Below are 222,936 nucleotides of genomic sequence, written 5' to 3'. Positions count from 1 at the left end.
TGATTATACAGGTAGTGTTATCAATACATGCCTTTTCTCATGTAGACCTAAGCATGAAAAGTTGTGACACATGATGTGCATCATTAATTGCTTAATTGCCATGTTTGCTGATTCACATGTCACAGAAATCAATTAGGTACCTCCCCAGGTGTGTTGTTCCCACCCTGTCAAAATGGCATCTGATGAAACCTTTTACCTGATTCAAATGCATTACGAAAAGAAAAAAACGAAATTAGGAAATTTGAGTTCATTTTACTAATTAACTGTGAACCATGCCTTCTTGGATGGTTAATGTAATTACAAAGATGACTGGTGAAAGAGTTATCTGGTAAGCTTAAAAACATAAATTGAAGCGATTGAATTTATTGTCCAGATAAATTATATGGTCCTCTAATTGAATTGCCATAGGCAATAATGTAGGCCTGTTTAGATTTGACTGGTGTTCAACATGAAGCAATTGTTGTCCTAATTGTCTAAGGAGGAATTAGTCCAAGTTCGCCTTCACAATAAATGTATAGTATGTGAAGTCCAACTTGGGCTAAGGGGGAATTAACTTATCGTGACTACTTTCTTTTGTACTTTTTTTCAGTATACTTTTGCTCTGTCTGCTACCCATCTATGCAGCTGACACCATACCTATTGGTAGGTTTGTATCAGACAATCAATCCAGAGCCCTGCCTCGACACTTGATTTTAGATTTTGTGACATGTTACCTCTCATTTTTTGTAAAGGGATGTTTAGAACCGAATGTCAGGGTCGCCATTTCTGGCTTGCTGTTAGGTCAAGCCTCCTTGGTCAGAAGTTTCGATTTGATGTTGAAGGTGAGTGGGGTGATACTTTAGTGGTTTAAAATGAATTCACATATGAGATTCACATGAGAGACTGCAAACCATTGGCACCAAGTTTAGGAAATTCACTAGGTGTTTCTTCTGTATTTGATTTCCACCAGACAGCAGTGGGGTCCACACTCTGTCAGGCCAATTGGCTGCAGAGTGTGGCTACACAATGGTGCTGGATTCCTGGGGGGACCTGGTCCTCCGAGCCTCTTTCTTGGCATGCTATGTAGAAAATGAGGTAATGATTGCTGTCAGTTGTATGTACAGTGACTTTGGAAAGTATTCAGACTCCTTCACTTTTTCCACATTTTGTTGTTATAGACTCAATTTAAAATGGATTAAATTAAAAGAATTTGCCATCAATCCACACACAATACTCCAGAATGACAAAGCGAAAACACGTTTTTTTAAATTTCAGTAAATGTATTCAAATTGAAATACAGAAATACCTTGTACGTAAGTATTCAGACCCTTTGCTATGACACTCTTAAAATGAGCTAAAATGCAAAAATTAGCTAAAATGCAAGGATAATAGTTCATGTAATTTTGGAATTAATATCTTTGTTTTTTCATTGGGTCTCTGATTTGATTCAAGATTCTTTATTTGTCACGTGCATACAAGTATACAGTGAAATGCAAAAGTGACAGTGCCACAGAGTAGTGCAACAAGTAGTGCAACATTTGCTTAGGAATCAATTGTACACTGTGTAGATTAGGATGTCACTACCAACTCAGCAATTTTCATAATTTTCTCTTGATCCTGACAAACTCCCCAGTCCCTGCCAGTGACAAACATACCCATAACTTCATGCAGCTACCACTATTCTTCACACGAGAGATGGTGCAGAAACTGCATTGCATGTGTTGGATTTGCACCAAACTTAATGCTTTGTAGTAAAACCAAATAAACACATTTCCAGCCACTTTCTTTGTTGTATCACTTGAATTCATTGCTGCAAACACAATTATGCATATGAGAGAGATCATTTTCCATTAAGGGATTATTTTTGGCCACTTGGCTATAGACCAATTTTGTAGAGTGACTGAGCTGATGTTGTCCCATCGACTGTGCTTTTTCCTCTCCACCATTCAACTTTGTAGATCTCCCCAGGCCTCAGGGTCACATTCCTGAGCAGTTTTGTTCCTCTCCATTTGCTCAGTTTGTAATAACCTGATCCATACAGTGTGTAATTGATTCCTATGCAAACCAGAGACCCTATAAAAATGAAGATATTAATTTAACAATTACATGAACTATTATTCTTGCATTAAGATGGACTCAATTCAACTTATTGAGTGATTTGTTGATGGCATTTTTAGCTAATTTTAAGAGTGTCATAACAAAGGGTCTGAATACCTATGTACATGAGGTATTTCTGTATTTCAATTTTAATATATACTGACATTTCTAAACATGTTTTCACTTTGTCATTCTGGGAAATTGTGTATGGATTGATGGCAAATTCTTTTAATTTAATCCATTTTAAATTGAGTCTATAACACAACAAAATGTGGAAAAAGTGAAGGGGTCTGAATGCTTTCCAAAGGCACTGTATGCATGTATATATGCATGTATGAACTGGGTTTTATGCATATCATAGATCTGCCAAACTCTTACTCTTTCAGAAAGACTCTGAGTTCAGACTGCTTGTCTGGTTTGTTAACCAAGATGTTGATGGCGATGAGACCACCTACCCTCTGCAACTGACCTGTCCTTTGCACCACCCATGGGGACCCCGTGAGATTGTCTGTGAGGAGAACTACATGGAGGTTAAGAGAGCTTGAAGACTTGAGTAACCATACAGTAGCTGTGTTACTATTCCTCTGTGATGTTACTATCTGGGGTGAAATTACTGAAATTTCTCTAAAGTGAGCATGTATTAGATATAAATGTTAAAATATCTTATCTACATATGCTAGGTGTCTGTGATGAAACAGGTCCCCCCTTCCAATTACAAGGGTATGGAATGGATGACACCACCACCTGTGGTATGTGCATGTTCCCTGTTTTCTTTGTCCCTCGTATTTTCTTTATGTTTACATTGTTGTAAATTCTTTGTTGTAAATCATCTCTTTTCAGTGGTCAGACGAAGGGTTGAGGGAGTGGCGTGTGGTGTTCCATATGCCAGGTCACTCCCAGCGGTCTGGAAACCCTTCCATGAAGGAGGAGACTGTGCCTGTTGAGATGGTGCACCTCCTGGGGTATCACATCAACACCACTGAGACCCGCATCCTCCTGCGCTGTGCCTACGGTTCCCGCCTCTCCTACACTTTGCTGGTCAGACCCAGTTTTGTTTAAAACAGTTTGAGTGTTTTTTTTAATGTTTTGTGTCTTTCAATTACTGATCAGACTCCAATTGTGCGTGTAAACCTTTTAACTATTCCAGGAGAAAGGTATTGAGGTGGAGGTGATCAGTGCAACCATTCTTTACAAACATCAGTGGACGCTGCTTCGAGTGGATACTTCAGTGGCTTGCACCACAAGTATGTCTCTTTATGAATTGGAGATGGATGGATAATAGAATTTCATAAATGTGACTAGATGCACAACCCACCTTCTTTTCAAGGCAAGGCCAGCATGGATGGTGCCAACATTCTGTGGACGTTCCCCAAGGTTCTTTCCCCCTTGGTGCAGCCCCCCATCATAGACAGGGGTTTGAGAGTAGGTGTGGAAGGGCGCTTTCTCAGCAACTGTGTAGCCCACCACAGGGGTTATCAAATTGAAGAACAAGATGGAACTGTGGAAATTAGGATTCCATTTGGTGCAGAAGGAGGTTACATCAAGGTACAGACAAAGTTTAAGATAATATCTGTTTTTCTGTGGTTGTTTTTTTCTTTCATTTTCAATCATGCACTGTATCTTTCAACTGCAGCTCCATATGCTTTTATAATGCCTTTTCCATTTATTTCTCTCACTCAGAGTCATGCAGTTGATGGTCAATACTCCCAGTCTTATTACATCGACCTATTCTACATCCACCAGTGGGAGGATGCTCAGTGGAATCTGACTGAATACCGCTCCTTCAGACCCCTGTCTATCATCCATCTCCTTCAAACACCAAGCCTCATCAATGGCAAGTGCTCACAGCGTTTATCAATTATGATTACTTATTACAAAACCAATTGTTTTACTAATCACTCATATAAATACCCCCAACTGTCATCTAGAATGCTTTTTCCATACCACGCCCTGTAAGTGATCTGTGTTTTTTGCTTGTTCTTATACCTTATGCAGAAACCGTCCCCTCAGATGGCATGTTCTCGGTGGCCCTTGGCCCTTTCCCACGTGATGTGTCCCTGTATAACATCACTGTGGGGAACAAGCCCATGTCCTGGGCTGAGGCAGAGCAGCTTGGGTTTGAGATCTCACAAGTCCCCTTTCCAAATGGTACCCATGCCTTTCGACTCCAAACCCCCTTCTCACACCCCCTCGTCTCCCAGAAGGTGAGGCCACAGAGTCAGGGAGTGATATAATTACATGCCCTTTCTTTTTACAATGCCAGAGCTCAATGCAGGACACACCAGATAATGTGAACTACCTCTAATAGTCAGCACTTGACAAACAACACCCATACTGCTCCATCTATCAGGTACAGGTGTGTGTAAGATATGGGTTCCAGGATCTCGTACAGATCTGTACAGATCTATGTACAGGACATTGATTAGAAGTGTTTATGTAGCCAGTATGATCTCCTGTTTATGTCCTCTTCTGTGTTTCTCTGTCTTCTCTTTTAGTATATTGGCGAGAGGCACAGGAGGTACACATTGGCAGTGACTTTTACCCTGGTCATATCTCCCCATGCAGAAATCTATCACCATCCTGCCACTGTGGAGTGTGCCCTACAGGACGTTGGTATGTATGCCTAGTCCTCAACAACAAGCAGCAAACTCCCCTGTCATCCATTCTCTCATTGCCCCTTGTTTGGCAGTTCTCCCCAGGATGGAGGGGGAGTGCACTGCCAAAGGTGTGCGGCTGCTGTTGTACTATGGGAGCATGGACTCCCAGTGGGAGGTGTATGTTGGGGACCGCAGGCTGGACTGGGAGCTGGTAGAGCTGGGTGGCTATGCACTGGAGAACCGGGAGGACTACTTCAGCATGGAGGTCCCCCTGTATGGCCTCGGCATGTCCTATGAGGTGAGAGGACTCCCAAAGATTATCTGGCTGAGGTTAATCAAAGGAGGAGGAGGTAAGCTGGTGCCCATATTTTGCCCTGATGTCTTGATCCTAGTTCCCCTCTCTGTCTCCTGCAGGGTATCAGTCTGCAGGGTCTGATAGTTACTGTGCGAGTGGCGGTCCAGGACAGGGAGACAGCCAAAGTTGAGCACACGTTCACCCAGCGTTGTCTCTTCCCTGTGAGGGAATTACTGGGTAATCCGACCCCGTCAGTCCGACCCCTATCCCTAACTATATATATGTATATATGCCATTTATATATGCCATTTAGCTGACGCTTTTATCCAAAGCGACTTACATTGCAGTGGGTGCATACCTTTTTCAGTATATATGGTCCCAGCGAGAATCGAACCCCCAAACTAATAGGATCAATGTTCACTGGAGCTTACATGCTAAGTAGTTCTGTTACTTCTCTCTGCCCTGGATGCTTCTCCTGCTCTCTGTCCCTACAGTGTGTCTACCAGATGGTAGGATGGTGGTGATGGTGGACACTTCTACAGTTTCCTCAGCCATCAATCCCAAACTTACGTCCTTGCTGGATCCCACCTGTGTTCCCCTGGAGACTGATGGCACCCGGGCTCTTTACAACTTCTCTCTAGACTCCTGTGGCACCATCATAACTGTGAGAGGATATTGTCTTTCTGCCTTCTTCCAGCTTAGATCAGAACTGTACAACTGTCAGTGAATTTCGTGTACTCCATGTGCTGAAACTACCTAACTTGATGCGATATATCAGATATTTTTATTTATTTATTGGCCCTAAAAGTTTTGATTGGCCCTCTTTTTGATTGGTATAATGAATTGAATAGGACAGATGGTAAATGAAGGACTGAGATAGATGTTAGATAATGTATAGATGATGGTTGAGGTTCCTGAGGTTTGGTGAAGAACCCTTGCTCTTGTGTATTGTTGTGTTACATGCTATTCCTGCATTCATTTGGTCCACCACCTGATGACTTCCCAGTTGGAGGAGGATTACCTGGTATATACCAATGAAGTGAGGTATAGCACAAAGCTCCTTCTGGATCTGAAGATCCTCAGCTCCCCATACCCCCAATTCAGGTGAGAATTAGTTTTCCTCCTTATTCTTTACTAGTGTTTTGGCCAATTATTGTCTTATTTTGTACATAGAATTCCGATTGGTTGTGTCCATCCGGTGAATGGAACCCGTGCCTTGACAATCTACCAACTCCAGGCCCTCCCGTTCTGGCTCCACAGCCGAGCGTCCCGCTCCCACCACAGTGGGGCTCAGCAGCACCCCTTCATCCAAGGTCAGCTGCCCAGAGCTCATGCCTGTGCTGATGGGAACACATACCTGCTCTACACGGCTCTATTCACACATGGTGATGACAGATCAGATTCTAACCACTTGGTGGCCCCACAGGAAGAAAACGGCATAGGTTTCCAAATGGTGGATGACATCTTTAGCAGGTACTGTATGTATATCTCTCTCTAATTTATCTTTTACAGTTTATAATACCTCTTGTTTAACACTTTCTCTTCAACAGCTGAACACATTTTTACCTTAGGATTTAAGAACTTAAAAGACTTTCAACCTGTGTCAAGGGTCATTGAGCTTTAGAGTAGAGTAGGGTCAAAGGGAATTTTGACATTTTCTCTTCTGTTTTGTGTTGCCCGGTGTTTGAAGGCCCCCTGTTCTCTGAGGTGTACCTGTACAGTTGGCCGTGATGCTGGAGAGTTCTGGCATTGTCATACATTGGGCTGGCCCTGAGTCAAGCGTTCGACCATATGACACATAATATCTGTCAAATAAAATATTGAGTTTGCATTAAGATGTGTTGTTTCTTGGTTTATATTTTACAGAAATACATTTCCATTAGTAACACATCAACAAGTGGATGGAAAGGATTTGACGGCAGGTTTAGGTAAGAATAGCATATCACTGGAGTTGAATTATCACAGCTTTTAATGTATGCAGTTGATTTTACCATGTCACTACTATTTTTGAAAAAGCATTTTAGACAGCAGGACTGGGTGTTCTGAATAAATATATACGATCAGAGGTCAATTGGGTCTAGTGACTAGTCAATTAACATTTTGCTCATGTCGTAGGAAGAAAGGAAGAAAAATCCTTGTATTGGCAAACAGGAATCTTGTTAATCATTTGTTACTTTAGCTGCTGCTTGAGCGATCCGGTATTGCTCACGTAGATTACGCCTCCTCAAATGCTCATTTGTTATTTCCATCACATTCTGGGCTGGGAACCAGCCCTTTTCTCCATCAGACAGATGGATCCCCTCGTACCAACCTAGAGGAGTTGGAGAATTCAGACATGGCATTGGCTGTGTTCTAGGCCTTTTACATTACAGTTGTGCACCAGTCTCACACTGCTTGTATAAGTGTTTAACATGTCAGTAACCACAGCAATATGGTATAGCAATCTACTGCGCAAACCCTAATCGCATTGTAGATGATGTGAAACTCGATCATTGAATGTGACTGCTTGGCAGACTAGTCTGGAACGCAGCCATCCTTTTTGAGGGAAAAGGAGATGGGGTGGTGACAGAAAATATACATAACAGATGCCAACTACAATTGACATACAATAAAGATGCTAGGCAGTTGGTTGAAGGTCTCTCTTGTTTGTTCTACTCACCCTCATGGGTCTTGCGTAGAACGTTGATGATGTCAGCAGGCTCCAAGGTAAGCTCATCAGCCTGCAGGGCTGTATATTGTTCCAAACACTGCACCTGTGGGCAATCTAAAACATGCACCAGATACAGTACTATAAAACTGAATTAGGGAGATAATAGCCATGTTTTTGGCCTCCACAATTTCACTCATTATTTTAGCAAATTATATGAATGCTCTTATACCGGGTCAGTCAGATATGTTTACCTACCAAAGTCCTCATAAACCACCTCCTCCCACTCTCTATGTGCGTTATTCAGGGTGGGGAATGCTGCCATCCACCTGTGCATATCTGACCTAGAGAGAGCAAGGGAGAAAATTAAGAATCCTCTCTCCACTGGGGTCTCAGCTGTGTTTTTTTGTTTGGTGCCTGTAGTATAATAGGTAAGGGGTAGGTTTGGAGATCATGTGTGCTCACTCTGAGGGGGCCTTCAGCAGGTGCTCACAGACCAGGCCCCTGTGGTTCTCTAGCAGCAGCAGACAGAAGGAGTGCTCAAACCTGGGCCCTGTCTCACCAGTCTCCACGGCTGTGACCTGTACCAGAGAGCGGTGGGCATGGTCCGTCACTATGTACCGCTCTGAACTGCTGAGGACGGGGAGAAAATATACCTGCTTAGATTTTTACCATTCATGGGGAGCAACAAGATTAAAGTGTGGTTAATGTGTGCAGCATTTTGTCGCTCACCTCTTTTTGTAGGTGATGATGAGGAGGTCATTGAAGAGGAAGAGGTAGATAGGAGTGAGTTTGAATCGGGTGCTGAAGAGGGAACCCCCCTTGGACAGCTCATGTAGACTTCCACGCTTTTCAAGATAGCGAGTCCTTGAGACGATGGGAACAGCCTGAAGACAGGGTGGAGGAGTGGAGGATGGTGATGTCAGAGGCTGTGTCATTCAGCCTTAGCTAGCATACATTTAAGACAATCTGTAGTTGCACTTCACTAATTAGCTGAGGTGTTATTACAAGTACTTCATCTAGGTTATGCATCCATGATATTGTGATTTATTCAAACAAAGTATGCACCTTGAGTTTGTGGAACTCCAGATTGTTAGCAATGTGTATGAGCTCCTCCATCTGTTTCATCTGGCCCACCTGTGTGTTGGAGTCCTTGATGATCTGAATGTGGAAGAATAACAACGATATGTTAAGAGGAGGTGAAGGTGAGGCACAGTTAGCTTTGAAAGTAGGAAGGAGGAATGGTACTAATTGTATACTCCTTCCATACTGTAGTTCGTTAGATGTAGGGTGGATGGGGGAAATGAGTTTTACCTGCGACACTGAGGCCAGAGCTCTGGAGGCATTGCACTCCTCCTTGGTGCCTTCCTGGGTCCTCTTCAGGATGTTCTGTGAACACCAGTAAAGCACTGAGCAGCAGAACTTGTGGCAATGGCAATATGCTGCATCTACTATCTCATTGTTTTGCAGATATAGCTGTGATAGTTCAATGCCACACACTCAAAGGTTTGGAGTTCTGTTCAGCCCAGAGGGGAAGAGAACATGCCACTCACCTGGATGAGTATCTTAATGCGGGTGATCCTTTGAAAAGGCAGTAACAGGAATGAGGAAAAGGGAAGCCGGCGACAGAAAGGAGACTCCTCCAACCTTCGCATCACAACTGAAAATGATCTGTTTGTCTGCCTGCACAATAAATTAGTTAATGAGTCAGTGATTTGTTGAAATGAAGCACACACTATTTGTTATTTGTGAGTGATAACACAATCAATGAGGCTCACAGGGTCCATTGAGTGTCATTGAGTGCCAATGTGTAGGTGTGTGCTTTGTAAGCACTTTACTTACATAAGGGAGCTGTAGGCCTTCTCTTGGTAACCCTGGTTACGGATGTAGTCAATATAGACTGAGAAGTTGTGCAAGGCATGTTGGTGGATAATGTCACATACATCAGTTATCATAATGCTCTCATCAATTCGTTCCAGCAGATCACTCAAGAACCTGTCAAAAACAGGACCTCAAAGTGAGCTTTCTCATTTGGAATTCTCCACCCCCCCCTCTTTTTTTCTTTTTGTCAAATACCTACACTTACCTCTCACTGACCTCATACACATGAAGGATGTTGGAGAAGAGGGTCTTCTTGTCATGGATGAGAAGTGTCTCGCCAAGCTCCCGCGACATCAAGAAGTGATCTGTGAGCACTCTCAGGGAGTGGAGGTATGAGGCCTCTGATGTCAGAACTTCAAACATGCTCTGACAGCAAGTTAGGTAAACAAGTGAACAGAGGGAAATGTTATGATTTAATGTATATGTAACAGGTTCAGGGAATGACATGAATTTCATATATTACATTAAAAAAAATTGCAATAGTATGACTGAGATGTTACTCTAACTGTCAATACCGCTCCTCTCTTTGTCCTCACCTCCTGACTCTGCAGCTGCTCGTGGGTGAGTGTCTCCAGGAGTCCACTGTCTCTCACCACAGGCAGGTCCTGCCACAGGGTGACCTCTGCTGGACCCCTGCTGACCCCTGCTGGCCCCTCAGTCCCTAACGCCCCTCCTCTCCCCAACCTGACGTGAAGGTCTACACTGGTTCTGCTGGCATTCCGGCATATGCTCTGAAGACGGATTGCCTCTTTAATAGCCTTAGCCTGATAGATCTGATACAGGGGCTCTGACAGAAAGAGAGAAAATACATCTTGACTTAAGTTAATGTGAGAGACTAAGTTTAAGTGTTTATATGGTAGTAGATCCTTCTATACCGTCCTGTCTCCTTGGACCCCAGTCTGAGGAGATCCTCCTTGGGCTTTCTGCATGTTCCTTTAGCCTGTGGAAACAAACAACACAATGATGTGACCCCTGCTAGCATAAACGGTAATGTGATTTTGTTGGTCTGACATTGAGATATGATATGACATGAGATGTGAACGCATTTATGTTGATAGTAGTGATAACTACTATGACAGACTTACACTTCTCCTTCCTGCATGTCTGTCACCAAATCATCCCCAGCATCAGCGTCTAGGGAAAAGATAGTGATATTTCCTTTTTCTCAATTGATTAATTAAAGATTTCTGAGTTTTTGTGAGTTTCACCTACCTGTGGATGACTGTTGGGGTTGGCAGCTATGGACATTGCTCTCATGGTTAGGTGGAGGTCTCATTGGGGACTGAGGGTGAGGCAGGACAGAGTAAGGAAGCTGCCTGGTATGATGAGAAAGGGGCAGTGGGGGAAGCGATCGCAGGATGGGCGGGGGAATGACCCGGGAGGTGGGGGGAGGCTGAGGGGGGTCCCTGTTGATGTCTAACTCAGAGCTTGAGGTTAGGCCAGAGAGAGAGGGAATTGGGATAATTTGGAGAGGGGGTTCCTGAGATGGCTGCATCTTGAGTGTCAATGGCGGTGGTTCCTCACTCTCAGTTATGGCCTTGGATCTGAACTCCTCATCTCTCTCAATCTTGTTTTGAAATGACCTGGACTGTGCGCTGAGCTGTGTGCAGGTCATGGGTATTGGATATGTTGTGATGAATGTGTGCTTTGAAGGGATAGAACTCAGAACTCTCTCTGTCTGGTCTCCCGGAATGTTGTCTGCTCGCTCCTCCACTTCAGAAGACACCAACACCTCTTCCTCCACTTTCACTACTCTCCTTTGGTTCTCATTTTCTCCATTTTCTTCATTTCCATCCATCTGCACATAGTTATCCTCATGCAAAGGCACCCACACCAACTTCATGCCAGGTCTCTTCAGGTGACACATGCAGTGGCATTGTTTTCCATTGTGAAAGACAGGGGGCGCTTCTGAGCTTTGGCGACTCTTCACAGCAACACAACCAGGCACATCCACCTCACTACCATCTGGAGCTGAAAAAGTATTTATTCACCAGCATGCACACATGTACGCACACACACACACACCACAAGCTTCTCTCTGTTCCTTCAAGTAGCTCTCTTCTCTCCTCATCTTACAGACAGAAATGTTGTGACGCGTTCTCACCTTATTTCTCAGACTTGTCAGCCATAATGTAAATTCTCTTTTTCATTGTGTGCTTTTTTAAATTCAACATAGGCTTTAGACAAAGTTTTAGACCTGTCATGGACCTCAACCTCCCTCTCAAGGTAGACATTTAAAATAACCGACCTGATCTGTTTCCTCGTTCATGTCCAGGTGTGAGTGGTCTCCTTGGTGATGGTGATGGTCTCTTTTGGTCTCTTTTCTGCCCCGGTGCATCACTGTGTGTTTTCAACTGGGACTGAGGTGAAGAACAAGGTCCCCTCTGTGGACTGTGTGAGAGGCTGAGCTCCACAGAAGTGGTCATTACAGCCCCACTATTGGCGTGTCCTGTCTCTGGAACCAAACCCTGGCGCACCTCATTATCCTGGCCGTTGAATTGACACACTATCCTTTTAACATTCCCATCCTGGTTACTCCTCACCTGTTTCCTCTCCATTGAAGGGATTTGCTTTGGGCTTATTAAGATAACATCTTTAAGATTAGGTTTTGGGGGCCGCGGCCGAAATTTAGACTCCATTAAGGACAGTGCCATTCACAGAATTTGTAAACCCAGCTTTTGTTCTCAAAATCTTCTCTCAATCTTTCATAATGAACGTCATGATGTCATCAAGTAGAGCTTGACATCACCATTGCCTTCAGAGGAGAGAGCACAGTTTAACACAATTACATTTATAATCCATAATTATAATTGTTTTGATAGTAGTTAGTGTTAATTATTTACAATACATACCATACTGCTTTCTCCGAGACAGAGAGTGAATTGGTGTCGACTACTTTCTCATTCTAATGGACCACTTCTGCATTTGTCTGTGAGCTTACCCTGTGCTTACTGTAAATCAGAGAGGAAGCCCTCACTTGTGTGTTGAGTCTGTTCATGTATGATGTAGGTCAAACATTCCATGTGTACTGTACATTACCATATTACTATATTACTTATTAACAAGAATTGAATGTTCTTTTATGCCTAATACTCCCTGCAAGATAGAAACACAAGTTCATTCTGATTGTTTGTGTTTCAAGTTGTGAGCATTTGAGGAACAACTATGAAAATAGTTTATAGGATGTGGAACTACTTTCACCCTCATTTCAATTGTTCTGGTTACTTCTTGTTAAAATACTAGTTTAGGCCTACTATGCTACCTGTAGTTACACATGGCCCTATAGTGGCATAGATAATGCACATTTCATAAACTCCTGATAGTTTTTGGTAGCAGATGTACACATTGAAATAATTTGCTCCCACAATCCTCGTTGAACAAGGAACTATCCAGTGGTCCATTGCAGGATTTTATTAATTGCATATGTACAACACACTTTCTTACAGGCAAATTATCTTGCCTGTCAACTACAAAAGGTGCTTTATCTGATTGCAACAAACTACAAAATATTTCTCTTTTAAGCATTTAAACATCACAATTTCCATATCCATTACTTACTCTAACAGCTCAAGTGCCAAGTGAGCAATGGTAATGGTAATTTGTCAACCAATCTTACTTTCACTAACTTTAAAATATTGGTTTATCTTTATTTGGCCAGCAAAATAGCAATTTCTATACAAAAGTTTAATTACAGTTTACATGCTCTTTGAGACAACCCCTAATCAGCAAAGACTAATATTACCACCTGTGTAGGTCTCTGTCTACTTTATACAATATGTATTCACATTAATCATGAAGTCTTGTCAGCCTGTGATTTTCCAATTATGGCTTCAAACATCAGTGCTAGCAAGTATTCTTGTCCATCTATCCATCCCATGCCACATTTCATTCCTTTATCTCTTCTCCATTTCCTGAACTACTCTGACTTAGAGCAGCACACATGCTCCGCCCTTGGTCTCGACGAAGTTGGGGTCAAGGTCATTGGGAAGCTTGCCATTCTCCCCCCAGATGTTTAGCTCTCCAAACACTCCTGTCTCAATCATCTCTTCCTGCCAGGGGATAGGGATGTTCCCAGATGCAAAGTCGGCATAGAACTCGCTGTCCTTGCCATCAAGAACAACACCCTTGATGGTGCTGAAGGCGCCCACATCATCAATGCCTTTTGCGTACACCATCCTAGGGTCCGGGACAAAGGGAGGTGTCAACATGCCTTTGGGGAACAGAGAGTGTAGGTTTACTAACAGAACATACAATAACAACTGTACTGGACCAAATGTTATTCTCTCTCACATACGAGAGAGTGAGATCAAGAATAAATGTTTTGCAAAGCCAACCCCTCATATGCCTATCAAGTTGATTCCCCAATACCATGACACTGTGGATCTTGGTATGTTTGTGTATATTTGTACTGTGTAGATGTTCCCCACCTGCTTCCAAACGTCCCCAGTTGAGTGCTTTGAAAAATGGTTGGTTCTTGAGCTCTGCACACTCGTTGTTTTTGAACCCGAGGCGTTTCTCCGGGACCTTCTCCATCAGACCCTCACAAATTGCCTTGCAGTCTATGCTGAAGGTGTCTGGATACGAGACAGGGTCGTTCATGATTCTCCTATTCACCTCAGTGAGTTCAACCTGAGTGGAAGGAAATCAGTTCTATCAACCAAAATATGACTGACTGATGTTATAATGGAGAAAGATACTTGTATTAACATGTGTAAATGTGTGATTTACATTCTCTCCTCGACACCTGAAGGGTCCCTTGGAGGCGATCATCTCAAACAGGGTGACCCCCAGGGTAAAGTAGTCCACAGTGTAGTCATACGCCTTTTTATCGATTAGCTCTGGAGCCATGAACCCTAAAAGAAAACCAAACATTAGTGTCTGGCGTCCGCATTCCCTGTGTTTTCTCAATGATATCTTAAGTGTTCTTTCATTTACCTGGAGTTCCAGCATAACCTTTGGTCTTGTCTTTTCCAGGTGGCAGTTCAACGGCAAGACCCAAATCAGAGAGCCGCACATGCCCTGAACAGGAGAGCCAGTGAAGGATTTTAGTAATTAAGAACAGTTATGGAGAATCAATGATTGCTGTTCCATTTAGACCATATACAGTATCAATGATCCATTTGTTTAAGAAATGATTGAGTGTTACACTTTACATTAAAGGGGCAAACTGCAATTCACACAATAACAAAGCGTTCTCTGCCACTTTATTTGGTAAACAGCTGAGGGGGGGGGGGGGCTGGAGAAATATAACCATAACCACTCTCAAATACATAGATTGAGCTATGGATGCAAGGACTGACCATCCATGACATGGAAATTATAGTTTTAATCATGTTTTTAAGCTATACAGTATTTGTTTACAAGGTAAAACAAGGTTATATTTTGGGTGCTGATGGGATCTAACACATTTATTAAAAGTGTCATTATTACCTCTGTACTGTGGCACTAAAACAGATGAAGAGCATAAAGTAATAGATGAATAACTGTCTAATCATAAATCCTTTACAAACCCCAAAAGGGAAACCTTCATGTAACGGATCAGTAAATCCTATTGAACATGACATTCCAACCCTGGGCACGTGGATGTAGTTGTGGTTCATCATGGTGGTCTAGTTGTTGTGTGAGGTGACAGTTTGACTGAGACAGTGATAAGGATGCTCATGGGACCACTAATGGCACCCAATATGGACCCATGGGTAGGCCCCTGATGGGGCAGTGCCCACCTGCGTCATCCAGCAGCACATTCTCTGGCTTCAGGTCCCTGTAGATGATCCTGTGCTGGTGGAGATGCTCCAGTCCACAGATGATCTGGGCTGTGTAGAAACATGCTCTTGGCTCATTGAAACCAGGATTCTTCTCATCCATATTGTACATGTGATACCTATGGTGACACAGGGAATTGGAGAAAGGTGTAGAGGAAAGATGGGTAGAGGAGACAAACTGGAACAGAATGCATGGGAGAGAGATGACTCACAGACCTGTGATGAGGAGAGTCAGAGAGAAACTGCTCTATAGTAAAGGGGACCCCCAAGATCATCCTCTGACGTAGTGCCTTACGCACCTGAGTGCCTAGCCTGTATATTAGCCGGGTAGTTGATCTACCTTAGGCTGATTAGGGGAGATTAGTGTGAGCAGTCACAGTGTTCCCACACTGTCAGACCATTACCAATGCAGTGCTGCACAGAAAGGAGATAGGAGTGTGCATCTTTGTGTGTGTGTGTGTGTGTGTGTGTGTGTGTGTGTGTGTGTGTGTGTGTGTGTGTGTGTGTGTGTGTGTGTGTGTGTATTGTTTTTATGTACAGTACCTGAGGTCTCCTCCATTCATTATGGTCATAATTAGGCAGAGGTCGTCCTTGGTCTGGAAGGCATATGCCAGCGTTACAATAAAGCGGCTATGGACCTTAGCCAGAATACGCTTCTCCACAATCGCTCCCTGAAACAAATGATACATTGAAAACAAATCAGCCAACAATAGAAAGTAAAAATGTGAATGTTGTTAAAACACACTGGTCGGTCACGGTCATTATAAAACATACACCCCCCCCCAAAAATGGACATCTGTTATTTTATAATGACTTCTTTATCACTGGTTATAATTAGATGTTACAAGGATTTTACCTGTCTAGTGTTACTTAGCAGAGAGCCATAAAGGTTTACACAGGTTTAGAAGTAGCTTGCTGGTCCAACCTACTACACTGTACAGTACACTGTATCCAGGCCAATGTCAGCATAGTTTGAGCAAGAGGTTAATCTCCATTACCCACTAATGCTTTGACAAGCAGGGGGGCTATAGCCAGGCACACTGTCTATGTCTGGCTCTGAGCTGCTTTGCAGCATCTCTTGGAGAGCCACAAGCCTCTTTGCATTGAGCCATTGCGCCCCTGATTAGGGGTGAACTAAATCTCTGCACTCACATAACTTGGGTAATCTTGTCTCACAACTCTTTCTTTCCCCTTTACTGTCTATTTTTTTAGCACTTTGAAGTGGCTGTTGCTCTTGATTTATATTAACAGCAACTTTAGGGGTTGAAGGGCTTCGATGGTATGGGGTGAATCAATGTTTTACCTCGTAACCTGAACGTTTCTTCAGCCTCTTCTTATTAAGCTTTTTGTTGGCATACATCTTGCCTGTGGCCTTCATCTGGCAAGCATGTACCTCTCCAAATCCTCCCTTGCCTAGCACCCTGAAGTCGATGAACCAATCCTCATTAACTGCCTGGCCCTCTAGCCATTTGAATTGAACATAGCGCAGGAAGTACATGCTGTTCTTGAAGGCAGCCAGAGCCTTGGCCTCCAAGTACTTCAGCAGCTGCTGCTCACTCTCTTTGAACAGGTCCCCGCGGATGTTTTTATGGTCTTCTTTGACCCGAGTGACTGCCTTCTCTTCCAGGAAGCTGCAGAAGGTCTTGGAGGCTGAGTCGTAGTACTTGTTCACTATCTTCTGTGCCTTCTGTGCTCGGTCTTTCTCCTGGGCGATGACATACTCGTCTATGTCCTTCCACAGCTCCACTGCGTTCTTGTGGGCTTCCTCACCCTCCAGGTACTGCTGGAAGAGTCGCTTGCCGATGGGCTGCCTGAAACACATGCTGTCGAAGGTCGAGTCAATCGTGTTCTTCATGTGCTCGCACTGCTTGATATGTGGGAGATTAAGCTTGGCGCGGAACTTCTTGTCACGCATGGTGGCCGCTGCAGCGCCATCCACGCTGCCACGGGCTGACACATAGGCCGAGTTGGCCACCACGGTCTGTAGACCACCGAGGTCCATGGCTGGAAGAAAGAAAGAAGTTGTTTAGGGGAACAGAACACAATCGATTTGACAACAATGAAAGAGTTGCATTGTAATTGATGAGCTTGTATTGGCCAGAGCAAATCATAATAACTGAAATTTGTACTGTAGCCATCTGTGCAATCTGTATTATTTTTTCACATATTTGAATGTATGTTCATCGTTAGTTTTTTTTACAAGAATACGCATGAATAAACAAGTTTATGTGAACATTTAATCACTTGAATTGGACCAGACCAATAAGTAACAGATGTGTCTGAATCCTTTCTTGTGTTACGAGTGCTTATCCTACCTCTGGACCGGACACAAGTATTTAAAGTGATACAGTTGCCTAGATAGCCCTCCCTTCCTTAGTCTCCCAAATCCAATTAACACTAACTGTTAAGAGCCGAGATTTGCTTTGCTGCCACTGACATTTGGTCTTACATGACCGACTCTCTCAAAATAATACTGTCACAGTAAATGTGAAGTTGAGGGGAGTACACTGGAGGTGTTTCTGCAGTGTTGGTGCTCGAGGGCCATTTCAGTGCTTTTCCTTTTGTATAATTAGAGAGTCAATCAACTTGCAATGTAGAGAAATAAATAGATGAGCATCATTTGTTTTCCAGTGCAAGGTACAATTCAATCCAATGTACAAATGTGTGACTGCCAGCACTGTTTTATCTCTGGAGTGCTCACTGTAAGTTGTCATCTCCACATATTATCAACAACCTGTTTATGATTGATCAAATTTTAAATAGGCCTATAGAAAAGTTTATATATATATATATATATATGTGTGTATCTATACACTCACCGGCCACTTTATTAGGTACACCAGTTCAACGCAAATATCTAATCAGCCAATCACATGGCAGCAATTCAATGCATTTAGGCATGTAGACATGGTCAAGACGACCTGCTGAAGTTCAAACTGAGCATCAGAAGGTGATTTAAGTGACTTTGAACGTGGCATGGTTGTTGGTGCCAAACGGGCTGGTCTGAGTATTTCAGAAACTGGGATTTTCACGCACAACCATCTCTAGGGTTTACAGAGAATGGTCCAAAAAAGAGAAAATATCCAGTGAGCGGCAGTTCTCTGGGCGAAAATGCCTTGTTGATGCCAGAGGTCAGAGGAGAATGGCCAGACTGGTTCGAGATGATAGAAAGGCAACAGTAACTCAAATAACCACCCGTTACAACCAAGGTATGCAGAAGACCATCTCTGAACGCACAACACGTCGAACCTTGAAGCAGATGGGCTACAGCAGCAGAAGACCACACCGGGTGCCACTCCTGTTAGCTAAGAACAGGAAACTGAGGCTACAATTCGCACGGGCTCACCAAAATTGGACAATAGATTGTAGATTGTAGAAGATTGTAAAAACGTTGCCTGGTCTAATGAGTCTCGATTTCTGCTGTGACATTCAGATGGTAGGGTCAGAATTTGGCGTAAACAACATGGAAGCATGGATCCATCCTGCCTTGTATCAACGGTTCAGGCTGGTGGTGGTGGTGTAATGGTGTGAGGGATATTTCCTTGGCACACTTTGGGCCCCTTAGTACCAATTGAGCATCGTTTAAACGCCACAGCCTACCTGAGTATTGTTGCTGACCATGTCCATCCCTTTATGACCACAGTGTACCCATCTTCTGATAGCTACTTCCAGCAGGATAACGCGCCATGTCACAAAGCTCACATCATCTCAAACTGGTTTCTTGAACATGACAATGAGTTCACTGTACTCCAATGGCCTCCACAGTCACCAGATCTCAATGCAATAGAGCACCTTCAATACAATGTGGTGGAACGGGAGATTTGCATCATGGATGTGCAGCCGACAAATCTGCAGCAACTGCGTGATGCTATCATGTCAATAGGGACCAAAATCTCAAAGAAATGTTTCCAGCACCTAGTTGAATCTATGCCACAAAGAATTAAGGCAGTTCTGGAGGCAAAAGGGGGTCCAACCCGGTACTAGCAAGGTGTACCTAATAAAGTGGCCGGTGAGTGTGTGTGTATATATATATATATATATATATATATATACAGAGAGAGAAAGAGAGAGAGAGAGATACTGTATGTATATATAAATAGTCAGTCAAACCAAAATGCAGCCATATTATTTTTTTCAGTATTTTAGAATCAAACCCATATGAAGCAGTTCTACAGTACCTATAAATTGTCAACCATCAGGACAATTAAAACTGGATTTTCTGTTTTGGGCAGCATTATATAGATACTAGCTTCCTTTTTTTCTTAGATGATATTTTAGATAGCGATTAGCGAATGAACACAGACCTAGATCAACGTCAACTAATTAAGTCAATGTAAGTAATAAGGAAAAATAATATAATGCAGACTCATACTGAATGCCCTTACTTACCTTACTCACACTCCTTGTCTGAGCAGGTGAATCAGGTGAAAAAATAAAGAAAACCAATTCACTTTGGTCAAGCCCACCATGTAATCCTTTTCCCTCTTGGTTACTACACTCCTTTTGTTCTTGTTAACTTTATGATGCACGCATCATCTCTGCTCTCTGTCCTTCTGTCCTTGTCACCCCTCTAACTCTTGCCCCATGAACAGGGTGTGTTGTGAAGGTGGGAGGATCAGACCTAGGCTTACTCGGCATACCTACTTGATAGTTCATTAGCTTGTGGGGATTATGTCTCTATATTATGTGGGAAATTAAGCGACTTGTCAGGGGCTATTAAGGTAAATCTGCAGCGGGGATAATTACTGATCTGGAGAGCTTTGCAAACTCAGAAGACTAAACCCTCCGCCCCCAACTCTTTAAATCTGTCTCCTTATTTCTGTATCTTCCCAACATCTCAGTTAATATTTTGATGATTTTCAAACAAACTCCCATGTAGATTATATTCTTGATAGAGAAAAAGAATATAGAATCAAACTCAGCTTTCATATTGATATTGGACATGGTTATGGCCAATTGTAGACCTCAAGAGTCTACTACTCCACAATGAAATACTATAATGTAATGTAGGGCATCTTTAGAATAAGGTCCTGAGTCTCAGTTAGCAATGATAGCAGCTTTGAGTGACAGTTGTGAGGTTGAGGCAGCAGGCAGGCTGCAAAGAAAGCAGATCAAAAGAACAGGATTAACTGGGTGTCTCAGGGCATGACACAGAAACTAGGAGGATTGAGAACTCAACCAGGTCAGATGGGGGAAGGGGTTGAGAGGTGAGCAGAGGTGTTATTACTGATACACACATTTATGATTTCAATGCAACTTTTTACTCTTCATGTGAACTACACTTTAAATTAAAACTACAACAAAACACACAGAAAGTAAAGTGTGTGTGTGTGTGTGCGTTTGTGTGTGTGTGTGTGTGTGTGTGTTTGTGTGTGTGTGTGTGTGTGTGTGTGTGTGTGTGTGTGTGTGTGTGTGAGAGAGAGAGAGAGAGAGAGAGAGTATTTTCAGGTGAGCAGACTGAGATCATGGTGTTAAGGAAATGGAGCAGAGATCATGTAGCTAAAGAAGGTAGAGAGAGCCTACAGGGGTTGAAATCACAGTCCAATTTTGGTACCGTATATCCTCAATTAGAGAATGACAGGGTAGGCCTACAGATACAACTTTTGGGGCAAGCTTGTGTGTGTGCGTGTGTGTATGTGTGTGTGTATGTGTGTGTGTGTGTGTGTGTGTTAAAACATACACCGGTCGGTCACGGTCAGTCACGGTCATTATAAAACATACACCCCCCTCCCACACAAAAACGGACATCTGAGAGAGAGAGAGAGAGAGAGAGAGAGAGAGAGAGAGGGAGAGGATTGTGATCACAGTGTTAAGGAAATGGAGCCAAGGGATTGAGATCATGTAGCTAAAGACATCACAGTCTAATTTTGGTACTGTATATACTGTAATTAGAGAATGACAGGGAAGCCTACAGAGAAAGCTTTCTGGGCACAAGCACAATCAATACTGGCAATCCCTGGGATGCAGTTACAGCCTTACTTAAACATACAATACCATGTGTAGCTTGTTTCACATTCTTGTATAAGACATTTTGCTCCTTGAATATGAATGTATGTATCATGATCACAATAGATTAGAGAGTGACTGCACATAAAGCAGTTTATTTTAGTGTTACCACCTGTGGGGTTTTAAGCGTTCTAAAAACAGGATCCAATTTACTGGAGTCATGATGAGATAACATGTGACCTCTAATCCAGCTCTGTGACCCACCAGGCCCACCCTCTCTAACAAGGATAGGGGAGCATACAGTCGAGTAGTACTCCTCCATGCAAAGTAGCCTCCCTTTAAATCATGACGCTTTGGTCATATATTCTCAATTTCAACATCCTAGATCCTAATTTTTTATATGTCCCATTCATTACATACACTATCACAAACTCGGACTGTTAAGAAGCCTACAAGCTTATATATGTAAGTCCTCTTTAGCTGAAAAAGCTAAAGTATGTACTAACATACAGTACTTTGCATACATTGTTTACCAGCAAGGGGGCTGGCCAGACCCCAATACTGAAAACATTAAAAAAGGCACAATCTTTCAAAAAGTATGATTTTTTCTATCGTAATCATAATAATAATATCAAACAACAGAAAATTATTTGTTTTAGAAAGAAAATGTTTTACAATTTACACATTTCACTATAATCGGTTTATAAGATAAAACCAGAAAGAGGCCCTAAATGGGGTCAAAGATTTCACATGCCCCAAATCTTTAAAATTACTATAACTATTTTTATGACACAGGCAGCGCCATGACAAGTTGTACATGATGTAATGTTAATGACGACTTTTTTCACCTCCCATAGGCTAAATTGGGCAAATTAACTAATTTTGTTTTGCCTTAACCCTAACCTCGTCCCCCGGCTAGTGCACACAGCGCATATACAGGGCATTCGGAAAGTATACAGACCCTATAACCTTTTCCATATTTTGTTATGTTACAGTATTTGGTGTGTGCCGTTCCAAATCATGTCCAATCAATTGAAGTTACCACAGGTGGACTCCAATCAAGTCGTAGAAACATCTCAAGGGTGATCAATAGAAACAGGATGCACCTGAGCTCTATTTTGAGTGTCATAGCAAAGAGTCTGAATACTTATGTAAATGTGATATTTCATTTTTTTATTTTTAATAAATTAGCAAACATTTCTAAAAACCTGTTTTGGCTTTGTCATTATGGGGTATTGTGTGTAGACTGATGAGGGGAAAACAATGTTTTAATCCATGTTAGAATAAGGCTGTAACATAACAAAATATGGGAAAAGTGAAGGGGTCTGAATACTTTCTGAATGCACTGTAAGCCAGGAATAACAACAACTCAAACCTGGCCTTGGTGGAAGTGAATTTACTGAGTAAAGTATTTGTTATCATTTGATTTGACACAGTAGCTATGCATATTGTCTATTAACATACTCTGCAACCTAATCAGACTTAAAGTAGAAGCTTCCGAGTCATAAAACTGCATGGGATCTCTTCTACAATAACTGTTAGTCACAGATAAATACAGGATAGGGCCTTGATAGTGTGTCTACAGCACTCTCTGGTGGAAGGACTATGAACTCAGGATGTCTCACAAAAGATGACGGGACCCAAAACAGGAAAGAAATGACAACAAAGGGAAGATAAGATTCAGATGTGCTTTCCACATAAGTGTATTGATGTAACAGCTAACATTCTGGTAACATGCTGGACCTTTTGTCAGCAGTTGGGGTAGGACGTCAACATGGAAGTGAAGATACAACAGTATCTGTGGCTCAGAGACAATCTCATCTTTCGTCATTTGAGGGAGGGGTCTGCTTCTTCAAGAGAAAGATATTAGGTAAGGTAGATATTAATCTGTACTCCTTCCTTTAATAAATGTAGCAGTGTGTCATCAAGGCAACATTATATACATTCGATGTATCAGAGCAATTATGTGAAATATTGTTAAGTACTGTAGCAATTCTATAGCAAAGAGCTCTGAGTGGATAATAGCAGGTGTAATCATGTTCTTTGTCCCGCCATTATACCTGTTTGCTTGCTCATTTGCGCTGTGTATTCCCCACCACTGGAGGAGCAGCTGCAAGTGGAGACTGTGTAATTAATGTCATCATCGTTATCTTCCTTGTCATCATTGTCTTTTGCCAGGAACCTCCGGGCCAGCAGCACCTGTCTCCCTTCCCTGAAGTGGGCTTTCCTCAGCTCTTCAAAGCTGGGGCTCTCTGTGTGAGGTGATGGTGGGGGGAGGGGAGGGGAGGGGAGGGGAGGGGGGGTGAAAAATGTCCATGCCCTCAACATTGCTTCAGTGCTTTAGAGCCACAACCAAAATAGAGCGAACCTGCTGGCAGTATGCCTCCCATGTCTCTCTTCCTGATAGTATGGATAGATTGCATTGGAGGTGATTTGTGATGTTATACAGTAATTGTGTGTTTTTATAGATACCATAGAAATCTGTGCCACTCTCTGCACACTCCTCTTGGATGTTAGCTTTTGCCTCTATCTCCTCCTTGGACAGATCCATCCATTGGGAGATGTCCATAGCTTGGTCTCGATCCAATTGGTTTTGATTCAGATTTGAGACTGATGTCTGTACTAAGCTAATGTATGAAAGTTGAAACATAACAACGTAAACATGTGCAATAGATAAGGGCTTCCCCTAAATGACAATTAAGGGGAACTGAGAATGTCTGTTTGTCTGTGTATTTTCTCACTTCCTTGCTGGCTTTAGTTGGGGGACCATAGGCTGACAGTAGGAGGCACTGCTGTAGCTGGTTCCTGCATCATCCTTGAGGGATAGTGACTGCCTACAGGAGAGAACAGAATGTGCTAGGACAATCAGCCAAAAAACAGTTTGTGCAAAGGGTAGAGGTAGAGAAAGGGAAATATTCATGTACGCCTGGTATTACATACCATGCCATACTGGCAGGAAATCCATCTACAGCTTTTGTGCAAGGGCTATCCATCATGAAGGGCTGCTGAGTAGCCAGAATACTCATCTCATCCCAACTCTGACTCTTTTTCCTGAAGTATTTGAGGTCAGATGAGGAATGATTATCCACTGGATTATGTGGACCATATCGGTCCTTAGAGACAAATAAGTGCTCAGTTGTATCTGAGGCATGACATTCATACGAATTACAATCCTTAATCTGTACAACATGGCTGTCCTCCTACCTCTTACTCACACACAGACATATCTGCTCTCCAGACGTTCGGGTACCTGCAGCCCCATCCAACATGGTGACACAGCACCTGAATCCCACAGTGCCAGCAGCAGAGGAGAGTTAGGTAGACAGCAGTATGACAGGGAAGAGAGAGGTATGTAGCCTATTGCCCGGGTGTAGCCTATTGCTTGTTTCATATCTCTATCAATTTGATTTGATCTACTCACAGATGAGGCCCAGTTTTCGGCTCCTTACTTCCAGACACCTTTAGCCAGGAGTGACAGCTTGTGGCCAGAATGTTCCCCTCATCCCATCTCTGTCTCTTCCTGAAATAAGAGGAAGAAAAGAATCTTAGAGAACTGGTGTAAAATTTGGGTTACAGGATATAATTATATGAATACAGACCAACCAAAAGCAAAAACAGGGAGCTTGATCATGTTACCTAAATGTAGAACTTTTACAATTCAGTTCTTCTGTTACACCAGATCCTACGCTGGACCTGAGGATGCCTTTGAGTGGCATCCCTAGGCTGGGGACAGGGCCGGAGCTGAAGGGACCCTGCAGGTGAGTCAGTGACACTGGGGAGGACTGACAGCACAATGGGCAGTCGGGACTGTGGATTATGTCTGCGTAACGAGATAGACCTTTCTTCAGAATACTTTTCAAAGGCTTCGACGATCCAGCCCCTGAGTCTGTCATTGTGCATGATACCTGAGGACAGACTGAACTTCAATGGGAAATTGTATTAAAACAACATAAGTCAAAGAAATATGTCTGCCAAGTAGGCTATTAGGAGAAAATAGGGCTAAAGTTGGTGAGCTAACCCTAACCCTATCTGTTGAGCAGATTCAGCTAAAGACCTGGATATCTGTAATCCCTAACTGAATGGGAAGGATTGGGATATAGACCACTATTGAGTGGTGAAAACAATTGACAGATTTTGAGGAGAAAGCATTCTTTTAGCATTTGAACAATGTCACATGCATTTTGCAGTATTTTCCAACTTAATTCAGTGTCCAGTTGGCACTTGAGTAGTTGTAACATTTGCAAATAGTTATCACTATGAGTTAGAAAAAATATTTAACATGAGAACTTACCACATGATGTTGATAGATCGTGCCCCCTTATACGTTTATAAGGAAGGATCATCAGATCTGCTAAATGACTTAACCCAGAAAAAACAATGGTGTAACAATGCTTATAGTGATGTAATGCAGTGACGTGATAAGAAACAGTGCCTGATGTGAGGTAATAGAGTAAATTAGCAACAACATAGATAGTGTATCATGACATTTCATTACAAATGTATTTTTCCCTAAAGCAAACTTGAGTCGAACTTTTCCTGTAAGTAGAGGATACATAGTTTTTACCATCAAGCTGAAATTCAGCCGAAGTCCGCTAGGGGCAATGACTTCGTTCACAGACACACATGCTTGGTTTGACCACAACCAGATGGTTGAGTGGCTCGAAATCCAATGTTAGCAGTAATTAGCAATGTAGTCATTGCAGGCGTGCACAGTTTTGTCAATGATAGGTTTCATATGTTGTAATATACATTTGCGAAAATAGCTGTACAACAAAGTGCAAGTAAGTGGAAATATATTTTAAATTGTGTCACACATTGTTTTATTCATGCCTATCGCCGGCATTCAGAAAGTAATTTTAATAACAAACTCCAATCTGCGGCGGAAATATCTTAAGACCCTGGACATTACAAACGTTTAGCTCAAATAAATAAGGACAATGTGCCGATATTAGTAGCAAAGTAATGTTCACAGCCCTCCTATTGTTTCCCAGCATTGAAAATCGGTCCCAGACCTTATTTTTCCACAGACGGAAATGGATGTCGAGTGAACCCTCTTACTGCTCGTATCTCTGTGCCACAACTCCATGTCTACTTCCGATTGTAACGTCTGGGATGGTATGACTAAAGCAGCTATTTGCCATACACGCATTTTGCTTGAGTACATTGAGAGGCTTAGCCTAGCTAGTTAGCTCAAAGCCGTAGTTCATCCGTTCTCACTCCATCTTACTCTCTGTTAATATGAATGAGAATTTAATTTAGTGAAATGTGCCATGTCCTCACATAGTTTATGATAGATCACAAGTCCCTCGATTCCCTCTAGGATGCAGAATTTCAACAATCATACGGAGCACTCCATTGTGGGTCGTCCTCTTTTTGGAGGTGCCCTGTCAGCCACTATCCCCCACAGTGCCAAAGACATAAGGTGAGACACATTATACTACATTTATTGTCATATGTAGGCTATCTCGCTAGTGCTACTTATTGACAAGTGACAGATAAGTAGGGCTGCTGGGCTATTGCATCTCAAGCTTTGACAAAAAAAACTCTGTTCTACCTCTCAATTGTGAGCAGTGAGCTGAGGGAGATCCCAGATAACCAGGAAGTGTTTGCACATGGCTACACTGACCAGAGCATAATTGTGGAGTTACTGGAGTACCAGAGTCATGTACCGAATGATGACGCTGCCAGGTAACCAGTCCTGGAGACATTGCTTCATCAGATGATTTTTTTTCACCCTGAACAGAAATATTACAGTGAAATAGTTCCCCTACTCACCTTCTCCTTCAGGTATCACTTTGAAGATGTTGCAGGAAGTAACAAAGCAACAGACCCAGGGACGTCAGAAGTGAGAACAGTTGTACTCCTGCCCAAATCTGAGCTCTCGATGGAGGGGTGCAGTTCTGCCTGGCTGCTTACTGGAACTCAGTGTGTGTCCAAATTCAATGAGGAGGTACATCAGTGTGTTTGATACAGAGAGTGTTGTGTTCCTTCATGTTTACCTTTATAGGACATAAAGACTTAGAGAGAAAGTTTCAGGCTGACTTCATTGCAGTCGTATTACCCAGATCAACCAGTGGTTGCATGCTACATTATCATCAACTGTGCAGTTGGCGTCAGGTTGCTGTTTCAAAATGATACTGTTAGTAGATATGCTAAACTATTTTCCATGCATTTTGAGATCTGGCAGGTGACTTCAATGTAGTCAATCTGGAACACACCCAGAGTATTCAGCTTTCAGGTCACTTCCACAGTCAATTGCGCACCAAACCCTTTGGAGTTTGCATTGTCAACAATGAAAATGATTAAGCCTTTGTCATATTGTCAGAGTATGGATAACACTTTTAACCTGGCATGCTTGATCAAGTGGTACTTGAGGAAGCTAGTAAACCTGCTAGTACACTGCTTTAGTCTGGTACCCAGACTATTTAGTCATGTAACTCGCTGGCAATGGCTAAAGTGGCTATAAGAGTTAAAGGGTCACTTTTCTTTACCTCAAAAAGGTGTCCAAATCACCCTACGAACATGCAAGCATGTGAAAACAGCTTCCAAATGCATTATGTAGATCAAAAGATAGGTATCACTAGTTTTAGGATTTTACCCTGAATGACGTATTTGGGGGGTAATCACATGGTTTTTGAAAACTACAAAGAGCTTTAGTGAGGAATGAGGTTATCGTTTCCAATTAGCTACTGCTTGGTTTGTTTACATCAAAAAGCACTGCACTAGCACATATATCTGTCACTTGGTTTACTAACGTGCATCTGGCTATGAGGCATAAAGCAGTAGGGTCTTTGTAGGAGTTCATAATTCTGACATATTACTTCCTAGTCCTATAAAAGGCTATTTTATTGCCTCACCATGCCTCTTTCTATTAGCTTAGTTGTGTAAGAAAATAAAGGATAGTAACAACTTCTCTGTTTAAGGCATATCTTGTATATCAGGCAGCAGAGCAAGTCCATGCTCTGGGTCCTGCCATGTGGTCTGAGCCAATAACTGAGTTTTCTATCAGCTCTTGTAGTGTGTTACCCTTTGATCTATCATCCAGTCTGAAGCAGTATACAAAGCATTAACATCTTCATGTCATAGCAACCTGTATGTTAATTGGGCTGATAGTTCTTGTCATATCTAACTTCATCTCACCATCATTGGGTGTGGTGAAAACCAGTTCCAAATGGTTGGCCTGATTAGCATGTTTCCTAACAGTCTAAATCTTACAGTTGCTACCTCCTATTTATTTGACCTCTTTCCCCAGGCAAAAAATACAGTAACCATTCACCTTGGCCTGTTCCGACTACCACAGTTCTCTACAGATGTCATAGTGACCTTTAATGACCCCCTCAGCATCAGGTGAGCTCAGGGTAATTTGTTGGACTTCTACAGTAACTTGCTCCTTCCATCCAAGGGCAAAACATGTTATGTACTCTTAAGTAGTCCTGCTTTCTCTCTGCCTTACCTCGCCTCCTCTCCCCCTCTCTGTCAGTCCTGACAGCAGCAGTGCAGTCGAGTTGGAAGTGCAGGCTGTACAACCCTGGACAGTGAAGGACTTCCAGAACTTACTGCAGTCTCTTCAACTACACAACCCAGGAGTGTTTGGATAAAGGACAGGCCAGCCCACACCCAGACATTCCACTTTTCTCCAATGTTTTGTCCTCCCAAAGACAGACATCAAGACACCAGTCAATTGTGTCACACCCATTAGCTGTGAGTGAGGGAGTGGGTCCCTCAGTTGTGTGGGGTAGTCTTAAATTAAAAAGATCACTCAATGAAAGCTGAATTAAGCTCTTTGGCTTTTTTGAATATGAGTGGTTCAGACTTGGCAGGAAACTCTAATAGGAGCTGGTCATGGATAAAGCACTCAAGACTGCTTTTTTGTCCTCTGTTTATCAATTTCTGTGTCAACTTAACCTATAAAGATCCTTTGCAACAAGACTAAAATACAGTGAGGAACAACAATTAATGTTTAACTGCTACCCATGGAACTAAAGTAATTTAAACACAGCAGTTAAACATTTGCCTCTTGATAGCTCGTGCGAAACAAAGTGTTTTGCACAAGTGTAATTTTCAGATTTTGTTTTATTTTTCCTCCAGCAAAGTTACAATGGCACCGCATATGACTTTTTGTAACATACCAATATACTTGCATCATATGTTACAGCTGTCCTTTAAATGTATTTCAATGTTCTTAGTAGGTGCAGTAACAATGTAAATAATGATGAATGGTTAAGTGAACACAAAATGCTCTGTATAGATATTTGTAAAACTGTACAAAGGTCAAGTAACATTTCTCCAACTAAGCGGACCCAATGTATTGTAACCATCGACACTTTGAAAGCAGTGTACATTCAGAGAGCAATTTTACAGTAAGGCAAGAATGAACACAACTATGCTTCAAAAGTTACTTCAAGCTTATGTGTCAGTTCTCATTGATGTAGTGAGGTGATTCAGTATGCTGACTATGAAGTTGCACTGGGTTTGTAAAGAGTTAATTAATTATTAATAAAGAGTACATTAGGATTGGGCCGATGTAAGATATTATCTAATATCATGATATTTGGAGCATATTGTGATATTGTTGTCTTACAGACAATAGTCTGTAAAAGTACTTAAAATACTTTAATACTCCAAGTATTAACAATAACTACAAGTCCAGTGTCCTGCTTTTTACAAGGCAAACCACATTTAGCGGTAAAAACGTGTCTCTTTCTTTCACCAGACTATTAATAACACCAGCCATACACTATATTTGCTGCAGTTCAGTCTGCTCACAATGAGTTTGCTCACAATGGCATGTCTCCACCATACTTCAGCAATGAACAATATTATTGGATATTGTAGATCCACTGGAAGTTACAAATGTATATATCAATACTGCACTCATTATTTTCCCAATGTTGGGTCTGAGTAGTAATTAACTCTCAATGTCAAGTCATTACAAAATAAACACAGCAAGTTGTGTTGATGGGACAGACATACAGTTTTTCAAACTGGGTAGTTAAAAACTAACTGAATCAAACTTCACTCGTTTGCTGTTGTTTTTTCCCCATGAGCAGAGTCAAAGGATGCTAGTTTGAACTCATATGCGTGTGGAAAACTCTTGAAATGGGCTGTCCGTGCAAATTACCCCTACTTTTTAGAATGTCCCAAAAATACAACAAAATAACATGTAAGAAGTATAACAGGTACAGTAGCTGGTATGGAGGAATACAATCTTAGTAATATGCCTTCAGATTTATGGTTTCCTTATTCAAGCTAAATAAGTCAATTGCAGTTAAAACATATGTGAGGTAATAAGGCAATGATTATTCATATTTTGTCTCAGAAACCTCCTATTCAATACACTGCCCTGCTGCATACAAATACATTCAGCAACCACATCCTATTCTTACCTCAATGTGCTTTAGAGTTCAGGTTGAATTTCATTCCTATTGAAGTGTAAAATATGACCTTTGCGCTCTTTATGATCTTCTACATACAGATGAGGAAGTTAACTCCTGTTTTGTTTTTGCATCTCAAGACAAAATTCACTAAATGAGGGATCATTTAAGCTGTGAATTGAGAGCTTAATGAGTTACCTATTTTTACATCTGACTGTGTCTCTGTGCCTCATGCTATCTGTGTTGCTGGTAGACCTTGCGCAGTTCATCCCAGAGGAGCAGAGACAGAATGGTGTGTGGGCCCAGACGGAAGTATGACGCCCCCAGGCCTTTGTAGAGTCCTGTCAAGCCCTCCTTTTTCAGTGTCTTCGAGAAGCAGTCGGTAAAACCCCTATAGATCTCACCCTAAAAAATAAGATTATACAGATTATAAGAATGTAATGTTTGAATCTTGCTCACCCACCCCGTATCCACACTGTGGTGAAGGTCTCTGGGCCACTCAATGTATTTGTGCAAACTAAAGGAGAAATAGAACCCTGACCTTTCCCAGATGATTCACAGGCTGGTTATAGAGTCGTGTGCTGACCACATCAAAGGGTGTCATGGCCAATACCACCACCACACTGCTGATCATCCCTGCACTCAAAGCCACCAGCCAGCTGCCTTCAGGAAACACCTGAGAAGACAGACAGATGAGATGATAATATATATGTGTGTGTGTGTGTGTGTATAATATATATATATATATATATATATATATATATATATATGTGTGTGTGTGTGTGTGTGTAACAAATGATTTCAGAGATGCAATAATCTAACATGAAACAGCTGTTAAACCTTTGATGGAGCTCTACAGCTCTGACCTAGTCTTTTTTTCACCACTAAGTTATGTAAGCACCATGTGACTAGTCAGATAGGATGAATGGTGTCCAATTTCTGCTTCAAAATGGACCTACAGTGGTATATAACCATAGGGTTTTTATAGGCAATATTTTACAGTATTTACAAAAACATCTATGCTGTGAATTGACATGCAAGGGATATATAGGCCTAACAGTTGAATATACCAACTTCTCTTTCTAAAATCGGATTAGTAAACCTGGTAGCTGCCCCGGCTTAGGCTGTGCGACATCTCACTCAACTACAATCTCTGTTACCAACAGGTGATGGTCAATGTCACCCTTGCTGTTCTTATCTCTATTCCCTCTTCAGCCCTCTATACAGTTGTCTTGCTATTTTTTTTCCTGTATTTGTCCTTGAATTGCTGCAACCACACCAATCCCTCCTGACCTGTAGATCAACAACCAGTTCCTTAGAGGCAGAGAAGGTGGACAGTTGTGCAGCTGACCCCACGCTGACCCTTGGTATCGCTGCACTGGAACCCCTCCACAGTCCCAGGATGCCGTGTTGCCTGTGGATGGCTGCCAGAGCGTGGATCATCCCCTGAGATGGAAGAGCAAAAGGGGTAAATAGTTTCAATGTTATGAAAACATTTGACTAGAGTTGTGATATTTACCAGAAATTCAGACACTTATGGACCTCTGAATGTGTGCTCAGTCCTTCAAATATTAAATGCTGGAAAAAAAAGATTCAGGATGCCAACTTTATTCATCAGCATATTGCAACACAGGGTCAGAATGTCACAAATATAACATTCTTTTAAACACTGCAATAGTACTCTGAAAATTAAGCAGCTTTCTCCAAAAGTTCAACATTGAAGATTATTGAAGGGAATAAATTTGCCATCCTGAAATCTTATTTCCTCAAAAGCAGTAAAGTGGATTTGGGACAAGATCTTACCTGGTGTTTATATTGATGTCCAACAGCAATGGAGGAAGTGGCTTGACTCTGAAGGTGAGTCTTCACCTGAGTGACAAAGATGTGAAGTATTCACAATCTAGTTAAACTAGTTCAACGCTATACAATTGCTAACTATTTGCCATCGGTTCTGACATTAAGAATTAAGTCTCCTGGAGTGACTGGACTGACTTGAGAATTCATATCATAATCTATGGGTAAAAGATATGCAAGGTCCCAAGCCTACTCACCAAGTAAATGGGACTTCCCATCACTGCTCCCACTACTCCAGCGACTGCTCCTGCTACTGTGGTTTTAGCCGCACTGACCCTTCCATCCGTGTGGATGTAACCAGATGATTCAATGACTGCATACGAGCCAAGCCTGACACCATTCATGAAAAACTGATAAACGAGTCCTGGTACCAAACCCTTCTGTAAGCCAGCAAGTCCATCTACTTTGCCAATGGTGTAAAAAGCATGGAAAACGTTGCGATAGTAAACCTGGTAGCTGCCCCGGCTTTTTAACTCCCCCTGCAATTGCATTCGAGTTTTCACCACCTCCAGTGGATTGGTGAACAGGCAAGCACCACAGGCAGCCGCTCCGCTTAAAACAAAATCCATAGCTGAGTGGGATCGGCTTTATGCCAATTCTTATTTCCCGAGAAGTTGACTGAAGGTGTATCCTATGTACACGTTTTCATTCAACTAAAAAATATCATAAAATATTAAGCAGGTCTACACACACTATTGTAGGATGAATTGATATACGTAGCGACTTACACATTTCAAACTGTTCGTGGTGGATATTTCCTCAATATCATCCTATGCCCTCAGCTGTCTCCTTGCCATGTATCTATGCGCAGCCGCATTACGTGTGCGTGCATCCAAAGGCTTGACTTGTCATCTTCGCCAATGAAAACGCTGAGTTAGCCCCATCCTTCATCCGGCCCATTTTGATTGGATGATTATAGCACAATGCCGGTGACTGGTACCGCCTGCTTCAGACTTCTACAGAGCGACTCCTTCAGATTAGTATTTACTTCACATATATGCACTGTGCGCAATAGCCTGGGGATGAGGTTACCTTCAGATTTATTTGGTTTAAACCTATGGGTTTATCTCTAACGGCTACCAATGTGTACATTGCACATATATTTACACAATACCACTGGGAAAGGGGAAATGTTAATAGAGTTAGAGTCATTTACAGTCCAGCTATTGAAAGAAATGCACCTCTTATTATTTTGTTAAGAATATAAACAGCGTTAACATGGTTAGGCAGACTGTGACTCCGGGAAGCTATTGTATGAGCCTTGCTGTGTCAGTCTGATACTATTGTCATCTGGGTTCTCTAGGGGTCAGTTGTGAAACATGACTCACGAGTTTGGCTGCCGAGCGTGAATGGGGTGGGGGTACGCTATTAGTGGAAAACGGAATCCCTATTGCGAGTCACAGAGCCAGCAGCTGACACAGTGTGTGCTGTGAGGGCGCTCTGGCTGAGTGAGATTGTTCTCGTTATTTATAGAACGGTCAAAAGGAGCTAATTGTTGGCCAGGGTTTTAGATGCCTAACCCCATTTACACCAGAGCAGGTTACTTCATTCAGTGTGTGTTCTTACTTCAAAAACTGAAGTTATACACTCGCTCATATAATAAATCAGTTATCGCCATTTGTTTACATGGAGACTGAAAATCGTGAATAAAGTCGAGTATTTTATGATAGAGAGTGTGTGAGAGATCGTTCGTTCAGGTTTCGGCGTGCGTGCGCGCGCTGTTGGTAATACTGTCCGAAGTGTTTGCCTCACCCATGCAATCTTTCTTAAGGTACACCACCCTGTTTGACCAAAAACCTCCCTTTGTTTCGTAATAGTTATGGCAATGACAACGGACAACAAAAAGAACAACTTTTTGTTGTCCGTTGCCTTTTTAAACACACGTTTTTGAGCAAAGGTTAACTGTTAACTGTCTTCAAAGCAAGTATTGCAAGACGTTTTGCAACAGTCAACATGCATGGGGCATCACCCAGTCTCATCACAGAGTGGAAAAGAACACAGCGTTTTAGCTATCTAAATGTATCATTGAACTCACATACTTATTGAATAGGGGCCTAAAAAATAAAATATAGTGTAATTAGGTAAGATGAGCTTTAGGCAAGTTAGATGGACACAGTAATTGGGCGTTAGGGTTAGGCTAACTCTGTATGAATCAGAATTACAATAACTCTTGAAATATTGCAGCGTATGTAGCGTATGCAACATGTATGTCCACTGAGTAATTTTTTTCTTGCTACTGTAGGCTATTTATATACTCTCTATATGTGTTACTTACACTTTATATACTTTATACTTACACTATATGTGTAAATACTTACACATATACAGTATATACTTACACTATATGTGTAAAAGCCAATGGTAAAAGCTAACAGTGCTCTCTGATGGTCAAAGATCTACATAGGATTTCAGAAACAGTGTCCTGGCTGTAGTCATAGCTCTACCCCAGCACTTCGGCCTTGGCACAATGCCCTGCAGTCATTCCCTGCCCTAGTGCACGTACATGCAGGCACCGCTCTGGGAAACAGATTACCTAACCATCACTATGTTAGGCTGACATAGTCACAGTGGCATTATGAAGTGCATCATTAGAGACTATGTCAGACTTTATATAGAGTTTATAGGGAATATATGCGGTCCGCTAGGGAAGAAATATTACTGTGGTTGTGCTTTGTTATTGGTGATTCTCAATTAGAACTAACTCCTCTTAACAAAAATAAACAAACACTTTTGAGGGTTTCATTTGAGGACCATGTTAACTTGGTTTATTAATCTAGCCAAAACAGAAAAAGATTAACTTTTATAATTTATGTTTCAAAGGGCCCCTGAAAGATTACAACTGGTACATAGCCTGGTTTGGTCTGCTACTAACCCGTTTTTACCTGTATACTAACTCCTGGCTGTGTCCAGGCTATTGTAAGTGTGACATTCACAGTAAACAGTTTGATGAGAGTGCATATAGGACATAATCAAGGTGGCTAGCTGGTAATGGTTGATGGTTCCTAAGTAAATAAACTATTAAATGTGTATATACACGCAATTGGGCAGGGCTCCCTAATGTAATCTGTTATGATGTGTTTATCTGTCATCTGATGGTTATGATAAACCTGATGACCCCTCACAGTTTTATTTGTCACGGTTTGCTATATCTACGGCATACTTTCAGGCCTGCTGCCTCAACTGCACATTTGCATGTAATACTCATTTATTATGTCTTCATAGGTGGCAATAACCTTATACCATGATTTGTTTTAGTCTGTGTTCTGCACTAGGGTTCGCCTGTCTGACCGTTACAAAAGTGTATATTCCAGTGATTCATTTACAGGAGAGTTCTAACCTCTTGTAGGCTCAAAAGCAATTGTTTTGTGGTAATTTATATGATGAAATTACACAGAATATACATTTGCAGTGTATTTTAATGTATTTTGACCCTAGTTGATTTGATTGGTTTAAACGGCTAACAAAACTCATGACCTGTAATAACCTGACCCTGTCACATTGTTTTATACGGGTAAAGTGGAACATCACTGGAGACACCCAAACAGGCGCACATAGCTGTGACACTGACATGATAATGCAGATACGTGGATGTCAAACGTGATCCCAATGTAATAAAATTGACTAGTATTCACTATTTCGCTTTCCCCATAATCTCAGAAACAGAGACGTTGTGAAAACTGCAGGTTGGAAGATTTTTTTTTTTCGGTTTTCAGATATATTACCGACTGGTTACGTTTGTCTCCAAACTGCTTCGTTGTTATGTTTTTAATGATGGAATCACCTTACCAGCGTATAACATACTGTAAAGGCGTCTTGATGCCAGTGAATAATAAAATGTTATTTGATCTGATTAAGGGTAAAGCTGGACCAAAGGTCTTATCATGATAGCGTCTCTGGGAGACTGAAGTCTCAGCGCACCAAGACTCTTGGTCCTTTTGCTCTCACCCTGCCAAGCAGCACATATCTCTTTCTCAGGACCCTACAGGGTAAGATTTTCATAAATGTCATCATCTATGATACTGCTTCTATCAATTACTGTAGCCTATCACAAAAATGCTTACTGCAGTATGACTGTTTATGTTATGTGTGCAGAATAGCAGCAACATTTCCCGATCGATTAAGTTTTTTCTATCCGAGTATTCTAAAAGTATTTATGAATGTATCTGTACTCTGAATGCCCATTTTTAAATGTATCGTACCAGAATACTGAATACTTAAAATGTAATTTCTGACTGTAATGGTAAAACTGTACTTTTAATGCCACTTACATAATCAAATGTGACAGTTTCATTTTGCAACAGAGATAGGCTGAGACATGTGGCCTTATGTATTAATATAATGACCACAGGTTTGGCACAAACCAACATGAAAAACGTGCAATTATTTTTTAGCTACATTTTTAATAACTAAAAAAAATACTCAAAATAACTGTACAAATGTACAAATGTATTCTGTGACTCACAGACCATGTAAATGTTTTTTTTTTTTCAGATACTAGGCTGCACCAACAGCATAAAACTAATTAAATTAAACCAACCAAAATGAGTATCCTCAAGGAGAAGAGGATCAGTAAGTTATTAATACTAAAATCAATGTTCAGTCAGTTACACATGTGATCCTTTCTATGGGGCTAATAGGATACTTTTTATTTTATTTTGTTACCGATAGTATAACCTGATCACACCTCATACCTCATATCACTTTACATTTTTACAGTGTTTCAAGTGGAGTAATGGACATATTGAACTTTTTTCCATTTAAAATGTGCATAGTACATTACAGGAGTAATGGACATATTGAACTTTTTTTCCATTTAAAATGTGCATAGTTTATTGACAAAGTTTGAGTGTGTGTATGTGTGTAGACTTCAAGAATCTTGAGGACAATTTTGAGAGTGCAGCCCAGAGCAGCTCGACAGGGGCTGTGCGCTGGGCACTCCCAGAGGAAGATCTGCAGCCTCACAACTCAGCCCCCAGCAAATGCAGCACTACTACCAGAAAAAAGGTAAGCCAAGTGTTAGAAGAGGAATAGGAAAAGGGAGCAAGCAAGTGAGAAAAAATGCATGATGCAGTAGAAGTAGAAGAGAGTGAGATGCAGGAGGAAAGATTAATGTTGATACTGGTGCAGGTAGTAGATTATGCCAGGAGTAGAAGATCACACTAAAATGGAGTTAATGATGAAAGTTGTTTCCTTTTCTTTCTCTCAGGATCTAAAGGACCACCGGAGCCTGCATGGTTGTATTAAATTCATCACAGAGTGGAAGCAGCAGGTGGAACAAGTTTGTAAGGTAAGCCTGCAACTAGAGAACTGGGCTCTCTGAGTTTTTATAGTGTAGTAGAAATTAAGGACTTTTAGAGTGCATCAACTGTACAAATGGCATGCATCAACTGTAGTGTAGGGGCAATGGCTTACTTATTAATGAGTAAATAAGGCAAACCGAACATTAATGTAAGTCAAGGAAGCATATTGAGAGCTTTGCTATGACTGAGCAGTTTCTGTTTACTTATGAGTCACCTGACTGAAATGAAACATTTCTGCTTTGATCACTTGTTAACACTAAAACTATTTGCACAGAAACCACACTTACCCAGGATTTGGTAATGAGTGGAAATAATTTGTCCTCAAGGTTTGTGTTCACAGCATGTAGGTCACCTAAATGGAACTTTGGCAACTTAGGCAGCAAACTTGGACATGAGTTACCGAAGAACAAAATCCAAAAAACAAACGAATACATTTGATTGCACTGTTGATTAATCCAATATGGAAACCATGAATATCAGTCAACCTTTATGTACAGTATAAGTATACACAGCTTTATGAACTTGTAACCCTGGGTGACATTTGATAAGGAGACAGAGGTTTGATTGTTTGTTACTTTATTTATTTATTGTGACTTTAATAAACGTTGCTCTGGGAGACATTTATACTTTGAGTTTGCAAGAATTCTTATCACATTTATAGCATGTTGTATAAACATCTAGGTGGTTAAAACCTGTTTGTCATTCTTATGAGTGCATTTAAAAATCCCTAGGTGACTAAGAGGATAAACTAGTATGTACTGTATGTGAGTTTTTTTTTTCTTTTTTTAATTTGGACATTTAGCAGTTTATCCAAAGCGACTTACAACAAGTACATTTGTCTAAAGTAAGTGAATCATCTATACATCAGTCATCATAAGAAAAAATGACTGCCATTGGCAGTCACCATGCTAGAAGAAGGAAGGATTTTTATAAAGTAGAGGAACTGTACAGAGGGGTAGTGGGGGGTGAAGAGGTCTTTAACTTGTGGAGTTGTTTGGGTGATTGTTGTGTGTTGTGCTTCAGCCTGGCAAAGATGTGGGGGGTGGCAGCAGCAGGAGTGTCAAAGTGGACCAGCAGAGTGGGCACAGTCTGAAGGAGTGTCGCAGACTCATCCTCCAATGGTCAGAGGAGCTGAAGAGTGTGGACATGGATATGGTGGGTCACTCAGACAACAAAGAGTGTGATAGTGGTGGCGCCAGTATCCTCTCGGCATGCACCCTAAGGGATGGTTTCCCAGACAAAGTATAAGCCAAATACAAGACTAAAATGCATCTTTCATAGAGATTTTCTTTAGAAGTCCAGGACAAGGCTTAATCTTTGTCCAGAAAACCAGCCCTTAATGTTTTCTGTGTGAATGTATTAAATTAGAAGGATCAATTATTTTGACTAAATAACTTGAGATTTGTTTTACCTCTAGATGATGAGATATGTTGATTTAACCACCATTCATACTACTGCTTTCACTTGTCCCACAGAGTCCCTGGAATCTAGAGAGAGATGTAAATATGGACCAGCTCATGAACAAGGAGGACCAAGAGCAAAGGATCATGGAATGGGCCACAGAGCTTCAGAGTGTGACAGAGGTGTGTGAGTGTGTGTGTGAGTGAGTGAGTGAGTGAGTGAGTGAGTGAGTGAGTGAGTGAGTGAGTGAGTGAGTAAATTGTGTTATTGCCCATCTCCATAAGATCCAAAGTGCTACACCTGTGAATTCATGTTTGTGTGTGTGCAGAGATGTGGCCTTCTGAAGGAAGAAGTAAGTCAAATGCTAAGACAGCTGGAGCTTAGAAAGAAGAAGCTAGTGAGCCTCCTTCCCTTCCTTGAGTTCATTACCTGGTCTCTTCTAAAGGAGGACAGAATGGTGAGTCACAACCCAGACCATGTGAGTCGTTCTAACTCTTCGTATACAGGACAACTTTTTTTAAGGATTCCAAGAGATTTCATTATGGGTAGATTTGAGATCAAATCTACCATTCGAGAGAGAAAGGCTCCAGAGATGGTGCTTATGTAATCAGTGACTAATCACATGGGCAATTTACCAGAAATTATAAAAGGTTATCAGTTTTATCATCAGCAATGCTTCCTGCTGAACTTTCTATTACATACAGTTGGGTCAGGTGTTCTGGACTGGAATGCCTGGCTACACTCTGAGCAAAGTGTTGCCCTGCTTTCCTACACATCGTCTGTCCCTGCTCTCACTCACCTACATCCACTGACGTTGCTCAAATTCTTGTGATCGTTGCTATCTTACAGGGTATCGTGCCCCAGTTATGGCTGGCAACAAAACAACCCACCTGGAAAATAGGTAAGTCCCCTTACATGCCATCTGCCTCTGGTCATAAACGTTTCATTGATATTGTATCATTGTCTTTAATAATCAGTTTCTAAAAGTATCTTATTGTTTTCACCTGATTTGACAGAGACACCAAAGTATATCCCAAACTCAGGTAATTGTCCTCTCCCATTGGAAATTGACTAATGCATCATACAAGTCATTTATGATTGTTACTCCAGCTGTTTCATACCATATGTCATTCTGTTCTATACAGTCTGGAAATGGATCTGCAGTGCTTCAGGTAGGCCTAATATTTTTCCCTGCTCTTCAATGTTGGTCCCTTCACATTAAGATCCTCTCACATACTGTATGTAGTAATGTAGTAACTTTGATTGAATGTGAAACCATGACATACAGTTCATAGAGCCAAAATAAGAAAAAATGCTTCACTGTTCCATTACTTACGTAGGGCACTGTACTGTACACTCACTGGGAACTTTATTAGGAACACTATATTAATACTGGGTACGGCCTCCCTTTGCTCTCAAAACAGCCTCAATTCTTCGTGGCATTGATTCCACAAGATGTTAGAAACATTCTTTTGAGATTCTGGTCTATGATGACATGATTGCATCACGCAATTCCTGCAGATTTTTCAGGCGCACTTTCAACCTGTGAATCTCGTATTCTACCACATCCCAAAGGTGTTCTATTGGATTGAGATCCGGTGACTGGGAAGGCCACTGAACCCATTGTCATGTTCATGAAACCAGTTTGAGACGACTTTTGCTTTGTGACATGGTGCATTATCATGCTGGAAGTAGCCATTAGAAGATGGGTAGATTGTGGCCATGAAGGGATGCACATGGTCAGCAACAATACTCAAATAGCCTGTGGCATTCAAGCGATGATTGACTGGTATTAACGGGCCCAAAGTGTGCCAAGAAAACATTCCCCACACCATTACACCACCTCCAACATGAGAAGGTGTACAGGTGTTCCTAATAAAGTCCTCAGTGAGTGTATGTCTGTCACACTGTCAGTTGTACTAAACAATTTTCCCCATGTAGTTGAGGTAACATTGGACCCTATGACCAACCACCCATGGCTGCTCCTGTCTGACGACCGTAAGAAGGTGCAGGAGTCTTTGTCCCCAATTGAGGTGGCCTTCAGCACACAGCGTTATGACAGCTGGCCCTGTGTACTGGGCTGGGAGGGCCTCTCTTCTGGACGCCACTACTGGGAGGTCAAACTGGCCAACAACGGCTACTGGAGGCTGGGTCTGACCACAGCCTCCTCAAAGAGGCACGGCCGCTTCTCCATGACCCCTTCTGAGGGCTACTGGGCCCTGTGGCGCAGCACACGGCAGTTCTACGCCTGCACCAAGCCTGAGACAGCCCTGCCCCTGGAGCTAATCCCACGCAAGATGGGTATCTACCTGGACTATGAGGAAGGACAGATCTCCTTCTACAACGTGAAGACCAAGGAACACATCTTTACCTTCACAGATAACTTTAAAGAGAAGCTGTACCCTCTGTTTGCTCCTCTGGATGGCCGCACCCTCATAACTATTCCCTCATAACTATTGCCTCGCTCAAGTTTGTCCCAGAGATGTAGAAACACCCTCCAACCCTGCTTTCAATGTTTCTAACAATGTGGTGTAGCAAGAAACCCTATAACAGGCCTCCCATTCCACCCTGCTCTTGCTGACTCTGGTTGCGCTTTGCAGATTATCGAATATTACACACGACCAGAAACACTGTTCAGCATTCCAGGAACCACATCGACACAGTGATCTGCTAATATGTGCAGCCCACCTGCAATGTAGGCAACCTGGAAATCAGCCACTCTATAATGCTGCTAGTGATAACCTGCTGCATGATACAGGGCTGCTAATCTCAGGTCCTTGGGGAGATATGAAACAAATTAAGCTACTTATTAAATTGGGCACTTCTTAATCAATGAATCTCAGTTGCTATCAATATGAACTAAGAACTTGAAGTTTGGACCAAATCCCATCCTATACACCTGGAACATTAGTGATTCATTTGTCCTCTAGCCCTCATTCTTTGTATTTGTATAAATGTTTAACCTAACCCCCCTATATGTTTATGGCAAGATAAGGATACATACAAATTCTTCTCAATACAACACTGTAATCGTGCTATAACAGTTGCTTAAAAACCATCTACTGTAATAATACCAAGTTTTATAAGAGACATTATTAGAGACTTTATTTGCCCCCTTACATCATTTTTGTAAAAAAAGATTCGCTATTACAGCTTTAATGTTTACATATGTATTTGTGGAGTGAGTGTAATAAAGCGTGTATGTTTGTTTATTAATGGCAGTCTACAATGCATGTGTGTATCTATTATACTTCATGACAAATATAAAAGGAGTACAAAAACATTTGACAGATATAAAACTAAAAGTGAAAGGAAAAATGAATTCAAATAACACATTGGACTGTAAAATAATCAAATGATGTCACAAAGAAATATCCCAGGTCCTACTCAATAACTCATCTACTCGGGCAGAAAGCAAGTATACATATTTCTTAAAAAAAAAATATATATATTAAAAAAGAGATAGGTTAGCCTCCATCTGACATGATTGGAACTTGCCTATAAAGAAAATAGAATCACTAGGGAGGTAGACATTCTGAGTCAAAGCCATGATTCAAGTAAGGATGTTATCAAAAGGCATCACTAACTAAACATCATCATCAGAAATAGAGTACAAATCTAGCACCAAGGAAATATTTAGTTAGCAGATAATTCTACGAAAAAGCAGTCTCTCTAATAGAGTGAGTAGGGTAGAACTGCTCATTTGCATTACCTAGCAGAAGAACAACAATAATCTGCACTTCAGAAGTAGTCTGAAAGAGCATACTATCTTAAAGGGCCAATCAAGAACAAAGTGGTCTCCCCGCACTTATTTTGGTATACATCACTTTGGCTGGAACAAAAAGCAATGAAGGGGTAATCCTCTCAGTCAGAGTCACTCCTCTCCTCCTTCACAAGTAGTTTTTTACCTCTCTTTGGCCCTACTCCCTGCACATCTTTGTCACGTTTGGTGATGGTCTTGGTTAGCCTATAGGGGAATTTCAACAGAATCAAGAAAGAACGAAACAAGAGAAAGACAGTGTGCTATGGGCGGTATACATATTCTTTAGGTATACCGGTAAGGATCCACACTGATAAAGATTTTGCCTATACCTCTATTTTTGCTCTTTTCCTCCCAACATGTGCAGATTGTGTGCGACCAACAGTTTAATTAATGCGTTTAAGAATATACAACGCACTATGACAACATTCAAACATTAGGGTTTTCATCTGTAAAATTAGCTACTGCATTCATAGGCCTATGAAATTTGTGATTATCTGAATATTCACAATGACAGCTCAAAGAGGTACATGTTATTTTATACAGGCTTAGATATATTTGGTGGTAATGTTTGCATTGAGTCATGTAATTCAGTCAGAAAACATATTGAACTTTTATAATTAAGAAACAAAAAATACCATCAAAAATTTGATAAATATTGTGATATGATATTCAGGCCATACTGCCCAGACCTAGTGTGTGTATAAGGAAAAAGGCAACCCCAGAGAAAATATAGATTAAAGGGTAAATTAGAAAGCTGCCCTAGTGTGTGTGTGCTTATGGAGGAATGCATTGCAGAGATAATTGCACTCACAGTTTCTGACGGTATTTGTCGGCATCAGCAGGAGGCACCAGGTCGCTCAGCTCCAGGCCATCCTGGATTTTCTTCAGCATCTCATACCTCTCCCTCCCTCGGATCTGGAGGGCCAGAGAAGCCAGAGTGAGGCATCTATCTGTTGTACTGTGTGACTGATCAGAAAGGCTGAACGGGCATGGTCACTAAATGAGATTGGGAATAAATGACAGTGAGATACTCTTGGTCTGCTCTCTGGTTACCTGAAGAGTGTAGATTTCATCATCGCTCCCGGAGCAGGACTTGGCCTTCTTGCTGGCTTCAGGGCAAGGGGCAGACACTGGCAGATAAACCTCCTTGACAGCTGAGAATACAAACATGACACACAGGTTAAGTAACTGCTCACATTCAGGTTTATAAATCAATGTCCACTATTGTCCAACAACCTTACTGCGTTTGGTTCCAGAAGCAGGCTTAGTCTTTTCTGTGGTCTTTTCCTGCTGCTTTCTGGAGTTTTCCTCCTCAGTTTTCCTGTCACGGCCAGGACAGGCACAAACCCGCACCTCAAAGGAGCACCGACCAAGGAGCTGCCCCCTGTAGGACGAGAAAGGAAGCTCACATCATGTTTATGGCTGTCAGATATCAGAACCCACAAACAGAGTCAAAGGAACCATAGTATGATGAGACTCACTCTTGTGACTCCAAAGTAATGATAGCGAGGATGGGGCGACGGTTCATGCCCCCCATACAGCTGCTGTTGCACATAAAATTGAGAAGGACAGTAGTGCATTCAGATCCCACCTGAGAGACATGACAGAGGTATAGGTGTGACAAACATGGTCTGATGACAGGTTCGAGGTGACCTTGCTAATGACTCCCTGGGATAAGTGAGGAGCTTGGGTGGAGGCAGGACTGTAGGGGACATACCTGGGGAGGCTCATAGGGTACTAGCACACTATGCCTGCCAGTGTTGTTGTCTTCCATATACTGAGCCCGCTGGTTACCCTCAACTCGGATCAGGTGACCTGGGGGGGCAGGACCTAAGGCAGAGGAAATACTGTTCAGTGCACTCTGTGTAATTGTTAACAAGGATCAAGCAATTCAGCATTCCTATCCTGGACTTAAAATTACCTCTGGCACTCTTGCCTGCAAACTTTGTGGGTGGACCCTGGTAACATCATTTCAATATGTTCAGGTTCCAAGTAGGCCAATACACTGGGTCTGTACCTTCATTGTTTTCAGAGGTCCTCTCGTGGTGAGGGCAGCGACGCACCACATCAGCCACATGCTGAGATTTTTTATACACTGCAAGGGCGCGCACCACAGCCCCTGAGGGAGGGGGGTGCTCCAGTACCATCTGAACAGGGCAGGTTTTGGCCAACTGGCAGTACAGCTTGTTAAGTTCAGGAGAGTACTGAAAAGAACAGTGAGAAAGGTTCATGAAGCAAATAACACTTTAAAATGTAAATGCATTGACAGTCATGGTGTGATCCATAATAGTCTTTCTAGCCAGATTCATTGGGTGTAGGAAGAGGCTACCTAGATACATAGCAAAGCATTATCAAGTCAACAAAAGACAAATAATTTAAATGTTTTTTTGATGATGCCAATTGAACTCACAAAATGGGTTATAAGGCAGATAATCAAAATGAGGATGTACAAGACCAAACATTAGAGAGTAGGCTAGTTGTCATGGTCCTAGTCTGCTCTTGTCTCTTATGATAAAGCTTATGAAAATGCAATAATTATTTAAATCCACATGCTAAAAGTGAGCTAAAAGTGTATTTGTACCACAAGGAAATCTATACTGGTGGCTCGGGCTGAAGCTCAATATCTCTTACCTTCTGTGTAAGGTCCTGTGGATTCAAACTCTACTAAAAAACAAGGCTATTCAGCCCAGCCACTTCAAAAACAAACACTTCTATAAACATTACGCCGTGTGATACTATCCAAATTGTTTAAGACTCCAGGTTTAGTATACTGCATAGAGATTATGCTGCTCACTCACTTCATATCCCCAGTACCGAAACCCCACCCCCACACCATGGTCAGAGACAAGTCAAGACATGCCCTAATACATATCATTACAATCTTCTTAAGCACCTTTATAAAGCTTATGCTTACATATAAATGCTCCCTCAAGCTTTCCTACTGTGATTACAGTATAATGTAAGGTGTACTACAGCATACATACGCTACAGGCAATTTAGAATCATATGAAGAGAAAGCCCCAATTACATCTACAAAGCCTGACAGCCACAATCATGTTCAATACCACCATCACCTACAGAGCTGAACTAGAAAAAAGCAACATTGTTGCTACTGGAACATGGAAAAACAAACTAATCAATACTATGTAAGTATGTCCAACTATATAGTATGTCCTACATAGGTCTCTCATTACATACAAATCTAGGCTAACAGTACACACCAGAAAGTGTCCACCACATGTACAATGTTTACCTTGTTTGACTTCCATCTTCCAAGGGAATATTGGAAGGTAGGTTTATGTGCTGTGCTCCCTCAAATAAATGCACTACACACACATTTAGATACTACACCTACTTAATGATTGTATATGAAGCTCACACTTCCAAGTGTATCACTACATGAACCTGTGTGACATCCCAATAACATCAATGAAAGACTGGGAAGTGTGAGCATTACGTTTCAGACTAAGTAATATTTAAGTTAAAAGAGAAGGTATGAGATGCACTCAAACTAAGTAGAAGAGGGGCGGTGCCATGTTAACCCCATGCTCGCTGGAGGAGATTTGTTGAAATCGCAAGCAAACAACATGCCCCGTCATGTCTTTGGACAATGCTTTAGGAATCAGCATCTATCGGCAATATATGGAAGGGCCTTGTGTTAACTAGTCTAACACATTGATGTGGAGTGCCAAGTTTACAATTTGGTATAATCTAATAATTGATTTTGCAATAACAAACAAAAAGGTTGATCATTCTCTGTCATGTTCTTGTATTGCAAGGCTCTTTTTTTGTCTTTGCGACCTTATGCGACACCGCACACAGACAAAAGATGACTGGAATCATTTTTAACTTTCTGCAATGCCTCAGGTAATATTTGTCCATGACAGCATGCCTATTGGATGGGTTTCTGAAATTGTAGATATGCTAATCTAATAATATAATTCAGGTTGACCAAAAAAAGGCTACTTTAGTGTACAATGCTGAATGAAACTTTGTAATTTGCCAAAATAATGAAAATGTTGAGCTTTATAAATAAGCTTATTTTGTACCACTATCAGTCTAATGTAAGAAACATACACCATAACTAAATTACAATAGTTAAGAGATGAGGTATTAAAACATGTGACGATAAAATCATAATACAGCTGAAATTCTAACATCTGATCTATGAGTGTCTTCAGAACATTATCAATTTACAATTGATGTGCAACAGAAACATTCCTGCAATTATTATTATTTACTTTATTTTTTACAAACCTTGTAGGGGAGGCACAAGATGATCAATAAGAACAGCAATGAGATCACTGAGCAGATACCCTGTTCAGGAGGAAACTGGTATGTACATGAGTGTGTGTGTTTGGGGACATAGACTTACAGTGCAGGTGACCGACTTGGCAGTGCTGGATTGCTGAAAGCGTAACTGGAAGCCCAAGGCACCTGGGTAGTCAGAGGTGGTTGGCACAGTGGATGTGGGTGGAGAGCCACTGTCCAGGGTAGAGATGGAGGGTTCGGGAGCAGACACCTCAAACAGGCATTCATCAAACTCCTCCTGGAGAGGGGCTTCCATGATAAACTGTAAAAGAGAGATGTTTTTATTGACTGAACTAACCGTTATCACAAACACCGTGAGGTGTTGTGTATTGTAGTATGTATTTGTTTTAGTTAAGACATTTTAGTTGCTACTGTTGTGCTCTTGTCTCTCTTCAGACTCTTGTCTATGCTCTTCAGGTCTCAGGCAAGGCTGCTCATCTCGCAAGCGTGGTCAACGAACCTTTTATCTACAATACACTTACATTATTATATCCTTCCCAACGCTCTGTCTCAGGTGGTTGAACAGCCCTAGAGAGAGGGGGGGAGGTGTTTTATCACAGACAACTAAATGCCTGGCACAAATGACCAACATGCCTCTACACATCTACATACATATCACACCATGTAATGTATGCAACCTCACATAAATTAAAGACTTTGAATTGAGGACAGGCACATATAGTTAACGTTCAAAAGATAGTTGTCAAGCACTAAGGATTAAGTCAAAGGTTAATGTGCTTTGTAGTAGATTGAAGTCTCACAATGTAGCCTACATATCATTATTCACTAATATTCAGATTATCTTAACAAATTAGATTATAGACAAGTAAAATGACATTTGACTTAAGTGAGACCCGGTATGCATGTTTCACTTTGACTCTACTTACATCAAGTTCCACAGGTCCTGGAAAGAATTCTGACTGAAGGGAAGAGATTCATTCTCTACCTGCAGCTCAGCCATAACAGCTTTCAACCTCTGAAAGATGCACACAGGATGAGAGAAAAACCACCCTGGGCTGAAAAAGAGACATGGGAGAGGGTAAATAAATATTGGATGCAGTGGTGCGCAGGAGTCATGAACGAGTGTTCTGAACGTTTCTGGGACGTTTTCCTGACACTACCAGTATCACTTCCGTATTATTGAGAGACACATTTCTAATTACTACAGATAGCTAGTTTGTTAACCAGGCTGCATTTATGATATAGCGGCGACGCTAGCTATGTAAAGTCAACTCTCGATTGCCAAAAAAGTGAGAAACTAGCTAGCTAGCTAGTTTATATTAAGCTAGCAAATCATTTGGTTGGCTTACCTCCTCTTTAATATCAACACCTTGATACAACTCAAATCAATAAATAAATCGCATTACAATTTCCTATTTAGACGTGGACTGGAGGTAGTGTAGTTTGTCAGCACAATATTTTTCTAACACATGCTTTGGGAAATCCCCTAAATTTGACCGGAAGCGTAGGCGGAGCCTAATGTCATCTGAGGCCAAAAGGTTGAAATTCACAACCAAATTCAAGAGGTAAGGGTAAATCCCAATGTAACAACCATTAATACAAGATGAAATAAACCTTTCCATGTTCTATCCACTGGTCCTGATCCTGGATAGCAAAAAATAATCTGATCCAGATTAAACATTTTGAAATACTGGGCCCAGTGGACAGACATTTTAAAGGTTTATTTCATCTTGTATTGATGGTTGTTGCACTTGTTAACTGCCTCTGCACCAAAAACTCAGAAGCCTAGCTGTCAAGGACATATGTTAATGATTGACTAAATATTAAATTTGTTTAAAAAATTATTAGGACGAGTTTTCAAACCCTCTTGAATTTTCGGAAGCTTATGTTAAGTGTGGCCCAGGGGGTTAGAATTTAGGTTAGTTAGTTTACATTTTAGTCTCACAAATGTCTAGCAAGTGTGGCTATTTTGTGCGCCAAATTCGGCAAGAACACTACACGACAGCAACTCCTGTATTTATTTATTTATTTTTAATTTTATTTAACCTTTATTTATGCAAGGGAAACACACTGAGACCAAGGCCTCTTATGCAGATGCACCTTGTCCACAATATTTACACAATAACAAAACAACACAGTTCAATACAGAAATCAATATCATATAAAACCACAATTTTAGGGGGGAAAATCACATCTTTCAACAAGGAGGTCTCCAATTAACACCCTAAATTGCCCAAGCGGCACCAGAACATCCAACAGAATTTTTTTCTGGAGATTGTTCCAGCAGTTAGGTGCACCATAACTAAAAGCGGATTTATCCAATTTGGTGGAGACCTGGAGAACCTGAAGATTCTGAGAACGGGTTATGTCCTTGAATTTTTATAATGAGGATAGGTAAGCCCGGAGTTTATGCAGTAAGGCATTATACACACAAAGAGAGTAATGAAGAGATCTACATGATTTCCAGGAGGTCCAGCCAACCTTTTGATAAAGAATGTTATGATGAGTATTAAAATTATCACTTAGTGAAAAGCGAAGGGCGCTATGGTAGATGGCATCCAAAGGTTTAAGAGTGGTGGCTGCTGAATTTGTGGATTGGATAGGTATAAGCAACATGATCATTGTTCTCCTTCTGCCCTATGATGGACTACTGTACAGGTTTCGTCATATTGCTTAATTAATGATGCATTATAACTGCTTTAACTTTAGATTTTGCAAGTTTACAACTCTCCAAAATCTCACACACCAAAACAAACTGCAGGGTCAACAAATAAAAAAAAAACACATAGTTGTTCCACTTAGCTCTAGGATGATCCCCGAAATTCCCACCTGTTATTACGAGTTCAAATAGATTTTCAGGACTCGGAGCACGTATTTCCGAGTTAGCGACCCATTTTACAGGTTATCCTTTCAGATGTAGGCCTACCTGAGTGGCTAGTACCAGTGCGCAGGGTGCGTTTTTGAATTCCAATTGAGTTTTAGAAGAAGAAGACGACAAATAATCTTCCAGCGAGGTGCATGATGTCATGGAAATTGGTGCATGATGTGCTTGAAATTAAGCCATTGGTAATTCTGTAGTGGAACGTCAAGGCCTTCATTTCTCTACGGAGCGGCTGGAAAGGATAACCTCACTCCGCTAATCTCAAAACCAGAGACCATTGTTCCCATGCACAGGGCCGACCTGGGTTTCTCAAATAACTGACACAATCTAGACCCCACTCTACACCCCTCTCCCTACCCCACAACAACAACAAACACATAGACTGGATGCGTTTTGCCCCAAAAATAAACAATATCAAAATGTATTATTAACAGTTGAGAACAAAAACATAAATAAATTGAAATATTGCACATAACTGAAAATATATTGCACTTGAACATTGCATTGTAAATGACGATTTCTTCTAAATAAAAGCGCCCACGTTAAACTTGTTTAAGCATTTAGAAATACAAAATATGGATAAAGGAACCACAAATTATATGTATGTACCTGTAAATAAACATTTAAGTTTAGGCAAAAGCAACATATAGACAATTCCACTTAGATAGTAAGGTGCTGCAATTGATAAAATCCTTTCGGATCTCAAGTAAATAGCAGGCTATAGGGCCGATTTGGGATTGGATAATTCTCTCATTACGCTGGTGACACTGTTAATTCTCTCTCTCTCGCACGCTCTCTCTCTCTCTCTCTCTCTCTCTCTCACACACACACACACACACACACAGTTCCAGGTGTACTATTATTTTACACAATTGTCCCTCAACCAGTCATTTCATTTATACAGACAGTATACAAGGCTTTCATCTGCGCAATGAAAGTATTACTATGAACATACAGAAACATATGTGGTCCCGATATTTCAGAGGGTGAATCTTTAAATTCCAACTGGTTCCACTATTGGAGCACAGAGAACACAGATCTGAATACTGCCCTAACCTTTAAATAATAATAATAATTAAAAGCAAAACTCTTGTCTGGCTCGCTAGACATTGATGAATCCCAAACCAGCCTATAGCCACAACCATCACACCACTCCTGTAGGTGTGAAATGAATCTGATAGGCTGTGTGGATTTTTCTTCAAATTTGGGGTCGGGACCCCATGTGAGGTCCCCTGATTTCAAATTGGGGTTCACTGAGAACTATAACCTCTATAATTTGATAACTAAGACACAGACATTAATACAGTATTAGACAGTAGACAAACAATGTCTTTGTATTGCAGCTGTAGCTTATATTGCAGTGTTTTGGGTTTCAAATCACAATAAAGTCGTTGGGGTCATAGGAAATTATTGATGTCAATTTTGGGTTGCAAATTTGCTTTTTGGATTTTGTGGAGCTGAAACAAATTACCTGCCTCTCTGTAGGATAGCCTACTTTCTACTTCTAACTGTACATATGAAATAAATACTTTATACTGTATCTTTATTTGTACATTCATGTCAACCACATGCAAAACTCTGAGAGCATGTAATTTAAGACACCATAATATATCTGATATTAGACAAAACATCAGCTACATTACCATCGTAGTACTACATTGAATTGCATTCAAAGGACCATATCAAATACGTCAAATAGGACAGAGATGTTGAAAAAATATTATGCTCATTAGTGATGACAGCTACAGTATAAGTCATGATACATACAAATATGTAATCAATATTTAATATAAAGCAAGAACTAAGTTGTATTTGCGTCTGTACCAATCTCTTTGTTTGAATCTCATATAAGGAAATCTTGTATTCAAAGTATTTATACACATTTTGCAAATTATGGGCCGGTTTCACAGGCCAAGATTAATCCTATCACTGAATCAAATTCTAATCAAGATACTGATCACGTAGTTTCATGAGCATGTTTTCCTTTATTCATGGATAATGCTTTATCTTCATTTGAGTCACATACTACATGGTTATTAATACATAAGGTTAATTTGTTCATTTTTTGTTTTTGACATGATTGAATCCAAATTAAACCAATGTATGAACTTAATCCGAGTCTGTAAAACTAGTCCAGTGTGTGCACTTCGTATAGTAACATAAGTCAATCTTTATGTGCTCTCTTACACAAAACCCTTTAGAAAGACAAAGAAGGGGAAAGCCGCATTTGAGAGCCGCCATTTCACCCATTCTCTGACAATGTTGAAGAATATTTAAATGTTCTTCAACTTTTAATAGAAAATGTATATAGTCGTACAAAAGACAGAAACGTTTTCCATAATCATCGGAGTGAGATCAGGTTAAATGTAATGCTTCTCTGAACTCCTCTGCTTCTCTACCACATGGGAACATAAAATGGCTCTGTTACTGTACATGGGCACATGATGGCCATTTGGTGAGCTTGGTCTTCTCCACAAGACAGACATGTCAAAATTAAACAGTGAACAAATCCACAAAGGCATCACAATTACAACTCTGCCAGAAAGTAACAGAAATATGTAATATCAACACAAGAATTCAAAGGTGCGAGACTTCCTAAATGTTCCTAAATTCCTTAAATGTTCCTAAAATCGAATCACCCACCTGGTATTGGTGATGCCAAGAGGATCATCAAGGTCTCCAGAAATGGCTTTGTAATTCAGAGGGGATGAAAAAGAGATTGGGTGGGTTGAATATGGATCCATGATAATATACAGAAGGCGAACACAAGAGGTAATCACTCTTATTTCTCACGAACTGAAGCCGGAAATGGGGGTTTGCTTGTAAACATCAGGAAAGGAGCATCAGTGCTATCCAATTGTATTACATGAACAATTCGGAAGTAGAAACCATTTTCTTTTTTTCTTTTTTTATTCAAAGCACACCCTAATACAGCCCTGGATATCTAGGCTTAATGAATTACAGGATATCAGCCCCTGAATGATTACGATAGGGAAGACAAATTATATGAAACAAGTCTTAATAGTTAACCTGACAAAACAGAAAAGCGAAATACAATTATGAAGGAAAATATGAATACGTACATCATTCATTACACCATCTCCAAGAAAACAAGAAGCATCAGTGCTTATTTATGAACAGTCCAACTCCACCCACAGAAAATGCATACCAGTCCTTTCGTTTCCAAGAGGGCCAACTCACTCATTCATTCATTCAAAAACCACACTGGTTTCAATTTCATGAATCTCATATCCATGTAAAGAGTCAAATCCAGGAACAGTTGTAAAATGCAGAAACAGAATTTCGACCCTGACTCGGTTATTTTCTGTTAAGATTAAATCATTAAGCATATGAATCACGGAAGAGCAATTTTTTTTCTCTCAGCCACGCATTCAGTCCCCTCTACCAAAAAGTGCAGAGTCAACTTCCCGCCCTACTCCTCTCCCACAGATTAGCAGGTCTTCAAGACTCTTCGGTATACTTTCCTCTAAGTTTGTGTCTATTCTTCACTTATTCCTTCTCCCTGGATTCATCATTGTACTACCAAATGTTTCTATTCTAGCCCTTCACCAAATAGCTCTTTCGGTTTTAAAAATATAACCATTTACTTCCCTCCCACATATTTTGTCACATGCTTCATTACACATCACCATACGCCTCTGCAAACTGTCAGCTATGACTACTTAAGAGTCAAAGCAGTAGAATGACTTAACTGTCCCTTACCCAGGGTAAAGAAGCAATTAAGGCATTTTATTTTATTTTGATTAAATTCTCTTACCATCTGAGAGTATAACAGTCAACACATTGAAATGTAGGTCTCCAAACTTGGGTTTAAGGCAAAGCTGGAGTTTCACAGAGGATGAAAACATAGATCTTTTCACCCCAAACAATACTTCAAGACATCTCTTTAACCTACACAATCATGTTTTGGCCATTTGTACATGCATAGAAAGAAAATACATGTTTAGTTATCCATGTTCAGTTATCAAGTGCAATTTCATAAAATGCGTTGTAAAACCACTCTTTTCATTTTAAGAGCTTAGGAAAATATGGCTTCCACAAATATGCGTATGTGGATGGAAGTGTCCTTACTCGGAATTTAACTCCTCCATGGGCCCTGAGAAGGGGTTTACATTTCATCAGTTAAAATTAACTAAATAACACTTTTCTTTCTTTCTTTCTTTCTTTCTTTCTTAAGAAATCATTTGAAAATTACGCTTTCATTGTCAGGAAAAGGGAGAGTACAGAACAATTAAGGTTGGGTTAATTTGGTAAGATATAAACAATGAGAAAAGCTTCATTGTTTGGAATGCAGATCTTATATTCCTGAATCAATTGCTCTCTCATGCGATCACGATTGAGTCATACCCTGTATGGAAAGGAAAGCTTATCTATTAAAATACTGAAAGAAAATAAAGCATGCTTGTGCATATTGACAGCACAGTCAATATACACATTCTGGGATGCAGTCCTATGCCAAGAGGAACTCAGGATTAGTTTACTTCTGTCGTTAAAGTAAAGTTGTTTATATCTGTGTAGAAAATTACGCAGATCACTAATTGCTGGTGATCATTTTACTTGCTGTGGTGATAGAATCTCTGTCCTGATTGGCTGTGGGAGAGGTAGGCATGCCGAGGAGCAGGTTGTGGAGAGCTTTGAAACGTTGCCTGGGTAAGATAAACAATCAAATCATAAAAATATCATTTCAGATGTATCATATTCATGCCCAACTAAATACTACTACAATACAATAACATTTCAATGACAAAGTAAGTTAAACCAAAGTTACTGGTGCTTTTTTAAATTATTTGATCTGGGTGATTAGGAAAACAGATTTTGAGAAAGGTAGACTTTGCGATATGACGTCACCACGGGAAGTAAGATGTTTCACTCGCTTTCGATTCAGTCTGTGTACAAACAAAAAGGCTGCAGAGTGAATTGTTTTGCTTTAAGCCAACTATCTCTGCCAGTAGTCGCCCCGCTATTTTGTGGCTGTCATATTAATATATAAATCTATTTTACAAGATACACCTGAATACATCTGTCCACCCTCAAAGCTTATGTAAGGGTGTGTGGCCAGGGTTGGTTTGCGATACTCACTGGGTGAGCCTGCTGTGGAGGTGTCCCATGGCTGAAGCTTCCTGGAGAGGCTGGTCGGGGGGGATGGGCATATGGTAACCCAGACTGTCCACAAAACAACAGGCAAGATGAATTACATAACATTAAGACATAAGTCATTGACCAAGTATTCCTGTGTTTTGTATGTGTCATGATAAAAAGAGAATACATTGGTAAAGACAGAAGTGCAAACAGGTATGGGTAAGGAGATTTGGACTAACCTTGGCAGGGGGGATCTGCACTGCGATGGAGGGGGTGGGCAGCAGGCCTGCAGCACTGGCATGAAGAGCTTGAGGGTGCATGGGCCTAAGAGTGCTCTGAAGACAAAACACAGCACGGCAAGATCAAGAGTATGTCACCCAGTATAACAGGTGAGGTCCACCCACAAACTGAAATGCACTGCTACTGGTCAAGTTCTTAAAACTTTTACACAAAATGTACACACAAACTCCACAAATAATCTACAGAAAATACTTCACCTGTAGCATGCTACTTTGTTAATTTGTACTTGGACTTACTGAGTCAGTAAAGCCAGATTGTTGATTGGCATGTTCCAACTGCTTCTGTAGAGGGATCCCAGCACTAGGGATGAATCCTGTGGACAAGAGAGACATACATCAGTGAAAAGAGAAATATGGAGTGAAGCGAGAGAGTGAGGGGTACTGCATGTGCTTCAGTGAGTGTGTGCCTTTAGTAAAGACACCACTCAGACACAGGTTCTCCGGAAGACAGGGTAAAACATTTTAGACTGTCATACTCAGACCTGTCCCTATTCAAAATAAACTCATGAAAAGACAATCATGGAGTTAAACTGAGGAGTGTGTGCTGGTGCTACTTTTCCTTCATCCCATTGAAATTCCCATAGACTTCGCGGAAGGACACCATTTCAAAGTCTGATGTTGAAATACAGTTTAAAAAGGCCCACATCGGCCAGTTTTGCTTCCTGGCTTTTATAAAAAAGAAAAGAAAAAAAAAAGTGACGACGTCAGTCCTTCACGGAGCCATTTGGGAAAGTAGTGCCAGATAAAGGTAGGAGCAATTCCCAATAAAATGCTTCGAAAGGTTGTTTGATTCAATAAAAGCTGGTGAAGGGGGTTTGGAGGGTTATATTTGACTCTGGGCTGTAACTTTACAAACAGGCTAGCCTTGTCACATTTCGGAGCTCTGAGCTATGTGAAATGTCATACTATTATATTTTAATTTAGTCACTGATTTTCAGAAACTACAATGAGTTTCCAGCCAGGGCGAGTGTGTTTGTGGCTGTAGTTGAGATGACCACCACTTGGTCATCAACAATGTTTCTTTCCATGTCAGTATGGAAGGTAGATGGCTACAGTTTAGACAATTTAAACTTGAATATTTATTACAAGCTTTTACTGTTAGCTGGTTAAGGCAAATAGGTAGCTGGTGGTTGACCAAGTAGAAAATACATCTCTGCTGTTTGACAGACGGCAAGTCATGATGAAATATGAATTTGAACTCTCAATAGACTATTTGTCAGTTATCACTGGTTGGTATATCGTATTTCATATCACCCAAATATCAAATCATGTCGCCAAATATGATAGAAAGACGTTTGATTGAGCAGGGGCTTTACATGAGTGTATGAGAGCGGGCTATGCTCCTCATCAGAAAATCTAACACACAGCCAAACTAATAAAACATCAAATGTCTTACTTCAGCAAGCACACACACCTTCTCAGTTGAACTCCTTGAGACAATCAAGTGTTATAGAATAATTTCCTCACAAATTGCAGTCATGGCTGTATGAGCATTAATCCCATTCTCTGCGATATGTGGGTTTCCCCTCAATATCTACTGATCAAAACTGTAAGGCCAACCACGCCAACTGTAAAGCAACAAAAACATATGGACACAGACACACATATAGGACACACATACATACCTGGCTGAGATGTAAAGTGACTGTGCACAGCATAGCCCTGCTGCTGGTGAGGCAAGTACTGCATAGCTTGAAATGCTGATGCACCTAGACAAAGAGAAGGAATCAAGAGTTTTCAGAATATATCATGAACACCGCATCATACGAAGGCGCCAATTCTCATACTATTCACAACCGAGTACCTCTAAAAAACAAAGTACCAACAAAGACAGTAGGTCTTTGAAATACAGTTCACATTCAAAATACAAACTATTACCTCTGAGCTGAGAGCTGCTGGCATAGCTGACAGGAACGGGCTGGCCTGGGGCAAAGGGGGAGGCATGCTGTGGCTGGGTGAGGCCATAAGGTCCGTGTGCTGCCTGACTAGCTGAGTACTGGCCATGCTCAGAGCTCCCAGTGCTTATTCCTGGCTGGGTCTGGAAGTGCCGCCCCTGTCAAGCACCAGGACACTTTTTCAGGCATTTCATTGGGAAGAATAAGTATTGTATTGCAGGGTCTGAAATCTCAGAATGCTACTTTCAAAATTCTTTGAGGTGATTTGTGTAGCTAGGAGTGCTGTAAAAGTATGCCAATATTTAATACTGCTTAAGTATTAATCTAGAGTATGGGTCCGTAAATGTCAGTGCTAATTTAATCTAATAGATTCTACCACTGCAAACAATGCAAGTTGACGACATCATTTGTCATTTGACAGATCTATGGTACTGTGTGTCATGTCTGGTTTGTGTACGATTAATGCCCCTTTGGTATTGTTTCCATAAAAAAGCTTTGTGAACAAGGTCAAACTTGCCATATTTTTTAAATTTAGTTTCAGTGCACCTGACCAAATAAAATATGAGGTGCTCAAGGCCAAATACTCAGCAGCACCGATATAACAATATCTCATTACTCACCGGAATGACAGGGGACTGGAAGAGCTGCTTACTGCGTTCCCCTAACAGAGCAGCAGGTCGCCCATGACTGACTTGGCTAGCTGATGAGAGGCAATTAATACGGAAGAGATGGAGACGAGGAGAGAAGGATGCATACTAGTGATTTTTTTTATGTACATACACTTCAAAACATTGTGTAAAATACGTAAAATAGCAATACTAGCAATCCTAACAATGCACAGAATGTAAATTGAAACTCATGCACGCGTTACAATACTTGATCAGCAATTTCTGATTATGAGTAATGTTGATATATCATATGTAAATGATTTATCTATGCCTACATCAAATACATGTCAGTACTAATCACCTTGCATGCTTAGTAGGTGTTGTCCTGAGTGGATTGCCATGCTGGGCTGGTAGGTGGCAGAAGTCAGGGTTGTCATATCACTACAAGAAAACAACACAAAAATATGCCAAAATCATGCTTTTCCACAACCTCGGCTCAGTTTCATTGGCAAAAAAATGCAGGTTTTGAGGGATGTGGAGATCAATTTACTTGTTTATTTGCTATTTATAGGTATGGTGACACATACATTAGAATTCGTTGTTAGAGCTCCACACACGACACAAACGTTACATCTATGAATAATATAAAAAGAAAAAGAAGATGACGAATAAAATGTGCTGAGTACTTAGTCGTATAAAATCAGAACACACTTTATAAAATGTGCTGCTATGCTATATATAAGAGGCAAACTCCAATAAGGAAGGTCGAGAACAGATGGTCTTTACCTCTGTTCTTTCCTCCGTCTCTTCTCCTCCTCATGGAGCACTTTCTTCAGCTGGAGGAAGAGCTGATGTTTCTCCTCTTGCAGCCCCTGCAGCTTCTCACCCATTTTCATGATCTAAGAGAGTTTAAGAGAAACAAAGCAAGAGAGAGAGGAGTTGGAAAAACAATGAAAAGATAGCTAGCTGGCTATATTGCAACAAAGACAGAAGGACATGGAACTTGCAGGATTTCAAAATGAAGGTAGTTTATGTGGACCTGTTCGTTTGTCTCCTCCAAAGACATTCTCTCCTCCATCTCTTTCTTCCTCTTCCTTTCCTCCTCCTCTTTCAACTTCTGCTCCATCATCTTGTCTACTTCTTCTTCCTCTGTAACACAAGGGGGAGGGGTTGGTGCTCATCATTGCCTATACAGCCTTTGAGAGCTTGGGAAAATGTAGTGGTGTTGATGGGGATTCTCACCTTGTCTCTTGCGTTCTCTCTCTCTCATGATGTGCTTGTGCAAGGCGCGTGCCATGGCATTGGACAATTTAGGCCTCTCCAATAGAGCTGGCATGATGGTGGGGATTGGGGGGGCCAGCTAAAAACAGACAAGGTAACATAACATGGGCACAACAAATACTGCCATTACTTAAACATTTTACTGTTGCATCTATTAGCAGCCCAATCAGTCATTCATCAATCAACATTGTATTGACAGGTTGTTTTGCTTAAGTGGTACCCAAGAGTGTAACCCTATGTCTATGTTTACCACCACATCTCCATCGTCATTTGCTAGCTAGCTGTCATACAATGACGTTGCAGATGACTAGATGAAGTGGCTGAGGGTTATACTATGAAAAGCAAAAATAGCAATAAATATAAATAGCTAGCGCTGTTACATATCTTATAATATTAGTTTCATATGCGAGCCAAGACATGATGTGGCCAAGACATGATATGGCCAAGTCGCCACCTAAATGTCTGCAGAAAGCTAACGTGACAGCTCTAGCTACTAAGTTACTCTATCTAGTAGCACGGTAGCTAGCTAGTTTTAATTACACCATCAAATCATGACCACATCCCCGACTTACCATATCAAAGTCTAAGAACGTAAAACTACAATTAAGTTACGTCTGAATAAAATAGCTAGCTAGCTTAAGTATTAACTGCCTTAACGCTATAGAACAGCTAGCTAGCTTGCTAGTTATTTTAGCATAACATTTATGGATTTCTATAAGTCACCGTGTGGGTGTGATTTGTTAGCTTTGAAATCACCAACGGCAATGCTGAAAAATTCCCGCAGCATTAGCTAACTAACTACTAGATAACTATTTCTGACGAGCTAAGATATTTGATCCACTTTCTCTCTGGCGCTAATTTATCAAGCTAACTATCGCACTTGACAGTTGAGCTGAGCTTGTATCGTCGTTCAGTATGTAGCTATCAACAATTGACAGCTAGCTAGCTAGCTGAACTACACGTACTCGCATATCTAGCAGTCTTGCAATGAAAATGCGTGGAATCCTCTGAAAACGCACTTTTATCCGTGTCTGGCTTGTTTGTTGTTCCTAATGACAAAAGTCAGGCGGCCAGATGCTAGTACGGCTCAGTCAGAGTAAATGGGTCTGGTACAGCTGATTGTTGTAGTAAGGGTGTGACTCTCTGGTTGAGTTGAAGGAGTCAGTTATGCCAGAGATTGTATATATTATATTGTAGAGGCTTTTGTTATGCTATGGATCCCTTTTAAATTAGCCCAAACTGAAAGAAAGAATCACAATATTCACAAATCAATGTTTGATTGTTTATATTCATTTTGTAGTGGTCACAAGTGGAGGGTTTCAGAGGTATAGCTGCATAGTAAACAAAAATATATACATAAAAACAAACCAAAGATTCAGCAAACAAAACACATCATAAAGAATGCAATGAATAACTTGATCAATTGAATCCCATAATTGAAATTAAAACAGGATTACAGTGAATAAAAATACTTAATTCTTCATGCATACGTTGTTTACAAATGGTACTAAGCAAGGCTGTCATTGTCATTGATACAAAGCTGTAACGGCCTATTAACAACTATCCAAAACAAGATCCAAGTAATTGCCAGCTATTGAGCAAGTGGATTATGATTGGGAGGCAAATAGATTAAGTAGAGCATAGAAATTCTGCCTTGAGAAAGTTTAAGGGGCAAGAGTGTTTGAAAGTGCATTTGAGAATGGTCGGGCTGGATGTTTGAATTTATTTTATTTAGTTTTTTGGATGATGAGAAGTCAAGCAGCTTATGTGCCTAAAGATAGTTAGACTTTTCTTCGGCTGTCTCCATAGACACTTTCGTCACTGTAGGCAATGTAAAGGAAAAAGTCCTCTTCGTGATGTTCCTGTCAAAGAGAGATTAAAGATTGTATTCAATGTATAGGAGCAGATACTGTATAAAGAGACCAAGAGCAAATCTAGGATAAATTGGCTTGGTACCTGGTAGAGCAGTCCCATGGTAGCTGATGTTGGAGGGATGACATTGTTGACAAAGAAAAAGAGGGCATCCTCAGCCCGCAGGTGAATCCTTTTCCGAATTAGGAAGTAAAATTGTCCAACTAAAGAAATTAGAAAACACGGTAGATAAATGTAACTAAAATCATAAAAGAAGTCAATATCCTATACAATATCATGAGTTCTTGCTGAATCCATGTAATGTATGAATGATGGAATAGTTACCCGAAAACAAATATGTGGGAACAACTCCACCACAATTCAATTGTAAAACAGCCCCATCATACCAATTTAAAACAAATCCATACTTAGGCCAAAACTTGGGAATTGTATTCATGAGCCATAAGTCACCTGTGAGGTCAGATGGCACAAGATACTTCTTCTTGTCTAGATCACCTATCCTGGCCTTGGGTGCTTTCTCCACTATTACCTGCATGGAGAAATGACACAACAAATCAAAAAGAGTGCAATAATAAGAAATAACAAGCATTTTCACATTAAAATATTGCAATACTGTACTGGTATCTGCTACTTGCTACACTCCCATTTAGTGTCTCCCACTACACTCACATCACTCCCATTTAGATAAGGCTGGCAGAACTGTGAGGGTCATGTTCTTTGACTTCTCCAGTGCATTTAACGCCATGCAGCCCTTACTACTTGCGGATAAGCTGCTGAGGATGCAGGTGGATAGTTTGTAATCCAGGAAACAATCTGACCAACAGGCCACAGTTTGTTTGGCTGCAGGGATGTGTGTCGGACTGAATGGTGAATAGCACTGGCGCCCCCCAGGGGACAATTCTGGCTCCTTTCCTCTTCACCCCTCTATACCTCGGACTTCAGGCACAACACAGATACTTGCCATCTGCAGAAGTTCTTGGACGATTCTGCTATTGTTGGATGTGTCAGTGGAGGCCAGGAGACCGAGTACAGAGGACTGGTGGACAGTTTTGTTGAGTGGTGTGAGCAGAACCACTTGCTACTCAACATCAGCCAGACAAAGGAGATGGTGGTGGACTTTAGGAGGACTAGGGTCCCCCTGTCTCCTGTTTCCATCCAGGGAGAGGACGTGGAGGTGGTCCAGAGCTACAAGTACCTGGGGGTGCACCTGGACCATAAACTGGACTGGACTGGTAACACAGATGTCCTTTACAAGAGGGGCCAGAGCCGGCTTTATTTCCTGAGGAGGCTCAGGTCCTTTGGCGTGTGCAGGACTCTGCAGAACATGTTCTACCAGTCAGTGGTGGCCAGCGCAGTGCTGTACGCGGTGGTATGCTGGGGGGGCAGCATCAAGGAAGGTAACACCAAGAGGCTTATTAGGAAAGCTGGTACTGTCCTTGGTGTCACCCTGGACACTGTGGAGGAGGTGGCCAATAAGAGGATGAGGACCAAACTCCTGGCCATCATGGACAATCCCTACCATCCCCTACATGACACAGAGCAGAGAAGCTCATTTAGCAACAGACTACTACAACCACGTTGCACTAAGGAGCGCTATAGGAGATCTTTTCTGTCTGCCACAATAAGACTGTACAACTCCTCCTCCAGCTGACTCGATAGGGGTGATCAGAGTCAGGCTGGGGGATGTTAAATCTTACTGGACTGTCCTTACTGTATATAATGTTTCAGATGTATATTTTATTTTTATTCTATTATTCTATTGTCACTTTATTTTGCTGTTGTTTGTGATGTGAGATGCTGTAACGGCTTAATTTCCCCTCGAGGATCAATAAAGTACCGATCTATCTATCTATCTGGTATAGTTGTGTGCCTCTCCATGACATGTATTAGGTAATGAGAACTAGGGCATTTGTGGAAGTGTCTATTTAACAATAATTGTTCAGGAGGCACATAGACAATGACAATTATAGCACTGTCAATATCTCCAGATTCAATGTGTGCGTATAAAGCTCGCATTTTGTTCGTGTAAGGTAATTGGTCAAATCAAAAATGGCTAACACCTCTAGCTATAATGCTAGCTAGCTAGTTACTCACTGGTACTCTGTCTGGGTACTTCTTCCTTATTTTTTCCCCCTCCGACCTTCTCTTCTCAAATGGGTGCTCCTCTTTATATACGAATTTCATTGTTCAGGTTTAGGAGATTCACAGAACTTATAATTTGATTCTTCCTGTTGTTGTTCGAGCTGTGTCACGTTAGCTAACTACCTGCTGTCTAGTTGGTGACGTCACGTATGTTTTGACGCGGAGGGATCCAGCCTGCAAATTCCTTGACAGGAGCACGGAAGGTTACGTGGCCGCGTATGAACAAAGTAGTCACCTCATCTTATAGCCTTCTCCAATTGCTCGGTAAAGTCCGTGGACCCTTTGTAGGGAAAAACGCAAAACTTACTTCATCAACCCCCTGGCCATACCTCTTTTGCAGTGAACGCTAACCTGAAAATTAAATGGTCAAACGAGATATACAGTTGAAGTCTGAAGTTTACATACACCTTAGCCAAATACATTTAAACTCAGTTTTTTCACAATTCCTGACATTCAAGCCTACTAAACATTCCCTTTCTTAGGTCAGTTAGGATCACTACTTTATTTTAAGAATGTGAAATGTCAGAATAATAGTAGAGAGAATTATTTATTTCAGCTTTTATTTCTTTCATCACATTCCCAGTGGGTCAGAAGTATACATACGCTTAGTTAGTATTTGGTAGTATTGCCTTTAAATTGTTTAACTTGCGTCAAACGTTTTGGGTAGCCTTCCACAAGCTTCCAACAATAAATTGGTGGAATTTTGGCCCATTCCTCGTGACAGAACTTGTGTAGCTGAGTCAGGTTTCTAGGCATCTTTGTTGTCCTTAAGCCATTTTGTCACAACTTTGTTAGTATGCTTGGGGTCATTGTCCATTTGGAAGACCCATTTGGGACCAAGCTTTAACTTCCTGGCTGATGTCTTGAGATGTTGCTTCAATATATCCATATAATTGTCCTTCCTCATGATGCCATCTATTTTGTGAAGTGTACCAGTCCCTCCTGCAGCAAAGCACCCCCACAACATGATGCTGCCACCCCTGTGCTTTACGGTTGGGATGGTGTTCTTCAGCTTGCAAGTCTCCCCCTTTTTCCTCCAAACGTAACGATGGTCATTATAGCCAAACAGTTCAATTTTTGTTTCATCAGACCAGAGGACATTTCTCCAAAAAGTAAGATCTTTGTCCCCATGTGCAGTAGCAAACTGTAGTCTGGCTTTTTTATGCCAGTTTTGGAGCAGTGGCTTCTTCCTTGTTGAGCGGCCTTTCAGGTTATGTCGATATAGGAATCGTTTTACTGTGGATATAGATACTTTTGTACCTGTTTCCTCCAGCATCTCCACAAGGTCCTTTGCTGTTGTTCTGGGATTGATTCTCACTTTTCGCGCCAAAGTACATTCATATCTAGGAGACAGAACACGTCTCCTTCCTGAGTGGTATGACGGCTGCGTGGTCCCATGGTGTTTATACTTGTGTATTATTGTTTGTACAGATGAACGTGGTACCTTCAGGCATTTGGAAATTGCTCCCAAGGATGAACCAGACTTGTGGAGGTCCACAATTTGTTTTCTGAGATCTTGGCTGATTTCTTATGATTTTCCCATGATGTCAAGCAAAGAGGCACTGAGTTTGAAGGTAGGCCTTAAAATAGATCCACAGGTACACCTCCAATTGACTCAAATGATGTCAATTATCTTATAAGAAGCTTCTAAAGACATGACATCATTTTCTGGAATATTCCAAGCTGTTTAAAGGCACAGTCAACTTAGTGTATGTAAACTTCTGACCCACTGGAATAGTGATATAGTGAATTATAAGTGAAATAATCTGTCTGTAAACAACAAAAAATTACTTGTGTCATGCACAAAGTAGAAGTCCTAACCAACTTGCCAAAACTATAGTTTGTTAATATGAAATCTGTGGAGTGGTTAAAAAAAAAAAGCAGTAAGACAGTTGACCTAAGCTCAGGAGGCATTTAAGTTATATTCTTCAAGAATCTTTATAACATTAATTTAAAAGTAAAACAAATTAATGTACCAATCCCAGACTGCCCCTTTAATATAGACTTGCAGGGAACAGTCAACTACTTTATTTTGACTGAAGTTACTGCTCTTGTGGTCATAGAATGTAATCCAAACACTACTATTGAAAAGTCCTGAATCAACTCAATTGAATCAATGACTGTAATGTCAAGTACATGCTAGCCAAGACTTGAATGATACAGCTATAATTTGTAAAATTCAACAGCGATAGCAGTTTGGCTCTCAAAATAGACAGGCATAAATGATACAAGAACATGGGACAGTGTAAGGAATCTGATAAACTGAAAATCAGTCAGAAGTATGATGCCAAGCATTTTATTGGAAACACTGATAGACCTCATGTCTGACTGACACTGAAACCCACCCAGAGCCTAATTAGTACATTGTTCAATGGGCCGGGATGTTTGGGTACATTAAAGTAAATTGGAGAAAGTGAACATGGTTGAAAGAGCCATCCACACAGACAGTAAAAAATGTAATAATAATAATAATTACAAAAACATGGATAGAAAGCATGATGATAGACTGTCCACAAACGAACAAAACTTGCCTTGTGGATAGTCTTGTTTATTTACAGGTTTATAACAGTGGTTCTGGTTCCCCTAAACGGCTATGACAAATAGGCTCAGTATCAGAGTATGTTAATGAAGTTAATTCTGTATAAACCTTGATTCCCAATCAACTAAATAATCAGTCATTTTACTTTTTTCAGTTAAACCTCTGAATAGAATTCAGAAAAATAAGATCTTTCAGCAAATGGGTGCAACCTCCATCATTTCTTATATCGACTTCCCATTAAAAACTACATTTCATTACAATAATTGAAATAGATCGCAAGACTGAACCCATCCAGACCACATATTTCAGTTCTAGTTAGGTTTTTCTATTGGTTGTAACAATGTGGCTCTTAACAAAAAATAAAGTCATTTGATTTGACATGTTACCTGAGCAGGTACGCTAGATGACTCAAGCAAGGAATGGGACAGAGATGGAGAGACATTTACAGAAGCAATACCGACTAGGGAGAGAGAGTTCAGTTCAAGGGGTTTAAGCCCTAATTCATAGTCTATGGTTTAACTTTAAACCACAAGAGATGAGGGCAGTCGGAGGGAAGGACTGGCTTCACGATCTATATCTTCAGTATTTCCATTGTTTAAAAAGATTTCATATGTATCTCAAAAGAAATTTGACTAATGCAAGCATACTCTCCCACACACTGACACAAACACACTCGACATGCACTCCAAGAATCCAAGGACTGTAAGGCAGTTTCCATTTTGGAAAAGAAAAAGAAAGCTGGCCTCTCCACTTATTTTCAGTTTTCCTTATAGCTCCCCCCCTCCATATGTGTGGCCCAGTCTTTGTCCTCCCCTTCTCAAAAGGGGTCACATGGAGATGAAGGATCAACAGTATGGGCAGAGAAGAGGGGGGCGTGCAACAACCAGCAGAGAAGGCAGAAAAAAATATATATGAAAAAACAGAACTGGAACTGATGCTAGCTCCAATGGACGAATCACCATAGTCGATGCTGATGGAGGTTTCGACTGAGGACGGACCGGACATCTGATGTGAACCTGAGATAGAAATAAAAAATGGACAGAGAAATTAGGTTATCATTATAGAATGTACTGATGAATGGATTATGATGAGCAGCACTAGTCTTGGCAGTTCACCAGAATTTTAGATACATACCTCAGTGCATCTAGCATGGGTAGCAGGTTAAGCAGAGCTGTGTCGCTTGGGTCGCTGAACCATGATTTAATGGGTATTGCATTGTCTGTGGGGCAGAAATGGAAAATAAAAGCCGAATCATATCCTCACAAAATGTGTGTACTCAGAACAAGGTAGCAGATACAGTACTCACCTGGGTGGCTGCGGTACGCTCCAGGCGAGTTGTCCAAGATGACTACACTAGATAGATCACTGTGCACTACAGATAGGTCTTTAATATAACTACCCAGGTCCAATGTACAATGCTAGACAGAAGAAAATAGGATTTTTGAGTATTAAATGTTAAACAACAGTTCCAGGTCTATGGTAGAAAACATTTCATACATACATATCTATCAAATATCATGTACTCAGCGTTAGAGCAGGGGGCATTGTACAAAAATGCACTTGTCAGTAGGTTTACCTGTCTATAGTATCTTCGTTTCAGGATGCCCCTGTTGTTGTCTAGCTTGTCAGCTACTGCTGAGCCATATATTTCCATACTGGCAGTGAAGACCACCAGCTCATACCACTGACTCACCTGAAAAAATGGAAATTTTATTTTTAAAACTCAAAAGCTACCAATTACAAAATTCTGTCATGTCTAAACCTGACCCAAAAAATATCAACCACAAAATCTGGATTTAATCCTGCGCTAAACTTGACTTCACAAATACAGTACATTTATCCTTAAGGGGCACTGCAGAGAAAACATGTAACTAGATACTAACACAAAACAAATTATAAACAAGCTTTTATCTTAATATCTTGTATGTATACGGACAATATTAAAATCTTGACAAAGCATAGAAAAGGTCCATCACTCACCACTTCTAGGAAGAAATCTACATGCGGTCTTTTATGTACAAAAAACCTCACTGGGTGTTTGTCGATTACCACCTTATTGAGAGAGAATGAAAAAGAGAGTATAAGGGTTGGTAAACATCTCTGGGGTGAACGAGTGACTGGTGCATGATGTGTGTGCTGACAAGGTGACAGTGCTGTCAGTATGGAGCAACCTATGAGTATGTCAATGCTTGTTTACCTTTAGGATGAAGTCTGGTGGAGTGCCTGGTCGCACTGTGGGTCTTAAAACACCGTCATGGTGGGAGTGGATCAGAGTCTCATCAAGGTCGAGCACCAGAATCTTTCTCTTAACTGCATCTGAAGCACACGAGCCATAGTCCAGTCAATACCTAGCTAACCAGAGAGGAAAACCATTCCCAATTTTCTATTTGTGCCACAGTCAAGGACAATCTAAATGCGAACAGGGTACTTACTGAGTCTGTTTTTGGACACAGGCGAAAGAGGTAATGTGTCATAACGCACTGTTTGGTACTGGATTATCTACAGGTAAAGAGATTAGCAATTGTCACAATTGAGAAACTGGAAAAAAAATTGTCAACTGTTATGCCAAAAATAGCAAATAGTTCATATAACAATACACACAAAAAAAATACAATGACAATACACAGTTTGTACAATAATTCCATCACATTATTGGTCCTATTACCTGAGCAAAATGAAGGCCTTTATTTGGTAATTCATTGCCTATGTAGTTTTGTTTCCCTTGATATGTGTCCGATGCACTTACGCCAAGCTGTTCACTGGTATTCCAGATATATTTGAAATTAAATGTCACTCTTTTTGTTTTTGTTACCCTCCAACCATAGATTAGACGCCTATATAGTGAACCTCCTCCTGTACTCACTTTAATTTGCCCTCTGCACTGGAGCTATATTTAAAAGACACACACACACACACACACACAGCTGTCAAGGACTGTCAAAGAAGAACATGGTCAGAGGGAACGGGTAGTTTCAGAGGAGCCTTGTGTGACCATTATGCACACACAGCCTATAACATAGCTTGGACTGTGAACTGATGACACCTGCTCACACTGCTTTAATAACAGAATGTCCAGCTTGCCTGTCTAAATAGTCCATAGCCAGTATGCAAACTATTCCCTTCTCTGTTTCTAACTAGAGTGGGTTCATTTTCAAGTAAAGGGTTGTTATAGGATCAACTTAATAATGGACCTGCTTAGCACTTGGTACTAGTTTGACAGAAATATCCCTCTTACTCAAGTGATTACATCAAACATGTACAAATCTTAATAGGTTGTCTGTCATAACAATCATTCAAAAATGTCTATATTACACTCAAGGAGTCAAAAGACTGGCCAATAGGTAATACAATTATTGAATCATTCTTAAAATTATTATTAAGGCCCTTTGGGGTTCTACCCTTGGATTGTTTATTTTTTCCTCACTTATTCACCTTGTTTTTCCTCTTTGTTTTGTTTTTAAAGTGCAAAGAAAAAAATGAGACAAATCTTGATTCTTTCAACACACCTTCATTGGTCAATTCAATAGTAGTCACACTGTTATAAGACCTACTTCTCTGAGTGCACTTCTTTTCCTGGCGTACATAAACCTTTTTTTTTTGTTGCTTTCATTCCAATATGAACAAATACGTATCGAGATCCCAGCTCTGCTTATACCTGAAACAGCAAAAGTCCAGAGTCCAATCATGACTATATTGAGCCATAAACAGTGTTCATAACAGTGAGAACATTATTCTTCCTAAACCTCTGCCACCTTCTTTTTCTAGTGTGAGCATTGCAAAAGCAAAACTTTCAGTTGAAACTGACTATACATTCAGTATTCAGTGTGTAGACCATGCCCTTTTACTGTCTTTGCTTTAATATCTTGAGTTCACAGCAGGGTTGTACTGTTTGTGTGTTGGTCACAGTTAAATGCATCATCAGGTGATACTATGAATGGAAGCTCAAGCTGTATAATAAGTGTTTCAGTTTTCTTCTAGGTCCTTGAGATACAACATGGTGTAGACAGTCCTCAGTTACCAAGATTTCAGATGGCATAGTAACCCAGAGAGATCAGTTGACTGAGACGAGGACAATCCATTGATCCAGTGTGTGTGTGTGTGTGTGTGTGTTAGGGTTAATGTGTAGAGAAAGGGAGAAAGAGACAATACAAAATATTCCTTTAAGTGGCTATAAGGAATTCTAGGTTTAGGGCAAAGACCCAAGCTTGACGATACTAAATTTGGGAGTACTTGAGAGACATTAGCTACTCACCGTGCGTAAATGTTTCCTGAGTATGTAAAGAATAAATCCCCATATTCTAGATGTTACTCCGAGGAAAGTTCGAATACCAAGTAAGCATTGGCGGGTCTTCAGCATGTTGACAGCCAGACACAGTAGCTAATATAGGCACAGATAGCGGTATAGCCCAAGCCCACTGTTAATTGTGTCCAGAGACTCCGATCGAGTCGGAACCCCAGCCTCTTCCCTCCAGAACCTGCACCTGCAAGTCAAGTAAAGACATCAGACTAAGAAATGCCGGTGACTGAGCAGTAATGTGCTCACTTCTAAAACCACTTTCGTCACACTCCACTGACAAAGGATAACAATTATGATAGGTAACACAAAAAAACTGAAGTGAGAAATAATGTTATAGATAATATAACGTGTTAAAAGTTAGCTAGCTGGCTAGCAGGTTTACTCGCTTGCTTGATTTCAACAGTAGCCGCATGTTCCAGGTTAAGCCTCGCATGCAATAATTTGATTAAAGTGTCAATTAGGAAAACGTCTAAAATAATTTTGAAAATTAACTTCTAACCTTACTTTATCTCGTTGATACTGGAAAACGGTTCGCTACATATGTGAAAAGTACCTACTATACGCCGTCAACACAGCCTTCAGGCACATCCGGAACTGAACAGTGCGCCGCCATAAGTGTCTAGGTGTCACTTCCGTGGAGAGGAAAACCTGCGCTGCTTTTAAATAGTTCCCTCCTTTAAATAAATACTCTACCCATATGTAGGCCTACTGTAACTGCAGCAAAGGCTATTTGTGGCTGCAGGCATGGAGGAAAGTAGGTTGTGTCCAGAAACCATTAGCACATGTGCCATTGTGTTGCTCTGAAAAGATTATGATTGTGTTTCACCTCCAACCTAGTCCATCTAGCTATATAAACTATCGCTTCAGATTTACAAGTGCCATATAAGGCTAATGTGTTGTTGTGGCAGTGGTGCCCAAAACAGAGCAGGTCTCTGCGCAGGAGTGGTGAACTTCAAATATGGGTGCCCCACTTGTCATAATACCGCCTTTGCCCACTAAGATAAAGCCAAGGCAATAACCTGGGAGCTAGGTCCCAGGCATGCAAGCATAGTTCCAAACCACCTTTGTTACACTTAACTACTCTGACCACCTCTGCAGAGACTTGTGTTGGACGTCATTGTAACAAATGGGATTCAGACCCAGGTTTCCCACTCTCCACAACACCACATTGAATCCTGCTAAAGCATGGGAATCCACTTGTGGAGCCAACACAAGTCAGGCAGGCAAACTACCCTAGCCTACACTACCTCCTGGCTAGCCTACTTTTCCCAACCAACCATTCTGTGGCCAATTGGTTGAAAAGTCAGTTTCAACCTTTGACTGGCTATCACGACATTGCATGATTGATGACCTTTACCATTTCTTATCTCAGCCTGACAGTTAAAATAAAATCCATAGCACTGTATACCCAGTCAAGCTGCTTAAACACACCCATCCTATCAAACGCATGCGTGAATATTATTTGAGTCCACACTTTGCAGTTGAACTTCAACAGAGAGTAACCATTCTTAAAGATAGGCTCAACAAATACCAAGGACTTTGGAAGTAAGTTGATCCTCAAATGAACAAATGTGTTTGCTGTTGTTATTACAAAAGCAGTTGTACAGTTGTTGTAAGTTCCACTATTAATCAATATTTTATGCAATTTGCAGAGGTCAGTATATTGCCAGAGCCATGGCACCTAAAAAGTGGTTGTTAAGTTGTTTTTTGCTGTTGTTTTTTTTCTCTTTATCAAACCAAATATTAGTAGTCTTTTGATATAGAATGTGTGTAAACTTCTTGTCGAAGGGTGCAGTACCTGGAAATGAACTATGAACAGTGTTAATGGTAGCAATTATGAGTAGTTTAATGATTAACCCTGTAGCTCATTGCTGTGGTTGTAAACTGGTTGTAAAGCCATGTTTGACTTCACAAATCCATCATGGATAACTGTTTTGCTTCCTATGGCTTGAGGTTATTGGAAGTAGAAAATGTGTACAGTACAAATTAATGTTTTACTTTGAATAACCATACTCCCTCATAATCCTGTTATAATAGGAATAGGCCTCTATCACTTTCACTGACTCACCAATACCATGGAGACGAGTTTGAACACGGCATGGGTCCCTCCTGGCCTGCAATATCTTACACAGGTAAAGCACTAAGCCAAACTGTCAAGTCTATGGTTTTGTTATAAGTTCTGTAATTGTTAAGCAATTACGGTAATTATGAACAGAGGGTTAGTGAATGGAAGACATTAAAGATAATTATTTAAATGGATAGTTCATTGTTACAATTATAGTCAGACTGTTCCTTACATTGAAAGTAGTCTATGGGCCAGGAGAAACTGATTTGTTTAAATAGCCACTATGCACTTTAGCTAACGTTAGCCACTGCTAACAAAAAAAAACTATGGGAGTGATTCAATTATTTATTTATTTAAGTAAAAAATGTGTGGCCAAATCACCCCAAAGTAACCAAGTCATAGAAGGTTTATATATTTGTATGTTAGCGGTGGCTAAAGTTCGCAGAAGTTAGGAGGTAAGGATCCATCTGACCATTAATTGTAAAATATTGAACTATCCTTTAAGAAATGTATTTGAGTCGAACTTGAGTTGAATTTGTTGATGTATCTGTACATCTAATTTTCAAATAAACTCTTGCAGATTGATCAAATCTTGGTGCATCAGAAGATTGAACTGCTGGAGGGTAAGCTCACATAAATGCCATAAATGTAATGTAATGTAAATGTGACATATTGTCTAAGCTTGCCAATTCATTTTGATCTAAAACTGAAAAAGAAGAAAACATTAACACACAGTGCAAACATTCCTCATCCTACTGCTGGCCCTTGCATTCACTCTCCCATGTCCATTTCATACCCTGCATTCTCCCCAGCCCTCACTTCTTTTGAGACTAATAACCAATACGAAATTAAGAACAGTTTGGGGCAGATTATCTACACCGCCAAGGAGGACAACGACTGCTGCACCCGCAACTGCTGTGGCCCCAACCGCAGATTTCAAATGAAGATTAAAGACCATAGTGGTCAGGAGGTCATCCACCTAGTAAAGCCCTTTCGCTGTACCTCCTGCTGCTTTCCGTGCTGCCTGCAAAAGGTACATTTACACAACAATGTATATCAAATACAACAAGGAAGCTAGCAACGGAGACTGCTGGGCTTATGACAAATTCAACTGTGATAAAAAGTCTAATAAAAATACGAATGTTGAGCCAGTGTATGTTTGAGACAGATGTGTATTATGCCTTCAATAGCTATCAATGACTAATTTCCCTGGGAATGTTTGTCCCAGATGGAGGTTCAATCCCCCCCTGGCACAACAGTGGGTTATGTGGTTCAGGACTGGCATCCCTGTCTTCCAAAATTCTCCATCCAAGGAGCTTCCCAGGAGACCCTACTGAGAATACACGGCCCTTGCTGGGCCTGTAGCTGCTGTGGAGATGTTGACTTTGAGGTGAGGGATTGGCTCATCTGTTTTTCTGTCTAACTCGATATGTCACTGTCACTGACTGTTGGGGAGGGAAGGGACTATGTCTACCTCTGACTCTTGTTAAACTGTGTCTATTTCTGGAACAGGTGAAGAGTAAGGACTGTGACCAGGCCGTTGGGAGAATCAGCAAGCAATGGAGTGGGCTGGTGAAAGAGTATTTCACAGACACAGATAATTTTGGTATCCAATTTCCCATGGACCTGGATGTCAAGATGAAGGCTGTATTGTTGGGGGCTTGCTTCCTAATTGTGAGTGACGTGTGTAGAGATAAGGCATGTACAGTGCCCTGCGTCAGTAATGGTGCAGTGAAGCATTTTTTCTTCTTTCGACTCTACACACCAAATGTTTGGATTTTAAATCAAAACATTTTTTAAAGTTAAAGTCGAGATCTCAGCTTTTATTTTATCTTATTTGTGTACATATTAGTTTCACGATTCAGAAATTACACCACTTTTTATGCATAGTCCCCCTATTTCAGGATACCCGTCTCGTATCGTCTCTGGTGATGCTCTGCCAGGCCTGTACTGCAGTACTGCAGCTTCAGTTGTTGTTTGTTTTGAGGTCTTTTTGCCTAAAATCTTATCATCAGGAAATTAAATGCATGTTCAATCCAGTCAATGACCTTTCCACTTTTGGGTCCTGAAAAATTCCCTAGTTCCTATGGCAGCATGTTTTGAGTCACTGTTTTACTGTGTGATGTAGTGCCATACAATCAATTTGGAGGCATTTGCTTGCCCTCAAGCAAACAAGATGTTTCTGTACACTTTAGAATACATTCTGCTGATGCTGTTACAATCATCAAATTAGACAAGTTAGATAGATAGATAGATAGATAGATAGATAGATAGATAGATAGATAGATAGGTACTTCATTGATCCCTGATGGGAAATTAAGGCGTTACAGCAGCTCACATCACAAACAAATAATAGAATAATAGAACACAAACAACAGAATAAAGTGACAATAAAATAATAAAATAAAATAGACATCTGAAACATTATATACTTTAAGAACAGTCCTGTGTGATTTAACATCCCTCAGCCTGATTCTGATCACCCTGATCGAGCCAGCCGGAGGAGGAGTTGTACAGTCTTATTAAGTTAGTGCTAGTGGCAGCTATACATGCCCAAACCTAACACCCCCATGTTTCACAGGTATGCTGTAAATCTTGGACAGATCCTTTTTTCTCCAAACTTTCCTCTTGCAATCACTCTGATCCGTGATAATATTCATCCCTTTTCCAAAACCCTTTTCCAGACCTCAGGATTTGTAGGTACTTTTTAGCAAACTGTAACCTGACCATCCTTTTTCACTCTCACTTTTTCACTAGTGGTTTGCACCTTGCAGTGAAGCATCTGTAGTTTGGCTGGTGACGTATTCTGCAGATGGTAGTCTCTGACACATTCACGCCTACCTCCTGGAGAGTGTTCTTGATCTGTAGTACAGTTGTTTTGGGGTTTTCCTTAGTTATGGTGGGCAATCGTCATCCACTGTGGAAGTCTTCCTTGGCCTACCAGCCCATTTGGGATTGCTGAGCTCACCAGTGATTTTGTTTCTTTTTAATGATGGTCCAAACTGTTGATTTTAACCAGCCTATGGTTTTGGCTATGTTTCTGATAGTTTCTTTCTGATATTTTGGCCTAATAATGGGTTCCTTGACTTTCACTGACACCTCTTTGGTCCTCATGTTGACAGACACCAATAGCAAACTCCAGAAGCAAATCCAAAGCCTAGAATCAATACTGCACAATGACTTATGCCTGTACAAATGATGGAACACACCTGATTTACCAGAAACACCTCTCAAGCCAATTGTCCCATTACTTTTGGGTGCCCTAAAATAGGGGGACTGCGCATAAAATGTGTTGTAATTTCTGAATGGTGAAACCAATATGTACTGTACAAAAAGCTGAGAATCCCTTTAACCTCATATTAATTGTTTCGTTTAAAATCCAAACATTCAGAGTGTAGAGCCAAAAAAAGAACAAATACTTCACTGTCCCATTACTTAAGCAGGGCACTGTATATATGACTTTGTTAGTGCGCTGAATTTGCACCTTGATCAATTAATCAACATTAATTGGCACTCCTGAACTACATTATACTGTATATCCTGTCTGTCGTCATGAATCAAACAAGAATGCACTTGTTATAATGTGATAATGATTACCAAGTAATCATTTAACTGTTCTCCCTCTTTATTCTTTGTCTCCATACAGGATTTCATGTTCTTTGAAAACGTTGGTGACTCTGGTCAGCGGTGTAGTGTATTTGGTTGAGAGAGAGAGAAAGAGAGAAAGAAAATCCACCTGCTTCATTCGACAATAATTCTGTCTATTTAGGGGACCTTTTTTTGGCTTGATTTTTTTGCTTGATTTTTTTTGCTTGTTTTAGAACTAGTGGTCAAAATTAAACAAAAGCAAAAGGTATGTGTGTGTGTGTGTGTGTGTGTGTGTGTGTGAGAGAGAGAGAGAGAGAGAGAGAGAGAGAGAGAGAGAGAGAGAGAGAGAGAGAGAGAGAGAGAGAGAGAGAGAGAGAGAGAGATACAGTATCCTTTAAAATAGAAAAATACTCCAATGATATTCCTATAATTTTGATCACTATCAAACCTCATTTAATGTAGTGTATTCTACTGAATATTTTAGAGTTAGTATCAAACACTTTTTGTTTGAATATTCTTCAATTGTTGTTGGTTTGACAGAAAAAAATGATGTAATTCATACAATGTGTGCAATTTTATTAGAAAATGTAAATAATCAAATATTTTTCTTGGTCTTATTCCATTACTCTGCCTTTAACTAAATATTCAGGTTGTAATGACAAAAAAATATTTTTATAAACATTTAATGTTGTTTGCATTATAGATAACACCAATGACAAAGAAATGGCACATGAATTCTTTAATGAAATGTATACAAATAATACAAATGCGTTGTGGATTCATCAAGTTTAGAAGTTAGTTATTCCTATTAAAGAACTTTTAGGTATGTAAGAAGGAATACATTTCAGCTGATTTGTATCACCCTGATTCCACTGTTTCTGTAGAATGACCCTCATATTTACCATGACTTGCCTGTTTTCACCAACAATTTCCACCCTTTCATTACTCATTTACATGTTCTTCACAGAAAATAAGCCAAGGCCATGGAGTCAGGTTGAAAAAATAATTGATTCTATCATTTTTCTTTTAGTAAAAATGTAAAACGTGTAATTTTGACCCGAACACCACACAAGGATTAAGCCGTTTCTATGATTTCAGCGGATGGAGAACATTCTTCATTCAGATGATTCTCAACCATGTTGCCTCTACATTTGCCCAGAGACATAGATATTTACAGGTCTGCGTTTAATGCTGTGAGAGATGGGCGGAGCCCCATTCTTATTTGAATGACGTCAATTACACGCGGCGGAAGACGTATGAGTTCGTTATAAACAAGCGCCAGTTTCCTTTTCATTGAACGAGGTAACCAATAAGCAATGTAATAAGTAATGCCAGAGAACCTATTACTTAAGCAGCATTTATCGTTTATTTCAGATAACTGAAAATACACTCAATATTGGCCAATAGAAGGTATCTGTATCAGCGTACAGCTAAGCGGTAAGTGATTGCCCTCCAAATACCCACTATCCATCGCTACGCCACTCGGTGTTTACAGATCGATTTCAAAAACATTGTGTTGGGGACGCCAAACCATTGTCCGCGCTTCATCAGTGAGATAAAAGATAACTCGCGCTTGTCCCGCATAAATTACATTTTTATTTTCCTCTCGTCCGGCATAAATTACACATTAATTACACAATTACTCCTGTTGTTTACATGTCGGGTATTCGTCCTAAATATAATACGATATATCCCCGCACACACTCCTTGCAACTCAGTTGCCAAACATCTTGTACTTCCCAGGTACCTCCAATTCCGCCCACAAAGGGTGGAAGCAATTAGTTTAGGGATTGGGATGGATGATGCGCGCTGCACACCTGTACAACTAATTGCCTCCACATTGGAGGTACACGGGTACAGGATGTTTGGGAACTGGGCTACAAGGAGTGTACGTGGATATGTCAGGTATTCGTCTTAAATTGCGGATTAACGTTGTACATGTTGCGATCAAGTAGTATGGTAGTAGAGGACTTTAGGTTCACAATGAATTATCGGATAACGTTAAAACCGCCCATAGGGCGACTTTATCTTGTAGGACTGAATCCCCATAATCCCCAACATAGGGGAGACTCGGACCCCACATACTGTACGTACACTCCGCTCGGGCTAGTAGTACATAGTGTGTGTGTGTACACTCGGGCTAGTAGTACATGCTGTGTGTGTGTGTGTGTGTGTACACACAGTATGTACTACTAGTCCGAGCGGACCTCACAACTGTACGTACGGTATGTGGGGTCCGAGGCTCCCCTATGTTGGCTGCCGAGGGGATTCAGTCCATACTGTGTGTGTGTGTGTGTGTGTGTGTGTGTACACACAGTATGTACTACCTGCCAGAGCGGATCTCACAACTGTACGTACAGTAAAAGCACTGTATATATATTATCCTTTGAGAAATACACAGCCACATATGAAACACAGAAGGTGTCTGTATCGAATCGAATATGACCAAGAGACATGAAGAGGCAGCTTTTAGCTTTTATGCCTCAGCCTGCCAGAGAACCTGAGGAGGGCAGACACTGAGGACATTTTTAAAAGACATCTTAAAACATACCTTTTTAGCCTTGTTTTTACTTTCTTTCTTTTTTTTTTTTTATCACATTTTAGCTTTTATTTACCATGCAAAATTCTCTACAGTCCTCATTGTTCTCTGCTTTTACTGTTTTGATCTCCAATGACTGTTATACTTATTATCCACTTATGTTTTGTATCAGTCTTTTAATTGTTTTTATTAATATTCCTGTAAAGTGCATTGTTTCATCCATGTATGAAACGTGCTCTATAACAACTGTTTGATTTATGATTTGTAATCCATGGCATAGACTTGCATATTATTGTTCTCTACCCTCCATCTCATTTATCTCAACTCTGTCCACATTATGTACTGGCAGGTGGTGGGATTCCTGTGGAATATGAGAGACAGTGGAGGTAGCCTGACACAGAACCATTGGCCATATGAGCTGACATTTACAGGGGTCCAGGAGACTGACAGACAGGGGACCAACCTTGTCTCCAACACAGCTCAGCATGTCCATACTATGCATCTGAAATTAGACCAGCATGAGGAGAACACTAGCCTGTGGGGTATGGAACCTATGGACCAGGAGAAGGAAGAGGCGACAGATGAGGGTTTCAGTTGGGGAGAAGAAGGGGAGTATGATTGGACCACACCACATCTTTTGCAGTCACATAAGCAGATTGGACACAAAGCCAGAGACTCTGTTTTGCCCACTCAGATACCGCTCAATGGGTTCAGAGTGCAGAGACTGCTGCGCTGGCATAAACTCAGAAAGAATGTAAACCTTCGTGCTTGCTTAGCCCTGCATTGGAGGACCTGGTGCCAGCGTGCCAAAAGGGCTGGATTTCTGGGGCACAAGCAAGTTAGGAGGTGGCGCAAGAAAAGACACCTTCACAGTAGGCAGATTGAAAACCAGCCAGAGGCCTCTCAATTGAATGGGAGACCTCAGGGCTATGTTCTGGATGAAGAGCAAATAGGTCCTGCTGCAGGTATGTATGTTGTTGGGCCAGATTTAATCGTACAGTTTTCAATTCCATTCTCAGAACATACATTTTGTATGTATTGCAGTTACATGTTGCCACTTACGACTCATCCGTTTTCCCTTATAGTATTGAGAGAAAGTTTTGACATTTAAATGGGCTAAGCTTTGACATCCTGTTGGCGGTAAGATGTTTGTTTTACCCTCCATCTATCCCCTTTCATCCCAGAGCCTTGGGTCTGTGGAGTAGTTGGACACACAGGTGATAAGGTCACCAGCAATGTAGCTAAGGTTGGTGACAGAGAAACACAGAGCATTTGGGGCTCTCCTGCATGCGTGCCAATAAACCATAGAGACAAACCCCCTCCTCAGCATCAGCTCAGCAGTGAACACATCTCCTGTGTACAAGGTAACACTTGAATCATAATACATTTTCATACATTACACAAAGGTATTAGATAAAAGGGTATTCATCCCAAATATGGTCATGATGTGCTGTATGATGCCAAAATTATGGGGATCATACAGTATATGGTCCATGATCAAGGCAAATAATAAATAGATAATTGCCATTTATGTCAGATATGATGTGTCCATTTCAAGCCTCAGACTAGAGCTGTGTCACCCCCTTTCAGGCATGTTGAATGAGTTATTGCAGCAGTATGGCAGCATGATTCCAATTCATGTGGACGAGGTTGTGGAGAAGCTGCAGAACATCTTCAATGAGAGTTTCTCCGACCCACACAGGTTTGTCACTATTTACTTCTGTCGTCATGGTTATTGCTCTCATGCTCCAGGGCCCAGTATTTCAAAACGTTGAATCTACATACGAATGATCCAGATTATTTTTTGCTATCCAGGATCAGAAATATCAGGCAGATTTTGAGTGGTATTGGGGAAATCAGCCAGCTCGTTCTGATCCTGGATAGCAAAAATGAATCTGGTTCATTCCTATCCACAGTGTGTATTGTATTCATGTTGAAAAGTGTCTAATTGTTTTTGTACTCCTTGCACAGGAAAGTGATTGTGCAGCACTTAATTCAGTCTTATCAGCGGCTGTCGGGAACTGCCATGGTGCGTGGGTTCCGTGTGAACTATAAGCGGCATGTCCTCACAATGGATGACCTCAGCACATTGTATGGACAGAACTGGCTCAATGACCAGGTACTTTTAGAACACTGCATGTACATATTCTACACATAATACGCTGGTAAAGTGGAACGTCACTGAGACACCCAAACAACCGTTCAGCGCTGCAAAACTGACATGAAAATGTGAATATTTGACTGCTAAATGTATTCCTCCCATAATATAATAATAATAATAAAATAAAATGATAATATTCTTCATTATTTCACTTTCTCCATCATCCCAGAAATGGAGACAGTGTGTAAAACTGCACAGGTTTGAAGCTATATTAGTGACATGTCACATTAGCCACATTACTACTAGCAAACATGTCTCAAATATCAAATACAAATATTTTAATCACACTCAACAATCTAGCTTAAATAGCTATATTTACAGTCTCCTATGGCACTTTCTATACAAGCTTGCTCTGTCTCCAGATATTTCCGTTAGGGTTAGGGTATTCTTTGATTGTGATGCAATCACTTTACCAGCGTATTGAAAGACACACACACACCATTCGTTGTGGTGTTATTTATTTCACGTCTTTATTGGACCTAGCCGGAGGATCCGTTGCAAAGTGTTCTGTGACTCACCCAATAAACTTAAACTTTTAATAGGCTTTACTCTATGATACTTGACTAATTTATAAAAGTTGCGATGAGTGACTTGATTGGTCATCAATCATCACAACTGAAGTTTCACCTGATGTCAATGACTACAGTACCTTGAAGATTGGCAGCACCTTTAGCCTCGCACATTTGTTTTCTCAAAAGATCAGGACATGGTTAAGACAATACAGATGACAGACTGCAAGGCCACAAGTAGTTACTGTACAGTGGAAAATATAAAACTGAGAATTATTGAATTATGATGTAAAGCCTGTTCAATTGTATTGGGTGAGTCTCAGAATACTTTGGCTACATTGGTATTTGATTACACTGCAGTGAAGAATAAAGAATGCACTTTCAATGTAATGTAAGAATAGTGGCAAAATGATTTCATGTACTGTGATTTTCCTGATAAGTGTTCTCAAATTAGAAAGGTTTTGCTTTGAATTGATTGGTAATACTCTGTTTGGGGCCCACAGGTCATGAACATGTATGGAGATTTGGTAATGGACTCTGTCCCAGAAAAGGTGAGAAGACCAGCAAGCGAGATTAATGTAGTAATGTATTGGGAGAGAGAGAGAAAATGGTGACATTCAGGTACTGGCTTCCCCTTACCTCATCAGTTATGCACTGTTCTCCATCTGCAAGCATTTTTAACACTGGAAAACCCCATTGTGCTTCTGCACAAACACTCACCTTATGTATTCTGTGTTCCCATTCATGACCTGTCCTCTTTCTCTCAGGTCCACTTTTTCAACAGTTTTTTTTATGACAAGTTGAGGACAAAGGGCTATGATGGGGTGAAACGGTGGACAAAAAATGTGAGTTATCCTGATTTGATTTGGCTTCTTTTTTTTTCCACTTTGGTCCAGTTGAATGAATGGGCTTGTTAGTGTACATACCTTTCGGTTGTTTTATATTTTGTATGTAAAACTTATTGATTTTAATTACTTTTTGATAGGTGGACATCTTCCACAAAAGGCTGCTGTTGATACCTATTCATCTGGAGGTGCATTGGTCATTGGTGTGTGTGGATGTAACACAGCGGTCTATAACATACTTTGACTCCCAGCGCACTCTCAACCGCCGCTGCCCAAAAGTGAGTCAAACACTCGGGCTGAGGCCAATAAAAAACACTCCATCTGTCATTTTGCAACTTTAGCAATAAGATTACTGTACCATGAATTCACATACATCTCTATCTTGACTTCCAGCACATAGCAAAATACTTACAGGCAGAAGCAATCAAGAAAGAACAGAAGGATTTTTTGACAGGGTGGAGGGGTTACTTCAAAATGGTAGGTGTGTTAGTGGTGAACAGTGTTTATAGATACAGTCTGTATAGAAACCCTACACCCCCTTACAAAATTTTAACTTTTTCTTACCCCAGAGCCTGGAATCAGAATACATAAAATTACGATTTATTTATTTTTTTCCCACTGATTTAGATAGCTTACTGGAGACTTGCAAGAGAATTTCTAAACATTTTCTATAATTTATTAAAAATGAAAAACAGAGAAGACCTGTTTGACAAAAGTCTAAACCCCCCTTGCTGTAGCTCTCCTACAATTAGTTAAAATGCAAATATTTCTTGAAGTTATTCAATAAGATGAATTGAGTCCCTAATTGAATGTATTTGTATTCCCTCTGGGGAAACACAAAGGTGAACATTTTGAAAGGGTGTGTAGATGTTCTGTTGGCACTATATATGTTAGTCTGTTTGAGTTGATACCATGTATATGTGTGTGTATATGTTTTCTAGAATGTGGCCAGGCAGAACAATGACAGTGACTGTGGCGCATTTGTCCTTCAGGTGGGTCTACCACAGTCTTACTCTCTCTACTGGCTCTCCCAGCCTCCTCTGGGGCTTGTATTCATAGAGATTATAGGGGCAAAAATACTAAATAAAAGTGTCTGTTCAATGGGTGTATAACTTATGATAAAGTTCTAGTAGTGTTTTTCTCAAGTTATTGGCCCTTAAGAAAGGTTTGTAAGCCATGCAAAGAAAATATAAAAACTTAAGCTTGGTCCAACTATTAATACAATCATGTTATTATTCATTTGGACAAGCTCTTGCTCACTCTGTTTCCCCATTTTCATCACAGTACTGCAAGTGCCTAGCCTTGGAACAGCCTTTCAGCTTTGGGCAGCTGGATATGCAAAAGCTGAGGAGACTTATGTACAAAGAATTGTGTCACTGCAAGCTCTCACTGTAATATTTAATGAAACAAGCACCAGAGAATAAAATAAGATCTTACTTTCCCCCTATTCAGAAAGCACAATTTTACAAGATTGACATTGTTGCTCTTCTTCGTCCTCACATCCACTCACTCCCTTTATATATCCATGATAAATTCCCCTCTCTGGTTCATTAATGCCAACTGTGCCCTAACTGGGAGATCCCATGACAACAAAAACAAGAGAATGGTTGTTGCAATGCATTTTATGGTGTGATTAATGTATGAGAAATGTTATTGATGTCAATGAGAGGGGAGACTTCCATAGTGTTTGATGGAGCAAATATTAATTCTCAGATGGACAACAAACCTTTATTCAGTTAATTTGGCATATTGTTTTTATTACATGGTTTACACAGTATCTGTGGTCAAAAGTAATGGATGGTTGAAATGAGCAGTTCTTAACTTAAAACAATGTTTTATAGATATTTGGCAAAACCATAATAAAAGAGAGATTAAGATGTTTCTTTTTAGATTTGTTTACCATTTTTTATTTGTTTTACAAAGTGTTGTAGGGTTGAATATAATTGGAGAAAAAAAAACAGTCTGGAAATCAGCAAATCTTGAAGGAAGTTTACAGATAGGGAATTGTGTCTGCTCCACATACTGCTTTTCTAATAGGATTGTGACTCTCCCATACATTTCTATTGGAATGATGCACTAAACATATCGCATAGCTCTCTGGATGGGCGAGCAGAGATGATCAGTATTAGATTTGAGTCAGGTTGCCTGTAGTTTAGGCACAGATCTAGAATTCACTTGCTTAAAAAACTGTTCAGCATTCAGTCGATGAAACATTCATTGTTGTGCTGCAGATAGAATGCTATGCATAGAGCTGATATGACTCCCTATTCTACATGACAGACATTCATATGTTCTACACAATACATTTCTATCTGAATGTTCTGTTACTCTGACACCTGAACAGGCCCCTGGTACTGGGTACCTAAGAGGTTTCAAACCTCTGTTTTTGCTGACAATGCTTTGTGTGTTGCATTTTAGGAGGGAGTAGGTAAGACTAATAAAGACTAATGGGTAAGATTCCAACAGGCACTGGACTCCAATTAGAAGTGGTAGTTCTGGTTCATGATATGATTCAAATTAGAACTGGTATGTCCCTTTATGAACTGGTCTTTCCAATTGACCAGTATTATTTTATTTTTTTTGGACCATTTGACCACTGCGATCTGAGCCTATACTAACTCAAAATGGTTAGTTTGCGTCATCACGTAGAAGTCAGTGGACACTGTATTCGCAATGTTTTCTCCAATGGTGGTCTTGTTGGGGCGGAACTTCCTCACTTTTACTCCTATAATGGTCAAATAAAGGCGGAGACCTCAGTATAGTGACGTCTTTGATAGCCAATGAAATGTCACAATGGGTGGGGTCGACATTGAATGATAGTCGGTTTCTGCAATCAAAACTGTACTTTTGAAACCACGTTGAGGTATATAAAAGATTTTCGCGGCGTATTCGCCCTTTGTGATAATGTCGGCAGATTATGAAGAGAGGTAAATCACACAGTTTATTTATTCACTGTTTGATGTTGACTAGTAAATTATACTAACAGCCACGACCTGTCCTAAAATTCCGTTATTTTTTAAAATGATAAAATACAGATTGTTAGCATTTCCTAGTTTGTTGACTCGCTAACCGTTTCATTGTGCTATCGGTGTCGTGAAGTTAACGCGTTAGCTAGCAACCAGTTATAGCTACAGCTAACTAGCTCCTTAAAAAAAACGGTCAGTGATGCGTGTAGCGAAAGTACATTGCCAGCTTTATAACATGGCAGCTACTAGTTGGTGCAATCGATGATTGATACAACCTGTGTGGTTGACTTCGGGGCGGATTTAGCGAGCTAGCTTAAGTTCCGCTGTGTTTATGCACTGCCAAGCGGTAGCCTGCTTCGTTATAGGCGGGTACGCCGGCTAGGTTAGGGCCGGTGGTAGCCAGCTAGCCAGTTCCTAGTAATGTAACGGTGGTAGCTAGCTGCAGATTTTCATTGATGCATCGAGATAGCTAGCTGTTAGCTAGGGCACTTTCTGTCAACTAGCTAGCTAGATAGCAAACATTATAACCATTCCCGTTGTCCGTTTCCCAATCACACTAAAGTCAACACTAGACTACCACTGGCTTTGTCCACTTGTCTCCAACTACTAGCTAACTTGGTGCGCCATGACGAGCACATGGTTTTCCCCGTTAAAGGGTAGTTAGGCCTGTTATGTGTTTAGTTGAAATTAGTATTTTGGGTTGCCATGTTACGCTAGTAATGGGCAAAAAAATCCCTTCAGCTAATGTTATTGTTTAGCGGTAATTTCATCAGTAAGGTACCTCAGTTAGGTTGTCCCGGATATGCAGCGCCGTAGCGTTTAATTTCATTGTTAAAGTTTCCACTTGGGCCTACCCTGCCATCCACCATCTTTATTAGCTTGCTAGCCTGTTAGAGATCATGCCTCACGATGTAGCCAGCTGGCAATTTTGATAGCAAAAAATGTGATGCATCAATACACAACAATAACTTGCTTGCTTGCCATGTTCACTATAGGAAGGCCGAGATGTTGCTAGTCGTTTTTGAAAACTGAGTGGACCCTAGCGTTCTATTAGCTAGCAACGGAGTTGGGCGTGTGTCTGCCCCCCCCCCATTTTACATTCTCACATTCTCATTGCCTCGTCTTTGGCATACTGATAGTGGCCTGGAAATACGACCATATTATGGGATGTTAGTGAACATGGTTGTCAGGATGCGGTTACTCAGACAAGTTATGACCATCTAACTGATAAACTGACATTACAGATTGGTAGCTGGAAGTTTTGATCTCCTGTTAAGCTTTTTTTTACAATGCATTTGTTGTCCAAAGTAATTTGGATTCCTATGTTATGAAACATATCCCACATATAATGATGTGTAAACCTGTCCCTCCAGACCCAGAGACAATGGCCCAGAGGGCATGGAGCCAGATGGAATCATTGAGGTGGGTTCTTTTATGTTTTGTGAGGAGATGCAATTGGATGAATGATTTGGGGTGGTGTGTTATGTAATTGCTCTGCACAATTGCAGAGTAAAATATATTGCATTTCGTGTTGTGGTACATGTGCGGAGCCCACCCCCCGCCGCCGCCGCCGCCTCCCCAAGTCGAATTGTTTACCTTTAACTCTGCTGAATATTGACATTCCACAGAGCAACTGGAATGAGATCGTGGATAGCTTTGATGAGATGAGCCTGCGTGAGGATCTCCTCAGAGGAATCTATGCTTATGGTTTTGAGAAACCCTCTGCCATTCAGCAGAGGGCCATCCTCCCTTGTATCAAGGGTAGGTAACTAACTTTTCAGTTAACCATTTGCTTTTGTTTTCTGAATGGTGCATTTATAGCTTGTCCATTTACAATTGAATTAGAGAGGTTTATATGCTGGCAGTCATACAGCATTTAAGGTACAATTAAAGGGTTTCCTTTCATTTTGGGGTAAAGATATACAGCTGGTTCTATGCCAAAGTGTGTCCTTCGTTCCCCACCAGGTTACGATGTCATTGCCCAGGCCCAGTCTGGCACGGGGAAGACTGCCACGTTTGCCATCTCCATCCTGCAGCAGATTGATATTGAGCTGAAAGGCACTCAGGCCCTGGTCCTCGCTCCCACCCGAGAGCTTGCTCAGCAGGTTAGTTGCATTAAAGTTAATCTAAACATGAACTAAATGCATCCCTTCTCACTGGGCAAGGCAGTGTCTGAGTGAGTTGTATACCTGATAGTCCACCTGTAACCAAAGGAACAAATGCAAATGACATGATTTCAATGCTTTTTTGTATGAATGACTATTCATGAGCAGTATTGTTTTTGAACATGATTTATACATTGAAAAAAACATGGCTAATGGGTCCTTGTTGTGTTGGTTATGATGCGGTAAGACTGTTGTCCTAATCTAATGATGGAGTAAGTGATTCTTCCAAACTAAGAGGTTAATGACTGTATATGTACTTTACCGTTCCGATTGTATTCAACATGGTAGCAGTAATAACTAGACAGGACCAATATGGTGTATGATTTGTAATCTGCACATTCTATGTGTGCATTTTAATGTCAGAAATGTATGCCACAACTATAATTTGACTTCCTCCTGGTTTCTCAGATCCAGAAGGTGATCCTGGCTCTTGGTGACTACATGGGTGCCTCATGCCATGCTTGCATTGGTGGCACAAATGTACGCAGCGAAGTGCAAAAGCTGCAGGCAGAGGCACCACATATAGTGGTCGGCACACCAGGCCGCGTGTTTGACATGCTGAACCGGAAGTTCCTTGGTGAGTGATGCCCTAAGTCTTTGTTGGTGTTTTGACTGACTTCTGAAACATACTGCATGTTTTTTTACTTCAGTGTCAATTTCCTTATTTTGCTCTCAAGTTTAAAAACACGCTCATCCTTACCCTCAGCCTCCAAGTACATCAAGATGTTTGTCCTGGATGAAGCAGATGAGATGTTGAGCCGAGGGTTCAAGGACCAGATCTATGAAATTTTCCAAAAGCTCAGCACCAGCACACAGGTGAGAGGATGTCAGAAATCTAAATCTATGTGGACCCTACGGCCATTTGAACTGATTTTACAATAGCACATAATTTTCCACCTACCCTATTCCCCAAAATGGAGCTCAGGAATAGACTCTGAAGTAAATGTCTAAAGGCACAACACTACAATTTTCCATCTTTGTTTTCCATTTTTTCGCTCACTTGAATTGTGCCTTTTTCAACCCTCTTACAGGTGGTGCTCTTGTCAGCCACAATGCCTCAGGATGTGCTGGAGGTCACCAAGAAGTTCATGCGTGAACCCATCCGCATCCTGGTCAAGAAGGAAGAGCTGACCCTTGAGGGTATCCGGCAGTTTTACATCAATGTGGAGAAAGAGGTATTGCTGAGATTTGATATGTTGATTCATTTAATCAATCAACCCAACACAAAGTATACCTGTTTGCCTCCTTCTTTAATATTGTATTATTTGATGAGATTTCCTGCTTTTTTGTGTGTATATGAAAGAGAGAGATCTTGATTTAATGACAGCTGGAAATCATGGTAATGTCCTGTTGGGCCCCCTTAAGCTTAAATGGCTATGCACTGTGGCTGGGACCCCCTGTCCCACTCCACCTATAAAGTAGCGGACAGAGCCAGCCCACCCCCTCCACTATTGATGATTCAGATGTGTATACTGATCCTTGTTTGTTCTTGACCTTTTGTCAGGAGTGGAAGCTTGACACGCTGTGTGATCTGTATGAGACCCTGACCATCACTCAGGCTGTGATCTTCATTAACACCCGCCGAAAGGTGGACTGGCTGACTGAGAAGATGCATGCCAGGGATTTCACGGTCTCTGCCTTGGTAAGACCTCATATCAAGCTCTTTTCTTGGATGCTGTAAACTAGTGTCATTGAAATGTTTCACTGGTTAGTTCTCCCCAGTTAATTGGGAAGGCACTGTCTTAAGTGGCACTAAAGTAGATTTTTTAGTGGGAGAAATATTGCCATTTTAAATAAACAGCCTGGTACACATGCTCCATCAACTTTTTCACAGGGTTGAAATGGAGCTTTAAATATCCTATTAATTTAAGTTAAATTTACATTGCATCCTTGGCAGGGCAAAAAATGTACACCTGCCAAATGTGGGTAGATTTTGGCATTGGCGAATACTAGGCTTCAATTTAAAAACGAAACTGGTGCAATCTGCAATACGGTCACTGTTGATTCAACATTTGTGACATCACTCCTCCTGCCTCCTTCAACTGACCATAACTACTGCCCACTCGTGTTTCTCCTGACTTTAAAACAACCCCCAGAGTCTGAGCTTTCTTGGTTACAGCAATGTCTCTGGTACAACCTAAAATAAAGCAAAACAGTAAAAAACTTCAACTACATACGACAGCACAGGATAAGAATTTATATGCAACTGCGTGAGAAACCACGCAGGGGGAAATATATATACATATATGTATGCATAGATGTGAAACTTAAAGCCTACTAAAGGAATAATTTTTAATGCATCAGAAGTCATGTTAATGTGTTTTTTATGATCTTTGGCTTTAATATTGTTTGTTTGTTTGTTTATTAATAAATAAATAAATAAAGTGGCTGGTAAAAAAAAAAGTAAATGTTATGCCCTGATCCTTGGGTTTCACTTCCAATGTAGTTGATTCTTCATGTGCTCCTTGCCCTAGTGCCTCTGTTATTTGTCTAGAAACAGTTACTGGTATACTAGCTAGCTCAGCAGATGTTGGCCTTTTTAGTTTGACTACTCTTATACAGTGAAAAAATAAATTGTCTCACTGGTCATGTTAGATCCAGAATGACTTATTTGTTCTCTCTCCAGCATGGTGACATGGACCAGAAGGAGAGGGATCTGATCATGAGGGAGTTCCGCTCAGGCTCTAGCCGAGTCCTAATCACTACAGATTTGCTGGTGAGTTGGGGCACAGCCCTCAGACCCCTAGGCAGAGCACACAATGCCCTGAATCATCCTATTGAATTAGTTTCGCCTGTTCTTTTCCTAGTCTTTGCTAGTGTGTTGTGGCTAACTTCAGAGTACTTGCACAATGGCAGCTAGAACTAGTCAGGTGTCACAGGAGTGGCACTTGTTGTATTTTTATTTTGATCTTGCAGAGACCAGTCTGCAATTAACCCTTCAGCTATAATGGACTGACTATCAATTTTGCATATGGGATTTCTAGGATGCTTGACTGTAAAAGCCTTGTGTATCCAACTCATTTTTTTCAAATTACATTGCAGGCCAGAGGAATTGATGTCCAGCAGGTGTCTCTGGTGATCAATTATGACCTGCCGACCAACCGTGAGAACTACATTCACAGGTCAGACCCTGGTTTGAATGTAGCTTTATAGTATTGCTCCATTGAATAGCCTTTATTTCATTGTTTTATTTTTGCTCATCTTTTTTCTTCATCTTACAGGATCGGGAGAGGAGGTCGATTTGGCAGAAAGGGAGTTGCCATCAACATGGTGACAGAGGATGACAAGCGCACACTTCGGGACATTGAGACCTTCTACAACACCACAGTGGAGGAGATGCCCATGAATGTCGCCGACCTCATCTAAAGAGCCCTGCTGGTGGCCCCTTTCAACAGAGGACCGCCATCACACTATTCTCCCCCCACCCAATCTCCATTTACATCTCCTGCACCCACCTATCCAATCCTCTCCATGTATCCCAATTTTGCGCTCTTAAATGGGGTAGGGGAACCCACAGTTTCCCTCCTCTTCCATGCCCTCTGCTGTTCCTCAGCTCCGGTCATTTGTTTTTCTAGGGCTAAAAGAAAGAGGTATGCACAATTTGCATCCTCTGGTCCCTATCCTTCTCGCCTTGCATAATAAAAATCAAGAAGTGTGTATTTACTTGATGATGAACTCCATTTCCTAAGATCAGTGTGTTTCTTAGCAGGCTTCAAGTTCTTATGTTGTATAGGACCTCTGGCCCCCATCTCTATAGGAAATGGGGACTCAACTGTCTTTTGCCATTGCATTGAAGTTGCTGATGATGTATTAACAGATACCGTAGATTTGTTGCAGGAGTGTTTTTAAGAGACCCCGAAGGAAGACATTATTTTTTTGACCTCCATAAGCCCCCTTAGCCATACAACAATGTAAATGCTGTTATAAAAAAATGTGCCAGACAAATTGTTGATAAATATAAATTGCTGAGTATAACTACCTATATTTAACTCTATAGTGGATTATTGGAATTTAACTACGGTAGGGATTAAAGCCCTTGTTCGAAACCTTTTATTCACATTTTTGGGGAGAATCTGATGTGTACAGTGGGGGGTATTGGGAGTTTTGCTTTGGGTGCAAAGATATTTGATGGACTCAACATCCCATATGTATATCATATTCTGGTATAAACATTCTATTTATTTTCCACCCTTTTTTATTCATAGTTTGGTTTCATTTTACAAATTGGGGGAGGGGGATGACTTAAATAAAGTTACCAAATAAATCATGCATTTGTTTTGCCAGTTATTTCTCATGAGCTCTATTCCCACAGAGAGCCTGAAAATGCAACACGTAATAATTTGTCTGACACCTGTTTACACAGGCCTTGATTTACCTGTTCACCCGTTTACACACATCAGTGCAAAGCAGGTAAAGTGTGAGGGCGGGAGCATAGAACAGTGGAATTCAATACAAATGAGCATACCTGCAATTCACCGCTGTCCCGTTTACACAGACCCATTTCAGGGAATATACTGGTAACAGGTCTGGAGTAGGAAATTATTTGGCAGCATACGATGTCACAGTAGCCTACCAGTAAACTACCTGAAAATGCCTCGCTGTAAACAGGGTTCTATTGTACTCATTAGTGCTTCTGTCATTAGTGCTGAATTAATATGGTCATGCAGGAGAATTCAGGGGCTGCATATATAGTGGCACCAATGAAGGAGTGCATGCTGATGGCGTCTTGTATAAGCTCCTACATATTGATTTTGGATGCATTGTTTGATTTAGGACTAGCCTAGGTATATGATGTGTGAGTAACTTTATCACCAAACTGCCAACAGTTTGAGATGTCTGCTTGAACTTAAAACATTGACGTTGTAGACGATCTGAAATCATTTCATATCAGTATTTTTTCACAGAAACAATGTATTAATTTTCTATATTGGATTCTGTTATGTAAGTTGTCTTTGATTTAATAAAATCGTTTGATAGCTTTGTCTTGGCAAACTTTCTTTCATATATATTTGATTATTGATATTTCTTACACATTTTCTTCTTTCCATGCATGTCTATCATTCATTTCTAGACGTATATATCAAAGCCTGTGGCCCGGTAACTCAGATGTGTCGGTTAGACTGGCATACATTTGCGTGCTGGAGTGCAGTTTATTTTGAACGTGAGGTTGTTATTCCTGTCTCTACCACAAGATGGTTTCCAAATACTGCCGGATTGGAGAAGATGTGAGCAACATCTTGGTCAGAAATAAAAACATGTTGTATCTCTTAATGTAAAGTTCTCCAACACATTTGAGCGATGGTGGGTGAAGGCCATTTGCCTCATTGCTATAGGTATGAAAAATCATAAAAGACTCGTGAATAATGATGAGTGACAAAGTTAGAGGCTAAACGAAAATATGCTAACCTCCCCTGTTTGTGATTCTGATGAGATGCTAGCATATTTTGGTCTAGCCTCTAACTTTATTATTCATTGTTATTCTTGATACATGAACCATTTTTCATAATAATGACATCAGATTGAATTCAGAAAAGTTCAGAAACATCACCGAAAAAATATAGACATCATTCAGCATTCACTCACCACTCGCCATTGACTAAAACACTCTGCAAATGCATCCAAATAGTGATAGTCACAGGCTTGATGCTTGGATATGGGACCAAATAATATTTGGACTACTTGAATGTACTGCAAGTTAAAACTTCTTCAAATGTACTGCAAGTTATGACTTCTTCAAATGTGGGGACTATATAAAATGATTTTATTTCTAAATGGTACAATAGGTATGACAATACCCTCAAATGAAAACTGACATTCTGTACTTTAGCTTTCTGTCCTGGACATTAAGTCTAATCAACCTAAACCAATTAATGCAATTCTGTTCATTGAAGGTGGCCCTTTTTCAAATGTTCCACCACCACTTGCCATCCAACCCCCAACCCCCAACCCCCCACTGGCATCCCAATTGTGGCTAGGGCAATTGTGAGTGCAGGAGGCTTGTAAAGGCCCTGCTTGGGTTCCTCTTCCCTGTGACGGATAGCAGGGCTCATTTACATGATAAGAGAAAGAGAAGAGGAATGAATAGAAGGACTTTCAATCTGCTTGTCTCTCTCTTTCCACCACCAACCCCCATCTTTTCTTTTGTGCAACACTTCTCTGTTTCTTTACTTCCCTCTTTCTTCTCCTCAACCTCTTCACTTCATTTTCCTTTGCCTGATTGCCTCAAATCTGTCATCCCAAATCTCCATTTCTTATGTGTATAAAGCTTGCTCTTTCAAACAAACTCACCCTCTCTGGGTCTTTTATTTACCTACTTTAATTTTGATTTGATTGTCACCACAACACCAGGAAACATAAATGTGTTTTCTTTTTGTTCCCTTCTTCCACATGTTATAAGAATGATCCTGACACAATAGAAGGCAAGATATAAGTACAACAAAGTCAAATAAATTGGCTTGGGTGTTTTATTGTGGACACTGGAGAAAGACCAAGTAAGTGAGGTCAAGGTTGGACCGCGATTGTCGATCAACCTCTCAACCACTCTCCTTGATGATAAGCAGGTTCATTGTGCACAATTGTGCTCTTTTTGGTAATTGTATTGCCAAACGTATATCACTAAGTATTCAGAATAGGCCTAACCTCAAATAATTCCCCTGCTTGAAATTGCTAGGCTATCTTGTGGTATGAGCCTGTACAGAAAAGGTATGCATGACTCATAAGCTACGAGGGACTCATAGATGGGTATGGGTGCTGATTTTAACACACCTTTCTCACAATGGAAATGTAAAGTGTTAACTATAGAAACTACTAGAGGGTCTCAATTGACCGAGTTGCAAGTAGCGGTTCACTCCTGGCCTAATTGCAGTAGCCGTGCCAGTAGGGCACACTGGACAGGAGTGAATGAAGGGGCTACAATTTCACTCTGACTCAAAACGTGCACTTTTTGACAGTGGAGTGGTACGTGTTAAAATGTTCAATAGGTTTATGGTAATTCAAACTCAATAGGCGTACACAGTGAAAAGTTCTTAAAGACAGATCATCTGGAGGAAGACATTGCAAATTCCAAGACTTTATAACCATATAACCAATAACAGTTATATCACAACGATTAGAACTTAACAAGAGTGTTTTGAACATTTAAATGTGCTTACTCCTTCCCTCCTTCCCTCCCTCCCACGGTGATTCGTCCTCTCTTCATATTCACTCAAGTGCATTGCAAATTCACCGCACCCCTTCTTTGGTGATGTAAATGAGCAAGGTGGAGGGAGGGTGGGAAGGAACTCTTTTGTGAAGAAGTTTTTCAGTCACTCAGTATCTGTGCACAGTGCAACAGTGGGAGTTTTGAATCAGAGGAACTTCGTGATCTTTCTACAGCTAGATTTAGCTGGGCTATCAGGATGATTTTCAATTTTGTTTCAATCTTTGACGATCACATTTTATTTTTCTCTTTTAACATTTGTTAGGGATGCTGATTGACATTTTCAGGGTGAAGGATTAATTGGAAGACCACAGCTAAGTCGGCAGGTTTGACTTTAAAACTGTGTTCACACTTATTTTTCAGTTATCTGGTAAATATGTACAACACAATGGAGCATCAACTCAAATCCTCTGTTCCTTTGCATCAGCCTGGAGCAGGGATGTCATCTGCAAATGGAGGAGGGCATGGGGGCGGTCACACAGGTACTAAATCAACTGCATGCCAACCTAGTACTGATCCCATGGACAAAGTCAAACGGCCAATGAATGCTTTCATGGTCTGGTCTCGTGGTCAGCGACGGAAAATGTCTCAGGAGAATCCAAAAATGCACAACTCAGAGATAAGCAAACATCTGGGTGTCGAGTGGAAGCAGCTGACCGATGCTGAAAAAAGGCCCTTCATAGACGAGTCCAAGAAGCTGCGGGCCTTGCACATGAAGGATTATCCAGACTACAAGTACAAACCCCGTCGTAAGGCCAAGCCAGTGCTAAAGAAGGACAATCTTGCCGCAAATTATCCAATGTCAGCAGGTCTGTTGACCTTGAATGCAGTTCAAGGACCAGGAGGAAACCCTAGAATGGAAAGCTATGGCTGGGGCCCCACAGGGGGTTACACGGGTATGCAGAGTGAGGCCCTCAGCTACAGTCAACAGCTTCACCGATACGACCTGCAAGCAATGCAGTATCCTTCAAGTATAGCCACAGCTCAGGCGTACAACACATACAGGTGGGTCATTATATTTTCTCTGAGTAGCCCAGGCTACTGAATCATTCTGAGTCAAGTGAAGATTTTATATATTTTTAGTTATATTTTTCTAATGTAGAAGGGGGTTAAAACTTCCACATCCATATGTGAGATGTAGATCAGGCCACTGAACAAAAACTTGGGCCGTTTGTTTTACTTGGTGTTAGTGTAGCGCAATTATAGACCCCATGTGAGGTTTGACACAAAATAAAACTCTGAGGTGAAAACAATGAATCAATTTATGTTCCCCATTCTCACCAAACACCCTCACCAGCCCAGTGTATCTGCCAGTATTCTCTCTCTTCTGTCCATATGTCTGTCAGTTCCAAATTTCTTGTGTCATGTTTTGCCACAATCATTTACTATAATGATAGGTAACTTTTCTCTCTTCCATCTCTAGTCCTTTATCCTACAGCAGCAGTCCACAGCAGCCGAGCCCAGTGATGTCAATGATGAAGCCTGAGACCATGTCCCACTCCCCCACTGGCATCCACACCCTCCAGCGTGGGGCCCAGGGGGATCTGCGAGACATGATCAACATGTATATCCCGGAGGACTCCGCAGACTCCAATGTCCAAAGAGGGTACTCTAACATTCAACAACAATACCTCGGAACTCACCTCACCCACATTTAAGAAATCTGACACTGTCGCCAATCCAGACTGGAAGCAGCAATATATTGGCTCACAATTATTTTGATTTGATCTGCTGGGAATTACTGGGTGCTGTCTGATGATGTCAGGAAGTGGAGGGACTAAAGAGAGGAGCCAGGTTTTGACTGTTTTCACTTTGAAGAAATGTAATCTGTGATGCTCTGCTCAGTTCTTCTGGGATCCTCCCTCTACAGCACAAATCAAGGCAACATAAAAAAATCTGTAATGTTGTGAACACTCATTTTGAATCACTGGTTAGTTTGGTTTCAGTGTATATTTAAGAGTTTGAGGACAACTTTGATTCTATAGTTAGGATTCATGGCACTGTCCTATTCTGCAGAAATGCAGGTAAACTTCTTCTACTGCAGAAACTCTCTGAAATTTTTGAACATGAATTACTTTGTCGTCAACGGCCCACTTAGAAACGAGGCCTATTTTTTTCTGAGGAAAAACAAGATTGGTCTGTAAGCTTATCTGTTAATCTGATGTTTCACAACTGTTTTGGAAAAAAAAAATGAAACAATGTTCCTTGATTTAGGTATGATAGTAAAACATAGCATATTGAATAGTTTTTTATGCCCTTATACTTGCTGTTTTAGGTAACTTGACAACAATGATGTAAAACAAGTAATAAAGAATGTTACTATTTTCCATTTTCTACTGTCATGTTTTGTACACATTGAATTTACAATCATACATTAGCACATATGTGCATCACAAAAGAAAATGAGTAGGCCTAGTGAGAGAGAAACTATTGTGTTGTTAAAACATTGGGAATATCTTAGTTTCCTTTTTTCATTTTCCTGCTCTTTTTCATTATGCCTAGCCCTAGGCTATGTAATACAGTGCCCTCCATAAGTATCGGAAAGAGGAAGCATTTTTTGTGTTCTTTTAGCTCTATACTCCAACAGTTCGGATTTGAAATCAAACAATTACTATGGGGTCAAAGTAGATATTCTCAGCTTTAATTCTATGGTTTTTTTCTTCAGATTGGGTTCACCATATCTAAACATACTCCCCCTATTTCAGGGCTCCAAAAGTATTGGAAAAAATCATATAATGTCCAAATAAAGTACTCATGTTTAGTATTTGGTTAACAATCATTCACATGCAATAACTGCCTGAAGTCTACGACCCATTGACCCCACCAGATGCTGGGTATATTCTCTGGTGATGCTCTGGCAGGCCTGTACTGCAGCCATCTTCAGTTGTTGTTTGTTTTAAGGTATTTTTGCCTAAAATCTTATCATCAGGAAATGAAATGCATGTTCAATTGGATTTAAATCTGAAGACTGACTTGGCCAGTCAAGAACTTTCCGCCCTGAAAGACTCCTTAGTTATGGCAGTATGGGGTCATTGTCTTACTCTATGATGACTCGACATCCAATTAATTTGGAGGCATTTGCTTGTACTCGAGCAGACAAGATGTTTCTGTACACTTCAAAATATATTCTTCTGCTGTCAGCAGTAACATAATCAATTAAGACGTTAGCCAGTAAGTTAGCCAGTTCTAGTGGCAGCTATACATGCCCAAACCATAGCACCCCTGCCATAATGTTTCATAGATAAGTATGCTGTTAATCTTAGGCAGATCCTTTTTTCTGCAAACTTTCCTCTTTCCCATTTTCCAGACCTCTGCAGGCTTTTTAGCAAACTGTAATAAAAAGAAAACATTGAATCAAAGCTGAGAATCTTTACTTTAACCTCAATTAAAGTAATTGTTTGATTTCAAATCCAAACTGTTGGAGTATAGAGCTAAAAGAACACAAAATGCTTCTTCTTTCCAATACTTATGGAGGGCACTGTAGGTGAGTGGCTACCCAGACCATAATTACCCATTTCAGAGACCTATTGTAATTTTTTTGAGCATGCGGGTGCATGTGGCACTCAGCGTTCCTTACACCTGGCTTCATCATCTTCTCTCTGGGATGGATATCCCATGGGGCAGAACATTTCAGCATTTCATTGAGTGCCTCGTACTCCTCAACCCACAGTCCAGTCGCTTTCACTGCTCCTTGCTATTCTCATGGAAATTGGTGTTGCAAGGGTTGACAAACTGGCTACTTGGCCCAGAGAATGTCAGGTGCAAGAGACTTTGGAAGCATGTGTGCATACCGTAGCCCCTTTAATACATGCTCCATTTAATGGAAATGTTTGGAAAATTTGTTTTAAGATTATTAATGTGTTTTTTCAATCCAGCTCTAATGGACCATGGTTTGTTGTCACAGCGGTATAACAAGAGTGTTAGCTAAAACATGATGACTAGGTGAGAGAGTATGAGGCATTGAGTATGCCTCTCCTTTTCTTTAGGACGGGTCAGATTTACTGGTTGACAGCATCATACTGTTTCTCTTATCAATTGACAGTCTACTACAGGTTGGCACCAAGGACACTCCCCTCACTAAACTAAGTATTCTATCATTTCAGTCAATTAGAAAACGTCATTGCCATACAACAAATGGTTGCTAGGACTTTTTCTTGGTGCTACACACAAGAAATAATGGAGGAAATGAATATACCTTGCAACACCACCACTTCCATGTGCATTGAGTGGATAACAGTCTTGTCTACTATGAGAAATGTTATGGTGGCAGCAGGTGAGTGAATGATATGAGTAGGCAGCTTGCCTTAGAATGGCTGCCACGCTTCAGTGCCATGACACAAGAGGGAGCTGGATGTGCAGCATATTTAAGCACAGCTGTGAACAGTCTTGAAAAATCAGTGCAGTGTTCTGTCACGGGTGACAGGTTGGCTGACGTTTGTGTGTGATTGTGTGTATAGCCAGGGGACGCGTGATCATGGAGATACGGAATTATGTTGTGACTGGCTCCCTATAGAACTTTGAATATTATATGAAAGTGCAGGGCATCACTCATGCAATATGGTCTAGTGCAGGTAAATATGGTGTGGGCATTGGGCAACACATTTCAGTAAACACATACTACTCAGGAAATAAAGTCAACTTGCAGGGAAGGCCTCCCAAGATCATCAGCCCACCCCCCACACTCCTCCATCCTCACAAACAAATAACGTCATTTTTGTGGTTGCAACTGCACAATGCCTCTGTCTTTTGGTGCCTCCATCTTTCATGTTGAAAATGCTTGCATTTAAACTGTGAACTGCAAGGGGGCAACAATGCCACAGCACAGGTTGCTGCAAGATTATTGATTTTACAGCTTTAATAATACAAAATATATATTTATATGATTATATACTTCTTATTTTATAACCCAAGTGCCACATATTCATGACAAAGCATTATGATAAAACATGCAGAGACAAAAAGCAAACCATGAAGTGTGGCTCAATAATGCAATAATTACAAGTCAAACAAAAACACCATATCACATCAAACATTTTTATTTTTATTGTATTTAATTACATTGGTTTTAAAGTTAATTGAGAAGAGAATGGGTGCAAAAGTAAATGTAAGAAAGAAGGAAAACATCTGTTACAATATTTCCCTTTAACAGGGATGAACAAATTCACTACTGTGGATTTCCTCAAGGCATTAAAATTGGTCTCTGTCACTCTCTAGAGGAATACATGAGAATCACATTACATTTTGGTCTCACTAATACACAGTTTAATGCCAATCGATACATTTTCTGTAAGATTTACTTGATAACCTATAATCTTATGGACCAAATTTTGCAATGACAGCATCATTCTATACTAGTCCCATGCGCACATATTTTGACACAACAACTAACAAAGGAATGATGAAAGCAAAATATGTTCACTTTTTCAATGTTTACTTTGAAAGGGGGTCATTGAGTTGAGTTGTTCCTGTGGTTGACCACTACTTTTTCTTCTCTTTCACACTGGCGCTGCTGTTCCTGTAGAATATGACCTGGGCCAGTAGGAGGCAGCTGAGACAGGCAGCCATTACATGAGTCAGAGTAGTGAGAGAGCTTCCAGTCACCTAAAAATGTGGATAGGGGAGGGGAGGAATGCAGAACTAAGGGTTAGGGGAGCAACATTAAGGAGAGATTAGTCCGGTACCGAAATCAAAAAAGAAAAGAGGGGAGTGAGATCTGAGTAGGGTATGGTATGGTATAGATTTGTGGAGTAGGAAAGACATATACATACGTATACTCTCACGGACACACTGCTTTCATAGGTGTGTGTGTGTGTGTGTGTGTGTGTGTGTGTGTGTGTGTGTGTGTGTGTGTGTGTGTGTGTGTTAGAGAGAGAGAGAGTGAATACCCTCTGGCCACATACATACCTGAAGAGAGGTGAAGATGAGTGCCAGGGAGCCAGCCAACACCAGCAACATAGATAGACCTGATAGCTGGCCTGTGTGGCCATTCCAGTAATTGGTCCCTGCCTGGAAAACCTGGAGAGACAAATCCAACATGCAAGCAATCAGCATCCTATCTACACAAAGTAATTGTATGCAACAGTAATTATGTCCCAACATATGCAGTTATGTTTCTTGTTGTTTTGTCACTAAAGGGGTTGCTTACAAACAAATCAAATTGTTGTACCAGTTTCCACTGCTGAATTTTTTGGGAGCAAGCTGTTTTAATGATAGTCCAGCTCCGGTTGTCAAGTGTGCCATTGCTTACTGCTCAGTGCTCACTCTACCTCCACTGCCACAACCCTTCATGTACATCATACCCTGCTTGCAACTATAGCCAATATGCTGGAGGCTTGAATCACAGAGATGATTGACGGATGTTGACTTGTCAGGAGAAACATCAGACCACCGTAGGTCAAGAGGAACAACACCCCTGCAAGAAACAAGGACAGTGAGACACACAACCATTGTACAGAAGAACATAATTAATATTCCTGTAAAATGTTCAATGAAATAATAACTACCATGTCAGTCATAACATTGCTTAACTGCCTAATTTGCACCTTTATTGGGTTGGGAACAAACTGTAGCTGATCAATTGCTTGTAGAGCATCCCCAGTGGTATGAGAGTATTGGTATACATTTGAACATGCACATTACAAGGACACAAAAGGAGAGGTCGACCTTTGATGGTTTCACCACGGTAGTGTAGGATGAGCCAGCCAATGGACATAGTCTGGATCAACATGAAAAGTGTCTCACCCCAGGCACTGTTCAACATGCATAAACACACAAACAAACACATACATACATATGCAGGATAAACTTAAATGCATTTTTTGGTAATAAGAATACATGATAATATATCTTAACAAGCTGCACCTAAAGAAAAGTTTGCCTTTGATACATTTTCTAAAAGTATAAAAATGTTTCTGGATAATTTGACACCATTATTCTGCAAAACCATCCTTTTTTAAGTATTCATAAACTTTGTTTCATACACTAGTTTGTGCTCCTATACCTGATGGGGAAGTTGTGAACGATGCAATATGCAACATGACCTGAGTTGGCGTATAGCTGCAACAGGACAGAGTACAAGTTCAGTCCCTCTGCACTCCTAGCCCTCATCACCTTCCACAGCTGAGGTAACTGAGCTGCGGGGAAGGGGAGAAGAGAGGAGTATGAGAGAGTATAAAAACAGAGACATACTTTTATATTTTGGCATTGTTATTGTTTTATACTTTGGGTTTATTTGGGACTGGAAAGGGTTGGGATGGGAAAGGAGGGGTAGGTGAAATAGGTTCTAAAACACATTCATGCTACTGTACTCTTATCGTTCCTGTAGCATTTGAAAAACTCAATAAATATATAGAAAGAAAGAAAGTAAGAAAGAAAGAAAGAGAGAACTGAACAGTTAACTGAGTATTATGATGAGAAGGAAGAGTTGAAGTAAGGAAGTCAGAGGAAGAACAAGTACAATAGTCAGAGGAAAGCTCTCTCACCCATCACTGTCCCAAGTAGGATCCACACTCCACAAGTTTTGCTCAGCACAATCTTCAGGCATGGTACTAGTCATAGAGAGTTGATAGTCAGACAATATTATCATTAATAACGATGGGGGAAATAAACTATTTAGCAAACCCAAAACAGCAGTAGATGATAAAGACAGTGAAGGCCTTCAAATCCTGACACTGTGAGAAGCACAGCACCAGGTTTAAGGTGAAACTGCTACAATATTAGGCTGTCGTGGTGTGCAGAACACCAATATAACAAAATCTGCACAGCTGGATTTGGGCGTAGGATGTAGCAACTTCGTGAAATATTGCGATTACGATGCATTGTATGATACATTTGGTAGGTTAATACATTTTTTAGAAAGAATATCCTTTGCCAACAATTGGGCCTCACCGTGCAGAATGTTTAAGTCCACAAAAAAGTTGTTATAACATTTTTCTGGCATTAAGTATGTAAGTAAAAACTCTTTCATGGGGGACGACGACGCATCCATCTCCGACGTGGTCATCGTTCATCTACGCCACAATGGATGTGCGATATGGAAAGTCAATACACGGAGTTTGTGGAACTAGCTGCAACAGTTCCTCAACTCGTTATCCCGTGACCGTGTCTATTTTAACAAAACTGGGACAGCCTTTTTCGAAACCTAATCGATGCGCTAGGCGGTAGTGTCTGTCTCTCTCTGGCGCTTGACACACTACACCTAAATCCTAAATTCAGTTGTCAGTTCTCTTTTTAGTCAAGTTTACACACAGTCCTGTTACAAACAAGAGCGACAACCGAACATATACATCTTGAAAACATTTGGGAGTAACAATACTACTCCAGTTACTATGCAAATGAGCAAAGACATGCATGTGTGTACAACAATCAACTAAACTTCATAACAACTACTGGTAGTTGTTGCGCAGCGTAGTGGCTGCTATGCGCAGAATTCTGTGTACACTCAAAACACACCCTCGCCTCTCTTCCTCCCAAATGCCATGGTATGCGCCTCAAATAAGCAGGTGGTTAAAAAGGAATTCAACAAAGTTATATCAAATCAAACTTATATTATGTTATATGTTATATAGCACTTCACAGGTGCAATACAATGGGCCTTACAGGAAATTAAATAAAAACAGAGGGAGAGAATAGAAAAGACAACAAGATAAAAACAAGGAGGATAACAAAATGATTACCACTGTTCAGACTTGTAACTCACCTGAGAGGTTATCATTAAGAAATATCAGAAAATAGACCCAAGTCTAATATGTACGCTGTACTGTACTGTACCTTTTCACTTGAGTGTCACCAAACTTTTTTTTTTTTAGGTACATGCTGGTTGCTTGGTAAGCCTTGGTAAGCTTTGTGGTTAAAGAGATCTGTGTTTGTTGTTCTGGACACTTTATTTTTGGGAAACACACAGACACACACACACACACACACACACACACACACACACACACACACACACACACACACACACACACACACACACACACACACACACACACACACACCACTCTCTCTTTCTGTTAAAGGCAAAGTATTCAATTCTTATAGCATTTAATTTAACACATACACTCTCTCCCTGAAACTAAAATTAAAACTAAAACTAAAAAATAAGCTTATTGTCAGCCAACTATGTAATTGAAACATATTTGGTCAGCACAGGTATAAATGTTATGTATAAAAACTGAAATGAAAAGTTACCATAGCCTACTAAATTTAAAAAAGGCTTACTTAAAAAGTATGTCTTTCATTAATGTTTCACTATTAGTGAATACTATTTTCCATTGGCAGTATACTCATTTATCAATGTTTTACAGTTGTATTGTTTCTCCTACATTTACAGCCCAAAGTCCAGGGGTTCTGTGGCATTGCAGATACACACAGTGCAAACACACATTGGGGAAACACCTACACATACTTTCGGTGTAGCTTGGAGTATGAAATAACATCCAGCACAAAAACTGAAATCCCTATTGAAAGGTAAACAATCATTGGGTTATTTTCCCCTGATATCCCTCTTATGATAAATGTTTAAGTGAGGGTAATCACTAGTTGCAACGCCACCAATGGGTTCACTTCACTTCTTGTTTTATAAATTCCTCCCTTTTTCTGTATTGTTATGAATGGCAGCCATGGCAATATCAAGTAAAAGGTATGTGTCAAAAAACACACAAATCACACCTTAAAGTTCCGTCGCCTAGGTGAAAAACAGGTGCCCATATATTGGCTTTCCTGTGACTTATCATATTGTGCCCTCCCACACAAAAACACCCCTCCCACCTAGTATTTAAACAGTTCCTCTGCTTATCTACACATACAAAGATGTGCAAATAATTTGCTCTTGGATCGCTATCTAATTTCGTCATACTTTGCGGAAGTCAAGGCTCTCACCAGGTGTACATCCTCAAACCCATTGGCTCTATAGATCTTAGACGAGTGTAATAGTGTGACAGCATGTGTACAGGCAAATGTTCCCGGTGCATAGGGCTGACGCTGTACCCTTTGGCTGTCATCTCCATCATCTGTAACATCATACTGTTCTTCCCAGACTGGGACATCAAGTATGCCAGGGATAGGCACATTACGGAGGAGGTGAAGTACATGGGCGGACTCATTGGAGGGGGGATCATGGTGAGGTTTCTCTTAATTTATTGAATATGTGACATCTTAAATTAGGGGCAAACCTTTATACAAGATACATTTCACATGTATTTTAAAAAGCTTTCTTCTGTATTGTTGTTTCTGTCGGGAGTTGTGTGCGCAGGTGAAAATTTACAGTAATTTCAATAGAAGTCATACATAGTGTAGTTAATGATACTAATGACTCAAGTGCTTATTCACTAGGTATCAAAGTCGAATCAATTTACATTGTTTGGGGGAAAATCCCATACCAGCATACATCAGAGCTTGGCACTCCCTTGATCAATAAGATACCCTTTGGCAAAAACAACTCAGCACAACCCTTGCCAAGTTCAGATTTGTTGTGCTTTCATTAAACATTTTTCCTGATATACAATCTACTTATGTTTATAAAAAAGGCAGATTAAATATGTCTGAGTTCTGCTGTTGAATGTCGTTGGAAGTGGGTGGTTGTTGTTTTTAACTTCTCTACAAAGATGTTCCTATACAATAATGTTATATTTTTGGAGTGCCTTAGAATATTTTGGGTTTATATCAGTTATCATGCTTAGTGCAAAGTGATGTTTTTGTGTGTGTTGATATTGCTTTGTTAAATATGAGCCATTTTATGGTCAAATATGCAAATGTACTTTGCATGCCAGTGGTTGTAGCTTTACACCCACTGACCCCCTCTCTCCCTCATCCACAGGTGTTGATCCCTGCATTTCACATTCATATAACTGGGGACCGTGGCTGCTGTGCCAATCGCTGTGGGGTGAGTCCTCCTTCCAGAAAGGAAAAGCGAACACTGAAGAGGTTACGAGGTGCTATGATAGAAAGATATGCAAGCATTACTCAGTGTTTCTATTGTACCGCCTGAATAAGTTAATCATTAAACAGTATACACAGCAACTGTTGGATGTAATAAAGATAGATGGCGTAGTACTGCAACTCAACACCATGCACTTTATAAAAACAAAAGGACCATAACAAACAGCATGTGCATTGAAATCCTCAAAGGGGGAAGCTAATCTAAAATGGGAGGATGGAGAAGTTGACATACAAAACGACAAACGTAGATAAGGGGAAGGACAAGGAGGAACCATATATGGTATAATGTTGATATAAAAGTTATCTGTTGAAAATGTGTTAATTACTTTAATTGTACCTACAGTATTTATTGTATGCACTAAGACAAATAAATTATTGCCTGCCTTTGTGATCTCACAGAAGTGTTCCAGTCTCTAGCACACATCATGTGAGCCACTCCCCAAGTTACCCTGTAACACCATCTGATCATGAACTTATTTCTACAGATGTTCCTATCAATTCTGTTTGCTACAGTTGGGGTTGTTGGTGCCCTCTACAGTTTTGTTGTAGCAATGTATGGTCTGATCAACGGGCCCTACTGCAATGTGCCACCATTTTGGACAACACCCTTCAAAAACAGGTAAGAGATACCTGTAGTTACTGAACGAACATCTCTAGGGCATGCCCTCTTCAAACACACACACACACACACACACACACACACACACACACACACACACACACACACACACACACACACACACACACACACACACACACACACAACTGTATAACTTTATAACTTTATAACTGTGATCCACCAGGTGCAATATAGAATTTGTATATGTATATATGGAACTAGTTTTTTAATCTGCTTCTTTAGTTTAGTCTATACTGTTGTGTTAGGGGGGACTAGCAAAGTAAGATTTTCATTGTGTGGTGTAACTGTCTGTTTACTGTGCATATGACTAATAAATATCTTGAATCTTGAATCTTGAATCTTGAACTGTATCAAAGAGGTTCTATAACCCCCCCCACCCCACCCTTCTCTGTGTATTAGAGAGGAGAGTTACCTTACAAACCGTAATGAATGGGGAATTTGCACAGCGCCCAAAAATGTGGTGGAGTTCAACGTTGGCCTGTTCTCCACTCTTCTGGTGGCCAGCAGTCTGCAGCTGGTGCTGTGTGCCATTCAGACGATCAACGGCCTGTTTGGCTGCTTGTGTGGAACCTGTAACAGCAAAGGGGTAATTCATACTACATTACTCGTCAATACTGAGTGTATGCAATTATACAGTCAATATATGAATGAGTTATGTAGAGAAGTTGCCTGTTCTTTACGAGAAGCATCATATAATCATTGACTGTGAGGACAACATCCTTGTAATACTGGTCTTTGTTGATCTTCTCCCCGGCAGCCTCTGTAAATTCTGGTGCAACAGATGCTCCTTGTCCACACTCCATCCAACATCAGTGATGACCTAACTGACTGACTGGCGCTCCCCAGTGGATAAAGCAATATTGGTGCTGAAGAAACGAATATGCTTTGTAATATTTGCATGACATGCTAATTGTTGCTAATTTTTCACCTTTAATTTAGGCTCAAAAGTCTATGTTTCATGTATACACAAAATGTATGTGAAAAAAAAATAGACTTCATTTCTTTCCTCATTTTCCCTCATATTTAAGTATACACTATAGAAACGTACTTGTTGTTGTTTACCTCAAATATGATACAATAATCAATTTATGTCTCACCATATATTGTTAGGTTTTAGGCCAACAACTTTGGCAAAATAAGCTTGGGCATGTGGAGGTCTGCCCCTATTTGTCCAATGAGGTAATTTCGGACTATTTACAGTTAGATCCATATATATTTGGACTCTGACACAATTTTTGTTATTTTAGCTGTTTACCAAAATATATTCAAGTTACAGTTAAATAAAGTGCAGACTATCAGCTTTAATTTGAGGGTATTCATATCCAAATTGGAGGAAGGGTTTAGGAATTACAGCTCTTTAATATGTAGCCCCCTCTTTTTCAAGGGACCAAAAGTAATTGGACAATTGACTCAAAAGCAGTTTCATGGACAGGTATGGGCTATTCCTTTGTTATTTCTTTATCAATTAAGCAGGTAAAAGGTCTGAGTTGATTCCAAGTGTGGCATTTGCATTTGGAAGCTGTTGCTGTGAACGCACAACATGCGGTCAAAGGAGCTGAAAGTGAAACAGGCCATCCTTAGGCTACAAAAACAAAAAAATCCATCAGAGAGATAGCGGCAACATTAGGAATGGCCAAATCAACATTTTGATACATTCTGAGAGAAAAAGAACGCACTGGTGAGCTCGACGACACAAAAAGGCCTGAATGTCCACGGAAGACAACAGTGGTGGATGATCGCAGGATCCTTCACATGGTAAAGAAAAACCCCTTCACAACATCTAGCCAAGTGAAGAACACTCTCCAGGAGGTAGGCGTATCATTATCTAAGTCTACCATAAAGAGAAGACTTCACGAGAGCAAATACAGAGGGTTCACCACAAAGTGCAAACCATTCATAAGCCTCAAGAATAGAAAGGCCAGATTAGACTTTGCCAAAAAACATCTAAAAAAGCCAGCCCAGTTCTGGAACAGCATTCTTTGGACAGATGAAACTAAGATCAACCTGTACCAGCATGATGGGAAGAGTATGGAGAAGGCTTGGAACTGCTCATGGTCCAAAGCATAGCACATCATCTATAAAACACGGTGGAGGCAATGTGATGGCATGGGCATGCATGGCTTCCAAAGGCACTGGGTCACTAGTGTTTACTGATGATGTGACAGAGGACAGAAGCAGCTGGATAACCCTAACCCTAATTCTGAAGTGTTTAGGAATATACTGTCTGCTCAGATTCAGCCAAATTCAGCAAAGTTGATTGGATGGCACTTCACAGTACAGATGGACAATGACCCAAAACATACTGTGAAAGCAACCCAGGAGTTTTTTAAGGCAAAGAAGTGGAATATTCTGCAATGGCTGAGTCGATCACCTGATCTCAACCTGATCGAGCATGCATTTCACTTGCTGAAGACAAAACTAAAGGCAGAAAGACCCACAAACAAACAACAACTGAAGACAGCTGCAGTAAAGGCCTGGCAAAGCATCACAAAGGAGAAAACCCAGCATTTGGTGATGTCCATGGGTTCCAGACTTCAGGCAGTCATTGCCTGCAAAGGATTCTCGACAAAGTATTAAAAATTAGCATTTTATTTATGATTATGTTAATTTGTCCAATTACATTTGAGCCCCTGAAAATAGGGGACTGTGTATAAAAATGGTTCCTAAACGTTTCATACGATATTTTTGTTCAACCCCTTGAATTAAAGCTGAACGTCTGCGCTTCAATTACATCTCGAGTGTTTCATTTCAAAACCATTGTGGTGGCGTACAGAGCCAAAATTATGAAGATTGTGTCACTGTCCAAATATTTCCGGACCTAACTGTAGGTGACCCCTTTTGGCTCAAGAGCAAATCTTCCATAATGTAACTTCAGCTGAGATGAACCAACAAAGCACAATCAGTTTAATTACATTTTGATTAATTAAATTAACAACTTTGTAAAACATTTATTAGAATGTGTTTAAATATGCAAATACAAATGTTTTGCTCCAAACAAAACAGGGTTGGGGTGATGTCAATTCAGAATGCTTTAATAAACTCTACGTTTGAATTGACCCAAATAGGTTCGGTAATCTTAACCCTAAATTTAGCAGTCAAAAGTTTGGACACACCTTCTCATTCAGTGGTTTTTCTTTATTTTTTATTATTTTCTACATTGTAGATTAATATTGAAGACATCATAACTATGAAGGAACACATATGGAATTATGTAGTAAACAAAAAAGTGTTAAACAAACCAGAATATGGTTTATATTTTAGATTCTTCAAAGTAGCCACCTTTTGCTTTGATGACAGCTTTGCACACTCTTCGCAAGTTTGTGTCCAAACTTTTGACTGGTACTGGATATACATATATATATATATATATATATATATATATATATATATATATATATATATGGTTTCTATGTCATGAACGTTTGAAATAAACTAACCCTTTATTTCCCTGTAGTGTCTAATGTTGGATTATTTGTGCAAGAGATGTAGTGACAGAAACAAGAGAAATGTGCACCTACTGGGTGACATATTACTCACAATACCAGCAGTTTATCTCTAAGCTTATCTCTATGCAGACGATACTACAGTCTCTGGTCAGGAAAAATGTGGGGCCCTATGTACAGAAATGAATGCAATCACATGCTGTAGTATTACAAACTAGATGGCCTTCTGTCAATTTTAAATGTCTGTTCAACCTCAGTAAAAACACATAATAAGTGCATGTCTTTGTCCTCCAGTGACACTTTTAATGCAAGTCATATACTTAAATTGCAATACAAAAACAATTTTAACCAACATGAACATTCTTGTAAAACATGAATGTATTCTTTGTTTACTCACTCCTGATAATTATGTATCCATATTAAAGAATGTATCTTTAGGATTTGTGGCAAACATTGTACATGTACAATGCTCAAAATACACAACTCAACATCATAGGAATGTTTTAAGAATTATAAATGGCAAACTGTTTGGAAATAGAATGATGCCTGTCTACCAAAACATGTTGTGCAAATGTTAGTTTTGATTATGAAGAGGCAGGCGTCTAAATTCTAATGGTCTTGCACATTACAGTATGGGATTACATAACATAAAAGGCAAAAAGTAGTGGTTAAAAGGCAAACAACAATATGTAATACTACAAACATGTGGAGACATCATAACAGTTACATTTCAGGCAACTGTTGTCAAACTGAAATGTACTTAAATATAGAGTGAATAAAAATCTAGTATATGTTTCCTTTGTATTAAAGATTATGGCCAGTTGAGTAACTGTTCCCTTGCTGTTATACCATACATACAACACCTCTCTGACTGTCTTCTCCTTGGGATGGCTAGAAGCTACAGCACTGATGAGTGCTTTTCACATTGGTGTACCAGCATGAAGACCAAGTGCTCAAGACCACTCAAGTCAGGTCTTTAGTAAAGAATTGCATTTATCATTTGAAAAGTTGCCTGTGTATATAGCTCTGTTGAGGTAGACGCGAGACCACAATAGGACAGGAGTGTTTTCTACAGTTAGTTAAGGTGTTCTTTTTTTAAAAAGGTGCACTGTCGGTAAAGGTTCATCAATACTGCATCAACATTAATACTCCTTGATCCTGCTCTAAAACATAACAAATACATAACTTCAAATGTTTGCCACAGTGTGTCTGAGGAGTTTGACCAAGAGAGGTGGAATGTGGTGGGAGGAATTTGAGGACACAATGTAAGATAAACAAAAACAATGACAAGGCAATAAGAGACAGGGAGGAGATGAGGAGCAGGTCAGCTGTCAAACTGCTTCATCATGATCTTACGGCTGGCCTCATAACCCAGGAAGAGAGCTCCATTGGCTGGGAAAGTGCGGATCATGGTGGGAGTAAGGCCAGAGTAGAGTGCCCTCACACCTGAACATGGGCAGAGGGAGAGACAAGGAAGATTATGCACTGCTCTCCTTCCACATTGCTACACAAAGTGTTCTATTAAGAATTGGTGATACTTTAAGAAGAGTTGTTCATCATAGGAAGAGAAAAAAAGTTTAAATGCACTGCCCAACAGGGATTCAATGTGAACAACTTGATCTGCATCTCTTCCACTTGACAGGAAGTTATGATCATGACAGCGTAATTAAGGCCTATCTTTATAATTGTTCTAATTATTTTGTATGTCATGAGGATATGAATGCTTTTACAATTAAACACACACACTTTGCTGCAAGCCATATGACTGCAAAATATCAAACACACATAGACTCTAGTTTTGCCTACCTTCAGTCCGCATGATGCTCATAAAGGTTTTGAAGAAGCCAGCCTGTCGGCCTGTCATTGACATGACCTGGATCCGAGACTTCACACAGTCCATGGGGTAGACTATGATCCAAAGGCACGCACCTCCGAACCCCCCACTAAACACGATGGGGGCCACACCTGTATCACACACACAACCGTAAACCTCATCAGTCACACAGCTGTAAAACAGACAGAGACCTAAGAGGGAGCCTCATAGAGTGCCTGAGGTTAGAGACTGTGTGTGTAATGCCAACAGTGAGGTCTATGCAAATTAGCTTATATGGTTTAAGGCTGATTGTTTTACATTAAACTACACAGGGGTTAGTGTAGGTACTTGCATTAAATAGAACATGGCACAGCAGCTAATATAGCACATTTCATTACCTCCATGGCAATATGATATATAACATTAGGTTTAGCATATAGAGACTTTAAATAAAACAGAAAAATTACACAAAAACACATTACTTTCATTTCCCATAAACATTATCTCAGCAGACTGTGGCCGGTGTATCAGGTGCCAAAGTTCAACATCAACAAGAGCTTAAAGGGCTAGTTCAGGTTTTTGTGTACTGCAATCAAGCATGTCTCTCCACAATTAATCACTAATATCCCCTAATCTAAACCCCACTGAGCAGGCTAGCTGTAAAGCTCACAAAGAGGAACTGTGATCTGAGACATAACAGCAAACAGTAGTAATACTACAGTACCTATGTCATCCTTGCTGCACTTCAAGTAGTCTGCAAAGGAGGAACGGCAGAGCTCATAGGCTCCAAAGAAGCAAAAATAACCAGGCACCTCTCTGGCAATGGTTGTGGTAAGGCCCTGGAAGAACCCCATTGGCCCATCATTCTTCATCACAGTCTTCACCACTGACCACACTGTGCTAAAGAGAGAGAATAATACATTGTAACAATTTTACTGGTAGAGTGGGGCTTACTTGAAAGAATTTAATACAATTAGTAACTTCCTGATAACTCATGGTACCAAGTTGTGCTTGCTATAATACATCCCAGGCATGGGTTATTATTGTGTAATTACAGTACCATTACCCCATGCATTTCCTTAGTAAATACGGGTAATTTCTGTACCAGAAAATATAATGCTACTCATTTAATACAATAAAATAAGGACAAAACAGGAAGAGGTATTCCTCAAAGACACTCACTTTTGCCCATTTGCAATCTTGCCTGATGCCTGCATCTCATACATAGCTTGGAGGCGGCACTTCACAAGCTCAGTGGGGCACAGTACCAGTGAGGAGAAAATGGATGCCACCGACCCGGCACATGCTTTCTGCATGTCACTAACCAAGAGGGAATGAAATACACAGGATCCTGCATGACATGGTAGGCTAACTGCTAAAAGATATGGTGAACATTGGACAATAAGAAGATGAATGACTACCGAATGGGACAGATGCATGGGATGGCATAAACATGGACACTTTGGACAGCCTTTCCTACATCATCATACCTGAGTGTGGCTCCAGTGTTCTGTCCTGACATCATGCGGACAACCTCCTGGCAGAAGCCATAGCTCATGAAGAGCACTGAGTTCTCAGCGATGTTAGCCATCAGGGCTGGAGTGGTGCCCTGGTATAGGCCACGTAGCCCCACTTGCTTGTAGGTGGATGTAAAGCAGTGCACAAAGCCTCGATACATAGAGGGGAATGTCTGCATTTTCACCTTGGCCGTGTCCAGAGGTTGCCCACTGAAAACACATGCTGTGCCTCCTGGATGCAGTATGGGAACAAGGAGAGAGAGGGCAGCAGGAATCTGTTAAAGCAGCCTTAACAATCCTGAATCTCATAATTTACCAGCTCTTTGATGACCCATGCAAAATTACACAAAACCTATGCTTTATCCTAGGAGATAAGGATCAGAGTGGGATTTGCAAAGTGCAGTGGGCCATGGAGCAGTGCACACAGTCATTGGAAACAATAGGAACAGGCTGGAAAAAGACAGCAGTCAGCAGTATATGTCTGGGTCAGATGAGGACTCAGAACAATGGACACCTTTTGACAACGCTAATGTGGCTACTGAAATGGCTTAGTAGGTCAGTTCAAGTTCTCAAGAACAAGTCAATCTCTTGAATCAAAGCTTAGATGTTGTTGATCGTGTTAAAAGAACCCACACATTTTGGTGAGAAATATAGACCTATACCTTTCTTGGCTATACCAGCCATGGATCAAGTGTTGGTTATAATCCTAACCAGTGTTTATTTGATAAGTGTTTTCTACATCCAAAGCACTTCTAAATCATCCCAAATCAATGTACCTATGGCTCCAGCAGAGAGGTCAATGATGGCCTGGACCACTGGGTGGGGGGCCATGGTGACAAGGAACTCAAACGGTCTGCAGAAATCTAGGTTCCTGCTTTATAAGGTACAACTCCTGCACAAAGAGGATGCACAAACAACATTATATGTTTCTCTCTTTCTGTAACAACAAATCAAACTGACAAATCTATTATCACTGTACATGTACAAGCTGCTTATGCCATTCATCATATCTCAAGAGCAACGCATTGATGTTCAAGTCGATGTATCTAGTATGTAATTATACTGCCATACTGAATGATTACATATTAATCGATAATCAATAAACCCATGAACTTTGGAGAAACCAGCCAATTATGTTGTAGTAACTCGCATACATTGGACAACAATGTTCGTACCTGTGCGGCATGTCCCAATGTCACTGATTCAATCTAGGTAGCAATTGGTTTATATTTTTTAGAATAATTAAAAAATAGTAGGGGTGACATCTATCTTTAGAAAAACATCGAGAATAGAAGGAAAACATAGCCCTCGCTCTGCTGTATTATTTTGCATTTAATTCTCAAGTTTCCATTCCATTAAATTCAAGGAACGAGATGGCGACCATGTCACGCGGCTTTAAGGAAGGACGAGTCGCGCCGTCAAGTCGTTACAAACGAAAGTGGTCGAACAAACTAAGTTACCGAACAAGTCTGACATACCGGCGGAATATACGGCCGATGAAAGTCAATTACTTCAGACGGTTGATTAACAAACTAAGAATGGTGAAAACAATGCATAGCACAACTGACATTAAAGACGGCTAGCCAACATCAGTAGCTAGTAGAAGTTAATTACAACAGTAGCAAAAATAATAGAGGTATTTGAATAAATGAAATCCTCAAGTTAAAATACTTAGACAGCTCCGTGTTCATTCAGGACTGTCCAGTCTCACTTACTTCTGATGCTACGTAGAACAAGTAAGGGACACAACAGCATTCGTGGCCATTTCACTCATTTGTGGTTTAGCATCACATTGCACAGGTCTGGATGGATAGAGATGGTTGCATTTCCATCCTCCTGGCACAGGAAAATCCCACAGCACCCCTTACAAGCAACACACCACTGTCATAGCTCTCGTTATGTTTGTGCTGCTAGCGTACATGTAAAAGATAATGAGGTTGACATTATTTGCAATGACAACACAACAAAATTAGGAGAAACAAAACAAAAGAGAATGACAAACGAAAAAGAAATTAACTAGTTTTCAAGACTAAAATCGCCCACCCCGGAACCTTTAATATGTATTTTGTTTCATTGCGGTCAATTTGATTGTTGCACCAAGAGGAAACGTGTATAGACGACATTGTAGACATTTGTGAAGAACAACTATGTACAGAAGGTTACTGCTCTCACTATATCAGTCTCGAAATCGTGCAATTCATGCTCATCATGAGGCATGTGTATTGTCAACGAAATGTGACAATGTGTCACTCCCCTTTTTCAGGTAGGTTCACAGAAGGTTGTGTCAGCAGCATTAGCCAGCTCTGCTGCAGCCATAACTGCATGTCTGTGGAGACTTAGCTGTGGCTACCTGTGTCTACACATCTATGCAACATCATCTAATGTTTTTAGCTAGTAGTGAGCAGATAGCTATTGATGTTATTAGTTAGTAGTGTAGATATGTAATTTCTTTATTGAAGAGGGCTGTGGCTGGCAAGTTGTCAGAAGATTGTGTCTGTGCTGCTTGTTACATTATTTGTAACTAACCTTGAAAATAATCAGTTAATTAGAAAATATGCATAGTCTGAGAAACTATTATGCATTGATTATTGTAACAGTAACACACAAGCACAAGCTAACATTCATGAATTAAGGTATAGTGAAGTATGCAGTGGTACTTAGTACATACCTAGATAACACTGTTCATGTCTCTTATGTAGAGCCGCGAATGGAGGAGGCTTCAAGGCATTTGGCACGAGTGCCATCTCTCATTGTGAAAATAAAGAAGGTGAACTCCCTCCTAAGGAAGGGATCAAGAAAGATGCAAAGAAGGATGGTGACTTCAAGGAAGCAGTAAACGTGGGTGAAGAGAAGGGGATTGAACTACATGAAGATGTCAAGATGACAACAAAACAGGGTGAGCAGAGGATAGAGGCTAATATGGGAGGAGAAAATGTTGCACAGCAGAGAGATGAAGTAAACATGGAGGTAGTAAGGGAGGAAAAAATCAAAGAAATCAAGATGAAAACAGAAGAAGTTGTGCAAACCCTTGAGGTAAAGATGGAGAGAGACCTGGTAGGGGAGGAGAGTGTAGAGATAAATAAGGTAGAACAAAGGGAAGGTGAGCATGCAGAGGGCGAGCAGGTGAAGAGCGGGAAGGAGAGTCTGCTGGATCTCCTGGGAGCTATGAAGGTGGAGGTGACCAACAAGAGGAAGTTTAAGGCCTTAAAGGTACAGCGAAGCTCTGAGCCTGTAGCCAGGCCCACGCCAGAAGCCATGGAGAGCACCATCAGTATGTTTCAGAAGGCCACTGCTGACACTCCAACCCCAAGGTGAGGAAATAACGCAGTTATTTATAATATCCTCTCATTACTGGAAATAAGATGCTTTTTTGGATACACCCTCATTCATTATAGACTAGGCCTATGTGGTTTTTTACAATGCTAAATTAGACTTACCAGTAGCCTGGTTCCCTCCTACTTTACTGAATTCATCCTTTCAATGTCTTTGTGTGTGTTTGTATTTAGTGAGACTTTGAACCCTGAGCTGGTTGCTGCTGCCTCAGCTGCTGCCTCCACTCTACCAAACCAAAGCCAGGCTGAGTCTGAGCTCCTGAGACAGTTGAGGCAACATGAGGCTGTCGCAGAGGCCCAGAAGAAAGGGGAAGTGAACAACATTGGGTATGTTTGATGGAGTCCTGTTCCCTGACTGTAGAGAAGGTTGTAATGGTGTCTAACACATTGTTATGACCACTGTGAAAGAAGCAGACTTTGACATATGATGATGCACTAATCTGTTTTTCAGAGATATCATTGCTGACATGAAGGTGGGGAAGACACCTAATGGCAGGCAAAATACACGGCCAGCTAATCAGATCCGCTTTGATGAAGATGGTCGAGGATACACTCATGAAAGAGGCATCACAGGAGAGCTGGATGGAGTTCGAAGGAGGTAAGAATACCCAGGGCCTAGTACAACAGTGGTGAATATATCAAGATACATGTCATTATCTTGTCATTCATCTTGCAATCATTCAGTACGTAATCTGAATATACATACATTTCTCAATTTCAACTATTTATTTTTCATTACCTTTCATCTAGGAAGTAATCTTTGGATATTCTTTGATGGGTTTGTTGTTTTTAATTTTTGAGCCCATGACCTTTTGTTTGTCAGGAGGAGTCTGTTTTCAGGGAAAAGGCTTAGCATCTTTTCCCCAAGCACTGAACAGGATGAGGCAGACACAGATATAGGTAAGGAATGAGGGGAGGTTTCCTGTGCAAGTGCTATTCAATGCCTCTTATTCCAAGAGGCACTCTTTTTTCATCAGATTAGATAAGGGTTGAAACCTAAGAGGTGTGATATATTTCAGTTGATAAAGAGTTAATTTGTAATACATAAATCCTAGTTGCTGTGTTATAGTAATGGATGTAGCAATATGTAATATGATTTATTGACTATTCTCTTTCAGCTGCTCCAACTCTATGGGATATTGAATTAGCACATCAAGTAGCCGTGTCAACCAACCAAATGCCCCGCAATGGCTTTGAGGAGATGATCCAGTGGACCAAAGAGGGCAAGTTGTGGCAGTATCCAGTCAACAATGAGGCTGGTGAGTTCTTGATTTGCAGGACAGATGGAGATATATGCAAGACAGATGAAGAGATGCAGAGAAAGAGAGTGTTAGGGAATTGCTCAACAAGGTATTTAGTCTGTTCTCTCTCTCTTTGTTAGGTCTCGAGGAGGAGGCCAGCGTTCCATTCCATGAGCATGTCTTCCTAGAAAAGCACTTGGAGGAAGGCTTCCCCCGCCAGGGGCCTGTGCGACACTTCATGGAGCTGGTGGTGGCCGGCCTGGCCAACAACCCCCATCTTACAGTCGTACAGAAGAAGGAGCACATAGCTTGGTTCAGGGACTACTTCCTGCAGAAGGAGGATGTACTCAAGGAGGCAGAGGTTTACCTCAACTGACCTGTGAAGCTTAAAATTAGTTTTCATATAAAGTCATCTGTGGCATCTGTCACAAATGATCACATGGGATGTATGGGTTGCTCAGTCTAAAATCATGATAAGAAAATGACACGCCCTGCTTCTTTAAAAGCATGGACTTCAGTATGATTAACCATAATGTATGGTTGGTTCTACATCTTCAGAGACTCATTGTACCATAGCATGTCTGTTTCTACACCTTGATAATTCCACTGCTTCTATAGTGTTGGAAGCAAGAGAAGAAGTAGGGCAAACAGAATGTGTGCTTCAGATGGTCCCTGTGCTGTGTATGTTGCTATTGCAGTAAAGGACAAGTTGAAATCACCGGTCAAGTGATGTAGCTTCAAAATAGCCATGTTGTTAACAAAATAAACACAGTGTTTTCAACGTCTTGTTGCCAGGATTGTTTTGTTTAAGGTCGATGGACTGAAATGTTTTTGTTTTTTCTACTTTTCTTTACATAACGTATTATTACCCCATTCAAAATAATTTTTGTCCGTGTCTGCAATGCATCTTCACTGTATACCTAAAAGGTGTCGGTTTCATGTTTTGGTCTTACCTCATTGTAAGAAAAACAGGATAGAGAGAATGTTTATAGAATGGTTTGATAAAGAAGACTTAAGCCTAAGTGGGGTTGTGTGAATGTTCCGATAAACAGTTGGAGGGCTTTTGTTTCCTATCCTGGGATCATGATGGATGGGGTTTTCCACAGGTCACTGGTAAAATCAGTGTTACTTTATCAGGACATCTAAGACCCCTTATGCCAAATTGCTTTCAGGATATAAATTGACTCCCACATGTGACATTATTTTCACCCCAAACACATTTTACAGGAAAAGGAGTTGAAGGGGTGAAAAAACAATGAAAGTCAATTCCTTCTGATTACATTCTCATGTTCTAAAAACACACTTAGCAGTCCATTGTGTGCGAGGTTTGGGAAAATGAGACCACTTGGCAAATGATTCAATGAAAGGCAGTTGCTTCCTAAGGGCACCATCCTACCACCAAAGTCGCACTTAAACTCGTCAATTGTGCCATGGAGTTGAACAATTAATATGGTAAGGAGTCATTTTTAAGTTGTGAATTTTGAATCTAAAAAATAGCAAATATATATGTATTCTCTTGACCTATGTGCCTATGGCCTATGTCTGAATTGTGTCAATGGTTGAATCTGATGAGTAATCCACAAGGTGGCAGGATTATCCCTGAAGTGTTGTCCCTATCCACTGTTATGACTAGATTGGGAACCTTTACCTCCAGGGAAAAGTGGTTGAGGAAGATAAATAACAACATATTTCGAGGCCCTTGTGGACGACAGCAGAGGTGCCACTTACATGATAGTTTAAACAGGATTACTGTCAGAAAATATTGCCCAGGTAGCTGGTCAGAACCACACTGTATCAACACAGTAAGTGATAGGTCCTTCCTTGTAGATTCTTGAGAGACCCATGATCATTCATTGTATTGCATAAGGAGGAAATACTATCTCCATAGCCTAGTTTGCTTTTACAGTGTGGCAAATTTACCCGAAATCGATTACGTTTCCTCTTCAACCTACAGCATGCCTACAGTTTGTCCTTCATGTTCTCAGAGAAATATTGATAAATAACTTCACCCTAGACAACCAGAGGAAACTGAAAAATAGACAGAAAAACATGTTGTTGTACGTCTTGAAATCTTTTCCGTGTAAACTGCCGTGTTTTCGGTGTGAACTAACATAAATATACATTATGTAAAAGCGAGTCTTGTTTACCTTGTTTAATATAAGGTTATCATTGGTGGCTGGAGGTTGTCACTCAAAGTCTTAGTGGGTGTTACCGGTTGACTCGTAGTCTTGAAACGTAATATAACAGTGATTGACAGTCTACAAGCCAGAGCCAGGCGTGATAGACGTGATATGGACTAAACACTGTTAAACTTTGTCTGACCGCGCAGTTTCAGCTGAACGCTAATCGTAGGGAGTTGTGGTAGCCTTATTGCAAACATCGTTATCATCCAGTGCCTATCAGCCTGAGACTGGAGTTCATGAAGTAACGACGATTTCTACACTTTACAGTTGGTGCCTGGTAGATTTCTTAAGTGTCTATATGTGACAACTGAGTTATTTGCTTTTGATATGGCAGAGATACCGCCGCAACAGTTGGTTGAGATAGACCCAGATTTCGAACCGCTCTCCCGGCCCAGATCTTGCACCTGGCCTTTGCCTCGGCCGGAGTTCATCGAACCGGCCAGCTCGAACACGTCTTCACCGGCGCCCTCAGTAAAGCAAGAGCCAGGGGGAAATGTCGAATTCATCAATAACCTCAGTTTGTTAGAGGAGACGGAGGACTTTTCGGATCAGAAACCGCTCATACTGTGCAATGATTTTCAGTGCCAGGAGAACTGCATACACCGGCACACACAGCAACAACATCCACCGCAATTGCAGCACCCGAGTCCCCAGCTGCCGCACCAGCAACAGGTGCCCCCGGTTTCGTCCCCCGTCGGTTCGAATTCGGTTGCTGCTGCTCAGAGGAAAAGCAGTTCGTCGCGGCGGAACGCCTGGGGGAATATGTCCTATGCCGACCTTATAACTAAGGCGATTGAAAGCTCACCAGAGAAGCGGCTCACGTTGTCTCAGATTTATGACTGGATGGTGAAGAGTGTGCCTTATTTTAAGGATAAAGGAGATAGCAATAGCTCTGCAGGTTGGAAGGTAAGTTACCTTTCTTGAGAATGGAATAATGCATTTCATGACCAGCATCTCAGCCTAATCTCAGCCTTCCTTCGCGCAGCGCGCAATAGCCTAGGTACGAGGCATATCGCAGTGAATTATCACAGTCTTATTTAATCAATTGATAGTGCTTGAGGTTCAGAATGCAAAGAATGGCCCACTTCACGCTGCTTCAAATGCCATGGCATGCCACACTATGTGGACATCTGGAGTTCACGGGCGATAAGTGACAACTACACAATTGTGCTTCTGATGGGCTGATACTAACCTGTTGATTTTGAGCTGTGTATGGTCCCACATAATAATTTACTTAGCTGTTTAAGTGTACATTTATAATAAGGCGTGCTGTCTTGGATATGTGCGTAAAAGGGCGCAACTGTGCGCATTCCGGCGGGTAGCTGCGTAAAATCCATTCCATTTAGCCTACTATTGCGTTTAGTTTCACTAAAGGAGACTTCACATTATAATTTAAGGTACGGTGATGAAGTGATTGGATCTTTCAATTATGAACATGATGAAAGATGGGAAGTAGCTTCTTTAAGTTCTACACTCTGGCAGGGCCTCAGTTCTACGCTCTGGCAGGGCAATGCCCATTAACAACACTTCAGGAGAGAGAGTGAGAGATGAGATGAGTACTGATGGTGTGAATGAGTGATGTTTGTGTTGAGTAGAGGTCTCCTCATCATCACCACCAGTCTGCAGCATTATCAGGACCATCACTGATGTCTTCTGGGCCAGAGCCAAGCAAAACACAGTGTGCTATGCACTTGCAGGCCTTTCTGATCCCAACCTCTAGTAGGCCTATTGTACTGTACTTCACTGCTGCACTGCACAATTGATTCATTAAACAACATTTGCGTAAGCAGCACCTTCAATTTGAATGAGTTCTATAGATTTGTCTTTGTGATTATGAGGATGGGGTTCCAAATGAGCTGCCATCCTGTAAGCTGTGAAAGTCATGTGACCCCCCCCCCCCCCCCTGTAGTCCCACAAACATGTCTGTCCCATACAATGCGGTATGGAGTTTGTCTTCTGATTTAAAGATACATTTGAAAGTCTTGTGGGGCCTTGAGGTGTCTGGGTGTCACAGATCAGAATATGGGTCAATTGTATTCTTCCGCTGGCTCCGATTTCCCATGAGGGGTATAGAGGCGATTCTTATTCACTCTGCTGATCTTCACCAGAGTATAGAGCATTTAACTCCATCATAGGTGCACCATTATTGTAAAGACAAGAATGTGAGCCTATTCACAGGTAAGGTTATGCAGGTGTGTCTGGTTTAACACTCGACGTTTTTGAGGAGACGTCAAATGTCAGCTTCCCCTCCCATCTTTCAGATAAAAATAGCCTCAGGATTACCTGTAATTGGATGAGACAGGTACTTGAGAAGTGTGTTTCAAACATAACAGTCATGGTCTGCACGTGCCGTGACAAAACAACGTCTGCCCTCATTCCCCCTTTGAGACATCATTGTCAACATTCCAAGCGGTCATGGGATGTTTCTGTGGAATCACATTTCCTAGTTGTAGGTGCATGTGTGTGTGCGCACGTGTGTACAGCATGGGCATGGGCACGAGCATGGGCATGGGAAAGAGAGACAGATGAATATCTTGACATACATAGGCATACATTCATCCCAAATCTTTTTATACAGATCAAAGGATCTTTATCTACTGTTATATCTCATCTCTCTCTTTCTCTTATGGTAGTTGGATCATTGCTATGAGCAGTGAAATATTACTAGCTTTGACCCACTCACATACTACATACATGCTATATATAATATATTATATATGCTTTTATCCAAAGTGATTTACAGTACAGCGAGTGCATGCATTATGGTATGGTCCCAGCAGGAACTGTGCTGTAAGTTGTGTTTGGAACACACCTCTCGAGTACCTGTCTCTCAGGTAATGACGGGTAATCCTGAGGCTGTTTGTATTCCAAAGATGGTAGAGCAGTGTGTTAAACCAGACACGCCTGCATACCCTTGCCTGTGAGTAGGCTCCCATTCTTTCAGTCTTTACAATATTAGTGCACCTATGATGGAGGTAAATGCTCTATACTCAAGAAAGAGTAAAGAGAAGATCAGCAGAGTGAAGCAAATAAGAATCGCCTCTATACCCCTCATGGGAAATCAGCAATTGACCCATAGGCCCCACAAGACTTTAATGTATCTTTAAATCACAAGACAAACTCCATACCGCATTGTATGGGACAGGCATGTTTGCGGGGCGGGAGGGGGGGGGTCACATGACTTTCACAGGTTAACATGATGGCAGCTCATTTGGAACCCCTTTCTCATAATCAAAATGAGCATGAAACATGGCATGAGCGAGATGTCATAAGTATATAACACATTATAGTTAAAGGTGCTGAGAATGCAAATGCTATTTAATGCCTTTCTGAAGTTGGACTGCTGCTCTTGTGGTTCACTTTGCGATTCCCCGCCAGTATAGAAAGGTTGCTACCAATATGGACCTTTAGCATGCCTTTGCGATGGGCTCAGCCAAGCTCTGTCTCCACTCCTGAATGTAAATCATTGACACTTGAACACTAAAGTGTGTCTGCCCCTGGGAAAGAGGAGGAAAGAGCCACCTAGGGGCAGTATGACCCAGGGGTCAGTTTAAGGACCCCATAAGCATGTTCACGAGCAAGGTCACAAGCTTTAAATCTCCTTATCAAAGGTATGTTACTGCGGTGTGCTGGTTTATTGACCTTGGTGGGTTTTTTAAACTCTTCCCTGATTTTGGCTTACCTTACACATGCATTTGTATAAGTGACTTAAATTATAACAACTTTATGATCCTCCTTTATTGCAGGGGGTGGGGGGGGTATCTGTTCAAAAGTAAAGGTTGAGCTAATACCTGTTCTTCACCTGACAGTGCCTGCTGTAGTGCCACTGGAGTGTAAGGAATGTGACTGGAAAACCCGCCCAGTGACCTTATAGGCACTGTGCCAGTCTGGGGTGGCACTGTACTCTCTCTCTCTGTGTGTGTGTGTGTGTGTGTGTGTGTGTGTGTGTGTGTGTGTGTGTGTGTGTGTGTGTGTGTGTGTGTGTGTGTGTGTGTGTGTGTGTGTGTGTGTGTGTGTGTGTGTGTGTGTGTGTGTGTGTGTGTGTGTGTGTGTGTGTGTGTGTGTGTGTGTGTGTGTGTGTGTGTGTGTGTGTGTGTACTATTCAGAGCTCTGACCCCACCCATTTGAATCAGTCCTGGTGGTGTTTAGTTTCTGTTCAGGACATGTTGCCAGAACAAGAGGTAGGGGGGGTGGAAAAGCTAGTGAGTGGGAGTATTCTGTCTCTTTTATCAAGGATAAAGTATCTCAAGTGGCAAAATGTTGGACTGTAGAATTGCTGAAATATGGCTTTTCTTATTCTGAATAATGAACTCACTAAACAATATCTCAAAAACATGTTGACCTTGTATGCACATCGCCTATTGATCCACCTGATGTGATGTTTAGGTGATTTATGTACAGCATGTCAAGCCTGAAAGTTTAGTTCTTTTTTTTTTTTTTACACACCTTTGTTTATATTAGTTCTACTCAGTTAGTTAGTACTCAGTGTACTAGTTCATATTCCTAAACAGCACCATGTAGGCATGGTCCCTGGTGGTGGCTGTGCAAATGTTTAACAGTCAGCCTTGATATGGGTGGCTGAACCTTGCTACCCCGGTAACCTTTGAAGTCCAGGAGTGATTTCCCCTACCTGGTGATAGCACGTACCCCACCACTGTCCCAATTCTAAAGTACCAGAGACCCCTACAGGGTTATCTGAGAGTAAACATACTGTCAGTGCACATGATATTTTAGGTATCTCTAGACCAGGACAAGGGAAGCACAACAAACACAACATGTCAGTTGGTAATGGACAGGTTTGACATGCAGGTTATTGGCACTCATGCACTGCTTGACTCTTATTGAGTGACACAATTTCTTGTTGTCAATGCTAGAGGGAGTTTGGTGTGTTAGACTTCCAGGCATTCAGAAAGCTTCATTTCTCAGCTTGGTGATTTTGGTAAAATGTTAGCAGAGGGTGCCCGCTCTCTACACTTTTACATCTCTTTCTAGAATCAATGGAGGTGGTCTGGCATTAGTCCAGCTCAGTAAAGATATCAAAGAAGGAAGCTTTCCCCTTTACTATAGCCCTGTGAGCTGAGAGCAGGCTCAGACCAGGACTAGAGTGAGTGACAGCTCTAAGTGTGTGGTTTGGTAGAGAGAGAACAATGAGAGCATGTTAAAAGTGCTGGAAAATAGCCTAACTGAGATTTCAGAATAACAAGAGGAGCATTGCTTTGGGATTGACAGGAATTTTCCTTGTAGCTAAAAGACATTCCATAACAACTTGTTTGTGCTTGTTAAATAAAGGCCCCACATACCGAACAGAGCAGAATATGTAAGAAAAAAGAAAATTCCAAACATTTACTCTTGGTAATATTCCTTATCAGTCAAAACAGACTCAAGGTCTATTCCATGTTTCTATTTTGGCAACAATGAGTTGCAGTGAGTATGCATGAATATGGATGTGTGAGTTCAGATAAGGTGACGCTTATTATAAGAGTTACGCAACAACAAAACATTTACTGGAATCGGAATGCCCTGGGCCAAAGTCTGCAGCCAGTAGTTAGTCAGTGGAGCTGTGATATAGGGGAAAGCCGGGGAAAACTGGTGGGGTGATCACGTGAGCTGCACTACTTAGGCTTGAGGCCAGACAGACACGCAGATAGAATTACAAACAGAAGGGAAGAGGGAGACACAAGTGCTGTGTACAGACAGACAGACAGAGACAAATACATGGGTGCACTGATAGAACTCTGATATTCTGAAATGTACTTTTACATGTTTTTCCCTACCATTTAGTTTATGCACCCTACCCCCTCAACATAATTTTCAGTCATCTCCTTTTCCTAATTTTCTTTCTGAAGTTGTCTGAAGTTCTTCGACAGCCATACCTCTTTTCCACAAGGGGCTATGCATAGTGGGGGGTGGGCTAGCCACGGAAATTATTTTTAGGCAGAAACTGTAACTCAGTGAAATGTTCTTAGTCCTTGACAATAACAGGAGGTGACACAAACACCTCAATCAATGTAGGGGATTGTGGGTAGGAGGGGATGAGGGGGGTGCAGGGAAAAACGTCAAACATCCTCCATTCCAAAGTTGTGCGCTCATATCCCTGTGTCCATGTCCTCTAGAATTTCCGCTGCGGACGCCACTGTTTGGCCTCTCAAAGCAGACCAGGGCCAATGGCTCTGAGAAAGGGATTGTTGTTCCTTGTCCTATCAGATCCCTTTCTGCTCTTATGCACAGCTCTCTGTGTTGACAACATGTTTGTGTAAGAGAAGTGTGGAGTGGTTTAGAATCATGCAGCTCAGCTTTGTTTATGGCAACAGAGATCTAAGAAGAAGAGTCTGACAGCAAGATGACAGGTTCAATGGCAGACTCCCGTGTTTGTGGGGACCTGACATACGACGCATACAACCACTGCATGCCTGTCTGTCTGTGAATTCATCCATCTGTCTCACCGTGTGGTGTAAACTGCTATGCAACCAGAACTCAATACAAGCCATCCCAGCTTGTGACTCAGTTTAGCCCTGGAACATTTGTGGGACATGGGGTGGAATGGTGGAGTGTTGTGACGGAGTTGTGTGATGTTGCAGTCACCATGAACTAGCCAGATTGGGTTTCATGCACTTAAACCACTTATGACCCCCAAAGTCTCTAAGCCCTGTGCACAAAGCCATTCTCATGAGGTAGACTACAATGAGAGTTTGTCTGCAAATTTAAACATCACTTTACTCAAAGCAAAGAGGTATAGGCCTAATTCCCCCCCCCCCCCACGCCACAACCTTATTAACCGTATTGATTGGTTGATATGGTCATATTGTAATGCATTGATTAGACTGGTCATACGCTGCTATAAACAAAATACCTTTGAAAAATTAATTGGGGAAAAGAACCTCCTAGTTGTATGTAAAATGTAATTTTCCTTTCATGCAAAGAAACAAAACAACATGGGTTTTCATGTCATGTTATGTCGGCCCCGGTGGAACCTTTGGCTATTGGTTATTTTTACACTTTCCTGTAAAAACAGCAGCCCCGTCCCCTACAATGAACTATGATGCATTTCCTGCTGAGTGGCTGGAAAATAGCGCCGTGTGTTAACATCCCCGCCCGAGAGAGAGAGAGAGAGAGAGAGATGTGTGCGCATGCATGCATGAGCTCAGTGAGACAGTTGTCTGCTGTGAGGGTGAAAATATGTTTTATTACATCTGGCTGGTGCCAGTGAGCAGTACCACAGTTGCAGAATCCACTGACCTTTTGTCATTACTGTCATTACGGCAAAAACATACATAAGATGCATACAAAAGCAGACTTTCACCCAACCTGATCAACACCATGTCCTTAGCAGTGTCTCTAATACAAACCTTGCATTTTAAGCTTTATGTAGCAAAACAGGACCCACTACACTACAACCATTAACCCTGTGCTCTGTGCTACGGGCTCTTTTCCAATAGTTTTCGCACAATATCTGCATTCGCATGAAGTGTGACACAACATAAAGTGGAAAGAATAATACCCCAACTCCACACCCGATGATGGTGATAGTGTAACAGGGAAGGGAGGGTGTTGTGATAACATCACTCCACCCAATAGGACTGGAGGTGGGCGGAGGGGAGGGATGCTGCTGCTGCTGCTCCCTCCTGTGTTCTGTCCCCATGCCACAGTTATTTATTGCCCATCAGTGTGTTCTGCAACCCCCTACGTGTGCCAGCTGGGCGTTCCAGCCGTTTGCCCTGCCAGAGAAAGCCCTGGCCCGCCAGGGGCCTCTCGCTCCCTTGGGGTGGCTGTGGGGCCATGGGCTTGGCTGCCAGAGGTAGGAGACAGAGGCAGTATGCATGGCGCCTTACTGGAACTCTCTGTTTTTCTCAATGAGCTGTGACCTGAGCCGTTGCCACACGTGTGGCGCTAACTGGCACCATTGGGTCTTTGCACTTTTCTGTTAAGAGGTTTCTTTTCACTCCATATGTGTTTATTGTTTTTGGTTTTGGGGGGTTAGAGAGGGTGATATCCCTGAAGGCCTTGCTTTAGAATTTTATCTCAAATGCTGTAGTGTCTTAAGCATCGGTGGTATCATTTTGTTTCTAAATCCAAATGTGCTTTCTTATGCCGCAAAAGCTTCTGGGAAACCCAGGTACCGCACCTTATTGAATAAGGCCCATAGATTAATAATGCCTAGAAGCTAGATAACCGTGTGTACACTTGTTTTTTTATGGTGCTTTTGTGTCTAGGTCTATATTTAGCATTGACTGATGCAACTTCCCTCTGGCATTATCACCTGCCATCTGCAGGGTAAAAACACCTTCTCTCTTGGTTTTGACTGGACCTGATGTGAAGATTCTTACTGGCTGTTTCTGATGTCAATTGGGTTATGATTTTAACTTTCAGTCAAAAAATTGCAAGCAGAGACCTTTGATCACCATCCTCAGGAGAGGATAGTTAGGCTCACTAAAACCTTAAAGGAACCCCCAATGAGGCTTGGGGAAGGGGCTTTTACAAAGGGGGAGCCAGGCGTCTGGCTGGGGCAGTCATCTGACCGGCTGGGCTGCGGCTCAGAGCTGTGGGCTGAGGGCTGAGTACAGTGCGGGGTCTATGTGTGTGTGAGACTGTGGAATGTGTGGCACGCGGGGCCAGTGCATTGTGCTCCAGCCAGCGCAGAATAGTCACTCCCTCCTAGCGCGCACACACACACACACACACACACACACACACACACACACACACACACACACACACACAGGGCCCCATGAGGCCTCTAGGCCACCACAATAACAATGCATACTCTATATCCCTTTTAGCAATTAAGGGGACAGGATTCATCTGGGGCCCACAACTTAGTCCATTAATCTGTCTCTATAGCAGGATTCAGTGGGAGGGAAGACACACTGTCGGAACATTAGTCAACAAAATTACGATGATCTTTAGTTTTGTTGTTTCAACATCTTATTACATGTTCAACTTTGCTGTACATATTGAACTTACTAAAGGCAAGTGAAAATGCATGCACATGCAGACAATTTATACCCTTTCTCAATCCACTGAACATAGAAGAGGTTTTCATTACAGATTTAAAAAAACAGGCACACTGAATTTACATTGTCTCGATCTTCTTGTAGTTGTGTTTTAATTAATGTCCTATTAGAGATGTGATATAAAGTGAATATGCTGATGCTGTGGGGGATGTTATATCTTCAGCTGATAAGGTACTTAAGACAGACACACCTCCTAACTTGGTTTAGTGAGAGAGTCTGTGGAAGGATGGAGACCCATTATCCAAGAAAATGAAATATGGCTGACATCTTCAAAGGGTCAGAGGAGGCCCCATCTTCCTGACTCCAACAATTCCCTCTGAGTTCAAACTCCCCTCAGTCCTCTCATGTGCCCTGGCCCCTCCAGTGTGTCCAGGCTGCTCTTTAGCGGGCCACTGTCTCCTGTGTTTGGCAGACAGAACAGCCATATCAGCACCAGCCAGCACTTCCTGTACGGATATGATGGAGAAGGGAGTGCAGTGCACAAACTGACCTACCCACTAACAAGCCCAATGGGAGGCTTAGCCCCCCCACCCCACCCCACCCCCATTACAGTTGGCTATCACAACACACACACAAAGTTTCTCGTCCTCTCAAATCCCCTAGAAATACAGAGAGAGGAGGAGACAAAGAAATGTGATGTGAAGAAAAAGACGCACAGAAATCAAAAGTGATTGAGATTAGAGGCCAAATCCTGTTAATACTATTTGCCCTTTATACCCCGTAAGTAGTGGGAAGAATGTGAGTCATACTCGAGATTGGACTCTGGAAGATTACAGATCCAATCTCTCTGTCTAGCCTTAGTTTCATTATGAGGAATACTTTTTATCCTACAAGTAACAACACACCATAAACTATTTCTTAACAGAACCTTCAGAAAATATTTGATTATTTTATCTGCCTTTGCCTCAAATCAATGTAAATAACTGACATTCTATTTGACCACAGGGTACCCTTTGAGTATGTAGATATCACCAGTATTTTTTGTAACTCTTTTGGTGTATCATGGGAACTTGCATCTGGTTATTGATTCACATTCTCTACCTACCCTATTCATGGTGCTAATTTGCAGCCATTGCAAAAATAGGTCACTCATCATGTTGCTTAGTGTTCACCAAAGAGCCTGAATTATACTGGGACCATTAGAGATGAGGATGCTCTCCAGATTGTGCAAGAGTGCTGTTCATCTGCACCAGCGGTGGCCCCTTTACAACCCGACAGTATAATGCCAACCCTGTGCTCTCTGCTTTTCGCTCACTCTTAGTTTCAGCTTTGCTTGCTCCTGGGTCACTTAGGCCTACTTAATGAGAGAGAGACAGACAGACTGACTGACAGACAGAGAAACACACAGGAAGAGCACATCAGGAAGTGGTTAACCCATTCACCCTGTCATTGTGAACTTATCTCTGTATGCTCTGTGTCCTCTCCATTTATTCTCTTATCTACACAAGACTGCAGTCCTCTTAACCAAATCTCAGCAATGTGAATTTCATTCCTGTCTTCATTAGTGCCTCAGACATTTCTAGCAAAGATTATGCAGACAGATACGAGCCCTCGTGTTTATTTTGTTATGAAACTGTCCACCACTTGGTCCTTAGAAGATTAAACCATCTCCATAAAGCCTCTTTTCAAATTGCCTTTCTGCAGTTAAGAAGAAGTGATTTCTTGCACTATTATTTCAGATGCTCTATTTATTTATTTTTTTGCATTTGCCCTGCAATGAAGATTGTCTTGAAACCTGAGACTTGTGCCTTGGTGTTACAGGAGCTGACTGCATTGTTGGCTCATTGTTTGACCTCTGTCCATGTTTGACCTCTGTCCAAGTACCTGCCACTCCGTAGTCTTGAACATGGGCAACACCGAGGCTTCAACTACCCTTCACTGTACCTGACTACCTGTCAATCACAGCTACTCTGACCACACCACTGACTACTGCCCACTTTAGAGACAATGTGACATTCAAATCATTGATTTGAAGTAATGGTTTGTCTTCATGAATGAATCTCCTGGGGATCCTCTGTCAGTTGTTGTGGTTCTGCATGTTCCAGCCTGGCCCATTGATTGGCTGTCAGGCTGCTCTAACCCAGGGTACACCTGGCACTCACTGGGCCTTATGTGTTTACTTGACTTGTGACCGTTACTGTAAGCATCATGCTTCAATAATCATGGCATAACAGCTGTGTTTGTTTTTGAGTTGAGTACGGAGATGTTGTTCAAGACCAATTTTCAAGTAAAGACTAATTTAACAAATGAATATACTCTGTCCTAGTAACACAAGTGTGTACCATAAGTAGAGGATCTCTTCATCTCTTTCGCATACTGTATACTTCACAGACTCACTCAGTAGGTAAGATAAGGGAGAGGGACTGTGGGTGATATGGTGAGTGGTAGAACATTTAGGTGCCTAGCACTGGTTAGTTTGGTGGCACACTACAACTACAGCACCCACATATTCTTATACAGAAAACATCTCAGACAGGAAGCAGATGGGGCCACAGCAATAGACGTGTTGACAGTGAGTTACCAGTGACTGCCCCCCCCCCCCACCCCCGCTATATTTAAACCACACCGTTCACACCTCTGGCATCTCCCAGGGCACACTAAATAACTAGAATAGAATAGACCTTCACCAACAGTATGTGCCCTTGCATAGGGAGCTGAGATTAAAGATCTCTGACACAACCTTCATTTTGTACAGTGCACCCTGTAATTGTAAGAAGCACTATAGTTTGTCTGAGCTAGTAGAACTGAAGGCGTCAGGCCGGCATGGTTCTGAGAAAGTGTAAGTAGGTAATTCTGCTGAGGAGCTTAATTGGGAGAGCAGGCCTACTCATAACCAGAGGGCAAAGACTTGAGGGTGACAGAGATCTAGGTTGATGGATGTCACTGCCATCAGCAATCTGCTGTACCTGCTTTAAATTGGCACTAGTTTCATTTTATACATGGGTTGCCTCGAATGACTCACAGGGTATTTTTTAAGGTTGACATTTCAGGATGATACTGTCTGAAGGGGACACCCCTGAGGCAGAATCTCTCTCCTGTCCCCTGCTGTGGTTTGAAGTGAGGCCCAGGGGAACTAAAAGGAATACTCATCACCTCCTACATGGCCACTCCATGGTATCCTTGATTCCCTGTGGATCCTTAGCAGAGAACACAGACATGTTCTCATTCACACCCGATTAGACCATGTGAAATCTGTGTATCTTACACATACTAAATGCAGTGCAAAGACAGGAAAAAGTCTGCTTTTTTTTCTCTCTCTCTCTCTCTCTCTTTCTCTCTCTCTCAGATTTTTGATGATTAGAGTATAAGAACGCCAACTCTCGGATCTCAGGTCCTCTGCCTATGACTCATTTCCTGTGTTTCATGTGTTTTTGTGTGTGGATGTGTGAAAGACAGAGAGAGAGGGAGACAGATGGCTTGTTATAGAATGGTAAAGAGACTCACCGAAAGATGGAGCGAAAGACATTGACTTACAGACAAAGAGAGGAGAGAACATCTATTGATGGCCACCAGGCCAGGGTGTTGTAGTACAAGTTCACGTTCACACGATCCTCCTCTATACTGTATGTGTTGTAGTAAGAATTACTGTTGTCTTTATCATTGTGCAGTTGTTTGTTTACGACTCCTCAGTCCTGTGGCTCTCTCTCTCGCTCCTGTCTGGGCCAGGCATAGTGCCCAGCAGCAGGCCTGGACGCGCTCTGGCTCAGGGACGCTTTTCTTAATGGAGCCAGTGGAGGAGCAGGGAGGAGTCTGACTCAGGAGGGGGGTTCTGTTTCAGTGAGTCAGACGCCAGACGGCCCGAGCCAGCACGTCACGTCTGAGACCTCCCCTCACCCCCCCTCGCCCCCCCTCCCTCTACTCCAGCCTGTTTGCATGTGTCTGTCAGCGCCCGCTGAGGAGCCTGCGCTCAGCACACAGTGAACTCATCGACCCCAGCCCTCACCGGCAAAAACATTCTCGTCTCCCTCCGCCTCCCTCCCCGTCCATGCCTCGAACCCTGCAACCTCTCTCTCTTTCTCTCTCCCTCTCCCCTACGCTACACTACACACACGCCCCCTGCCCCTCCCCTCCCCCTTAGCTTCACCAACCCTACTGTTGAGAGACACTATTATGTTGACCTTTTTTTGGCCTCATGTGGCTGTCAGTTTGATCTGTGCCGCCTGTTGGGAACATTTAACCAAGATCTAATACAAATAGTTAGTTTTTAAGTTTATCAAGGTTCAACTTTGTTGCTTTATTGTGGATGAACTTTTATTGTGTGGAGACTAGAGTATTAGACTAATATATATATATTTTTTCATTTTAAGTATTAATACTATCCATTCAATTTCTTCCATGTTCCAGTTGAGTAGCTGGCTAAACAGCTGTTGGGGAACTGTTGTTGTTGAGTGACTTGGGGATTTCTCTCAGTTTAATGAGGACCTGTCTGTAGTGGTGAGGTCTTAGGTCTCAAGTCCTCCTTGCTGTGTGAACGTGTCCCTGGGGGCAGGACCCTCAGAGACCAAGTAGTGGGATGTGGCCCTGCTGACCTCTCTGTGTGCCTTTTGTTCCACCGCTTTCCCCCTCTCCTCCCTCATCCCTTTGACAAGTCTTCCTGCCTGGCAGGAAGTGACCACATGAAAGGGGGCAGTCACCTGCAGGGGGGGCTAGCTTCCTGTCTGGATGGAATGCTGCAGGGCCAATACAGAGTGTCGTCTTGTTTAGTTAGTGGAATATACAGTCGGCCGATCTTGTTTAAGTTGTTTGAGGTTGAAATATGATATATATATTTCACTGCATGTGATCAGTTCAGGGAGAACCATTGAATTCAGTGTTACTGTGGTATAAATCACTCTTGACAAGCTTATATCAAGGACAGTGGCCATCCCAGTCACGCCCTGTTCTCTCTGTTACAATCTGGCTAACGGTATTGGAGTATCCATACCCAGACCAATAGGTTTTGGAATAGCTTCTACCCGCAGGCCATAAGAATGCTCAACTGATACCCCCCCCCACACACACACACCACTACCGCTCAACTGACTCTTTGTGTCAAAACGCATCATCAAATCACTTTTCCAGGAAGTAAATATAAGCTTGTCATTAGGATATCTATGAGGCTTTAAAGTTACCATTTATAATTTGCAACCTAAATAAACAGAAATATTGTCAAGAAATTACCTGATTGGACCGACAGGGGCACACCTCCCCACACCCTTGAGCAAAAGCTTATTTTGCAAAGGTTTGGTAGCCTTAAACTAAGGACTGTGTAGTCTAATAAATACATACATTAACACTATATCATGAACCATACAGTCAACATTCAAGACAAAATCTGATGTAAAGAATAAGTGACAAGTTCCATAATGTATCTTTAATTCATAAAATAAGTATATAAAGAATTTCATTGCAGATACTGGTGTTAAGCCCAAACCAAGGCCCATTTGGACAATCCCTCTATTGTTCACTCAGAGAGGCAGAATCTCCATGTCTATCCATGTAGAATCCTGTGGTTGTTGACATCTGGGTTCACTGACTAGAAGGAGTTGCAGTTCAGTCCACATGGTTGTTTTGGGAAATTCCCTGGTTGGTGTTTTCTGTCATCTGTTTTGTTTTGGTCTTTTTGTACCCTATGTCCATCACAACAGTAAGTTGATACTAGCACGTGGGAAGACCTTGTCTAGACAGAGTATATGTCTGGCCGTCCTGTTGACCCTGTTCTCTTCTGTTCTGGTGCAGTCTGTGTGTTTAGGTTTAAGTGAAGGGGCATTGAAAGGGGCTCTGCCTCCCTCTTAAGGTTCCAGACCAGAATAGAGATCACATTCTCTACTTTTGTCCTCTCTTGTCTTCGACCTGGCCTCTCTTCTCCTCTGCACTCATACACCTATCTTGCACTATTCTCTCCCATCCCTCCTATGGGTAAGCATTACTAAGAGAAGATTGTTGTTGTTGTTCTTTGTTTTCCCCATTTCCATGGGGACAATCCTCTGGGGACATACTCATCTTGTGTTCTTGTCCTGTGCATCCTATTACTGCATAGAAGAGTGAAGGGTCACAGGCCTAAACACTGTGAGGCCATTGTTAAAAGAGTATAGTTTAAGGGAATATGTGTTATAATAAGAGCTTAAGGAGGCGGATCACTATGGTGGCTGTTGTGTGAGGTAACTATGGTAACTAAGCTATGAGGAGCCTCACCTGTGTCTCCTACACACACAGAGGGGCTGGGCCACAGACAGAAGGCAGGAACATCCAGAACACACACACACACACACACAGTGAGAGTGACGGGAAGTGAGTCACTGTTACTCAAACCCCCTCTGAGCCACCTAATCAGATCTTCGCTTGCCTCAGAAAATCCAAAGGCCTGGCCAAGTTTGGTTTGAGGGGAGGGGGGGGTGCTCACCTGTCATTGTCACTTCAGTTAAAATTGTCACATTTTGTTCATACAGTATTGCCAATATGATTGTAAATCAAAGCTGACAGTTACATTCTACATAGCAGTGTTCTTGATGGGGAAAGGATTTGGGCGGGGAACTATTTCCATTGTAGTTTACTGAGCCATTTCTCTGTGTGTCTTTTGTAATGCTGCCTATAAAACCAAATAGAACCTTTTTGGATTTTACTCCTTTTGTTGTTTCTCTCTCTCAAGCGTTGCACAGGTGAAACTGGGTGGTGCTCAACAGGAAATGTTTAAGCTCTATTGTGAAGAGCGATTAGAACGTTTGGTGGTAGAAAATGCAGAAAATGACTTATTTTTCTCTTCCTTGTAACCCACACTGCGAGCTCCTCCCCTGCCTCTCTCGTTCTGAGTGCATACCTCAATCTTTGAAGTCTGCAGATTGTAAAAACAAAGGTTATAGTAAGGGTGACAGCTACAATACTTTACTGATTTCTCAGGTTCTAGATGAGTTTGTGCTTCGACAGTCCCCTGTCACTCTGCCAGTGATGATGGTGGGCATTCATTAACTAGAGCTAATGTGGTTAAGCACAGATGCAATTCTTGCCATTCTTTACTTTATACTACATTGTATGTGTGTAAGTGAAGGTGGCTTTACATTGAGGCTAACAACCCCTTTCCTTGAATTACACTACTTGGCATTATCCTTAACTTACTTAAACCAGCCATGTGTTTTATTGACAGAGAGCTTATAGTATGACCAAGTCCTCTCAGCAAGTGATGGTTGTTAAAGAAAAACTATAGGGACACAGGACTCACTAATATACCATAAACAATATTGCTGTGTGTAGTCAGCCAAAAATATGTACATAAGTGTTGAAATGATACCACATACTACCCCCTCCGCCCTGCCTCCCCTCTCCAGAGTGGCCTGTGCCTCTGCCAAGAGAGGTCTCGTCAGGGTGTGAGTGGAAAAATCTGGGCAGACAAAATATCATTAGCAGAGGATGTGTGTGTGTATATACATGCAGCATACTGTCCGTCTCGCCTGTTTGTTTTGATTTCACTCTGCACCTCCTCCTCCTCCTCATATAAAAAATGACAAATTACTTTTTCCCCTTCAAACCCAATAGGCCATAGTCACAGGCCATGTCTCCTCCATTTAACTCCCTCTGAGCTGAGTCTGTGTCGCCCCCCGTGCCAGTGCGTGTGCGTGCGCAGAATTCATGGCTTTACACAGCCCAGTCCAGAAACGCTTTGGAAAGTTGTTGTGTAGTGTTTGTGCCATAATGATCTACAAGTAGCCCCATACCCCACAACACACACACCCAGGGAGCTTAGGTTAGATGGGGATTTAAGTCACTTTTTTCCCCCTAGCAATTTTGATTCCTTAAAAGACACCAAAATACCCTAAAGCCTGAGTGGTGTGATTGTATGGACACTACTGTATTTGAATCAAAACTCTCTCCTCCTCTCTTCCAGAACTCCATCAGACACAACCTGTCCCTGCACAGTCGTTTCATGCGTGTTCAGAATGAGGGCACAGGGAAGAGCTCCTGGTGGATGCTTAACCCAGAGGGGGGCAAAAGTGGCAAGTCTCCCCGCCGCAGAGCCGCCTCCATGGACAACAACAGCAAGTTCACCAAGAGCCGAGGACGAGCAGCCAAGAAAAAGGTATGAAAGGATACCCCCTCCCCGTACCTCTACCCAACCCCAGGGTCTATTGATATGGATGGAGTCGTCCATACAGTATGCCCATAGATGTTACTATTTATCGTACCTTTAAACTGTTTTTTATGGAAAGCCTAGAGCTTGTGTGTCAACAAGCTGTCCACCTATGTGATCTCACCTCTGTTCCTCTCCCTAGGTGGCCCTCCAGGGTGGGGTTGAGGGGGGTGCAGACAGCCCAGGCTCCCAGTACTCCAAGTGGCTGGGCAGCCCCAACTCTCACAGCAACGACGACTTTGAGGCCTGGACCACCTTCAGGACGCGCACCAGCTCTGATGCCAGCACCCTGAGCGGCCGGCGCTCCCCCTTCCTCTCTGAGCAGGACGACCTGGGGGAGGCTGACGTCCATATGGTTTACCCCGGAGGGGCGGGGCCCAAGATGACCGCCACCTTACCTAGCCTGTCAGAGGTGGCAGGCTCTCTGGGTCACCACGGCTCAGAGAATGTGATGGAGAGTCTGCTGGACAACCTCAACCTGCTCTCCCCCAAGAACCCCCAGCTGGGGGTGGCCGGGCCTGGTTCTGACTCCTCCCAGTCCTCCCCCTCCACCATGCTGCAGAACAGTCCCTACAGTTCCCCTAGCATGGGCCCCCAGCCCCAGCAGGACTACCACAAGTGCATGTACGGCCAGGCTGGGATGAACACCCTGTCCCCCATCCCCATGCAGACGCTACCAGAGAGCAAGCCAGGCTTTGCCCCTTTTCTGAGCCATTACAACTGCCCCGCAGGCCTCCTCAAGGAGCTGCTCACCTCAGATGCAGACCCCCGTGGCGAGATCATGCCCTCCATGGAGACGGTGGTGTCTCAGTCCAGTAGAGGGGGGCGCCTCCTGCCCACCTACAGCAGCCAGGGACAGGTGGGGGGGCACAGGGGGGTCAAGATGATGAGTCCCTCTCAACCTCACTCGCACCCGCACCCGCACCCGCACCCACACCCACACCCACACCCACACCCACACCCACACCCACGGCCCATCCATAGCCAAGGCCCTCCCACCTTAATGAACGGGGCCATGAACGGCTGCAGCCTGATCCCCCTGACCAGCCTGAGCCATGCAGGTGGCCCTGCTCGTCTGGCCAGTCTGAGGACACACATGCAGCTGTCTCATGGTCACTCAGCACATCCAGGTGGGGCTCCACCTAGCTACGGCAGTGTTAATGGGTACGGGCGACCCGGGCCCGCCCACCCACAGGCACATCACCAGGAGAGGCTTCCCAGTGACCTGGATGACATGTCCATTGAGCGTTTTGAGTGTGACATGGAGTCCGTCCTCCATGACACCCTCATGGATGGAGACTCGCTGGACTTCAACTTTGACCCCATGGTTGCCCCTCAGGTGTTTTCCCAGGGGGTGAAGACCACCACACACAGCTGGGTCTCTGGCTAGCACACATGGCAGTAAACACACTTAAACAGGTGAGGGTCTTAGACCAAGTTTAGAAATCACAGCAAAAAGTATCTTAACGATTTAAAATGGTGCCCCAAAATATATGTACTCACTATGTAGTCATTTACAGTTTTATAATTTTGTAAAACCTCATCCCTGCAGGACACAGCATATCACCACTGGCCATCATTAAGAGAATGGAAAACAGCAGTCCAAAGAGACCCCTCTCCAGAGAGAGACTGCTAGAGAGTTAAATATCTCTTTACTCTCCTCCGAACTGGTAGTGGGTGAGCCTTTCCTGGTTCAGTATCTTCTCCTCTTCAGTTGAGGTTATTTTCTAGGTTGCCTCATTTGCCATTGGATCTTGTAAGATGACTATGTTAGAAAGTCTGGGTCAGATTCACTGTGTGATCTACATGGGCATCCACATCATATTCCATAACAGTTCACACCTATAGATCGATAGATTTGTATGGTATTTGCATCTCACTGATTGGCACCAACTAAACCTAGTAATGCATTTATCTGGTAGTGAATCAGTGACTTGGATGTAATTCTTCGTCTGACAGCACATGCTGCTGACTGGTAAATAACATGTACTGTATGCTGGCCCTTGTAGACCAGTGAATCTGCCCTTCTGACTTGATATTGGAGCACAGACTGAGAAGGTTTTTCCATGCTGTGTATATACTGTAGCCAGCAGTGGCTTTCTATAACTGGTCTTGTTAGGAGGGAAAATCTAGTCCGACCCAGGCATATAAATACAGCAGTCTGCACAATATCATTCACAACGAGACTTGGAAGACGCTGGAGACTCATTTTACTCTTAAAGCAATGCTTTATTGTGACATTTTTGGTGTTTATTATGTTATTTTATTTGGATCAGAATATGTTCTATAAGTGTGTATTTTCAGTGTTTTTATGTTCAGTGGTTCTACAGAGACAACATTACAAAATCAAGACAGGCTTTAGCTCTGTTAACTAGAGTTTAAACAAGAACTGGAATATACAGTTTATTATACATTCAAGTGGGTTCATTCCCAAACTTCAGGGTGCTTTTCAACAAAGTTGTCAAAAAGCGTTTTGCATATGTATAAATATATATTTATGTAAATACAATAATTCATACATATATGCTGTATACTGTGTGTATATTTGTGATACTGATTATTCATATTTTTATCACTTTACTATTTTAAGCCAGAAACTGTCTTTGTGCATTTCAAATGCTTTCATTCACCTTTCAAACTGCCAATAGGCTACAATATGTTCTTAGAAAGTACCCACATTTTACCCATGAATCAGTCCAGTAAGGATAGCAAGTATCAATATGGATCGATGACTACACATACAGTGTGTAGACTATTAGTATCAGTATCAGTACTTTTAAAAGTATCAGACTATTTTTGTGATTTATAGAGCAGGGCAAAATTAGAGAAGTGCAGTTAGTGAAGGATCATGGATGCAAAGCTTAATACCCTCTCATGCTGTTGGCAATTAATCCCCCATCTCAGCTACTTAGTCACTTAAGTTTCATTCTATCTACTCTTCTCTCATCGTCTGTCTGATACTGCCATCAATCTCCCCCTTTGCCAATTCATTTTCCACTCCACCCATCTCCAACCTCCTTCACACCCCCTCCCACTGTTCCGCTTTTTTTAATCTCACCTTCCTTTGTATTTGTCGCCCCCCCACTTCCCCCCCTCTTTCTCTCACTTAATATCTCTCTCTCTGTGGGTGTGATGGAGCTTTATGCATTAGGAGGTCAGGGGAGGTAGGAGTAATTTGAGAGGCTCATAATGGACTCTAAAGTTTAATACACTGTTCTGAACAGAATACAGGATTTGTGATATTTTCCTCCCAGCTGCCATCTCCCCCACTCCCTGTCACGCATCAAAATGTGTTACCTCAGATTTTGGAGTAAGTGTGCTGATTCACTGCACCTTTTATGGTGTCGTACAGTTTTGCATATTTATAAGTATGTAAGTTAGTAAGTTGAGCATGTGAAGACGTATGTTTAATCATTTGTTGCTGGAATGAAGAGTGATCTGTGAGAGTCTGTGTTGTACCCATGTAACCTGTAAGAGTCTCAATGGATGCCCCCTTTACTAGCCTCTCCACAACTTGTCTGTTAACTTGTCTTTGATGCAATTTCAGAACCGTGAACGCACACTCACACACACTCATACCTCAAATTCTTTTACCTCTAATTTTTTTTAAGGGATATTGTTTCTGTCTTTTTTTTTTCTTTTTTTTTAAAGTGGCGATTATGTTAAATATGATCCTCATCTCTTTTCTTGGTATTGAGTCTGTTTGAATTGACATTGCTTGCAACCCTCACCAGCTATGTATGAACTGAGAGAGAGATACAGTAATATATTTTGTTGTTCAACTTCTATGTTTTGTAAATGTTTGCTTATCAAAACAATAGCCAACTACTTTCATCACTGTAAATAATGAAAAAATATGACAGCATAATATTTTAGATGAGAAATTAGTTACTTGTATGTACAGTATACAGTACCTAGTAATGTTCACATGAGAGGCATTGTCAGTGCAAATCATTTTGCCTATGCATTCTCCAGCTCATCCCTATGAAAATGATATTGTATATTTTAGTATTTTGTCACTCTTACTTGTTTAGATACTCAAAAAAGATGAAGTATTCAGTTTGGTAAACTGAGATTGTACGGTGTTTAGCTGCTGTATGTGGTAAAAGAAAATAACAACAAAAACTGAAAAGTTGAAATATTTGGGCAATTGCTATATCACCTAGCAGAGCTGTGCATTCCAACACGTTCTCAAAAAACGGTTAACTGACAGGATTACAACACAGCTGTAGGTTTGCTTAAATGGATGGTTCACTATTTTGACACTTATAGTACATGCGTTTTTAAATACATCTCCCATGTTGACGATCGACCCAGATGGTTTTTAAGCGCTAACCTTTGTTATTAAGTTATGTCCAGCAGCTGCTCAACTTGGAGATAGAATGGAGCTTCTTGCTCCATTAAGCACCAAAACGTCTGTTTATAAATTCCAAAGCTACTTGTGTAGCTACTATATGTCCTCTGAGAGCTGTAAGTAGGTATATTACCAAATCATTCTTGCAAAGTAATGTTTAAATCAAAGAATATCTTTCCTAAGAACGGCGTCCCAAAAACCCCAGTCAGAATTCCTCTCTCCTTAAACAGCCTCCTTACACGGTTTAAGCAAGAGTGCAACTCAGTCATAATTTGCATGACCCCTAGTGGAAGTGAAGTTTCTGGAGTAAAACATAAATGTAGTCTAAACCACAGCTGCCAAGGACACAGCAATCACAATTATGCAGCTGTCATGGTTATGACACAAGTCTGATGCAAATGACAGGTGTGAAAAGAACCTATGCTAAGCTAGCTGACACAGCAATAGCCCATAGAGATTACATTGTCAACAACATACTGTATTTACAAAGAACATGACACAAAAAAGATGGGACCAATTTTCTAGACTGGCAAAAGGAATACTGTATGTTGCACTTCAAAAATGTTGTAGTAGCTCAAATGTTTCATGTTTTATTAGAATGGAATTTTACTGAAAACAAGAGTTTATCCTCAAACATGAAAAGTGTTGGGGCCTGTTACATCTCTTAATTTATGTACAGATATTGAAATACATTTTGCTATGTGTGTGATTTGCCATATAAGTACTATATGATTTTGAATTTGTTAATGAATAACGCATGATCTATATTCAGAATATACTGTATGTATATTATAAAACAGCTCTTATTGTTTGAAGTAGAGAGACCACCTTTTGGTGACTTCTGATTAAGAGCCATGACTATTACTGATTTACATGACTTTTATTACATTTTGACACAGGCAAATCTTTAACGTCAATGGTTATTGTTAAATCCCTGTTAATGAGTGTTGACTTTATCTTGTTGATGTTTGTGTTGAGTGTTCATTCTGACATATTAATGTTATTGGTTTATGTCCATTCTAATATGTATTTGCTGCCTGCTGTTCTTTGCCTTGATGTTAAACATCCAACCACCCTCCCCTAAGTGGTCATTGCTTACGCAAACGTAGTGACAAACCACACCAGCTATACCACAGTGCTTTCTTGGAACCTCTCCATGAGGAGCAAGTGCCTGACACTATTGTTCTTGCACCATATTTACAAAAAATGCAAGTCAAATGTGTGAACTATCTTTAGCAGATGTTGGTTGAAGCCATATGTATAAACGATCTCTTGGAAAATATTTGTTTCAGTGTCTTCATTGTGATGTTTCTCTCTTTCTCTCTCTATCCAATCTACATCAAGGGTAGACACCACTCATACTGAAACATTTGTACTCTCTTCTACAGAATTTTTACACAATGTTATAGAAGTGCTTGATCCATTCATAGTCTGAATGCTCTTGTTATGATTAGTTGTAAATTCAGGGGCCTGTTTCTCAGACCTAGATTAAGCCTAATCCTTGACTAAAGTGCATTTATAAACTAGACTAACTAAAATTGCATTTCTCAGACATGGTCCAAGACTTTCACTAATCAGGATTTAATAAATCTGATTTCCAGAATGAAAATTAGAGCTAATCCAGAACTAAGTACAGAATTTAAATTAGACCTTGACAGAGATAGGTTTAACTTCATATAGTGCATTGGCAATGTTAGGAAATTACCCATGAACACCACAGACGGCAGCCATTTTATATGTGGTAGTCCACGATTAAGAGGCTTCAAATGTCTTTTTCATTTGTGTTGAATACATGCAAACTGTATTTCAGGTATTCTTTTACTTGTTCTACTTCTGTTGCAGAATCATACAAATGTTTCTGTATTAGTTGTTTCTGTCTTTCAACACAGGCTTGTTTATTTCTATTGTTCGGCCTGCTCCTGACTTCATTTAAGATCTGCCTGTGACACCGCCTAGACAGGTTGCTCCAGTGCTCTCTATGACAAACAACTGGAAAAAACATGTTTTTGAACCAATCTCACACATACCATCTGATTAATCCTTACTTATTTTAGTCTGTAATCTAAAGTTAAACAAAGTAATTAGAAGTTAAGCACTGTTTAAAAAATCCTTTTTTTTTTTTTTTTTTACTCTGGATTAGAATTAGGCATAGTTTAATTTAAATCAAGACTATGTCCTGGAAACCATCCAAGTTTTTCAGCCTGTGACCTTTTATTGACTCCCCTCAGAGGATTGGGTTCATCACCAGGATGTTGAGACTTGTTTTGTCTCTCAGCCAAACTCAAACCCAACCCAAATAACACCCAAAATAAATCTTACTGTGAATGACAGATAATAGTCTAGTCTCTGGCTTGAGTTGCCAATTATGTATGTAATCTTACAGTACCAACCATTCAATATTACTTGCATAACCACATGATGTTGTAGTGCAATGCACTCAATAGGAACAGGTACTGTATGAGCTGAAGAGAGTGGTATACAAATATTGCTTTGGAAACCATCAATCATCAGTGAAAAACTGGAATATAAATTGATAAACATAAATAATGTACAGAAAAAGGGTATGGATAATGTATATTATTTTCCGTAGGAACTAGGTAGAACATTCTTAGCTCTTTGCTCCCCTAGTCTCAGACGGGGGCTTCAGTGGAGTTGGCTTTGGGGAATGTAGCTCATGCAGGATAAACACACATCACTACCAAGCACACATGCAGTCCATATGTTCTCCCCAGTGAGAGAGCAGAACAGGGACAGAGCCAGGGGAGGCCACGTGAGGACACTCAGCACAAGGAGACAAGGTTCAGTTACAGGGTCAGTGCATCTTGAGGGCAGCCCTTATTCCCTTCACCTTCTTTCTCCCTCCCTCCTCAAGTTCATTTTGGTGGAGTGAGGTGGTACTGTAGCTATCATGGTGAACTTACACATACCAGAGGCAAACCATCACAATAGGGATCCACAATATCTTTCCAAATGAATAGTGAGCTTGTGTTCATCAATCCCTGCTCTCTGCTTGACTGTGTTAATACCAGCAGTCAGGTTCAACTCCCTTGGAGTCCCAACATAACCTCAGAGGCCTTTGAAGTTTCCCCTGTGTGGTCACATGAACATTTTATGTGAATTCCTTTGAAAAATGTGGTAATTAAATATGTAGTGTTTCATGTACTGTATTAGACTGAAGAGTCAATCTCCTTCAGTTCATGGTTCACAAAACACTTGAAAAAGACATATTTAAACAAGGGAGTCAATGGTTAAACCACTTTTCTACCTTTAATGTTTCTATGTTTTTGTTGAACTGCTAAGTTAGATGAGTTAACAGTATCTATCAACAGCCTCCCCTTAGCCTGGTACAGGCCTATATCAATGTGTTGTTTTCTGACAGAGCATGGTCGTTGTGTTTACCACTATGTTTAGGAGGGCTATCCTTGGCATCGTCTCGTGGATCCTTGGCATTGTCTCGTGGCACAGATGGTTGTTTTGTTTGTCTTGGTCTTTCATAAGTCTAAAGAGTTTCATAATCTACACCAGTCAGTTAATGACTGTGCCACACTGAACATTGTCGGACAACATCTCAGCACATGCCTCGCTTTCGATGAGGAAGTGAAACTGTGTGCCAGTCTTGTGCCAATGCTACCCTTTGAATCCTCCAACTGGCCCATGATAGACATACAGTAGCTGTTTGGGCAGACAGAATGTTCATTGAAGACCACTTCCAAGTGTAAGTTCTTTTAAGCTGTGTGATGCATGAGACATCACATGGCATGTGATGGCAATACAGTACATACTGTAAAGACAGGGGCACACAGTTGGGATTGAAACAGTGAACACCATTTATAATATGTTAAAGAGTATGTACACAGCTTTAGTTGACACTGACGAACTGTGGCAACCTTTGTCAGTGCTAGCATGTGTCCTTTCAAAGGCATCTTTTCACTGACAGTTCTAAGAAAGTCATATTAAATAGATCAAGGCATCTTGTGAGTCTACTTTTAAGTGTGAAGAGGGTTGAAGGGTTGATGCACATTTGTTTTATGTGTCTTAAAAAAACAATTATGGACTCCTTTCTAATGTGATACTTAGATTGTAGAGTTTATGCCTCTGTCCAAAGTTACCTGAAACACACTGTTCCACTGTTGTTGGTTTCAACACAGCAGCAGCAGCAGCAGCAGCACATCCACGAGTGAATGCTTTTGCTTAGCATTCACACATCCTTCCTCTTTTTCTTTTCTTTTTTAATGTTATTCTTCTATTCAATTAATAGATAGATGGATGGTACAAACATGGAGCAAACTTGATAATGCTGAATTAGCCTTGACTGCAAATCATTACTCAAGTTCTTCACAAGTCCACATGCCATGCTCCAGATACACACAATATCACAGCAGTCAGTCTGTTAGAGGGCATAGAATCCTGTGTCTGTCTTGGTTTTCATGTGCTCTACTCATCTGTTCTGCTTGGAATATGTTTAACCATATTGAGACATTTAACATGAACCTATTTTCTTCATAGCTTTCTTCTGTATAGTTAAGTGTATGAAGCTACTTCACCACTCTGTCTGTTTGATTGGGATTCCAGTTTTTTCATCATCATGAAGGATTGATAAAACAGAGATGCAAGTATTGTTTACTTCTGGTGCATGGTTAAGAGATTATTGGATGCACGCAATGGGTCTCATGCAGCAACATTCTCTTAAATGTCTCTTATATTTTTTCTTAATTTTCTGTTAAGAGAAAAAATAAGAGAAGTCAACTCAAGACGCATCAAACGTTCTTAACCATCCAAATCTGCTCTTACCCAGGTGTGCTGAATGATGAATCCCACTAATATGCTTATGTTTGGGATGTTTTTGAGTAAGGGAGCAGAGAGTCAGCCATGGAGGTTGATGGCAATTACCTATGGTGTCATGGAAAGATGTGTTGCTGGCTGTGGAAAATGGTGCTAAAGTCTGCTGTTTAATGAGAGTTTAGCGTGTGGGGTAACCCAGGTGACTAAGGATAGCATGTATGGCTGTTGCAGGTTGATTGATTCCTCTTTGGCTAAGGCCCCTGCTAGTACTGTGTTTAATTTGCAAAGATCTACAGTGCTTCTCTGTGCTTCCTAATAGGCCTTATATTGTCATAAAAAGGCAATACTTGCCCTCTTTCTGAATTCAGAAAATGCTGTCTTAGAAAGCAGTAAACAGTAAGCTCTTTATTTCTGAGCAAAGATTATAATGGTTAGAAGTTAATAGGGTAGCCCTTCCTTCTGTACTTAGAAAACTACCACAACTTGGCAGTTCTTGGCAAATCAAAAATACATCGTCAAAAAGTTGATGATATCGACCATTTCAGTCTAATCTTTAGATTGCAGGAGTAACAAGACAAAGCTTGGTATTCTCAACTCACCCTCTCTTACCGCCCCATCAACTCTCTCCCATACTCTCTCTTTCTCTCACACACACTCTAATCGCCAGATTACCAGATGCTGCCCGTTTCACACTCAATTAATCCCGCTCAAATTGATCACCCAAGTGGATGGAGAGCCATTTAGCAGCAGGGAGGCGGATGACAATAAACCTCCTTAATTGGTTGTTGTTCCCAGACCTCTGGGGTCGCTCCAGCCCTCTGATTGGCCAATGGGAGAGGTGGCCTCTCGCAGAGAGGGATGGGGGAAGCTCTCAATCTCAAGCCTACTCTGTAACATGTCAGTTTGTCGGGCTATTTGAGGAACCGATGAAGGTGGTCACATTTACTGAGTGACAGAGTCCCTGGGAGGAACGGCCAGGTTTGTGTCTCACGCTACCCCTGCTAACGAAGCATGAAACAGTGAGGGGGGATGGGGCACAATGGTCATCTTTTATGTACTTCCAGTCAGCCTCTTTGGTTACAAACCTTTGCCCCCCACATACACAGGAGAGGTTGTTCCTTCAGAATATTTTCAAGATCATGTTTGGAGGATTCTCACATAAACACTGACCTACATAGATTTATAGTGATTCAAAGCTGTTAAATGAGCTTCATGATCTATGATGAAAATGTTGAAAATGTTGGCAGACCCCAACCTGTAGCTCAACCAGTCGGAAGGCAAGTCAAAAAAAGATGGGAACCAGATGAGGTATCGATTGATAACTGTTATTCAAAAAGTAAGAGCTGAGTGCTCACTAAAACTCACTGTTACACATTTACATTTATGGCATTTAGCAGACACCTTTATCCAAAGCGACTTACACCAAATACATTTGTTTAAGTTAGTGAATCATCTATCCATCAGTCATCATACGATAAAGTAATCAATGCTCGGACCAGGGGCCATAGGCAGTCACAATGCTAGAAAATGTAAGGGCTACGATTATGATAACTGTCACACAAAGCTGTTACTTGCCATGCATATTGACTGTATAAAGTAGAGCAACAGAGCACAGACAGATATATGAAATAAACTCAAGAGTTCTACAGAGGCAGTGCAGTCACTGTTACATTCAACAGGACTAAGTGGGTTAGAACATGTTCGGAAACGTTACAGAACATAACCCCATTATTAACAACTTGTGCGTACAAAATGAATTTGGTTCAAGCATTTTTTACAATAAAGGTTGTAAAAGCAAATAAAACAAAGCACATTCATAAGAAAGATTTCTTGATGATCTAATGAGAATTAACTTAATACATTTTTTTTTTTTTAAACTTAAAAGTAACACTTGAACTAAAAATGAACGCCCATATATCGACGTCAGTTTGACAAGGAGGTAAACACTCATCCAGCATGTTCACAAATAATACAGCATTAACAGCATGTTCACAAAAAACATGTACACAAATAACAAGTTGCAGTCCACCAGCGTTCTAGACTATGTTTTCGGTGAAACACTTGTATAAGCTCATAATTGTGTGGCACCTTAACCATCACAGCGGGACACAGAGCAGATGAGTGGTACTGCTTGCTGCTCATGCATTAGCTCATGACAGGACCTCCTCCTGTGCCTCCATTCTCCCCTGACTCACGTAATTGAGTGAGAGGGATAGCAACAAAATCACTCAAGCAACCTCAAGAAAATCTACATCAAGCTGGTCATGAGGGCTTGCTTTATGTGCCTCAGGGTTGATGGAGATGGCTCCAAGCTTAGATCATGAGGACCCCCAACTGTCTGCCCTCCCTGGAGCATTGGTGCCCTGTGGGGGTTGCACAGCGGGCTGATTTAGCCAAGCTAAATGTCTCTGTGTGGCCCAGGCACAGAGCCAGGGAATTAGGAGACCTGGTCTCCTACAGCCCCTCTAATGTTGAAGAGAACAACAGGAAACTGTCTGTGCAAATGCTGTATGCACTGCAGTATGAAAAGGGGACAAAGGGAGGAACAGGCAGTGGTATGTATTGAATGGAATCCGTCATAATGTGGTTGATGAGTCAGGTTGAGAACATTTAGACTTTGCACAATGTGTGTAAACACTCCACCTTATGGCGTCACCTGTGGGTACGCCAAAACATACTGGTATATCATTTTACTAAATCACATTCGGAAGGGGAGCCAAACCAATTCTTCAACGATGAGCTCAGAAGAAACTGTGACAACAGAGAGCTATACTTGTTTAAGGAACGTCTGCTCTATTGTCACGGTAACCCTGTGCTGGTAAATGGAAGTTGATTTAAGACCGGTGTAAGGAAAGTAGGTAAGGCACCAAAACAATCAAACAAGAGCCTCTTTCAGGAAATTATAAACTTTCAAGGCTTTTTTTAGTACACAGTTTACAGTGTGTGTTAGCAGATATCTAGTTTGCAAACTGACCAAATGCCTACTTTTTAGGTCACAATATCATGGTCAAGATAGGTATGTGTAGTGAACAGACCATACAGCAGTCTCCAACTTTGAATTGACCTGAAAATAATCCTCTCCTACAGTATATGCACACAGCACAGTTTATATCAGAAATGTGATCCCACAGTGTCTGGAGTTAGAGCCATTAAAATATTGACAGTAGCAGAGAGATCTGCTTTGGTAAAGGAGATGGCTCCTTCCTGGCATCTGGTGCACCTGTGGGGTTTATGTTACTTCTGTCATTAAATATTCACCTCTCCTCATAAAACTGTGTGACAGCAATTAACCCTTAATTAAGAGCTGTGTTCATTTATTCATGAGTATCTGAGTATCTGGTGTGGGTCTGGCAGTGAGTAGCAGTATTCATAGCCAACTTAGACATACAGTGTACAGTGCAGCACAGTACCATACTGTGTGGTATTGTACCTGGTGGTGAGAGATGTAACAAGAATCACCACCCAATATTATGACAGCACAGCCAGCATAGTGTGACAGCAAGGACTAGTATCCTACTTTTTAAAGTTAATTATACATCAACAACATCACTGACAACTGTAACACATTTTCAGAAAAGGTTTAATCACATTAAGGGCCATCATAGTTTCACAAAGCTTTGCTGCGTTCTCCATTTAGTGTGTTTTTTCATAACCCATCGTAGGCAACAGAGACGTGGGCACACATTCATCAAGAGTCCCTGGGGAATCAAAGAGAGGATGTATGTCATCTACTGAGTGGACAGAATCGTGAGTGTGCACACATATGCATTCAAAAAACACACACATTATGTGTCACCACTCCATATGTCCGCTTTACACATAATTACAATGTTAGTTTTTAAAAAAAATTATTTTCCCTCTCTCTCTCTCTCTCTCTCAAATTACAACAAATACATTTGTTTAAGTGAATCAGTAAGTGAATCATCTATCCATCAGTCATCATAAGATATCAATGGACCAGGGGCCATAGGCAGTCACAATGCTAAAAGAAGGATTTAAAAAAAAAATATTAACAGGAGAGAAACTTATACAGGGGGGTAGTGGGGGTGAAGAGGTCTTTAGAAGAGGTCCTCCCTCCCTCCCTCCCTTTCTCTCTCTCTCTCTCTCTCTCTCTCTCTCTCTTTCTCTCTCTCTCTCTCTCTCTCTCTCTCTCTCTGCCTCTCCCAGGCTCTGAATCATGACCATTGAGGAATGCAGATGGATATATCTAGTTTTAGCCTCCAGCTGGTTTCTCATGGGCAACCATTGACCCCCCACCATCTCCTCTAAGCCTGGTATTATACAGTGAATCAGCCTCTCCCGAGAGGACCCTTGACTTTAATTGATAGAGCCTGTCCTTGTCTTTTATCCATTCCCAGGGCTCATGAAGGCTGAGACAGCCTCTCAGACAGGGCTCTGGGTGTGATCTCTGTGCTCAGACACAGCATCCTAACCCCCTAGACACAATACGGACCAATTCCTAGGGGGGTTGGGGGGATCTTTTGATGTTGTGATCCAATTTTTTCATGTGAGGATTATAATGGATTATACTGTTGTACTTGTTACAGCTACCTATGTAGAGTTAGTTTAATGGTATAAAGCATATACCGTGCTCACTGTATTATCAAAACATCTACACATAATTCATAGTGTTTACTTTTTAAAGAGAACTAAGCCTCCATCTTTAGGATGGTGGAAGAAGGGAGTTATGGTACCAGGATTCAATGGTTTGGTTTTCTTTCTTTTCTTTTCTTGTGGTTGCTCCAAGCAAGGCGGCAGGAATTGAATACAAAAGAATGATAAAAAATAAACACAAACCTTGAGAAGCAAATGTAAACTCTGGCCAGTGGGCTTGACTTGCCATACTTGACTTAGCCATTATAGTTGGGTAAAGGTGCAATGACAGTAATTATTTAATCTTTTGTGACTCTATTATTATGTGAAATAGTCATATACATCACATTAGGAGCAAGCCCACCCCAAAGGAGAGAAAAACTATAACTTTCATTGACACAAACAACACCAGTCCAACCACAGTCTAACATCTCAGCTAGTCTTACAAGATAGATAGGTATCACTGATGTGAACTAGGTTTTTCAAATGTTTTTCTTTCTGTCGACCAATAGGCCCTGAAGAATTTCTCAAAGGAATATAATGCTAAACTTTCCATCATAGATGGTAGCCATGGCAATGACCCACACAAACACACCCACAGCCCAAAGCTTCAGCTAGAAGAACATCAAAGCCCTCAGGCAAGAGCCTCAACAACAGACCCATTTACATGCCTTCCTCACACACACACACACACACACACACACACACACACACACACACACACACACACACACACACACACACACACACACACACACACACACACATTAACACACTAGAAAGGTACATGTAGCTTCTAAATTTCATGCAGGCCTTTGACATACTATGTGCAACTACAGACGACGATGCTAGTTATGAGAAATATCTTGAGGTTACATCTTGAGGGTGCTGTTATCACGCAGGTCAACTCAAGGAACTTTGAGCGTGTGATAATGGTAAACATACTGTAGTATCACTATGGTTAAGGCACTGGGCGTATTCTTATATGTTAGTATTAGATATGTTGTTTTGTGAGATCAGCTATGAATATGTGAAGCATATTCATTAATATTTATGAAATGTAATTCAGTTTGCCCTAATCTGGAGTAGCTAATGCCCATGCCCTAATCTGGAGTAGCTATCAACAGTACTGTCTGGCTGCTGACTTTCATGTCAGTTAGGGCAGGGAGCCATCTTCAGCTGTTAGCCATCTATTAGCCAACTACAGCTGAGAGCATCAGCCATTCCCAGTGGTTGTCAGAAAATGGGGGGGGGGAGCGGAGGAGCACCTGTGGGGACTTTAAAGTAGTAAATAAGAATAAGAATTATAATAGTGATAACAATTATAATTGGGGAAGGGAGTTTAGTATCATACCACAGGAGTTACAATTCTTACAAAGTACAGTACAGTAACTATGCAACATACACATAAACAGGGGAGTAAGGGCTTTGGCACCAGCTGTGAAACTTCAGTAAAGATGCTGTTAAATGCAGAGTTGAAGCCCAGAGGAACGTCCTGCGTCCCTGCTAAGGGATTCCTCCTCACCCAGACAAGCCCAGACAGGCCCTGCTTAGGACAGGGATGGGGTGCTCACACACACACACACACACACACACACACACACACACACACACACACACACACACACACACACAGATCTCCCATGAGGGGGTTTGGAGTCTGTAGACAAGGGGAGACGCTGGTTGGAAGATCTCTGTATATCCTGGATGAATTTTATGTATAAGCAGCAGTGTCTATAGTTATTATAAAGTGTGAGATGATATGGCCATATTCACTCTTGGAAGAAGGTTTGGGATGATTTCCCATGCCATTCTGATATGGACAAAAAAACAACAAATGAATTAAATGAAGGGATTGTCATATCCACTTCAACCATGCATGCGAGAGCTTATGAAGAGGCTGGTAATTGGGCTCCCCATTAAAGGAAAAAATGTGGGGGGAAAGAGGACATTGTTGAGAGCAGGGAGGAGAAGAAAGGGAGTAATCACTACTCTTTTTAATGCAACAAAAAGTGCTCTGAATCAATCTTAATTAGCCTAACATCTTTGTGTGAGCGGGCTGGCCTATGTTTTCATCAGACTACTCAGATTCTGATTATCTATCGACATAAAGGTCTGTCATGGGAACATTGGGGGTGAGAGCACACATAAGAGCACAATGCACTTCTACAAGCTATTAGTGCTCAAAAGGAGAGAGTACTATATCTGACATCATTGTGTGAGGAATACAGCTACATGGTCATGGTCATTTATTAAAATAAATTCAAATCTCCCCACAGGTCCTCAGCAATAACTACAGATATCTTGAGAATTGTTTTGAAGACATTTCTGACTTGTTTTCAGACACTATAGTAAATTATGCTATAGCTTAAAGACATGCACGCAAATAGGTATTTGTATCATATAAAATGTAAAAGCCTACAAATTAATTTCAGTGAACATTGTGTCTATTGAATTATTTTAAAAGTGTCATTACATTATTCACGGTCTGATGGGGAAAACAGACTTTATAAAGACGTTTATCAAGACATCCTAAGATGCCTGTAAGGACTGTACATAGACACATCATCATCTCAAGGTCTCAAGATGTGTCTTATGGCTGCTGTATATAATTACAATCTTTTTTCTACTTCTAAAGAGAGGTAGTAATCGGTAGAAGGTAGTGATTAGTTGGCTTGAAACCCCATACTGTAGCAATGAGCCTGTCAAATAATACTACAAGTTTGACAAGACAGACCAAGTAATACATGTAGGACCACCTTGCATACAACACAGCTACCCTCTTATTAGCTGGGTGTCAGTGAAACCACTTCTCCTGGTGGCTTTATAGTTAGGTTCCCTCTTATTTAGTCACCGCGGTCTGTCCTCCAGACACATGCTGATGCTGCCCTGAAGTGACCAGGAAATCGACAAATCCATGACCCAAAGCCAATCCTTACATGATCTTCTTTATTTCATTACTGGCCAGCCTAATCACATTTAGTTTAATGCATCTCTCTATTAAATCTTACTTCTCAATCTTTTTTCACTCCAACTCTCTATCTCCCAGGAGACTTTACTGCTGTGCATTCTGAGGACACGCTCTGTGGCAATCATTCAGCAAAATGAAGGACCGGATTTACCCTGTGTGGCCACAATTATGTTAGAAAGATTTGCCAAAAAAGAGCACAAACTGTAGTTGTCTGTTTTCAATGGATCCATGGGATGAAACCGTAATGCTGCATAACATGATTCACCTGTCCCACTATGTTGCTAATGATGAATTTATCATGTCCTCAGATTATAAGTGGTTCAGTAACTCAAATGATACAGCTGCCAAGAAAGAAAAGATTGGAACACTGTAGAACAGCATGACTCCAAAACAGGCCCACTCACTCTCCAACTGTGATCACTGTGACTCACAAATGACCCAAGGACACTACTTTATCTCATTTCAGTAATGTGGTTGGTTGGGGACAGTGCATACTAGGTATAAACAGTAACTTACGATTGTCATAATCATCCTTGACATGGTGGACATTGTAGTTTGGTAATATGAGCTGTGGCTCATTGATTATGCCATGTATCAATGCAGATATGTCTTTTCATGGATGATCTAAAATAACCAATCCCTCATGGCAGATCAGCCCGAGGTTGGACATGGGAGTCTGCAAGTGCCACTTTGTTGACTTATGACATGAGTTCAGTAGCACTTTATAATGCTGAAAGGAGTGTGAAAAGCAATAGCAATGAAAAGGCTTACACAGGATAAAGTGGCAGACATACATTTTCCATTTCCATTTCCATTTCCATTTTCCATTTCCATTTCCATTACTAATTTCATTCGGTACAGATTTGGGGGTGTGATCCCATCATTCCCCCTCTCAGGTAAGCTCTTGACAGGCCCTCAGAAACACTTATCACTTATCATGTAACTGTTACAAAGATGTAAAAGTAGAGACAAGTGAACATTGTCTCTCATCTCATAATGAGGGACTCCTCTCCTCCACATCCCCCCTCTGGAAAGATGATAAAAATAGGATTTCATTGAACTCCTCAAGAGAATATTTCTATTCATAAGCAGTGTGAAATATTACTATAGCAACGTTTTTCATTGCCTTTGCCTTGAATATCTGGTATACTGTATGAGAGCTGACAGGCATTTCTGTGCCAATTAAACTGTATAGCGTGACTGGAGATTCAGACGACAAACATGAAAGCACCATTGTCTGAGGGAATGCTCTGCACTACCCAACCAACCAGGCGACCGCAATTTTTCATTTAACCGCCTCTCTCTCAAAAAAAGAAGAGAAATCCTAATGCTATTAGGAAAAAGGGAGAAGACGAGATTTCATGAGCAGAGAGGAAAGATCTGGCCTCAATTTAAGAAAGAGGAGAGGGCAGACAGTTCTGTAAGTTGAAAAAAGCAAGGGAGGGAGATGAGAGATGGATGTTTATCATTCTATCTGTTTCCCATTGTGATCACTGCGTTTCACAGATGCAGATGAAGTCCAATGGTCTCTTCTAGGGCCCAATGATACAGTCAAGCTTTTATCAATTATATTTAATCTGTTTTACCTTGAGAATAGACTCTCATTTCCAACAACTGGGAGAGAGCTGTCATGGAAAGGAGGGGGCATAAGAGCCAATTGTAAGCTAGGAATTATGAGTCGGCCATAGGTATTCTACAAATAATGGCATCCTCACAGTGAAGAACATCCCTCCTCTCTACAGGAAAAAGTCAGCATATTCTCTATGACAATGTTTAAGCTGGATATTCTTTTGCCATTTGGCAGACCAGAACTTATGCAGAATTTCCACATTGTGGAATTGGACTTTCTCCACAAATACTTGATGTTGTGTATTGAATATCAGCTGTATCTGCTGTTCAGGTCACTATAAAGAAAACAACATAGATGTTTACTAAACATATGTCATTTTAGACATAGTGCAGCTCAGTTAGTTACTGTTAAGACAACAGTCTTTAACCAAAACCAGACAAAACGTGAACTGCCTGTGTATGGGCAGTCTGCTGCATGGGTGGTCAGGCAACTAGTCGTGCGTTTTCAATCAAATAGAGTGACGTGTTGACAGGCAGTATTTCAGGAGGATGTTAACTCCACTGACTGCTTGGAGTTGACAGCCCTTCATTTCTCCACAAGTGAGAAAAGACAGAGACCCTCTGACTATTAACCATGAACTCAGTCTATAATGTGTCTAAGAGCGCCACCTACAGACATACTGGCGCTCTAACACTCGAAACAGCACTCTAAACTGCACTGACGTGTACATATAATGTACACAACATTTTAACTCACTGCACAGATACAGATTCCGTCTCTGAGTCTGAACATTTTTCTTATTTCTTACCCCATCAGGCTGCTCCCAATCCTTTCCTCTATTGTGGTTACAATCTCTCTCCTCCATAGCTATATCCACAATGACATTGATGTCAGGTCACTTGCTTTCATGTTGCTTCTCTCCTACATTCCACGGCCTCTAACCTTGTGTTGGCCTCTTTCTATTTCTCTGTCCGGGGGACACTACAGACATAAACTTTTGCACCACAACACACCACATTCCAAATGAGTTGAGCGTTCAGCACCTGACCAGCCAGAGGAGGATGGGTCACCCTCTGAGTCTGGTTTCTTTATATTAGGGAGTTTTTTCTTGCCATTGTGCCCTATGTTTTCGTCTGACTGAGTTTTTCCCTAGCATGCTTTTTGGGGATCTACGGATGGATGTTTGTTCATATTGTTTAAATAGTATTTATTGTTTTTATTTCTTCATTGAATTTGTTCTTGTTGTAAAGCACTGTGTGACATTTGTCTTTGTAAAAAGTGTTAAACAAATACATTTGATTGATTTGATTGATTAGAGGGGAGCATGTGTCTGTAATCAGCAGGTTGTTATGGCAACCACAAGGCCATGTACACAATAGATAACAAAAGAGTAAAAAGTGGGCCACTTTGAGAGTGAATGTTCATATAGGGGCAACCCATGTGTTCACCTTAGAAGGCACAGCACACAGTGGATTCACAATGATGGCTTTATCAAGTCCACAATGTCCAGAGCTGGCAACGTCCTGTGGTGAAGACTAGCACTGCAACCACAGCTTTACTGACTCACTCACTTATTGAACAGTAGATCTGATCTGATTGTTACAAACATCATCTGTGCAAAGATTTATAAAACAAGGTCTGATCATAATATAATTAATATTTTTTAGAGCAAGCATATTCAGGATTTACACTGTCCTTAGAAAGCTGTATTTCAATGGTATTTTAAATTGATCTTTTGGGAATGTTGACACTTCAACCACTAGATGGCTACACAAGTCAATGATGAGGACATAATAGGTATAGAGTATGGGTAGTTATGTAAATGGCCCAGAAGGAAACAGTTTTTTCTGCATGATATGTACTGTCAACAAGATATATAATTAGCAAATAATCACATTGATGCCTACAGCAACTACATATTGCAGGACCACAGAAGAATCACAAGGAGAATCACATACACATACACACACACACACACACACACACACACACACACACACACACACACACACACACACACACACACACACACACACACACACACACACACACACACACAGAGATGAGGGTGTTTGGAGTTTGTAGACAAGGAGAGAGGCTGGTTGGAAGATCTCTTGGATGAAACTTGCTGAGAAGTCTGTGTATAAGCAGCAGTGCCTGAAGTTCAGTTTATGAAGTGTGAGATGATAAGGCCATATTCACTCTTGGAGCAAGGATGATTTCCCATGCCATTCTGATATGGACAGAAAAAAAACCAAATTAATTAAATGAAGGGATTGTTATATCCACTTCAACCACGCATGCGAGAGCTCATGGAGAGGCTGGTAATTAGGCTCCCCATTAAAGGATCCAGAAAGAGAAACGAAGGGAGAAAGAGGGCATTGTTGAGAGCAGGGAAAAGACAAAGGTAGTAATCACTACTCTTTTAATGCAACAAAAAGTGATCTGAATGGTCAATCTTAAGCTTACTGTCTTTGTGCGAGCGGGCTGGCCTATGTATTCATCAGACTACTCTGAATCTGATTATCCCTTAACTAAAAGGTCGGTCATGGCAGAATCACAAGCGCCACACACACACATACACACACACACAAGCCAAGGTCTTTGACACACACAAACTAGGATGGGGGGGTGGGCTTTTGAACAAGTATCCGCTAGCTCTCTGTGTGACAGCTGCCTGCCTCCCCTGTCATGTTCAGTGTTCTAATGAAGGACCTTGGTCTGCCACAGCAATCTTCCTGTCCCTAAGATCAAAGAGGCAGGTCTTAATCAGTAGGAACAAGATCAGATCCAAGGTGATCAGATCACAATAATTTACAACCTGCTTCTTACAGTGGCATGCAGGCATGATTGCGTCCAGATTTATTTATTTATTTGTTCAGAGGTTATTTATTGTCACCATGTTGAAACCCGGTCTGTAGGGGCAAACCACTAAACCAAATTCCAGAACCTCTTTATGAGTAGTCAATGACCACAAGATAAAAACAAAATCCATCAGAATTTGAGTGAGTAATGAAGTTCTAGTTGTGGTGTTTGGGGATGAAAACATGCTAATTGGCCCGACTCAGAACATGAGAGAGAGACTATGTGTTGAACCAAGTTCTCAAAGACAATGAGACTCATTGTTATGCTGACATAACTGCCTTACTTCGACATTTCACTTACTGAGATTGTTTTCGGTAACGATTTTGGTGACCCCAGCGCCAGATACACACAGCTTGTCAGCTGATTTTTAAACCTTAAGGACTAAGTCAACTGAGGGGTTGTGGATGATAAATGGTTCAGGGTTTTAGAGACTATGGGTCTGTCCACATGTAGTTGAAAAATGTGTTTTTATTTGTATATCAAGCACACATAAGCAACAGGGAGCACACTGGGGTTTGGATGGAGGGTTATGGAGGGAGGGAGGATGGTTGGGTTTGGATGGAGGGTTATGGAGGGAGGGAGGATGGTTGGGTTTGGATGGAGGGTTATGGAGGGAGGGAGGATGGTTTGGTTTGGATGGAGGGTTATGGAGGGAGGGAGGATGGTTGGGTTTGGATGGAGGGTTATGGAGGGAGGGAGGATGGTTGGGTTTGTCCAGGGAAGATACAAGAGGGTGACAAAAAGTGCCTTTGGAGGGAAATTGACCTAAAGGATATGTGGCAAACAAGCTAACACAGGACATTGTACCATCGAATAAATGAGGATCAGTAAAACATGAATACAAACCGTGTAGTGGCAAAACTAAAGAGATTGACTGTAATGTTACCATCATTATCATTATACTTATAAATCAAATTATCCACCAACATTAAACAAGGGATGGCACTTGCTTGAGGAAAGGCCACCCCATTGGCATACACCAATACAAACTGAGCAGAGGGAGAAGTGGTGGTTTATGAAGGCGAGGGAAGGAGAGAAATGGTCAGGGCTACCCATCACAAGAGCATGATTCCAAATCACCTCCACTACACATGGCCTGGTCATGACCCACAGTGTGATGAAGTCTTCAGAACAGACTTCAGGAGTCATTACCAGTATTTGCATATGATTTTGTACCGTCTTAGTCATCTCTTTTCTGTTGGAAGTCACATTCAGTTTTGTCAGGGTCATTGTTCTTGCCCCTTGTGTACTCCTAACATCCAATTCCCCTTACTTTCCCTCCTAAACTGCACCAGCTCTCTGCCCTAACAGAAATCTAAGGATGTACCTCATCTCTTCCCCTGTGTGCTCATTGGTTTTCACGGCCAGGTCCCCTGCCAGCTCCATTTTGGCAGCCTGTGGAGCACAACGAGATTAGCATCAGCAAGTGATGGTGACAGAGTCTGTGAAAGTCACCCTGGGGGGACCAGAGACTCACACGTTTGAGGTTGACGTTTGGGAGAAGTGGAGAACCATTAATCACAAGTATGGTCAGGTATACACACACGCAAACAGATGCGAGGGTTTGCACACACATACAGACACAAACAGAACTCACACACACACACACACACACACACACACAAACACACACACACACACACACACACACACACACACACACACACACACCTACACAAAAACAAACTCTAATGCATTGACACACAGACACAAGCAGAACACTGAATCTAAAGCATCATGTCTACTATATCAGAGAGCTGGATCAATGTTGTTGACCAACTTACATATACAATCTCCATCTATTTTATATCAACTAAAATACTGTAGATGGTTATGTTCTCGGCTTATTAAGTTCTGGTCGCTATATTCATTCACTGATAATTGGAAATATAAAAACATCTTAGAAAATAGGCCTCAGAAAATAGGCCTCTCCTTGTGTCTCTGGGTAAGACACACTATGTTTCAGTAGCTGAGTAAGTCTAGTCACATAAACAACAGATATTTTTTAATTCATAGGTGTTTCTGATGCAAGACTGCCTAAAAACATGACATTCATATCAGATTGAAGAGGGAAAGCAACGACTTAAATAGCACATGGTAATAGAACCTTCTATTTGCCTTGCATGGGGGTCATGGTCATAAATGATTACCTTTGATCTTATACTCTGACAGCCTGCTTTTGGAGAGATTTCAGTTTAACAAATTGGGATTTTAATCAAAGCCTTAGGACGTTTTTCCTCATCTTTAAAAACTGTTTGGGTAGTTGGAAGGAACATTTAAAACAGATTATCTTTTCATATAACCATTACCACTACATTAGGCCTACTTTAAATACATATTTTCATCATTAACAAAAATAAGAGGTATGATGATTTACAAAAAGAAGGGATATGATGTGAAATGTAATCTGATGAGGCTGCCTCTGCTAATTCTACAGGTCACTCCTGAGTCACTCCTGAGACGCAGCCAAAATTCAAATGAAGGTAATGACATGCTAATGTGGGATTAAATATCAGAGTCAAATGCCTGAAATAATGGTGGTATGACGAGATTGACTGAACTATAAAACATAATTAAAATCACATTAACCCTGTCTCTAGAGCATAATACACACTGACCGACCTTGACTGGGGTCAGATCTTACAGAAAAAAAAAAGTTGTATCCTGGATTTGATTTGACTGCTATAGACTGCTGGTAACCAACCTCTTGGCACTAATCTGCAATGTGCCCAGGGCATCCTGCGATGTTCCCACGGCACAGTCTAATTTCAGTCTAATTCTCCCTCTCCCTCTCCCTCCCCATCCCCCTCCCCATCCCCCTCCCTCTCTCTCTCTCTCTCTCTCTCTCTCTCTCTACATTTTAATTCATAAGAATGGATAGCAATGTAGGCTAATCAATGTCTTATTAAGTGTAATAACAATGCCATTCCTCTAAAAAATAGATTCAAATTCACCTCGATAGTACGGTATGCATATGTGTTTTGTTGAACGGGAGACCACAAGCAGCCAGAGAGAGTCCGCAGCCAGGAGGAGCGTTTGCACCGCGTCTTGAAGGAGACGAGAGGGAAGGAGTATGGACCAACCATAGACATACATCATTGGGACCAACCCACTGGGCGGAGATTTTCGTTCTGCAATCACACCCTATTGGAGAGAAGGTCCCTCTGAGTGTGGCTCACATAATTCTAAACCCGTCATCACTCACTTCGAAGCCAAGGAATGTCGGTATGGTCGAAGCGTTGGACCAAGGTGTTTCCCTGTTATAGATCCTATAACTCCAGACGGACCACGTTGTCGAACTTAAGAAGTTTGTCATGTGTTCTTTTTTGCGATAAAGGAAAGCTGATATTCTGACGGTGGGACTCTATGTGGAGGTGTTTTTGCCCTGTTCTTTCTCAACTACATTGAACTTTGAAATCAAGATATCACCTGCAATCGCGGCGTCACGTTGAGGAATTGAAGCATGTAAGATTTCTATTAACTTGACACCTCATATTTTATTTTAAATGACAAGTGCAAATGCTTAATGGACTTGGTTTGTCACAGTGGCAATGATATATTAAGCATGAACGTTTCAGACCTGACTGGACATTATAGCCTACTGATTGACAATTTATAGCCAAATATTAATTAAATCGGCTAACCCAAAGCATTTACAATCAGTCTGTTACACGTAGGCCTAAAACAATAACATGTAACCCATTGTAATTACAGTACCTATTAAATTATTTGTATAATGTATGTAGTCTAAAAGTCCTGTAGCTTTTCAACATGCTATTTCACAAGTTTTGAATTTTAAAGATATTTTGCATTTGTGTGGTCCATTGCTTATCCCCTTATCTCCATGAGGATCTAAACTGTTATGTATCCACTGACAGTCCAGTTGTCATCCTCTGTCTGTACCTCATAAATTCAACTCTCCCTCTGTCTCCCCAGGGATCATCACACAGCCCAGAGGAGGGAGGGACAGTGGTAACACTGGATAGCTGTCTACACCAATTGCTGATGTTGAAATAAAAAAACAGCCTCTGGAATTTAAAAGAGAGAGTTGTTCTATTTTTGAGGCTGGTCAGACATGGCTTCCAGCCTGACGTGTGCGGGTGTGGTTTGGGCTTTGCTATCCTTCCTCTCTGCTGCTGCCTCCTGTGTTGGCTTCTTCATGCCCTACTGGCTGCTGGGCTCACAGATGGACAAGCCGGTGTCCTTTGGCACCTTCCGACGCTGCTCCTACCCAGTGCGGGATGAGGCCCGGGGGTCCACGGTGATGCTGGAGCAGTGTGGACGCTATGCTTCATTCCAGGGCATCCCCAGCCTGGAGTGGAGAATCTGTACAGTGGTGACAGGAGTGGGCTGTGGCCTGCTGCTCCTGGTGGCCCTCACTGCTCTCATGGGCTGCTGCGTCTCTGACCTCATCTCCCGCACCATCGGACGCGTGGCTGGAGGCATCCAGTTTGTAGGGGGTAAGTCTGATCACTGAAAATTGTACGGTTTGATGAACAGACGAATGAGAGAATAAAGAATCATAGATGGTGGTGGGGGGGGGGGGGGGGGGACCAACTCCATGTTTCTCTTACTTTCCCTTCTGAATTCCAAGTTATTTTAAATTTCACTTCATGTAATATTCTCCTGACCTGAAATCTGAGGAGAAAGAAAGGTCTGGGGCCTTGAAATGTAACACACTGGATGTGTGGTTCCATTTGTCAGCATGCTGGTATTTCCTCTAAAGAACAGTGTCTAGGCAGTCTGAGAGCAGTAAAGGGCCTCAATAAATCAGAGCATACTACTACTATTCCCTCTGCACTCATCCCTGTCCTCCCTTATGTATAATGACTTTGACTGCTCTTCTCTTTCAGCGAGTCAGGGAGACTGGGGTTGATTAAGTGTGACCTCTTTGTGCTTGCTGGCCAGGGCCTTTGCTGCCTCTCTCTCTCTTGAGACCAATGGCCATTTCATGCTTGAGAAATATCTCATGACATTTGCTCTCCAGGAAAACATCACATTGGCTGATTATTTATTCATTGAAGGGGATAGTTTACTCTCCTAACATCTGTTTTATGCTACATGCAGTGGTCCACATTCTAGGTACACTCTTATTCTCTGATACAACCACTTGATTGAGGGATGGATGTAAAGAGGACACAATCAAAGATGCAGAGTGAACCTTGTTTACCTTGTCTCAATGATCTGGTTCATTTATCTTGTCCCTCTCGTCTCTGACTCTGATGGTGGCTTTACCTCTTGGTAGTAGATTGAGTTTCAGTCTCTCATTAGAGTGCTGGTTTTCACCACCCCACCACGTCTGCACAGGTTGGGGCTGCCTGATCTGCATGCTTCAAGTATGAAAAGATGATGTTAAAGCCTTGCATCTGTAATTTCATGCACTTTTTGGAGGAGTTATGAGTGCTATCTGGCACAGTGAAACTAAAGCTTTGAAATGGATCACATCTGCTTGAGAAGCTGAGCTGCTGTATATCACTAATATCATATTGAAAGGATGACCTCTTTAAATTATGTTTTCCGACTACTCACTAATGTTATGTTGTCGTCATTTAGTGGCAAAAAAGGCTACCTTTTTTCTCTTGATCGTGAGAAAACTTACAATGATGTTGGCCCTCTCATGGTAATAACAATGTAATTACAATTTCAAATGTATCATTCCATGTTCTGTGTTATTGGTTCCACATTCACATCAATTTCTTGTTTCTTTACTGTTGCTCTTTCCTTTCTCTGGTTCTCTCTCTGTGATGTTTTAAAAAAAAATATAACACTATCTGCTTTCACTCTTTCACTTTTCCTTCATTTCCCATGCAGGGCCCCATACCACCAGTCTCTCTGTCTCCTTAGTATGACCCTGCTTTTTATCAAGAGCGAGAGGGAGGGGGGAGGAGAAAGGGAGGGAAGAGGGGGGTGGCGAGCGGGAAGGAATAGCTACAGAGCGAATCAGTGACCTGTAGACAGAGCTAGTTAAAGTTTGGTTATACAGATAGAGGGTAAACGTGCCCTGGAAGTGATGCCCCTTTCGACACTTGTGTAAATGAGATGGTTATCCAACCAAGACAGTTCCTCCGTCTGCACTGCTAAGGTTTTGTTTTGAATGTGGTGTTTCCATTGACAAATTCCATTGTCTTATTTCTGGTTCTTATTCCTTTGCAAATATGAATACAGTATGAGGCAAAGGGCGTGCTTATCCGATTATAATTCTACATTAATGACTAAAAACTAAGTTTTAAGTGAGAAGTTATGGCTTGTCAAAAGCCGCAAAAGACAGGAAATTCTAAGTGAGCACCACCACCCATAACTTCACCTATGCACTAACAAGGTTTTCCAGCACACAGCTTTGATACGTGCTATAGTGCTGTATGTTGGTCTACTGTACTTCAAACAACATTTTCACCACTCGGCACGTTGCTTAGGATTCAAAGCTTCTCTCAAACAGCCTAATTCATACTCTTAGAGTATGTTTTCTCCCACGATAGTGATTTACATTTTGCATAGCAAGTTCCTTTTATTGCCACACGACCTAGGTTGGTGGAATTTGTTTTCAGTACAACATGGTGCTCTACATTCACTGACATACACTACAATGAATAGAAGACAGACAACGCAGTATTGTTTTTGGGGTGTAGTCACATGCCTTTGTATCAGAGTGATCATAATGAGAAAAGATGACTTGTTTTATAATGTTCAATTGATGGGGGTAAAAGCCAAGAGAAGTATTCAAACGCATTTTTTTAATCCACGCTCTCTGTAGTGCTTGTTTTACCCAGCATTCTCTGCAGCGCCCCTTAGGGTGCCCGGCGCTGCGCCACCTGTCACAGGTGATTCCTCCTTCAAACAGCATAGATTATCTCTCCCTGATAATCACACACTCAGAGGAACTCTTCCTCCATCACATCAACAACGAGCGTGTGGAAACCTCAGTGTGGTTCTGTCTCTGTCTCCACCATCTAACTCTTGTCTGAGAGAGGCTGAAACAGGAGATCAACACAACATCATCATTAACCTTCCCTTTGATTTGTCTGCTGCATTGTAGTTATGTCCTGGTGCAACTACTGTACCTACAAAAGTTGTTGTGGCCTTCTGCAGCCTCACGTCTGCTTGAGTTGAGAAGTGTGCTCTGTTCTTTTCCCCCCTTTTGCATCTGTTTTGAGAAATGCAGGGGGCAATGGGAGGTCATTGCTCTCACACAGTCAAAATGGGGAGATTAGAAAAAGCTGTACAAATTGTTCATAGTTAATGCTACAACAACAAAACTGAGGTTTATTTCCTAAGTAGCAAATCTGTGGATGGTTTTGGTGCGAGCTGGCCTGAAGCCAAACAGACAGGGGCACAGCCAGTAAAATGATTAAGCACTGGTCATTCATATGAGGCAATCCTCTGAGTGCCTTGAGTCCTATAACATTCCCTCTCTGTGTGCTTAAAATAGGTATAAACAAAAGAGAACTACAGTATGGCATGGATATGCTCTTGATGAACTTTCCTGAGCACAGTTGCCAACATAGAACCACATCGCTCTACCATGCTGCTGAATGGTTCCCCGCTCTTAGGGAAGATGGATGATTTTTAGTAGGTCATGGAGGAATGTTGTCAATTACAGATGAAGTTAGATGGAGAGTAGTCTTGCGTAGCCATACCTCCAAATCACATTGTTCTCATGCCTCTTTAGGAGGTCTGGAGAATTTTTGATTAGCCATTTTGGCTTGGATTGAACTGGATGGAGCAATGGGAGAATGTGCTTGAATTCCATTGGATGTTACATCCCAAGAACCCTCCCCCCACATGCCCGTAGAATGGTTGCTTGTTATTATGTACGTCCTCTTTTTCAACTGGGTAGGATTATTTTGCAGAGAGTAGTTGTCTATGCTAGCTGGCAACTTTGAAGAAAATGAAAGAAAACCCGATGGAAAAACTGAATTCTGCACTTGTGGCGTCACTCATTTCAAGTGGATTTCCACCTCTTTTGTAGCTACTTTTTGCAAAGGATTTTCCCAGGTTTTCCGAACTAGGAAAGCCTGGTCTCAACAAGATTAGATGGAAAGAGACAGTGTGTGTGAGTGATAAGTGTGTGATCAGGTTTGCGCCTCTCACTCAGGGCTGACTGTGTGAGAGTGCTAGGGAGAAGCCTCTGCCCATTATAGCTGACCCACTGTGACCCAGCCATGCTGAGAGAAAGAGGGGTGGCGACAGAGAGGAGTGATCAGTGTCTTGAGGCTCTTCATTGAGAGATAGCAGGGGAGACAGACAGACAGAGGGAGAGAGGGAGAGAGAGAGACAGCTGCAGTGGCAAGAGGAGACTCTGTGGAGACTCTAAAATGAAGAGCGGGCAGTTGATACACTCATACTGTACATGTACAGTATCTGTTTGGCTGCTCTCATCAGATAAGTTCCATGTCACTGTGGGTGGATGAGGCTTTGGCTGTCGGAGGTGGCTTGGTTCGGTGTGTAGATACAGTATGTCCTAGTATGTGTGTATTGTATTCATGGGTGGAGTGGTGTCTGTTCCTTACATGTGTTTTTTTTGAGAGTGTGTCAGGGGCCTCTGAGTCTGGCGAAGGAATGCTGGGAATGTTTTAGAATTCACAACCCCCGACCACCACCACTCCCACCGCTCTTTTCTCATTCCATCCCCGAATATGAAGCCCAGCTACTTAGCAACATAAGTGTCTACCCTTTGAGGGCACGCTCCACTGTGTAGGGTGGACATCTGTATGCTGGTGGCTTACTGCTCTCATTTTCCATATCTGATGTGAGATCTTGTGAAATGCTCTCACGTGTGCATGGAAAACTGATATGGGTACACCATCCGGAAAGATTTATTTAGCATTCTGTCTGCAAAGGAATCTTGACGTGCAATCTTCCATTAGGTTTACATTTTCCTGTGATTTAGCTGTGCTTTTCACTATGAACATTTCTTTGCCTCATTTGGTTCTTTTTAATCTTAGATATCCCCAGACAACATTTTGCATTTGCTAATACCCTCATTCCTGAGCTGAATTAGTGGCAGACTGTCAAAATCTTAAGATACAGGATAAACAGCCAAACAAAATCCAATGCTCTGAATTAAAGACTAGTAAAGTAATGCTGTAATGTTTTGTTGTAATCATATAACCTGAAAATGTTTACTTTCTACCCATTGATGTTACATTATTCCCCTTTCTGATATCACCCCAGTTCATTTTGCATTGAAATGGAAGATTGCTAGGCTGCATTCTAACAGTAATCCCAGCCTGGTAAGAGAGAGTTCATTGGGCTGAGAGAGAGTGTCGCCACAGGGTTTCACTGTTGTGGTAACAGATATAAGAAGCAGCCCATTTAGCAATCTGCAATGCAGAGACAGAGGAACTTCAGTGACGATGCTTGTCTGCCCATGTTATGGAATGTTAGTTAGTGTCTTTTACATTTATTAAAGGTTTATTTTTTTTGTGGGGCAGTCCAACTCTATTTTTCATTTTATTGAATGGAGATAATGAAGAAAAACAGGAAAGTAAGGAGGAAAGGGTTTGTCAGCAGGGCATGGGCTGGATTCGAACCCATGCCGACATGGGCATATGTGTGCACTGTAGGCCATGGTACTAGGCCACTGGACCACCCCAGGCCACTCTTTTACATTTATTAACATGGTTAGACTTAAGCAGGCAGGAAAGAGTTTATGCAAGTCGAGCTTCATATGTTGAATTATTCATTGTAGCATTGTCACCAAATGCTTAACTTCCAGCTCATCATATTTTATTTTCTATGAAGAGTTTTTAAACTTGAGCTGCACAAGCTGCTCAGAAGGAGTGTTGGGAGACTTGGCGAATGAATGAGGGAAAGAAAATATGTGGGATTAAAAGATGAAAAGGGGATTTTAATAGGAATCTGAAGTGGTGGAACTCCAGGAAGGAAAAACGGCAAATGGGGGTTGTGTTTGTGTTGATGTGTCTATGGTGAGCGGGTTCATAGACATCTGTCCTGCCAGGTTGATACCATTCCATTTGGTCCTCCTCTACCACCCCTACACCTAGCCTAACCACGCAGTAAGAATGACATTCACCGACCCAGCTGTTAACCAGGGAGGCAACATCTGTTGGGTTGGCTTGTTAAAGTAGGACATGAGAGTGTGTGTGCACTATTAACCGTCTCAGAGAAGGGCTACAGACAGATGAGCCCACCAGCATGGTTTTTAAATGAGGGAGATGGAAAATGAGGAGGCTGGTCACGAGGCAATTTACAGATGTTAATTATGCAATGCATTACCATGCATATTTAACAGTCTGGTGAGAGTGGAAGAGTTATGTAAGTTATGGCTTAGGATATTATAAACCTAAAAGTTCTGTGTGCATACATCCAATTCTATTCACAGAGAAAAGAGATCAACTAAATTGAAGGTTTTTTTTCATCAATATGAAATCTAAATCATTTTTGAAAAAGAGGGTAGTTAGAGGAGGCATAATGCCACTGACAACTCTCTGAAGAAAAAGAACAAAGGGGACTCTGTGTAGCAGAGATTTCAAAAGTCTCTGCCTGGGCCCCTGAGCTGAGCCCTCTGGTTCTGAAAGCACCCTCTCCAAAGAACAGTTTTGGACATGTGCTGGAACCCTCAGAGCATCTGATGCATCTAGCCAGCACTCATGAATTGCCTTCTTGTCCCGAAAACGCCTTGTTGAGACAGTCCTTTCACTGAAGCCCTATGGGATACTCTGGATGGTTCCAAACTGCCCAGTCACTGCCAGCACCATTGATGTTACTTTATTACCTAGAAGTTACTTCAGGTGTCCTGGTTTGGACAACAGTTCTGCAATGTGCTGGAATGCTCAGAGCCACCAAAGGTTTCTAGATTTAAGTTGTACTATGGATGTGCCGATGTTCATACTTAATGGGAGTGATTTATCTCCCATATGAGCTTGTCTGCCGTTGTGATTTATATCCTCAACACACATCTTCTATGAGGCAGCCTCTCATAATAATCTTGTATTGTTATTCTCATAAAGCCCTCCTTTGTCAACCATTTACCGCTTTTAAATGGGTTCATGAGCGTGCTTGAACACACACGTGCTCTCACATTCGTTCACCCACACACACACACTAACACTCACACAATCTGTATAGCAGCTCCACAGCCCCCACTCTTGTTTCAATCTGAGCCCAGTCAAGTGATTGAGGGGACACTTCTGGCCTAGGTCGCTCCCAGGCTGGCCTTATTGGGGCTTGATGAGTGCTTCTTATCACCTAACATGGGCAGATACAGGCCTGTCAATCACATTTCAGTCGCAGTATACTGCACAAAGCCATACTGCAGGATACCAGAGAGCCTGGAATTTGCTTACTGCTAGCACAGAAGACTAGGTAATGGCATGGATGCAGAAATATGCAAATCTGTCAACATATTCTTAATGAGATGTTTTCTTCCATATTTCTCCCAGTAGTGAGAGTATGGGGGAGTGTGAAGGATCAGGATTACAGGTTTACACACAGCTCAGTCTTATCTGGTTTGCTGTCCTTGGCCCTCCTCTGCCTGCTGTCTGTCTGCTAAGAGGAAACTACCCCACACAATTAAGGGCTGCATACTCTCAACCTAATTATCCCTGTGATCTTCTCCTATCGACTTATTCCACAAGCTTTATTCCATGATCATTCTAATGGCCCATGGTTAGCAGTGCCACTGATAAAGCAGCAATAGCCCCCTCCCTTTTTCCCCATTGTAAGGTGCAATAATATCAGCCTTATTCACTTTCCCAGCCCTCCTGTAACCCCCGTTCCAGATCTTCTGGACAGGTGGTGGGTGACACACACACTCGTGCACTCACAGCAAATTTAGGCCTTTGTACAGTCTGTGTACACATGGTTACCGTCTACTCTTCATACCACCTGTTTCAATTTACACTCTATTCCTAGTTCTCATTTCAGACTCGTTTAACTCCGCAAACATGCCTGTTTGGTAATCGCTGCTCTGTCTGTCATGTCACAGTAGTTAGTCCTCTTGCCTGCCTGTTTGTTTGTTTGTTTGGGAGCCCGTCCCTGTGCTCATTTTGTTGCTCCGCTGCAAAACCTAATGAGCAAACAGGAACATATCCTGTTCAGACCTCTCACACAAATGTCAGTAAAGCATCTGTAACTATAGAGCAAGCTGATCTTGTCCTCACAATCAGTAGCTTTGAAAAGTCACATATTAGGCATTCTCTGGCACTGGAACTGACTTTGACAAACTACTTTATGTTCAAACACACTAACGTCATTACAAATGGACACAGGAATTCATTTTGATGAGGATGAATCAGAAATGATCTAGTGGAGACGTTGTAAACAGGATGCCAGTCTTCCACATTTGATCCTGCTCACATGGAAACGCTGGACACAACAGTCCCAGAGCCACCTGTGCCAACATTGGCATTCTTGCCAGGGCGAGCCACTTCACAGATAAGGAAGTGGTAATTGAGACAGTTGATTTCCCTTGGTTATATATAGACATTATGAATTCTACAGACACTGTAGTGGACATTGTCCAAGGATTAATAAATTGTTTCCGAGGTTTCTTTTGTAGATGTTTTGCTCGATGAAATAATGCACTGCAGCTGAAAATAGAATTTTCTTGCAAGAGAATCTACATCAGAAACTTTTACCTCTCTTTTTTATTGCCCCCTGGGACATGGAACTGTGGTTGGATGTAGCTGTATTTCCATTTATTTGAGGTTCAGAGACACACACTCACAGAGAGTGAGTGGTAGACTCATGTGAGACATATGGTGGGATGTTTATTGTGTGCCTTTGCAGTACACTGTCAGTTACCTCTGTTTGTGACAGCATAATGACACCCACAGTACGTTTGTTCTGATGTCAGGGGAGGGTTGTGTGCACTACCAGCAAGTCTCAACTTGAATAAAATATGTAGACGTTAAAGTCCCAAGCCAGCCAGTTCTGGCTTTTCTTTAAAAAAGAATGGATGAATCGAGTGATGACATCAGTCATTCACGGAACATTTGGGAATGTAACGCCAGATATAGCTAGGAGCAATTCTTAATAAAATGTGTTGAAAGGTTGTTTGACAAAAAAGCCTGTGTCATATTGTACGTCACGGCACATGGGAAATAAGAAAATAGAATCGAAAATAGTATCGCCAAAAGTACACATACTTTGACCTAAATGGCTCTTTTTTTTTTACTTGAATCATTGTGCAATAACATTGTGCAGCACAAGGATATCATATATCAGCTAAAAACATTAAAATGACTAATGTGGGCCTTTCTCAAAAGCTCTTTCAGAGCTATGGCAGCCACATTGTGGCACATACAGTAAGTGTAAAATGTGACATGGAGATTACAGATTTTTTAAAACACTGACATACCAGAATTTGGGTTTGAGGTACAGCATGGGAGCTTATCTCAGCTGTGGCAGTCAGCATACTTACTGACTCTCCCCCTGTGCCCTCGCATCCTAACTCTGCTGGCCTGACTGAGCAGAGAACCAGGGAAAAAGACAGGCACAGATAAGATACTGTATCCCCCTGCCTTCACTGGTGAGTCAGCCGACAGCAGGGGAACAGCTTGCCATATGGTCACAGTAGAGGAGCCAGCGTCTGTCAAGGTGTGCAGTCATATGAACACAGGAAACGGGGACTCACGCTTCAACACGACAAGCAGAAACTCACTCACCTTCACTGCAGCACTGCAGAACATGGGGGAAGACAGGAGGAGAGTGCACCTTTAGCCCTCACACCAAATGCCGTTCATGCTGACATCCATATAAAACAATAGATGAAATGCCAGGAAAAATGTCCAACACATTTTTTTATATATAAAAAAATTATGAAAATAATAACAAATACAAAAAAAATAATTGTGAAGTTTTTCCTGGTTTTTCATCTATTGTTCACTGAACATAAACATTTTCACTCACAAGCCATAACTGAGATACTTTGGAGAAAAATAGATGACCAATGAGTCTCACTGTGTTCTTATTCAGTAGGAGTGTACATTATAGCATACGTTGTGATTGAGTGGGGGAAGATGACTCCAGCATGTGCAGATAATGAGGTGTTCATAGAGTAGGAGGTATGTGAGATAAAGGGGCCCTCAATGCAGCGATGCGTGTAAGGAAATGTGGTGTGACTGTGTACAGTGGCACTGTGACTTTGGGAAGACGGGCAGGAATAGATTAGAAATGTGTGAGTGGGAATGAGAAAATTAGGTCAAGACTGACTGTACTCTTGAGAAGCTACACTACAGTGCACAGCATGTCACTGGCCTATATATCATGTGTCTAAATGGCATACAGCAGAATATACCCAAGTGTAGCTCTGGAACAGCATAGACTCCTATGATAGTATCTGGTGATGGCAAGGACTACTAAACATCATATCTGTCTGTTATTCTACCTTTGGTATATATGCAACATACAGTATATAGTATATGTGTATATTTTTACACAACAACACCAACCCTGCCTGTAGATGGATTTTTGTGGCGCCAGCCTTGAATTCAATGTGTATAACTATTTACAGTTGAATGAGCCTGGCGGAGATTCTGATTAAGTTGCACCCTTACTATTTGTCAATTCCTTTGTGATTGTAATGTATTTCACACCTTGTCCTTTGTTGGGAATGATATTTAAGGAGAGGGACAGGTAGATATTCTTGGGTTAGGCCCGTCATGGGCACTATTCTCCCGTGTTGTCCTTGACGCACGTTAACCTGTGGTTAAAACTTAGTCATATGTTGCTTTGAAACTCTTCAATTGGTTATTTTGTTGATAGCAAAGCATATTTAATATTGATAATCTGACTCCAGTGTAATTATCACTATGTGCAAAGAATTGTTGAGTCTGTGCTTATTTAGTGCAAGTAAAATAGAATTAATCAAATGAGGATTTAATAATACTGTTTACTTTTATACGTCTATTACCAGGCAAATACTTCATAGAAAAATGTTACATTCTTATAGAGAGAGTAGAGAGAGAGATGATCACCAGTCATTACCAAACAATGCTACTCACAACATGATGAGAACCTCACAACAGGACACAGGAACAAGAGCTTTTCCCTGACCTCTGCTTTTTATATCATCCTAAAAACCACAGTATTTAAATTAGGAGCTGTTGATGAGGAGACCACCAACCATCTTATTGCATCTAAACTGATGACATCACAGTTTTGACACCTCAAGACATTCTACAGAGCTCAACTGACATTTGTTTTCCGGGGGATGGTAAACTTAAGAAGATTGGGGCACAATTGAAATTGTTCCACTTCATGCCTGCATATTTATTCGACGGTCAGGTATTCCTACCTGCCTGCCAAAACAATGTTCAGGTTCACTCAGCAAGCCCCACAGTTCCATTTTAATCAGGACACCCCCTGCGAACATTCTTAATTATTTTTGCCTTGGGATATGTCTCACCATGATTCATAAATATTCATCTTTTCACACCCTTTGGCAAGTCTTTGAAGTTGTGCTGGGAGATTGTCAGTCTGCTCAGAGTTGCCCTGGCCTGGTGTGCTTCCATGTTTGTTTGTGAGGGATTGTTGTAAAAGCTCAGCTCTTACATGGTAGAGAGGAAGTGGGTCACAGACCTCCACTTTTACAGATGTGAACTAATTTCAATTGAACAACAAACCCCATGAGCAGTGGAGGAACATACAGAGGTTTGAAGTCATAGAGAGAATGGAATTTGGATGAAGTTTCTCAACGCCCTCCCTGCCATGTTCTGAGACTGTAATATGCTATTAAAGTCTGTACGTCACAAACTGCAGAATGTAAACATAACTGGAGACACTTGTCGTTTTTGGAGACAGATGTCACCATGATTTCTAGCAAAAGGAAATCTGAGCCAAGCTGATAATTGCCCAAAAATCACAAGTTTCTCCAGTTTTGTTTACATTCTGCAGTTTGTGACATATGGGCTCCCTTCCTCCTGGCCTGCATTGGTAGCTCCCATATAGGCTTTCTTTTTAGCTTTGGCTCGTCACTCGGGTAACACATGCTGCTGTTCAAATACTTGACATTGATAATGTCTCCTCCGTGTCAGTATTTTTAAGGCTATATTTTATGTGTGCACACTGTTTTCAGTTCAACTATGATTAAATACACAAATACTTTGCAAATGATTCTCAGAAATCCCCTCATTGCTGGCACACCCTACTTTACCTCTCGCCCATGTCCTCTGCCTTACAGACATACACACTACTGTCTTCCTGCATTCTGTGATCAAAGGACCGGTTTCTCTCAGCATGATTAGCCACAACAAAGGGAATAGGGGTCTTGTTTTGGGATATCAACACATTTTGTATATAAAGCATTAAATAAACCCTTATGGAATTAAGAAGAGGGGGAAAGGAATGAGGTTATGATGTGTGCTTCAACATCGTATTTCCCATGCCTTCTGGACATGTTGACAGGATTGGCCTTGCAGTGCTGGAGCCTCCCTTCTGAAGGTCTTTTGTTTGGTGTTGTGATGATGCACATTTTCCCTCTCCAGTAATTTTTTATGTACGTTTTCCCTCACCAGCAATTTTCAAAAGCCTGCAGACCTTTTTTTTTTGTTTCCCTGCAAAGTTGCAAGGGTATCCATAATCCTTCTATTTTCTTGTGCTGTGTGTCTGCATCTGTTTTTGGTGAGGCCTTTAATCTGAGGGGCTCAGTTTACAATAGCAGGCTTTTCCACTCTTCTCCTGGTATGTTTCTAGGTGTGGTGCTCTTGGCTGCGCTATCTGGTGTGCTGGAGCTCTAGTATGTCCAGATGTTTCAGATGTGAGTTTCTGAGAGAGAAAAGACTATTGAATTAGAGCATTGTTCCCCATCATGGAGCAGAGAAAGCCAAGTTGTGGGGCTTCTTCCTGTCTGGTAACTCCTCACTTGAGACATGCACAGACTTCACAGAGACAGCCATTTGGGGAATGCTAACATTTCTCAACAGTTTGGCCCCATTTATGTGGTATTCGGTCTAAGAGGGAGTGACTGTGACAGAGTGTGTTCTCCAAATAGATATTCATACTAACATTTTTGTGAGCCAACAGTAATTATTCTTGTCTCTTTCACACACACACACACACACACACACACACACACACACACACACACACACACACACACACATATGTGCTGTATTCACAGAAATATACACAGTGTGTTGGAAGTCAGTTAGAGCCAGAGTTATGCACTGTCATAGATGAAAACGTCTTACCTACTTGAGATATGTAGGTGTCCTTGCTCTTTGAAGAATTACTTTGTTTCTTCTTTTTTTCATCAAGCCCTTTTCATGGGCTTGGATTGGTGCTCTTTAGTAAGGAGTCTGGAAACTTTTGACAACCCTAAAGGTGTCCTTTTACAGGCTTTGTTTTAATCAACCATCTGCAACAGCTTGGATGTGCCAGGATTTCACAGGCGTCTGTTAATGAAAGGGACAAACACAAACATGGCTGGAAAGTTAGGTAAGACGAGGCCCTTGGGCACCATTTGTGACAGCCTCTCATCCAGTCGAGAGACAGCTGACTGCTGCTGTTAAAACTGTATCTTCTAGGTCAATGTAGTCCCAGGTGGAATACAATATTTAGAGGAAAGTGCAGCATGTCCGGTTGAAACGCTATTCAAAGCATTTAGAACAAATAAAATGAAAACAAAATGTATTACATGAAAATGGTAGGGAGCCATTATGACTGACATTATTGTTTTTATTTTTGTCTAGCTGAATGAGAGAGTCACCAGAATGAGTCTATTATCAAAGTTATTTCTAGACAGAGTTCGAGGGGATTTTCAGTGATAGAGCCTTGAGCCCTGACTACTGTGGTGTTTCAGAAGGTTTACCATAGAATGTTCAACCGGGTTGTATTTGTGTATTGGCCGAGGTGGTAAAGGCTCTGTTCAGAGCATTGAAAGACTAGATATGGAGATGTTTTGCTTTTACTGCTCTGAAAGGAGATTGGGCACTGACAAAAAACAATGGAGTTATAGGTCAGTAACGTTAGAAAGCCCCACTTGACCTTTTGCTTTGAAACCTTTCTGTTGTTAGCCGGTATGGAGGTGAGACCGTACCTATCTAATCTAAAGGGTGTGTGCTCTGTAAATGGGACTGAACAATGGTTCTCATACTGCACTGGGTGAGGTCACTAGGCTCTGAGACAATTGGAAGGTAGGAAGTGAGCTGTTGTGATTGTTCCAGATGAAGGTTTGATAACAGTGAAGGGCTGCAGGTCCCTCTGTGCCCTCCAGTGCATTATAATCACGTCATGCTCTGCTGGGCAGTTCAGTCACTATAACATGCACCAAGGTATACGCTGTAGGTAGGGATTGTGATGTTCAGTGTGTTAGAGGAGCGTTGTCTACATGCAAGCTTGAGTGTTTTTGAGGTTGGCATTGACCTCAAGTAACCTCAGTTTTGCTGAATGTTTAAGATCTCTCTTATTAACTGGAATTGCAATCTCCAGGAAGTTCCCAAGCAGTTAGACCCTCTTTCTATAGCAAAAAGCACTTAGCAAATAGCACTTGGAAGGGTCAGTGCAGCTAAGAGTGTATCAGTTCTATATTTAAGATGATTCAGAAGCGTGGCAGATGGCTATCAGAGTAATGTGACAGAGAAACTGCATTACAGTAAGAGTCCCTCAGGGCTCATATTGGACTTTCGATCTGCAAGCATTTTGTCAGCAACAAAGACGCGATTGAGCAAAATCACCAGTATTTTGGAATTCAACTAAATACAGTACTGTATGTGTTTGTGTTAAAACAACACACAACCTTAATCCCACTGCAGCAAAGCTTTTCCTGGCATTTAACGCATAGTCATGAGTAAAACTTAATCCTAACAGCAGTGAAGAGATTTGAAGTTCTGGTGTCCGTCTAGAGGATACTAAATCAAGGTTATCTTAAACCACCACATTAGATTAACGCTAACACAGTAAAAGACAGGTATCTTTGGCGAGTAATGACACCTATCCCTTGTTAGATCAATAACTGCCATAACAAGTCATTCATTTTCAACGATGTACGCCTAAATGTATTTAAATACCAGCAAGACCTGTCTGGACATGACCTTAAAAGTCAGAATATCAAAGTAAAATAGAGAACTAATAGAGATCTAACGCTCCCAAATGTATGCAGTAAGTCAGCTTTTCGGTACACAGTGCCTTCATTAGCTCAAAGACTGAAATTTGCCATAATTACTGTACTCGTGAATTTAATATTTGCATCAGGGCTAAGAAACAAATTAGCATTTCTCCTTTGAAGACAGATATTTTTACATCAAATTTGTTGCGTAATAATTTTCCAATGCCTACATTATGGGATGGAATAGAATACCTGCCTTTGATGCAGTTTTTTATATATATATATCCGTGTGTGTGTGTGTGTGTGTGTGTGTGTGTGTGTGTGTGTTAAATATAGTTGTTTTTTTCCAGCCCTAAGCATTGTCCACCCCCTCCAATGGCTCCCTGTGGTCTCTTCCCAGAGTGAAGTGTACAAAGAAATTATGAATATTTTGAAAATCAGTGGATGCATATAAAAGTTTTCAAAGATGAATCGGCGAAGGATGAACTTCTGCAGTAATTTAAGATAAACTTTCAGTCTGTGTGGATGGAAATGTCTAATCACAGTAAGTTAGCTCACCTATTGAAATCTATTTCTGAGCCTCCTGTTGCTCTACTCCAATGGTATTTCCCCGGATTGCATAATATATATATATATCAAAGTAATATACTCTAAGTATATATACTCTAAGTAATGTATGCATAACACAAACCCATCATTTTTCTTATCTACAAAGTGGCTAGATAAGAATGTTGCAAGTTGATTTAGAGAAATAAAATGAAACGGGCTCCTCAGGACTTGAGAGATGACCTGTGTCCCCCACGGTGAGCAGCCTGTGGTCAGCGGAGTGCCCCGTCCTGTTGGAGGACAGCAGGTGGTGGTGGAGGGCTACAGTAGGGCTCTAAATGACAGGAGTGTCATTCCAGCTGTCTCTGCACTGTTTGGGTTATGGAAGGGTTAAGGTTCTGTCAAGCTACTTCAACAGGGAAGGCCTGTTGACAGCATGCCTCCTGTTCTGTAGCAACATCAGAGAGCTGTCGATAGGAACTCTCCCTGGGAAACAGCAAGGACTCACAGCTGTTCAAGTGAGTTGGCATGAATTTCTCCTACTTCTCAAAGGGGTATATCTGTTTGCCCAGATTAAGGCTAGCCTCAAAGGGATGAAATCTGTCAAGAAAAATATGAGTAAGCATTGTAGGAGAAAAACGAAAATCTGGTCAACTTTTCTGGAGGCCTTTTAAATGCATGGGGGAAAGTCAGCAGTGAGATGACGGTTTCAAAATAGGATTAAGGTTTCAGGTTTGCTCTGTGCTTGAGATCAACAGGAGAATTTCCATGGGGAAACCGGGCATGCCAGCTTCATCTCCTACTGAGCAGTGAGCTTAAGACTCGGGTTGATGTGGCAGGCTGTAGTTCCCCAAACTGATTAGGAGGAAGCTGTAGATAACAATGTTTACCAAATCGCTCAAGAGTCAGTATCATGTTAATTAGCTCCTCTCTCCTTTACCAACCTCCGCATACAGACACATTTAACACTGTGGTTGTCACATTATTTCCCTTAATTTTCTCTCTCTTTTTCTCACTTTGATGTTGCTACCGGTGACATTTACGGACCTATCTCTCCATTCTATCTCTTTTGTCGTTCATGGCGTACCACAGGGCATAGTGCAGGGTCAAGGGTCATGTTCATAGAGTGGTTCCCCAGACAGACTTTGCTGCCTGCTCTCCCTGGCTCACAATGCAGTCTGGGGACATTTCACACAACCTATTAACCAAGACAAACTTGACTTGAATAATTTGAGATTTCATTGTCAAGACTTTGATATGGTATAATGGATTTCCTGGGTTTCCATTCATAAGAACTGAGGGGGGGAACTTAGGCATGTGTGGAATGCAGCAGAGAGGAGTTGTTGCATACAGAAGATGGCATGGTTGGCCAGCATCAAACTGAGAAGATGATTTTGAAAAACACAGGAAATATAGAAGAAAAGCACAAGAAATTGCAATCGTTTTTTATTTTCCTGAAAACTACATTCGCAAACAGCTCAAGATGAGGGTTTGATATCTGTATGTCTCTCCCCAAGCTCAGAATTAATGCGTTTGTATTCTGTCTTGATAAAAAGTAGAATACTGTACTCTGCGAAACCAGAATACAAGTAAGGTCCCACAATTATACAGTATTGATATACTGCTGGTGGCACTGCTTTCTTCTGTGAGGGACAAAGAGAATATCATACACAGCATTTGTAATGCAGCTGTTTCAGTATTCAACTCCAAAGTACAAACCAACTCCTCCCAATCATAGTGTCTCCCAGATGCTCCATATGGCTGGCTCTCAACACTGCTATCATCCCAACCAAATCCATAAAACATGACACCTCAAAATGAGCACTCTGTGTTGGTTAGCTACTGTACCTCACTGTGACAAACCCTCACTAAATCAGTGGGATTTGTATGTGTACAAGTGCCTACAGCACTCACAAGGCTGCTTATGAGAGAGAGAGAGAGAGAGAGAGATTCAGTATTGTTAATTTGCTGCGGCCTATTGTGAGGGCTCTCCTTCTCCAATGCCACAGCTATAATAACAGACCTTAAATTGGACTTGCCAACACAATGGGGTTAACCGAGTCACAGTCCATTCAGTAATGGACCTTGAAAGTCCTCTATGTTGTCCCCGGGGGGCTTCATATCCCTGTCATGTGTGGGTGTCCTGGCTTTGTCTTTACTGTCAGTGCTGCAGGAAAATTAAAGCCAATTACATAGCTCTTTGTGCTGAGCATTGTCAGGGATTTGAAATAGAATTCCTGATTGTTTCTGAATATTTAGAGTGAATACATTACTCTGCTGCCACACTATACTGCCAACAGCTACACGATGAATACCAGGATGCAAAAATATCTCATATGTTATCATGTTTAATGTCCCCAATTTTCACAGTATGTATGACCTGGTAATGGTGTGTGAGTGAGTGTGGTAGGCGCTGTGTGTATTTGTCCTATCTTGAGTGTTGATCAACTAAGACTTCTGGAGGAGGTTGGACCTTGTCTGTTACTACTGTGGGGAACCATACCAAACTTGCTCTTAGATAACTCTCAAATTGAATACACAGTATGCTCTTGCTCTCACATTTCATCTGATCCTAATTAAGATTCCAAACAGAGCCTTAGGCGAGAGCCATGAACTTGAAGTGCCTGACATGATTTGCATCTCCAAACGACATGAATTTTCCATGACTCCCTTATTGGAAAGTGGGACTGCAGGCGACAGGGATGGCGTTGCCTTACCTCCTGTGTCTCACTCCTTATTGGTGGCGCTCCTTATTGGTGCATGTGTATGAAGTCATACCACAGGAGGTGGTCGTTGTTATACTGTTGATGGACAGATAAGACCCTGCAGCAGTGCTATCGCCTCTCTCTTTCTCTTTACCTGTCTTACTTACCCCCAAGAGATTACAAAAGCATGGGTGGTAAAACTATGTGGTAGAAGCTATTGTGTTAAAAGTACCTTATCCTAGTTAATCTTGCCTTACAAGTGATTCACTGTAAAGTGTTATCTTTTCAACAGTCTAAGTATGCAGAGCAGAATTCTCCAGACACAGAATTCTGTCTTTAGGCTAAATTGTCGTTTACACCAATTATCTGTGTGTATTTTAAATGATGCCTACAGACTAATTTCAAAGTGAAAGCACTGTCCATTTCACAAATTCTCTATTGTCTCTTTGATGTATTGATGGCTTCCCAAGTGGTATTGAATGATTCAAGCTGCCAATTCACTTAACATTTTATTTTTTGTTACAGGTTTAATTTTAGCACATGCATACTGTAAAGCATTTATAATGACTCTCTCTCTCTGCACAGCTTTGCTAATTGGGTCGGGATGCGCACTGTACCCTCTAGGTTGGGACAGTGAAGAAGTCCGGCAAACTTGCAGCAACCGCTCCAACCAGTTTGAGCTCGGTAAGGCTCTCATATCTACAAACAGTCGCTGCACAAGTTAATTTGGCTGCAGTTTTGTTGACATTCATGCTATTCATTATTCTGACAAAGAAATACATATCTGCGTATGTGTGGTGTGTGTGCGTGCATGTGTGTGTGAATGTGAATACACAGGTTCGTGCGAGATCGGCTGGGCCTTCTACTGCACAGGAGCTGGGGCAGCAGCGGCCATGTTGTTGTGCACCTGGTTGGCGTGCTTCGCTGGGAAGAAACAGAAACAGTACCCGTACTGAGAGTGATTAGAGGTGACAGGCTCTAAGGCCATGATGACCACCCAAGGCACGTCATCACCAGCCATTTAAGACTCCAAGCAAGGGAGAGGAGGTTCAGAGCCTATATCAGCCAGAACCTTGTTCCTGCACATCAAAGACCATCTGTTGTGCCCATGAGGAGTTCTCGTACTCGGTCATCACTGACAGCAAGAGCAACTAAAGTGTTTCTACCTTTTCTTCTCTTTCCCATGTATTGTCTGATATGGCTCTTCTATTGTGTCCCAGTGTCTGTACTTCTTCATGGTAACTGCAGTAGTATGTATAGTGGCACATCCTGTGGTGAAGAGAAAGGATCACTTTTTTGATTTGTTGTTGTGTGAGTATTTTGTATCCTATATTTAATTCATATGTATCCCCTTATTGGCCTAGTAATGCCTTAAATATGTAAACCTTTATTGGTAACTTGCAATATTTTTGAACTCTCAACACGTGAGTAACTATTACAGTGTAGCTACACAATTGGGCTTACATAAAGTCCTTATTATGTTTATCTGTCAAATATGTTTGATGTACCTTTGTGTAAGTATTATAATAGCATAGCAGCACCTTTTTGTATACAACAATAATATTTGTTTTATGTTACCTGTAAATACATTGTGAATAAATATTGTTACTTTAAAGTCTTAATAGTTAAATAAATCTTCACCAAAGTTTGGGCATTGGAGTAAGTCATCTGAGGTGCAACTCTAGTTTCTCTGTCATCTCTCTGCTCTGAGCTCAGAATATAGGTAATTCGATTTGCACTTGTAATCTTCTGCCGTGATTATCTTACTGATGGAGCAGGTCTGCGATGCCTGAAGGACATAGGACATGTAGGACTACTACATCTACAGGACAAAGGCAATAGTAAATCAGTACCTCACATGATCTATTCAGAAAGTCTGTCTCTCAATGTCTTCTTTTCAGTTCAAACTGAAAATCAGTGTCACGATTATATGATGAATACTTCGTTTTTTTAATGTTTATTATCAGACTGTAGCCATGTCAAGGGATAAGAGGGACAAGCATAACTTCATGCCAGGAGAGGCATGCTCCAGACTCCCTCCACTCTGGGGTGAGATTCGCCTCCACTGCTGCTCTCAAATCATTGGTTCAGACACCAATATAGCCAGGGACGTGCACAGACTTATAGAAGGCAGGTACTTTTCCCCAAAAAATAAACAATGGTGGGGGGAGGAGGGGTTGTGCGATGCGAAGAAAACACCATCCGGGAGGGCACTTTGTGAGTGGCAGGGCAAAGGGGCAGGTTTTGTGGAAATCATAGGTGAAACTGTACTTTGTCATTCAATACAAAACCACTGCAATGAGAGGGGAGCTGTCATTTCAAACACCCTGAAGTATTATTGCTCTAGACTTCAGTTCCATTTAGACAAGGCATCAATACATCAGTACATTATTAAAGCCCACTCAAGGACACCAACAACATGTAAACAATTGAACAAATACATTTTCACATACATTCATGCAAATAGCACTTGATCTCTGTGACTTATCTGTAGTGCTCTCAATCAGTGATATTCCACGAGCACAGCGTTACTTTAAAGGTGCAGTATGTAACATTCTAGCTTTCTAAAAGCTTCCTAATGGTTGTACAGTCATGACTATGTTTAATCCGTAGCTGTCATGGAATGAAATATTTCATTTATGAAGGCTGTTTTGGTCCCGAAGAGTGCTTTCTAAAATGGGGTGTCCTACCGGACACTCGGTTTGTATACAATCATGTTGTTACTGGCCAGGGGTGTTCTCAGGGAATGGACTCACTGGTTTTGGCTTTTCTGTCTCTGGTGGCTGCCTCTTTGAATTGTGCATGCATGCAGAAACACAACTGCTAATGTCAAACATGGCAAGTCCATTTTGGGAGGTTATATTATTATTAGGGAGGATGTTTTTGTTTGGAACTTCAAACTGAATTTCACAGTGGTGGCCAGAGGTGGCAGATTTCCAACAGACTAATGCCCTGCTCCTTTAAATGCAAATATATAAACAATGGAGAAATACGGCCTTTTTGTTCTGGTTATGATAAGGTGATTCAGTTGTTCTTCATCATTCATAAGAGGTATATTTCATTGTGTGTGTTTGTGTGTGTGTGTATGTGTGTGTGTGTGTGTGTGTGTGTGTGTGTGTGTGTGTGTGTGTGTGTGAGTGAGAGAGCTGCACAAGAGACGTTCGTATGTCTTAAAGAGGGTATAATTGCCTCTGCTCATTATGTATGCAGCATGAGGAGATTTAACCAGCAGAGATGACCCATATAGGAACACAAATTCCACTTAATCACACAGTCAGCTCAATTTCTCATGAATTAATTAGATAGTAGAGGGGGGAAAAGTGTTAAAGAACCAAAACACAAGACAACATTGGCAGTTAGAATATTTCCTCTTCCTATTTATTTTTGTCTTATGAGAATGAGCCGTATGCGAATTATGTATCAAAGTGAGGAATGCTTATCTGACACTTATTAACTGTGCTTTACTGTACTGTACACACGCTGTTTCTAGAAATAGGAATGACATTGACTGGACACACATACGTAAAGCTACAGTTTCTCTTAATATGTTATCTCTCATATTTGTGAATGCTCAATTCATAGTTACACACTCATAACAATGTTTACTCAAATTTTATTCAAAAATCCTCCTTGTCTAGTCGTATGGCTCTGATCAAAACAATGGATAAAAATATTGTACAGTGTATACCGGTACATGAATGATATGTTACTGGACCGCCACCTAGTGGCAGAGATGAGTTGGTTTATTACTACTGCAGTGTGTTCTGAAAGGTTTAAAGGGTTACTTCAATGGTTCAATATTTTTCAACCTATAGTCAGAGGGTTCCTCATCTTGAAAGTAGTATGGGCCAGGAGTAACTCTAATCCATGGAGTTGTTTAAATTTTTTCTTGACTGCTTACACCATTTGTTTGCCCACAGCAATAACATACAATAAAAAGCACAGCAGTACAAGTTTCAGCAGTTAGTCATGATTTCTCATAGATACTCACGGCATGAGGTTTCACAGCTCTCTACTGGGGTACAGAAGTGCAGTTTCCAATGAGATTTCCAATCGTCTTTTGACTATTATGCAGGTGATTGATGGTGATGACTGCTAAGTATCATCATATTTTGATAATGACACCCCAAACTCATGAAAAAGTGTATTGAAACATAAAAATAACAACAACAGTGAATGTCGAAAGTGGTCAATGGTAAGTTATTTGTCATGAGGGTCAATGGGGAAACTTGACTTCCGTACCCCAGTAGAGGGGGGATTTTAACACTTCTTGTGTGAGTACCTATTGCTTTCACATTGCTTTCACACAAAATGTTAATGTTAAGCACTTTTTAGCAAAACAGTTAACACAACTCTCTACATAAGACAAAACAATCTATTGAGTAAGTGTTGACAGACAAAACTTAATTATTTCTCCCATTATAGTGAATCTTGACTCCATACATGTAAACTCTCATTTCTCAACAGTGCAACAGACAGTTGTACTCAAACTGTAAATAGCCACTACTAACTTCAGCTAACTGTAGTCACCACTAACACAAAAACAATTGGAGAACAAAAGAAACGTTCAACTCAAATGAGCTCTCTGACTTGGTTGGAAGTTACTTTGAGGTGATTTGGCCACATATGTGGAACATTTTTGTTCCTCAATCACTCTCATTGTTTTTTGTAAGCGGTGGTGACTCTGAACCATTTTCTGACCAGTTTCTGCTGGTCCATAGACAACTTTCAAGGTAAGGAACCATCTGACTATAAGTTGAAAAATATTACTAACCCTTAAAGTGTAAACTCACTTGCAACATAAACTGCCTAAGTTTAAAGTGGCTTTAATTGGATGCACTTGCTCAGCAGTGCTCATAGATTAATCTTATCTGCTAGACAAGAACTAGTCCTCACAGAAGCATTTGTTCGGAACATGCTAAACCTATAAATTCAAGGTTTAAAAGGATGCTTCACCCCAAAATAGATTTTTTCCTGGTTTGCCCCTGACCTTGGTTGTAGTTGATTAGCATAGTAGATAGTTTACTTGATTAGCATAGTAGATAGTTTACTGTCACACTTTAATCCACTTTAGCATTGCGTTACCATGACAATCACAACATAACAAAGTGACTTTTCTGAAGAAAAGAATGCAGACAAACAAAGAAGGATATGAGTTGGATTGGAGTGTCTGCAACATGTTTTGGACATATTTCCAGAATTAATGGGGCTTAAGCCTAAAATATGACTACTCTGTATCTAAGGAAGCAACATAATGTAACTAAAAACTGTCTAATCAACTACAACCAAGCCAAATTAAGCATCTCTTTAGGGAAGCCGACAGAGTGCAGTACAGTCTACAAGGTTGCTACATTGTTTTGCCCAGGACATCAAAATGGTAAAGAGAGGTGAAAGAGAGAAAGAGAGAGAATTATAGAACGTCGGCTGCAGACAGAAACCTTTCGCTCAGAGAGACAATAGTACCCAACGTTTTCACAAATGAAATAGCAGAGGCATCAGAAGTATGTTTTGTAGTGTCTGTCCTCTATGGGTGTCATATATGTATTTGACCTTTAGCTGGATAACCATAAAACAAATGTACCACCATCATTCTGTTCCAAAACTGTAAGGATGTCTTACGTGTTGTGAGGTATCTATTGATGCTTCCCCAGACGATAAAATCCTCTATACATAAGCCTCTATACATACCTCATTGGTAAGTCCAGGGCCATTTCATTGTCTCAGTCCGTCCCTGCCTCATTGTGACTTATTTTACACCAATTACTGCTAAAACCATATGGCTAAAACTATGTATTCTAATAAAGTGTGACCAACAACATTATTTCCTGATAGTTCCTTGTAGAGGCTTTGTTTACCAAGTCATTGTACAATGGAGATATCTTCAAACATTGATCAGCAGTTTCCTGTTGTAGATGGTAGACCTGGAATTATACTGGTAACTGAATAGTCAACTGAATAGTTAATGATGGTATTTCAAAAACAAGGTATAACTGTCTTAAATTTGATGAGGACTGCAGTGTTACCTTCAGTCCCCCAGAGGGCCTAGTTCAGGACCATGGACAGCAACAAGAAGACCCCTCCCCCCTTCTACTCCCTCATTATACAGAACATCATAGAATAATAACAATATACAAAACGAACATATTCATCCTCTACTGAATATTGGATTACTATATTAAGATTTAAGACATACGATACAAAACGATATTGGAGAGTAATGGAAATTAATGTCTTATACTGTATATTACACTATTATTCATTAAACATTGTGTAATAACAAAAAAACTCTGTATAAAGCAATTACTACGCTGTAACTGTGAATGTTAGTAAAATGTTAATACTAGTGTTATTTCACAGGGAAAGGAGACAAATGTATGGGATCCCTACATCTTCTGTCTGAGAACATCTTGGGATAAAGTTAAAAGCTGAAATGTGAATAAGAGAAAAGACAATCTTTACAGTCATAATACCTTTATTTCTTGCTCTTGCATTTTGCACACTTTCAGTGGTGAGAATGTAAAGAGAGACATCCTACTTGGCAAAGAATACAGACTACGCTGAGAAGTGGAGAAGCCATGTGCTAAATATGTGTGGCCCACAAAGTGAAAATAGCATTATTGTCAGCAATTACGCAGCATATTAATATGAGCAAGCAGCAGCATTAGAAGAGCCTAGAGGCACTTGAAGCATGTGCAAACAGTGCAGTGTGAGTGTGACAAGACAGAGCATTAGAATGGAAAAGAGAAGCAGCTAATGGTCTCACCAACGTGATATATGTAACCATCGACATATTCCTTCAATTTACTAATACTGTACAATCATCTCATATTAGGACATGTGGGATGGAGTCCAAGCTCCAATACAAGTATTTATTCTAAAGACCTCTCAGTTATCTCATGCCTTGTCCTGAGACATTTTTGTGAGTCATGATTGTTTTTTTTTTTACCATTACCATATCTCGTTCAGTATGCATCTTTCAGATATGTTTTGTGATTAAAAACTTATCTGCTGTCATAATTGTGGGCTGGTCCTAAAAAGACATCAATAACTAATCATTGGTTATTCTACTGTGATCTCATTCAAAATGTTTGGAGGCTTTTATGGGCATGGACCTGGGACTCCTTCACATCATCATAAAAGCTTTTAAGCCCCAAGATGCAATAATTGTAGTGCAGTATCAAACCAAATTGCTGAAAAGCTAAAGGAAGACTTTTACTTGTGATACTTTAAAGACATATTTCCAGAATAATGCTATGGTGCAATGTAAAGTACATACAATTTAAACAAACAGTAATGTCGAGGCCCATGAATCATAGGGCCGACCATCAGAGGCAATACAAATCTGTAAGCAATACAAATCTGTAAGCAATACAAATCTGTAAGCAATTGCGCTTAATAATGTATTTTTTAAAAAACTTTAAAAAACTTTGTATAGAATAATTGTTGCCTATGGATTCAGAGCATCTTGAAATTCAAGAGACATTATTTTAAGTAATAGCTGAAATATGACATCATTGTCACTATTGCAACACAATAACTACTCATATGCAGAATAAAAATCAAGAAATACTGTAATGATAAATAGGCATACATCTGATCAATGACAATGAGTTATAGCACTGCTAATTGGTTACACTGGACTTATCTGTAAGTCATGACATTATTGTTTAACGTTTTCTTGTCATAATATGCACTTAAGGCTAACCACTTAAGGCTACAAAATGATTAATAAAACATTCAAACAGGATGAATCATCGGGAGGAGAGGGGGGTTCTATCGATTTACTTCTCCAAAGGATGGTTTCTCTAATTGTGAGAGTTGATCATTTAACCAATTTCTGAATGGCAATGTACAACATCTGACTTTAAAAGATTCTCAAATTATCCACAGTACTACTGTACGTCTTAGCCAAAATCAATTACCTGGAATTGTCAACTTTCAACTTTCATTTCTGTTTCTTCCATTATGTTTTAATGGTCAATTCGAGAAATCCCTTAAGTGCTCCTAAATTGCAGGCTGTAAGCCAAATGCACAATTACGCATAGGATGTGCTGCCCTTACTTCTCATACCCTTCCATCTCCTCAGTGTAAGCATTGAGTCTCTGTGCACTTGTTGTTGTACATTGAAATTTAAGGGAGCCATGTGTGTCTACTATGGGAATTGATAATAATTATAATCGAAAGAGAAAAGTTGTTTTGATAGAAATATCACCTAATGCTCAAAAAGTGAAGATTCAATTAAAGAGTTACTACAGAACCAAAGGCAACCTCCAGTCTGATGGATCAGTTTCAGCCTGGGTCCAGAAATACTCCTACAGTGTTATTGAAGTGAACTGAAAAGAATGTTGAACCACAATCACGTCTACCAGTGTCACTGTTGCGTTTCATACTCATTACCATTGTGAACATGAATACAATCTCAGTTAATTGTAGTTATGTGTACTGTAACAAAATAAAAATCAGTCTAAAAACATTTGTTCAGACCTCATTGGTCAGCTATTTAGACACAGAGAAGAGGTCATGGACATAGGAGCCCTAGAGCCACAGGGAGTGACATCACCAATGACAGAAGCAATAGCCCAGCTTGGACCATCATGCTGCAGGCCGAGCAAATTGTAAGATATCCTAGACAGAGAAAAACAGACCATCAGATTCTGACATTAGCACATACAGTAGACATGAGCCAGTTTACACTACACAACTCACGTTGGTGCAGGGCCATGCTGTTCTCTTTCCAGGAGGTTCCGTGGTAGACCCTGCAGGTGTAGGTGTAGGGCTTCTCATCAGCCAACAGGGCCCAGGTGAGGCGGCAGAGGGTGGGGGTAACCAGGCTCACGTTGGCCCTTCTACGGTGGTCGGTGGACACTAGAGAGACAGCGTTGGGGTAGGTGCTGCCAACCAGCCGGCTGTCCTGCTTGTACTCGCAATAGGGACCCGGAGGCTGGTTGGTGGCTGGGAACTCACAGTCTACCCGAAGGTTGTGCTCCATGTAGGTGAGGCAAGGGTACATTTGAGGCCCCCGTGGAGTGTACCAAAACCCAGATGCTGTGGTGACCAAAACTAACAAACACAAGTGACTGAATTTAAAATCAAACACAGCATTGTAAACATTAGGACAGAGAACAAAACAAGTTTACAATCATTGCCATTTCCCTTCAGTGTCAATTGAACAATATATACATAACACTTTTGCTAATAATAATAATAATAATAATAATAATAATAATAATAATAATAATAGCATCCCAGATCATAAAACTGTATACCCCTACATTTCATGTAGTGAATAAAAATCCAGGTAAATTACAGCACATTTCTAACTACTCCCTGCATAGGCAGACTGAAAATGATTATCGATTGCTAAATCTGAGAGGCCAGGACACAATCCCAACACCTGCATTGTGCATGTCCTTCATATGGTCTGCATTGGCCTCTTGAGGTCACAATCTATTTAGGGTCACCAACAAATAAGTAAGTATATCATTGATAATAATACAGACAATAGTTTTCATTTACAGTTTTCATTACAATGATGAAAACTGATGAATTCACCATCTCCCCGGTGGCCAAGCGGGCTGGATTACCTAAAAGGAGACAGGCCGTGGCGGAGAGATGCGGCTCCATGGCGCCCGACTCGTGTTCGGCCACGGTCAGCTCAAGAACCTTTTAAGTGTGCTGCTGGGCAGTCTCGTGAAGAGTGACAATCTAATCAATATGAAATAGATAAAACAGTCATTAATGCCACAATAGCTTAGGCTATGTAGACAGTTTGTCTACATGTTTAATATGAATCAGCGCAGTGGTCGTGTGATGTTAGGCATCCTCCTTGCATTCATATATCTCTTTCTCAAAAGCCTCGCATGTGTTCCACCTAACTGGACACACAAGACAGAACCTGGGAGAGATATAGGCTACGCCCATGCAGTCTCCAAAATAACACTGCACCAACTCGGATTCTGCAACCACCCCTATTTACAGCAAATGATCGGCTATCTAATTTCTATGCAGCTGAAAAAACTGGCAACATGGAAGTCTCGAAAATGACGATTTATTAGGCTATTAGGTAAAAATATATTACACCTAAGATTTGCAAAAACGATGACACGCAACATAGGCTGCACTCGCTCTGGTTGTATTCAAACACATAGCATACCTAACGAAATAAATCAGTTGCATTTACCTGAATAAGTAATTCGTGATCCTCTGTCCTAGGTCAACGTCCTTTTTAGCGTACCACACAAGGACACGCGACAGCGTGCCGATACACAATCAGATTGACCAGTGCCTAACGCTTGCTACCCGTCCAAGATCAAGCTCCGCTCGGGGCGCTGAAGTCGTGGTTCTGAAAAGCACATTGCATGTCGGGGGGGCTTTCAACATATGTTGTTTAGATATATAATCCAATAAAACTAGTCTGTAATTGTTATACGGAGCCACAGAATATTTTAGAGGCTAGCATAGTCTTATTTGTGTTGGAAATTATAGCCTCTTGCCAGTATGGATGGCGAAATAAGGCGCGTTACTGGACTACCGTTGAACTAACTAGAGCGAGGATAGACCTATTGGCTTCAGGATCATGAGCTGTGTATGCACTCATGGTTTTTAAATGATTTTCAAACAAGCACTCATGCCTTTAACAATATGTGAGGCCAGTGTGCAGTGTCATCTTGAAAAACAAATATCAGACACGCCTTTACACACACTCTCTCTCTCTCTCTCTCTCTCTCTCTCTCTCTCTCTCTCTCTCTCTCTCTCTCTCTCTCTCTCTCTCTCTCTCTCTCTCTCTCTCTCTCTCTCTCCTTGTTTTCCCCTCTCTGAGAACCGACCTTAATCCACCTCTAACATCCCACCACTGTGCAGAGCTCCGACTCCAACATCCCACCACTGAGCAGAGCTCCAACTCCTTCAGCTAAAAGGTGAGAGACATACTTTCGTTGGCAGAATTAATAATGTCAGAATTACTCAAACCTTTTATCATCTGTTTCGGTGTGTGAAGACTATAGGCTAGCCTGCGTCATTATTACCTGCACATAGAAGTCTAGAATTGAATTACATTACAAAATGCTTCAAATCAGAGTCATATAGAAAATGTGTAACCCTATTATGTATTGTTGGCTCTTCCATCGATCGAACAGCATTCGTGAATAAACGAATGAAGCGTTACATTTAGCCCATGATTACAGTAAGGTATGACTCATAAGGGTTACAAATAAATACCAACAGTACATGCAGATAACTGCCATGAGAATATGTCTGCAGACTTTCCCCCGGAAGGCGTGCCAAAACTTCCAGTTAATCAACTATATCTTTATAGTGCAATGAGACCGTTCTCCGATCTGTTTCAGATTTCTAGCTCATGCATAGGTGTGTCTTGATGGGGCGTAGATTTTAAATTTTGCAACAAAAAAAAATTAACAAGACTTGGCACCTCTAGATAAAGTTTATCAGATATGAAAGGTAAGAGTTCTCTCTCTCTCTCTCTCTCTCTCTCTCTCTCTCTCTCTCTCTGTGAGTGAGTGGGACATGTCCCACTAATAAAAGTTATGCCCTGTGTCACATGGATGTGTGTAACATATTTACATAAACAAGCAAGAAAGATAAAGGGGATAAGATAAAGGGCAATCAGTGTTCCTGTTGTTAAACTGGTCTTTTGTAGGATCTGATTTTTTGGTTCGTTAGTAACCCACAATCAAATACAATCTACGATGTGCAAACAGTATTCCTCTGACTATTCTGCTTTGTTTTGTGTAACTCAGTAAAACAGTTGAGAAGATGTACTTCCTCACTATCGTCTGCTTGTTGGGTAAGATATTTGAGCTTTGTCGCTACAATGCATTTTCCCTGTGACATTGTCACAAGATAATTTTCTCATTCCCATGACAATGACTAATGGTTTTAAGAGTTGGAGTTGAGCACAGTGGTGATATTGAGTCATATCATAATGTAAGTAGCATTGTCTTATATGATTGTTGTAGGGTTTGCTACGGCCCAGAAGGTGACTGAACTGGCCTCCTGTCTGACCAAAGAGAACAACCTGAGAATGGACTGCAAATATGAGCTTACTGCTAAGGAACCTGTGGTCTGCAAGTATACAGAAGGTGACAAAGTTGTGGGCAGCACTGATTCTACTGAGGGTCAGGACCCTACCTTCAAGAACCGTGCCAATGTCACTATCATGGAGGGCAACACCTGCCGCCTCAGTCTCAAAGGCCTGTCAGATACCAAGCCCACGAACTTCACGTGCACCATCAAGCAAAAAGAGACGGTGACTAAAATGGCCACTGTGGAGAAAAGTAAGCTGCTTCAAATTTCCTTCTCCTTGTCGGCTCACTTACCACAATTACTATATTGTATGTAAATTGTACTTTATGAGATGTGTAACAGTTCATTTAGATGTGAACATCGGAAACATAAGCCTATCCCTTCATTGATCATTTATTTGATGCTCATGGAATGAGCATGTCGCATGTGTCTATAGGGCTTTTCACATTGTGCTGAGCCTGGGGCTAAGAGCTCCCTTAGCCCCAGGCTAAGAAGGCTCTTAGAACTGGGCTAAGGGATGTTTCATACTTGTACATTCCAGTGGAGTTAAAGATAGCCCTGGGCTAAGAAGTTGCAGTGTGAAAAGCCCTTGTGTGTGGCTGTAATTTCCCTTTGTTTGACACTGAGAAGTAAAGTGTAAAAAGTTCCAATGGCTTAATGTTGTTTTTTCTTTTTTCCTTTTCAGAGGCACTCCTCCAGTGTTCGGCTTTGAGCATCCTGCTTCACAGTGGCAGTGGGCTGCTACTGACTATGATGATGCTTCATTTGCTGCTGGAAGTCCAGTGGCTGTGAAGAATCACAGCTGCTTGTTACAACGTAATCATGGGAAATATATCCAACCATAATCATATAATTATGGTTGCCCTCACACAGTATTCTATTTGCAATGCCTTGAATGCCTGGTAAAGTTGAAAAATAATCATCTAAAACATGTGCCTACACATTTGCACAAGCGGACTTTCTTGCATCTATCTGAATCATTATAGCTAGACAAAGCAATATAGTCCAGATATTAATCAACTGATGATGGAGAGTCTGTTACCGATAAAGCTTGTGTTCATAGGGTGTCTTATCATTTGGCTGATTACTTCTTGCTTGGGTTAAAAATTACTCTATCGAATAAAGATATTGTGTTTTTATTGTCAATTCTCGTGTGTTTTTGTGTAATCCAAAACTACATACGGGTTGAAAATATAAGTATATAGTCAGGACTGATGATCATTCTACGCCATCTAGTGGAATTTCACAGTACACTGAAGAATGACGTCGATGTGCTCACTGCACATGCGCAAATGATCAAAATAGCTTAGGAATTATGGATGGATGGACACAAATTGATATGTTATCAGGTGAAGTTTAGCCATCTAGCCGGCTACGTTTCTCTCCGTGCAATTGGGATGTTATTAAATATTTCTGTATGAGGTTACCCCCAAGTTATTTTCTTTTTGGAAATACTAGTATTAGTTAAGTAGCTAGCCAGCTAGCTTGTACACACCCACTACTAGGCTAGCTACCTTGCTTGACATTTGCTTTGTTTACATAGAAAGCTAGTTAGCCAGCTAATAAGTTGTTGCAGAGTAACTGAGGTTTATATTTGTTTTTGCAATGTGTACTATTGTAATGTAAATGTACACTACTGTAATGTAGTTACTTTATGGCTAAGCTATTTCTTATGGACTTTACCGAATAACGTTAGCCCCAATGTTGTTGTTAGCTAGGCTAGCTAGCACCAATCATATATAGCAGTCATAATATTGAACATTTCTCGTTGAATGAAGATAGGTTGAAGCGGATAGAATCGGATAGAACCGTCTCGACTGATTTTTTTACGGGACGTTCAAGCGGCCAACTGCAGAATCCCCATTGACATGAAGGGGTGAGTGGCAGAGACCTGACACCTCTCGTTTTAGAACTGGCTAATGAAAACATACAAACGAGACAAGGAACTAACCAACCCTCTGTATGCACTAGCCACTCGATTACAGCAATCATCTCTCCTGTGTCATAGGCAGCAGAAAAGCCCAGATGATGACGGGGATGTTCCTATTATTGAGGAAGGTTAGAACTGCGTTTCTTACCAAAAAGTCCATATTTTGTATCCACTGTTAACTGATATAATTCAAGTTTAATTGTCCCATTAAAGTGAATGCTATTGACACCTGGTATTGTTTTCCTCAACACTGTTCTCTTTATGAAAGGTTGTGTTCCTTATTTATTGTTCCTGTTTGTTCCCTTATGCAGAGCATTACTCTAGAGCAGAGTATTTGACAGAGGCAATACTACAGAAATAGGCCTCCGGTTATTTGTTCTTGCTGGTTGTCTGTGTAATGGAAGGACTGGTTAGACTGGTCAAGCTGGTTCACCAACTATCCTGTCTTACCGCCAAGGTGCAGTTGCCACTGCAGATGACCCAACCGCCATCACTACCATTCAATCAGCAGCCACCTTTTCCTCTGATCAGCCAATCAAGTACCTATTTAAGACGGAGGGAGCAGGGGGGCAGGTAGGGGAGCTGTACCCTCCCACAGGGCAGGTAGGAGGGAACTGCGCAATACACACACATACCCACTCACACTCACTCTCTCAGCGACCACTGTTTTCATTGATTGCCCATGAGATGTTTCCTACTGAGTACTGGAAGAAGTCATGGTTAATTTTATTCCATGAATGTGCAAGAAATGAAAATACCCCACTCAGGTCAAGGTTATCAACCCTCAGCTAAAACATCTCATGTGCCTATAATGTCCAAGGGACAAGAGAAAGGAAGAATGATTTTTTTTTGTGAACATATTTTTTTATTTTGCACAAACAAACAAACAAACAAACACACATACATGCATATATTTCCCTCCCTCCCTCCCTCCCCCAATCCCCAAGCCCAGATGAAGAATGAGTTTCATACATTGTCCTTTACTCACCACAGTAAATGGAATTCCTTGAGGATTTGGGTTAATGAAAGAATGAGGATGTTTGGTTGACCTTGTGCTCCCCTGTTCAGGTGACATACCGGGTGATACAGGTCTCTGATGGACAGGTGGACGGACAGACAGATGGAGCTGCTGCAGTCAGCGTGGTGACAGGGTTTCCTGCAACGACCCAGACTGTGACACAGGTACAACACCATGATGGTACTGACACACACACACACACACTATCTCTCTTTCTCCACCTCCATGTAGTCTCAATTTAGTTTACCTGTTCGCTGTGTTCTGAAGGTTACTGTTTCTAAATGTTCTCATTTATATGTTGTCTCCCAGGCAGTGTTTTCACAATCTGAGGGACTGGAGGGAGAAGCCTCTGAGACTCACTACTACTACCCTGCCACCATCACTGATGCCACACCTGCTACCATGGTGACCAACGTTCAAGCTTCAGATTCACTGCTCAGTCAGAGCACACCCACTGGTGAGTCATGAATGATGATAGAATGCCCCATCACAAATTGTACATTATTTGTATATGTGTACTGACTCATGTCCTTTGCCTTCCAGGTCAGCTGTATGTGATGATGTCACCCCAGGATGTTTTAACTGGAGCCAACCAGAGGTCCATAGCACCCTGCACAAAGATTTCGAACACGTAACATCCTCTCTGTGTTCATGTTACATTTATTACATGGCACTTCTTCTTCAAGGGTCCCGGCTAAAGATACTATATAAAAGTTGTTATATGTAGTCGTGGGACTTGAATTTCTGTCTTTTTTTAATTCTACAGCAAGTCAGAGCCCCCTCGCACTTCAAGAGATGACAAAAGACGAGCCCAACACAATGAAGGTACGATAATACAAATCTCTATGAAATAGAATAATGATGAGCGTGTCTGGTTTAGGTCTTGACCACCTGTTATGTCTGTTTCCCAGTTGAGCGCAGACGCAGAGATAAGATAAACAACTGGATTGTCCAGCTGTCTAAAACTATCCCAGACTGCACCATGGATTCTACCAAGAATGGTCAGGTGAGGATAATGGCAGGGGTCCTTGTTTCAGAGTAATTGGTGTGTCTTCTCAAATAGTGAGTTTGTGTGTCAGGGATGGTCAGACTTTTTCTCATCTCTCTCATTTTCACCATTACATAATGTTTGTGGTAAGTGTCTCGTCATTTCATCTTGGACCTCAGGTGAAGTTGGATGTCTTTAGTCGTAATTGTGGTTTGCCATACCGTTGTGGCAAACCACACATGTGCCATGTGTCTTCCTCTCAGAGTAAAGGGGGGATTCTGTCCAAGGCCTGTGACTATATCCAGGAGCTCCGTCAAAGCAATGCGAGGCTAGGGGAGGAGCTGGAAACTCTGGATAGACTAAGGATGGACAACCAGCTGCTGAGACAGGAGGTACTGTTGCTTTCATGTGCTCTCTAAAGAGACCATGGCACATTACATACCTTGAGGGTGCAAACATAACACTCAGTAGTTGTGTGGTGATGGTCAAGAGCAATTATTTCAGATTTGGGCTTTCTCAACTATTGAGCAAAGCTAAAGATGAAAATGCAGAGTGATATCTCAGTGATATCTTGGAATATGAATGGTGATGTTGGTTTTGGCCATTGAAATCATCACTGTACTCATCCCCCTTTCTCCCTGTCACAGGTTGATGATTGGAAAACCAAGAACCAAATTCTGAGAAGCCAGTTAAGACAGAATGGTATTGCGGGAGCAGCTGGTGTGGATCCACAGTGAGGGCGGCTCAAGGGGCAGGGGATTAGGATGCAGTGGGGAATGGGACAGGAATGGGACAGGAATGGGACAGGAATGGGACTTGGATGACACTGGTCAGTAAAAGGCGGTTGGAAGCAGAGGACTGATTCAGACAAATGTGGACTGCACTCTTTTTGGATCCCTGTGTTGCTGTTTTTCCCCTTTAAATCTGTATGGACATACCATGATCATGGACATTTATCCTACATGCTACAACGCTGAAGCTATGTAACTCAAGTCCTGTGTTTTTCCGCCACTTTTTATTTCAAAGTTATTTTTGTATCACTCAAAACATGCCCATATAGGCCTACACCTTCCACAGACACATTTTGGATTAAAGTGAAGTGAGATGCCTTGTACGTTTGAAATGAAAACCTTTATTAGTAAGGCTTGTTTAAATGCAAGACTAAACCAAATAAACACCATGTCTGTTGGTTGACTGTTTCACTATTAGATCAATAAAACATCCACTGGTGTTTTACATAGGATTTGTATCAGTGAGATGACTCCTAGTTTCTCATTAGTTTGTTTTACTTTGGATTCCATGCCTTTCATTGTCCAGTTTGACAAACCATCACCCTCAGCCTCTATTAATTTTGTTTTAAAGGTTCATTATTGTAATTTCTATTAAATCCATGTGAAAGAAACAGTATGTTTTTCTTTTGTGTATATATATTTTTTGGCCTATTAACAATGACGTCACACATCTGACTTGACAATGAAAATAACTATTTACATTATCGACATCCCTATATATTCGTACGATATATATATTGGACTGTTCCGTGTTTACCGTTCACTTTGCTATTTACCCATCCAAGAGATATGCCATTGCCTCCATTACATTTGACTTTTTTGAGAATCTGAACCCGGAAAACTGGTTATTACCACTCAAACAGGCCAATAGCCCTTCGTCTTACGTCAGAGGTGTATCTATTGGGTGTATCCCAGTTTCACCTACCAACCCAATCATACCTTTATATAGGTGCGTTGTTGTAGTTAGAAAGAAGTCTAGTTGTTACCTGAATTTATCTTATTCGTACGAGTAGGTTACCGTGTAAAAAATTCCCAAAGCACAAGTTGTGAGCTTGGATTAGTAATTAAGTATAAGTAATTCAAAGTACTTTCAACTCAAGAGGACACTTCTCTGGCTTTGAAAACGGAGGATTCAGGGCCGACATGTTTCTCCGCGGCTTGATTTCCGTTTTTATGTTTTTTCAAGCAACAGGTAAGTCGGGGAAAAGAAAACGCTATTAAACGCATGCACCTGTTAAAAACTGAACTATGCCTTCAGATAGTTTCCATTTGTCAATTAATTTACCCGGAGTTAAAAAAATATTGTTACAACCCTGTGTAAACGACGACCGACATAGCTTCTAGTCGCCCATAGGGACAGTTCTAGGATCAGCATATACTCTTATTAAAATCCTAACTTGAATCATTTGGTGGAAGAAAGGCCAAACAGGTTGTCTCGGACAACTTTCGCCCTTGCTGCATCAATGCAAAAGGTGTAGGCGGTCTTAATGGGATATTATTATTATTATTATTATTATTGTCTTATTACGTTAGAAATGCCATGGTATAGTCTATAGAAACACTGCTTTTGTTCCTCTGATGATTACCTTTATTTCCTAGGCCTACTACTCAGGCTAAACCTTATGTAATTGAATGGCCATTGAACCTGATAGATATGTGGAAAGAACCAGTCAGGAACACTGCTTTCAGTGTAGTGAGTGTAGTCTAACAGTCCTGCAATAGACACTTATGATGAGCCACAGCTCACTGATTGGGCACCTTTTGTACCTACCATCCCCCAAAGTGAATGGACTTGGAGCTTAGTATAAAGAGCAGAGAACTTTGCTATGTATGTTTAATATTATAATCGTTCTTAACATCAACACAGTAGGACTAGTATACTTTCCACCTTATCTCTCTGTGGTTAATGTCAAACCTTGGAAACTCTTACTGTATGTAACCTAGGCCTCCCCTCCCCCGAAACTCACGCAAAGCACGCAAACAAGGAAGTTCCCTGGTTTCATTTTACACACACTGGAGATTTGGTTCCCATGCATTTATCTTGGCAAACCAGAACTATCACAGTTTTCTCAATTGTTCACAGGCACAACTGAGATAAAAGCTGATGAGACATGATGCCATGTATTTTCTGCAGCACAGTAGTCAAAGCTGTGCCCTGGCATTCTCTTTTATTTAACAATGAAACATGTTATTGTACAGACAATTTCTCCCCACTGTCACAGTGCACTTGAGACACTGTCAGTATGGCCCCCCCTCATTAACAAGTGGTACAAACACTTGTATTACAAGTTATATTACACAAATGTATACTTGTAATACAAAGTATTAATTTTATTTGACATTTCTGGACAGGATTTACATTCTAAATGCTTTGGTTCGGATGTGCAGTTGTCGATATGTACATTTGTTCGAGAATAGAAGACTTAAATGCTCCCAAATGTAGCTGCATTCTATTCTATCGCTGGTCAGTGTGAGGCCACATTGACGGTGTCACAAGTACACTGTGACAGCGGAGAGAAAGCAGCTAGTAATTGTGCAGAAATCAGTTGTCTTGCATGGTAGTGATATCAGATAAGGCCCAGGCAGACACCACAGTCAATTTGCACTACAACAGACCCAAGACTATTTGCTTGTGATCACCTGTGAGGTGTGTGTACAGAAGGTCTGGACATACTCACATTCCACCCTTGTTGTGTGATTGTTTCTGCTCTGACAGGGCCCTTCAAGGAGTTTTGGCCCAGTTTCACCTGACATATTCTGTCTCAGCAGAGGAATGAAACACACTTTATAGTTGGCCACACCCTAAAGGCTTAGACATCCTGAGGGTTCATAGAGAGGCAGAGCATTCCGCAGTTCAGCAGAAAAAGTAGTCATCTCAGAAGGTGTGTGTAAGTGGTAATGTAGACAGGAGGACTTCCAAAGAGAAGAACATGAGAGATATCCTCTTCAGTTAGATAGAGTTGGGGATTAGATTTAGTGCCCCCTATGCTCCTTCCTGCCATTTAGTCAAAACCACTAAGTAATGTCTCTGTCATAAGTGATGACTGAACAGAACACAAATTATGATAAATAAAAAATAATAATACATTACAGGAATAGCAATTTACAAATAACAGGAATAATGTTACATTTCCAATGGCTGTCCCTAATGTTGTAGCAGGGTATCACATATCTGGCTGCCAATTTGGAACAACATGCATAAAGATGTTACATTTTTTATTTGTCAGGTTGTGTTTCAAATTCCTTTTAGTTGCTTATAATTTGGGGAAATAATGTTTCTTTTATATCTGCATATGTGTTGGAAGTGTACAGTAGCTGTGTCTACCTCTGTCTGGGGCAGAGCGTCCACAGCCTCTCTTCCCTGGCCAGCCTGGTCTGCCTGGTCTGCCTGGTCTGCCTGGGGTGGCCTGTTTCTACTGCCAGGCTGTGCTCGCTGAGTCTTTACATAGTCAATGTTTTCCTCAGTTTCTGATCACCCCCCCTCCCTTCCCAGGTTTAGATGCCTTTTCAGTCACAACCAAGAATGCAAATGTGAAGGTGAAAGAGAATTTGGGTAAGTCCTTGAATTGAATCCTAAATGGGCAGGCAGTGTTGGAGTATCTGTAATGTGAAATATCTGGTTTGTTGCAAGTGGGCGATTAAAAATATGTTCTTTATTTACTACAAACATATCACATTATCTGATAACATTGTTCATTGCTGAAGTATGGTGGAGACATTCCAGCCTGAGCAAAAATGAACTGCAGCGCATAGAGTATGACTGGTATTATTAATAGTCTGGGGAAACAAAACATCTGATACTGCTCTTGTAGTTATGTACATATCTGAAGTTTTATGCACTTTTACAGACTATTTACAATATCATGATATTTGCAGCATATCATGATATGTTACAAATACCACGGTATTCGATAATATCAAATATCGGACAAACCCAACTCCCAGCGATGTAGTGTTTAAATGATTCATCTTTTCTTTTCAGGGGCTGATCTTACATGCTCTCATACAGCTGACTTTGGTGCAAATGCCAGAGTTGAGTGGAAGTTTAAAGACATGAAGGGCTCCACACAGTATGTCATTTTTGATGGGAAACCTACCAGTAAGTACAAAAACATTGCACACTTTTCACATTAAGAGAACACATACTGTTTTGCCACCTGTAAAGAGATGCAAATGTGGCATAAACTACTATTAAATCTCGTCCTAGGTGTACCAATGTTTTATCCCGACTAATCATTAAAGGTGCAATCTGTAAATCAAACAACAAATCCCCACCACTTTTTTGGTAAACAGCTGGGGGATGGGGCTGGAGAAATGTAACCACTCTCAATTTCATAGACAGAGTTATGGATGCAAGGACTGACCATCCATGAGATAAATATTATAATTTTGAAGCTATAAAGGGTTTGTTTACAAACAATGGAGTAAAACAAGCATATATTTTGAAGACAGTTGAACCAAGGTCATGAGGCATATATACGTTATATTCTACAAGAATCAATGGCTATATATCATTAATTTAAAGGTCAAAAATGTGATAGACCAATTACATTGCTCCTTTAATGACTTGAGTTAACGACCATTCCTTGAATAACACATTTGTAATTGATGCAATGCCATTTCCTCCTTCAGCACCGTATGCTGGTCGAGTGACTGTATTTGATGGGAATGTGAGGTTTAATAAGGTGACACGCAATGATAATGGAGAGTATGACTGCGAGGTGTCTGGGAGTAGCAAGTTTGGGGAAGTCAAAGTGATGTTGACTGTTTTGGGTAAGGCTTTATCTTTTCTACTTTACAGTGCAGAATCTATTTAATTTGATTTTTATGATTTTTATATAGCAGATTTTAACCAGAAACAGCTTTGAGGGAATATATTGCCATTAGTCTTGACTAAATGCCAGTATGTAAGAAATTCTCAGTGTGCATCAGTATAAATTGTATACAAGATGGCTATATATGCAATATCAATTCACTAGGCTCCAGACAGTTTAATGCAGTTGTTTGACCAAATGTGTGAATTGATTGATCTGATCGGGCCATGAGTATGTTTTTATTGTATTGTGTTACACTTCCCTGCAGTGCCACCATCTGTGCCTATGTGTAGAATCCCCACTTCAGTGACAACTGGGCGGGGGGTGCTCTTGTCCTGCCATGACAGTGACGCCTCACCTCCACCTACCTACAGTTGGTATAAAAACAAAGTCCTCCTCCCTGATGATCCCAAGAAGTTCCCTGCCTTCAAGAACTTCACCTACAAGTTAAACACTCTGAATGGCAACCTGGTCAGTAATGAGTCCAAACTCTCGTAACTAGGCCTACAGAACAGTAGTGTTTGTTATTGAAATAATTTCACATCGACTGGTCATTAATTCACCCCTTTGTCTTATATCAATGTGTAAGAAAGTCTCCTTATTCGACCTCTCTATCACCTAGGATATTCCTGCTGTCTCTAAGATGGATACAGGAGACTATTTCTGTACAGCCTCTAACGAAGCTGGTCCCGATCAGAGCTGTCAAGCTGTGAGAATGGAAGTCCGTAAGTACCACTTGCTTTCTATGGAAGAATTGTACAAAATATTTGACGACATGGATAATACGTACGACATGGATAATACTTATAATACGCAGAATGAGATTAAATAGAATCAAAACATAGATGTGTTTCCTGCACTCAAAAGTAGGTCATACTACACAAGTCCTTGAACCTGTTTCTATAGATTCACATTATATGGGCTGCAAACATGAAATGTTGTTGTACCGGTTTTGTGGAGATGTTGCCTAACATTCTCTCACTTAGTTCATCAGTTGCATACAGTTTTCTACATCTGTATTATTTGTGTAGAACATTAGGTGTTCTACTGATCCTGACCCTTGAATACCTCAAACGATTTTAGGTGAAAGAAATGTAAATGTGATGTTATGTAATTTGACTCCAGCGCTCATGTCTTTCTCTTTAGGTGACGTCAACACTGGAGGTATTGTTGCCGGGGTAATAGTGGCTCTCCTAGCGCTGGCCTTACTAGGGTTTGGGCTGTGGTATGCCCACCGCAAAGGATACCTGCCCAGTGAGTTCAACAACTCAAGTCAAAAATGTTTTATTAAAATAATTTTACACACCAAGATATTTGACCTACTATTTGTTGTATTCTTTTACCCTTACAGAAAAGAGTGAAAGGTAAGAGGAATCTTTTTGCTATGGGTGACTTTCTGTTCTATAGTTATTGTTAATGCATGACTTGGCAGATTGGCTCTCCAATGGCAGTGGATCATATTGCATGTCCTTCTCTAGTTGCTAAGTAAATTGGCTGATGAGTTCTCTGGTTGGCTCACATTTGTGTCTCTCACAGCAAACCAAAACCCTCAGTTGTGTATCAGCCCACATCTGACTTCGGTGATGAAGAGGATGTAAGTTTCACTTTGTTTGTTTACTTTACATGTATAAGCTTTCATGTTTTAGAATTTAACTTCTGCAGTATTTCCTCCGCCTTCCTGGTATGTTTGTGTATTGAAAACAGCAAATATATTTTTTCTGTTTGGGAGGAACTACATTTTTGCGCTCATAGGAAAATGCAGTTGTTTATAAACTAGTAAAACCATTTGCACCCCTGGATTATAGTCGTTATTGTTGTGTATTATGCCCTCTGTTTTTAAAGGGTATTCATGACTTCTTGACTTCTGTCATTCGATCTCAATTGATTATGATAGAGGCTACAAAACAGTTTTTAAAACTGTTAGTGTTGTCAACATTCTATTAGGATTACGGTCAGTAGCACTGCTATAGTGAGTATTATTTGTTTATATTGCATGTATGCCAAGCTTCAGGGTTGTATTTTGTTCTGTTGTAATACTTTTTGATTCTTTTATCTGTTGCAGTGTAATAAGGAGAGTACTCTTTTCCATAATATGTCTTTAGAGTGCATGGGTCTGTCCTTTGTCCTCTATGAGAAAGGTGTGTCATTTCATAATGTCTTCTCTGTTTGTTTCAGGGGGAGTTCAGACAGAAGTCTTCTTTTGTGGTATAGCCAGAGCAACATCAGTGATGTTGCAATACCACTGCTTTGATTTCTACTGGCCCCTTTACCAACTCAGAGTGGATATATTGATATGGTTGGTATTTAATGTTAGCTTTTAAAAGTCTAGCTTTTTAACTATTTCGATGTTTGACGTTGAATTGTTTTTTAACTAGGCATTTCCTCATGTCTGCACTATTTCTGTGGCCTCTCTCCCCATGTGTGACTGCGTGTTTTAGGTATAGAAAAAGTAACGCTTTCAAATGCCTCTGTAAAAATGCACATCCAAGGATGAGGAGAAATTCTTAGTTTGTAAAATGTATTCATGAAACATTTAAAGAACACTGACAAAATACAATTCTCTCATCCAATCCCAATCGAATGCCTTATAGCTTTTAGAATCCTATTTGTGAGGTGTAGTGGTGGCCACTGCCAGTCACGTTAGCCCTCATCATCCAGCCTGATTCCATAGTAGTGGAAATACCACATATCTGTGTTACCTGTATTGACTGTAAGTCTATGCTTTTAAGTGAATGATTTAGTGTGAAAGGTGTTATTTACTGTAGCTAGATTATTGTTTTAAATACATTAATAGTGTGTTTTGTTGCTTTTGTTTGCATTGATAATTAATTGTCATGCCTTTGTACATAGCCTCTTTGTAAGTTGTTTCAGGTTGAGCATCCTAAAGAAGGGACATGGTGCTCACAGACCCATGGAATTCTCTGCTCATGCTGTTTATGATGGATTCAATTGTAAAAATGAATGAATTCATTAATTGATTGAGAATAAGAGAAACAAAGATTAACCCATTTTAACTGCCCATTAAGATCATGCCATGTATTTTTACTTGGACGCTGTATGTAGAAAAATGTATTTGTTGGCAGAGTTGATGAACTATTGTGCCTCCCCAATATATGGCTTCATTTTTTTTTTTTTTTAATTAATTAAAATAGTATTTTGTACACCTCTTGAGCTTTTTTTTTTCTTCCCCCGCAACACATGCACACAGACCAGATGTTGTAGTTTAGAATGTCGCCACGAGGTGGCGTGCTAACATTGTCCTTTCGCTTATCGTGGTAGCCTACAATCACGCCTAGATTTTAAGATACTACCATGATGATTCATGGTATCATAAAATAAACTCAGATTTCCATTTTATAATTGTTTGTACCTACATACTCCACATGCCTCGTTGGCATATAGTCTGCATGTTCAATTAGACACACAAGTACAATACTGTAGTAGGTCATTGCGTTATATTGTTTCCAAGCGCATCTTTGCTGTCTCTTTAAGGAAAAGGGGCGGTGTGTAGATCTGCAACCTTTTGACAGGCTGGACCTTCGCTCACTCAAAATCCATTCATAAATAAGACATTGTGAAGAGAAGAATCATAGTTGCAGCGTATTATTCATTTCAGAAAATATATGTATTTGCGACCGACTACAAAAGACTCACGGCAGCAAAACAATTTCCATCCCAATCAGCGTATTTGAATCGGGTCGATGTGGTGAGAGCAAAATATGTGACTTCCGACTAGTGACCCCCTCCCGCAACGGTTATGACTTTCTGTGCGTGCCACCAGGAAGCTTGGCTTATTTTGTGTTCAGAACATTTGGCAACAGAGCGCAGCCTTGGTCTTCCATCCTCTAAAATGGTTTGTCGTGTGCGTCTCGTTTAACTCAAATAATCCGCTGATTTCGATGTCTGCCGCCTCCATCTTTCTAGATTTATTGAAAGTAAGTGGAACCAAGGAGTGAAATACAAATGGAACGGTGAGTTATGGCAGCTAAAGAAGATCTTTACACCAAAGTCACCCCGCGGAGGCAGCGTCAGAATCGGCCGGGCACTGTCAAACATGGGTCCAACCTGGACGTGCTGCTGTCCATGGGATTTCCCAAGACCAGGGCGTGAGTATCTGACCAAACTGAAACACTATCCAGTCTCAAGCTAAGATATTATTTTTATGAACTGGTGCGCAGCTGTGAAAACGTGCCATAACTGCGCATTTGAAATAAAAAGGCTGACAATTCCACTGTTGTAGGGCACGAGAGGTCTAGAGCTGGTCATTTGACTTACAATGTTGTCCACATATTATTTTGTGAAAGTTTCTTCCAGCCTCAGATGTTGCCTGCTCCATGGCACATCTGCACATCTCCAACATCACAATGTGACAGCTGTGTTCGCGCGACATACCACGGCTATTTGCGCGTGTCAAACTCTGGTAGCTATTCAACACTGCCGCAGGGATTATGGGTCAAACCCCCTGTACTCGCACATGCCCTCACCGACCCACTATAGACCATAGAGGTTTTCGTGTTAAATAGAATATACCACACTTTCCTTAGACACAGACTATTGAGCCCTTTCATGTAACAGATTATGTTTGGCAATATTTCAGAGATTCTCACAGTTGTCATAACTGTAAATCCTTCCTCATTGCTATGGCATTATCTTTGGAGGAGAATTGTCCAACTAAGGCCAAATGTCACTGTGTTTTATAATCCCAGCCACAGTGCAGGAGGATGCTAAAGCAAGACATCTCAGGATTAGGATTTACTAATACTCCTCATTGTTACAGAAAATCTGCTGTCTGAAACGTAGTGCAGCGTTACACTGCTGTTGCCACAAAGTGTGTGTGTGTGTGTGTGTGTGTGTGTTAAAATAATTCAGGTGAAATTGCACTTGAAACAACCTTCCACATTACACTTGGATATTGAATAGTGTGATTGGAAGAAATACAAACCCCTTTTTAGCCAAGGATTGTCAGTGTATAAGGTCAGTAGTCTGATTTGCCTGACTAAACACCCCTGTGTTAAAGATTAGCATGAATACTGTTTCACATGCTAGGTACTTCCAAGTACCCCTCACCGGATGTGAGCAGCACAGATGGTTTTGTCATCCAACTTTTTGTATGCAGAGAAAAAAAGAAGAAAGTGAAGGGGTAATTGCATTTAATTGCACTAAAATTATGGCTGTTCAGCTAAACAAAAGAGGACTGTAGATTCTTGAAAGTGTGATCTAAAGATTACAGAGCTCTGAAGATAACTAGAGCTGATTGTTTTGTCTGCATAGCATTTGAAGGTGAAACGAATCAATCATTTTACCTACTGTATGAGGATAAGAAAATGTTTTCCGGGAAAACTGTATCAATGGCTTTGCCTGTGATAGCCCTGGGGGGGACAAGGGCTCCTTTGTGGAGGAGGGTTGAGTAAACCAATGGGAAGAATGATTCACACAATCCTACTGTTATATGGGAGGAATTCCTGCTGAATCATTTAAGTATAGAACAGCCAATCAGTAATGATATAGCCGGACAGACACTCTCACAGGACTGGAGGAAGTGATCATGATCCTCAGTGTTGTCAGAGTCCCAAAGAAAAAGGATCCATCTGAGAGAATGACAATGTCTCTGCTGTCTGTTTCCTGATTCTCAGTTTTAGGTTTTGCTTGTTTCCAAGAAGAAAGACTGCCTGATGGACAGAGGTTCCTCTGGTTGAAAGCTCTTGTGGTGGAGGTGTGGTTGTTTTTGAGTGTGGTGGGTAGATGGGGGGGGTTTGACAGTGGAAAGGCTGAGATTCAGTCCCCAACGCTTGAGGAGTCTTTCCAGTCTCTCCCTGATGATGCAACCCAGAGAAAGGACTTGCACAAACTTTCCATTTACAGAGGAAAGAGAAAGTATAGTACAGGTTGCCTGGCCTATGCCTTTTATATTTTGAATTTTGCATCTCAGTACAGTGCCTTCCCCTAAGAGCATAAGTGGTGCAAGAGTCACTCCATTGCCTGTAAGGTCTATAAGTGGACAACATACAGGACCCCTCAGCAGAACTGAGGGGCTTAGGAACTGAGTTAGCTAGGTGATGTGAGATAGCAGTAGAGTCCAACTTTGACAGTTTGGTGAGTTGACAGTTTTATTCACAACTATCTTTCTTTATCATTTCCCTCAGTTTGGTTGAAGTGTGTGTGTGTGTGTGTGTGTGTGTTTCAAAGATGAGACTGACCACATGTGTGCATGAGTTTTGAGTCTCTATGTAGATTAATACAGTCTTGCTTGTGAGTGTGTGCATGATGTATGATTCTGTCACAGAGGGTGATGCCTTTCTGATAATGTATGTGTAAACTGCACACGTGTTTAGGCCTATATCCTTGTTTGTTTGTATGTATTTGACAGAGGAGGGTGTCTTTGTGTATTGGAGTGTTTGTGTGTGTGTGTTTATAGGGGAGCCATCTGCCTAGTCTCTGTTGCCACAGTAAGTGTCCCTGCACCAAGCTGGTAAGGCCCATCCCCAGTCTGTTTCCACACTGAGAGCCTGTGGGCTCTGGCAAGGCTGTGTGTGCAGCATATTGCAGATGGCTTTCTGAAATGGCCGGAGAGTAATAGGCTTTTAATTACACTGCCTGATTACATTTGGCCCTTGGATGACACAACCACGGGGCGCTAAAATTCACTGGCCTCAGCTCTTCTTCATCTCTTCTTCCTCTTCTTTTTATTTTTCTCATTGGCCTCTCAACATTGGCGATTTAACTTGGGCACTATCCTGTGTTGCTATATTGTGTTAAAGAGATAATTACACTTGTTAACCAAGAAATATACATTGTAGGTACATTTTGAAATGTAACAGGGTGGTATTAAGGACTTGCAACTTAATGCAAAATTGCCTGTGTATTTAATGCATTTTAAGACAGAATTCTTTGGTGATGAGAAAGTCATCCTTTATCCCTTAACACATTCACACTTGCACTCAGTGCAGATGTGTGGGTTCTTGTCACTTGACATAATTAATAATTTCCTGGAGAACTAACAATTTCCTTCATGTTATTATTAACAAGTTTTTGTTACAAGCCATTTTCAGGTTGAAAATTGTTGTCTATCTCCTCCCTTGTTTTACCTTGAACAGGCAATCTTCAAAGGCACACCTTAGAACTTCCGTCACTGTTTCAGTGATTACATAACAATAATGCAGCTAGATGAGGTTTTTGTGAGAGAATTGTAGATTAAGATCTTTTTTTAAATGCTCCTCCAACTATTAACTGCGAGCTAGAAAACAACCTGCACCTCTTTTTTTATTTGATTACATTTTTTTGAAAATATCTCAGTTGTGGGGTTATTTCATAGATGCAGTCAGACATGAAGGTTTTTGGCTTGTGAGCTATTTGTGTTTTTCAAACCTAAAGCACAAGTTTCAAACCTTACCCAAGCATTACCCAAACTAACAAACACTCATATACTGTATACATACATTTACACAGTCACAGACACACACACGCACACACACACTCGCAGTTGTCCGCCCACGCTTGCAAGCTCTCTGTAAACTTGTATTCAGAAGTTTGTCCGCCAAGAGGAAGTGGCCCGTTTCAGGAAGTGGTTTGTGACCTTTACAGAGTGCTGGGGCTGTTGGGACATAAAGGAACCCATATGTGCTGCGAGGGAGAGACGCAGCGGTGGGGTTCAGGGGATAGTGTGGGGGAAACACGGTGCACATACTGACTCAATGTTTTAGAGACGGGACAAGATACTCGTCTTACAAACTGTATTCTGTGTCTGTCTCTGTCTCTGTCTCTGTCTCTGTGTGTGTGTGTTTTTAAAGTGGATGGTCATCTTTAGGGAAAGTCGTGGTTTCAGCTGAGAAGGCTCCTCTCTGTGAGCAGGCTATCACTGCTGAGGACGGCATACTGTATCTCATTCCCATTTGTATCCTCAGATCACGCTGAAGATGTTTGCACATAAATAGTAGTCAAGTCAAGTTCATCTTTCTTATTATCCCAGAGGGCAATTTGTCTTGCAGGCAGGGGCAACACAACAACACATATGTGCACAACCATTCTGATCATGCCTCTATTTTTTTTAGATAAGGCAGATACTGTATCATGCTGCATGTTTTGGTGAAATGTTTGTTTTAACAGTACGTTACTGAGTACAGTACACTGTGCTATTGTTTAGTTTTGTTTCCTCTCTCAGCTTTCCAGTTTCATCTCATAGGACTCAGAGGTTGACCACATTGCGAGATAAATGAACATGGACCAACAGGACGGATTGATGTTCTGTACTGACTGTCTGCAGAACAGCTCACAGAGGCACTAAAAAGGGTGCATTCAGCCAACAGTTCCCTGAGAGTAGAACACCACACAAGCATGCTGTAGAGATTCAGATCCTCTAGTCTAGTAGTCCATAAGGGAACCTGTCTCATGTGTGTGAGTGCATGTGTGTGCGCGCGTGTGTGTCTTATGCTTGTAACCAGATCTGCAGTATGCTCTTTAGGTCCACTGAGAATAGAGTCTGAGATGAGATATGTTTTATTGATCATTTACAGTTTTTGTAACTTCAGCATTACATGCATTATGTCGGAGAAAGAGAAAAGCTAACCAAATAGTTGCTTTTGAAATCAGCATGTTTGGTTAATTGTGTTATCCTTTGATATTTGACAATCAATCAATTGAGCTCAGACCTGGCTGATAGTCTATGTAGTCTGTTTTGTGGTTGTAGCAGTTATATTAATGTAATCTCCATGAGAGGTCACAATTTGTAACTTTAGACAGTTATGACCTGATGGATTGAATCTTGTTGCTGATGCCTTGAGATTTACTAAGCCTTTGTGTGAATCACTCCTCCTTTGCCCTGTTTGTGAAATGCTTTCTGGCTTCTTGTAAATTGTCATGTTTTTTCTCTCCTTTTCATCTCCCCCAAGTGACTGTTTAATATTCAGTGGATCTCTTGAGTCACTCATAAACATGTACACTACACATTTAAACTCACAGGCACAAAGGTTAATTCATGTACACATACTTTAAATTTCCATGCCATCAGCTATAAGGATCACTTCATTTTTTTCCATTCATTTCAAAACTTGAATCACAATACAACACTGTGTGTTCAGGTATGACAAATCTGGTGGTTGTGGAGGCTCTCACCAGCATGTTGGACAGGCTAGTTTACATCCATATGTTACTGTTATACTAAGTTTCCTTTCCCATCAGTTTACTGTCTATTCAAAACAATGCCATAGAGAGCTATTTTTAGTACTTAGTGATCCTACCAGCCTAACATATGTCTCTGAGTAGAATAGGCTATGGAGGCATTGTGTGTGTTGAACACTGCTCATTTAAATTTTGACACTTACACCTCCTATATTTTAATCTCTCTCTCTCTCTCTCTCTGTCAATTGAATGGTATCACCCTCTGCCTAGCTGTGCGAGGCGTGTCCTCTCTGCCCTGTGTGACAACACAGCTCTGTCTCCTCTCTCTAAAAATTATGAAGTGAGTGTGTGAGAAACAGCGGCAGTGGGGTTTATACTGTTAGCTTTGTGAGAGAGATACCACTGATGGAGACACTGTGGCCCTGGATGGGAAGAGAAGGCTTGTTGTTGACAGCTCGCAATTAGTGCACAATGTTAGAGACCGGATAACAAAGATGTCTCACACAACCAATTAGAGGCTGAGCTTTTTTGTCCAAATTATATTTCAGTGAACAGTATGGGCTTTGTGTGTTTTAATCACAGAGGCCCAGCACGCCTTGCTCTTCCCTCTCTCTATCTCTCTTTGTTCTTCTCCCTGTTCACTCTCTCTCCCTATCTCTCTCTGTACATTGTAGCAAGGTGTGCCACATGATCTGATGATTAAATTCACATTAATTCCTTCCTGAGCAGTCTGATGAGGAGGTCACTTCCTGAGTGTGTCTCATTGAGACAGATCTTTGGGGGTGATGATGTATTTACTGAAGCCTAGAGCAGAGCCCATGTTATTCTTAACCTTTTTAGCATAATCTTTACTGAAAGGTCGGCCAACAGGAACAAAGTAACAGCTGTTGAAAAGGCCCTAAAGTTGTGGAGGAAGCCTTCTCTTCTGCTCAGTTCAGATGCCTGGTCCATCGAGCCCAGGCTGACGGGGCAGAGAGAGGCCAGCTGTAGGGAGGGGCACTTCCTCTGTCGATGGGCCTGTTCTGTTCTGGGGAGGGGGTTTGGAGGTCCAGTTTAGTCTTGTGTTGTGGAGTGGACTGGAGGAGTTTTCTCTCCACAGTCAGTGTGATAAGTGGTCAGTGATGTGTGCTCGCTGGCAGCTTTGTAAACAGGAAATGTGGATTTCCCCATAGAGCTGAGTCAGTGAGGGGCCAGGGGGACTGTGTGTGCATGTGGTCAGTAGCTCCGGTTTTGGGGAAATTCACCTGTAGCATGTTAACATTTTTAACAATATCTATGTTTTTTTTTTGTTTTTTTTTACACTATCTCTTTCATATTCCAAACTATTGACCTAATCAGTGTCATATTAATACTTAAAGCACAGCTCTAGCATACTCCTACTCTGCTGTGGTACATTGATGCAATGCAAACATGCATGTCTACAGATATGCAAAAAGTGACATATACACACTCACAGAACTACATAAAGGCACAATCCAAAATTATTGCTCCCTATCAGACTGCACTCCAAGTTTTTTTCATCCCTCCCTCGTCTTGGTCAGGAAATGCAGTTTATAAATAAATCATTCAGTTCCTGCTTGGAGCCGAGGAGTTGGGGCATAGGTTAGAAACACAGTAACTCAGACCAGACCAGCACAGACTGGAGATGGTGATAGGCTAGCCTAACAGGTGTGCCATTCTGTGTGGTTAATGTCTCTTAATGTGGTAGTGTTTTTGTGTATGTGTTCATCTTTGATTGTGTTTAATGTGTATGTGTGTTAGTCTGTGTGTTTCTGTTGTGTTAGCACACAGTAAGCAGAGCTGAAGTTGACCTATCAAGGCTGTTGGGAGCATCTTCATTGGTTGCGACTGTTGACAAAATCACTCACCTAGATTACAGTGTTGGTGTTGTGGTGGTAGACCTGTTTGATAATCTCATCTGGATTGACTCAGGTTGACTCAAATGTGAGTCGATCAAATAAGATTGTGTATATAAGATTATGTGTGATGCCACATTCTAATGTTGGGGCAGCACCCTACTTTGTAATGATGTCAGTTATGTCTGGATGCCTGTAATCCTATCATTAGCATGCAGAAATAGGAAATCCTCTGATCTCGTTTTTCCTCTCGATGAGGAATCAGGTGGAATCTATGATTGTGTGTGTGTGCGTGCATGTGTGTGGGGAGTCAGTAGTTCTAGTTTAGGGAAATGCACCCATAGCATAACTGTTTTTTTCTTGGGAATGTGGGGGCCCAAGTGTTTCTTTCAACATATGTCTCAGTGTTTTCTTTTTTTCAACGTTATATGGAACTCTGAGCCGTCTGGTGTGGTGCTGTAACCAGGGCTTTCCTGTCCCAGCATGCTTTGCGATGGCAAGGCACACTGCCCTAGGGGTTAGGGGGCTTTGCCGTATCTAGGGCCCTCTCTGTGGGGCAGGTTTAAAAATAGCTCATTGAGTGTGAAAACCAAAGTTGCACTACATTCAGTGGTATGTTTTTACTCAGGGAGGAGATGGGGTCACATAGTGTTGTGTCTCCACACTGAATAATCCTCAGATGTTGCCCCACGCACCAACAGAGTGACTGCTACACTCCTCTGAATAGTTTACTGAACTAATGAAAAAGAGTCTGCATAATGCTGTTTCTCACAGTTGTTGTTTCTCACACTGTGCTGAACAATGGTGATTAGAACCTACCTGTGAATGACTGTACAGAAGTGGTCTAACCTTGAGAGGAAGCGAGAAAAGGAGTCAATGTTCCTCCGTGATACTACATGAAACAAATCTAGCTCTACTACAGAGCACTCAACTACCATAGTGTATCTAGCTCTCTATCATGCAGTAATACCTTATAGGCTAGGCTTATGTTCATGGCCATTGACAGGGATATAACATTGTTGAAGCCATGGTGTGTCTGTGTCTGTGTCTGTGTGTGTCTCTCTCTCTCTCTCTCTCTCTCTCTCTCTCTCTCTCTCTCTCTCTCTGTCACCACAGGGCAGACTGGGAGGTGTGTAAACTGCTGTGACACACGGTCACACTCAGAGAGGGCCTAGGCTGTTTTAAAAACTTTTCTCCAATATTTGCATGTCCTATTTGTCTGACATAGGTTAAGGAGTCTCTAAAAAAAGGTAACAGTAGTCAGTAGCTTGTGATGTAGTCAGTGAGGGCTAATGGAGGTGTTTCTGAGTTGTAGTTCAGTCCTGTTGGGACCCTGGGTAATGGAGTCCTCTCTGAGTTGTAGTTCAGTGCTTCTTGGCTGAGCCACTTGGATCAGCATAGCAGAACTCCCCACGGAGGCACTTTGAACTTGCGATTTTAGAGGTCTTAAAAAAAAGAAGATAATAATTAGATTCAAAGTGCTCATTAACGCTAATGTAATCAGCTCTTTCTCACTCAGAATTTAAAAAAAGCCCCAAGATGTTAGCTGGCGCCAGGAAAATGGCACAGTTTCATAAGGATAGCTTTTGAAATTAGATTGTGTATGCATGGATTTGAATGGTTCTACTTCTTTCTGTCTATCAGGTAGTTAAAACAGTAAGTGTGACTGTAGTGACATTCTGACTACTGCATATTTGCCTTCATATCTTTTCTATCTAATTACATTATCACAGCCTCTTGTTTGTTACATTAGCATATCTCAAGTTAAGTGACTCAGGAAGTGCTTCACAGTATCTATGTGCATTGCCAGTGAGTGACCATCATTTTGTGGTCTGATCTCCTCTTGATAAACAATGAGTGTAAGATAACAAGCGTGTGAAAGTCCCCTCCCCCCGCTAGCATGTGTTCAGGCAAGTGTGACAAGGATGCTGTGGTGTGTGTTAAGCCTGTATAGGTAATAGACTATAGTCATTGTAGTTATGTTCAACTCATAATAAGCTCTGTATTCATAGAACTGGCTCATTTGAATATTTCCAAAGCAAACAAAATCTAGAGGTGAACTGCTCCTTCACACAGTGATAGTGTTTAGTTTAGTGATAGTAGGTATCATAGACCTCTGAGCCTTGTAGCATGCTTTACAGGCTATAGCAAGAGCTCCTGAACACATAGCTAAGTTCCAATAAACATCCTCCGGAAAAGAGACTATTGATTTTGTGACTGCACTCTCTCTCTCTCTCCCTCTCCCTTCTCCTCCACACTGCAGGCTAAAAGCTCTGGTGTCCACGGGAGGCAGGAATGTTCAGGCAGCCTGTGATTGGTGGGTAAACACACACACACACACACACACGCACACACACACACACACACACACACACACACACACACCGTTACTTACTCTAGCATGATTGAATTCTGAAAGGCCTGGTCTAGTCATAAAAGCCTTGGTACAGATGTAACTGAACTCCTGACCACACTGAAGGCACCTCTATTACTGTATCACTGCTGCCCTCTGCTGGACATAGAAAAAATGCCACCCCAACCTCCAAATCTTTGCAGACTCTGCAGCTGTATAAATAGAATAAAAAATAAGGGAACAAACTTCAACATTAATTAATGGAAAATTCGTATGTTATTTTGACACACACACTAAACCCATGACCCATGCTCATGGTTGCGGGTGAATATACCCAGTCCCTTGTGTACGAACTGCTCCCCCCTTGTGGCCCAGGCTGTTCTCCCATGTGGATGACCCATTCCTGGATGACCCCCTGCCCAGGGAGTATGTGTTGTACCTGCGCCCCAGTGGACCCCTGCTCCACCAACTCTCCCACTTCTGGCAGCAGAGCCGCCAAACCTGCGGCAAGAACAAGGCCCACAACATCTTCCCCCACGTCACCCTCTGCCAGTTCTTTATGGTGAGCCTCCTCCCTGACAGGGGGACTTCTGCTCCTGTGTGAGGTTAGAATGGAGGGCCATGATTCAAGTCACTAGGCTATGTACAGCAGGGGAGGCTAGTGGAGGTAGAAATTGGAGGACGGGCTCATTGTAATGAATGGAATGAGGAATGGTGTCAAACTATTCCATGAATTACAATGAGCCCATTCTCAGATTTCTACCTCCACCAGCCTACACTGATGTACAGTATCTTCGTTACAGAGTTCTTGACTCTGCTGTGTGTGTCAGGGGAGGCTAGTGAAGGCAGAAATCGGAGGATGGGCTCATTAAAATGCATGGAATGGAATGAGGAGTGGTTACCTTTCCTCATTCCATTCCATGCATTACAATGAGCCCGTCCTCCGATTTTTGCCTCTACCAGCCTGTGTGTGTGTGTGTGTGTGTGTGTGTGTGAGACAAATTGTACTGTGACACTGAGTAGGTATGTGCTGCCTGTCTGTTTATGACTGCTGATTCTCTGTGTTGGCCAGTGTGAGGATGGGAAGTTGGAGGCACTGTGTGAGGCTCTCCAGGCTGTGGTGGGCCAATGGAGAGGACGCTTCCCCACCCCTCTCCCTCTGGAGCTCTACACCTCCTCCAACTTCATTGGTCTCTTTGTGGAGGAACAGGTGGCCGAGGTGCTCAAGAGCTTTGCCTCTGACTTTGCCACCGAGGCAGCAACTAAAGCAGGTTAGACATCACCCTCTCTATCAAGAAGGTGGAGAGTAGGCTGCAAACAGACTACGCGTCACACACACTGAAGCATGTGGTTGCCAATCCTCATTAGAGAGGAGGGAGGGATAAGTGAGTACTGAAATGTATTGTGGGGCAGAGGAGAAACTCACAATAATACCTGCAGTAATATCTGTTATGTTTCTTGTCTCTATCCCACTTAGATGTCCATGTGGAGCCCCATAAGAAGCAGCTCCATGTGACCCTGGCCTACCATTTCCAGACCAATCATCTGGCTGCGTTAGAGAAGCTGGCCAAGGGTGTGGACGTTTCGCTGGGCTGTGATTGGCTGGCTGTGCTCTTCTCCCGGGACATACGGTTCGCCAATCACGAGGTACAGTATGATGGCTCCCGCCCCTATTTATGCTAAGTGGTACCATCTGACTCTCTGACTGACTAAATCTGGCCTCCTGACCTTGTGACTTGTCTGTGACCCCTGATACAGACGCTGCGTGTGATGTACCCGTATCTACCTCAGAACGAGGACGAGCTGGAGCTGGTGCCAGGGGACTTTATCTTCATGTCCCCGGTGGAGCAGGGCAGTGCCAGCGAGGGCTGGGTCTTTGGCACCTCTCTAGGCACAGGGCTGTCCGGCCTACTGCCTGAGAACTATGTCAGCCGTGCTGATGAGTGTGACACCTGGGTCTTCCATGGGTAAGGACCAGGGGCATCACACCCACCAGACCCAAAACCAGCACTGCTCTTGGTACTGACAATGGATTAGAATCTCTGAAGCAACAGTGTCATCCAGTGGGAATTTATTTTCTGCCTCTTTTCTACCAGCAATTGATATATGAATGATATTATCCTGATCTTTTCAATCTTTTCCTAGGTCTCATTCTTTTCTAAACTGTGCCTCACCATCAAACACCGGAGGTGCAGTGGGTGGGCTGTTATTTGACGGACAATTGGATGGCCGTTTCCTTGACAACCTTGGAGATCCATCCAGTCACAGTGTTCTCTGTCCACCCATCCAGGTAAAGTTGTGAATGTATTTGGGTGTCCAAACTTCATGGAGTAAAGTACTATTATAACGCTATGCTACATCATTTGAATACAATATTAAAGTACTATTTACTCAAAATACTATTTTAAGTGAAGAAACCACATTCCCCAGATGCTGAGGCCTAGCAGTCAGTCTTGTCTGCCTAAGAGGAGCCTGTTTGTGTGTCGCCATGGCGAAAGAATGGATGTGGTGTTCGGGAAACACTGGATCACTCAATGTTTTGATGCCAAAGGTTAGATGAGATAGGGGACAGTAAACATTCTATATAGTGGTACGAGTGCACCTATATCATACTCTCTTCTATATTGTTCACTTTTCTCTCTGGGTCCTGCTTGCGTGTGTGTGTGTGTGTGTGTGTGTGTCTGTGTGTGTCTGTGTGTGTCTGTGTGTGTCTGTGTGTGTCTGTGTGTGTCTGTGTGTGTCTGTGTGTCTAGGTCGATATGTTCGCTCAAATCTCAACATGCCATCCAGCTTGCCAGTTAGGAGTGGTGGATACCGGGACTATGATAAAGACTGTCCAATAACAGTGTTTGGCTCCACCCAGGCCCGCCTTGTGGGTAGGTACACAATTGTTCTGACATCCGAAAGAAACAACCTGTGAAAATGTCTATGAAATAGAACAACAATTTCATGTTTCAATCCTGCCCTTCCTTCATCTGTACTTTTATAGACTCAAATGTTGATGTTATTTGTATTAGAATATTTTATGCACAAATTATTTTATATTGTAACGACCCTGTATAATGCTTATTAACATCTCCACCAAGGGACTTACCTTTGTTGGGGCAGTAGCTAGCTTGGCCGGTTGTTCGACCTCGCTTAGCACAAGCTACTCTACTCATTTGCTACAATATACAACGCACGAATGCTGTTCACCACATTGATGTATTTGTGATCATGTGCATATTCCAGGTGAGGCCCTGTTGGATAGTCACTCCGTGATAGACTTTGTGTACTGTTCGCCCTCTCTGCGCTGTGTTCAGACTGCCCACAACATCCTCCGAGGTACCGCTCAGAACCATTACCTGAAGCAACAGTCATGGCAGCCTCACATCACTACTGCGTACTGTATCATTAACTCAATAATACAACTTTTCCTTTCCCTCCCATTCCAACCACCCCCCCCCCCCCCCTCGCTCTCTTCCACTCCTCCACTTCTATCACTCCTCCCTATCCTAGGTCTCCAGCAGGAGGGGACGACTAAGATCCGTGTGGAGCCGGGGCTGTTTGAATGGACTAAATGGGTGTCAGGCACTGCTCTACCTGCCTGGATCCCTCCCACTGACCTGGCTGCTGCCAACCTGAGCGTGGACACAACCTACAGGTACACACTACTAAGGGTGATGACACACAACAACATTTAGATTAGCTCAGTTGAATCCTTGTTGGTGCAACCAACCCAAAAACCAAGCTCTGTGTGGTTGGGATTGACCTAAAGCTAACCAAGTTCTTCTTCTCTCCATTCTCTCTAGACCTCATATTCCCATCAGTAAGTTGGGGGTGTCAGAGTCCTATGACACCTACATCAGCCGGAGCTTCCAGGTGACCCGGGAGATTCTGACAGAGTGTAAAAACCTGGGTAAACTGACAACCTGTCTGTGTGATAATGGATTTGTGAAGTAACACTACACTGCACACTGTCTTCTACTTTGTGAGTTAGCGTGTGTCCGTATTTACTGTAAGTAATCGTATTTGTGGCATGCACGGCTCTGGTCGCTCCTTCTCTCACACAGGAAACACGGTCCTGATCGTGGCCCATGCTTCCTCCCTGGAGGCCTGTACTCGCCAGATGCAAGGCCTCAGCCCCCAGAACTCCAAGGACTTTGTTCAAGTGGTTCGAAAGGTCAGTCTGCTTTCCTCATGTCTCTCCAGAGATACAGTGTCTCTCTCTCCCTTTCTGTCTCTTGTTCTGTCTGTCTGTCTGTCTGTCTGTCTGTCTGTCTCTCTCTCTCTCTCTCTCTCTCTCTCTCTCTCACACACACCACTGTGTCTCTCTTGACCCCTCATACACATGTTTCTTCTCCCTCCCTGTTTAGATACCGTATCTGGGTTTCTGTGCGTGTGAAGAGATGGGGGAAACAGGGGTGTGGCAGCTGGTGGACCCGCCCATCCTGCCTCTGACGCATGGACCGAATAACAGCTTCAATTGGAGGGAGACGCTGCTGCAGGACTGAGGGCCTCGCCATCTGCCTCTCCCTCCCCCAGTGGTCCAGAGACACAATGCTAACGCAAACATTTCCTCTGCTAACGCCCCCACACGCTATCAAACCAGACCAAAAAGCCCTGGCTTCCATCGCAGATGCTGTGTTAACACACTCATTGAGTCTATATATATATATCGCAGCATTGATATGTGTATTAGACAGTGTGTGTGTCCAAATGCACTGTTCATGAATGAGGAGGTGTAGTGGTCAGAGCACAACGGAGCTTGAGTTGGCATTGGATTGGACAGGGTGTCACTCCTTTATTTACCCCCCTGTGCCTCTGAATGGGGAAATGCTTCGAGAAAACGTGTGACACTTCAAATGCAGTTGTTGGTCACGAACAAACTCAGGTTTTGTGTCATGTCCCAACTCTGAGCATCCCAACACTTTGGGTCATTCTGAAAAAAAACATGGCTGCTCTCTCATACACTGTGACGAGAACAGGAGACCTGCACAACAACAACACTGCTAGAATCTTCCATGGCTCTGAAAATTCAAGTTCCATTCATTTCACGTGCACAAACCCTCCTCAAAAAAGCACAAAACTATAACTGACCCTTGACAATCAGACAAGAGACAGCTGGCACTTGGTGGTTTAGGGTCGAGTTGGCTTCGTTCAACCCTTCAACCATTCTTTAACCAATTCAGTGTACCATTATACACGTTGTTTGTTTGGAAAGAGTTTAAAAGTCAAAACAAATATTTGTAGTTCACCTCTCTGTTGAAGAGGCAATAAGTAGGCAAACATATTTGATAGGGGTTTCTTTCATTTCATTAACTGTCAATGAACAATGAATAATCCATTTACAAGTTAACTTGCTTCCATAAAGCTGAAATGAGAATATTGCTTTGCAGTTTGATATCTTTTTTTTTTTTTTTTTTTTTTTAAAACATTCATGTTAGGGTTAGGTTTAGGTTTACTCTGTGCAATCTTGTTAGATGACAAAGTGTTTGTGTATTTGTAGCACAAGTGAGGACATTATATGCAGGCACTTAGAATTAATTATTGGTGTGCAGCAGGTATGTCCAAACATTGAAGGCAGAGTGATGGTGCAGTGAGCAGTTACATACATATCAACCAGTGCCATGTGTTTTGTGGCTGTTGCAAGACACACTTAGGATGTAGCCAACTTTTGCAATCTGAATTTGAATTAGTATTATCAAGGCAAAAATAAATGGAGATTGTTGACAGTCCCAACAGATTTCCTTAGAAGGATTATTGAGTTTTTATTTCCTCTTTGTTATGAGCAGTGTTACACGGCATCAGCATATTTTCTGATTCTTATTATCTCTCTTTCAAAGTTTCTTTTTTATTCGACTTTTTTTTATATGACCTGCTAGAAATGGAGACTTGCAAATATGCAATGTAACCTAACATTCTTTTATCTTTTCTCCCCAACTTCTCTCAAACTGTAAACTACTAGCAAATAGTTTACCAAGCAACACACCAAGCTAGATGTACAGTAAGCCGTTCTATTGTTTCCTGCATTCAGTTTCACTTGAAAAGAGGTTGTCATGATCAGCCACATCAGAAAGATAATTGCTTCCTGTGAGACAGACTGTCTCTCTTTTGCAAAGATTCAATAACATGTTACTTTCACATAATGCCAAACTTTCCTCATATGTCATATGTAACATTACCTGTAACACTGGTGAGTAACTTGTAACTGTAAGCTAACCTTGTGCTTCCAACATGGCTGCAAACACAATATGCTATCAACAGTGGGAAAAAACATGAACATGATGAGTTAGAAGTAGCGTGATGGAAATGGCACTTCTGTAACAGGGAGATTTTTTTCTTTCTCTCTCTCTCTCTCTCTTTGCTCCCCCCCCCCTCTCTCTCTCTCTCTCTCTCTCTCTCTCTCTCTCTCTCTCTCCTGTGCTCTATGCCTTCTCTTTGCACAGAGAACAGAATGCTCTTCTCAGGACTCCTTGTCTGTGTTTGTCAGTGATGGTGTCATGGATCTGATATTTAAGTTTTTTTGTATATGTACCCCTGTATGTGATCGGGGGCATCACTATGATTGATAGATGATATACTGATTTTGGGGAACTCTCATACAGAGGGGTCATCAATCAAATGTCTATAACAGCCGTGATGTGAAAATGTTTGGTTTCTGGAATGAATGGTTTGATGAATGAGTGAATAATGAAAAAGTATTTTATTTGTGTCTGAAAGTTCCACATGTAAACCATGCTTAAATGTTTTCCCCATGTTACTCTCACACTGTTATGCTTGAGTTTTCAGTACTACATTAACAGAAATGACAGTCTTCCCCACATCAGTGTTGGCTTGTTGTGTTGTTGAAAGGGAAAAAGAGATGAAGTAAATAAATAACCACCTCCTCTGCTCTCTGCGATGAGTGAGACGGCTCTCACTGTTTCCACAAGTGCTCTGCATGCAAAAGGGGAAAATACAAGCTCACATATTCAATGTAATCTCTTTACTTGAAAAACAAACTATACATTAAACAGAATAAAAGTCATGTTAAAATGCTTTTATGTATTTAAATTATTGTTTAAGATTTATGCATTACACAGTGTTCCAGAAAATAGTGTATTATATTTTGTTGCAAATGACTGCCTCAATTATTAAAATGATTGTGAAAATTATGATAATAATGTACTGCTTATGAAATCTATAAATTATGTTGGCAAATAAATGTTCTATCTGCATTGATATGTGTGACTTTTCATCATAACTCACTGCTCATGTACACTCACTGAGCACTTTATTAGGAACACTGTACTAATACTGGGTAGGGCCTCCCTTTGCTCTCAAAACAGCCTCAAATCTTCGTGGCATTGATTCCACAAGATGTTGGAAACATTCCTTTGAGATTCTGGTCCATGATGACATGATTGCATCACGCAATTCATGCACATTTTTCAGGTGCACTTTCAAGCTGTAAATCTCCCGTTCTGCCACATCCTGGTGACTGAGAAGGCCATTGAAGAACACTGAACTCATTGTCATGTTCATGAAACCAGTTTGACGACTTTTGCTTTGTGACATGGTGCATTATCATGCTGGAAGTAGCCATTAGAAGATGGGTAAATTGCGGCCATGAAGGGATGAACATGGTTAGCAACAATACTCAAATAGGCTGTGGCATTCAAGCGATGATTGACTGGTATTAACGGGCCCAAAGTGTGCCAAGAAAAGATTCCCCACACCATTACACCACCTCCACCATGAGAAGGTGTACAGGTGTTCCTAATAAAGTGTTCGGTGAGTGTATATTGTGGTACACACACACACACAGCTCATTTAACCTTACTGCTCCTTCAACTAGGCTACTAGTGAAGGATATGGGGTGTTTGCTACTACTACTAATAAGCGCCACTAGGTGGTACTGTATGCCTACATGACTGAAGAGGATTGTCTTTGTAGGAAAGTTAGGCCAGCCTACTATGTACATTTATTTTCCAAGCAAGGAACTTTTACTGATGAGTAAAGTACACAGCCAATGCAATTTAACATTTCATTCTCGTGTCCTATGTTAAAGGTATAATCAGTGACAGTAGGCTAAGAAATAAATTCATGAACAAAACGTCGCATGTTGGTCAGGTGTTGGTCAACACAGCAGCAGGCGCCAATATCGTCCTAGCGGCAATTTACCCGCGAAAACTCTCTCTCATATATTCATGATTTAATAGACCTTCTATCTCAAATTATTTCTCAAAATCAATCACTTCAACTGCAATCCACCAAGAGTTCCTTTCACTCACGAAAGCCCTGTCAAGATGCTCCGACAGAAATTATCTCAAGGTA

At 41.3% G+C, this 222,936-nt stretch overlaps 25 protein-coding genes across 40 annotated transcripts; 14 read left to right on the top strand and 11 right to left on the bottom strand.

The window, feature by feature from the left end:
* Positions 1-6,880: 6,880 nt before the first annotated feature.
* Positions 6,881-10,275, bottom strand: LOC310801203 (rho guanine nucleotide exchange factor 15-like; the record flags this gene model as incomplete). Its single annotated transcript, XM_083665198.1, has 11 exons — positions 6,881-7,279; positions 7,628-7,732; positions 7,874-7,959; positions 8,081-8,248; positions 8,348-8,502; positions 8,684-8,776; positions 8,930-9,004; positions 9,169-9,298; positions 9,458-9,610; positions 9,702-9,862; positions 10,033-10,275. Coding segments are annotated over 11 exons (1,521 nt in total), but the record flags the coding sequence as incomplete, so codon positions are not given.
* Positions 10,276-10,311: 36 nt separating this feature from the next.
* Positions 10,312-11,410, bottom strand: LOC310820400 (uncharacterized protein). Its single transcript, XM_083692005.1, has 3 exons — positions 10,709-11,410; positions 10,582-10,630; positions 10,312-10,436 (listed from the first exon to the last, which is right to left on the bottom strand). The coding sequence occupies exons 1-3, from the start codon at positions 11,361-11,363 to the stop codon at positions 10,346-10,348; spliced, it is 795 nt and encodes a 264-aa protein (XP_083548131.1). The 5' UTR covers positions 11,364-11,410; the 3' UTR covers positions 10,312-10,345.
* A 1,747-nt stretch (positions 11,411-13,157) lies between these two features.
* On the bottom strand, positions 13,158-17,260 carry grk1b (G protein-coupled receptor kinase 1 b; the record flags this gene model as incomplete). The annotated part of the gene is given in 8 exon segments (XM_083685841.1): positions 13,158-13,706; positions 13,924-14,133; positions 14,136-14,178; positions 14,180-14,349; positions 14,432-14,515; positions 15,220-15,377; positions 15,802-15,929; positions 16,562-17,260. Coding segments are annotated over 8 exon segments (1,776 nt in total). The 3' UTR covers positions 13,158-13,422.
* Positions 17,261-22,775: 5,515 nt separating this feature from the next.
* Positions 22,776-25,506, bottom strand: LOC310818502 (uncharacterized protein). The gene is made up of 9 exons (XM_083689470.1): positions 25,496-25,506; positions 24,841-25,024; positions 24,626-24,724; positions 24,409-24,486; positions 24,145-24,255; positions 23,946-24,038; positions 23,677-23,831; positions 23,265-23,456; positions 22,776-23,054 (listed from the first exon to the last, which is right to left on the bottom strand). Exons 2-9 carry the CDS (start codon positions 24,918-24,920, stop codon positions 23,032-23,034), a joined length of 831 nt encoding a protein of 276 aa, XP_083545596.1. The 5' UTR covers positions 24,921-25,024; positions 25,496-25,506; the 3' UTR covers positions 22,776-23,031.
* A 362-nt stretch (positions 25,507-25,868) lies between these two features.
* rangrf (RAN guanine nucleotide release factor) lies at positions 25,869-29,722 on the top strand. 2 transcript variants are annotated; one of them, XM_083690062.1, is made up of 6 exons: positions 25,869-25,985; positions 26,525-26,626; positions 26,776-26,892; positions 26,992-27,154; positions 28,457-28,551; positions 28,685-29,722. In XM_083690062.1, exons 2-6 carry the CDS (start codon positions 26,526-26,528, stop codon positions 28,800-28,802), a joined length of 594 nt encoding a protein of 197 aa, XP_083546188.1. In that variant the 5' UTR covers positions 25,869-25,985; position 26,525; the 3' UTR covers positions 28,803-29,722. The 2 variants fall into 2 exon arrangements, with proteins under 2 accessions (XP_083546188.1, XP_083546189.1); XM_083690063.1 differs by lacking the exon at positions 25,869-25,985 and adding an exon at positions 26,215-26,319.
* A 137-nt stretch (positions 29,723-29,859) lies between these two features.
* slc25a35 (solute carrier family 25 member 35) lies at positions 29,860-33,191 on the bottom strand. The gene is made up of 5 exons (XM_083690049.1): positions 32,630-33,191; positions 32,382-32,447; positions 31,872-32,024; positions 31,120-31,254; positions 29,860-30,983 (listed from the first exon to the last, which is right to left on the bottom strand). Exons 1-5 carry the CDS (start codon positions 32,999-33,001, stop codon positions 30,813-30,815), a joined length of 897 nt encoding a protein of 298 aa, XP_083546175.1. The 5' UTR covers positions 33,002-33,191; the 3' UTR covers positions 29,860-30,812.
* A 3,782-nt stretch (positions 33,192-36,973) lies between these two features.
* On the top strand, positions 36,974-42,031 carry LOC310801202 (zinc-binding protein A33; the record flags this gene model as incomplete). Its single annotated transcript, XM_083665197.1, has 10 exons — positions 36,974-37,001; positions 37,297-37,436; positions 37,639-37,719; positions 38,756-38,887; positions 39,208-39,315; positions 39,462-39,590; positions 39,983-40,034; positions 40,150-40,176; positions 40,279-40,305; positions 41,075-42,031. 10 exons carry the CDS (start codon positions 36,974-36,976, stop codon positions 41,584-41,586), a joined length of 1,236 nt encoding a protein of 411 aa, XP_083521323.1. The 3' UTR covers positions 41,587-42,031.
* Positions 42,032-42,223: 192 nt separating this feature from the next.
* On the bottom strand, positions 42,224-48,650 carry tp53 (tumor protein p53). Its single transcript, XM_083697490.1, has 11 exons — positions 48,518-48,650; positions 48,095-48,223; positions 47,690-47,735; positions 47,272-47,469; positions 44,914-45,100; positions 44,614-44,726; positions 44,378-44,487; positions 44,138-44,280; positions 43,950-44,050; positions 43,708-43,811; positions 42,224-43,100 (listed from the first exon to the last, which is right to left on the bottom strand). Exons 2-11 carry the CDS (start codon positions 48,166-48,168, stop codon positions 42,998-43,000), a joined length of 1,179 nt encoding a protein of 392 aa, XP_083553616.1. The 5' UTR covers positions 48,169-48,223; positions 48,518-48,650; the 3' UTR covers positions 42,224-42,997.
* A 4,994-nt stretch (positions 48,651-53,644) lies between these two features.
* gps2 (G protein pathway suppressor 2) lies at positions 53,645-60,358 on the bottom strand. 2 transcript variants are annotated; one of them, XM_083664937.1, is made up of 12 exons: positions 60,198-60,358; positions 59,194-59,311; positions 58,991-59,100; positions 58,738-58,850; positions 58,313-58,392; positions 57,964-58,043; positions 57,327-57,501; positions 57,074-57,157; positions 55,686-55,762; positions 55,389-55,484; positions 55,150-55,233; positions 53,645-54,716 (listed from the first exon to the last, which is right to left on the bottom strand). In XM_083664937.1, exons 1-12 carry the CDS (start codon positions 60,201-60,203, stop codon positions 54,624-54,626), a joined length of 1,116 nt encoding a protein of 371 aa, XP_083521063.1. In that variant the 5' UTR covers positions 60,204-60,358; the 3' UTR covers positions 53,645-54,623. The 2 variants fall into 2 exon arrangements, with proteins under 2 accessions (XP_083521063.1, XP_083521064.1); XM_083664938.1 differs by having other exon boundaries at positions 60,252-60,356.
* A 142-nt stretch (positions 60,359-60,500) lies between these two features.
* LOC310819062 (gamma-aminobutyric acid receptor-associated protein) lies at positions 60,501-63,382 on the bottom strand. The gene is made up of 4 exons (XM_083690276.1): positions 63,199-63,382; positions 61,555-61,633; positions 61,189-61,307; positions 60,501-61,094 (listed from the first exon to the last, which is right to left on the bottom strand). The coding sequence occupies exons 1-4, from the start codon at positions 63,286-63,288 to the stop codon at positions 61,014-61,016; spliced, it is 369 nt and encodes a 122-aa protein (XP_083546402.1). The 5' UTR covers positions 63,289-63,382; the 3' UTR covers positions 60,501-61,013.
* Positions 63,383-65,526: 2,144 nt separating this feature from the next.
* LOC310821313 (CTD nuclear envelope phosphatase 1A) lies at positions 65,527-70,705 on the bottom strand. Of its 4 annotated transcripts, none has more exons than XM_083693307.1 (11): positions 70,636-70,687; positions 70,038-70,266; positions 69,337-69,440; positions 68,649-68,672; positions 68,218-68,284; positions 67,983-68,101; positions 67,766-67,837; positions 67,362-67,478; positions 67,092-67,203; positions 66,920-67,004; positions 65,527-66,801 (listed from the first exon to the last, which is right to left on the bottom strand). In XM_083693307.1, the coding sequence occupies exons 2-11, from the start codon at positions 70,078-70,080 to the stop codon at positions 66,741-66,743; spliced, it is 804 nt and encodes a 267-aa protein (XP_083549433.1). In that variant the 5' UTR covers positions 70,081-70,266; positions 70,636-70,687; the 3' UTR covers positions 65,527-66,740. The 4 variants fall into 4 exon arrangements, with proteins under 4 accessions (XP_083549433.1, XP_083549432.1, XP_083549435.1 ...); XM_083693306.1 differs by having other exon boundaries at positions 70,582-70,679; XM_083693309.1 differs by lacking the exons at positions 68,649-68,672; positions 69,337-69,440 and having other exon boundaries at positions 70,640-70,705.
* Positions 70,706-71,552: 847 nt separating this feature from the next.
* plscr3a (phospholipid scramblase 3a) lies at positions 71,553-75,912 on the top strand. Its single transcript, XM_083693348.1, has 7 exons — positions 71,553-71,627; positions 72,120-72,214; positions 72,728-72,770; positions 72,960-73,180; positions 73,376-73,537; positions 73,660-73,821; positions 75,794-75,912. The coding sequence occupies exons 2-7, from the start codon at positions 72,158-72,160 to the stop codon at positions 75,851-75,853; spliced, it is 705 nt and encodes a 234-aa protein (XP_083549474.1). The 5' UTR covers positions 71,553-71,627; positions 72,120-72,157; the 3' UTR covers positions 75,854-75,912.
* A 1,084-nt stretch (positions 75,913-76,996) lies between these two features.
* On the top strand, positions 76,997-83,678 carry LOC310800972 (sentrin-specific protease 3-like). Of its 2 annotated transcripts, none has more exons than XM_083664876.1 (11): positions 76,997-77,037; positions 78,624-79,239; positions 79,459-79,638; positions 79,865-79,976; positions 80,246-80,393; positions 81,448-81,495; positions 81,712-81,789; positions 81,930-82,067; positions 82,183-82,266; positions 82,731-82,781; positions 83,074-83,678. In XM_083664876.1, the coding sequence occupies exons 2-11, from the start codon at positions 78,645-78,647 to the stop codon at positions 83,182-83,184; spliced, it is 1,545 nt and encodes a 514-aa protein (XP_083521002.1). In that variant the 5' UTR covers positions 76,997-77,037; positions 78,624-78,644; the 3' UTR covers positions 83,185-83,678. The 2 variants fall into 2 exon arrangements, with proteins under 2 accessions (XP_083521002.1, XP_083521001.1); XM_083664875.1 differs by having other exon boundaries at positions 77,006-77,172.
* A 973-nt stretch (positions 83,679-84,651) lies between these two features.
* LOC310824415 (eukaryotic initiation factor 4A-I) lies at positions 84,652-91,189 on the top strand. The gene is made up of 11 exons (XM_083697217.1): positions 84,652-84,716; positions 86,129-86,177; positions 86,384-86,516; positions 86,721-86,860; positions 87,329-87,497; positions 87,627-87,736; positions 87,952-88,095; positions 88,425-88,562; positions 89,547-89,636; positions 89,963-90,042; positions 90,142-91,189. Exons 1-11 carry the CDS (start codon positions 84,694-84,696, stop codon positions 90,284-90,286), a joined length of 1,221 nt encoding a protein of 406 aa, XP_083553343.1. The 5' UTR covers positions 84,652-84,693; the 3' UTR covers positions 90,287-91,189.
* Positions 91,190-94,402: 3,213 nt separating this feature from the next.
* LOC310816101 (transcription factor Sox-19a-like) lies at positions 94,403-96,367 on the top strand. The gene is made up of 2 exons (XM_083686107.1): positions 94,403-95,123; positions 95,542-96,367. Exons 1-2 carry the CDS (start codon positions 94,495-94,497, stop codon positions 95,774-95,776), a joined length of 864 nt encoding a protein of 287 aa, XP_083542233.1. The 5' UTR covers positions 94,403-94,494; the 3' UTR covers positions 95,777-96,367.
* A 2,780-nt stretch (positions 96,368-99,147) lies between these two features.
* Positions 99,148-102,193, bottom strand: LOC310824425 (mannose-P-dolichol utilization defect 1 protein-like). The gene is made up of 7 exons (XM_083697218.1): positions 102,006-102,193; positions 101,600-101,665; positions 101,119-101,251; positions 100,782-100,867; positions 100,418-100,530; positions 100,023-100,133; positions 99,148-99,719 (listed from the first exon to the last, which is right to left on the bottom strand). Exons 1-7 carry the CDS (start codon positions 102,118-102,120, stop codon positions 99,597-99,599), a joined length of 747 nt encoding a protein of 248 aa, XP_083553344.1. The 5' UTR covers positions 102,121-102,193; the 3' UTR covers positions 99,148-99,596.
* A 1,867-nt stretch (positions 102,194-104,060) lies between these two features.
* On the top strand, positions 104,061-106,565 carry tm4sf21a (transmembrane 4 L six family member 21a; the record flags this gene model as incomplete). Its single annotated transcript, XM_083688464.1, has 5 exons — positions 104,061-104,237; positions 104,935-105,000; positions 105,542-105,675; positions 106,096-106,282; positions 106,454-106,565. The coding sequence occupies 5 exons, from the start codon at positions 104,061-104,063 to the stop codon at positions 106,460-106,462; spliced, it is 573 nt and encodes a 190-aa protein (XP_083544590.1). The 3' UTR covers positions 106,463-106,565.
* A 2,852-nt stretch (positions 106,566-109,417) lies between these two features.
* slc25a15b (solute carrier family 25 member 15b) lies at positions 109,418-114,327 on the bottom strand. Of its 3 annotated transcripts, none has more exons than XM_083697361.1 (7): positions 114,185-114,325; positions 113,246-113,361; positions 112,443-112,701; positions 112,135-112,272; positions 111,677-111,852; positions 110,946-111,104; positions 109,418-110,585 (listed from the first exon to the last, which is right to left on the bottom strand). In XM_083697361.1, exons 2-7 carry the CDS (start codon positions 113,298-113,300, stop codon positions 110,464-110,466), a joined length of 909 nt encoding a protein of 302 aa, XP_083553487.1. In that variant the 5' UTR covers positions 113,301-113,361; positions 114,185-114,325; the 3' UTR covers positions 109,418-110,463. The 3 variants fall into 3 exon arrangements, with proteins under 3 accessions (XP_083553487.1, XP_083553488.1, XP_083553489.1); XM_083697362.1 differs by lacking the exon at positions 114,185-114,325 and adding an exon at positions 113,645-113,855; XM_083697363.1 differs by lacking the exon at positions 113,246-113,361 and having other exon boundaries at positions 114,185-114,327.
* Positions 114,328-114,572: 245 nt separating this feature from the next.
* On the top strand, positions 114,573-117,907 carry mrps31 (mitochondrial ribosomal protein S31). Its single transcript, XM_083697360.1, has 7 exons — positions 114,573-114,732; positions 115,169-115,780; positions 115,976-116,128; positions 116,253-116,399; positions 116,625-116,701; positions 116,920-117,060; positions 117,183-117,907. The coding sequence occupies exons 1-7, from the start codon at positions 114,617-114,619 to the stop codon at positions 117,416-117,418; spliced, it is 1,482 nt and encodes a 493-aa protein (XP_083553486.1). The 5' UTR covers positions 114,573-114,616; the 3' UTR covers positions 117,419-117,907.
* A 1,487-nt stretch (positions 117,908-119,394) lies between these two features.
* On the top strand, positions 119,395-138,883 carry LOC310818983 (forkhead box protein O1-A-like). Its single transcript, XM_083690126.1, has 4 exons — positions 119,395-120,131; positions 136,095-136,286; positions 136,480-137,756; positions 137,890-138,883. Exons 1-3 carry the CDS (start codon positions 119,553-119,555, stop codon positions 137,725-137,727), a joined length of 2,019 nt encoding a protein of 672 aa, XP_083546252.1. The 5' UTR covers positions 119,395-119,552; the 3' UTR covers positions 137,728-137,756; positions 137,890-138,883.
* A 21,795-nt stretch (positions 138,884-160,678) lies between these two features.
* On the top strand, positions 160,679-181,378 carry LOC310818452 (LHFPL tetraspan subfamily member 6 protein). The gene is made up of 4 exons (XM_083689397.1): positions 160,679-160,937; positions 161,409-161,932; positions 180,318-180,416; positions 180,570-181,378. Exons 2-4 carry the CDS (start codon positions 161,548-161,550, stop codon positions 180,686-180,688), a joined length of 603 nt encoding a protein of 200 aa, XP_083545523.1. The 5' UTR covers positions 160,679-160,937; positions 161,409-161,547; the 3' UTR covers positions 180,689-181,378.
* A 9,170-nt stretch (positions 181,379-190,548) lies between these two features.
* thy1 (Thy-1 cell surface antigen) lies at positions 190,549-192,920 on the top strand. Its single transcript, XM_083688654.1, has 4 exons — positions 190,549-190,648; positions 191,489-191,535; positions 191,708-192,025; positions 192,460-192,920. The coding sequence occupies exons 2-4, from the start codon at positions 191,505-191,507 to the stop codon at positions 192,564-192,566; spliced, it is 456 nt and encodes a 151-aa protein (XP_083544780.1). The 5' UTR covers positions 190,549-190,648; positions 191,489-191,504; the 3' UTR covers positions 192,567-192,920.
* Positions 192,921-193,069: 149 nt separating this feature from the next.
* Positions 193,070-197,106, top strand: LOC310801021 (upstream stimulatory factor 1-like). Of its 7 annotated transcripts, none has more exons than XM_083664947.1 (11): positions 193,070-193,123; positions 193,557-193,650; positions 193,783-193,832; positions 194,168-194,277; positions 194,773-194,886; positions 195,032-195,179; positions 195,266-195,353; positions 195,489-195,547; positions 195,634-195,728; positions 195,974-196,102; positions 196,358-197,106. In XM_083664947.1, exons 2-11 carry the CDS (start codon positions 193,643-193,645, stop codon positions 196,445-196,447), a joined length of 891 nt encoding a protein of 296 aa, XP_083521073.1. In that variant the 5' UTR covers positions 193,070-193,123; positions 193,557-193,642; the 3' UTR covers positions 196,448-197,106. The 7 variants fall into 7 exon arrangements, with proteins under 7 accessions (XP_083521073.1, XP_083521070.1, XP_083521074.1 ...); XM_083664944.1 differs by having other exon boundaries at positions 194,168-194,307; XM_083664948.1 differs by having other exon boundaries at positions 194,162-194,277; positions 195,266-195,320.
* Positions 197,107-197,426: 320 nt separating this feature from the next.
* On the top strand, positions 197,427-204,478 carry f11r.1 (F11 receptor, tandem duplicate 1). The gene is made up of 10 exons (XM_083665040.1): positions 197,427-197,693; positions 199,995-200,054; positions 200,484-200,600; positions 201,134-201,274; positions 201,584-201,786; positions 201,938-202,040; positions 202,462-202,569; positions 202,667-202,679; positions 202,852-202,909; positions 203,491-204,478. The coding sequence occupies exons 1-10, from the start codon at positions 197,645-197,647 to the stop codon at positions 203,524-203,526; spliced, it is 888 nt and encodes a 295-aa protein (XP_083521166.1). The 5' UTR covers positions 197,427-197,644; the 3' UTR covers positions 203,527-204,478.
* Positions 204,479-204,909: 431 nt separating this feature from the next.
* On the top strand, positions 204,910-221,841 carry ubash3ba (ubiquitin associated and SH3 domain containing Ba). Of its 2 annotated transcripts, XM_083693285.1 has the most exons (15): positions 204,910-205,021; positions 205,240-205,421; positions 214,549-214,602; positions 215,014-215,200; positions 215,711-215,909; positions 216,116-216,285; positions 216,397-216,605; positions 216,784-216,928; positions 217,069-217,189; positions 217,392-217,514; positions 217,870-217,962; positions 218,137-218,281; positions 218,430-218,536; positions 218,691-218,800; positions 218,994-221,841. In XM_083693285.1, the coding sequence occupies exons 2-15, from the start codon at positions 205,294-205,296 to the stop codon at positions 219,129-219,131; spliced, it is 1,929 nt and encodes a 642-aa protein (XP_083549411.1). In that variant the 5' UTR covers positions 204,910-205,021; positions 205,240-205,293; the 3' UTR covers positions 219,132-221,841. The 2 variants fall into 2 exon arrangements, with proteins under 2 accessions (XP_083549411.1, XP_083549412.1); XM_083693286.1 differs by having other exon boundaries at positions 204,910-205,421; positions 216,430-216,605.
* The last annotated feature ends 1,095 nt before the right edge of the window (positions 221,842-222,936 follow it).

This window comes from Argentina silus (assembly GCF_951799395.1).
Source record: "Argentina silus genome assembly, chromosome: 2".
Taxonomy (NCBI): domain Eukaryota; kingdom Metazoa; phylum Chordata; class Actinopteri; order Argentiniformes; family Argentinidae; genus Argentina; species Argentina silus.
The sequence above is the reverse complement of the archived record's forward strand: the minus strand, read 5'-3'. Positions and strand labels throughout refer to the sequence as shown.

Excerpts from the sequence above, each read along its gene's own strand:
- LOC310820400 (XM_083692005.1), bottom strand. The coding sequence starts at position 11,363 with ATGTGTCACCTGAAGAGACCTGGCATGAAGTTGGTGTGGGTGCCTTTG. Across the intron at positions 10,631-10,708 it reads ACCCCAACAGTCATCCACAG|ACGCTGATGCTGGGGATGAT; the intron begins GTAGGTGAAACT and ends TCTTTTCCCTAG. Across the intron at positions 10,437-10,581 it reads GACATGCAGGAAGGAGAAGT|GCTAAAGGAACATGCAGAAA; the intron begins GTAAGTCTGTCA and ends TTGTTTCCACAG.
- LOC310818502 (XM_083689470.1), bottom strand. The coding sequence starts at position 24,920 with ATGCCACTCAAAGGCATCCTCAGGTCCAGCGTAGGATCTGGTGTAACA. Across the intron at positions 23,832-23,945 it reads CAACTAAAGCCAGCAAGGAA|CTTAGTACAGACATCAGTCT; the intron begins GTGAGAAAATAC and ends TTCATACATTAG. Across the intron at positions 23,457-23,676 it reads GAGTGGCACAGATTTCTATG|AGAGCCCCAGCTTTGAAGAG; the intron begins GTATCTATAAAA and ends CACCTCACACAG.
- rangrf (XM_083690062.1), top strand. The coding sequence starts at position 26,526 with ATGCAGAATTTCAACAATCATACGGAGCACTCCATTGTGGGTCGTCCT. Across the intron at positions 26,893-26,991 it reads CCGAATGATGACGCTGCCAG|GTATCACTTTGAAGATGTTG; the intron begins GTAACCAGTCCT and ends CTTCTCCTTCAG. Across the intron at positions 28,552-28,684 it reads AATGACCCCCTCAGCATCAG|TCCTGACAGCAGCAGTGCAG; the intron begins GTGAGCTCAGGG and ends CCTCTCTGTCAG.
- slc25a35 (XM_083690049.1), bottom strand. The coding sequence starts at position 33,001 with ATGGATTTTGTTTTAAGCGGAGCGGCTGCCTGTGGTGCTTGCCTGTTC. Across the intron at positions 31,255-31,871 it reads AACTGGTTGTTGATCTACAG|GTGTTTCCTGAAGGCAGCTG; the intron begins GTCAGGAGGGAT and ends CTGTCTTCTCAG. Across the intron at positions 30,984-31,119 it reads CTGTGAATCATCTGGGAAAG|GGTGAGATCTATAGGGGTTT; the intron begins GTCAGGGTTCTA and ends CTTATTTTTTAG.
- tp53 (XM_083697490.1), bottom strand. The coding sequence starts at position 48,168 with ATGGCTGAGCTGCAGGTAGAGAATGAATCTCTTCCCTTCAGTCAGAAT. Across the intron at positions 44,727-44,913 it reads GACCTCTGAAAACAATGAAG|GTCCTGCCCCCCCAGGTCAC; the intron begins GTACAGACCCAG and ends CCTCTGCCTTAG. Across the intron at positions 43,812-43,949 it reads ATGAAATCTACACTCTTCAG|ATCCGAGGGAGGGAGAGGTA; the intron begins GTAACCAGAGAG and ends CTGGCCCTCCAG.
- gps2 (XM_083664937.1), bottom strand. Across the intron at positions 58,393-58,737 it reads AGACGGAGGAAAGAACAGAG|TGATATGACAACCCTGACTT; the intron begins GTAAAGACCATC and ends GTTTTCTTGTAG. Across the intron at positions 55,485-55,685 it reads AATCTGGCTTTACTGACTCA|AGCACTCTTAGGCCCATGCA; the intron begins GTAAGTCCAAGT and ends TTTTGTCTTCAG.
- LOC310819062 (XM_083690276.1), bottom strand. The coding sequence starts at position 63,288 with ATGAAATTCGTATATAAAGAGGAGCACCCATTTGAGAAGAGAAGGTCG. Across the intron at positions 61,634-63,198 it reads AGTACCCAGACAGAGTACCA|GTAATAGTGGAGAAAGCACC; the intron begins GTGAGTAACTAG and ends TTCTCCATGCAG. Across the intron at positions 61,095-61,188 it reads CCATGGGACTGCTCTACCAG|GAACATCACGAAGAGGACTT; the intron begins GTACCAAGCCAA and ends TCTCTTTGACAG.
- LOC310821313 (XM_083693307.1), bottom strand. The coding sequence starts at position 70,080 with ATGGGGATTTATTCTTTACATACTCAGGAAACATTTACGCACG. Across the intron at positions 68,102-68,217 it reads TGTGTCCAAAAACAGACTCA|ATGCAGTTAAGAGAAAGATT; the intron begins GTAAGTACCCTG and ends CGTGTGCTTCAG. Across the intron at positions 67,204-67,361 it reads AACGAAGATACTATAGACAG|CATTGTACATTGGACCTGGG; the intron begins GTAAACCTACTG and ends TCTTCTGTCTAG.
- plscr3a (XM_083693348.1), top strand. The coding sequence starts at position 72,158 with ATGGAGACGAGTTTGAACACGGCATGGGTCCCTCCTGGCCTGCAATAT. Across the intron at positions 72,771-72,959 it reads GAAGATTGAACTGCTGGAGG|CCCTCACTTCTTTTGAGACT; the intron begins GTAAGCTCACAT and ends CATTCTCCCCAG. Across the intron at positions 73,822-75,793 it reads TGGGGGCTTGCTTCCTAATT|GATTTCATGTTCTTTGAAAA; the intron begins GTGAGTGACGTG and ends GTCTCCATACAG.
- LOC310800972 (XM_083664876.1), top strand. The coding sequence starts at position 78,645 with ATGAGAGACAGTGGAGGTAGCCTGACACAGAACCATTGGCCATATGAG. Across the intron at positions 79,240-79,458 it reads GCAAATAGGTCCTGCTGCAG|AGCCTTGGGTCTGTGGAGTA; the intron begins GTATGTATGTTG and ends CTTTCATCCCAG. Across the intron at positions 82,267-82,730 it reads GGAGGGGTTACTTCAAAATG|AATGTGGCCAGGCAGAACAA; the intron begins GTAGGTGTGTTA and ends TATGTTTTCTAG.
- LOC310824415 (XM_083697217.1), top strand. The coding sequence starts at position 84,694 with ATGTCGGCAGATTATGAAGAGAG. Across the intron at positions 89,637-89,962 it reads TAATCACTACAGATTTGCTG|GCCAGAGGAATTGATGTCCA; the intron begins GTGAGTTGGGGC and ends ATTACATTGCAG. Across the intron at positions 90,043-90,141 it reads CGTGAGAACTACATTCACAG|GATCGGGAGAGGAGGTCGAT; the intron begins GTCAGACCCTGG and ends TTCATCTTACAG.
- LOC310816101 (XM_083686107.1), top strand. The coding sequence starts at position 94,495 with ATGTACAACACAATGGAGCATCAACTCAAATCCTCTGTTCCTTTGCAT. Across the intron at positions 95,124-95,541 it reads CAGGCGTACAACACATACAG|TCCTTTATCCTACAGCAGCA; the intron begins GTGGGTCATTAT and ends TTCCATCTCTAG.
- LOC310824425 (XM_083697218.1), bottom strand. The coding sequence starts at position 102,120 with ATGACCACGTCGGAGATGGATGCGTCGTCGTCCCCCATGAAAGAGTTT. Across the intron at positions 100,531-100,781 it reads CCGTGGTGAAACCATCAAAG|GGGTGTTGTTCCTCTTGACC; the intron begins GTCGACCTCTCC and ends TGTTTCTTGCAG. Across the intron at positions 100,134-100,417 it reads TGGCTATAGTTGCAAGCAGG|GTTTTCCAGGCAGGGACCAA; the intron begins GTATGATGTACA and ends TTGTCTCTCCAG.
- slc25a15b (XM_083697361.1), bottom strand. The coding sequence starts at position 113,300 with ATGGCCCCCCACCCAGTGGTCCAGGCCATCATTGACCTCTCTGCTGGA. Across the intron at positions 111,853-112,134 it reads AAGATTGCAAATGGGCAAAA|CACAGTGTGGTCAGTGGTGA; the intron begins GTGAGTGTCTTT and ends CTCTCTCTTTAG. Across the intron at positions 110,586-110,945 it reads GAGCATCATGCGGACTGAAG|GTGTGAGGGCACTCTACTCT; the intron begins GTAGGCAAAACT and ends GCCCATGTTCAG.
- mrps31 (XM_083697360.1), top strand. The coding sequence starts at position 114,617 with ATGTACAGAAGGTTACTGCTCTCACTATATCAGTCTCGAAATCGTGCA. Across the intron at positions 114,733-115,168 it reads GTGTCACTCCCCTTTTTCAG|AGCCGCGAATGGAGGAGGCT; the intron begins GTAGGTTCACAG and ends TCTCTTATGTAG. Across the intron at positions 116,400-116,624 it reads CTGGATGGAGTTCGAAGGAG|GAGGAGTCTGTTTTCAGGGA; the intron begins GTAAGAATACCC and ends TTTGTTTGTCAG.
- LOC310818983 (XM_083690126.1), top strand. The coding sequence starts at position 119,553 with ATGGCAGAGATACCGCCGCAACAGTTGGTTGAGATAGACCCAGATTTC. Across the intron at positions 120,132-136,094 it reads ATAGCTCTGCAGGTTGGAAG|AACTCCATCAGACACAACCT; the intron begins GTAAGTTACCTT and ends CCTCTCTTCCAG. Across the intron at positions 136,287-136,479 it reads GACGAGCAGCCAAGAAAAAG|GTGGCCCTCCAGGGTGGGGT; the intron begins GTATGAAAGGAT and ends TCCTCTCCCTAG.
- LOC310818452 (XM_083689397.1), top strand. The coding sequence starts at position 161,548 with ATGGCTTCCAGCCTGACGTGTGCGGGTGTGGTTTGGGCTTTGCTATCC. Across the intron at positions 161,933-180,317 it reads AGGCATCCAGTTTGTAGGGG|CTTTGCTAATTGGGTCGGGA; the intron begins GTAAGTCTGATC and ends CTCTCTGCACAG. Across the intron at positions 180,417-180,569 it reads CTCCAACCAGTTTGAGCTCG|GTTCGTGCGAGATCGGCTGG; the intron begins GTAAGGCTCTCA and ends GTGAATACACAG.
- thy1 (XM_083688654.1), top strand. The coding sequence starts at position 191,505 with ATGTACTTCCTCACTATCGTCTGCTTGTTGG. Across the intron at positions 191,536-191,707 it reads CACTATCGTCTGCTTGTTGG|GGTTTGCTACGGCCCAGAAG; the intron begins GTAAGATATTTG and ends TGATTGTTGTAG. Across the intron at positions 192,026-192,459 it reads AATGGCCACTGTGGAGAAAA|AGGCACTCCTCCAGTGTTCG; the intron begins GTAAGCTGCTTC and ends TTTCCTTTTCAG.
- LOC310801021 (XM_083664942.1), top strand. Across the intron at positions 194,887-195,031 it reads CGACCCAGACTGTGACACAG|GCAGTGTTTTCACAATCTGA; the intron begins GTACAACACCAT and ends GTTGTCTCCCAG. Across the intron at positions 195,180-195,265 it reads CAGTCAGAGCACACCCACTG|GTCAGCTGTATGTGATGATG; the intron begins GTGAGTCATGAA and ends TTTGCCTTCCAG.
- f11r.1 (XM_083665040.1), top strand. The coding sequence starts at position 197,645 with ATGTTTCTCCGCGGCTTGATTTCCGTTTTTATGTTTTTTCAAGCAACA. Across the intron at positions 197,694-199,994 it reads TATGTTTTTTCAAGCAACAG|GTTTAGATGCCTTTTCAGTC; the intron begins GTAAGTCGGGGA and ends CTCCCTTCCCAG. Across the intron at positions 202,041-202,461 it reads AGCTGTGAGAATGGAAGTCC|GTGACGTCAACACTGGAGGT; the intron begins GTAAGTACCACT and ends CTTTCTCTTTAG.
- ubash3ba (XM_083693285.1), top strand. The coding sequence starts at position 205,294 with ATGGCAGCTAAAGAAGATCTTTACACCAAAGTCACCCCGCGGAGGCAG. Across the intron at positions 214,603-215,013 it reads GTTCAGGCAGCCTGTGATTG|GCTGTTCTCCCATGTGGATG; the intron begins GTGGGTAAACAC and ends CTTGTGGCCCAG. Across the intron at positions 216,606-216,783 it reads GACACCTGGGTCTTCCATGG|GTCTCATTCTTTTCTAAACT; the intron begins GTAAGGACCAGG and ends ATCTTTTCCTAG.